This window comes from Zymoseptoria tritici, chromosome 8 (assembly GCF_000219625.1).
Source record: "Zymoseptoria tritici IPO323 chromosome 8, whole genome shotgun sequence".
NCBI classification, from domain to species: Eukaryota; Fungi; Ascomycota; class Dothideomycetes; order Mycosphaerellales; family Mycosphaerellaceae; genus Zymoseptoria; species Zymoseptoria tritici.
Window position 1 is genome coordinate 308,090 of NC_018211.1, and position 271,898 is coordinate 579,987.

Sequence of the window (271,898 nt, forward strand, 5' to 3'; positions counted from 1 at the left end):
TGGCCACCCTCGAGCCTCGATTGGTGCTCTTCCTTGCGAACGTGTGGTCAAGCACTGACCGGGTCCCGGGGATCGAGACAAGGCGAGCTGTGATGACCGTGCGACATGCTTGGGTTGCTTAAATGCCGCCTTACCTTGCTCGAAGCCAGGCTGACGACATGGATTTCACATGGCCTGATCGGTGGCATCGCATGAGTTTGGTTGCGCGAAGGCCGTGTGCACCTCCTTCATGGATCTCATCGATTCAGGTGGGATAAATTCGCGGTCAGCGAACGAGAGAGAAGGAATGGAGATGGCGATATTGATGTTGCGATGGCAGAGAAGAGATGTCGGCGAAGATACGAGTCACCCAAAATGACGGCCAAATTTGGCGCGTCCACGGCAGAAGCTCGGTCATCTCTTCACCGCAATAAGTACCTTGATGGCAAGTTGCAACGGAGCGAGACGTCTCTGACATTGAGAAATGAGAATGAAGAGACGTCCTTCTCACACGGACCGTCTTGCACGCACCTTGCCTCGCATCATTTCGTCATATCACATCACCCACAGGGTTCCTCTGCAACGTTCCTCTCGTGATCATTCACATGGTGTCATTTCTGTTCGCTATGCACATGCTCTCCATAAATCTTGTTCCGGGGAATCCTTGTTCTGCGCCATCGCTGAATGAAAGCTCTCGCGTCACGCGTAAGAAATGGCGCAAGGGAGCGCCATCCTCCGTCCATGAACGCCTGCCGTAAGTCTAATCCTATTCGAGATCTGCTCACATCTCTCCGAACAGCCTCGCAACGATGTCTCCGTGGTACTCCTCCTCCAGCTCGTACTCCTCTCCATCGGCGTTGTCAATGCCGACGTACTCAAAGGCCTGAACGACCTGCTCGACCTGAAAACCCATGGCCGTGAACTTGTCGATCATGGATCTATTGTAGCCTTTGTACGCCGCTCTCCGCTTGGCTTCCTCACGCCGCTTCTCCTCTTTCGGGTCGTCTTTCTTGTTCACTGCACCTCCGCCCATGGAGCTACTCGCACCCGTCTTGGCACTACCTGGCGGTGGCTTCGGTGCATGGGCATACCGCTGAGCCCATTCGCGAGCCACGTGCTTGAACTCCTCCGGTCTCGTGATCATCATGCTAGCCACCTCGGCGTCTTGCGGGTCTTTAGGCTCGGGCGATTGCAGCAAACTCTGCAAGCTGATCAACGCAGACTTGAGCGTGAGCACAGGACTCCAGGCTGTGCCCAAGGTATCGAGGCAGATAGCTCCGGTCTGTGAAGAGACATTCGGATGCCAGATCTTGGTGAGAAACCGCATCTCCGGCGGCTTGAACGGGTACTCGCCAGTTATCCGAATGTCAATCTCATAAGCGCCACCTTCATACGGAGTGTCTGGAGGGCCTCGAAAGTGTCCTTTGAAGCGTGTGAAATCGGTGATGTCGGTAGAGTCAGTAGGTGAGGTGATTGTGATGCCGGAGTGTGTGTCCTTGAGAATGTCTTGCACCTCTTTCTGCAGGCGTCGATTACGGTTCGTCGCCATGATTGCGGTATCGGCGGAGGTAGTCGAGGTAGAGGCTTCTCGAACGTTGGAACGTGAGAATTGCAGCTTCGCCTCAGGTGAGGCTCAAAACCGGCGAGGTGCTCGTGATGAGCCTTTCAGATGTTCGTGAGGAGTTTTGCTGGCTCAAGTGGTCCGCTTGTACTCTCAACCGTGATGGCTGAGCAGGCTTCGAGGCTGAAGGTGGAGGGGTCGATGTTCGTGGAGGATCTGGCTGTAAGGCGAGAGGCTGTGATTGTATTAGTAGCCAGAAGTGACAAGAGCATCCAGCGGTGCAGCTTACCTGAGTGCGTCACTGTCCGTCGTGTATTGTGTCGGTGCAGGAGGTGTGAAATGTGGTCGAGATAGTCTCCAGGTCGAAGCGTGATGATGTAGCTCGGAGCTCAGTCACGGGAAGTCGCAAGCCGCGTTACTCTCCGAAGAGCCTCCATCGCCGACGCATCATCACCAACAACACTTCTCAATACCTACTCTCCACGGCCACATCTCATCAACCATCACATCTCGCTTGCGTACATCTCATCTGACTCAATCGATCATACTGCTGAAGCAAACATGGTATGTCACACGCCGGTCCATCTGTTCAGATCACCAAATGCATCACAGACAAGATAGCTAACAGCTTCAATCTAGGGGCAACAACAATCCGGCATGGGAGGCCCTGGCGGGCCACCAGGAGATGGAGATAAGAAGAAGGGTGACAAGAAGGACAAGCCAAAGTACGAGCCACCGCAACTTGCGCGCATCGGCCGCAAGAAGAAGAAGCAAGCTGGGCCAAACGCCGCCGCCAAACTGCCCACCATCTACCCGACCGCGCGATGCAAGCTCCGATACCTACGCATGCAGCGAGTGCACGATCATCTACTGCTGGAGGAAGAGTTTGTGGAGAACCAGGAGCGGATACGAAAGGCGAAGGCTGTAAACTCGCAGGCGCCACAGACTGCTGGCGGCGACGGCGACGCGATGGATCGCAACGCCGATGAGAGGAGTCGTGTCGATGACATGCGTGGCTCACCTATGGGTGTCGGCAACCTCGAGGAGCTCATCGATGATGACCACGCCATCGTTTCATCCGCGACCGGGCCCGAATACTACGTCTCCATCATGTCTTTCGTCGACAAGGACCTCCTCGAACCGGGCGCCTCGATCCTTCTCCATCACAAGAGCGTGTCGGTGGTGGGTGTATTGACAGATGATGCCGATCCGCTGGTGAATGTGATGAAATTGGACAAGGCCCCGACGGAGAGTTATGCGGATATCGGTGGTCTCGAACAACAAATCCAGGAGGTGCGCGAGGCTGTCGAGCTGCCACTTCTCCATCCTGAGCTTTACGAAGAGATGGGAATCAAGCCACCAAAGGGTGTCATCCTCTATGGTGCACCAGGTACCGGCAAGACCCTCCTCGCCAAAGCCGTCGCAAACCAGACCTCCGCCACCTTCCTCCGCATCGTCGGCTCCGAGCTGATCCAGAAATACCTCGGAGACGGCCCACGCTTAGTCCGACAGCTCTTCCAGGTCGCCGCTGAGCACGCTCCTTCCATTGTATTCATTGACGAAATCGACGCCATCGGCACGAAGCGATACGAGTCCACTTCCGGCGGTGAGCGCGAGATCCAACGTACTATGCTCGAACTCCTCAACCAGCTCGATGGTTTCGACGACCGCGGAGATGTCAAAGTCATCATGGCCACCAACAAGATCGAGACACTCGACCCAGCTCTCATCCGACCCGGACGTATCGACCGAAAGATCCTCTTCGAGAACCCCGATCAGAACACCAAGCGCAAGATCTTCACACTACACACCAGCAAGATGAACCTCGCAGAAGGCGTGGACTTGGAGGAGTTCATCGGACAAAAGGACGACTTGTCCGGTGCGGACATCCGTGCGATCTGCTCCGAGGCGGGCTTGATGGCGCTGAGAGAGCGGAGAATGAGAGTGAACATGGCGGACTTCAGGACGGCGAGGGAGAGCGTGCTGAAGACGAAGAGCGAGGGAGAGCCGGAGGGACTGTACTTGTAGGGAGTTTGAGAGGTTGTCGTCGGAGAGAGGTGTTGTTTCCTCACCGTGGCGCGGAGAGCATGTACTATCTACACACGTAGCCTGAGAGCCGACCGGAGTATGGCCTGTCTCGTCGGGCAAATAGACTTCATCCGCACGACTGCCTTGCGTTGCTGCTCGACTTGTGCTCTCTTCCAAGTCATCCAGTCTTCGTCGACCATCCGAATATTCTCGCTATTGGCAGCTTTCAGACGAACCCGAGCGGCACGTTGCCTCCAAAATGGCGGCAAGCCGATGTGACGGAATTTGTTCACGATCGCTGATGTTCGACTAGGGTTAGGGTTGAAGCTGTGAATCGGTAGGCGAAGAAGATGAACGCCCCTTGGTCGTTCGGAAGACCTTCGACATCTTTTGACGTTCGTCGACTGTTCCTGTTCCTGCCGCATTTTGGCGTTCCCAGCCGCAGTCCGCCATTCCCGTCTCCGTCAAGACGGATGTCTCGAGAGGAAAAGCTCACGTCAAAGATCGGACAAGATCGGACACACGATCGATCACGAAATCGGAAGTTGACTCGAATCTTGGACATTGACAGCGGTTATAGATCAGCAAGCCATTCATCACCGAGACACATGGACCGAAAGACATGGCGTCAAGACAACATTATATACGGTAATTGAGCCATCATTGAATGCTCGGACATCGCCTTGGCCATATGCACAGAAGCATCAAAATTGAACCATCTTCCGCTCCAAGCTGTCCTCGACCACTTCCTCCCAAGCAAGAAGTTTTCAGTCCAAAGTTCCCTTGAATTTGCGGTCCATTCGCGCTCTTCGTTCACCAAGTCTGAGATGGCCTGGCTTTGTCTTCTTGGTTCGAAGTGTATGGCATGCCGTGGACTAAGCACACACCGCATCATTGTTGGCGTTGGAGCCGTCCATGTCGGGATCTGAGACAGAGGGCGAAAGGGTCAGCAGTGGTTCGGACTCAATAATGTAGGGCAGATCGAGACCCGCTAGCATAGCCCGAGGAACATTCTCGGACTGCTGCTGGCGGCCTTCTGCCCTTTTGTTTTCGTACCGAACGAGCAACCGGCATTGTCCGAATTGCACTGATTGGTCTACAAAACACCCCAATGTTAGTGAAGATCCTTGACGGCATGATGTCCCACGTCCACGTCCACATACCTTTTTGCAAGCCCTCGAAGCCGCCCCTCCATCGCCGATGGCGGCGTCGCAGGTGCCCCAGTAGTTCTGCAGATCGACACTATTCGACACCGAAGTCTTGTACGTCGTGCATGTCTGTAAAGTTGGTAAGCACAACGCCAGAGTCAAGAGTGTGAAGACAGGGTGCATACACCATAGACGGTCACAGCATGGGCCGTCGCCGCCACAAGGGAGAGGATGACAGCAGTCTTGATGGCGAGCATGATTGATTCTTGGTTTCTGAAAGCGTTCTTGGTTGTTTTTGTTAGAGAGAAGGATTGGTTGAAAGAGTAAGAGGATGGACGATGCAGATGAGTTCATATACTCGTGTTGCAAGCAATATCCACAGCCGCGTCAGCGGTGAAAGGGAACACTACGAGTACCCAGTTGGCCATAATCCACTCGCGTCATTTCGGGGCACCGCTCGGAGCATCGCGGTGTTCGTCAACAAGGGCTCTGCTGGTATAGCTGGTTAAACAAACCCCTGTCGCGGGACTTCGAGGCAGTGCTCGCAGCAGTACCGTGGCCAACACGGTCCTTGACCATGCCGCAGGGAATCCCGACCAATAATTGCCGCGGTCCCAAACGCCAGTCCCCAGTCTGATCGTGATGACCTCTTCCAACGCAATCGGTGATGCGCAACACAAGGATGGTGAGATCGCAAGCATGGTGATGTCGCAAGAATGTCGAGATCAACGCATGACCTTAGAAACAACCCTCCTTCCGAAAGTTCCGATAACGTGGTGCCATAAGCATGGCAAGCGGAGTCGGTAAGTCGAGCTGCCGAGAGTGTTGCGAAGGGACGAGAATGGCAGTCAACCAGAGTTGTTCGATCCGATTTTCGTGTTCCTCGGTGAGGGTCTTTGTCCGTTCCATGTTGGAGAATGAAGCCGATGACGATATCGTCCAGTCCAGAGTTTTCACTCTACTCTTTGTGCCATTTCATGCATGGCAACACGACCAAACGGATCCGACTTTCATCCCCTCAGTCTGAATACCCCCATCCGTGCTTCTTGACCCCCAACAAAACGATGTCCGAAGATTGGCGTTCCCACGTGTCATAGTCTCAGACTAAACCTTTGAAGGTTTGAGCCACCAAACGTCGACCGTTGGATCGACATGTCAAAACCTGCAATGGTTGGTCGCCATCGCTGGTAAACTAATGGGAGTACTTTTTTGCTTGCAAGGATACAAAAGTCTGAATCCTTCGCTTGGTCGATCGATGCTATGCTTCCTGCGTTTATCGCTTGACGAAATGGCTAAATGTGTGCAGGTGGGCACTCGCGGTAGTTCGCAGGTCTCCAAGGAGGAAATGGGCTGCTTATTTTGAGCCTGCCGACCGATTCACATCCGGTTGGGCCCTTCTCTTTTTCAGGACCTCGAAAGTCGACTTCTCGCGAAGTTCCGGCCTGGTCATCTCGGCTTTTTCGAGGCTTTCACGGAGCGCGGCATTTTCCCTTGAGCGATGTCGGCTGCATGGTTTTCGTGCTGTGTCCGCTTCAGGTCGCATGGACATTGCAAGGCCTTCAGGTTGCTCCGATGAAAATCGTCATGACAGCAGTCGAATGACTGTCCGCCGACGAGAATCGGGCAAGTAAGTGTTGAGTGTTTGGCCCAGGTGACAAGCGGACAAGCTCGCAGCATGAACTTTCGCGGTGAGACGTGCTGAAGGTCAGACATCTCCCGAGAATGCCAGAGCAGCGTTGCCACCTAGTGATCTCTGTCTGAAGTCAGCATGGTGACAGAGCGTGGGCTAGACTCAGAAGGCTGCCTACCATCAGCTTCCCATCGTCCATCGTCGATCGTCGATATTTTCCCGGCGCGCTCTCCTGACAGCCACATCTCCGAGCAATGAGCTACCATGACGATAATTGATGTGCTCTCAAATCACCTGTTTGCTCAGAGTCCAGCCAAAGCGTCATCACATCTGTCAAACATGTCGTGAATCGACGCAAGCTATTCTTCAGAGCACCTCAGAGGAGCAATTAAACCTCTTGAGTCTCAATCTAAGCATCCGCGAACATCGCACTCGGCCATGGAGGAGACCGATGCTGTTTGTGATCGTCGAGATGGTATGGGACGTCCAGGCGCTGGAGCGCTGCATCTCTGTCCTTTCGACTTCCCAGGCGGTGTTGCCCTAACGATATCAACAACACAATCTTGAGTGAGATGTGGACCCGTTCAAGGTCCGCCTTGGATCCTGTGTAGCGATTGGTTGTTGTAGGAGAAAGAAAGCAAAGTCACACTTGCAGTGCTAACCGCAGCAGGGTCCTGTCGCGCTAAGGATACAAGTCAGTCTGAGTCAGAATGTTGGTGCGATTCAACGCTAGACTATTGGTCAGGTCGAGACAGAAAGCACGGCGATGAGGGCATGCAACAAATCCACGGTGACACGGCATCACGTATTCTGTATGCTCCCGGGTTGGCAAGCATTGCTCTCTTGCTCAGAGCAAGAGAAGTAGTCAACAATGCACGCCTTCGCGAACAGCATTCGATGAAGTGCAGATTATCATCTGCCATCTCCAAAGGTTCAATCTAAGCACCGATATCCCTCGCGAGCAGCCACGAAGAAGGCGATCGCAGTATGGGACTGGTGACATTGGGAACAAGCCACAGGAGCGCTGCATCTCTGAGCTTTCTGTTCCACACTGGCGTGAACAGAGTCGATCGACGCAATGTTGGATTGGCGTTAGGCTTCTGTTCGGGCGTAGCTGATCCTGGAAATGTTGAATGTGCAGAAAGATGGCTCCTTTTGTCATCCGGTGCCGCTGTCGCCAGGAGGTGATTGGTATCTGGAACTAGGCATTCTGAGCGGAGGTGCTGTTTTGGAGAGATCTGCGAGGCTTTGGAAAATTTGTAGCCACGGGCTCGCAGTCGGAAAGATGGCAAGCTGAATCATCAAGCGTGACTCAAGCGCAATGTAGCGCCGCTCGATCACCTTGAGCAAGCAATGGTAACGTGGGGATCCGCCCAAATTCCGACCTCTGGTCAGCAGAAAGCTAATCTCATAGTTTGCTGCGACTTCAGAGCTCAGGAGGTTTCCATGACAGAGACATCCGCGTCTCAGCACTTCTCGCTGAGCGATTCATCACTCAGGTTCCGCTGGATCCCGGATGGCAAAGGTCACTTGTGGTGATGCCCTGGGGCGCAATATGCTCAGCCCTTACTTCTCCAGTATCAGCGTATGATTCCACGTGAGAAGCCTGTCGGGGAAAGACGTGCGAGAAGCCCAAGCCCCTGGTGGTCTTGAATTGATGCGTCGCAACTCCCCAGGTCTGGGGCTTGCAGTGCCAATACTGCCAGCCAATTTCCGCACGTACATGAAGGCGAAGGAACCCAGAGATATGGGTATTTAGCCTATCTTCTTCTTCTTCTTCTTCTTGCCCTTGGTGATCTCTCAAGATCTTGCCGCGTGTCTTCCTGTAGCGTCAAGCGTCGAAGCTGTCACCAAGCGTACGTGTGTTATCATGGCAAGCTCAGTCTTGTAGCTTGAAGTCCGACGTGTATCGTTGGGATGATGAAGGCCTGCTGCTCGATTCTGGCGGCAGGCTTGTCCGTTGATCGATGGTAGATTCGGATCGGCGCTGGAAGGTTTCTGAGATCCTGCTTGGCCAAGTGGCGGGAGTCGCTGCATAGAGCTGCTAATGTGTCGAACGTTGCTGGCATGTTCAGTATCAACCTTTCTCCGAGTCGCTCGAGACTCGCCCACTCTGCTTGAAGACGTTCGCAGATCCCTCGTCACGAAAGCGTGCAGCTGTCAGCTGCCCCCTGACGGTGGACACTTTCTCCGAACGGCGCTGCAGATGATGTTGGATGAATGTAGCTGCAGATCATGGCTGTTTGCTGTTTGGAGCGGCGAGGCTTCCTCTCGCCCCAGACCAGGCGTGCTCGGCTGAATGGAGCACTTTGCGTGCACTGTCACGAGCCCGCGCCAGCTGCATCGGGGAAGGACCGAGAATAAGGCAAGTTTGGCAAAGTCACAGCGGCAATAAGCACAATGCCATGCTCTCTGAAAGGCCGTCGGGCTTCGAGTGATGGAGGAATAGCCGTGGTCTCCCATTGGCTGAATCGAAAACAATATCGATCGAAAAAGAACGAAGGCAAGGAAACGTGGAGAACGAGGGAACAACCCGGCTTTCAAGGCAGCTATAACGAGTTAGGGAGCTTGAGAATGGCAAAAAGGACGTCCTTACCATGGCCCTACACATTCTAATGGAACATATGACCTGGAATGCATCAATGAGAGTCGAGTTCTCCTTTCTGACTGCATGTTCACAGGCCCAGCCGCTCTTGTTCACTGCGGAATGTACAGGTCGAATCTCAGGGCGGAGGGTGTGAAGCGGTCTGGGGGCAAAAGGAAACGGGCATGCTTTCCTTACCTCGCGCTGCGTTTCCACAAGGTTCGCATTGATCCAACATGTCATGTCGAAGCAAAAGTAAGGCCCCAAGGGCTCGACCGTTGGAAGATGTTGACGAAAATGCAAAAAGAATGCCCGGGCTTTCTTTGCCTCTCGTCCCTTTGAAAGCTTCGCTTCCGAGAGTTGCGGGATTGCCTTGTAGGACTTCGTAACCACTAGACCAAATATGTTAGCGCTGAAAGCGATGGAAAACAGCAAGTTAGTGTGGCAGGTGGGCTGGCAGGCATGGCGGCATGGCGTGGCGTGGCATTTGATTGGCAGCTGTACATGGGTTAGTTCACGGAGATCGCTGTTGACACAGGATACATATAGGTATGAACCAGCCAGTGGACTTGGGTGATGGGAGAGGGAGTCGTGTTCATCCAGACCGTGCAGTCAATAGCTCGTGGTGAAGGAAGATGGAGTCGCGTCAGGGCCGAATGTGATCGATTATCGCCTTGTAGCGTGATGTCCTGTATCGTAACGCATTGCGACATTGATTTGCAGCGGCTCAAAAAGCCATGGCGATGCAAAAGCATATTCACCTCCTCTTTTCGAGGCGAGTGGGCTCGAACAGCAAGACTTTCGAACCAGTGGTAAGGTTGATACCTCTGGAAATGGCAAAAAGAATATCTCTCGACCCATTGGAAGCTTTACTTCCGAGAGTGATGGGGGTTGTGTGTGAGCTCGAACTCGAGACCTATTCGAGGTGTGTTAGTGTAGAACAAGGCTTCCCTCGAGTGTTGCGGCGGCCGCGGCAGCAGCGTTAGTAAGTACACAGGCAAGCAACTCCCCTATTGGTGCAGTCGCTGTACCTGTGTACGAAATCTGCTCTAAATTCCTGATACATATATGCAAAAGGCCGGCGTCGAGAAGAACTCCATTTCCACCGGCCGTTGAGATCTTTTGCCACAAGCCACGGGGGAACATGATCGCAACGGGAGAGTTGAGAGACTTGCCTCTACAACGAGTGCATCCACTTTTGCTGACGACATGAGGCGTGGTTGTGGAGTTATCCACGGTATGGTCAAGCTGGTGTGTTGACCGCAACGCGAAGATACGGCGGGAGAGGCCGGTCGGCGAGCTGAGGCACTCAATGGTGGGCAGAGGAGGATGGACTTGGAGAAAGCCAACACCCTGCTCTGCGCCACGCCATTGACCAGCGCAACAACACCACAAGCACGAGAGAAATCCGCGAAGCTTGTTGCTCTTGAGAAGAACGAGATCATGCTCACCTTGTGGAAGAAGCATCACACGAACATGCAGCTGGCGTGGCCTGGTCCGAGGAGAAGTGCAGAGATCAAACGCTTCCTCCGGCGGTGCCGCATTGACGACAAGCACAATATCCCAACGACCATGGCAACGACGTCCACGTTGTTCGATGTCCGCGAGCTGAGACGGTCGAGCGACATCTGCATCACGATCGCAAAGGCGGACAACCACTGGAGACTGGACTTCAGCGCTGCTTGGAACACTCGGGATCCGCTCCTCGCCAATACGCAACACGGCAGTACACCACATACGACCGAGCCGAGAATGGCAACTTGCTCATTCGAGAAGAAGACTGGATATCGCTGGGATGGAAGAGCAAGCAAGAGCAGGCAGTGGAGGTTTGCAGAGTCGGGGCAGGCACGACCAGACACAACCAAGGCATGCGCAGTTCAAGGGGAGTCGTCAACGCATGGCGTACAGCAAGGTAGACCGTGAGGCCTGGAGGAGAGCCATGGATGCGTAGTGGCCAAGGCAGTCGAAGGGCTTTGCTCAGGGGAAGACCAAGTGCAGGCGTTCCATCATGACGGCGCCGCTTTCAGCAGTGTGCGGTGTCTACCACGCATAGCGAAAGACAGAAAGTACCATAAAGACGATCTTTAAACTCGGAGCAGCCTCGTGCCAGTCAGCACAAGCCAGCCCGACAGCTGGCTGAGGGTAAGACGCCAGCGCCAGCGTAGATTGTTTGCTACGAGCTGTTCAACGCGATGTGATGCGTGAGGACGTGGCCGCAAACAGCCTCCTACAATCGCAAGAAGCATCCGTGCTCACGTCGCGTAGTGATCTTGCGGAAGGGCAAGCAAGTCTGAATGTCCTATGTCGTGCTTGAGAGTAGTCCCAAGTGCCTATGCGTCCCATTGTATTATTGGGCACCAGTAGAATCGCACAGTGGTACACCAGCGTAGCATGAACGTCTTAAATGTGTGTCCCTTGCCCCGCTCGCATGCCGTCTTGTCGTAGGATGCGTAAAGCTATCGCAGCTCAAAGTCGTGCCAAGCCACGTCTCTCGAAGCACCGTTGAACAGATGTGAGCTCCCACGAACGACGACACACCCTCCACAACATCAACAACGACCATGGAATTCCTTTGGAAACTCTTTGAATTGATTGAAAGGGCAAGGCTGTTGTACCATTTCGAAGGTTTTTCCACATACCAGTCTCAGCAGCAGATGAAGACGGCTTACCAGCGGCGATTTATGAGGCGATTTGAGAACGACCGCAGATGGCGTAACGCCTATGTGACTTTCTGGCGGACGTCGAGGCTCCGCGACGCCCTTTTCGAGAACACAGCAGAGGGTCTGCAGATGATGGGAGCGGCAGCGGCAGCAAGAGGCGAATCGTGGCCGGAGGGGTGGTCGTCGCGCTGATGGCGGCAGGCATGAAAGGCTTTGAGCATCACACCATCAGCCGTGGCAATGGCTCTGATGCGAGCAAGTTTGCTTGGTGGATTGTCGGAGAGCATCGCGAGCGAGCAAACAGCATGACGACCGGGCGCCGACAGCAGAAGTGTTCCGCTTCACGGCAGCGCAGCATCATCAGCGAGCGACGCAAGCGCCGCCACTTCCACTTCTCACCGTTGAAGCCCAAATCCACCGCAAATCGAACGAGACCGAGTCGATGGCTCCCCACGGACACCGGAAGCGCAAAGCTGCTGGACTCTACCATCTGCTCCGAAGCAGGGAACCAAGCAGTGAAGAAGGACACAGAACAGGCGGAGGATCATGGCTCTTGAGAAAAACCAGACGACCACAGGACCTCCTCGCAGAAGCCATGGCATCGGTGGTGAGGAAGGCCACAGGAAGACGGATACCAAGCGAGCCGACGGAGAGCGAAGCACCACAAGCAATGTGTGGACGTGAGAACCGGACAGTCGAGCTTGGTAAACGACCGCATCGAATTGCTTGTCGATTGGCCGAAGAGACGGTGAGCCGGGCAACTGCTGCTTGATCGAGCCACAAAGCTCTTGGGAAGACGACGGGCTTTTTGCGTCTTCGAACCACGCAGCAGGGCCTTTGACGAGCTGGACCGGACAAGACAAGCTGCCGGCCTTGGACTGGAACCCCGATACCCGTGCTCGACCCAAATATGGAGCTGGAATGGACTCCATCATGATCGACTCTTTCACAATTGATTTCAAATTGATCTCAATGCGTTGCAAAGCTTGAGGCCTCCTTTTCGTCGGCAATAGCACGGACAGATACGCAGACGGCTCCGGACTCTTTCTTCGACATCAGTCTTCTCCATTATCGCAATTTGCGGTCGTTTTCGTCTGCCAGCATGTTCTCTGTGTCTGACGACAAGGACCAGTTTCCGCTCCTATCCAACAATGCTGTCGTCGAGCCAGGAAGAGAAGCATGGACTTTTGCATCGGTACAGGTTGGAGGAGATACGGCTACCGGAGATCCACGTGGATGACTCGATGCCGAAATGATCTGGAATCGTGTCGGGAATCTCTGCATATGCCGTCAAGGCGAGAAATTAACAAGAACGAAGCATCAATGTCGAAGAAGCACACTCTGGAGAGGAGAAGGAATGGTCTGACGAATCGGAAGTCTATCGTCCCCGCCCAAGGATCCAGTGAGATTCTCGGCCTGGCAGCCGCTATTGGACCTAGGCTTGATCTCCAGAGTGCGAAAGCTGAGTTGCCGAGAGTCTCCCGATGGAAGAAAGCAATAGCTGCTGTTCAAACTTTGATTGAGCCCATCAAATTTTGATTGGGCTGAGGATCGCAAAGCATTTCGAGAGCGACGGGCGACATCGAGCGGGTTCGCAGCCAGGCTGACCTCTTCCACTGGGGTCCGAAGAGCCGCTGTACGCCTGAGCCGTCCGCCGTTGCCGAGTCCTTGATGCTGTCGTAGCACTTTCATTGCCTCGTGAGCCCCGAAGCCCGAACTCTTCGAAAGCTGCCACGGCGCAGAAAGCAAAGCAGATTGAGTTCAGGTGCTGAGGAAACTCGAGCCAATGGACCTGTCGCCACTCCTGCGTGAAGCTAGCAACTTTGTTCGTTGTCGGCGGCTGGATTGCGACTCCAAGTCTTCAAGTATCCGGCGACCGCCTCAGAGTCTGATCTGACACTCTCGCTTTCGCAGTAGCACATGCAGAGAGCTGCTCGAGACGGGTCATCATCCACTTCATGCTCCTTGCGCGATGTATTTCCGAGCTCTTATGTCTCCTGCTGGCTGTGTCTCCTGCTGGGAACTGCAGCGAGTCGTGTCATCTTTTCCACAAGACTCAAAGCGGAGTGCTCTCAAATGGCCAACTCACGCTTCTTGAGCAGTCGCATGTCGTGTCTCAAGAGCAGGCCTCGAACGCACTGCCGCTGCCAATTGCAGTCGCGTGCTCCGCTGCAGTCTCGACATGGTGCCTTCTGTTGTGCCTTCCATCATCCTTGCCTCGCAGATCTTGAGCGATCCTTCTCATGACAGAAGTGGCTTCTCATCATCGCTGCCCGCATCGGCGTGCACGCTCATCGTCGTTCGCGGCGGTGTGACAATCGTGGTCGCCGCCGTCTCGCTGGCATGTCGAGGCTCCACGGTGGAGAGTTGGCGTTTTGGCGGTCGGGCTCGGCTGCAGGTCTCAAGACACGATCGACAGCGATATCACTTCCGATGCGCTGATTCAGAGCGTCCAGCGCATGCTGCTGAGTTCGAGTATCGTCTTATGATGTGGTGATATGTTGTGGTGGTGAACGCAACCTCGACTTCGACATTCGACAGACTTGACGGGCACTCCCGCGGACTTCACACCTACTCGAGCCACAATCACCACAACATCGCACGGTATAACACATCTGGACTGCTGAGGAGGGTCAGGACAAATGCATAATCATCTCATGCTGTTGCCCTGACTCTCACATCACTGCCAGCTGAGAGAATGGCTCCTGAGGCTACGAAAGTCGACTTACACTAACCAAAGCTGGCTCCACAACCCCAGCAGGACCCTTCTTGGGCACCCTTCGAACCCAGCCAAGGTGAGGTCAGAATTGGCTCGCAAGTAAGGTTCAGCCTGCCGCTGCCTGTCTCCACCCACGACAGCAGGGGGCTGCTAATTAGCGAATAGCCGGTAAGCCAGCAGAGACGCAGGCCGGGCAGGCTCGGGAGAGGGCGGATTCTGCTGCTTGGAGCCATGTTCACCACTTTAACAGCATCAGTACGCCAGCACAAGCCAGCACAAGAGCCACCAACGAGCAGGCTATGGAGGACGATGCAGGCTGTGTATCTGCAGCGAGAGGCAACTTGAGAGACTTGTGAGAGTTGCACCAGTATGCAGGCTCATCACAGCAGCATTGGCGGCTCAATGGACGAAGGCGAAGCTCTCCAGCGTTGAAGCTCGTGAAATGCTCGTATTCTCACTCATCTGCTCCTGATGATGTGTCGACGCGCGTGCCGCTGAGGTCCAGTGCGAGGCTGCATCCGATAGGCAACGCAGCCCACTGCAGACTGCTTTATCGATCACGCACGATCTACGCGATCTGCTCTGAGACAGAGAAGTCGACAAAAAGAGCTCCGTGCCTGCCACTGCTGCTAGCATCATCCTTTCGATCGTGCTACGTGGTACATCAGTATTTGTTGCCGCGTCAAAGACTTACTCGAAAGGCTTACAGCATAGCCCCTGTCGCGATATTTGGCAGGACTGAACACTGCCACGACTGTATCATTTGACGTATGCGTTACACCTCCTTCCGCAGCATCATGTCGAATGTTTACAGGGCCATCCCTGACATAGGATCCTCCGGCAATCGGACAACGTCAGGCTTCCCCTCTTCTGCCCACACAGGACTCCCGTCAGCAGAGGGATAAGACGGCGGCCACATCGCTCAACTCAGTCACTGGCCACTCACTCCTCGACTTTCTTCCTCACATCACTTCAATCATTCATACGCGTCAGCGACCACAAGTACGACAGCGAATACCATGAAGTTGACCGCAAGCACCGTCGTCCTCGTCACCATGGCCATCAGCCACGGCGCAGCCCTGCCAGTCGCCGCGGACCACGGCGCAGCCACCGAGGCTCGGGACTTCGAACCGTGCCCCTCGAACGAGCGGCCCTGAGCACGTCCGCCGTTATCAGCCACAGAAGGGAGGAGGTGGCGACCCCGGTGGCGATCATGGACCAAAGGCCGCTGCCGTCGAGATCCGGGGAGAGTTCTCTCCGTGTGATCCGGAGGACCCAAGTTGCGCAAGCCCTGGCAAGGTTCGTCGATATCAACCAGAGAAGGGAGGAGGTGGCGACCCCGGTGGCGATCACGGACCAAAGGCCGCTGCCGTCGAGATCCGGGGAGAGTTCTCTCCGTGTGATCCGGAGGACCCAAGTTGCGCAAGCCCTGGCAAGGTTCGTCGATATCAACCAGAGAAGGGAGGAGGTGGCGATCCCGGTGACGGCCCTGACCACGTCCGCCGTCATCAACCAGAGAAGGGAGGAGGTGGCGACCCCGGTGAATGTGACCATGGGGACCCAAGTTGCGGAGGCGATAGCAAAGTTCGTCGATATCAACCAGAGAAGGGAGGAGGTGGCGACCCCGGTGACGATCACGGACTACACGGCATCGGAGCTCGCGACCGCGGGGACGAGTAAGGCATGGAAGTCAGATCAAACGACGACCACATGGTCCGCCGTCAAGACTTCGCCCCTGTCTCTATTGTCTACAACCCAAATGATCCAACAGACCCCAGATGCGGCGGCACCTAGATACATCTCAAGGTCAAAGTCGAGACTCGTGGACCACGGATTTCCGTCACCTGCTGCTTCCTCGCCGTCTACATCCGCAACACCCGTCGTCAGCGCCAGAGTAGCCGGACTGCTGTGGGGCGGCCATCCACATTTCTGTCAACATCAAGAAAGCCTGCCGGCATGCGATCAAAGTGGTCTCTGCTTACGTGCACTCTCGCAATCGACTCCAATAGCTTTACAAACTACCAAACATTCCCTCAAGATATCTCGTCAAGTGTTCCACGTCTCCGACCACGCTCGTCTGTAATCTTTACATGCAGACCTTCACCTGACAAGACACTGTCCGTGGGCGTCGTGTGAGAAATGTTACGAATGTACGTCGCACGAGACAACGTTGGACGACTTCGATGCGATTTGTCCCATCTTGTGCAATTGAGATTGTTCATTCGATGTATTGCGCAGATTGTGTCGTTTGCTCGATCGCACGTAGACTACTCAATATGGTGTAAACAAATGTATCTCTACGAGACAGACAACCTCAATGTGATTCCTCAAAACCAAAGCCGGCCTCGTGCCAAGAATCTGGAGCTTCGACCTTTGACTTTGGCGCGCCACGTTCATCTCCCGCTCCAGCCATCGTAGCATCAACATCAACAAGATCATCATCTTCAGCCTCCGGACCAATGCGACAACATTCTCGATACTCAGATCTGTGGAAGACATAATACTCGTCACGGATGGGACTCGACTGCGCGCGTCGCTAAGATGCCGGGTGTAATCGCCGGATCTCAGCACGATGATCTCACAGGAGCTGTTCAGCAAGTATGTGCCATTCTTCAAATCAGTCGCCGCATCAATACGGTTCCCAGGATAGAAGCGCAGTCAGTTTGTGCGACCTGGCTGACATTTCTGACCGTAGATAATACTGTCCTCCTCTGAATCCGACTACATCGACCAACTCATCCCACTTCTCAAGAATGCCGAAACGCACAACCAAGTAACCCCTCTAATACACGCTCTCAATCATGTCTCTGCAGATCGTGAGGCACAGATCGAGAAGATCTGCAACTCCAACCACCAGGAATTCATCAGCAGTGTCAACCAGCTGCAGTCCGTCCGTGAGGGAACTGTGACTCTGACCTCGGAAATCATGGAGCTTAGCCGCAGCATTGAGGCCACCACTGAGAAACTCGCTGAGCATAAGAAAGCTCTCGTTGACTCTCGCGGTATCCGTCAAAACATCGATGATGCTACTCAGGCGTTAAAAGACTGCCTTGAGGTGTTGCGGCTGGCAAATCAGGTTCACGATCTCCTCGGGAAGAAGAACCATTACGCCGCTCTCCGCGCTTTGGATGAGCTGCAGAATGTCCACCTCCGGGAAGTCACCAGGTACAAGATCGCAGAAATGATCGAGCGGTCTGTGCCTGCCACTCAGCGGCTTATCGCGGATGCTGTGATGATGGACCTCAATACCTGGCTATACCGGATTCGAGAGACATCACAATTTCTGGGCGAAGTCGCATTCTATCACACCGAAATGCGCCGGACTCGACAAAAGGAACGTGGCGAGAGGAGTGAGTACCTTGGTACTTTTAAGCTGAACTCCGCCGTGGAACTGGTCGCCGACGAGCCGGAGGAGTTTGACGTACTCAACAATGAGGAAGTACAAGTGGATTTCTCTCCACTATTTGAGTGCCTTCACATACACAACGCTCTTGGAGAGACCGAGAAGTTCCGCGCCGACTACGCAGCCACTCGCCGGAGGCAAAAAGACCTTCTCATACCGCAGACCATCAACCTTCTAGACGAGGAGAGTAGCAGTCTCAGCAGTCTACTTGAGGGCATTGCCGGATTTGCGATCGTGGAGAAGGCTACCCTGCAGAAGACGGAGAATTTCCGCGCACAGAGTGATATCGACGAGCTCTGGGAGAGCATGTGCCAATCAGCTGTCACACTCATCAGCAGCGCGCTGCATCAAGTCCAAAACGACAGCACGCTCCTCAAGATCAAGGGAGTGATTGCATTGTTCATCCAGACGATGGATAGCTGGTCGTATCCTGTCAATAGTCTTGACAGTCTGCTGCTCACATTGTTCGACAAGTACAGCTCAATCTTGAAGACGAGATTTAGTGATGACTTCCAGGAGGTGAGATGACATCCAGTCTAGAACGCCAAAATTATGCTGACTTGCTTCCAGATCATCAGCACGGACGACTACATGCCCATGCCCGTCAATACCGTCGAAGAGTACGATCGAGTTGTCTCCGTCTCGTGGTACACGCCACCAGAAGGACAAGAGAATCCCGAAGAGCTCACATACCCATGTGTCCTCCCATTCAGCCAGATGTACCCGCTCGTCTGCATCGATATCCGCAACTTCCTCAACCAAATCTACCTCTTCTCCGACGATCACTTCCGCCATACTACTGTCATCGACAAGACTCTCAAGGAGAGCTTGGACGAGCTTCTGGTGCACAAAGTGTGCGGCAGTCTTGTGGAGAGGCTCTCATCTCAGTATCCAGGCCAGATCGTGCAAATCCTCACCAACCTTGATCATCTCGAACAGGCATGTAGAGAACTGGAAAATCTGCTCGTCTCAGCAAGATCAAGCAGCAGCGCCGCTGGACCAATCAAACTCAACGCCACAAAAACATTCAATGATGCGAAGAAGAAAGCCGAGAAACGCATCTTCGAGCTGGTCAACAGCAAGATCGACGACCTGATCGAAACCGCCGAATACGACTGGCTCAGCACATATATCCCTGACAGCGCCAGCCCGTACATTCAAGAATTGACTCGATACCTCTCCAACATCATGAGCAGTGTCCTGTTGGGTCTCCCCGAAGGCATCAAAGAGCTCATCTACTACGAAGCCCTCAAACACATCAGCAACGCCTTGATGTCCCTTCCACTCGACCCGAACGTCCGGCGCATCTCTCCACAAGCCGTCACCGCTTTCAAACTCGACATCGACGATCTGGTTGAATTCGTGGAAGCTCTGCCTGAAGCCTCCATGTTGATCGGCAGTCTCAGCCAACTTCGCCAGACGACTGATCTGATGACCTTGGCGGCGGATGGCAAGGGTGAGGAGTTCTTCGACTCGTCCAAGTCGAATGAGAGGTTCAGCGAGGTGGATAAGATCAAGGGTGCGGAGTTGCTGGAGAAGGTGTTCCAGCAGACGGAAGCGGCGCCGGTGAGAAAGGATCGAATGTCGCTGTTGGGCGATATTCAGGAGTTGTCGAAGAAGCCTAGTATGCCTCATTTCGGCGACTTCAGGGATCGGTTGGGGCAGTTTACGAAGAGGGATCGGAACTGAAAGCTGATATGAAACATTCCTTCAAATTACACTATCGTAACACGTGCGAGAGTCTGGTTTCCGTATATTCTTCCTCCGGCAAGTAGGATTTGCGAGGCCTTGCATCGTGCATTACCCGCAGCGCACCCGGAGCTGAAGGTACAGTAGCCATCGCAGGGTCGGAAGGGTCCGTCTTCTTGCTGCGGTTCTTGCTGGATTGTTTGATGCCCTTTCGATTGTAGCCTGGGTACGACCAAGTGCTCTGGACGTCCATTTGCTCGAGTCTGCGCGCTTCCGGACCAACCTCACTCTCACACACTCGAACCGACTTTCCAGGCCGGTGCTCGGCTCGTTTTCTTTTCTTGGAAGCAGCTTTCTTCTCGATTGCCTCTTCCAGTCTATCCCATGCTCCCTCGCCTTCACCATATATCGGCACCATGTGCACCTGCAGCAGTCCCAGTAGACAATACGCTCGATCTTCAGGCCGCGTAGTAATCCGATCTGCAGCCCACGCGTTCTTGGCTTCGACTCCGTATTTGCAACCGTGAGTTGCGTAACTCCGGAGAACTTCTGTCGGAATCCTTGTGACCTTTTCTATCATAGTGTTCAGTCGTGGACCAACACCATCGCATCTCTTGTCGCAAACTTCCAGCGAACACTTGTGTCCCAGCACTTCCCACGACCTCGTGAAGAACACCACAATCCGAGGAGCGAGCAGCTCTTGTAAGGTCCAGCCGCGTCGGAACCACTCTGACTTGAGGAAGTCATGGATCGCCGTCTCGTACTCGACCAGAGAACCAACGTCGTGGAGGAAGGCATAGCAGGCTTGAGCGTTTGCGTACCACTGGAACATGGAGTTCAAGGACTCGGGCAGCTCGGCGCTGCTCGTTTTGTTGATACATGCCGTGTCGATCCATAGCCAGTCGCAGTTTTGTTGTTTGAGCATTTCAGTCGCTCGAGTGGTTTCGCTCGTCTGTTCTACGGCTTCGCAAAAGCTTTTGACTTTCTTGTACCCAGTCGTTTGTAAGTTGCGCCATTTGCGTATGTCTTTGTAGGTGCATCTAGATGTGGGTGTCAGCATTCGCGAAATGCCACGCGATCGTGTCCGAACAATGGCAAGGATCGGAGGCTGAGATCACTAGCACTATGGCTGTTCGAGTCTACTTACTCGTCCGTAGTCCATCGGTGCGAGGCCGCGATGTATGGTGGTATATGATCATGAAATTCTGTGAAGACGAAGCTTGAGACGTTCAACAGCCGCATCTTGATCAGTAACGTGAATATGCCTGCGACAAACGTCGAATCGGCTGGCCACTGCGACGTAAGAATGAATGGGAAAAGTCGTCGTGCGTTGCTCAGCCTCGTATTGTTGAGCTGGGACTCCTGGAGGCGAGGTAGCTCTCTTTGCTCAGCCCTGGGGTACTTCGCAAGATGCAGCTCGCTTACCGGCGGCGGCTTGGTGTAACTCAGGAGCGCACAATGCAATTGAGGATCGGTCTGAGACTGAACGGTGTCCTGAAAGGATGGAAGGAAGGAGGAGACATTCGCGACAACCTGATGCAGAGAGGCTACAGACATAAGCTGATGGCCGGCTGCCTGCTCAATTGTTCTTGAGACTAAGTCTGCGGCTCCTCACTTGCTTGTCGCGGTTCTCTTTTCCATGCTTTTGTACACTCGCAAGCCGTACGCTTGTGTTCAAATAGTGGCGATGCTTGTCCTCCGTCCGTGGACTTCTCCTTCGTAGACTCCTTTTGCGCCTGACCATGCATCCCCTTCCCGCTTCATGTCTGCCTTCTTCGATGCGGGTCACTGTATTGTACATTCCATCCTCAAGCTCTTGTCGCGATCCTTCGTTGTGCCTCGACCGCGGTGTCCAATCTTGCCATCGTGTGAAGCTCTACTGCGCCAAAGGAGAGAACAATCTGGAGGAAGTCAGTATGCGCTGGCTGTTCGATCGCCGGGTTCGACTAACCGGATGAGCGATGGTCTCGGATTGCTCTTCGTGTAGCCCAGGTAGATGATGAGAGGGAGGTATCCGCTGTCCAAATGTCAGTATCGTCTGCTCTTGCGATCTGTTGCCGTTGGCTCGTACTAATGGATGGCGACTCTTGACATGTCCAGGACGCGCGCGATGCGCTCCTTGGACTCTTCTGATAATTGCAACCACGCCATTGTATTTGTGATGTGTTCGGAGGTGGTGAGGTGGTGAGGTGTTGTTCGACGATGGAGTTGATGTTTTGCTCGGAGGTGATCACTCTTGCGGAGCAACTTTCACAGATCTGAGCTTCATTGATGCCTGCCTAAGGCACAACTTTTCTCATCGCGCCTGCCACGCCAAGCCACACTTTTAAGATCGACCACCGAATTGGGCGCTGCTTCGACCATATCGACGACCTCGAATCCGACGATTGTACAACTCTCACACCACGCAGATTACCGCCAAAATGTCGATCCAACAGAATCCCCTCAGCACCGACCTCATCTGGGAGGTCACCCGTAAGGCTACCCGACTCCGCGCGCAAAAGCAATCGAAAGAACAGAACGAAACATTGAAACTCGGAGGATGAATGCTGATTGAGGACAATTTGTGATACCTACAGGCAACAGCAACTCCTTCCTCGTCAAGCGCAAGCAGGGCGACCGTGTGCAGTTCTCCCGTGACCCATTGAACCTCACCAACAAGCACAGCCGCAAATACGTCGGTTACGCCAACGCTCAGGTACATCCAAAAACCCCCCTCCAATCCAAACCCTCCAAACCCCCCACTCACCTTCCCATTTCTTCTAGGCCATCGGCATCCAGCCCGACAGTAACACCATCACCGTAACCACCAAAACCCGCAACCAAAACCAGCCCGCAAAACTCTACCACAGCGCCTCTTACTCCGCCTCGACCCCGACCCGCAAGCTGTACAAGAGCATCGTGTCCAGCACCGCGAAGAAGGGCTACCGTCCCGATCTCCGCGCCGAAGCCGTGTCGCGCGCGTCGGCGATTCGTCAGAGCCAGAGGGAGAAGAAGGAGAGCAAGAGGGTTGTCAAGCCGAGGGGTGTCAAGGCGAAGAAGGCTGCTGAGGCTAAGGCTGAGCAGTAGAGTGGTTGAGGGTTGAGATGGAAGGTAGAGGATTGTGAGGGCGAGAGGGTGTTGAAGGGATTCTGCAGGGCTGGAGGAGGCTTTGCGGGAAGGGCTGGGTTTTTCTGAACTGGCCCATCGTCCCTGATACATATCCGAAGCTCGAGATCATGAAATGAGAAGCGGAAGTCCCGCAAAATTCAAAACCAGATCTCACGACAGGAGAAGTTGTGTGAACTCCTGTTGAGTCTTCATTGTCCTGTTTTCTTGCCGTACTGTACAGCAAGGGTATCGCCATCAGATCCATCTCGCTTTTTGTGACCGAGTCTCAGATACCCATAGTCCACGATCCATGAAACGCCATCGCTATGCTGCCTCTTCCAATCCCGACCTTGTCCTCCCTCCGTAGAATACATCCCAAACTTCCAGAATCAGCGTTTCTACCTCTGACCACCAGGCGGGAATCCCGACGGAGGTCTCGCAGGAAACCCAGGCGGCGGAGCAGGCAGACCAGGTGGGGGAGCAGCCGGGAACCCAGCAGGAGGAGCTCCGCCTTGCACGGGACCACCATACCCGCCATTGCTCGCCGGCGGTCGAGCGGGCAGACCGGGAGCGGGTTGTAGAGGCGCTTGGTTGAATTGTGGAGGTGGACGACTTGATGCTGGGGGCATGCCACCCATCGGTGAAGGAGGAGGGAGACCACCGTAGGCTGCGACGGGCGGTGGTGGGTAGCCCATTCCATATCCGACTGGTGTTGTCGCTTGAGGAGGCGGGTAGCCTGCATATCCTCCATACGCCGGAGGAGGTTGTGGTGTCGGTCTCCCGAGAGGCATTCCATTCGCTCCGCCCGGTGGAGGTCCATACCCATTCATCGCACCCATCCCACCCATCCCATTCATCGCCGCCGGCGCCTGCGGTGTATTCTGCGGCATAACCAACGCCGCCGGCAACGCGGGAATCGCAACCTCCACCCCATGTTTCTTCGCCTGCGCCGCCAACGCCCTCTCCGCTTCATCTCCATGCCTCTCCCCCTTGCCGTCCTTCTTATACGCATACTGCACCGTCACCTCTTTATTCATCAAATACTGCCCATGCATATGCTCAATCGCAGCATCACTCGCCTCGAACCCCGCGTACGACACGAATCCATACCCTTTACTCAAATTCGCATCGTCCCTCGCAATCTTCGGCGCAGCAACCAGCTGTCCAAACCGAATGAAAGTCTCATACAACACCTTTTCATCCACCAGACTGTCCAAATTGCCCACGAACAATTCCGCGCCCACGCCTCCCAATCCGCCATTCTCCCCTCCCGCGCGCTTGTCTGCGGAAGCTTTATTCACTCGAATCGGTTTTCCGTGCACTCGGATTTGGTTCATGATTTTGCAGGCATAGTCGGCGTCATCTTCGCTGCCAAACTCGACGAAGCCGTAGCCCTGGTGATTTTGCGTGACGCGGTCGCGGGGGAGGTGGACGTTTATGACGGGCCCGGCTTGCAGCATGAGTTCCCAGACGAGGGCGTCGGTGCAGCGCTCGTCGAGGTTGCCGACGTAGAGCGTGCTTTCTTTGTCTTGCTCCCAGTGGCGGGCGCCGGACATGGTGAGTGAGGTGGAGGGGGAGGTCGAGGCGCAAAAAGTTGTTGGTTTGGTGGAGATTGACTTTTGAGGATTGAAGTCGAAGCTCTCGACTTCTGGACGGAGTTGGGTCCGCTTGGAGATCAGCGCTGGGGTTCTTCAGCTGACGACAACCTACAACTCTCCTTGGATGAACAACCACCACCACTGCAGCCTCTCGAACCCGCGCATGTCGTAGCCGCACGAGGGCCTCGTAGCCCTTAGGATTCGTCAACGATCAACCGACAGCCTTTCCACAACTCCACACCAGCAAGACACCTCCGCGGTCTTCGAATCAGGCGCGGCCATGGCCTTCCTACTCTACACCTCCCTCTTCATCTTCCTCGCCGTCGCAACAAGTAGGATCCCCCCTCCTTCTCTCGTGCCCCTCCCAAACTAACCTCCTTCCCAGTCCTCTACGCCACCCGCCAAATCTGGAAACCCTTCGCGCCCCCGATCCCCTACCTAACAGCGCCCGGCACCATTCCCGAACCAATCTACAACATCCTCGACGCCATCACCCAAAAGATCGACTCTTACCGCTACTCTGCATTACCCACAACCTTCCAAGAAGACGCCGAAGCCGGCCTGCACTCTTCCCACTTCAACCTATCCGAAAACATCGAAGCGGGGGACAGTCGCCAGGGATTGGACGAGGCGACGAAACGGGAGATTTATATTCTGATGAGGAAGAGGAATGTGGGCTTTGATGAGGCGAGGAGGATGTGGGTTGAGGAGAGGTTTGGGAGGGAGGGGATTGGGGCTGATGGGAGGCCGTTGGATCGGAAGGCGGTTATGTTTAGTTGAGAGGTGGAGGAGGATTGAGGGGAGTTGGGTTCTTTATGTTTGTGGAATTTTCCTTTCCCTTTCTCTGTGCTTGAGGGAATGGTGTGCTGACTTTGGGTGGTAGGTCTTTTTTAGCCAGTTAGTGCTGTTGCTGCTATTCAGCTCCTTTTTACTTGGATACCATCTACGATGGTCGTTGCCATTGCTGTCGCTTGCCGGTCTCACTGGACACCACTGCCGTCTCAACTGCCATGATACCTGGATCCCAACTGCCATTTGGAGTGCCACTAGTCCTGGATGCCATTGCCATTGCCATGTCGCTGCTGCCACTGCCGTTTCTTTCTGTTCTGCGTTGCGCTCTTCGTCTTGACTTATTGTGAATCGTTAAACCCTAACACACACTCCTCCCAGCTTCGACTCGACTCTACTCAACTCCGCCTCGAGTCTACTACTCGACAACCTTCGAACCAGCCCAACTCTTGCTTCTACGAAACATTCAACTCGACCGCTTCAAACCTGCGATCTCTCTGTATCCGCGAAACTGCCGCCTGCTGTCTCCCAGGCGACCTCGCTCTCGTCACGACGGGTCGAAGTGCTGCCGAAATGATTCCGACATCACGGGTATCTGTACGGCTCTTGTCCTTTTCAGCGAGCTGTTGTGCTGCGAGAACATCCGTACTGTCACCCCTATCCTGCTCGAAGGCAGAGTCTCGAGCATTGATCAACCACCGGCTCTCGGAAGTAGGGAGTGCTGAATGATGCATCTCACTGCAACGGGGCGAGAGATGCACCGGACTTCGGACGTACTAATTTGACCTTGCGCTGTCGACGGAATGTCTGTCCTACTACACTTCCGCCGATATCGACGTTCATTTCTCGTCATGCGGACCTGACTGGAACCCAAGCCTTAAAGGGGCGAAGCGCTGAACTTCTTCCATCTGTGCTATGCCTGGACGATGTCTCTGTTCTCGCCGTGGGCCGTCCTCGCTACGTAAGGTACCAGCGTCCAGAACGATTGCTGTTCTCCGCCGTCTTGTCTTCCTGATCTTCGCCTGGGATCCTGTCTGGGGAGTGCTTGCGGGACGGTATGCTGCGAGCTCGAGAGGTGCTGGTGCCTTCCAACTTGTCTGGGCTTACGGTTCTGATGCTCCCCGGCGGAGGAGAGAATCGCTGCCAAAATTATAGATCCTTACGGTTCTTGTCGACCAGCATATCTTGCGGTCTGCTGTATGGCCTGGCGTAGCATGGGACCGTCTACGAGTGGGCTTTGGTGTCATTGTTGGTCAAGCGAGGAGGATGTCATGAGTTTGTGAGCCTCCTCGCCTTGCTGCTATGCCTGCGATGGCGTGAGCCCGCATCGGATACGAGGAAGAGACGGAGCCATCTGGTCGAAAGGTCGTCTCGCCGATTCCTGCTTGCATTCATGTTCGATCCCTCCTGCTCGCTCACTCGATTTGATCAAAGCACACTCTCGACCAAGCCGAACGAACTGGGGGTCAAAGGAATAAGCATGGAGGAAGCAACGGAATGTATCGACGCGTGCAACAGCAGTCTTCGCGGGCGAGACGAGTCACTCATGCTCGACATCGAAGCAGGCCCTGAGCACTCTGCCGAACACGGAACACTCTGCCGAACACGGAACGGAGGGCGACTGCATGCAGTAGTTTGAAGAGTTGGAACGACGATCGATCACATTGCCAGTCGATGTGCGAGATGCAGATGCGATCTCACACTGAAGTCATCGACGCTTGGAGCAGCTATCTGGACCGTTGAGATGTAGCCTCAACCTGAGACGTATGCCAGGCAAGAGACGAGGAACGATCCCACTTGATGCATCAAGGAGGGCATTTGACTACGCTGACATTCGGTATGCTGCCATTCGATATGGCACACACGCACACACCTGAAGGACTTGGAAGCGACCTTTCACGTTGCTGCCAGTCGCTGTTCCGGACAGAGAAGAGGTCATGTCACACAAAAAGTGGTCGTTATCGCATTCCGACCAGAGCACGTCCATCGGCATGTCTTCGACATTCGGGAAACCGATGAGAAGACGCAATCCCCGGCGTCCCGAACGCTCCCAGCACAAATCTCCAGCAGCGGGCTTCCATTTATCGCTGGTCTGTGCCCGCGGCTCGCGGAACGGAAGCTAGCAAAAGTGGGGAACGCCTTCTTTCCTTAGCGCCAAATCCCAAAGGGCCCTGTCTATCAAAATGAATTTGGGGGCCAAAAGCAGCCGGCCATGAGAGATGAATGCTGAATGGCATCGAACTCGTTGCTGTTGCAGCAGAAGATGATATGAACATTGCACTGGACATGAGAGTGTTCCAAGCACCTTCTTGTCCTCCTGCTGGCCTCAAAACCTCATCGTCGCACGCATCGTCACTGTGATGGAAGCCAGAGGAAAGAACCATCAAAGTCAATGTCGGCGTTCCACTTTCCGGCAAGCCCTCGCTGTTGGCCAATGCTCTCCGGTACCGAGTCCCGGGCAGCGATCGTCGGGCTTCCAATGAACGAGAACGAGGGCTCGTTGTTCATGAGACGGGCAACGTGAAAGAGGCGGCGTAGAGGAGTGATATACCGCTGTCAGTTCGGTGAGTGAGTCTGCGAGAGAGCATGCGACTGCCACGTTCATGAGCGTTATCAGCGCTCAGTAGATCAAGCACGAGCTCTCCGCGTGCTCACTCGTCGCTCTGCACGCCGCGGGGAAGCCCTATATCTCATGCTGCTTCGATGCAACTCGTTCATGTCTTGAACAACACCAACCTGCTCGGCATGAGGTCGCCTGCTCGATCAGTCCTCTACATGACCACGTCCTCCAACATCCTCCACCACTGTGTGTGTTGCCGAACAACCTCCCACGTCGCTCCTGCCCTCGCCAGCACCTTCCGCCGCCGTCCAGCTCGCCGAACACCCTGGTCGCGCGGTCGCGGGATGATGCAAGAGTGTCGACACCTCCACCCCCGGCCAATTTGACGATCGGCGAACGTGTGCTTAGCTCGTGGTTAGTGCCCTTCCACCTCTCATCAGCTCTACAAAAGACTTCTGCGCCCCCAGCTTCTCCCACCTTCTTCCTCTTCTGACCACCCTCACTTGACAGACTACCACCACTTCCCACATTGACCATCTCTTTCTTACCACTCACACATTGAGCATTGCGACCTTGCCAGCACACTCATACACCTACACACAGCATCACTCACTCTTTTGGAGTCGTTTGTCGCTCGTCAGCACTCATTCTCTGCAAATTTTCACCAACTTTCCTTCACACACACATCACATTCCACCACATCAGCATCATGCCTGGCCTGTCAACCAACATGACTTCTCCCACCAAGACCTCGACGTCGGGCTCGATGACCTCCAAGGAGTACGCTCGTCGTGTCGCTGTCCCGCACTCCCTCGGCTTCAAGCCCACCAGCGGCTCCCCAACGTGAGCATCACTTCCCACATCCCTCACATCCCACCTGCACATTGCTGACACCTCACTCCCAGGCGTGACAAGCTTCGTCAGTTCTCCTCCTCTGCCAGTGAGCGTGTTGGTGCCATTGGCGCCGAGCTCATCCGCAAAGTCTCCGGCATCAAGTCGGAGAAGAAGCATCCGGTTGAGCTCCTCAACCTGGACAGCACTGCGGACGATGGTCCGCCTCACCCGGTCATCGTGAGCTCCACGATGCTCTCCAACACTTCGTCCACCGACCGTGGCAAGCAGCGTCATGTTGCGCCGATCGGAACTCGTTCGGATTCTGCGAGCCCAGTCCGCACAATCTTCACCACGGACGCTGGCCCTCACTTTGTGGGAGGTCACTACGTGAAGGTGTCGTTCATCACTTCGGATGATCACGCGCAGTTGTTGAAGGCGCTCTTCAACGAGGTCAGTACACCATGCCATCCATCTGCCATACCGTCGGCTAACATCAAGCAGTTTGACTGGGAGATGAAGATCCTCGGCCAGAAGTTGACGCCCCCGTCCAAGTCCGGCTTCCATGACTTGCTCGTGTGCTTCGACGACATCGCTGAGGCCGCCACGGCAGAGGAAGAGGCCAACATGGTCACTTCCCGCTGGGTCGTTGCGTACGTTCAGCACGCCGAATACGCCGCTGCTCACAGCATCCTCGTGTCCCCCGTCGACGACACGTTTCACTTTGACGGTCAGGTCGTCTTCGCTGCTGCTTTCCGTGGCAATCTCGCAAACATCAACATCTCCGACGTCAAGGAGACCGTCCGTGAGATTGCGAAGAGCTTCGGCAAGCTGCTGGCGTTTGATGGCTGCGAGACCTCATCCACATTCACGATGGAGTTCCGTGCAGAGTACAACTGCATCAGCAGTGCTCGCAAGGCGCTGGCTGACCTCAACGACTCAGTTCCTCTTGTGATCGAGGTATGTACCTTGACCTCTCCGCTTGCTCATCATCTGCTAACATCGCACCAGGGCTGGTACCTCACGGCGAAGATGTACTCCACTCTTCCCATGTCTCCCACCTCCTCCGCGGATGCTGGTCAGTCAGCTCAAGTCTCCACTCCCACCGACGCTGGCACTCCAGCACCATTCGTCAGCTCGACCGGCCGCTCAACCTGGTACTACGACGCCAATGGCGTGTGCCACCCCGCCCTCGCGCATGATTCGCGCTCCCATGCCAACCCTCGATCCTCCGGGATCGTCGCCTATGCGTCATACAACCACATAGGCGCCCCTCTTTCCTCTACCGGCCAGCCTCGCCAGGATCTCGTTCAACAACCATACCATCACGAGCCGGCAACCCGCAACCACCGCGGTGACAACTACGGTCAAGGCCTGTCTCACTACGCGTACGACATCTACGAGACTCAACTGCTCGCCGACAAGGACTGCCAGAAGGTCACACTCGAAGGCATCTTCCGTGGTGACATGCGTACCACCATCATGCTCCGCAACATCCCGAAGGAGTGGACTTGCGACGATCTGAAGATCCGTCTGGATGAGTACGCCTTTGGCCGGTACGACTTCTCTTACCTTCGCATGGAGTTCGGTGAAGGAGTCAACATGGCATACGGTTTTGTCAATTTCATCTCCGCGGACGATCTGTACAACTACGTTCAGGACTTTGTCGGCAAGCTCTGGGCGCCAAACGCCAACGATACGAAGAAGCAGAAGGAGTCGGCCGTGGCCTACGCCACCGTCCAAGGCATCGACTGTCTCATCGAGAAGTTCAGAAACTCTTCTGTCATGGATGAGTGCCCGACATACCGACCCAAGCTTTGGTTTATCGCCGCTGACGCTCCCAACCCCTCCATGGTCGGTCAAGAGAAGCCCTTCCCAGGCCCCAACAACTACCAACGCAAGCAGCGATCCATCAACGACGCTCAGCACAGCGGCCTCTTCCCTGCCAACTCCGGACCTCGTGGTGGTCCACGCACGAGTGATGGTCAGCGTCGCTCAACTTACGATCGCGGTACTCTCAGCCAGATCCGCCAGGACGCACAGCTGAACATTAGCAGTGGCAAGGGCTTCTACACCCATACCGCCGCCGTTCACAGCGACGCTATGCACAAGGATGGATACGTTCACCCTACCGTCTTCAACTCTCGCCTTCACGGTCACATGGCCATGCCGCGATACATTCCCGCTCCCTTCCACGTCGGCATGGCCGGCATTCCTCAGCAGCAGAACCCGCCAGGCATCCCGCAGCAGCAGCTGTCGCGCCCACCACCATCTGCTGGTCTCCCTCCACCATCAGCTGGCTTGTCTCACCGATCCTCTGCTGACCACTCCAACAACTCTCCTCGCTACCCGTCGCCGGCTCAAGCCCGTGGTGGTCATCGTGATGGTGGAGTCAACCCTCGCAGCGCCACCCGTGGTGCCTTCGAAGCGAACCTGGCCCGCAACCCCGCCATCGCCCGTGGAGATGGTACCCTCAACAGCCCTTGCACCATCACCCGCAACGCCCAGCACGGTCTCGCCGGCATCGGTGAGGAGCCCACCTTGCCCAGCGCCTCTTACAACGCTCAAGCTCAGAGCACCGAGCACGGCCATGGTAACAACTACACCTTGCCGAGCAGCACCTACGTCCCACCCACCCGGGGCGCCTTGCCGAGCACTCGGTACACCTCTCCCGCTCAGGCTCCTCAGCATTACAACTACATGTTGCCGCGCACTACCTACGCTCCGCCAGCTGCGGACTCTCGTCGCATCGCCTTCGCTCCGGAGGTCGACAGCCACCCTCGCCATAACGGCAACACCGCTCGCACTTCTTCATACACCAACCCTCCTCGCAGCGCTGGCCTCCCTCCCCAGAACAACAGCGGTGACGGCGCCGTGTTTGACAACGACACCGCCGCAGAGCCTCGTCTGTATGTCGACGAGTACGGTTACGTCGATGACAAGGGCCCCGACAACTCGCATATGACCGCAATCGAGCGTGGCGTCCGCGCCTTCCGCCTCGGTGCCCGCACTGGGAAGTACGGCGGCAACGGCCTCATCCCGGGTGCGAACCCCAAGCTGCCTGCCGGTTCGGTGTTCAACGCAGCTGTCGAGATGGCTGAAGACGACCCAATCCCAGCACACTTCGCCCAAGGTGGTCAGTCTTCTCAGTTGGCCGCCACTACCCACCAGCATCCCAAGTGATTGCTCACTTCCATCAACACTACCTCGACATACCTTCTTTGGAAGTTTTTCTTTCTGACACTTGTCGATTGAATGCTCCCTGCCTGGATGACCTGTCCTGATTTGATTGAACACGAAGAAAAAGAATGACGACGACTGTTTGCACGAAAGAGAATGAGCGACTTTTTTTGCAATGCCCAACGGCGATTGAGGCCATTGCATGGAATGATTTGAGTGTTTCCTTTTCTGCATACACTACTGGCGCTGCCTGACATGGTGGCTGACTGACTGACTGACTGTCTCTTTTGGCATGATGTTGTCGTCGCCGGTTGATGGTGTTGGATGAGAAGGACACTAACACACTCACACTGCTGTACATGAAGACTGAAAACCCCAGATACCCACAGAAAATGAGAAATGAAAATGGTGATAGAAATCTTTTGTGCCTCCTTCGTGTCGTCGTGCCCCGTGTGTCGCCTATCTTACCATGTCGTCTCTCATCATCTGCCATATCAAGTGAGGTCGGTCTAAAGCACACCGTTCCGCCGGCACCATGCCATGCTCATACCACGTTCTTGTCGATGATGGTGTGGTGAGGACCAAGCTGGCGGAACCATGCGCCGTCGACACCACATGCAGACTCCACCCTTGCCTGACCATCGCAAGCACACCGCCTTGTCTCCCATGCGGCCATTTCCTCCGTCCGCAACAGACCTCGCAGTGCAACCTCACTCTTCTCCGTCCCGTCAATCATCACATGAAGCAACTCGCGTAAAGCATTCATTCCTCTTTCACCAGAATCTCTGCAGCAGCAGCAGCAGCGCCCTTTTCGGCCAACCTACTCCTTGCGCGCCCTCCCTTGCCACGGTCTTCTTCTTCTTCGACATTGTCTGCTCGCATTCCAATGTGTCTTTGATCTTTGGACAATGCGACGGACGGACGGTTCTATTCTATGGTATTACGTGAAGCTCCTTGCTTGGATCTTCTTGTTGGTCGAGACTCTGCTTCGGTCGAAGGTCTTGAGATGGCGATGGTCTGCGGGGAGACTCTTCGAGAAGCGAGTGAGGGAGTGAGTGAGTGAGTCAGGAGCGTGTGGAAACATGCTTTGAGAGATGCAATCGTCTTCTCTTGAGCGGTGGTTTGTACAGATTCTTGAACGCTTTGCAGCTACCTCTCCATGCCACCTCTCTTCCTCCCCTCCTCTCAACCCTCCCATCCCTCCGAACTCCCCACTCGCCACTCCATCTCTAATCTCTCACCTCCACCCACTCAACCACCCCGCCAACCCACCCACCATCACATTAACCCCCAAATGCCACCCTCCACTCCACGCCATCGCATACAAAAACTTCGGGCTGAAAACCGTCCAGATGAACAAATGCGTCCGCAACGCCGTGCAGGACGCCATCACTCCCAAGAGACTGCAGGCGATGAAGGTCGTTTGGAGGGAGAGGTAGAGTTGCCATCCATCCTCCTCCGCCCGCTCTCCCACCGCCGAGGGTTGTGCAGCAGAAGAAGGTGAAGGCTTCAAGACAGCCCGCTTCGTCCCCTCCGCTAACCGAGCCCGTTCCTTCTCCACCCAGTCTCTTCCTCCTCCTTCCCTCTTGCCGTCCGCCACTGCCCTTTCGTCTTGTTCATCCCATCTACTCTTCCGACCAGCGGCGTTGAGGAGTAAGACAGCCGCAGAACACCACCAAATCCCACCCGCCCAATTTCCCACAAACAACAGTCCCCCGACCGCCGCGACATTGTAGTCGCTCACACCATTATACGCACTCGACAAGTCGATCGACGAAATGGAATTCGAACCTCCCGTGGCGAAGAAGGTCGTGTGAGTTAGGAGGAGGGTTGTTGTCGCGACTTCGAGGACCCGGCTGGTAGGCGGCGAGGCGGCGGGCCTGTCGGAGGTGGGTCGTCGAGGGGAGAGGATGTATCCGAGCGCTCGGCGTTGGACTTCCATCCCAAGAAAAAGCGGCACATTCGGCGCTCGCGTCTGCGTCATGAGAAACAGCGTGAGAGGGTAATGCAGCCGTTCCGCCAGACTTGGTAGTCCATCACCTCCTGCTCCTCCTGCTCCTCCTCCCGCACTCTTCCTCGCCCTCGCAGACGCTATCGCCAACACCACACTCCCCACCCCCACCCCTCCCAGCACAATAAACACAAACTGCGCCTGCACCACCAAACTCCACTGCCCTGTCCAGCTCCTCAACCCCTCCGCGAGCTCACCCACCAGTTCCGGGGCGTCCGCCTGCGTGAAATTCAACTTGAACACGATGGCTGGCACGACCGCCATAACCGCCACCAGCGCTTCCACCTCTGCAGGTGACAGACCCGCAAAGGTGGTCCTCATCATTCCCCATCCCGTGACAGCGTAGCTGAGGAGTATCAACACCCACATGAAATTGTGGTGGAGAGGGAAGTAGGTATGCACGATATCCTCCGCTCCCGAATGTTTCTGTCCCGTCTGGTTCCATCTCACCATGAGGCGGTGAACAGCCAGGACCGCCACCGCCGCGGCCGCCACTTTCGTTCTCGATGATGCGCTCGTCGTTCGCGGTAGCGCGGAGATGCTGAGGAGGAGGATCCAGGCGGGAGTAAGCCAGTACCAGAATTGTTGTTCTTCTTCGACGTACGAGGAGGCGAACATCATGATGGTGTAGAGGAGGGTGGTCAGTCCAAAGAACGTCGTCGCGGGAGTTGTTGGAGAGCGGGAGAAGATGGCGGCTGGGAGGGAGAGCAGGGAGAGGAGGAGGATGACGGTGGTGAGAGCCATGCCCGTGGCCATGAAGGGGATGTTGTAGGAAGATGCGGTGCCGGAGAGGGAGGACTGAGATTCGTGGAGGAAGGCCATCAGTGCTGCTCTGGCTGCTGCTGGACGGGGCGTCTCGCTCGAAATGACGGATGCGTACGCCCATAGACACGCGAGTCGCTGTTCGCCTTCCGGGTGCTCGTGGCAGACTTTCTCCCCTGCCAGGTCTTTGGTGTGGAATCCGCGGACTGCCGTCCGGAATGACTCCTCGCCATACGTCGCTTCGACAATTTGCACGACCTGCTCCGCGTTGCTTCTCAAATGCGCCACCGTCTCATCTTCACTCCACAACCCTTCCATCTCCGGTATACTCACTCCCAGACTATTCCTACTGATCGGCAGGCCCATCAGTCCGGCCAACGTAGGAATCAAGTCACTCTGCTCCACTTTCGTGTAATAGTGAAACTCCGTGCCCTCTTTCGGTGTCGTCGGACATTCATACCCTCCCTCCTTCTTCCTCATAGCCATCAACTTCGGCGATGCGAACACCAACGCCGGCTCCGTCTCTCCCGGTCCGCTTCCTCCATGATTCCCTCCCGCATTCATCCCATGGTCACCCGCCATGACGAGCAATGTATCCTTCAAATGCGCCTCTTTCTCCATCGCCTCGTAGATCAGCTTCACAATATCATCCATCTCTTTCTGCTTCGGCAGCATATTCGGTCCTTGAGGGCCGGTTTTATGTCCAATGTGGTCGAGACCGAGGTAGTGCATGATCATCCCATTCCAGTCGTCGTTTTTCAATTCGGTCGGTACATGTCGCGTAACATTGAGGTCTACTTCGGTGAAGTCCTGTATCGCAACGAAAAATGGTATACTCAGCTATGGACTCTATTGATGTCATTACCAGGGCCAGTTTCTACTGACCGAAACGAAGAACGAACTCGTGCCATCTTGCCGAGCGAAGAATCCTTCAGAGGGGAAGAGTTTCAACCATGTGTCGTCGCCGTAGAAGATCAGCTTGCCGCCTTTCTCGCGGATCTGCGAGAGCCAGGTGTCTTGTGAGGAGAGCGAGGAGGAGGTATCGGACTCGGCGAAGTTGAGGATCAGGTCGAGGAAGGAGGGCACGGAGCCCGTGGTTAAGGCTTTGACGCGGGGCATGGTTACGGTGGGAGGGGTGGCGTGGGCGGTGAAGGGAATGGCGGCTCCGGTGCGGATGAGGCTGTAGATGTGGTCAGTATCCATTCGTTGTATGTGCTGCCTCTGAAGGATGCTCACCTCTGTGTAAACTCGAATCCGGACTCGTAGCCGTAGACAAAGTCACTGCGGAGAGCATCGACAACCATGAAGATGACGCGGTCAAAAGCTGGCGCGGGGAGTGCAGAGGCATTCTCGCTGAGTGTCGCCAATCCACCCAAAACAGGTTTGTAAGGAAAGAAACCCTTAGCGAAGACCAGGACGGCAATGGGTAAGAGGAGATTCGCGAGCACCAGAGCTGCGGTCCGGACGCGACTTGAGACAGCCATTGCGAGTGAAGTGAACCTGGGAGCGTGAATGGACTGTCTATTAGTATTTCTATGCGATCGCGTCCATGGTGAGTTTGTCAAGGTTTGTTGAAGGAAGGTAAAGACAGTGGAGGAGTATAAGAGTGGACATTGATGGATGGGAATGAAAGGAGGGAAGCTTTTGAGACGTGAGGATCGAATCCGCGACGTCGCTTTCGGTTTCGGATTTGGTCTTTTACGAAGCTGGGACGATACATGCTTGCTATACCGATGCGGAATAGAATGGTGTGAAGTATACCTCATGTTCGATAAATCGAAGTGAATGAAACACCGCGAGAATGCGCCGAGTTGATCTTCGTATTCGGTCGATAAGTCGTTGCTCTGAGTACATTTCGTCCTCTGAGCAGACCATCTTTGGCAGTCCAGTCCTTGTTTGATTCCTCCTCTCGATCGTATTCACTCCAGAGCTCTCACGAACCACTTTGCTCGTACTCCACAGACCCTCCACCACTCTCATGGCTCCACACCCCTCAAGACCCATAACTAACCACCGTCCCCCGACAACTCGCATAAAACTGCCTCACAATATCCCTCGTCTTCTTCACCTCACCTCTCACCCCCATCAACCCCAGCACAAACCTCTTCTTGTCCCCCTCACTCATATTCCCACCCACCAGCCTCACCACCTCCTCACTCCCCAGCGCCTGCTCCAGCCACTCCCTGCTCCTCGGCTGCGTCTGTATCAACGCCTTCAACGGCTCGCAGAGCTGGTCTAGCTCGCTACGCTGACCTTTACCCACGACTTGGCACATGAGTGCTTGACATAACAAGGGTCCGTAAGCGGTAATGACCTGCGCGAGGCGGGTGCGGACTGTGTCGTCCTCGGGCGGGGAGGGCGGCCGGATGATGCGCGACCAGAGTTCCGCGGCGGAGCGTTTGGGGAGGAGGTCCGGACCGTCGATGGCTTTGATGGCGAAGTCGAGGATGGGTTGGACGAGGTCGCCGGTTGGGGAAGAGGTGTCGAGGAGGATGTGGGAGTACCGTGGGATCATGCGGTTGAAGACGTCGATGGAAGATTGGGCGACACCGGGGTCGCGGGTGGGGTCGGAGAGCTCGTTAACGAAGGCAACGGTTCGACGATAAATGCGGTCGATATCCGCGTGGATGGGGGCGGCGTCGCGGCGGGAATGTTGGGTGATGAGCGTGCAAGCCATGCTGAGGACGGACTCGATGTTGGGTGTCGAGAGGGTGCATTGTTCGAGGAAGGAGACGGTGATGGAGGGTGGGAAGACGAATGGACCTGGTTCGTGTTCTGTGAAGCCGGATTTGAGCACCTGGCAGACAGCATCGATGGCTTCGCCGGAGTTGGGGAGGAATTGGAGGACGGTGTAGCAGGTTGTGATGATGCGGGATTGGATGGCTTGGCCGGGGGATGAAGACCAGTAGTTGTTGGGGTCGACGGGTTTCTCGTCGTCGTCGTAGACGTCAATGGGAACATCGTCGGGGATTTGGAGATTCTTGCCCATGCTGGCCAGGCATTCTAGTGCCGATACGCCGAGGTCGTGCGCATCCGCTGGATTGGAGAGCTGTTTTGCATTTTCGACCATGCCATCAACGATGTCGAGGAGGGCGGAGAGAGGTTGAGCTTTTGCGGATTCGGGTGTCATGGCCTGGATGATGGCGGCAATGGCTCCGATGATCTTCTCGTTGGTATAGCCCTCGCTCGTTTCGCCAGTTGCAAAACGCTTGTACTGCTCGATGAAGTCGTTGACATCTCCTGTCAGACTACTCCGACATGTCGAGCATAGCAGTGCAATCGACTTGGAGGCACTCAGGGAGAGACCCACATTCTCCAGCGAGGCGAAGAGGAATCGTAGCGTATCGGGGAGGAATTCAGCATGACGCTCGATGTAAGCACCGTAGCTTCCCAGCAAATCAACCGCCGTCCGTCGAGTGACCGACGGCACGGGCAAACTGAAGTCCGCGATGACCTTGAACAAAGGCGAGCTGAAGAGTTGAGCCAACAGCTTCTCTCCGGGCTCATTCTCCAACACATTATCCGCAACAGTATTGATGCAGTACAAAGCAGCCTCCAAATCCTGCCAGTTCTGTTGTTGTAGGGACTGCAGCGCGATGGTGATGAATTGCTGCAGCATATCTGAGGAGAGGCGGAGATACAGCGAGAGCATCAAATCCGCAGCATCGATCCGGAACTCGCGGAATGCTTCGTCTTCTCCTTGTGTCCAGTTGTTGGAGATTTCAGCCGGCGGTGTCCTCAACTTCGACCACAAACGGACCGTGAGTGTCAGGCAGGTCTCCCGATCTCGCTCCAGCCATGCGGGAGGCGCTTCGTTCTGATTCATAGAGTAGACGGCATCGTTCACATGTTCAATGTACGTATTCCAGAACTCGATGCTGAGGATCGACACCTCATCATCGTCGCCGGGAAAGCCAGGTCCTTCGAGAATCGCCAGAAGTAATTGCAATATCATCTTCGAGCCGTGCTCATCGTCGGGTTGCTCGACGACCTGCTGGACATTCGCCACGCCGTAGGCGATAACGAACTGCGCCAGCGGTAGAACTTCCGGATCTGCTGCTTGTAATTGCTCCAACATCTGCGGACCTACATGCTGACCCACAATGCTGGCCAACAGCTCCATGTGTTGAGCTTGGAAGAAACTCGTGTAGCCTTCCAAGACATCTCGAAAGACATCCAGAGTCTCAGCATGATTGTCATCTGGTATCGTGAGAAGAGTCGCAAGTGCCGGTACCAGTTGTCGGAGATGTTCCAGAGCATCCTGTTTTGTGTTCCACATTGGTTGTGCATAGTTGATCCAGTTGAGGAAACAAGACAACAGCTGGCCGCGGAGATTGAAAGAGGTCTCCATTTGCGTGACCGGGACCATGACAGCATGTTGCATGACCTTACTCGCATCGTCGACCAGCTGTTCCATTTGTTGGTGTAGCTTGGCGTGTGCCGGCGTCGTGGTGTCCATCTTAGTGCCATCAGTCGCCAGTTGGCTAGAAAGCCACAAAAGAGTGACAAGCTGGGACTCGCTCATCAATGGGAGGAATTGTGATATTGCATCGTGTGCAGAGGAGAGTTGATCTTCCGGAACAGCATCGCCTCGATGGAAAGAGGCCGCCAGATGGAGTAATGGTCGCTGCCACGGTGTTGACGATTGGAGAAAATATGTTCCAAGAGCGCCGCAGAGCTTCTTCCGTACGAGTTGACCTTCTCCTCTACGATCCAGTTGAGCCTAGACAGACAAATCAGCACATGCATCCCCCATTCCCATCTTCGACAAAACTCACCGTCCACGACAACAATCTCATCAAAACCGTCTGTGCCGCCTCCGCATCCAAACTCGGCCTAAGCAACCCAGTCAGCACCATTCACAACCACAACCACCCGCGAAGATAGCAAGAATACCCACCCCTCAACATTCAACTTGACCTGAAAAGTCAACGCCCCAAAAAACCTCACACTCTGCTCCTCGCTGCCCAACAATGCGTCCGCGATCTGCCATCCTTCAGCGGACAACTGCAATTTCTTGAGTTGATCGTCAATAGCAGCGATGACGGCGGGTGTGCTGGGGACGTAGAGGCTTTTCACGAGCTGAAAGGACGTTAGTCTTGATGGTGTGTGCGAACGGGAATGGGAGATGGCGGACCTGCTCGACTTCGGCAACGCTCCGAGGAGCTTGCATGGCGGAGTGCTGCCCGCCGCTGGAGGACATGATGGTGGGGTTTATGTCATGGTCTGATCGCGGAGGTGGAAGTTAGATGTTGGGTCGATGGGGTGGCGGAGTTGCTCGGATATGTCTATTATATGTGTCGGCTCGGGAAGGAGGTTGTAGTCCGTGTGAAGCGAATGTCGTGGAGATGTCAGTGAAGGTGAAGTGAATTTGTTTGCTCGACAGCGAAGCTCTCCAACGTGAAGTTCTTCACGTGGAGAGAGGCTGACGGCGCTAGTCATGCAGGGTCCCCACTCTGCGAACTCTAATCCGTGAAGAAGCGGGCTTGGTTCCGCCAATCCTATGGCACATGCACTCCTTGACACTGGACCACAGAAGGCGCAGGAGAGCCATCGACTCGATCAATAGTGTTGTTTTCATTTCTCTTCGTTCGTCTCTTAACCCACTCCACTGCTTATTCACGCCCTCCACATGACCAAGAGAGCCATCCAATTCTTTCCACCGTCCCAATGCATCCGCTCCCTCTTACATAAACAACCATCTTCCTTTCTTTAGACCCAAGCTCACCGCATAAACCCTCCCTGCGTAGGCGTCCTCTGCCGCCCTCCATCCTCATCCCCATCCTGTCCCTCACTCTCAAAATAAAACTGTTTCAATGACAACCCCTTCGCCTTCTCTCCCTTCCCCCTCTTCTCCAGCAACGTACTCGTACTACTCCCCTCCCTCTCCCCACCGCCATCAACACCATACACGTTCGGCAGCGCCGTGACACCCACCTCCCCACCGCTACCATCAGCCTTCCCATCCTCACCGATCGTGGTACTCGATGCATCCTCAAAGTAATGAGCCCTCAAATCGCCCATCCCGGCTTTCGGCGTGAGATCCATTACTTTGCCTCCACCGGATGTACCAGGTCGTTCGAAACGCTCGTCTTCGACTTCCATTTGTACTTCCACGCCGTTTCGCAAACACCAATTTCGATGGAGGTACTGTTCGAGTCGGTAGCATTGGCGGTCCCATTGCTCAGAAAGCAGACGTTGCGTCGTCTGGATATCTTGCGCAGTGAAATTCGTCGATGGCATGGGAGCGGAGGCGATGGAGTGAGTGGGACTGTGGTGTTTTATTTTGTGCGCGGGGAGGGTGAGGTTCATTGCATTTGGGCTGCGGGAGGAATGAGAATTGGCTGCATTCGATGCGTGGCGGTATGGTAAGTTCGGAAAGGAAGGGGTAGATCGCTGCGCGGTTTTACGCACGTTGGCGAAACCTCGTTTCATGGCCGAGGTGGATTTTGCGTGTTCGGGCGATAGCGACGTTGGGTCGTGGTCGGAGTTCATGACTTTCATTGTCGATTCGGCGGCTTTGAAAGCTGCTGCGCGGCCATCATCCATAGGAGGGAGGTGAACGAGGGTGGTATTGTCGATGAGAGCATTGACGAGGTCGGTGAGGCCTTGGAGAGGGATGTCGTTGTTGCCGCAGTGTAGTTCCAGTAGGGCGCGGTTCACACGGAGCACTTCCGCGAGGGTACTTGCGCCTCGTACGCCCAGTCTCTGCTTCTCAATGCGGAAGACGGAGAGGGTGGTGTTATGCTTCAGACCGTTCAGTGTCTCATTGATGCCCGGGCCGAATTTGGACGTCGCCAGCCGGGAGTCATCGCCTGAGATGTCGAGTTCAAGGAGAGTGTCGTTTTCGGCGAGGAGCTTGGAGAGAGCTTTGCACGTCTCTTCACTGGCATCGCCAGGTAATGCTGTTTGCGACATGTCGAGGAACTTCAGAGTCTTGTTGTGGGTAACAGCCGCGATGACCTTGCGGAACATTGACTCTTCGCGGTACTCTATCGCGCGCATGCTGAGATGGGATGGAGTGAGGCCCATCGAAAGCGCTTGCGTGACTTGCTCGATGCCTTTGCTCAGAAGACACTGGCTAATGTCGAGATGCATATCCCGGACTGTATTCCGACCAAACGACAGGCTATGCAACAGCGTCGCGACATCCTTGCCCGAGAGATATGTGTGATCCACGTACAGCTCGTGCAGACTCTCGGACTGCGGATGCGCGAGATACGTCGAGACAGCATCGATCGTGGCAGAGTTCAAGGCGGTGCCACTCAACCTCAACTCTTGCAGCCTCCAAATGAGCAGCGTTTCCGCCTGCAGAAAAGGTTCCGAGCCGGACGTTCTTGAAACATTCGACAAGTTCAGTTTGCGGATGAAACCGAACATGCCCAGCTGACTGTCAAACGCGGACGGGTTCAACCTTGCAGCATTCCCTGCAATCGCCAGCGCTTCCAACGTGTTCTCCTGTACTCTCAGCGCGTCCAAGATGAGACCCATGCTTCGGTCATTGAGTCCGCATCGATTGAGCTCGATGGCACGGAAATGGCACGACTTGTCGACTGCGGCTCCCACGAGGTAATCTTGATCCGTCTCGCTCAGCTCAATGCCGTTCAGACAGATCCAGTCGACGTTTGTAGTCTGGTGTTTGCACAGCGGGAACAATGCTTCGACTATGCCACATCCGATGTCCTTCGTCCGGGTCTCTCCCTTGTCCGTAGACGCCGGCGCTGTGTGGTTGGTCATGCAGCCAGAGAAGTCCATGCGTCGCAGTTTCTTGCTCGTTGCCGCAAGAGCGCGGATTTCCTGGACGAGTAATGACGATTGACTCAGCTCTTCCGTTGTTAGCCGCGAAATCAATGTGCCCATTTTCGTGCGCGTGCACACGTGCTCGTGTCCGTAGGGGTCGTGGAGTCCATTCAGGCTGTCGAGAGCAATGTTGGCGAAGGAAATACTGCCAAAGCTCTCATTGTATCGTAGCGCGCGCATGATTGCGAGAAGTTCCAAGGGTCCGTAATTCGGCCGCCGTTGATCTGCAGGAGGCAGAAGCTCGAAGCCTGGCGCATCCTCGCAGGCATAATTGATGGTATATCGTACATTTGCAGGATTCACGCCATATGCAACGCAATATGCAATGAGCGTACGGTCCAGACAGCTGTGCTCTTCCACATCTGATGCAGCGGGAGGTTCCAACAAATCGTACACTTCCCTCGGTGCGCTGAACTTGATCAGCTTTTCTCCGCTTTCGGGCCTCAGGAAGTTGTCCGCAAAGTGTAATCGTGCGGCGATCTCGTATGAAGCTGAAGATGCGAGGTATAACGTCCTGCCCTTTTGCAAAGGCTGTCGTATGGTAAGTTCAAAGGTATCGTCGTAGCTGCTGACCTTTGCTGCTGTAAGGGTGAGGAGACCGTGGGAAACTTGCGAATTATTCATTCCAAGCGCTGGACTCGACGCTCGCGCGACAGGTTTTGTAAGCTGGACCAGATGCAGCTTGTGTACGCCAACGACCAGAAAACATACTGTGGACGCAACTTTGCCAAGATCGTCCGCGGATGATCGACTTCCAGATTTCGTCGCCGCCTGTCGTTGAACGACCTTGAAGATGGCGCAATTGTGCGGATCGTAGTCGTTGTCGCGCTCCACGATCCGAGCGACATTCTCCAGGTTGAACGGAGAAATGTAGTTGGTCTCCCGCAGACGTGCATCGTCTACCGCGCCCCGAATGCTCTTCAACCACACATCTCTTTCTTCCGGATTGCCGAATTGTAAAGTCATGGCAGAAGCCTGACAATTCTCCTCGTCCAAATAGCACATCTCCAACGCAAAGTATGGCTTCCCATCATCCAGCTTATGCACGGCCACCACCTGCCTCAATGGTACTCTCCCATGCTTGTCTCCCGACGAATCAGACAGCGTTTGCAGATCACTCTGCGAACCGACTGAAGGCATAGAACCATGCTTGACCAACGGACTCCTCCCCGGGACATTATTGTGAGGAATCGCTTTGAAGGTCTCCGCCGCTTTGACCTGTGACTTGAATCGAATAATGTGCACCTCCGTCAGCACGAGATATTCCTTCTTCTTTCGAAACATGCCCGCGCTGGTCTGGACCTCCCCATGAAGCAGCACCGTTCGAGTTGGCGCAGGAGCTCCATCGACTGTGTGCTCGTACGACAGCGATGGTGCCGTAGATGACGTAGAGGAGAGAGGTTCTCCGTTGGCATATGAATATCCATTCGAGCCGTTCTCGTCACTGCCAGACCGCACACTGCTCTTGAAAGAATCGAAAACCGACGGCGGGCGCTTCACTCCCTTCATGTTAAGGGATGGTCGTCGTGGCCGCACTTTGGCCGGCTGGTCCGACGCTGAGGACGTAGGATTTCCGTTCGGAGCTGCATCCGTGTGCGGGACAGTCGCAGGGAGAGGCGGCGGGACTTCGTTGTTCGGCTGCGGGAGGTGCGTGGACGAGGAGGAGGCGGAAGGCGAGCGTCGTTGCAGAGCTAGAGGTAAGTGTGGTCGCTTGCTCGACTTCTTGCTGAGTGTCTTGGGTTTTGGCGGCCGCGGAGCATCATCTTCAGATGGTCGTAGATTTGAGAGGGCGAAGAAGCTCCGGCGTCGACCCCAGCTGCTATCGTTGCTATTCCGTGCTGCTGCCATCGTAGCCCTGGTCACCCGTCGGCGGGAGTCGTGGCACGGCAGGTCACCTTATCGAACGCGCCGAGTCCGGGAGATGGGCGTCGCGGAGGCTCATTCAAGAGCTGCCCACGGACGGAGGAGCACGAGCGGAGAGAGCGCGTGCCTGGGTGGGAGTTATTCACTCATGGTGTGTGCGAACCGGCGCAGTTGCTTCAGGATCGAGTGAATGGACAAAGGCGTTGGGCTTGGACTGGAGCTATGAGACAGCTCCTCGGACGCCTCCCAGCTCAATGTATTGGCGATAATGCTTCGAGCATGCGGAGAGACGCGGCGTGGCGTGACAGTCGGGAGCGAGATCTAGAGAGGAGTAATAATAGGTGGAGTGATAAGGCGGACTGGAAGAGAATTAGGTGTAGAAGTCGAGTTTCGCAAGGGACGTTCAAGGACCGTCGTCGTCAAGTTTTGGATAGGAATTGAGTTCAACGCTGCTCCTGCTTGGATTGATTGAAAGGGTTGGAAACAGCACAACAACAAGCACTCGTTTCGGCAGTGATGTGGTATGGACATGCGTTCCTGTCTGATCTCCCAGATCTTCCTCTCACAACAACAAGCAGAAACCGCAAGACATTGGGCATCTCCTCTCCAGGATCAGCCTTTCGTCATATCCAGACGGATCCCGACCAGAAATTCCGCCGCCCGTCTCTGTTTCACCATTGTCGCTTGCCAAAATGTCAATGAATCGTATCGCCGATGACAGATAGCATACGCCTCGTCGAACGAAATCACTGAAGACGCATTTGCTATCGCTCTCATCAATTCGGCCATCAAATACCGACATTTCACGCCGCGACACGCTCAAAAATCAAGGCCGGAGTTCTTCAATACTTGATTCAGAGTTCAGCCCTCTCCGCTGACATCCGCACGCTATTTTTGGCTTTGGTCATGCTAGCGCGAACTGCTCCCATGGACTGACCTTTCTTCCAAGAAACATAACTTCAATCGGCGGATGCACGAAAGAAACAAGAATCATGCAGATGGAGAGCGACACAAGTACCGGGACCGGAGCGATTGGCGAAGCAGAAGTACGTGAACCGCGGCAGATATGCCTCTTCTCCGAGATCATTCACATGCAAGTCTCATCTACTCCACCGTATCGCGCCAATAGCGCCGGACAAGCACCTAAATCCCACCTCACGCGGCCAAGCGAGGTCAAGATACTTGGAAGTATGCAAGATCGCTTGCAAGCACTGGCCCGCTCCGGCGCCGTTCACGCGGTCTTCGCGTTTCGCGCGGAAGGTCCGAAGGCGCGATCAAACTTGTGAGTGACAAGCTGCTCCTTGTATCCACGTGGTTTACTGATCGACTTCGTGGAGTCTGGCGATGCCGTGGAAAATGCATCCCAACCTCACGGAGAGCCTCATACTGTCATTCTATCAATGCCTATGACCATGTGCCGCATCGAGCAGAGCACATGATATCGCTACGGCGCGCGAGCACAACCGGACCTCTTCTGACGGACCTTGTCTGACTCAGTCTCTTGTGACTTCCTGCTTTTCATCCCAAGCTCCCCACTGCCTTCTTTCTAACAATCTTTCCCTTATGAGCTTCTTCAACCACGGTATTGACCAATTTACCCACAGAACGCACAGTTCCTCAAGGATAATCGCGAAGAGTGACGACCAAGCGATCATCGAAATCTCCAACATCCAACACCATATCGACCGACGACGCTGTGCGACTGACCATGTTGTTGGCTGTACCTGGACGCCACCCCAGGCTTGGAACAGAGGACCGCCGCAAAGGATCTGTTACGGGAAGCCTTCACTCTTGAATCATATTCAAAGCATGGTGTCAAGCAAGCGGAGTGTCTTGCAGCATTCTCAACTTAAATATCCTCGGGACCTTTTTCTGTGATTACCCATTGCCATTGCCCTGGCGCCACTTCTGTCCACCCTTCAACAAAAGCTTCCTCACCTTCCGGCCAGTTTCCCGAGACCAGCAATGCGGAGTATAGCCAGAACACGGCCAGCTTCGACACCAGCCATGCCCAGAGTGGAAAGAGAACGATTCGAGCTGACGTGTAGTGACACTGTTAGCAGATGTCGTTTTGACTTATCCTCGAGAGATTCAAAGCGAACTCACCTAGTACGCTTCGAACCTTTGCTATCCTCGCAGCGAGCGCAAACAGAATAGTGGTGGAGATCAAGCCATCAGCGAGCGCCTGCGTCGAAAACAAGCCCATAGCTCCTACTGCTTTCGCTGTTGCGATTATCGTCGCGGAGTCCTTGGCATGGCCTCGCCTTTGCACAGCTTGGAAGGTGACGTCCCTGGCAAAGGAACGATGGAGTAGCTTGTTGCTGCTTGAGAGGCCATGTCGAGTGACTACCGAGCTCAGGAAAGAGCCAGGGATGCGGGAGGACGCTGGAAAAGAATGGATCAGCAACGTTCACCGAACACTCTGGGGTGATGCAAATTCCACGCACCGGATGTCGTTGAGAGAAATCTTCTGGCTACGATTGACTTCGTGCGGGAGAGGATGCGATGGGAGCTGATCATGGTGATCGTGCCAGACGAAGGGAGAAAGAAGAGCGAAAGGTAACCAAGTGACTGAGAGATCGTGCTGACATGCAAGGGATCAGCTAACGCCGTGCAACCAGGTGTCCGAAACGATGCTGGCAATCAGCACTTCGGAAATCCGGTCATAAATCATGCAGTCTTACGGCGAGCGAGTCGACTTTGGTCTGAGGATGCCATATATTCGAGTGGAGTATGCACTTTACAATCACCGCTTCCGACCTCGTCGTCGAGCAGCTATCGCTTCTTCTCCGCCAGCCCTTTTGCACCATCGACTAGTTTCTTCCCAACGGCTTTCTTGTCGGCACCTTTCTTATTCAACCATCCTTTCCTCCAAGCACCTTTCTCATCAGCACTTCCCCCTTCACCGGCTTTCCCGTTTTCAGTCTTCCCATTAGCACCGAGGACACCATCGCCAGTCCCGCCCGTACTTCCCCGAGAAGCCTTTGCACGGCTACCATAACTCTTCAACTTCCCCCATCCGTCTTTCGCCCTTGAGGAGAACGCCGAGAAAACACTTGTACAACGAGCAGAGACCGCAGCAAGCCTACGCCGCCAAGCAGCATGTAGTCTGGCTGTACCACATAAGCTGAGATTAGTGGAATCCTCCGAGCTGCAATGCGGAGGACACCTCACCTGGTATCTCTTTCACTCTCGCCATGATTTGATGAGCTACCAAGAACGAGCCTCCGAGCACGCATGCTGTGGCCAGCACCAGGACGCCTGCGACTCTGCGCATGAACTTGTATTGGCTTAGCTTCACTATCCCACCTATTAAGTCGCCTATGTCGCCGGAGGTGTATCCACGCTTGTGGATGAGTTGACGAGAGAGGTGTTCCCGGACAAAGTGTTGGCGGCCGAAAGCCGATCTTGTGAGGGGGCCATGGCGTGTAGTGGGCTGTCGTGGGATGCCGAGAAGGGAGGTGGGTTGTCGTGAGAGGCCGAGCGAGGAGGTGGAGATCCGTGATGTGGATGTCGTCGATAGGAAACGTCTGGCGGCCAAGCCATTTGTGCGAGCGACAATGCGATGGGCGGCAGACATGGTGACCGGACTGGGATGTGATGGAGATCAGCAGGAGCAATTTTGAAATGGCAGGTCAGGTTCACGCTTTCATGCAAGGGAGTTCTTGACAGCATTCCCGACGCTTCTTTCGAAGAGCAGCGCCAAAGGCATGTCTATAGTGGATCCATGCTGAATTGCAACGAGAAGTAGTAATTGACTGCACGCTACCAGTTTACGCCAAAGGAACGATCATCTTTCTTCTCGTCAAGGAGCTCAACAACAAAGCTATTCATCGATCGGGCTCTTGTGCCAGTATATGCAGCATGACTGACAGTTAGATTGCCTCCATTAAATAGCAGGTCTCGTCGAGAGGGTTTCGAGGAGAAGCAAAAGAATGTTCATGCTATATTCGTCCCAAGTCGCCCAGAAGTCCTCCCCCTCAAGGTCTAAACCCAGTCCTCTGGAAATAAGCCTCGATCTCCTCCGCCGTCAACGTGCGCGACTCCTCTACGACAACAACAGCCTTCTCTTCCGCGGCTCCCTCAGATTGCTGTGGGTCGACCTGTTCCGCACCGAGAACCTTGCCCGCCAGCAGATCCCTCAGCTCGTGCTGATGCGTAGCAGGAACAACTTCATACAGGACCTTGATCATCGAAGGCGCTCCCTTAATTCCCTCAAGCTGTCTGCTCAAATTTTCAAACCGAGGCCGCATGAAGAGTTTCACCACGGTCCAGAGTTCAACAGCATTGGCAACTTGGCCGATACGGGTAGCGCGGTACCAGTCACAGAGCAGTCGGTCTCTCAAGTTCCTCATGCAGGGGTCGAGTATAGAGGAGCCACCCACGGAACCAACATATGCCTGTACGCAGTCTACATCGACTTCGCTCCGAGGCGCGACATGTTTTGAGCTCCTGGGTCCATACCCAAGTGCCTGACAAAGGAGTGGTCGACGACCATTATCGTCGTGCTCGACGATCGAAGGATTAATGCGTAGCAATGTGGTAACGAAGCGCAATTGGCGGCGTGAAACGAGCTCTCGTAGCAGAGATGTGCTTGATGGCTTTGTCACAGGTTTGACTCCGTCTTTGACGTTCATTTTGTGCGAGATGGCATCGGGGAAGTATTGCAGCCGGCTCTGGGTGCAGTCGGCGGTACAGGTGCCAGGACAGAGGCAGAAGTCCAGGTAATGGGCCGCAATCCGATCCAGGCGCTGGTAGACTACCATCTCATGCGGACTAGACTCTTCAAAGCCCTGCAGAGTTTCCTTCAGGAACCGCAGGCGTCCTGCGGAGTGAATTGGAACAAAGCTCAGACGTGCGAGAGCGCTCATAACATCGAACTGTGGGCCTCCCACATGTGGTATCGCAGAAGATTGCAGACGGCCCAGAATTCTCGATCCATTCAGGTATTCGAACACAGTTCGATGCAAGAACTCGACCTTGTATTGTGTCATGTAGGTCTGCTTGTCACTGTTGCCAGCAGGAGGAGGTTTCGGCACGCAGAGGAGGTCCTTACAGCAGGCGCTGATGAATCGACTCGTCTGGATCACCATGTCGTGACATTTGGGCACGTCCACATCCACAATCTCTTGTTTCAAAGCAAAGTCTTCGGCTTCCATGCCTTGCTTCAGAAGCCAGATGTTCAAGAATGAGCGGTGGTGGCCATCGGTGAGTTTCCACGCTGTGTCTTGATTTTGGAGCTGAACAGCTCGATGAAGAATGTACAGTGCAGTCGCTGTGAGATTCCTGTAGACTTTGTGGACTCGCGAGAGTATGACGTCGAAGTACTCCTCCAGATCAGCAGGGAGTTCTTGTAATCTTTGCCGCAGGATACGAATGTCGTCGTTCTCCTCGAGTCCTTCCTTCAATGACCGCACGGCCAGAAACACCCACAAAAACACACCTTGTGCTTTATCTACCACTTCGGCACACAGTAACTCCAACTCCGACTGGTTCTCGTTCAGAACATTCGGCGCTAGCTCTGCGTGAACATACTTCCAGATGTCGTTCCGCGTCAGCTCTTCGAGAATAAACATGTCTTGATGGGATGTAAATGCATTGACGAAGACGTTCCATGGCCGACTCGAGACGCAGAATTTGAAGTTGGGGTTCCGGGCTAACTTCTGAATGAGCTTTATCAGTGCAGTCTGGTCGGCGTCGTACTCGTCGAGTCCATCGATGAAGAAAGCAAACCGGCGATCCGAAGTGCATTCCGCTACACGATCCAGTGCGGCTCGCAATTCAAAGCACGTCCATGGGACGCTCGCAGCGTCGAGGTGAAGGTCCAATTCCCGAACGTCAGCGGTCTCGATGGCTTTTCGGACCGACACCCACCTATTTGGACATGCGACCGGAAGTGGCTCACGAGAGTCATGCAGAATCTGATAAAGCATGCTCTTCAAAAGTCCTTCCTCTGACTTTTGAAGGTCCGTGCCAAGATACCAAAAGTAGATGTCTACTATTGTCAATCGGACCTGCTATGTGTTCAGGTCGGAAAGGGACATCGTCGAGACGGAGGCCGCAACCAGTTCTCTGGACTTCGGCGAAGCCCAATCGCGAAGAAGAGACTCCGTCAAAATAGAGGCTGGCACCGATGTACTTGACTCTTGCAGAGCCCAATTTCGAAGCAGTGGATCTGTTGCATTTGCAGAAATCGAATCATCCGACACTTGCAAAGCCCACTCTCGAAGAAGGGCTTTCGTCTTTCTATTTCCGGATATGTATTTCATCAGAGTTGACTTCCCCGATCCAGCCTTACCGTTGATCCAGAAGATGCCGCGAGGGCTATTCGCCCAGTCTTGAATGGGCGACGATCCAGGTTCAAACATCCAGTCAAAAGTGTCGTGATGAGCATCTTGAATCGCCATCTGCCGTCGCGACCTCTCGGAGAAGTCGAGGCTTCGAAGGATGCGCGCACAGGCTTTCGCCTCCAGAGCGGCCTTGTTGTGGTCGAGCTGATCCAGCGGATCGAGCTGACTTTCTAGCAAGACATGATCAAGCTCGGGCCCCGGTCCGCAAGGCCCAGCTGCATTACTGGGCTGAGCAGATGTGATCCTGTCATACTCTCCTCCGACACTGTCCCGTAGCTCGGCCAAGAGATTTGTCTGCTCTGTTGCGTGAGCCTCACTAGTGGCCTTCAGGTCCGCAATGGCCAGTTCGATAGTGCTGGTTTGATCGCTGCTTACGCTCTGGATGAGATCGTTGGTGGTGGTTGCATTGTTCTTTTGGGCACGGCTAGGTACCATTAGACTTGTCTATGCCAGTTGATGTTACTACGAACCTGATCGTGTGCAGAAGGAGGTTTCCAATCTTGGCTTGCAGCTTACGTTGGGCATCTTCGATATCCTTCTTCTTCATGCGGGCCCTTCCGACGCTCCACAGCGCAGCACCAAGCGACATGGTTCCATCATCCCGTGCTTTGACCGCCAGAGAGTTCAAAGTCTTGGTGAGAAGTGATGCTTCCTCGACGCAACTTTTTGCAAGCTGCGACAGCGACGGAGACTGCTCGAGCTCAATTCGACTGGATCTTCCTTGCGCAATGTTCTCGGCGGTTTTCTTCCTCTCGATGGCCTCGTCTTTGGCAATGTCGACCAAAAGACGTTGGCAAGCATCTTGTTGACATTTGACGACCTCTGCAATCCTGACGCTGGTCGGCTTCCTCCCACTCCGCACGAGATCATGCGACTCGCGCACGACATCGGTAGTGAATTCGACGATCGTGACCACACTCGCGATCAGACCTACGATGGTGGCAGGATCCATTGTCGATATATAATGTGAACAATGGTCGACACAACTCCTGGGCTGATCTGTTCGCGTGTTGGGGCTGTGTTTGGAGTGAGATAGTGGCGGCAGGTTACACGACAAGCGGAGATGCTTCGCTTCGAGAGCATGGTGTGCTGTTCAGCGGCATCTGCTCGCTTGCCTGGATGGAGATGAGCTGTGGATATGCACGCTCTGGAATCCTTGCTCCAGACTGGTTTTCTACGCTCGTAGGATCCATTGCATGTGGAGAGCAAGGCGGCATGATAGAAGCGACGCTGACCCGCAGATTGAGACAGGTACCTTGGGCTCAGTCGCGGTCTCTTGCCTGTGTGTTGGAGTAGATCTTCGTGGGCCTTAATGCGGTGGCCAGACGGACGGAACGACTATGAGTGCTCGAAGAAGTCACAGGTCTGGGAGTAGTTCTAAGGAAAGGACGTTGTATGATGCACGTCGATATCGCGGCTTTAAATTGTTATACAGACCCCCCTCTATATATACGTATATACATCCGATGCTCCCGAGTCATCTCACTCTCTGCCCTCTTCAACATTTCGAAGATAAATTTCAGCTCCCTTATGATACAGCTTCGAAGGAGCTCTAGAAAAGCAGAAATGCAGTATTCCTTGGCCGAGGCCAGCACAAAACTGATCGAATCACGACTTCGTCAGTTTGAAGGACAAGAAGTACAGTAAGACGAGGAGTGGACTTTTCATTCTCTCCATATCTTTCGGCTGGAACAGCGACGACCTGCAGTCGAGCAACTGCCTTGCCGACATGCATTGACGGTCTAGCCATCTCCATCACGATGGGCACGCCAACATCTTCATTCCACCTCTCCTAGTAGGCGTACAACATCAAAAACGCCACCATCAACCCAAACAATCCCATACTCTCCGCCAACGCAAATCCGACCATAGCATACGCCACCAGTTGTGCTATCGTCCAAACACACTCATCAGCACTTGTAAACCCTGAATCGCAAACATTCTCATCGCCTCGACGCCATTCCACATGAAGTCCTTCCACGACCTCCGCTTCGGGCACCGCGACGAAATTTTCAACGCCATCGACCGTCGATATTGAAGCGCGGAAGGCATCGCACGCTTTGGATGATTACAGGGTAGACTTACGTCTCAAACTCGGATTCCTCGCCACACCCGCAATCAACGCAGCGTAGACATTCCCGACTCCAATCGCGGCTCCTCCGCAAGCGATCGTTGCGAGACCGGCGCCTTGCATCTTCGCGGCGAGGACGATGGCGGCGGTGGTGGTTGTGGCTACTACGCCTCGTTTCTGGAGGGCATGGCGGGTGAGCGTATCGGGTTTGGTGAATGGTGAGGTTTTTGATAGGATAAGGCTGTGGCGAGAGGAGGGTTGGATTGAGGAAGGGATGAGGAGGGTGGATGGGAGGCGGGAGGGAGCTGGGAAGGTGTCAGATTTCTGGGAGAGCCGGGAGATGGTGATGAGGAGGGTTCACGTACTGGCCGTTGAGGTGGTGAGGAATCGCTTGGAGACGAGTGTGTTCGAGCTCGCGCGGGTGACGATGCGGTGAGAGGCGAACATGGTGAGCTGTCGATATTAGGTGTCTGATAGTGTTGAGATTTGATGATTGTTGCAGCGACACCGACGATGAAGATGGTGGAGGAGGAAGAACTCTGAGCTGGGCGAGATGAGGTCATGAGGACGACCGGTGAACATATACCTGATCTTCCTCTCTCCGCATCCCGTGTCTCTCCTTATGTTCCACGACATGCCGACACCGTAAGCTCGATTCTTCAGCCAGGTCGGTACAATGTGCCATTCTTCAGTTCGGAGAATCGATCTCGTTGAGCCGCCGCAGTGTAGTGGTATCTTTCGATACTGGAGCATGGTCGTAGCGAATATTGAGCCCTTCTGAATGGCATCTTCATGGCAGCCAAAAGCTTGCAATGATCCTAACCACGCAGAAGTCGGTCTGCCAAAGCACAAGGTCTCGTGCCAGAGTCACCGGTACTGTACCTCGACTACAGCAAGCCGGACCCGTTCCTCGCCGAAACCTCAAATCAGCCGCATTCTCTGATTCCTCGTCTTCCAGCCTCCATGTTCTGTGGTCCAGTTGCGGTTGCACGGCATGTTATCGCTTGAAAGGCACGCTCTGATGTACGTACCATATCTTCTGATCGTGAATGTCGTTCAATATGGTCCGTTCTGTAGAGGACGAAATCTGAGCCTCTTATATGCCAGATCTCTCGTCTAATAAATGCCATGTCCGCAATCTCTCGGATCTGTCATCGCGACGCCTCGGCGTGCGGTACAACGAGAGCCTCGCCTCGCCTCGCCATGCCAATCCTGATCCAGTTGCCTCGTTTCGTGTTGCGTCCACAATAGAGCCAGAAGTCTCTCAACATGCCATGCCCTCCAATCCACACCTCAAGTCCTCAAAAAATCCCCATCCGTCCACCCCACCCCTCCCCACCCCTCTCCTCAACCACAACCCGAAACGGGAACGGATTCGTCTCATTCGTCGTAATCGGAGGAATATGCCCTCTCTCCGCATTCACCACTTCCACAACCCTCATCACCGCCTCCCTGAGTCCCTTCTCCATCACCCTCCTCATCCTCTCCCTCTCGCCCTCACTCCTCACTGTCGCCACCACTTCGACTGTGATATGCCACGTCTCCCACACCGTTTCATCGGAAGTCGTGCTCGCGAACCATCCCTTGCGGCGTTTTCGTTCGAGAAAGGAGACGGAGAGGTGCGCGGTTGTGGGGGTGGGGGAAGAGTCGAGGGTGCGGAGGAGGGTGGTGAGGCGGGTTTCGATGAGGGTGGAGATGGTGGGGTCGGAGACGTAGGGGAGGGTGAGGTCGAGGATTTCGTGAGTGGAGGGGGTGAGAGGGGGGAAGTAGCGGTGGAAGAAGATTGTGTGGAGGATGCCTGTGAGAGGGGAGGGAGGTTAGTTTGTGGGTTGAGAGAGGGATGGGGATGGGTAGAGGGCGTGCCTTTGACTATGTCTTTGACGGAGGAGCGGTCGGCGGTTAGGGAGAGGGAGTATTCTGGAGGACGGCGGGCTTCCATGGTGGGAGAGGACGAGGATTGTCGGCTCTTGAGGTATAGATGGGAACGATGTAGTTCGTCTGCGCCGGCAGTAGTTGTGTTGGCCGCAATGGCAGCGAGCAGTGAGTTCAAGTCATGATTCGGACTCGGCGGTCTGTTATATCACGCGATCAGTATGCGCCGTCGTGGTATGAAGTCGTCGAGGTGTTCATGTCGAAATGCGATAGAGGGACGATATGGATGGGGTCACATGGCGCCCGATGATGCGCCGGAGCTCGGTCCGGATAAGAACATTCACCTGCGGTTGAATCTGCGCTACTGCTACATCAACCTAACCTTTTAGCATGTGAACGACCCATCCGTCTCTGCTATAACAAACGAGTGCTGCTGCGCTACGATTCAGCGGGAGGATCGACTGCCAGAGGACAGTTCACTGCACAGCGACTGGCGACGTAAAATTCAAGGCCTCGTTGATTTCTGGACCTGTGCGAGAAGCTTATTAGAAGCGGAACACCGGCATTGCAATGCAGAGCAGCCCCTGTTGGACGACAAGAAAAGAAGCATCAAAAGCCATCACCGACCTCCAGACCTCCAGGAAGATACCCGTTCTCATCCTCACACCACAACACCACCCAAACCCTCCACCATGGCTACAAGCCCAACCCTAACCCTAAACCCCCTCCACCTCCCACCCCCGTCCCAAACCAAACTCCACCACCTCTCCTCCCTCCTGCACCTCTTCGCCCACCGCAACAAAAACCAACACCGCCGCTCAATCTGGTGGCACCCCTTCTCCCTCTTCCGCCGCGAACTCCTCCACCTCACCACCTCCATCACCCAATACACCCTCCTCCCCACAACGCACCTCGCCCGCACCCGAAAACTCACCACCGACGCCGCCTTACTCGCCACCACCGAAAAACGAATGATCTTCTGGAGGGAAATCCTGGTCCCAAAATGGCATTTCGCGTTCAGCCAGGTTGTCGCGGATGGGAGGTTTGCGGTGTTGGGGGTGGTGTTGATGGCTGTGTTGGGGGAGGTTTGTGCGGTGTGTGGGATTACGGGGGGGTATGAGGAGATGGGGGAGAGGGAGGTTGAGAGGGTGTTGGAGAGGTTTGCGGGGGAGGAGTGGGGGCTTGATGGGAGGGGTGGGTTGGGTGGGAGGGAGGAGAGGATGGGTGGGGAGGACAGGGGGGAGGTTGTGCGTAGGGGGGAGGAGGAGGAGGATGAGGTGGGAGAGAGGACGCCTGCGCCGAAAGCGAAGAGTGTTATTGTTGGAGAAGAGGCAGCCAAGGAGTCGGGCTTGAAGAAGCGGGCGAAAGAGGAATCAGCAGCGGGGTCTCCGGCACCAAGGGCCGACTTGAAGCGACCACGAGAAAAGACAGCAAAGGACTCAAGTCCATCACTCAAACCAAGCAAGAAGAAGAAACGCAAAAAAGGCGGAGATGCAATCGACGACCTCTTCGACTTTTGAGGGAAGCATAAGTCCCGTCATTCAATTAGACGAATTCCCACCAATGCGTCCGGGTTGATCCAAACGCCCAAACGCTTTAAACACAATTTACCATCCCAAAGTCTCAATCTTCCTTCAACCCCCTACCCACCTTCGCCGCCATAAACGAACACAACGCTCCAATGAACAAACACACCGCGATCCCACTTACTCCCTCCGTACCATGATGTTCGTCCGGGTGGGCATCTTTCGCCAATTCCGGTGACTTTCCCGGTTCCAGGATTGAGAAGACGACCCAGCTGATTGCCGTGCCGACGAATTGTGGGAGGGTGGTGTAGATGTTCAGGATGCCGAGGTAGATTCCCGAGAGTTCCGCGGAGGGAGAGTCGGGGGCTGAGGACGAGGATGTTGAGGAGGAGGGGGAAGTGGGGAGGAATTTCTCCTTTTCTTCTACGGAAGAGGTGTGGTGGTGCGTGGTGGTGGTCGGGAGGGTATTGCCGAGTTTGTTGACTTCGATGCCGATGTATGTTCCCACCGCGAGGCCGGCGATGGCGGAGGGTACGCCGACGAAAGCCATGAGGAAGGTTGCGAAGCTGACAGACTTGACCATGGGGGCGAAGAGCATGGATACACCGAAGAGGAGGTTGCCGGCTGTCCAAACGTTGAGAAGTTTGGGTTTTCTGAGGGAGAATTTCTCGAGAAAGGGGCGGAGAGTCTCTGGTGGTCGAGGGGTGAAGCCTTTTTCTGGGACTTCGTCGCCGGGACTTGTGACTAGCCAGGGGAGGACGATGGAGGTTGCGAAGCCGACGGTGGAGTGGACGATCAGCGCTGTGCTGCCGACTCGACCGACTTGTGAGAGGGTGTCGCCGGAGAAGGATGGTGCGTGGTTGCGTAGGTAGATCTCGCCGACCCATGTGCTGCCGTAGAAGAGGAGAGGGAACCATCCGATCCAGGACCAGAATTGGACGAAGCAGATTGTTTGAATGCGTTTTGGGAGGTGGAGGAGGCGGTGGTAGATTTGGTATATTATGGAGAGGAGGGATTGCTGTTCTGTTGAAGGGTCGTCGCTGGGAGGGAAGTGTTAGCGGAGTTTTGTCATAGCTAGTGAGAAGGCCATACCTGTTGGCGACCTGTGTCCGCTCCTCGACAGCCCAGCATGTGACAAACTGGCTAATGACCATGGCGAGTGCTGCAATGGAGCAGACTTTCTTGAACTGTGTATCGCCGAATAGCCCGGCGGGCATAAGGACTTCGAGATCTAGAGCACCGATTCCGAAGACGAGCATGTGGCCAACACCTACCATTCGCGTGACTTCATACCGTCAGCTCTCGATCAAAATAGTGTCCAAGAAGGAAGGCATATCTTACCCCAAGCAGCACCCAACTGTTGTTGCGAGACCGGTAATGAATCCACCACCAAGGCCCGACAAGTCGACTGAGCTGCACACCACAATCAGCACATATCCCTCAAATCCATATCACCCCGCTCTCCCTTACCAATATTAATCACAAAATCCAAAACATAAATATCCCCCACCGCAACCCAAATCGTCCACCTCCTCCTCTCCTCCGCTCCCTCCACAAAACACGCCACAATCTCCTTCGCCCACCCCAACACCACCAAACACACCGCGACCGCCAACGTTCCCCCCACCATGAACGGCCTCCGTCTCCCCCACCGACTCGTGCTCTTATCCGAAATCATGCCAATAATCGGCTGCATGATGAGTCCTGATAGGGGACCCGCGATCCATACGAGCGACATGCCGCCTTTTGACAATCCAAGTGCGAGCAGGTAGGGGGTCGCGTAGGTTTGTTCGGTGCCCCAGCAGAATTGGAGGCCGATGAGGGAGAAGGTGAGGAGGAAGAGGCGGGTGGATTGCGTGCTGCCGCGGACGTGGGCGCGGCCGTGCCATGTTGTTGTTGCCGCCATCGTTTGTGAGGCGGGAGGTTTGTGAGGGAGGGAGAGGTGTTGTCGAGGTTTTGAGGAAGTGTTTGGAGTTTCGAGGAGCCGCAGCACGGCGGAGCGGACAGGGTTTCAGCGCATTGATCGAGCTTCTGGGGAGGCTCCCTGTTGATGACGCTGGGGTTAGAAACACAGCATGGGTAAGCTCAGATTGTGACGGTTTGACGATTGCGCAAATAAATGTGTGGGCGGTGCTGTATGTGATAAGTTCGAGTGTCAAGAGTTTATGGTCGTGAGTTGAAGTCGGGAAGTTCGACGTGGAGAGATCGACACGCTTTCACGCGCGCCGAGATCTAGCCCCAATCCACACGTGTGGTAGCGGAAGTTTGGAGATCACAGCTTCAACACAGCTTCAACACAGATTCACCAATACAACGAGTCCACATGCATGAGAGCCTTTCTGATTTCAGATGTCAAGGTGCTAGTCATCACCGGCCGCCCAATCCTGTCTTACGCCTGTGCAAGATTGCGCCATTCCATAGCCTTTGCTCGATGAAGACTTCCCGCTCCCTGCATTGCCATTATCGCTTTCGTTTTGACTGATCCTTCAAGCTGTCCTCTTCGTGCTAGCCTAGTCGCCTATGCAATTTACGAGGAAGAGCCTTTCAAGCCGTTCGAGTCGGTCGTGTCGATGCGTATTTCGTTCGTTCGTCGTTCGTTCGTTGCGCCTCTCTCTCAATCCCGAGCTTCGTGAGTCACACTAGAAACACATCTTAGCAGTGGTCCCGCCTCAGAGCTTGTTGGGCTCAATTTGGTGTTGGGGCCACTGATACCCTGCAGCATCGCTGAACTTGTATCCGTAGGATGAGGTGAAGTCGTCGAGGACGGCTGGGCCGCGCGATCCTGTTCATTGTGTTAGTACGTTGCATCAGTTCGTTCTTCAACATCACAAGATAACTCACCGTATGGGTAACCCATTGGTGTGATGTCCTTGTTCTCGTCGAGGTAGTGCAGGAGAGGGGTGAAGATGCGCCAGGAGGCGTCGAGCTCGTCGTCACGAACGAAGTTGGAGTGATCGCCCTTGAGAGAGTCGAGGATCAAGCTCTCGTAGGCCTCCGGAATCTTAAGGTCGGAGAATCGTCGTCGGTAGGTAAGGTCGAGCTCGGTCACCACCGTCTGCATGCTGAGACCCGGAAGCTTCGAGTTCATCTTGATGTAGATGCTCTCGTTTGGCTGGACACGGATGACCAGCTCGTTGCGGGGAATGTCCTTGAAGATGCCAGATGTCACGTCCTTGAATTGGATGCGAACCTCCGTCTTCTGCTCGTTGAGAGCCTTGCCTGCCTTGAGGATGAATGGCACACCATCCCAGCGCTCGTTCTTGATGTAGGCGACCATGGAGGCGAAGGTGGGGCAGCGCGAGCCCTTGGGCACGGTGTCGTCCTCCTTGTAGCCTGGCTTGGATCCGTCAAGCGACTTCTCGTACTGTCCGATGATGACATCCTTTGGCTCGATGCTCGGCATACCGCGAAGGACCCTAACCTTCTCATTTCTAATGTCCTCGGCGCTGAAGGAGATGGGGCGCTCCATAGCGAGGAGAGTGAGGATCTGAAGGAGGTGGTTCTGCATGACATCGCGGACAATGCCGAACTCGTCAAAGTAGCCGCCGCGTCCCTCTGTGCCGAATGGCTCCTTGAAAGTGATTTGGACATTATCGATGTGGTTGCGATTCCAAGTAGCGCCAAAGAATTCGTTTCCGAAACGAAGAATGAGAATGTTCTTGACCATCTCCTTTCCGAGATAGTGATCGATGCGGAAGATCTCCTCCTCCTTCCAGTTGGGGCGGAGAGCTTTGTCGAGACCGCGCGACGACTCGAGATCCTTGCCGAAAGGCTTCTCGATGATGATGCGGGCAATGCCGTTCTTCGGGTAGTTGTTCTTCTTGAGGTGCTCCGACACTGGGATGAAGACGGATGGTGGCAGTGCCATGTAAAACACGCGGTTGTTGTGCTTCTGATCCTTCTCCAGCTCGCCCAAGTGCTTCTCCAACTCTTGAAAGCTGTCATCCTTGTCGTACTGACCGCTCACGTAGGTGGTGAACTTGACAAACTCCGCCAACTGTTGCTCCATCTCCTTTGTGGGTGTCTTGATGTGTGACTTGACTCGCTTGAGGAACTCCTCGTGATCCATCTTGGTCCGAGCGTATCCGACCACCTTGACGTCCTTGGGCAGGAATCCGTTCCTGAATAGGCCGAAGAGCGCCGGGAAGGTCTTCTTCTTTGCGAGATCGCCTGAAGCGCCGAGGACGATGACGACTGTGTTCTCCTTCAACTCCATGGTGCTGTGGGTGCCTAAAGTCAGCTGCAGTACTCGAGTATGAGGGGTGGTCTTTTGTCGCTTTGTTGTTGAGGTGGATGTTGCCATTGACGGTGCGAATGCTGATTCTGTTGCTGACACTGCTTCCGCGACCGACCGGTCGTGCCTGCCAGGGACATTGCATGTTCACATGTCACGTCGTGTCACGAATCACGATCACAGTTGCTGCTGCCGCGCGCGCACGAGGAGGGAAATGAAAATCGATCGAGTACGTACCCTGCGTTGGACTGCTCCTCCGAGTCCCGGCTGTTGGAGATGATGTTGTCCGCCATCGTAGCGGTGTGGTGTGGTGGATTGGGTGGTCAGAAGCGACGAGGGCGTGGTCGAAGTGTCGTCGCGAGTTAGGCGGAGGAGGGAAGTGGGGTGATGAGGGGGCTGTTTGTTCGTGAAGAGTGAATGCAAAAGATTTGTTGGGAGGTGTCTTTCAGCAGCGAGCTTCGCAGGTGGGGTGAGAAAGACTCCGTCACAAGCGGGCGGTCCCTGGAGAAACTTGAAGCGGACGCGGCGGAATTGCTTTCTCTACGTCACGGCGACACGATTACACATCATTTGTTTGAGAGAGACTTGTCCAGTTGTACAGACTGGTAGAACTTTTTCGCGATTGATTGAATGATTACGAGGCCTACATCTCTTCCCTTGTCCCCATTCCCGGTGAATCAATCGCACATCGTCAAAGCAAACGCCGATAGGAAACGTGCAGCCGTGGCGCGTCCGCAAGCTTTGATGCATTGGGGAGCCGCAGCCGCCGTATCCCGCTCATGATGCCATGCATCGCAGACGTGCTATGAACAAAATCGCACAAGTCTGTTGTGGTGACATCGCGGTCCATTCGCGGCAATAGGTGCAGGTTTCCCGCCGGAGGTATAAGGTCACCCAGTCGTGGCGAAAGCACGACGGCAAATAATCGACCGAAGTGATGTCCTCCATACGCCGGCTATTATCCATGGATAATAGCCCGGAGGTGCAGCCCACCTGGAGGACTTGGTGCTGACTGATCACTTTGAATCGCGCCGGTGGTCGAGGGACGGATCTTAGCGAAGACTGCCGCCATGTCCGCGATTTTCTCAAACTGCCCCATGATCCCAAGGGAAGGCAGCGCTCGTCACGTTGGCCTGCAGCGAGGCGTGTAGCAGTTCGTGGACTGCAACGAGGTCCGACTCTCAGCCCAGGTGAAGCAAGTTCGCCAGGAGAGGACGGGAGCTGTCAAGGGGTAGATATCGATGTGTTCGTTACACGGTGACAAAAGGCGGTTCGGGATGCTCGTTTGCTCTTGAGTGACTCCCAGCTGCCGTAACGTTGTAATGAAAGCCATGCCATGCCGCAAATAAAGGTGTGCCTCGCGGCAGGAGAGAAGCGACGAAGCGGGATCCAGGAGTGGAGATCGAAAGCGGTCCAATGTTGTGCCTCAGGCATTCATCAAGCATCAGCACGGCAGGTCCCGCCACCAAACGCTCCTGCCAAGCCCATCGAAATCCGGAGACTTCGCACACACAACTCTGACAAAAGCCAGGTCGACATCATCCCAACAACGGAACTAACCCACCACCCACAAGGAACCCGCCACAATGTCTGAGTCTCAAGGTCACCGGTTATACGTTAAGTACGTTGAAACCCCCAAACCCACCCACCACGAAAGCACGAGAAACCGGCAACCGAATGCGCCAAACATACCCGACCGACGATGAGAAGATTGAAGAACATCATTGCTAACGGAGGATTTTTCTTCTTCACTGCAGGGGCAAGCACCTTTCGTACCAACGTGGCAAGCGCAACACCAACCCCGACACCTCTCTCATCCAGATTGAGGGTGTCGAGAACACCAAGGACGCAACCTTCTACCTGGGCAAGCGCATCGCATACGTCTACCGCGCCAAGAAGGAGATTCGAGGAAGCAAGATCCGTGTGATCTGGGGCAAGGTCACGAGGACACACGGTATGTTGGTGCCGAGATGAAAGTCTTCCACCTTTACTGGTGGAGGCCTAGAAGGATAGATGAGAAGACACGGAAGGCTGACGGCTATACCTCTCCACAGGCAACTCCGGCGTCGTGCGAGCACAGTTCAGGCACAACCTGCCAGCCAAGTCCTTCGGCGCGATGGTCCGAATCATGCTCTACCCCAGCGCGATATGAGTGCAGGTTTTTCCGCAAACAGCATGGGCGGGAAGGAGTGAAGGAGGGAGCATGGTGGATGGCGCTTTGTACGGCTGCGAAGGATCGTGAATGATGCGACTGGCAGTCGTGAAGGCGTGCGGGAAGGGGATTCAGTTCTCTCGACCCTGCGAGGATCGGTGCAATGGCGTTGATACACTCACGGACATGGGAAATGGCACCAACCACACATCATGAGGCCGACTCTCTCAGTACGGAGAATGAAACTGCATTGAAAATCATCACACCAAACGAGACATAAGCTACACCACCACAATCCACCACTTCGCCCGGCTGTCGCTGTCGCGATGTGATGTTCATCTTCAGCGCAGTTTCGTATACACGGTTGTTCATTCGCTGTGCCCAAGGACTACGAATTCTTCCGAGACACCAGACTGCTCAGCGCTGGCTTCGCCTGTCGTGCGCATATCGTGCCATGACGGCGTCACAACTGACCTGGTGCAGAACCAGTTGACCGACGACTCCGCGTTCCGTCCTTCACATCTTAATCATAAGGTATCCGCGCCATCCTCGCTTTCCCTCCACGTCCAATACTAGCAATCTCACACGGCGTACCTAGAGACCTTTCAGACCGGCACATCGATCATTGCTCAGCACAAATCCGACAATACATTTTCTACCGACCGACACGAAACGCCGCGCTAACAAATCAGCAAAGTAGTAGAAGCAGACAGCCCTCGAACGCATCATCTCCACTCCATCGACCGTCGACTCTGCAGCGCTCAGACCACAGCTTTTCCTCATCGCACTCAAGCAAAAAGCACCCTCTCATCCAACTCATCCACCTCCCTCGTCCCCTCACCCGTTCGCAATCCCAAATCTCGATGTCTCGCCTTCCGTCCCATCTCACTCTCCGCCCGGCGATTATACCTCCCGGCCTTACTCTTCCGCAAATCACTTCTAATCTGGTTGGGCGACACGAACTCCTTGTTTTCATAGATGACTGGTCCACCGAAACTGCCCTCCAGGATAACAATCGGAGTGAGAACAAGTCGCGGTCCGATCTCCACGAGGGTAATGTGGGTTTCCGGTTTACCTCCCGTCGCCTTCGTGATGGCTTTCGCAGGCGCAGCGGTGTCTGTCTCACCCTCAGCGACTTTCTGCGACTTAGCCACCTCCGTCTCAGAGATCTGGTAGCATCTGATCCAAATCTTCCCATCCGCCAACGTAAACCCCATAACATGATCCACAAACGGCTTCACCTTCCGACTGCTCTGCGGCACCCCGAAAGTATGCGTCAACAACTCCTTCAGCACGCGTGTATGCGCCATCTTATCGAAGTTCGCATCGAAACTCAACACCGGTCTCGATCCCTTGAGGCAGTTGCCTGTGAAATTCAACTCTTCCATGGTATGCACATTCTGACAGTGGAGTTTGACGGTGGGTCCGTTGGGTGGTTTGGACAACCAAATGTAGAGGTCTTTCCCCTTGCGAGCTTCGAAGAAGAGGACGTTGTTGCAGTTGTAGAGGTCGGCGAGTTCGTTGAGTTGGTGCAGTTGGGTTTTTGTGTCGAGTTTGGCGTCTTTGCGGGAGTGGGGGAGGAGGGCGTGGAGGTCGTTGAGGAGGTGGCGGTGTCTGTGATCGTGGGTCAGTATGGATGGAAGAGGTGGAGGAAATGTGGTGTGTGGTGGATATGTACCGGTATGTTACGCCGCGGGATGTGAGGATGAGGACTCGTTGGCGGTTTTTGGGTTTGCTGGAGTCGCCATCTTCGTCGTGGGATTTGGAGGTGGCCTTGCCCTTGCCGAGGGATTTGTAGACGGAGGCCATTGCGAGGTGTGGTTGTGAGGTTGGGAGGATGGGTTCTTTGCGATCGGAAGCAGAGAGCTCTGCGAGACTTTTTTGTGAGAAGTCGGATGCGCTTCAGCCACAGCAAGTGTGGCTTAGTTCAATCTGCAGATCCGCGCTAGCTTCGTACTTTCGCGACAGACTGCGAAGACATGACGAATGCAAGCGATAGGAGTTAGCAGGAACAGCGGAGGCGATGAGCAGAAGTAGACATGTGGACGTAGACCATGCCTCCACATGATTCTGCATCTCAAGATCGTCAACGATTAGTCTTCTTCGCCGCACAAGGAGACAAGGACGAGACGAGACGGACCAGCCCGCAGGTGGATTAAGGTCTTCCCCCTCCGAACGAATGCGACAACTTGGATAGGACACAAAGCCTGCGTTCCGACCAGCGCTCGGCACGTTGCGAATTCAATCAACAAGACCAAATAGCATCAAATCAACGACGAGATATAAATGATAGAACTACCGAGACGATGTAAAATATCAATCAATGCACACTGCACCGCGTGTTTCGTGTATCCGACGCGTACAAGTAGAAGTGGTGGTGAGAAGTTGTGAGAGGTGTTGTCCGAAAAGCCAACGATCGATCCGGCTCACGGAACATTTCGCCAGCTGATTCAAGGAGCGGATGCCGTCCAACAAGCCAGATTCGCAACAAGGCAAATCCACACTCGTCGCTCTCCCCATCCATCCATCCTTTCATCCGTCCCTTCATCCACCAACACCGCCGCCGTCGCTCCCACCCTCCAACTCCACCACTCCACCGCATCACGTCTTCATTCCACCTCGACCCGAGATTGGTTCTAGCTCACTCCAAGGGGCCCGAATCGCCATCATCACCGCTCGCACAATCTGCCAAAGCCTTGCTCGACCGGAGTGATCACTGACCACCAACCCCATCGTATCGAATCCATCCTTGCCATTCCCATCGGCCGTCTGTACAGTAAAGGGAGCTCCAACATCTAATGGCGCGGTGAAGAGACGAGACATCAGAGAAACGAGGTAGACAAATCGCCGGTCGCTCGGCTGTCACCACTGTCGACCATGGAGTCCGGCTACACCCAATACACGCCGGCTGAAAGACACGCACGATCCGGCTCATACAATCCAACTTCACCAAGCCAATACCGTAGCGTGCCGCCTTCGCCGAATCCCAATCGACTGCCTCCCCCTACCTCGCCGCCTACACGCGAACGAACATCAACCTCTGGCTACTATGATCCCACCAGCGATGCTCGATCGGCTCCTCGTGATACCAACGTGAATAGCACACCATACTCGACGCACCCAGGATTGAAGGCAAGCCGGATCCATCATCGTTACTTGGACGATGCGCTTACTGACGTTCATCAGGATCAACACCTTTACGAAGATGTCCCGATAGCGCCTTCATTCACGGCACAACGCGAAATGAACCGCAGAGCGAGCTCGAGTCGCTATGCGAATCAATCCTCACCACCAGGACCTCCTCACGCTCATCTTCCCACTCAACCACCACCAGATGGTAGGTCATCCGGCGTCTACGACCCAATTCGAAGCAATGGCACGCACCAGCACACGACCAGCACCGAATCTGCTGCAGCGCCTCCTCTCCCACCGCCCCAGCGCACCAACAACCCCATGTCCATGATGAACATTCTTTCCGAGGATGTCGGGCCGGCTCCGGCGCCAGTCATCACATCACCAATCGTCAAGAGCGAGAACATGCCGCGGCCAACAAAGCCTTCAAGTCGCAAAGCAAGCAGGACATCAAGCGCATCACACCACGAGGGTCGCAGCAAGAAGTCGCCAGCTGATCGACACGCTTCGTCCAACATGTCCGCGAAAGCGGCGTATGAAGAGGTTGCCCCGGCACCTCCCGCAGTCTTGCCTCCAACTGGTCCACCGAGTCTGACGATTCGCGATACCGAGGCGGCCTACAAGGAAATCGAGGCTCGCGACTTGTCTGATGTTGAGGTCGACATGCCGGGTATGGATGTGCCGAAGCAGGAGTGGGTTCAGAGGACACATAAGCGCGGGTTGGAGCATGAGATCGCCGAGTCCATGAAGAGGAAGCGGCGGAGGTTCAACTTGATGCAAAACCTTCACGATCACTTCCATGCTGCTGCAGATTCTGAGCGCACCATCTACATCGATCACCACGAGCAAGAGGTCGCGGAAGAAGTTCGTCTCAAGGAGATTGAGGAAGACAAGGAGCGGAAGAAGGACCAGCAGCGGAAGCGGCGGCGCGAAAAGGCTATCGCAGATGAGGAGATCAAGCGAGAAGAAGCAATCCGCAGCCTGGCCACTGTCCAGGATGAGGAAGAGCGAGCTCGCCTTGAGAATCTCATCTCTCGTCACGACAAGAAGATCCGCGATACTCAGAGTCGCCTGCAGGGAATCACGCCATCAAAGGAGTTCCGCAATGAGTCGCCTCACAATACTGCAGCGCTTGGACGACGAGAGCGGGAAGTTAACCTTGACGGCGGTCTCATGACTTCATTCTACAGCAACAATGCAAATGGCGACGAAGGCACGCCCGAGACGTCTACCACTGGCAAGGCGAAGGCTAGCCGAGCGGCACGTGGCACTGGCGGTGGTCGTGCTAGGAAAAGCAAGGAGCAAAAGCAGGCTGAAAAGGATAGTGCCCGTCTTGCACAAGCGTACCTTGATCAAGGCCAAGATCTGCCATCGATTGCCCCTAAGGAGGAAGAGAGATTGGCAAGTCTGGCCGAGCGCAAGATGCGCGAAGACTCCGAGGCATTGAGCGACACCGCTCTCGCAGTGATTGACCAACAGCACACGGCAGGACTCACAGGAATGGCCAAATTCGACAGCAAAGGTTACAACCAGATCTATGAGCAAATCACTCGCGATCTGGCCAAAGGCGTGCCCAAGGTGGTTCGCATCAAGAACAACAGCCTTGACACCAAGCAATCCAACGCCCGCAAGACTGCACAGCTGGCTGCGAAGGAAGCTCGGAGATGGCAATTGCGCACGAACAAGAGCACCAAGGATGTCGCTGCTCGCGCCAAGCGTGCTATGCGTGAGATGCTGGGCTTCTGGAAGCGGAATGAACGTGACGAGCGTGAAGGTCGCAAAGTTGCGGAGAAGCAAGAGCTCGACAAGGCTCGCAAGCAGGAAGCCGAGCGGGAAGCCAATCGACAGAAGAGGAAGCTCAATTTCCTCATCTCACAGACCGAGCTGTACTCTCATTTCATCGGCAAGAAGGTCAAGACTGATGAGATTGAGAAGGCTGGAGATGATGTCGTCCCGACTGGACAGACCATCCGGGACGATCCCAATGCTGAGAATACTGTGGACCTCCCTGGATCAGTCGCCAACCTTCAAGCCAAGGTCACCAACTTTGAGGATCTGGACTTCGATGCCGAGGATGAGACTGCTCTTCAGCAGGCGGCCATGGCCAATGCTCAGCATGCGATCCAGGAAGCTCAAGACCGCGCCAGAGCCTTTGACAAGGATGCTGGCGAGGCTGCTGAGCTCAAAGATGCTCAGGAAAACTTCGACGAAGGCGAGATGAACTTCCAAAACCCAACATCTCTTCAAAGCATGGACGTCAAGCAGCCGAAGATGCTGACTTGCCAACTGAAAGAGTATCAAGTCAAGGGTCTCAATTGGCTGGTCAACTTGTACGAGCAAGGTATCAATGGTATTCTCGCCGACGAGATGGGTCTTGGAAAGACAGTACAGTCCATCTCGGTCATGGCGTACTTGGCCGAAGTGCACAACATTTGGGGTCCTTTCCTGGTCATCGCACCTGCGTCCACACTCCACAACTGGCAACAGGAAATCTCGAGATTCGTTCCGAGCATCAAGGTTCTCCCATACTGGGGCTCTGCGAAAGATCGAAAAGTGCTGCGTAAGTTCTGGGATCGCAAGCACATTACATACAACCGCGACAGTCCATTCCACGTGTTGGTCACGTCTTATCAGCTGGTTGTTCAGGACACAGCCTACTTCCAGAAGGTCAAGTGGCAATACATGATTTTGGATGAAGCTCAGGCCATCAAGTCTTCGTCTTCTTCTCGATGGAAGTCTCTCCTTGGCTTCCACTGCCGCAATCGCCTGCTGCTGACCGGAACACCCATTCAGAACAACATGCAGGAGTTGTGGGCTCTTCTCCATTTCATCATGCCTTCGCTCTTCGACAGCCACGATGAGTTTTCGGAGTGGTTCTCCAAGGACATTGAGAACCATGCTCAGTCCAACACCAAGCTTAACGAGGACCAGCTCCGCCGTCTACACATGATCCTCAAGCCATTCATGTTGCGACGTATCAAGAAGCATGTCCAGAAGGAGCTCGGCGACAAGATTGAGATTGACGTCTTCTGCGACCTCACCTACCGACAACGTGCCTACTACACCAATCTGCGGAACAAGATCAGTATTATGGATTTGATCGAGAAAGCTGCAGTCGGTGACGAGCAGGACACTGCGACGCTGATGAACTTGGTCATGCAGTTCAGGAAAGTTTGCAACCATCCCGACCTCTTCGAGCGCGCCGATACCTGGAGTCCGATGTCCATGTCGTACTATGCGGAGACGGCTTCATTCATGCGTGAGGGCAACAATGTCAACGTGGCGTACAGCGTGCGCAATTTGATCGAATTCTGGATTCCAAGCATGCTTGCTGAGGGTGCAGGACGTCTCGATGTTGCCGGTCCGGACAATGATCGAGCTGGCTGGCGCAACAAGTGGCTTACCAACGAGCTCAGCATCTGGAACGAGCAGCACATCGTCAACAGCCAGAAGTCGAGGAATGGCTTCTCTTGGATGCGATTCGTCGACAAGTCTGCGAGCGAAGTTGCACTCACTGCTCGTCAGTCTCTCGTCCAGCGTGTCGCAGATCTGGTCAAGGAAGGCGATCGCGCTGGCAAGTTCAAGGTGGCTTACGATGACGATGAAGAGAAGGAGAACGCGGGCTTCACGCCTGTTCATGCCATGCTCAACATCGTCGACCGCAACGCACGCACACCCCTCGCCGAGGTCACTGAAGAGGGCCACTTGAGCAAGCTCTTCAACATCTCTCGAAACGCCTTGCAAGAGACTGGCTACAGCACCATCGAGACTGCATACCTACCGACAGCAACCGCGCCTCCAGTCGAGCTCGTCTGCCGAAGTCAGCAAAGCCTTCTCGAGCAAGAAACCTCCTTCTTCAACGTCCCCGTCCGTCGCACTCTCTACCCGATCAACGCACCCACCGAGCAAGCTCTTCTCCGCTCGCCACTCCGGCCCTCCCAATACCCTGTCACGAACCTCCTCCCCGCACCGGCCTCTCAAAAGCAACGCTTTACCAAGATCGAAGTCCCAAGCATGCGCCGCTTCGTCACCGACTCCGGCAAACTCGCCAAACTCGACGCCCTCCTCACCCAACTCAAAGAAGGCGGCCACCGCGTCCTGCTCTACTTCCAAATGACCCGCATGATCGACCTGATGGAAGAGTACCTCACCTACCGCAACTACAAATACTGCCGTCTCGACGGTTCCACCAAACTCGAAGACCGTCGCGACACCGTCGCCGCGTTCCAGAGCTCACCGGAAATCTTCGTCTTCCTGCTCTCCACCCGCGCCGGTGGTCTGGGAATCAACCTCACGAGCGCGGACACCGTCATCTTCTACGACTCGGATTGGAATCCTACCATTGACTCCCAGGCTATGGATCGCGCTCATCGTCTTGGTCAGACGCGCCAGGTTACTGTTTACCGTCTGATCACGAGGGGTACGATTGAAGAGCGGATCCGCAAGCGCGCGTTGCAGAAGGAGGAGGTGCAGAGGGTTGTCATCTCCGGTCAAGCGGGGAGTAGTACGGTCGACTTCAACAATCGCAGTCGGGAGACGAATCGCACCAAGGAAATGGCGATGTGGCTTGCGGACGACGATCAGGTTGAGGCGATCGAGAGGAGAGAAGCAGAGGTGTTGGAAGAGGAAGCGAAGTCGGGCAAACAGGGCGCTGGAGGGAAGAAGAGGAAGAATGCGGCGGCGGGGAAGAGGAAGGAGGTTAGCATGGATGACATGTATCATGAAGGTGAGTGCGAGTTGAGCGCGAGGCACGGGAATGACGTGGAGATGTGATTGCTGACTTTGTGTGCTTGCAGGCGAAGGCAAATTCGAAGACAACGCGAGCCATGAGCCCTCGGGCGCGGCGACGCCGATTGGAGATGGAGATGGCGGACCGCCGGCGAAGAAGAAAAAGGGGTTGAGTAAGAAGGCGAAGACGGTGAAGCAGCGGTTGGCGGTGATTGATGGGGAGGTTGGCTGATGGTGTCAGCTGAGAGAAGTCCGTGGTTGGGCGTTGCGTGTGCGAGTATGCTGTGGATTTGCTTTTCTGGGTTGTATTTGTATCTCTTGTAACTTTTTAGAGGGGATTGGAGGCAGACCTGCTGTCGAGGGGACAGTGGCGTATTGGAGAGGTATACAAACCCACGGGGCTATTGGAGAAGGGACGAGACCAGGCATGCCTTTCACTTTCTGCTGCTCGCTTGCTGATATGCTGTGCCATCTAGACAAGCTCTCTAATAATAGCCGCTGCGGGCATGGCTCGGCGCTTAAGGTATGGTCTTGGACTGCACTTGTCGCCTTTACGAGGGAGCGACTCGAGCCTCTCTTCCCCAGACGCTTTACCTTTCGAGATATCTCGCGGTGAAACTTTTTCGAATCTGATCACTTCCCACTGCCTCCTTGAACCCTCGGTCTCCAGAGATCTGGCTTGGACTCTCCATCGGACCACGACTGCATACGGATACCAACACCAAGCCGCCAGCGATCTGGACTGGAGATGAGAGCAACTTGACGCTTTTCCATCAACGAGTCACTGATAGCTCAACGACCAAAGGACACCAACCCACTGGACCACGACGCTTCGCATTTACGACATGCTCCCACAGTCGCTCTTCTCGAGTTACGGACAGTACAAGACCGACACGGACTACGTCGCCAGCTGGCTGTTGGACACTGCTAAAGGCTGTGGCTATGTTGTTGCCGAAAGGACAGCGGCGCCTGCAGCTCCACCTCGATTGAAAGGCAAGGCACGAAAAGCTGCGAAGCAGAAGAGCAAAATCTCGGGAAAGGAGAGTTCTGAGAGCACCCCAGTGTATCCGGTCCAGGTCAAGGAACTGCTGCCCCTGGCTGAGCATATTGCTCATGCTAGTACGCCACGACCTGCGGTGCCGCCGTCTTTCATGAGAAAACTCACACGAGCAATCGGCCTGCGAAAACAGCATCAGACCTGGCACCAACACCTGTCCAGCGCGCAGTCTCGAGGCGATGAGGACGATGGACACGGTCACTTTATACGCATCTTGGAGAAGGTACAGGAGGCTCTACAGTCTTGCATAGTTCCATCAGAAGCGTCCGCAGGCAGGACCGTGGCCAGGAACAGCGCGCACAACATTCCCTTGACTAATGTATTCGACACTTTGACGGTAGAAGAGCCCATGGATGAGGGCGATTCTTCGCACGGCCAAGGAGAGATCCGCACCACCTGCACCGTGAACACCATGGATGATCCGAGTATCCGCAACCACGAAAGGCTCTTTGCTCAATTCTGCTTGATGATGGACTTGCACAAAATCCGTACTTATCTCATTGAGATCTGGCGAGTCTATGCTGAAGGCAAAGAAGACTTGACTGTCGTTGCAATCACCACCAATACCGCTATCGACTTCGTGCGAAACCTGCAGAAAGATATCGAATCCACATTCTCCAATCAGGACTTGTCCCAGCGACCGGTCTGTCCATTGTGTATCTTCCAGAAGCTGCAGAGTGCCACTGCCACTGCTGATTCCACCGACGTGTGTCTTCTGAACACTCATCGGATCCTCTCCAACTATATCAAAGGTTTCCTGGTCGAATCAGACCCCTTGGAATACGTACCTGAAGTCAATCCCCTTTTCTCTGAGCTATATGTTCAGGACGAAGGGTACATTCAAGATCTCGCAATCGTCATGGGCTTTATTCCTGAGCTTCAGCTCCTGTCGATCGCGTATCCGGAAGGGGTACAAGCGGAGCATGAGATGTTGAGAGGTCTGCGCCAGCTCATGCAGCGGAAAGAACCTATTCTATGGGTGACCTTTGCATTTCAGATGTATCTGGACATTCGCCATGTTCACAAGGAAGACATAGCCTTCGCGTACGACGACCTCACCGACGGAGCTCAATCTATTACCCGCAGTATCAACGAGGCTCTGACCTGCCGTGGTAAGGCGGCAGTCGGCAAGGGGACGGAGTCGGGCGATCAAAACCTGAACAGTGTGCTTGATCTCATCGAGTACTGGACAGTCCAGGACGTCGTTGCAGATGCACGACGCTTGCGGCTAAAGGACGAGAGCCGCGCATCACTACTGCCCAAGCACTATCTCCTCCAAAGAGATCCACTCTGGTGTGGACTGCTCCTCTACACCTTTCGCATGATCGCGTACGATCGAGCCATCGCAGTGGTCGGCAGATGGGTATCAATGTCGATACTTCCGCTCGCACACCTGTACAACCGTCTACAACAAGGCGAACTGCTAAAAGCTCGATGGATGGACATGGACAGCGTGATCCGTTCGCAAGGCATCAAACATGTATTCGCTGGTGATCTACCTTGCTCCGCTGAAGATTGCACAAAGCGCATGGCACTCGTCATGGGGCTTCCATTGACCATGTTCGCCCGCAATCGAAGGAACGTTGTCCCACGGGCCTCAGCAGCAAAGGTGAGAGAGCTCATAACACAAGTCCCGGTTCATTACGGCTTCAAAGACCGCCATTGCGACCGCGGTGGCCGAGTGGATTTTACCCCAGGTGAAGTCGAAAAGATAGTCGCGACAAGTCTGGCCGTTCCTCCGCTTGTCAAAGTCAACGACATCCGCCAACCCTTGAATCGGCTGACCGTCGCGCTCCACGCAGAAGTGGCCGAATTGATGTTCGATTACTTGAAACTGCACACGATTTGCTGGGAAATGATGCGCCGCCTGGAGGGAGAATTAGGATCGAGGGTCTCTGAATGGTCCGACACTACTCACACTGAGATTGAGTTGCCTTCATTCGTAGTATCTTTGATGACTGAGCCGGCTGTGAAGAACCCACCGCCGGGCAAGGAAAGCGAACTGCTAAAGGACGCTGGAAGGATCATGGACGAATTGCTGAGGGCAAAAGGCACGGCTGTAAATCTGGAGGGAATGCGGTTGGTGAAGAACTCCGCACGCAGGAAGCAGCGCCGTCGGACTGGTGACGTCCCGGCGTTACTGATGGAGGAATAGCCGACATAAGCAGGAAGACGTGACATGAGCTTCATACTGTCTCGCGATGACCTTCTCAGCCGCTTCCATTTGCGGTGGTTCCATACTGACATTGCATCAGAAGTCGAAGAGATCGTCAATTACGTCGCCGCCTTTCTCGCGCTTCTTCTTCTTGCTCGGTTCGAGCGATGAACTTGACTTTTTCGCAGTGTGCTGTCGAGGCCGGTTTGAAACAAACTTCGGTGCAGGAGAAGCCGATGAGAATCCCTCCGATCTTTTTTCATTCGCCTTCGTAGACTAGGCGCTGAGCCTCGAGCGCAACCTTGCAGGCGATAGACTGCCGTCTCAACCTCGGCCTCGAAGTCATGATCTTTTGTACACAATTGAAGTCGTACAATTGAGACAGCAACCTCCTCTTCATCAGCCGGAACTTCCCCAACGATGCTGCAAGAGCCCTCAAGGTTGGCGGTGCAATACAAGAATACCACAGTAGCAGGCCCACCATACTAGCATTCCCGCCGAATGCCTGAGTACACACCAGGGTCCTAAAGAAAAACCGAGCAGGGAGGTGGAATGCAAGGAAGCGGACAAGGGTCAACAACGATTGCCTCGGAAGTTTCATTCCCACTTTCCTGGGATGGAACGGACGTGGGATGATGATCGATGGGCCACCCGGCGATGATGTCGAAAGTGAGAGCGTGCACGATTGCGCTGCTCTCATTGAGCAAGGGCGGGTGAATTCCAAATCGCATGTGAATGGTGTCGTCAGGGTGTGCGGAAAAATCGCCGCGACGGTGAACACCCATCCCGGCTAGCCACATGGCGGAGAAACTCACTGCCGCCTGAAATTTCGCGCCAGACTGGGTCAAGCGAACACAGAGCTCACTCACCCTTGCGCGTCTTTCTCAGCAAGCCAGGGCAGCGCAAGTGAGACTTTCCTCGTGGTCTAGACTCTGGTCAGGGATGCGGAGAGAGCAAGTCATCCGGCCAAGTCGGCGAAGCAATCACAAGCCTTTCCTCCGGACGAGGAAGTGATGCCCAGCAAGCGGCGGGAGATCTGGTGATGATGTGGACAGGGTGTGTCCTTGTTGGTGTGCTCTCGCCATCGGTGGTGTTGGGTGTTGCTTCCTTGGGTGAATGGCCTGGTGGTGCTCTGATGCTGTCGATAGAAAGTGTCACTAACACCGGAAAGTGCGGCAAGGTCGAGGATACAGGGTGACCGTCGTGGTGCTGGAGGACGACCACGCCGGAAAGATGTCGTCGACACAAAGTATTATTCCCAGGAAAGCATATGTTTCTACCCGTAACTCTGTTGCGGCCGCGGAGAAGTCAAATCCTGTGATGAACCGCAAGTGTCTCAGACTTCCAACTGGCGTCGAAAAAGCCAGCAAAGCTGTGGCCTCGTTTGAATGCTTCATCCTTGCAAGTCTTCCGTAGGCGAAACGATAGTCTTGCGCGGACTGTGCGGTGGTGTGATGATGCATCATGTCTGCATCTCAGGCTAAAGAGAAGGGGTCCATGGCCCAGACGATTCGCCTGAGCCTGTCGATGTTCAAAAATATCCTACCAGGGTGAAAGATGACAGTTTGTCCGCGTCGATTTGTGAGATACTGTCGACGACAGGGCGTACACGGTACACCGATGCTTTTCGCAGGGCCTCCATATGGCATGTCAGCACTCCAGAAAGTATGTTCTGCGATTCATCCATAACCTGGCTTCTCCGACGGAATGAGTCATGGGTGTCGATTCGACGGCTCGTAAAGGCCAGGCACCCTCGCGGCTCGCATGGAGACCTGGTGATGTGGTGTGAGCGCAAGGGCAGGGAAGTAGAAGTCAAAGGCCGACGGCCAGGATGGCTTGCACTTTCGCTCCGAGCGTGAAGGTCGGGCTCATCATGGAGTCGGATGAGGTTGTAGGATGCCGGGAAAGGCAATTGACGGCGACTGATGGAGAGACATAAGCCGGGAGGACGATGATGGCGAGTTGGAGGAATGATGCTCAGTTCCTTACACAGATGAGTGAATATTGGCCAATAGTTTGTTTGTAACCTGCCGTTGTCAGCCTTGATACAAAGATAACCTATATTTTCAACAGCATTGACACCGCTGCGCAGACTGTGTTTTCTGGTGCACGATCCCGAATATGATCAAGATGAAGCTCGCGTCACAAGCGGTCGTCAGCCAAACACTTACGGGCATTCGCAGAGAGAGAAGGTTCCAAGAGTCTTCGATTTCATGTTGGAAGAATATCGCAGACCGGAATGAGGTCCGTGAAGCAGAAACTCAGTTCCCAAAGCGAGCATTGCGAGTGGAAAAGTAATTTTCCTGGTGAAACGAGCGCTTGCTGAGCTTGATTTTCTTGGCTGGTTCTTTTGCCTGGGGACATCGCGACTTGACGTAGCACATATCGATTGTTATTGTCATCCATGAATCTGGAGGACTGAAACTTGATGTTTCGGTCGCATGACACGGATGGTGTTCGTTTTTGGCGACGGCCCAGCACACCGCTAATGATGAACGAGGGGTAGACCATGTGTCAGCAGTGATACGTAAGGTGCCGCTCAGGCAGCCAACGATGCACTGGAAGAGCTGCGACTTCGAGAGACGGCTTTGCAGCCATCACGCTTCGTAGCGAGCACGCCATCGGCATGAAATTGCTGTCTTGAGAGTGTTACCAACGTGAGTAGCGATTGCCGATCGTAGATGCAGGAACCAGGCGAGAGTGAGTCTGTGGTCACTCAGGCTTCCTCGTCTGTCATTCGACAGGTTTCACTCTCTCCGCGCTGCTCCGGTACAGCGGCAGAGGCGGTGTCTTCGCAGCGCCACGGCCAATGGTCATCAGGCCAGTGCTTCGTCTGGCCTTGTAATGCAATGAAGCGGCATAGCGAGACTTCCGATCCGATGAGCACCTGGGCAGTCGACGAATGGCATCGTAGCAGATCATGTGATGATGAATTGCAGCATGCATTCTTGGAAGGTCGAAGCAAGGAGGAGACGCGGTGCCGTTGTCAGTTGATGGACCGTCGGATCTTGCCATCGGCGCTAGAAGTGCCCCGCACGACGTGCACGGTGCACGATATGCACGATTTTCCTAAATCTTAGAATTAAGATAACGTAAGAACGGCTAGGCCGATAGTAATAAAATTTAAGCCGTAGGCTGTCGATATATTAAAGAAAACAAACTAGGTTCTAAAACTAATCTTTATCTTTTAATAAAAGAGATTAATTACTCTTACTTATATAGCGTTATAAGCTAATTTTCCTAATAACTAAAGATATAGATGTCTAATAAAAATAAAACTTAATTATAAAACTAATTTTAGTATACTTAAAGAGTCTATAAAGCTACGTATACTATATTCTAGCTATAAAAGCTTTAAATATAACTTCTAACTAGAGCTAGTCTAAAATCTATTATAATCTAGAAATTTAGAGTAATTAATACTTTATACTAATAGAAAACTTGTAGATAGTATTTATAAACTATAATAAGCTATACTATAGCTAAAAAACTTAATTCTATTAGGTAGAAGCTTAGTTATAATAAATTATAGTAATCTACTATTTTCTATATTATAATATTATAAATAGAGTATTAAGTATACTTTAGTATCTAGATATAGAATTTTAAGCATAATACTCTTTAAGGATCTATATCTAAGCTATTTTTATATATAGTACTACTAGAATTAGTATTTATAAGTTACTATTAATAAAATAGCCTATATTTTACTATATTTAAGTTTACTAGACTAGCTTATATACTACATTTATTACTTATATCTATAACAAAGAGAATATAGTAGCTTATATAGCTATTTAAATACTATAGCTTAAGTTTTAAATACTTATTTTACTACTATAAAATCTTATACTACTTTAATACTTTATTTAGTAGTAGAATCTATATATTAGAGTATATTTACTATTAATATACTATACTAGTCTTAAACTAACTATAATATATATTTTATAGTTTATTATTACTCTTAATATAAGCAAAAGTCTTAATAATAGAGATATTTTTAAAACTGCTATAGCTTAGCTAATACTTATAGTAGACTATTAAAATTTAAGATATACGTTTATTATATCTCTAAGCAGACATGTTTAAATTTCTACGTTAATACCTAGAGTAGAGCTAAAGTTATTGCGGTTTCTGTTTTTTACCGAGACCGTGCATATCGTGCACCGTGCACGTCGTGCAATGCACTTCTACCGGTCGCAGTGGAACCCAATCTGTGCTTCGTTGCGCTAGGCTGCTCGTAGATTTGGTTCCCATCTTGCAACTTTCGCTAGGTTCGCGGGACGTTGAGCCACAAAGGTCAGATGAATGAACTACGTTGTTCCGAGTCCATCGTCGAGGAAGCCGCTGTCGCAGTCTCGCAGCGTGGCTAGCTGAGGTCCGACGACGGGAGCTGACGAGTGGGTGGTGTTACCTCTGTGGGATCGCCGGTACATGCCGCCTGGCGGTCGCTGAGAGTGGCATGGGTGTGTGCTTCGCTGTGCAGGATCACGCACGCACGCACACGCATTGAAAATCTCGGAACTGCTGGTACCCGTTTCTGACCGGGCAGACCAGTAGCCCTTGGGAGGTTTCTGCAGTGGTGCAGAATGTCGCCGTTGTTTTCATCGTACACTATAGGATACAATCGCAACGAAGTGTCGTTCTCGTCGCAAAACGTGTTCTCCATGTCGTGGGATGCGAAGCATAACTCAAATCGCAGACTTGCTTTCGGCAGCTATCATAGAGTTCACGCTGAGCGAGGAATGCTGCGGTGAGCTCGAAGCCAATCCGAAAGTGAGTGTGAGCCAATCTTGCTCATCAAGCGAGCAAGGTTACCTGGTCGGTGGCTTTACTGGGGCAGACCGGTCGACTGTAAAACTCTCTGCGAGAGCGCAAGCTCCCGTTCTGATGCAGTGCTGCTAGTCATGGAAATGGCCAACTCGTGTCTTCCTGCCTGCCAAGTGCCAGGCCGAGGCGTCTTTTTTGGAGGATGGTCCTGCGGAAATTCGATATTTCGCCGTCTCGTCACTGGTCAGTCGTCAGCTGTGCGACGGGTACGCTAGGAGATGGATGCCGTTCGTGCTGTGAATGGCTGCCGTGGGATGCGAGATGCAGGTCGAAGTCGTCTTCATCGTGCGCTTTACCAGTTCTTGTGGTGGAGAAATCAGTGATCAGCGATTGCGTGTCGAAGTAGTGCACCGGAGCAGACCGGGTCGTCGAGATCTGGAGTGAACACAGATGAGATGGATAGAATGATGCTGATGCAAGTTCAGCAGGCGCTTGGCGGCAGTCGCGATTGAAGTCGCACCGATCGGCCAGCAGAGGTCGGTTAACCTTCCAATGCATGTTGTGTGTGCTATGAGAGCAATGTGAAAGAGCGACACCCAAGAGCCCGGTCGTCGAGTCTCGACCGACACCGGGTGCAAAGCATGCGTCAAATGATCGACCTCGCGCTTCGGACGGTTTGGCCAATATCAAACTCTCAACAAACTCTCCTGTGGCGTGGATCCCACATCGTCGCTGCAGAAGTTGGTTGGCATGCAAGCCGCAAGGAACAATGCAGATTCATCGAGGAAGCTTGCTATGCAGCCAAGGCAGCACAAGTCACACTGCAGGGTCTTCTCTTCATCACGATTCACGACGGCAAGCACGCAAAAGGACTGCGTCTTGATGATCGGACAAGACTCGAGCGCTGGACGGGCACCTGTACTATTGGCCGTGAACCGCCGGTCCATCGCTGGTAGAGCCTGAGCATTTCCGCGGCGCTGGGATGGGTTCGTGGGAGAAACTCTCAGCAACGGCTCGAGCCATCCGGATCTGCAGGACAAAGTTGGCAGGCTTCTGAGAGTTCGTGGGAAGGTTTTTTGCCGCGGCTTCTTTGAAGATCATCACATGTGGGAACGAATTGGGTTGCCAACAAGGTCTTGTTTAAAAGTAATGATATTGCTTGATGTGTCATCGTTGTTCCCGGCAGCTGTCAAAAGACAACGGGTGGTAAAGTGAGAACAATGCAACATCGACGTAAGGCGTGACCTCGTACGACCCTTATGGCATGATGGGCGACAACGTTGCATCCCGTCGTCTTGATCATCTTCACAGTGCCGCAATCCCCATCCTGGACCTAGACCCAGACCGCAAATCCCCGTCAGCGAATCCCAGCTCGGAATCCCAGCAGCTCTGCCCATAATCACCCTGCTGCGCGCTGCGGCCGCTAGTCTTGTGCGTGCGTGCGTGGTGCGAACGAGCGAGGCAGCTGGGCGTCGTGGCCGAGCGAGCGATTTCTCCAACGCGCTCTCCCGCAGTCGTAATGCGCTATTGGATCCGCGCTACCTGGACCTCCATTCGTAGGTCACAGTAGTCCGCTTCTGTCCATGGGGCGGTGCTGCCCAGCTCGCTCGATCGGATGCGCTACTGGCAGCGAGAGCGCGTGGTGCCCCGACGAGTGTCTAGGATGAATGATTGGGATTGGCCTTGACGATGATGCTGGAACTCACAGTCAGGGCATGGCGATGATGCTGACGATGAATGCGAGCGGCCGTTGGAGCACCTCGTAGTCGTAGCGGCTGGATGAGCATCTGGCCATTCACCATGTCTAGGCCTTCCCGCCTGCTCCACCGTACCCAAGGGTTCCAGTCGCAAGTCATGATCGGCATGGTGGGCATCCCCCGTTCCATCATCAACCGTCCCATCTCACTGCCGCGACCCGACCGGATCGAGTAAGGTGGGAGTCGGTGACAATAATTCGCACCCAGCCGTTCTGCCGTCTGACCTGGTCCGCCGCTCCTGTGCTTGGATCATAATAAAAGCTCGCAACCCGGCCGTTGGTCAACTTTACTTGAACTCTGTCGCTCTTATGCTTAACTGTGGAGTTTAGTCAGAGACCTTCAGCTTCTCCCGTCTCTCGTCAGACTTTCCACAACTGCCCTGCTTGTGCCACTTTTATTAGAACTACCTCAAAGTTCAAAGTTCACCTCATTCACCTGCCGGTCATCCTACGAACTTTCCTTGCAACACGCTTTTCCACCCTCCTTCTTCACAACACAACGACCACGACCACACTACCGCCACGCTGCAACCGCGCGACCGACCGTCCCTGCCTCGACGCCGTTGGAACCATCTGCCATTCCGTGAGTACAGTCCATCACCATCGTTGCCAATTTGGCTTCCCCCCCTGGTCGAATCAATGGGCAGAGGACAACATCATTTCTCGAGAGCAATCACACGCCTTCTCCTCCTCCTCCTGGACCTCCTCACTCCTCTGCAATATTAAATTCAGCCAGGGCAAACCTTGTGCCCGCGCGGAGCTCGAAGCTTTTCGATCTTCATCAGTGCGCCATCAACCTGGAGCGTCTCTGATTAACCTTCTTGTTCCCGCAGGTACATAACCACAACCTTTCGCCGTCACCCTCTCAGCTCCTGCGCTGTGCGCTAGACTTGCGCTGCACTTGCCCGGACGATCTCCATCAACCTTCATCGACATCGACACCACCCTGGTAGGTTCGAAACCCTCTTCACAACACAAACCTCACCGCCGTCAACATCACCCAAGCTAACGCGTCCCGCAGCGCATCGATTGTTGTTGCTGCCTGACGCGCACATTACTTTCTGCATTCACGCGCCGACAAACGTGCGCCGCTGTGTGTTCGATCTCTCCCAACACACAACTCGATTCTGTTTCACAGACACCGCCAACATGAGCGGGGGAGCCGGACCGCTGGTCCCCACTTTCCACGGCTTCGTCCACAACAGCATGGACGGCCTGGTCCTGTTTGAAGCCTGTCTCAGCGGAAAGCTCCATCATGTTCCACGACGTCCGCACGACCGCGAACGTAGCTCGCTGATCAAGAGCGGCAGCATCTTCATCTACGAGGAGAATGCGTCCGGCATCAAGCGCTGGACCGATGGCGTCGCATGGAGCCCGAGTCGAATCCTCGGCAACTTTCTCATCTACCGCGAACTCGAGAAGCCATTCCCACCCGGCGAGAAGAAGCGCGCCATGAAGCGAAAACGTACGAGCATTCCTGGCGAGCCATACCCACGCCGTGATTCCGACGAGAACGAAGCACCACCAGAGGTGCCAACTCCACTCACACCACCCACACCGAATGCCACTGGTGAAGTGAAGCCCGAAGCTGCCGGTACCGATCAGGATAAGGAGTTGGAGAGATCGCTGATCGGGTCATTGGTTGACAGCTATGGGTTTCGACCGGAAGGCTTGGTGAAGAAGACGATGAGCATATCTGTCAACGGCATTTCACATCACATGGTCTCTTACTACAAGGTCGACGACGTCAAGAACAATCTCCTCCCACGACCACTCAGCGATCCTCGTCTGCAGAATATCTCCGTCCGACCCGAGCTCTACCTGAAGCAGAACTTTCGCGCGCCGGTTGAGGAGACCGAGCACTACGCCATTGACGGCCACATGAACGCACACCCACAGATGATGTACTCGTCCATGGCTGGTGGCTACGGTGCTCCACAAGGGCAGTACTTTCAACAGCAACAGCAACAAGGACGACCATACCCTGGCATGTACAGCATGCCTCAATCCAACGGCGGCATGCCTTATGGCAGTATGCCTGGCCAGAACTGGCCTACACAGCAAGCTCCTCCAGCGCCCATGCCATATGGTGGACACCAACAGCAACATCCGCAACACCAGCAGCAGCAGCCGTACGGTGGTCAAGGATACGGCAGCTACTACAAGCCAGAACAGCACTCGAACGGATCCGCGCCCAAGACCGAGAGCCAACAACCCGCATCGCAGTACGGCAACAACCAGTACGCCTCGGCATACCCGGCCATGCAACAACGAAGTGGTTCCCAATCCGCACCCTCCATGATGCAGCCTCCTTATCAACAAACACCCTCTCAACAGCAGCAACCTGGCTCATATGGTGCCAACAACGGCCGTTCAGCGTACGACAGCCCAACCACAAGCCAACAACCTCACTCCGCCTATGGCGCTTCTCAATCTCAATACGCCGTCCGCTCACCCACATCACAAAGCTACGGCGCACCGCAACAAACGCATTCTCCGCACCCCGGCAACAAGAGCCCACAGTCGACGCACCAAGGTACACCAGCTCAGTCCAGCGAGCAACAGCACAACTCCTACCGGAGCTCCTACGCACATGGTCCGCCAACTCCTCAATCTGCTCACCCTTCTAACGGCGAGATGAACGGTTTGGGAATCAGCAGCAACAACTCGAGCTATCCTCCACCACCGCCTCAGAATGGTCACGGACATCACGCATACGGTTCGACGCCGCAGGCTCAGACGGCGGGTCCATATCCTTCGTAGGACGTTGTGGATGCAGATGCGCTCGAGTGGAACCCCCGGTCTTTGATGGTGTGAAGGGCGAACCTGGTGGGAAAGGAGATGGAAGATCCTGCGACTGAGTGGACGATGTTGCTTTGTGCTGGTTTTACGGGTATGCGGTACGATACCCATGGGTTCTTCGTCACGATGGATGGGTCATGGATGGGTCATGGTTAGCAAGGAGGAAATACCCCAAAATGGTTCGGCAATGGATGATGGCAAAGTGTACGAGTGTGGTGGTGTCATTGCTCGATGAGAAAGAACCGTTCATTCTTAAGAATTCTATATATGTAATGTGTTTTTTTTCTTGCGAGGAACTCTGTGCATTGTCGACTTCTCGTCCTTGATTCTCGTGGTGTTCACTAATCATCTTCACGGCTCTTGTCTGCTGACCAAAGGCTTCATGACTCGAATCGTAAATTCAATTCGAAGGGAGCCAAGATACGCCGAACGATGAACCCTTCGTAACCGAAAACATAGCACGACTCTGCTATTGACGGGCATGGTCAATGTGATGGGTGGGTACCTGTGCTCGGCAACCGGATGAGCCTCGAGGCTGGGCAAGGCCAACAAGGCCAAGGCGTTGTGTTGTGTTTGTTTCGACTCGAGCCGCACTACTCTTTCATCACAGATCTTCAAAAGAGGGTGATCGACGACAAGGGTCTGGGAATCTGTTATGCATGACAAAAACCGTGCTGGTGGAATCTTGGAGATGGGGAAGGTTTGTGCATCTCCGGTCGATCGTTCCTGAAATTCTATCTGTCCGAGCCAAGAGAAAGGGAGGTACTGGGAGGTACTGCTTCGTACGTCGTGGAGAGTGGAGATGTGTCGATCGTTTCTGGTGAGCATCGCATTATTCTTGGTCGGGATGATTTCTGGTAGGGGAACTGTTGAGTTTCGCTTTCGTTCCAAGAAACCTTGCACGGAGAGTTCTCGGCATACATCTTGGTTGTTGATTGAGAGTTTATCATTCAAAGTTTGGTGCACAGTGGAGGAGTTTGTTCGGTGGACTCGAGACTTTTCTTTCTTGTTCTCGGCAACGCAGGCAGGCGAAACTTTACCTAACCCCCTTGCGAGGCGTTTGGGTTATTAGCAAGGTTTTTACATTGATGGACCACACCTCTTGCCCTGCCTCGTCGTCTTATCATCCGCCTGCCTTGCGTCGGAGGACGGAATATGTTCCTTGTGCCGTTCGCATCGAATGGCTGCTTTGAGGTGTTGCGTACGATCGTGCAGTAGTGAGTTCTTGGTGCGGATCAGATCTTGGTTGTGTGGAGAGGAGTCCGAGTCGTGGAATGCAGGGCTGTGCGTGGGCAAGGCTGGACCTCTGCTGTGTGTGCCTGTATTTCCCTTCTTGACCAGGCCGGATATGTTTCTACGACGGAAGCTGCAAGCCATCATGTCTTGCCTGGCATCTCGCTGATCCATTGGATGGCCTACGACAGTGTGTTCCCGGTGAGAATGTGAAGATTTGTGTTCCCCCCAATGTCTCGACCGGGTAGTCGGATACTTTCGGGGGCAAAACTTCTCGCTTGGCTTTCCGGTCCGGGTGTCCGCCGAGAGTTTGAGCGATCTGCGCGTTCTGGACGTCACATCTCACAATTCGTTGCTGCTTGCTTGCTTGCCCTGGTCTTGGTCTGAGAGACGGGCATGGATTGAACGAGGTCGAGATCTTGTCCTTGCTATGTCTTTCTTGCCTGTGGCTTCGCTGCAGAGCTGCCGTCACTATGGGATGGATTCTTGTCGGGCCCTGTCTGCGAGACATCTCCTGCCAACTTCTTCTGGTCTGCTCAAGACAACGACAAGGCGAGCTCTGCATCGACACTCCTCCCGCCATCTTCGCCCTAGGAGCACACCCCGCGCATCCATTCTCACTCGGTACGAAGCCCCTCCGAATATCAAGATCCACGCCGGGATACTGACATGATCTCCACAGCACCACTCCGGCGCCTCTTCTTTCATCACAACATCGCTTCCTTTCGGACGAGTCCCCCAAGCCGGATACTCCGGTCACCCGTGGACCTAGTCCAAGCAATGCCGATCTCAAATCGCCAAGTCATGTAAGTCTGGGTCTCCTTGCTCTTCTCGTTCGCCATCGTGTACCCTGTGTCTCAGCCTCTCCGGGCCTACTTCCGGCTCCATGCCCATGGATCATTCGTCAGCATGTTCAGATGACTCTCATGATCCGATTATGGACTTGCCGACAATCTCGGGGTCCTTTTGGCTCCGTTGATGGACTCTGGATATGGCTTTCCATCTGCAAACTTGCCAGCTGCCGGATGGACGGTCCAATGCGTAGATCGAATGCCACAGACTCAGTGTCGCCAGACAGTCACGCTGGATCTAATATGGACGGATATGGAACCAGACCAGTCCACCAGTTCGCTGTCTACATAATGCGCCTACATTGACAGTGATACGGTCGACTGGTACCCGTCTTTCGCCAAAGAACCGTGCTAGGCGCGGCTCTCACATGCCATCGACAGTAATGACCGCAATGAGCAATAGTCACCTGGTCGAAGACTACTCCTCGCCTGTAGTCAGACTACTGCCTGCAAACTGGCGCGAGACTACAGCCTCTTACCGTGCACAACCTGCTCGACTGTGACAATACTGTAGCCCGTCGACGATTATGCAATGCTGCGCATCTCCACACAGCCCTTTCTCTCCTCTTGAACTTGGTCTGGCTACGCGGTGCATTCGCTACAAGCTCGCAAGACATCTCACTGACTTCCAATTCTCCACTCTAGACCGCAGCAAAACCACCATCAACAAAACCGCTCACCAAACCGATCTCTCAAACCCTCTCCGCCGCCGCAGAAACCACCAAATCCGTCCGCGCAACCGTCCGCTCCTCCTTGAAAAACGTCAACCCTCACGAAAACATCTACAACCTCCCCAACTTCCTGACAGTAACCCGGCTCTTCGCCGCGCCAGCCACGGCCTATCTCCTTCTCCACGACCACCACGCCTGGGCACTTGGTCTCTTCGCCTACGCCGGCATCACCGATCTCGTCGACGGCTACCTCGCGCGGAAATGGAAACTCCAAACCGTGGCGGGCAGCGTGATGGATCCCATGGCGGACAAAGCGTTGATGATCATCGTTACCGTCACATTAGCCGTCAAAGGCGCCATTCCTCGTATGTTCTTCACCTTTCGTACATCTCAAGTCAAGACTGTACTAACGCCATGTCCGGGAAACAGTCTACCTAGCAACCCTCATCCTCGGCCGCGACGCCTCCCTCGCCCTCGCAGCCCTCTACTACCGCTACGCCTCCCTCCCATCTCCGAAAACTTTCCTCCGCTACTGGGACTTCTCCCTCCCTTCCGCCGAAGTCCACCCGACCACCGTCTCAAAGTACAACACGCTCCTGCAATTGCTCCTCATCGGCGCCACTTTGACCCTCCCTGTTCTCACCGCCACGCCCACCCTCGCATCCTCACTAGCCAACGCTGGAGTGAGCGACGCCGTGCTAGCGAATGGCGTCTTTGGTCTACAAGGCGTCGTGGCGGCTACCACGGCTTGGAGTGGACTTAGCTATGCATTTTTGAAGAACGCGGTGACGATTCTGGGAACGGATGAGGCGTTGAAGGCGAAGCAGGGAGCGAGAGGCAGGGCGATTATTGGAGTTACGTTTGGGAGTGTGGTTCTTGTTGCTGCGTGGTTGGGTGTAAATCGGGAGCAAGGCGAGGGGGTTGTTGTTAGAGAGGAGGAGATGGAGGGTGGAAGATAGGAGGACAGAGAATGTCGGATGGAAACTCGATGCAATGCTGTAGCGTCGAAGGAGAAAAGTGTATGCTCCTAATCGCTGCGTGCTGTGGAGAAGCCTAGTATAACAGAACTTCCTCCAGAACTGGCTTCGGAAAGGCCCTTCTGTAACATTCGCAAATTTCTCAACGGGCCCACGATCCGCCTGCATAGTGATCTAGACACAAACACCGCGTCCTGTAAGTGAAGATCGTTCCCGAACGATTGGGTACCAGCGAGTGGTCTTGGCCTGGGCAAGCTACGGCAAACGGCAACACAAGTTTCAATGGCGTTGTCTTGGTATGGACAACCATTAGCTCCCGCACTCTTTCGACCAACACGAGTGGCGAATTGAGAGAGTGATCAACGAACGGATGCCATTTTGCAATATGATATCTGTCCGCACTCGAGCCTAGTTCATTCCGGTCTAGATATGCTGGGGCAGTGTTGCGCTTTTCATGATGGACGAATTTGAGGGACCATTCACATGCGAGTTTCCATGGAGAGAGGATTGACACTCAGGACATGGCCTCGTACGGGTGGGTGATCTTGCGCTGAGCTTCGAAGGGAAGAGATACCCGCTCGATTCCGGTTTTGGTGAGTTCGTACTTTTGATACATCAGTCAAATCAACCTATAGCACAAGTCCCGGCTTCCCTCGCCACGAGGGCCTCCACTACCCTTCGCAGCATCTGATCGAGATCCTTCGGTTCGCACGTCCCCCAAATTCATCCAGCAGACAGACTCGACCTACGACCAAGCTCACTAAACCTGATCCATATCATCGTCCCTCTGCTGCTCCTCCACCACATCCACAACAGGCGGCTGCACCAATTCCGGCACCGCCGCATCACCCACAAGCGCCTCTTCAACCGCCGCCTTCCGCCTCCACACTCTCGCCCAGCGCGAACCCCACAGCTGAATCAGCTGCTGCTCCTCGCTATCTCCATCATACCGCTCAATCATCTCGTCGTTTGCACCCGCCGCGACGGACGACACAGCATCCTCGATCGCAGCAAACAAGTCCCGCATACCCTGCCTCTCTCTCGGCAACGCCTCGTCAATCTGCTGACGCTGTTCAAACGGCAACTTGATATTATTCCGCTCGCGGAGGACTTGTCGCACGCGATTGGTGACTTTGAACATGGTAATGGACACCATCTCGTACACCTGCGACGAAGCCAGCGCGCGGCCGCGATCGATGCGGTCTTGCACGGCGAGCTGAACGACGGCCATGGGCGTGATGATGGTGTAGTTGAGAAGCTTGTCGACGATGTTGACGGCCGTGCCGGGGTGGTCACACCAGAAGTCCAGCACGGAAGCGACGATTTGACGACGGGCGGCTTCGGATCGGCCGCCGATCTCGAGGAGTCGTTCCTTGCAGCGGTCGATGGTGGAGAGGACATGGGAGAGGGACTTGGAGCCGATGCTGAGGATCGAGGTCATGTAGATGTCCGTGCTGGGGACGAGAGGGTCTTCCACGCCGCGTTCCGAGGCTTGAGCGTGGACGGAGTCGAGGACTTTTTGGATCTCCTCCTCCGCGGCTTTCTTTTTAAGGAGAGCGAGGACCTCGCGGCCTTCCTTGGCGTATGGCGTCTGGTCGTTGTTGAACTTGAAGTCGGGAATGTCCTTCTCTTTGCTGGCTGGGATGAGCTTGTGGTAGGGCTCTGGCAGGGTCTCGCGAATGCGCTTGGCAAAGGACAGACGGATCTCCTTGTCGAGTACACCATTGATGAATGCCTTCTTTGGGGAGAGGTTGGACAATTCGACTTCAGGGACCCTGCGAACGTGTTAGTATGAGTTCTGCGATCTCAAGACCTTGTTTCACTCACCATTCTGTCCACTTCCAACGGAACTCAAAGTTACTCAAGTGATGAGCGAACCAGTCCATGAAGCGATATGACAGCTCCATGTCCATCTGATCGATGTTACGGAACAGGAAACGAATTGCGCGTCCTAAGCTGGGAGCAATGGCACCAGGCGAGATCTTGCACGACTCTGTGATAAGCGAGTGATAGTAGACCAGTCTGTGCTCTGGAGACGGGAGCTGGAAGATCTGCGAGAAAACAGCATCGATGATGACATCCTCTGGCTTCCATGTTGGCTTCCCCGGGCCCAGATCGCGCAGCTTGTCGAATGTCGTAGATCTCTTGACGAATGTGTCCTGCGCCCAGAAACAGTCGATTTCATTGAGGAACTTTGCGACAGCATTGCGGTTGTAGTCCAGAATGTTAATCGTGTCCGTGATGGTATCGCGCAGAAGAGAGGATGCAATGTTCGTGGTTGGCGGCACTGACTCGATGTCCTGGTCTGCGAACAGCGAGAAGTAGACCTCCGGTAGCAACGCCTTGCTGCCCTGATTGACGGGCGATGGTACGTTGATCGCCGGGAAGGCATGCTTCGCCGCAACCTTGGTCTCATTGTCGCCATTGGACTCGGCGGGCGCTTCTTCGCCGTTACCTTCAACCTTCGCGGATGGCTTGAAGGATGGGTCGTAAGGCCGCGGGATACAAATAAGCTTCCATCCGGAGGTCGCCTCGTCCGCAAGTTGAGCTTGGATAAGTGAAATGACACTGGCGCAAATCATAGCCTTCTCCTCCTCACGACCCTCCTGGGCTGGATATGGATCGACGAGAACTTCCAGAGCGTGAGGCGTGGACGCTACAATCTCGGTCTTCTCCAACAGCTCGGACACCTTCTGCTGTAAGGATGCATCGGTCGAGGAGGCCACAAGGTATGGGATGGTAAGCAGAATGATCTTGACCAATTCAATACCGACAGCATCTTCAGAGGACGCAGTCTGCAGATCCACAGCCCTGTTGAACAGCTCATCGAGAATTGGCAAGACGCCATCTTCCTCGAAGAGCGGCGCCATGCACGCAAGGAACCTCAACAAGAGCTTGAATTCTCTCCAGTGTCCCGCCTCGAGCGCATCTTGAAGTTGCTCTCCTGCGCGCTTAATCACATCTCGCGCCATCTCCGACTTCTCAGCATTGCCGTAGAGCACGACCGCCGCAACGAACGGGATCTTGAACGGTTGCTCCACTACCAGCTTGAGAGCCACGGTGCAGAATGTGTCCCTAACATATTCATCCTCGTAGGTCTCGGCCGTCAGTTTGGCAAGGTTGGCTGCGACTTCGTGGGGCAGTCGGCCGGCGTCTTCAGCGAGCTCGAGAAGTCCTCGGCGGATTCTGGTGCCTGGCGGAGGCTCTTGTCGGGGGCGCTGGTTGCGGAAGCTTTGATCGAAGTCATCGTCGTCTGCGCACATGCGTTAGCCATTGATCTTGTTTGCGCCGCAGTGTGGGTTCAGGAGCTGTACCTCTGCGCTTCCTCTTGTTGAATCGTCCTCCACCTCCTTGACCACCTCTTCCACGGTCATCGCGGCGATAATCGGTATCAGCCATTGTCGGTAGTGTCAAGAGGTTGGTGCGATTGGAGAGATTCCAATCGATGTAGTGATGGTCCAAGATGCGACAAGTTTCCAAGAGCTCCAAGTCGCGTTGCGGCAGAACTTTAGCGCCGGATAGACCCGCCGAGGGATTGCCTTTCTCACATGCGGCTGACACATGAAGCCTTCGAGAAGTCGTCCGCGATTCCAAGGTTCTTCGACATCACAACTAACTTTTTGCCATCTCTCTTCTCGACATCTTCTACCTTCGAAAGCCCCGGAAATCTCACCGCAGTCATGCCAGCCATCAGGACAGCAAAGAACCGCAAGCCGCCGCCAGAAGGCTTTGAAGATATTGAAGATACACTCCTCGAATTCGCCAACAAAATGAAAGACGCCGAGAATGCCAGTCATGAGGGCAAGAAGAAGCACGAAATGCTCTGGCCAGTCTTCCAAATCACTCATCAACGTATGTATTTACCATTATGAAGTTTGAGATCATCACATGCACCCGCACAGATTTTTTACACAAGACTCGCCCGTCTGGGCCGCAAAGGTGAGGAAATTGGATCGACTTGACCTCAGCGGTAGTGCGGGTTGTGAAGGATGGCATACTGACTGCCGATGATTGCAGGCTCAAAATACATCTACGACCTCTACTACGAGAAGGAAGCCATCAGCAGGCCGCTCTACGACTGGTTGCTCAAGAACAACTACGCTGATGCCAACCTCATCGCGAAGTGGAAGAAGCAAGGCTACGAGAAGGTGAGTTCACGCTTTCCTGCACCGAAAATACGTCGACGCAGCATACTGACCCAACTCACAGCTCTGCTGCCTACGCTGCATCCAAACGAAAGAGACCAACTTCAACAGCACCTGCATCTGCCGCGTACCAAAGGAGAAGCTCAGCGAGGACCAGGAGATTCAGTGCGTCAGCTGCGGCTGCAGAGGGTGTTCGAGCAGCGACTAGAAGAGCTGGTTGTTCCGGTTCTCGATTCTCGCGACAAAATTCACGATCAATGGTTATCCACGTTCCCAAAGCCTCCCCTTGTCCATACATCACCGCTCATTTGGATGACGTCTCCGTCGAACTTCGTGCTCTCTGTAGAACGATCTTGTGTTTGCAGTACATTGGTGCCTTCGTACCTTTTGCTTCGCGCAGACGCCCGCTCCGCTCCGCTGCTGCTGGTGGAATACGATCCCAGCCCACCGTCAGCGATCCCAACGGCCTTAACTCCGTAGTTCTCGACGCATTCAAGATGAAGCTGAACATGTACGCATCCCTCGCGCTCGCAATCGCAATCGCTCGAGTAAGTGCCCCGCCCGGAGGTCCTCCAGTATCAGGCCAAGTGTTTGCGGGCACTGAGAGGTGCTGCTGGGCGGTGGATGAGGCCTGGGGCATGGACGCTCTGGCGGGCGAGGATGTGTCAGGTGGCACGGCAGGTGGAGGGAGATGTTCGAGGGAGGGCTCTTTTCTTGCAGGCTTATGTGGCGTTGTGGGCGATGGATTTTTTTGGAGTCGTGCTTGGTGGATGGATTTCACGAGTAAAGACGATGATTCGGGAAGCGGAAAAAATGTGTCGATTATTGGATGGCTCGATGCTTGATGGAATTGGAGTTGGTCTTACCATTTTTCGGATGAGTCCTTGAGAAAGGTGCCATCGTTGCAATGGGGATGAACTTTGGAATTACCCTTTTTCCACGCACGTCTTGAGTGCTGAGATTCTTGCTTGCCGCATGCGTCTTATGCAGAGCACCAGACCTCTTCGTCAGCTCGGAGGTATTTCGACCTTACGCCATACTCGAGACCCAAACATGTACATTGAGAAGAGCAGCGCAGAAAATGGCATGTGGATGAACGTCTGCTTGTCGAACTCAGCTTGTCCATGATCCGCATCAGAGTCCTGGTCGCCAGCATTGCAGCGCGTCTGCATGTCTTTCCGTGTGCGAGATCGCATTGGAGTCATAAGCAAGGGACAACAGAGAAAGGTGAAGTGCATGCACAGGGCCTCACCGGGTTTGGACAGTAGTAAGGTATCGCGTGGATGTGACTTTTAGTCGCCTCCTCCAGCGCATGGTCCTCCACTTGACTTTGCAGTGACTCCGTTGGCCACGATCAATGCATGCCTGTAATGGGCCAGGTGATGATTGAAGTCCTTGAAGCTCACACGACCACTCTGCAGCCCAACTCGTTGGCAACCCACTCCCCTGCCGTCGAACTATTGAACCAGATGCAGCAGATCTAAGCAGGGCTCAGAGGAGATCTAGACGCCCATCGCTTACAGCGGGTGCGGTCCAACGTCGCGAAGTGGACTTCTAGCTCATTGGTAACGAAAGCTACGGTTGGTCAGTCGGTTTTCCCGTTGCCTGTATTTCCAGTCCAACGGCATGCGTCTTAGCGGCAAAGACATGTGAGAGATGCATTTGTGCGGAGCTTGCTCTCGGTTTCACCATGCGGACTTGCATGCCAGGTCGTACGAGATGTGTGCACGGCATGAACGACGAGGACGGAAGTTGGTAGGCGAGGTAGGCCCGGTGTAGGGTGGATAATTGGTTTGGATTTTGCCTTCTTTTCATGCGGCGTGAAGATGGGCGAACGACAGGCACATTCGGACTGATGATGAGGAGCTGTCGTGTTTCAGAGCTGTTCGAGGCGCGTGGCTGCTTGTGAGGATCGGGAATCGGGTCATGCGGGGTGCCCTGGTCGAGGCAGCGCTTCAAAACTCAGACACGCATCTCTGGTGCGGGCAGCTCACTGACGGAGATGATCTGGTTTGAAGCTTGAACAGCTTGCTTGCCATGAGGATTCAGAAAGCTCATCAAGATGCGAAATGTGTATGGGTGTCATTGAAGACGATGAGGCATGAAGCACCCATCCGGGCGGAAAATAGACATCATCATCAAGACGTGTACCTGAGTACCATGCAGCAAATCTTGCTGCAGCTGGCTGTGTTCGGCGGACGTGCAGCTTCGGTTTCGTTGGATGAAGCACCCCTCCTCCTGCTGCTGCTGCTGCGGACGGTGGGATTATATCATCGGCAGGGATGGGCTGGTCGTGCATTGAGACATGAATTTTCACAATTTTGAGGAACTGTCTCCGTATCGGCAATGGCGAAGGCTACGAAGTAGTGAAGGCAAGATCGACTCACCCAATGTGAAGCTCTTCACCACAAGATCACAAGCCTGGGAGTTGGAGAAATGGCCCCCGCCTTCATCACCACAAATCGAGGTACCGTACCCAGGTACCTCGACCAACCTAGCATGACGGACGCAGCGGGAGGGAGCGGAGGCCTCTGTCGTCCAATGCGAGGCGTAGGCGTGACCAGCTCTAGCCGTGTGTGAAAGGAGTTTTGGGAAATCGGCACCTGACCCAGCAGATCCTTTCTCTGCGGCTGCGGGCGCGGCGGCGGCGGCCCTATTTTGGCTTCAGCTTCCGTTTCGAGGACTTGTGCGTGTGATGGGAGCAGAAGTTTGGGTGAACTGGTGATGAGCCGATGAACTGATGATGATTACGAAATGAGGTCGAAATTGGGAAGAAAGGGTTGCGAGCACGTGGCCTTGTCAGGCTGGTCGTCGTGGCCTTTGTCTTTGCCGATTGCTGCCCATGTGGTGAAGCTATTTCGTTGGTGCTACGGAGGTAGGTCCAGACTCGAGGCCATGCCGGCCGGAACGCCTCGAAGACTGGGAAAAAGCGTTGACCAAGATTCTCGCTCGCAGAGATGCATCTGATATGACCATTGTCTGTCTTCACTCCAAATTGCTTCAACTTCTTGAACACGACTGTCCTGTGCCGCCAAGTACTGGCGCCAGACCTGCATGAAGGATGCTGGAAGCATGACATAGCTTGCTTGGGCGGAGAAGGAAAATGGCTCTCTCTGAATCTCTGGGGCAGATTCATCTTGTGACCTCTGAATCCACTCGCAGACCCACATTTTACGATGATTATTATTATTGCGGCTCACCTGCTCAAATCGATAATCTCGTCTGTTGATGTAGTCGTGTGGTAGAAGAACAGGAGACAGCAATGCGGCTTTGGATTCATGCAAACGAGCTTGGACAATACCACGACATCTTCACACATCATAGCAGTGAATTTGAATGCAGTAGTCCAGTAGTACCTCTGCTATTGTTACTCTGCCATGCTTTACCCGTCGAGGACCTTACCTGGACCGCAGCGCTGCTTAAATAACGACCAATAACCAACGGGTCGTGTGATTGGCCGTGGGGCGTCATTTCATCAGCGGTACCTACCCAAATCTCAGTCCAGTCCGTCTACCCCTCTAGCTTGTCACTTGCTGCTACCACCACCACGACTCCACCACCATCTCGCACCGGCCACGCTTCTGCTTCCTGCCTGTTCGAGCCATCTTCGACCTCTGCCCACTGCACCACCATCATCATCTTCACTGACCTCGCCCACTGACCTTGACCACCGCTTCACAGCTCAGCAATTCTCGACACTCGCACCGCCGCACCACCGTCTCAACGCCCACCACTCACCTCGTGCACCACCTGCCCGCTCAGCCTCGCGGCATCTGACCACGAGACCTCTTCCGCGCGCTCCGAATACTTCTTCCCTCGAGCGATTGCGCTGTCAGCGCGGACATTACCGCCGACTTTCACACCGACACTGTCTTCACCAAAACAACACCCACCCCACCCGCCCACCACGGACTTCAACGGCGCTCCTCCGACCCACAACTACAATCCGCCGCACTCGCGATAGCATTCTATCGCGCGCTTCATTCACACCGCCCAGCGCATTATGTCACAGAATCGCCCATCGGCGTTCCAAAGCTTGAGAATGGGTGGTATGATACCTCGTGACCGCGTGACACTGTGTAAGTGCTTTTTTGCTGACAACATCCCACAGAGGTTATCCGCGAAAAGGTGCAGGATGGTTTGACTGGAGAAACAAAGGAGATGCAGTACACCCAGTGTAAGATTGTGGGCAATGGCAGCTTCGGTGTGGTCTTCCAGACCAAGCTCTCTCCCTCGGGTGAAGATGCGGCCATCAAGCGAGTCCTGCAGGACAAGCGGTTCAAGGTGAGTCCCGACATGACTGAAGAAGACATATCCCGCTGGCGCGCGAAGCTGAACGAGAAACAGAACCGAGAGCTCCAAATCATGCGCATCGTCCGCCATCCCAACATCGTCGAACTCAAGGCGTTCTATTACTCCAACGGAGACAGGGTTCGAGATCTCGACAACAAAATGGGAGTGCAAACAGCTCTGATCGCCGCGCAGAAAGATGAGGTCTACCTGAATCTGGTCCTCGAATTCGTCCCCGAGACTGTCTACCGCGCCTCGAGGCACTTCAATAAACTCAAGACCACCATGCCCATCCTCGAAGTCAAGCTGTACATCTACCAGCTCTTCCGCTCTCTCGCCTACATTCACTCTCAGGGCATCTGCCATCGAGATATCAAGCCGCAGAACCTTCTCTTGGATCCATCCTCGGGTATCCTCAAGCTGTGCGATTTTGGCAGCGCAAAGATTTTGGTGGAGAACGAGCCCAATGTTTCCTACATCTGCTCCAGATACTACCGCGCGCCGGAACTCATCTTTGGTGCTACTAACTATACCACCAAGATCGGTATGTGGGCTCCTGTCGAATTACCTCTACGTTTCACACCCCTTTCAAGTGCTGACAAGCGACAGATGTCTGGTCCACCGGGTGCGTCATGGCGGAGCTGATGCTCGGACAACCGCTATTCCCAGGCGAGTCTGGCATTGACCAGCTGGTGGAGATAATCAAGGTTCTTGGCACGCCGACGCGTGACCAGATCCGCACCATGAACCCGAATTACATGGAACACAAGTTTCCGCAAATCAAGCCGCATCCATTCAGCAAGGTATGCCTGTAGCGATCTGCATGAGCTTATCATCGCGGCAATCTCGAAACTGACTGTGACGTCAATCTAGGTGTTCCGTAAGGCCGACCCAAATGCGATCGACTTGATCTCACGGCTGCTTGAGTACACGCCGACGCAGCGCCTGTCGGCTGTCGATGCCATGGTTCATCCATTCTTTGATGAATTGCGGGATCCCAACACGAGACTCCCCGACTCTCGTCACTCTACCGGAAGCAGCAAGGACCTTCCCGTCTTGTTCGACTTCTCTCATCATGGTGAGTTTGGTTGAAATGCTGCTGATGATCACTTTAATCTTACTAATCACTTCCCATGCAGAACTCTCCATTGCTCCCCACCTCAACCATCAATTGGTCCCAGCTCACATCAAACCCGTCCTCGCCTCTCAGGGTCTCGACATCGACAACTTGACACCATTGAGCAAGGATCAAATGATGGCTCGCTTGGATTGAGAATGTGCATGCGTCAACAGCAACACACAAAATCAAGACCGAAAATCTCGATCGCTCACGAGAACGAACCCACACGACACATCACCAATTCTCAGATAATGAAGTCACGCAGCGATGCATTGTAAAAGTGGTCTCCCAGACGGTGTTTCCGGGACCCGGCGTCTCGGCGTTTGGATGGAGGAGAAGGGACGAAAGGACGAAAGGAGAGGATGAAAGAGGAAGAACGCAGAGTGACAAGACGAGAAGAAAAGAGACTGCTCCAACCTCGCGGACCATCATCGCCTCTTCTCCACTTGTCTGCTCTGCCACTCTTCTGCAGCTCCCACGATACCCTTTCCAAAACTTGACGGACACGTTTTTTTGGTCCAGGAAAAACCGCACGAATGGGCTCTCTAGCTTGCTTTTTGTCCTCAACTTTTCGAGGCGGAAAAAGTTCGAATGCTGCGAACCAGGTAGATGAATGCTTTTGCACACGGAGAGAGGGGGAGAGAGAGAGACACAAAACGGCAGCGGAAAGGGAATATGAGAGCTGCTTCTTTTTTGAATGCTTTTTGTGACTTTTTCTGCTTTTTGCTTTTCTTGAAGATTCCCCTGAGATGTTGTTTTCTCGCAATCGCATGACATGGCGATCGCGAAGGCTGGAGTGGAGCGACACGTTTTCTCTTCTCTTCTCTTCTCTCCTCTCTTGCGGGGGACAAAAGGCTGGGATCGTGGGATCGTGGGATTGTGGATCGTGGAAATGAAATGCTGTTTTGCACATGTCCATCTTGTTGGGTGAATGTCTGTGTGGTGGAGTTGGTGTGATATTCGATCTGATGTGAAGTGATGGGAGGTGAGGAAATGAGTGGTTGTAACTGGTGAGCGTGATCGAGCTCTCAACTGGCCTTTGTGCGAACGAAAGAGGACAAGACCAGGCTAAGTCAATGGTTTCACGAGAAGATCTCTTGGTATGTTGTAGGTCGCTGAGCAGTGGAAGCTGCTCAAACCGGATTGAAGTCGAAGACTACGGTAGATTGAAGGATAGCGGCCATGTTGTCCGTCCTGCTGACGAGACACGAGAGAGTGTCTCGATTGCTCGGAGCTCGGACGCTCGGAGTGGCCGCCGATGAGGCTTAGTAAGCTGCCCTGTCTCGGACATCCCGTCGACTGCGTGTTTTGGCGACCTGTGATCCTTCGCTTCTTGTTCATCTGCTCGTTGGCGAACAACGCTCAACAGGAATGCTCTCGATGCAGGCGTCGAATTGTTGTCTGCCTGCCATCATGCTGTCGATTCATGCTCTGCCGATGCATCCGACCGACTGTCAAACCGCAGTCTGTTGATGAATGATGAGCGCGCAATTTGGGCACGTCATGCAAAGAGGACTTTGTGGCAGAAGCTCCAACCAAAAAGTCTCACATTCAAGAAATCGTACGAAGCGCCCAACGCCTTGTACCTTATGCTTCGACGTCTCTACCCGGAGGGACTGCCAATGAAGACCGAGGGAGTGCATACTCAGCACTACACAATGTCATGAATACGGAGGAATGCCAACCGCCTCACCGAGAGGACGAGACGCTTTGACATGCCGGACGTGCTGGGCAGGACTTGCACTTTCAGGCAAGATTGAGATGATGCCTTTGGGAGTCCGGAGTACACTTGGCTGGGAGAGCTGGTCATCGCCGATAAGCGATTAACGTACCCGAGAATCATCTTGCTTCCCATCATACCCTGCGCGCCAGGCCCACTGTACTCCAACTTGGTTCTGGACATCAACTTCCGAAGGACTGGATTGGTTCTGGCACCATGATACGTTATCGGATTTGTGGTCTTGTACGTCGGATACAACGAGCCTCCTCGGGTCAATACTCTTGGCTTGGCTTCATGAAGATGCACATGATCAAGAGCATTGACTGGGTCGGATGTGCTCTCATCACCATCGGAGCGATACTTTTCGTCGTCACGTTGACGTTGTGGTCAAGATGACTAGGGCGCACTGATGGTTTTTGGAATCAGGATTGAACGAATGCGTTTGAAGTTGAGGTACGTATGCGGTCTAAGATTGCGAAACGTGGTATGCTTTGCGGAAATGGGACACGCTCGTAACCTCGCCATCTTTGGTTCTCAGCTTCCCAAAACCCACCGCTCTCTCGGCTCTGTATCGACGAGAGCGTGCATATATCGATGGTCGAGCTGACATCCAGGCTTACATCCTGGACATCTCATGCATTTGCGTGAGTTGCTGACGGTGTCGACTGCATCGATATGCTCTGCGTTCTCTCCGATCCATCCAGGACTATTGACATGGTCTTGAGAAGTCGTTGAAGGGGAGATTTTATCGAAGTGACAGTCTGGATCGATGACACGCAGGATGATGTCCAAGATATTTCCTGGACATGAGTGATTTACTGACGTCGACACTGCTTCCGATGTTCTCTGCAGGTAGATACAGACACATCGTCGACATGGTCCCGAGGAGTCGTCAAACTTTTGGCTCTGCTGAGGTAGCAGCCTGGATCGGACTGTAACGCTGGATGAGATCTAGGAAATGTACCGTTCGCAGGATTGAGTTGCTGGCGTCGACGATTTCACCGATGTGCCTGCAGCCACATTACCAGATACCAGGCACTTCCTCAAGCTTGCATCCATCTTGAAGTGTCGATTGTCTCGAGGAGTTGGGAAAGGCCGAGCATGGTTCAAGTAGCGGCCGCGCATCGTTGAAATGTCCTGCAGAACGAGGCTACTTGCCAACGTGGACAACTTTATCCACATCTCCGCGGACAGATTGCCAGATCCGGGCCAAGCTTGCATTTCCATCGATTCGGGAACGTCGATGTGGGCTTCAAGAAACAGATGGTGAGCTTTGCGTCGAGAACAGGAGCTGCAGTAGGAAGACGGGACATGAAGGAGTCTTTGTGAGGCCTCAGACGGTCTCAAAGTCGCACCCATGAGAAAGAACCAGAGTGTCAGGACAGAAGGTTCGGACGTACGATGGCAGCGCCTCTATACATTTGCGCATGTCGAGATCTAACTTCGAGACCTGCGGAAAGAGAATTGCGATGGAAATGTATCGCGCCAGATGTTGAATTCGAGCGCTATCGATACCTTGAACTAACATGAGACCCAAATCAAGCCAGTAAGCGAGCGAAACGGAATCACCACACAGAGGTCCCCACAGCCAAAAGCAGAAGGACGAGCGGACGGAATTCACCACATGGAGCTCCAAACATCCAAAAGCGAATTAATGAGCGTAACCGACACACGGACCCGCGAGAGTCCAAGAGCGGATCGAAGAGCGGATCCACGTCCGAGCGTCCACTCAACCATACGCCAGCGACATCCAGATCCTTAGTTGTGGCAGTTGCAGGTGGAAGCCACGCTACGTCCAAATGTCAGCATATCTTGTGCCTGTACACAGGCATGGCGTCATGGGGAGAAATAGCAAAGCTTACCAGTCCCATTTCTCGAAGTGCAAGTTCTTGCAAGGTGTCTCGCAGTCCGTGGGAAGGGTGCACTAGAGATCGTGTAGTGTCAGAGACAGTGGACCAAGGGCTAGGACGGGCGGACAAACAGCGGGGAATGGGCACTCACGTCGATGGAGGAATTGACACCAGAGTTCGCTGGAGCTGCTGGAGCTGCGAGGATCGGGGCGATGAGGCCGAAGAGCATCGTGATGGTGATGGTGAATTTCATGTTGGGATGTCGAGCTTGCTGGTGCCTGGAAGTTTGGTCTTGGTTGACGATTTGTTCAAAAGAGTTCTTGTGGAAGAAGTCTTTGTGCGAGGAGGTGTGTTCGTTGTTGGAGAAGAAGAAATTCGTCGAAGAGGGGAAATGGAGAGACATATATGCATTTTGGCAATCAGTCGAGTGGCCTCAAACTCCCTAGGATGAGCCATTGACGGGTCAATTGCTCGGAGCAAGAGGCTTTGGCCACGCCTCGAAATCGACAGCTTTGCGTCAGGTTGAGCCGAAGACGTCGTGAATGCGATACCTGTCTAGAGAGAGCGTCGATACCTTGAGGGCCAGCGACGCAGACCAGGACACGATGATCGACGGCCAGAGAACGATACCTCCTGGGCCAATGCAAACACGTGGCTAGACTGAAGCATCGACATCTGCGCGGAGCGAGCAAATAGTTTCTGGACGTTCTCCCCACGTTGTGCGGGGCTTCGAAGAGGTCTTGATCTTACCTTCGAGGGCATTGACCACGAAACTCTTCCTGTCGTCGGAATAACGATGCCAACCTTGCCAGGCGATCCCTCGGATGTTGCATACCCTGCCACTCATGTGACAGCCTAGAAACTTCTCTCCGACGAGCAGGTTTTATCGTCATCGGTCTACCTTTGCTCTAACACGCATTGTTGAGACTCAAGGATGTCCGTGGGAATGGCCGGGTAGCTAGGAAATGCGTGATAACGCTGAGACAACTTTATCGGAGCCTTCTGCAGTGGTCAGCAATGTCATACCGTGCATTGGGCGGGAACTCTTGATATGGTCTGAACGGATAGGGCTGTAGCGCCATTGGAGTCCGGCCAAGCGCTGTTACTATATGTGCAGCATGGGGGGTTGCATAGTAGGAAGCGGCGGCTGGTCCGTTCGAAACTTGCGTTCGCCCACTCGATTGCCGCTTTTACGTTGCCTTCTGGAGGAACATGGACAGGTACAGGAAGCAAGGAGCAGACCGACAACTGTGTCCTGGATGTAGGCATAGAGCTCACCGCTCATCATTGTCAAGAAGCTTACTGGTGTTCTCTTCGGGCAGGTATTGACGAATGCTCCAGCTCGTATCGGTCTGGAAATGCTACCTGGGAAGAGCGCTACATCATGCTTCAGGAACGCAATCTGTACAGTTCCTGTACACGAGGAGGAGTGCTTGCGCCCATATGACGCGAGCGAGTACTCTGCGGTCAGGTGTCAATGGCTTCTCAGTCCTCACCAGCACAAGCCGGGGAAGTGATCGCTAGACTTCTCTTTCACCGCTCAAAAACCGTTCCTGCTTGCTTCTTGTTGCTTCGAGCGAGGGGATGTGATGTAGACGAGAATCAATTTGTCATTTTAACTTTCAGTATCTTACATGCGATACAGGACACAAGCTACCTACCCATGTCGACGGGAGTTGACCAGTGCTGCGCAAACATTCACGTGGTGCTTCCGTCCCCTTTGGGGTAACCGGGAACGAATGCAGGTCCAGAATGTCTCCTACATGCAGAAATATCGTTGGCTGTCGGAAACTCAATCGACAGCTCATTGTTGACGGGGATCGTTCATTGGCGGGTAAACTTCATTCCATGGGGACAGGACCTCGGGCACGTTCAGGACTGAATGGCCCATCTATCAGTAATCGAATCGCGTTGTCGGCAAGTCGATCGATGTCCTCTTTTGACTAGACTTGAACCGATCGTGGTATGTGTATCAGCGGGACGTGTCGGTGATGCATTGAAGGACTGGCCGTGAACTCTTGCTTCACTGACAGGAGCCATATCCTGGTACACTCACGTCGCCTTTCGAGAAATGTCAGTCAGCGCGCAAAGGAAGGAACGGATGGGGAAACTCCAACAATGGATGAATTGAATCTGCCCGCTGACTCCGCAGAATACCACCGCAACACCATGTCATCTTTTCTCCTCCGTCTTCCATGCACTCTCCTCCAGCAACCACTGCCTGAAGCCCATCACAAATGGAAACCTCTCCCTCACAGTCTGAACCTCAACTCCAAACCCGACATCCCGGATCCAATCAAACATGGTCCCTACCTGCTCCTTCAACATCCACTTCAACCCTCTCGCCACAACACCATACGTCGCCACCATCTCCTTCCCCGTGACCTCCTTGAATATCCTTCCCGCCTCCTCGATATCAATCTCCTCTCCCGCCAACGAGATTCCTGCGTTCTTGTACCCCTGCTCCTTGCTATGCAAGAAAGCCAACGCACCCACCCGACCCACGTCCGCGGTCGAGATGAACTTGATCTTCGATTGAGGTTTGCTGAGCGTCCACATCCCCACGAAGGCCCGGCCAAGGAAGTCCGGAGACAGATTTTCGTAGAAGGCGACGGGTCGGAGAATAGTGTAGGTCACTTCTTCATTCGCTTTCTCTTGTTGGTTCGCCGTGGCGACTCCCGCGATGAGATCTTTCTCAATCCGGAATTTGCTCGCGAAATGCGCAATTGGCGTAGGGTCGTTCTCGACGTCCTTCCCACGGTCCGTGGCCGTGAAAACCACATGTTTCACACCTGCTTCCAACCCCGCTTTGACGAGCGCTTTGCCCTGTCGTTCCTCCAGCGCGGCGCCTTGCAGAGGCATGGTCATCAAAAACATGCCCCAGGGTTCCGGCACTTGGGCGAAGATGGCGGCCGGGTTGGAGAAGTCGCCTGTGACGAGGCGGACATTTGGGAGCGCAGCAAGCTCGAGGGAGGCTCGAGAGGTGGGTTTGCGAGTCAGAGCGTAGAGCGTGAAGGGGTGTGTTGGGTGGTGCGTTGTGAGGGACTGGATGAGGGCGCGGCCTTGTTTGCCAGTGGCACCTGTCACGAGAATGTTGCGACGGAGTGGGGCGGACATGCTGGTGTATGTGAGAAGATGGTTCTGGAAGAGGTTGTTGTTTTGTAGATGGACTGGATGTATGGTCTCTTTCTGATGATGTTGAGAATGCTGACGGAAGGAATGTCTTGTGAAAATAACAAGAAAGGAAGCGACTTCCTTACTCTTTTGTATGAATCACATTCTTTCCTTATCGCACATATGATTGAGCCCGACAGTCGTCATGTACGCTCTTCCACGGGCATCGGAGTATTAACATTGTCCGTATTGTCCGTGTTGTGGGTGGAAGATCCATTGTCGTGCGGCTGAAGGATTGAGATGCTCAAGGATCGTCGTCCCAGAGAGTCGGCGTGAAGTTGGTCGGCACCGAGCCGGTGGAAAGTTCAGCCGACTCTCTTTGTCCGAACAACACGTCCAACAGATGGGTTGCAGAGTCGTGATAACGTGGTATGGTATGACTTGCCTGGATGCATGAGAAAAGAGGTCGTTGTTCCTTGTGCGAAACCGATCACTGTAAAGTCGTTAGAAATTCGTTCGCTAGTGATACACCAACCTCATAACGCCAACAGACTCCCTCCCGTCCGTCTCCCGCTTGCGTCCATCGACTGCGAATTCCCTTTCTTCTGCTTCTTCCTGTGCTTCTTCGGACTGGAATTTGTCGAAGCAGGCGGAGATGCGGCCTGCATTCGACTGCCAGGCGCACTACCCGTCCTATCCAGCAGTCCAAGCCCGTTCTGTTCGTCAAAATACCCTTCCCTCTCTGTCCTCACATCCGGACTCGGTGCTTCAACCACGATTCCCGGCTGGGAATATTGATCTGGACTGCCGTGTCGTTGCTGGTTGCCAGCGTCAGAGTTGTTCAAGTCAGGACTCGACCGCCATATTCTTTTCCGGAAAAGGCTGACCGGACTACTCCGACTGTCCGGACTCGGACTGTTCGGCGGCGAGTCCCAGCCGCCTGAGCGAAATGCAGTAGCGGATCGACTCATCATGTGTTGCATGAGCGGGACTTCTAGCTGTCCACTGCCGTTTCTGCCGAAGAGGACGAGAGCGAGGCAGAGCAGAAGGAGGGTGGATTGGACGATGCCCATTCTCTTCTGCCACACGAGTTCGTCGGCTACCATCGTAAGTCGGCGGCTGAGGGCGAGCATATCATCTTGATACGACTCCCTCTGGCCTTCCAGTTCAATGACGGTGCTTTGCCAAAGTTGATCGTAGGCAAGGCGGTAGTTTTGCAACTCCGCCATGACGGTGCTGTTTAGCGTGGAGAGGAATTTGGTGGTAGTGGAGAGTTGGCGTTTTTCGACTTTGGTAAAAGCGTCACGGAGGATACGTGATTGTTCTTCAATGTATTGGAGGGAGAGGGTGGAGTTCGATTCGAGTTGTTGAAGGCGCTTGTGAAAGGACTTGAAGAACGATTCTTGGGAGGAAGGTTGTGGGGGAGCAGGGGCGGTCGTGGATGTTGCGGCGGCAGCTGGGCGGGTGGTGTTCATTGAAGATGTGTTATTTTGGGTGGTTGGAGGGCCTTTGGTGACGCTGGGAGGAGTCGTGCTTGGGGCTGCGACGGGTTGACTGCCGTTCTGTGAAGACACGGTACGAGTGTAGTCACTTCTCCCTGATATGTTGGCATATGGCTGTTGCTGGCCCGACATATTCGACGGTGCGTCAGAGATGCCCGAGTAATCCAATTCGAAGATATTGGGCCATTCACAGCAGCAGCAGCACTTCTCAGTGGTATTGCCTGGTGACCACGCATCTTCATCGAGATCTGTAGTCGACGCAGAGTCGGTCGGATTTGTTGTTGATCCCTTGCTACCGCTGATAGACTCAGGTGCATCTTTTACATCGCTCTGTCGAACCGCAGATGCCGAGGTGGCTGTCGGCGCGCTCGGGTCTGGACTTCCTTTTGAAATGCCGTCGTGAGGTGTTGCTTCTGATGAGGATGTCGAAGCGCTCGCCTCTTGCACAATACTTGCGGACTCTGCAGACTTCACTTCCGGAATGGACTGCACAGTCGATTTTGGATCTTCCACCGTCGATGCCAACGGTTCCTGCGCAACCGGCGGCACGGCCTCAACCTCAGCCTCAAGAACGAGTTCATCCTCCTCTCCTCTGGCCAATTCTTCTTGATGCCTGTAATCTTCCCACATCGTCGTGCCATGCACCCTTAACACGCTCACAGGGCAGTAGTACTCCGTCCCATAGTGCGTCAAAAACTCAATCCGCAAGTACCTTGCCCAGATCAGTGGGTTCTGCACCAAGAATGCCTGAATCTCACGAGTGTTCCGCGCCTCAAATGTGCCCAGATCCCTCCACTTCTCCAGTTTGACAGGATATCGATCTGACACGGAGACCTTGAAATGCCGAAAGCTGGAGCTGAAGAACTCATAGTTGGCCAGCACCACCGTGTCGATCTGGATGTCGTCGCACAATTCCACTATGAAGAATTTGTTGTCCGCTGAGCAGATGTTGAGCATGTAGCTGTCTTTGTTCTCGACGAGGACTGAGGATGCAGACTTGCACTCCTTGTTGGACTTCAAGATTGTGGCGGCGCAATCGAAAGAGGCGTAGTTTGTTCGCTCTTTGCAGGTCTTGCCGGCGTCTTTAGAGCGGAGGGTCGGTGAGGCGGCGAGTTGTTGGCCGGCGGCAGATGCGGGAACGGAGTCGGTGACAGATGGATCCCCTCGTTTTTCAGCGACGGGCGGGAGCTGTGCGCCGGCTCCGAATCCCGAGAAGTCCAGGTCTATCTCGTGTTCCTCGCCCAGAGTGTCCAGCGCATTGTTGATACCTGGTCTCTGTCTATTGGCATTGATTTGCTGGGCTCGCTGTAGGTCCTCGGGCGATTGGCCCATTTTGGCCAGGTTCTGCTTCTTCCACTCCTCGAAAGACAGGAAATTGGCATTGTCCAAGGGAGACTCGACGTCTTCATCGGTAGGCAATGACGTTGCGGCATCTGATGATCTCTCGATCGTGTTGCTACTAGCCACGCCGACGGTCGTGTTCACGGTGATCGTCTTTGTCCGTGTGGTCCGGATTGGTGTCTCGAGAGGCTTGACGAGATGGGTCGACAACTCGGACGAGACTGCATTACTGATATGCGCTCCACTTTGGGGTACTCGGTCCGTTCGGAGACATTGTTGCGCCAAGGTGTGCGTGATGTAGTTGATAGTCCGACTTGAACATGTTCCGGTACTCCTCGTGGTCGCAGATCCTCTGCTGTCCAAAGTCGCTGGAACAGAAGTGGTCGCGGTCGCAGACACAGTCGTGGCTCCATTAGAAGAGGTTGCTATTGGTATACTCGGGGCCGGAGTGCTCGGAATCAGTGCCGCGATGTCTTCATGAGTGCCGGTGCTCGCGAATGCACTGCCGAAACCATCGCTGACACATAGCAAAAGAACTGCCTGGCGAAGCAGGCGATTCATGCTGTCGCTGCTGCATCCTCCGCCCTCGAGATATCCAAATAGTAAAGAATATCTTCTTTTCAGGCGAGGACACTTTGCACTTTGTAACAAAGGAGATCCCGGTCACGGCGCAGGAAGAGGCTGAAATCCGAGGCAAGTGTTTGGTGTGACGTCGTTCTGGTATGCGGTTGCAAAGTTCTGTGTTTGCGACTCGTGTGTTTGCTGCTCGTGAAAAGATCTCGAGACTTGATGAATGGACGCCTTATTAGATGGAGTCTTGATGAGCAGGCGAACGTGAATTGTGAATGAAAAGTGTTCTCCTCATGAATCTCGAGCGAGGTTCACCATGCTCCGTCAGCCACAGTTGAAGCCGATACTTTTTTGACGCCACAGTTGAAGCATTGCAGGTCCAGATCACATCTCGAGTTCGACAAATCTTCTTCCTACCGTACACACAATGCCATCATGACTTTAATATTCCATGCGAGAGCGCGAATGCTCTGGGGCCATGCGCCTCGTGTGCGGTCGGCAGCTGCTTTCCGACGCAGTCTTGCCACTGTCTCCGACTTGCCCGCAAGGTGACGCATTCAAACTCATTTACCACGAATGCATTGCTGACAACGGCACAGACCCTTCGTGGACGTCGTCGTAATCGGAGGAGGGCATGCCGGATGTGAAGCCTCAGCAGCAGCCGCACGAACGGGCGCGAGAACGATGCTCGTCACGCCATCATACGACAACCTGGGAGTATGCAGCTGCAATCCATCTTTCGGCGGAATCGGAAAAGGAACGATGCTACGAGAGATCGATGCCTTGGATGGCCTCGTTGGAAGGATTACGGATAAAGCTGGAGTGCAGTTCAGAGTGCTGAATAAGAAGAAAGGACCGGCAGTATGGGGACCTCGCGCGCAGATTGATCGAGCGCTGTACAAGAAGCATATGCGGGAAGAGATGACCCATTATGCTGGACTGGAGGTGAAGGAGGGCAAGGTTGCGGACATCATCGTTGATCGATCCCCAGCTGCTGCGACCGAGGGTCGGCATGGGAGGATCACAGGTGTCAGGTTGGAGTCGGGCGAAGTGATTGATACGGAAAAGGTGGTAATAACGACTGGGACATTTCTGGGTGGCGAGATACACATCGGGTTGGAGGTCTTCCCATCAGGGAGAATGGGCGAAGCTGCCACATTCGGGTTGTCAAAATCTCTACGAGAAGCAGGCTTCAAGTTGGGACGACTAAAGACAGGGACACCTCCACGGCTGGACCGAAAGACGATTGATTTCTCAAAACTGGACGTACAACCAGGCGACGATCCGCCTACTCCATTCTCATACCTCAACGATCGAGTCGCGGTCGAAAAGCAGCTGGACTGCCATAGCACCTTCACTAATCCGACAGCCCACGAAATTATCCGACAGAATCTTGATAAAAGCATACATATCCGGGAAACCGTAAAGGGGCCACGATATTGTCCTTCACTCGAAAGCAAAGTCTTGCGGTTCGCATCCAAGGCAAGCCACCTCATCTGGCTCGAACCCGAAGGCTTCGACAACGATGTCATCTACCCCAACGGCGTCAGCATGACCGTCCCAGCCGAAGCCCAAGAAGCCATGCTCCGCGCCTGCGTCGGTCTCGAAAATGTGACAATGACGCAACCCGGCTATGGTGTCGAATATGACTATGTGGACCCGCGCAGCCTGAAGTCCACCCTTGAGACGAAAGCCATCACTGGCCTCTTCCTCGCCGGCCAAATTAACGGCACGACCGGCTATGAAGAAGCCGCAGCACAGGGCATCGTCGCGGGTATCAACGCCGGCAATTCTGCCGTCGGACGTCCCGCGTTCACCATGTCCCGCGCCGACAGCTATATCGGCATCATGATCGACGACCTCGTCACGAAAGGCGTTTCCGAACCTTACCGCATGTTCACCTCCCGCAGCGAATACCGCATGTCCGCTCGCGCCGACAATGCTGATCTCAGGCTCACCGAAAAGGGGCGTGAAGCCGGTGTTATCAGCGACACTCGCTGGTCAGCATTCACAGACGAACGTGACCAAATGGCATCCCTCCGTGCCCTCCTCGAAGCGAAAATTCTCAGCTCTCAATCCTGGATCGAAGCGGGATTCCCTGTTCGCAGCGATAGTACGAAACGATCCGCTTTCGACCTCTTGCGACACAACAACATTTCTGTCACATCCCTGCTGGACCTCATCCCTGAGATCTCGCAATACTCCGAACGCATCCGCACGAGACTCAACATCGAAGGCGTCTACGCGCCGTACATCACGCAGCAAGCTACCACTGCTGCTGCCTTCGCGAAAGATGAAGCGCTGTTGTTGCCGCCGGACATTAATTACGAGACGATTCATGCGTTGAGTACGGAGGAGAAGAGAGTGCTTGCTGAGACGAGGCCGGAGAGCGTAGGACAAGCGAGAAGGGTGGAGGGCGTCACGCCGAAGGGAGCCTTGGGATTGCTGGCGCATGTGAGGGGAACCTGGAGAAGGGAACAGCAGGCGATGAAGGGCAGGAGGGGTGTGCCACCGTTGAAGGAGGTGGTTGAGGCGCCATTGCCGGGAAGGGAGGACGAAGTCGTTGCGTGATGAGGGTCCGCGGCTGGATCTCACAGATGGCTTTGAGACTTAGAGCTCGCAGCGCAAGCGTCGATTGCCGTCGAGGTCGCTGATAATGCACTGCTGTATGCAGTCAAGCAGTCAGTCTTGCTCCGGAATTGATCACATCCGTGCCCCCTGGATGCGGCGAAAATGGATCTCACCTCACTGCACCACAATGCGACACCTGTCGCGAAGGCCTTGTAAAGAATATGCTTGCTCGACGCGATTGGCTCAATCCGTCAGCAACAAAATCCCGCCCCAGGACATAGTACACAGCTTTGCGAGGGCATGCAGGATGGTTTGTAATGGTCCCATACGTATGCATGCCGAGCATCTTGGGAAAGAGCTGAGATCCGCTCGATCTATCGCCAGAACCGCGGGACCCGGGACACACAGACTTCTGACCATGGCCCATGGCGCGATAGAACAGGAACAGTTGCACACTCTGCTCTCGTTGACCTGAATCCATGCCTACGCATGCCGAGCATGTTGTGAGATGAGGAACCTGTCATGGACAGGAGCTTGTCATGAGATAAGCCTGTCATCTCACGACGTGGGCGAGCTTGATGTTCGATGATTACGATGGTTCCGATGCGCCCACACGAGGAGGGGCCACAGCGATGTCAGATGATGTCCTCTGCGGTAGCCATGGATCATGATTCGATGTTGGAGCGTGCATTAGCCCGGCAGTTGATGCTACCTCGCAGGGTGTGTCGAACGATACGTGAAACTTCAACAATCCGAAAGTGTCAGAACTCTCCTGTTCAAGGAGCGGCTGATGGTTATTGCGTTTGACGGAGAGATGGCTTCACCAGTTCTTTAGAACTATTTGGTATGTTGTTCTGCTTGGTGAGTCTTGGGCAGTTGCAATTAATCTTAGGGCCACTCGTCAGTCGAACCGCTCAGTTTTACCTGGTTTCCCATCATTGCGGGTACAGTTGGCAAACTGCTCTGAGTCGTGACAGTGGTACGATGTGCATGATACTCATCTCATGATTCATATCGACGTGCTCATACCCCTGGGTTCACATGTCCTCTTCTTTTGCACATGGTCCGATCATCCGGAATTGGAATTGGGCGACGACTCCCGTGAACGCACAGATCCAAGGTTCCTTGCAACATGCTGACGGTCCGTCTTCCTCTCGTCGACGGCTCTCCAAGGGCACCAATCGAATGATCGATACATTTCAGCGCTCCGCCGTACGATCGGTGTCGACAAAACTCTTTCTGTTGGATCCTTGACTAATTAGTCTGAATGCAGGCGAGTGATCAAAAAGCGGAAAAGAATGATACTGATTTATGAGGGCGAAGGCCCTCAAGCTATATAGACTAACTGAAACGAGCGAGTTATGTAATAATAACGAGCCTTTAAGTGAAACGGTGCCTAAGGCTTTAAGGGTTTAAGTAAACCTAAGCGAGGTTTTTGGTGTTTTTGAACATCCTCCCCTTTAGTAAATGCGTAACCTTAAGCGTTCGTAACAACCTTAATTAAAGGCTTAGGTTATATGCTAATGCTCTTAAGTGGGTGTGCGTAATCTCGAGTAAACGAGCGTAATCTAGGAGGTCTGTAATTGTCCGGAAGGTAAGGGCTTAAGTACAATCGTCTAGCTAATTCTAGTAGGTAAATAATCCAATTTACGTACTATTACAAGCCTTAAGCTAGTAACTGCTAGCACGTAGTCGAATTTACCGGTAGGTCGCCCCTCTAAGGGCACAAAAGCGACTACGTTCTTCTTTTAAACCCTCTCTCTTTTATTAACATTTATAATCCTTTCCTTCCCTTTTCCTTAGACCTTTATATAGTCTACGATTACTATACCTTACAACACTATAATATACCTTAAGCAATAGTCGCTATAGCGAAGGGTAACGAAGACAAGCGCAAGAAAGACGATAAGAGCAAGGACGACAAGGTCGATAAGCAGCTCCGCCGATCTCCTCGCAAGCTAGCCCCTAAGTTCCCTCCTGCGAAGGCTGTTTAAAGTGCTATTAAGATAGTTAAGCGCGGATACTTAGATATAAGGATGTTAACTTAAGCATTTAGCTCGGTCTTAAGTAGCAAGAAGCAGCCGTTACGAGCTACTATTACCTAAGAATTAATAGACAAGTTCGCTTTAAGGAAACTCTACGTCTAGCCTAATATTATGTCTCGGCGTAACCGCATAGAGTACACTAAATTCGGGTATAAGCAAGCTACCGGTTACAAGTCGGCATACGATGCTTATCGCGATAGGCTTAATATATCTGCCTTAAGCCTTAGGTCTAAGCTACTAGGTATACGCGCCCTTATAAGCAACAATTACGAAATCCCTTAGCGCAACCCTTAACTAGCGAACTAGGGCCGTAGCTTAAGGAGTCGCACTGCCGTATAAGGTTAGGACCCTACGATGCCTCGCAATGTCCTTAACCGCTCTCCGGATCTTCGTAGCTTATACCCTAAGCTAGATCGCTTCGACCCTTAAGGAAATATTAATAGCACTACTATATACGCCTCTGTCGGCGCTCGACTTAAAGCTCTCCTTACTCCTAGCCTAGCCTCTAATCGCATCGCGGTTACGGACGTATAGATAAGGGAAGTAATGTATTGTCTAATTATAGTATCGAATACGCCTATTAAGTACCTTCGGCAATTTCTAGCTGCCTTTACGATTTCCTAACTTAATACCTTAATCGATAGACTTTAAGCGTTCGAGCTAGGCGATCTGCGTAGCTTAGACTAGCGTAAATCGGACGGTTACCTTATTAAGGCCTACAAGTAATAGCGTCTAGTCTCTCTTTTTACTTAAGCTCTCGGTAGCAGCCCTTAAGAAGGCAACTATAGCTACGAGTCCGGCAAGCGCAAGGCTAGTCCCTTTAAGTTATGCCGCAGTAGTAGAGGCTGCTTTAGCTGCTATGCTAACTACAGCTACACTAACTACTACGATCGCTGTTTAGTTAGAGATTCTAAACTCTAGGGAAAGACTAGGACTAAGAAGAGGAACCCGAAGGCTAAGGAAGGTAATAACGATGCGGAGGACGAGTAGGTAGACTTTAAGGAGGAAGTCTTAATTCCGCTCCCAGAAGAGCCTATCTAAGTGCCCTTAAGCCCGCCGCCTTCTAGCCCTAGACCTTTCGATTCTAGATCCGGTAGAGTTACGCAGCTGCTTAACCTATTCCTTACTAGTTAGACGAATATCGCCGATATAGAGGACATTAACTTAATAGCTGTCGCAGCTCGTTCCCCTAACTTAAGGGGTCCTTTGTCTACTCGTAAGGAGATAGATACTACTCCTTCGCGGCTAGAGCGTCCTTACTTAGATCCTTTAAGGGGGTTCGGTAGATCTTCGGGTGCTAAGCCTTTGTCCTTCTAGCTTCCTAAGAACTACGCCTAAGGAATGCCTATAACTATAGATAACATATATCGCCGCGACAACCCTTAAGCTAGGCGTACAACCCGTCCGGCTAACGCACCTCTACTCTTCCGTATAGGGTAATAAGGCTCCTCTAGGCCTAGCCCTACCCTCTTCCCGATAGGCGATCGTTAAGGCACTCTAGCGCTAGTGCCCTCTAGTTTAAGCACTCGTCGGGGCCCGCCTCCTCGGCCGAGCACTATGCCTGCTCCTATTTAAGCTCCGGTTCGAAACGTACCCGCTCTAGCTCGTTAATCTCTAAGCCTACTATTCTATAATATAGCGGAGGATTTCGTAGATCTAATATACGAAGGAGAGAGGCTCTTATACGCTATCGATTAGACCTTAATACTAGCACGGACCGGCTTAACTAATAATTACGACCTAATTCCAACCTTCTCCGGCCGCCTTATATATAAGCTAGTGCTCCCCTTAAGCGGTTTCGCTACCTAGGGGAACCTGTTTTTTGGCACGGCTCCTCGGGCTAATAATAGACGTTAAGGATACGGCGCAGAAGGCCTAATAGTTCCTCTAGGAAGCTAATATACGCGCGTGTATAGACGGCCGAACAGACTGCACCTTCACGCGGTGGCCGTCGTAAGTACCTTCCTCGGAAGGGAAACCAAGACAGTCTGGAAGAAACCTCCTCGAAAACCTCTCGAAATCCGCCCGAAATCCTTCTCGAAATCCGCCTCGAAACACGAGCTACAACAGAACAACAGCACGATTCGAACGAATAGCCCTCTACGCTACGAACGAGAAGAAGAAAGAAGCAGTCTACTCTGCCCTATACGCGCACCTCCTCGAAATCCGAATCGAAATCGCATATCCCTTCTCTAGAGACTTCGTCGCCTTCGAAAGGAAGCATACATGCACTTTAAAGAGCTGGAACTCGGTAGAATCCATAACTCTACGATCAACCTACGTTGTCGTAGATAGAACTGCTACTACGATACCACAAAGGCATATTAAGGACAAGAGAAGGCAGCGAGTTGGACAGCTGCTTATGCAGTGCTTTTGCGCGGCATTTTGCACTGCTTTTGCACGGCATTTTGCACTGCTTTTGCACTACATTTTAAATTCGAATTTGCAGCGTGCGTGCGAAGCGGAAGGATCCGCTGAAAATTCTGCAAAAGCTTAGCGCGAAAATTCTGCAGCCCCGGCTGTAGACAACGACACTCGTTTGATTTCCTTTGTCTTGCGCTGTTTTGAAGTCCTTCGGCAGTCTGCTTACAGGTCCTGCCTTAGGCACGGGGTTTCCCCTAAGGTTAAAGAATACCGAAAGATTTTAATTGTAACTAGATCTACTGCTTTGCCTTTATAGCAAAGCCGTCCTACATAGTCTTGGACTCCGAAAGGACGTAAATGGAACAAACAAACAAAACAAACAAACAAACAACGCGCGTGTATACGGAGCACATCGAGCAGCTCTACCGCAACTGCTTTAACAAGCGCCACTCTGTATATTAAGTCGTCTAGATAGCTCTCTCGCGGGCTTAAGTGCGTCTTAGAGCTAATTAAGGCATTACTCCTTAGATGCTACACTTGTAGGCGGTAATGTTAGCCCTTAAGACGCAGCTTATTACTAAGAAGGAAGAAGATGCTAAGAGGGAGTAGGCTAAGAAGGATTAATTCGGGTCTAAGTAGGATCGGTAGAAAATTCGTAGGCTTAAGCAGGAGCACTAAAAGCGTTGTTTTTCTTATTTTTCTTTTTTCTAAGCCCCCTTATCTGCTAGGCTGTATATGCGATGCAATGCGATACGACGCTAGAAAGCTAGCGCGAAATAAATGTATAATAGCACTTAAGGACTAGCCTTAAGTATAAAAAACATAAAATAAAAACCCTCTAGGGGATCTATTAAACTTAGGCCCTCGCATTAACCTTTCGTTTAGACTTAAAGGTTAGATTCCTTCGTAGCTATACCGTAGGATTACGAGGAGCTTCCCTTGTGTTCTAGGGTAGTCGTCGACAGGGCACAACTACAATAGTATCCTCGTTATTACCCGACTCCCCTTAGGGTTTAAGTAGAGTCTCCTAAAGCTCGGAAGGGATTACAAGTAGTTCCTCTTCCGTTTCTTCTATAATAGGCTCTGTAGAGACAGGAATAGTTGCTATAATAGGGTTAACTTAAGCGTCTTCCCTTAATATTGCTACTACATTTACCGGATATATAACCGGCTAACTTAAGGGTGCTAACTTCTTTAGCTCCCTAAGACGTTTCTTTTCGAGAGTAGCCTTAAGTTTCTCTACCTCCTTAGTATTGTCTCGATTCGCGCGTAAAACATCCTTATACTTCCTTCGGATCTTATTAGTAGCGAGTTTAAGCTTGTGCTAAAACTTTAGCTAATCGTTAGTTTTTAAGGAATCTAAAGGTTTGCCCTCCCCTAAAAGGAATTAAAGGGCTCCTAACCGTTTAAGCTGCTATAAAGACAACTTGTCCTACTTCTGTTTAGGAATAGTTGCTAGAGTAGAGAAACTTAAGCGTAGATTAAGTGTAAGATTATTACGCAAGGAGTCCTTAAACTCCTAGCCGGCGGCCTTAAGTAAAATCTCCTGTCTACAGCGCTTCTGCTAGTCCCTAAAACTAGTGCAGTTAGCGCGGATTAGGCGATTACTATATACTTAATGCTTAACTATAGAACCGTCGTAGGACTCTAAGGTATATATACTAAGCTAGCTCCGCTTAATTACCTTAAAGGGGCCTACGAAGGTCGGTTAGAGCTTCGTCTTAGTCTTATTTAAGACAAGAACAAAGTCTCCCTCGATAAACTTGCTATTAGTTTCCTTAAAGGTATATCTACTAATAGCGCTAGCTCTTACTACTTTCGCAAGCAGCTTTTCTACAGCAATCGTCCTAGCGTTCTGCATTACTTAATGCCTAGATTTAGGATCCTCGGGCTTAAGCTACATCGGACGCAGGTACGGATAATCCTTAAGTATTCGGGGTTGCTAGCCGAACAAGAGGAAAAACAGGCTATATCTACAACCGGACTAGGCCCGGATTCGACTTAAATACAGCGCCTTAGGAAGGTATAAGTCCTAAGCGTGTACACTTTTACTATAGCACATTTTAGAAAGGATCCGGCCGAGAATACTGTTTAAGGCTTTAACCTTCCTGTTTGTGCGGGGGTAGTAGGGCGTCGTTAGCCTATAGTTAGCTTAAAGGGTATCTATAAGGATATTAAACGCCTTGCTTATAAAGTTCGATCTATTATTACTAAGGACTTCCCTTAGGGGTCTAAAGTTCGTATAGATCTCTTCTTAAATAAAGCGAGCGACCGTCTCGGTTTCTTAATTCGAGGTAGCCCTTGCAACCGGCTAACTAGTAGCATAATCTACGGCTGTAATAATGTACTTGTTACTATTAAGTATAATAGGTATTAGACCGACAACATTAATCGCCTAGCGCTTAAATAGCTTAAGCTTAGAATTAGCTTAGTAGAATCGCGGCTCCTGCAGGGGACTCCGGGACTTCTTCTTCGTAGCTTAATACTAAGGGCAAGTAGAAGCATAGTTATAAACATCCTGTTTAAGTAACTACTACTAGCCCCTCGCTCGAAGAATGCTATAGACGCCGGGCAGTGCGAAGTGCCTATAGTTATTATAGCAGCGTTTAAGGAAGTCCTATTAGAATTCCGGATCTATATAGGGTATAAGGCTTCTATTAGCCTCGCGATAATACAGGAGGTCGTCCTTAAGGACAAGATCTAACACCTTCTTTTTAATTAAGCGGCTTAGCTTCTTGTTCTCGGGCATCTCCCCTATAGTTTTAAAATAGATTACTCTATTAACTACCTTACGCTCGGAGAATCCTTATATAATCGTCCCCCTTGTAGCGTTCTCCTTAAAGGAGCGAGGCAAAGCGGTTAAGAAGTCCGCGGGTTTAAGTAATTAATCCCTAGGCTATATAGAACCCTCCCCGGCTATATTAGCTAGGGTACCTTCTATTAAGTCCGGCCGGCGGGAGAGGGCATTAGGGACTATAGCCTTACTCCCCTTGCGGTAGCGGATGTTAATGTTGTAAGCTTAAAACTCCTTAATCTAGCATGCAAGTTGTTTAGTTAGAGTCTTTAAGGTTTTTAGGTACTGCAGGCTGTAGTAATCTGTAATTACTTAAGTCTTAGTCCTATTGTCGATATAGTAGTTCTATTTTCGAAGGGCTTCCTTAATAGTAAGGAGCTCCTTCTCGTATACCGGATAGTTTAGTTCTGCCCCTTGCAGCTTGCGGCCCTCGAAAGCAACTAGATGCAATTTCCTATCGGAGTTAGCTTAATATAGGACTATACTAAGCGCCTACTTACTTGCATCCGTTTTAATAATAAAGGGTTTCTTAGTATCCGGCATAATTAGCACTAGCTCGCTATACAGGGCTTCCTTAAGCTTCGCAAAAGCGATAGTGCACTAGGCAGTTTACTTAATAGGGCGCTTCTTCTTAGCACGCAGTAGCAAGTTATCTTCCTTAAGGAGGTCTAATAGCGGAGCAGCATGCCTAGCAAAGTCTCTAACGTACTTACGGTAGAAGGAAGCTAGCCTAATAAACTGCTGCACTTCTTACGCGTTAGTCGGCTATAGCTAATCTCTAACGATAGAGATCTTATCCTTTATAGGCCTAACTTAATTATAGCTTACTCGATGTCTACAGAAGTCGAATTCCTTAACCCTAATATAACATTTCTTAGGGGAGTAATATAGCTCTTAAGACCGCAGGACATCTAGGACTTCCTTTAAGTAGACTTCGTGTTCCTCTAGGGTCTTAGAGAAAATCACGATATCGTCTAAGTAAACTATACATGTCTTATAAAGGTGCTTTCTTAGAGCTTCGTTTATTAAGCTCTAGAAGCTTGCCGGTATATTATATAGGCCGAAGGGCATTACCTTAAAGTAGTATTTGCCCTAGCAAGTGTTAAACGCTGTCTTGTGCTAGTCCTCTTCCTTTACCTTTAATTGCCAGAACCCGGAGGTTAAGTTAATCTTAGTAAAGTACCTTAAACTATAAAATGCATCTAAGTAGTCGGAAATCCGAGGTAGGGGGAATCTATCCTTAACAGTAGCGTTATTTAGAGCCCTGAAATTAACGCACATTCGCTATTTCCCCCCTAGCTTAGGTATAAGTAACACAGGGCTTCCCTAAGCCGATTAGGATTTGTTAATTAACCTACGCTTCTAGAGTTCCTTAATTTAAGACTCCTGTTTAAGCGATTAGGTATAAGATAGCTAGTAAGGCTGTTAATTAATCGGCTTGTAGTCCCTAGTGTCGATTAAATGTATAATAAACCGGTCCTTCGGTAGCTTGTTAGGCAAGGAAGATCTAAATAGATCCCTGTTATCTAGGATAATGCGGTTTAAGCTGGGTTCCTTACTTAAGGGAGGAGGAACGTCGTCTTCCTTAAGGGACATAGGGTCGTCCTTAGGATCGCGTTCCCTCTCCTATTGCCGCTCCTAGTATTTATCTATATTTAAGAGATATAAGAGCATATCGGGATTAACGTTAAGTAAATCCTCTAGTTCCTTAAGGGAATAGAGGTCCTTATCTACTAGAACGCTCCTTAAGTTAGGAGCGTATCTAGAGTATAGTATAGCATACTTAACACTGTTGTCGTATAGGTACACCTTGTTCGTAAAGAAATTAATAGTCAGGCAGTATTGCCTAAACTATTTAAGGCTAAGGATTACCTCGTAATTAGCGAGATTAAGCACTCGGGCAGTAATTTCCCCCTTAAAGTTACGTAGCTAGTAAGGCAGCTTAACCCTAAGGGTTGTCTCTATTACTGTGCCGTTAGGTAGAACTACGGTCTAGGAATCTATAGCTACTTAAGCCTCCGGAAACTAGTCCGCGATCGTTCGTAAGACGTATATACGCGTAGCCCTAGTATCGAATAGGAACTTAGCCTTAACAGAATGCTTACTTAAACCTAAGCGTCCAGAGGCAACTAAAAGGTTTGGTCCTATAGCGTTAAGGTAGTTAAGTTAAGCATTAGGAGGGATCCTAAGCAATAAGGGCGACGCAACAGACGACTTAGAATTCTTAGCATCTAAGTCGCTATCTATTTTTTTATCGGCTTGCTTAAGCCCCCCTTACGTCTGTTATAGTCGTCCTGCTTCTTCTACAAGTCTAGCTTAAGCTTCTTCTAATAGCGATACTAGGTGTGTCCGGCGACTCCGTAGTTATAGCACTTTAAGGAATACTCCTAAGCCGGTAGCTTAGAGCTGTTGTCGTTAGCTATATATTTAAGGGCAGCGGTAACATACTCTATAGTAGTCTTATTTACCTTTCTTAGTTTAAAAGCCTTCCTAGTAAGAGTATTACGGTTTTCCTTAAAGGCAGGGGCATCTATTCTTAGGCCCCTTTAAGAATCTATAACCTCCTAGTTAGCTACGTCGATAGCTTAAGCCTAGTCTATAATCTCCTGTAGTCTAGCCTTTTAAGGGGTAAGCTTATGTCGAATAAGCTCCGCTCGAATCGACAGCTTAAGCCTATTAAAGAAGATAGTAGCATTAGAGAAGTTATTAGGCCTTAGCTTAAGTATACGAGCTATAAAGAGGATTTTATAATAGAAGGTAATAATACCTCCTATTTGCTTAAGAGCTTAGTATTATCTCTAGAGCTTCTCTTAGTAATAATAATCTTAGAAATAGGAGACGAGGTTGCCGAGCATTAAGTTAAGGGTATAGGTTCCCTCGATAATTTTAAGCCTATAAGTCTCTTCCTATTCCTCCTACTAAGCAAGGGCGTTACGCTGCATTTAGCTACCTACTAATTCGATAAGGTTAGCTTCGGATAGGCGGATACCCCTTTATCTTAGGGCAATCTAAGACCTTAAGTAACGCTCTATAGACCTAACCTAGATATTAGCAGCGTTATTTCGAGTGTCTCCCTAGTATAGTTCTAGTGCCCGGACGGAAGCCTTAATAAAAGTATCTAAGGAATTAAGGGGAGTTGTATCCCTACCTAGTGTTCTAGACGTATAGCGATAGGGACGACTTAGTCCCTTATCGTTACTTAAGCCGTGTCTAGGGTTATCTCCTCGATATAGGGATAGCTTAAACTGTACGGCTCCTAGCTCGCTTAGTCCCCGGATAAGCCTGTTAGCAGATCCTGCTCGAACAGGCTCCTAGGACAAGCGGGCGTTCTCGGCCTAAAGTCGGACAGCGTCCGCTTTAAGTCGATTAATATGTTCCTCTATCTCCCTTAAGGCGGCTACATACTCGCTAAAACGAGTAGGGCCTAAGCCTATATTCGTAGTAGCAGGTCGGCTTAGTTAAGTAGGAGTTCGGAAGGTAACATTAGTTCTAAGTAGAGCTAGGGGATCCGTCTAAGGATCTCCTTTAGGGAAGAGACGAGCAGTAGTAGATAGTACCGCCCCTATATCGCTACCTCGTTCCTTAATGCGATTAAATTCGCTAATTAGGCTTAGATAGCCTTCCCTATCTTCCTTAAGCCTTTCTCCTTTAGCGACTGTTAGGTTTAAGTCGTAGGAGGAAGGAAGCTCTGTAGTTCCTTCGGCTTAGCTAGTAACGGATATCTTATCTTAGTAGGATAGGTTGTTAATCGAACTAAATTAAGTTATTGTTATTGTTGCTTCCGGTAACTTAAAGGGTTATAACTTCCTCCTTGTAGTTCCTTAAGCGGCTAGGTAGCTCTAGCTATTGTCGTATTTAAACATAGCGCGCTTTAAGTGTTTAGGTAACTAGTTTTAAGTGCGGTAATTCTATACTTTAAGTCTTAAACTTAAGGCAAAACGAGTTTTGCGTTAACGTTTAAGTAGAAGTTAGCAATCTAGCACATATAGCACCGCCGAGTAAATCGCTATATATAGGACCCCTAGCTATAGAAAACCCGGTACTTCTAGTTAGGTGTATAGTCCAAGTAGAAAGTCCGGTATAGTCTATAGGTCTAAGGAGGTCTTAAACTAGAGTCGTTTTAAGCTAGTTTAATTAAATAGGCAATAAATCGAGCATCCGGCTAGCTCTAACCCTTAAGTAGCAGAGCTAGCCGGTAAGACGGCTAAGGAGCCGCCTTAAGTGCTCTTAGCTACTAGATAATTAAAAAGCGGAAAAGAATAATACTAATTTATAAGGGCGAAGGCCCTTAAGCTATATAGACTAACTAAAACGAGCGAGTTATGTAATAATAACGAGCCTTTAAGTAAAACGGTGCCTAAGGCTTCAAGGGTTCAAGTAAACCTAAGCGAGGTTTTTGGTGTTTTTGAACACGAGGACTGTTGTACATCTCAGGAGGCTAACAGGATCTGCCCTTGCGCTTCATTTCGGACCGCGAACAGGTGAGCTTCTTTGGTGGCGGACAATTCCGACTTCCCTGTCCATGGAGACGTGGCCTTTCGATAGCTCTCGTACTATGTAACAGTAACTTAACCTCGAGCGAGGCAGATCAGGAACTAGAAGGGTATATAAGCTCCCAGAATTCCTTCCTCTTCATCTTTCTTTCCTAGACTTTACTCGACAAATTGATCGAAACACTACTTGTCTAACACTTAAGCTCTTCTACACAAATTAACCGATAATGAAGTTTACTACTACTATCGTAGCGGTCGTTACTATTACCGTCGGCCTTTTCGTCCCGGAAGCCTAAGGGGTACGTCTTTACCTCCCTTAGCATCCTTCCTTCCCGTGTCCGTTTTGCTAACATTGCGTAAATCGTAGTGCACGTACACTACCGACTATAAATGCAAGGGTGGGAAATTAGCATACTAGTAAGACTGCCCTCCCGTCGTAAGCAATATATAGACACGATAGATGCTAACATCGACATCGCGCATAGCTTAGAAGGAATGTGTAAGTGCTATTAGCGGCTGGCCGATTCCGGGATCGCCTAACTCTCGCTAGAACGGTACGACTTGCCTTTTCACTTAGTATGTGTCGAATACACAGACTTATAATAGAGACAGACTCGGAGACATTTTGCGCGCAGCGTCCAGGAAACCTGCAAATGTTTCTGACCGGCCCGGCCACGACGCATTGATCGCAACTCGGAATCCGGTCCAGGTCGCCAAACATGTGGACGGCATTCGATGCTGCCATCCATTCCGACTGGCAATCGCTTTGACGGCTTTGGGAAGGTTTTTGTTGTTGCGAGGGCGATTTCGGTGTTGGTCAGAGCTTTACTTCGCTTCTTGGTCCTTGGATTTGGGAAGTGTTCATCATGGGTGCGCACTCACTCGTCATGGCACAGTGGAGGAACTTCGCGCATCGAGTTCGTTTTCAAATCTCCTCTTCTGCATGCTGCCTCTTTCTGCAGAACATCAAACAATGAACTCGTCTGACAACCACCGTCCAATTGCACGCTTCTTCAATCTTCAGGCCTGATCCTTCCAACCCTCCTCCCTCCTCCTCCTCCCACATCCTTCCCTCACTCACACACTCCTCGACCGATCCCTCCACTCCCTCTTCCCCTCCCTCTTCCCTCCACCAAACCTCCCACTCAAATCCCCAACCGGCAACTCCCATCCAAACTCCAACACCTCCAACAAATTCGCCACGAGCAAATACCACGCCAACACACAGCACGTGAACAGAATCACGCCCGTCGCTCGCTGCATTTCTGCCGCTGTGTGGGCGGCTTCGAGAGCGAGTGCCCAGTAGGAACCCGCCAACAACGAAATTGCGGCGGTAGCGAGCAGGAAAGTGATGAAGAACACGAGATTCGTGCGCAGAGAGCAGAGGGCGAATGTGAGCACCAATAAAGCGAAGGTGGCGAGGCCGAATGCTATCCCCGATCGTCAGCGTCACCTCCCCTCTTCATCAAGACGTTGGAACGTACCGAAATCCGCCGAAAACGCCGCTTTTCCCCTCGCGATTTCCTCCGGCGTATTCGCTCCGGTAAGGTAGGAGCCCATCGCATCGAAAGCGGGTAAATTGGAGCACGACAACGCCGTCCACGCGGCTCCGAAAGAGCCAAAGACGAGGAAGGAAAAAGTGTTGCCGAGGATCCACTCCATTAGGCAGGAGAGGAGTTGGAGCACGCCGCCGAAGAAGAGGCCGAAAGCCCTGCCACCACCCACCAAGCGTCAGCACCGTAGGGTAGGGTGGTGGGTTTTGGGCACTTACACAGTCGCCTGCCCCCCTCCCCCTCCATTACCACCATGTAATCCCATCAAACTGAGACTCATCGGAACCGTAGCGACCAAAAACCCCACGAGTCCAAGAGGCGTCGGATTCGCGAAAGTATTCCGAAACTCGCCTTTCACGTCCGTGGGAGGGTTGAGGTAGATTTTCTCGAGGGTGGAGCGGGGGATGCGGAGGTCTTGGGGTGGATCGGGGTGGTGCATGGGGATCTGCCAACCTGTGGTGAAGGTTTTGGAGATGGGCCGGGTGGTTGTTGGGAGAGGGGGTTGGCTGAGGGGTCGGGGGAGGGGGTCGTGGGGGGCCCAGTCTTGAGTCGTTGTGGTTGCCATTGCGGATGGGGGTTGGTAGGTGGATGGTGGGTGGTGGTGATGCTTGTAAGGAGAGAGTGGCCGGGTGGGCAGAGCGGTCGATATATGATGACTTCGCTTGTTCGCTGCTAGGAGAGTAGCTGCTTCGTGTTTGCATCCATAATCGGCATCCGGCAAGTCAGTACGCCGCAGAAGCGCTGGCAGTCACTCTTGAGCAACCTGCCACTTTCGATCATCCTGCGAGTCAGGAGGTAACACCTACTGATTTCTAGCCTGGCATACTGGGCTCGGGATCTGTACAACAGTGATTGGCCCTCTTGTGGCCATGCAAGCGGAGCCCGGCACATTGATAACACGGACAGCAGACGCCTCGTGCCAGCATCCTCACGCGGCCTCCGGCACTGAAAGTACGCCAGCTCAAGCAAGCGCTGGCGGTCGCCCCAACGGTACCCTGCGATCTCCGATATTCCAGCGACCAGCAGGGGTCGGACACTAACTCCGTGGGTCGCACGACCTCACTCGGTAGCAACAGCTTGATGATCGACAGCTCTGTGTCCATACAAGCGGACTCCGGCACGTCGGAGTGCAATTCCCGCAACAACGCCAGCAGCAACGGAGATCCGGAATCGAGAGAAACTCCGCGAAGACCGTAGCGTTGAACTGACCGAAGTTATCGGTGAGCACGAAGGTAACTTCGATCGCATGGGCAGCGTACGGTATGGTCCAATTTGAGGTATGAAGGAAAAGGCGGAGGGTGGTTCTGCAGACATGGTCGGCCTGCAATTGTGGATCAGTAAACTCTTCGTCGCAGAGTCTGCTCATCAGTCAGTCCTCAAAGCCGTAAGTCCCACCTTCCCGAGTTATCATCGTGGCGATCTTGTGCCTCTCTACGCACCTCACCCCAACCATCCTACAGTGCCAAAACCCACGCCGCTTCTGCCGGCCAGTTCCACAAGGCGTACCACCGTGCCGCCCTCAAAGCTTGTCTGTACGTTGCACGTACGACCTCAAAACTATCATCGCACGAAAAAAGGATCGACGAAACCTTGTGCTTGTCCATAGTCTTCTTTGAACGGCGGACTATCTTTTTCTCATCAGCGATCGTCTGCAATCACCACCATCCTGTACACCTCTCTCGCTGCATCTCGCCAGCGCGGCACATCGTCCGCCCCCCATTTGGCGGCTCCATCAAGTCCAGCTCCAATGACAAGCCCACAAGCATCACCATGATCGGCCAAAGTCATACCATCTTCCTCCACCACCCTCAAGCCCTCATCTCGATCAATCTCCCAACAACGCCCTCCCTTCCCAATCTCAAATCTCTGCTCCTCCCAAAATTCTACCCAGCAACATTCAACTTCAATATCCTTCGCAAATCATCTTCCATCACCCTCAAATCCTGCCCTCCCTTTCCCTGGCCTTGTACCCCGCCATTGCCTGCCCCTCCTCCACCATTCACCTGCCCTCCATTCCCTCCCACAGCACCACCACTCTGCGGCCTGAATCCAAATTCCGGCAACTCCGGCGGCGCCGACGCTCGAATCTGCTGGTCCAAGTACTCCCTCGCCACCCCATTCCCATTTCCATGCCCGTTCACGCCATTCTCATTACCATACCCAGGACTCCCAATCTCCCGTCTTAAACTCGAAGGCCTCGGAGGCGTCTCCCTCGCCGCGGCCTTGAAGAGCGGAGAGAGATTGCGGTTGCCGTAGTGGTAATTCGCATTTCCATTCCCGTTCGCATTAGCATTATTCGGATTATTGTATTGCGATTGTTGGTGCGGTTGAGACTGCGGCGTGGTCGGGTTGTAGATGCCGTCATGTCCGTACCCGTTGTGGAATGGCGACGGGGAGTTGAAGTTTGAGACTGGGGAGTGAGGATTTGGTGTACTGGAGGGGTGGTTGTACATGCTTCGTGGAGAATTTGCTATGGGAGAGGATGTTGAGGCGGACGCGGCGGTGTTGAAGAGGAGATCTTTTAGGTTTTGAGTGGAAATCTGGCGTTGATCGTCGGTGTTGCCGGTAGGATTGCCAGGCGACGAATGCGCTCTGTCGAAATGTGGGCCTGCGGAGGGAGGGTTCGTCCGCGGACTGGGGAGATCATCGCCGTCGAGTTCTTGGAGGAAGATGCTGCGACCAGGATGAGCGTGGGAGTTTCGTGGCATGGTGGCTGGTTGTTGTGGCAAACGAGCTGCTGCTGCTGGTGACAAGGTCTCACTGTTACTCCGCGACTTCTCCTTTTCCGCGCGGTCGGCTTTGAAGAATAGGTCCAGTGGTGAGCGTTGCATTTGTCGAGAGGGAGGCACCGGCGACACGGCGTCGGATTCAGGGGATGACGAGTTCGATTCGGGAGTCTTCTCGCCTGCCATGCGGCCTTGTAGTGAGGGTTGGACTGCAACATTTGGCACGGATCTGGAGAAGAATTTGGGGACGGGTAGCGCAGAGGCGGCGGGTGAGGCTTGAAAGGTTGGACCGGCGTAGGCTTGCTCTTTGGCGGGAGTGTTGGGTTGTAGTGCTGCTCCTGCTGAGATATTCCGTGTCTTCTGTGCGCTGGCTTTCCTTGTCGCATTGTCCTGGTGATTGGGGACTGGTATTGCGACACTCTGCCTTTGTCTGTGGGCGCTCTTTTGTGATGATTGCGCGCTGTTGATGAGTGCACCGTCTGAGACTGCGCCGTCGGAGGGCTTCGCAGTGTGATTGTTGGCATTGTTGTTGTTGGTGTTTTTGCGATTGCGGCGCTTCTGGCCTTGCGGCGGTGTGCGCTGCTGACCCTTGCCCGCGGTGGGCGGAGCGGAATCGTTCGCGCTGTCGGTCATGTCTTGCGATTGTCTGCTCAAAGAGCGAGGAGGTAATTGTAGGTCGTGGAGAGTAATTCTCTCGTTACGTCGGAGAAAGAGCGTGTCGTTCCCAGGGTACTTGTGGTGGCAGCGTCGATGGTGATGTTGTGCGGCCAAAGCGAGGCATTTGTATGAGTCGAGGTGGTGAGAGAGGAGTCGAAGTGCGCGTGAAAAGTCTTGCGGTGAATGCAGCCGAGACAATGTCAGGTGCAAATGGTCGAGAGAGCCGTGGTCGAGAAGTGATCGTGCCGTGGTTCGTGGGAGAGTAAGAGTAAGAGAGAGTGAGATAAGATGGACGTAGGTTGACGCTGCTCTTTGGGGTCGAGCTGGCGTCACGTCACTTGTGGCTGAAGCTTCGAGCCAAATTCCGGAAATTCGAAAAGCCCGTTAGCGCGTTTCTGCGTTAGTATTCTAGAATAAATATTAAAGTTAAGTTTTAGTTGAAGTATATGTATATAGGATATCGTCTAAATTACTTTACTATCTCTAGTAAGGTAACGAGATTCTTTATTCTAAGCGTATTATAAACGTAATCTTCTCTAGCTTTTTCTACTCTATAGAGTTATAGAAGCTCGAAGACGAGAGCGCTATTAGCTAACTATATAATTAATATTATATAATATAAGTTAATATAAGCTAATATAACTTTATATCTAAAAGTATTAGAAGGCGTAGTTAAGATAGCATTTTTTATAATACGGAATCTAGCTAGGTTGCAAAATTGCCTTATACCTAGAGTAGTATTTCCTACTTACTACTAATTCTTTATAGTAATAGAGTAGAGTAAGTAAGACGGAGGGTGTTAATGTTTATATAAAAATGTAGTAGAAGGAGTGGAAAAGATAAGACGGTAAGGTACTCTTGGCAGCTGACTAAGCGCTCGGTGCCACTCCGGAATAGTAAACTCTATTGCAGTCACACTTAAACTCCTACAGAATTATTATTACCAACTGCATCACCATCAATGCGCAGCCAAGTCTCGCAGTATCTCGTGTTTTTGAGACATGCTCTGCTGCTTGAAGCGCGCAACAGCCTTGCTACCCTCTGTCGGGATCGGTAAAAGAACGGTGGCTACGCTCACGAGGCTTCCTCACATCGACCGGCCTTTCGAGGAGGAGCGCGCACCGGACTACTATCCCAAGCACTTCTGTCAGATTAACCCTGGCGACGTCGTGGCCGATGGTCGATATTCTGTCATTTCAAAGCTTGGATGGGGCTGCTCATCCACCGTGTGGCTGGCCGAAGACTTGCACCGGCGTTTCTGGCAATCACCGCAATATGTCTCCATCAAGTTCAACAACTGCGACGTCGATCGGGAGTCAATTGAGCAGGAGATGGCTTTGCAAAAACGCGTATCGACCGCAGATCGCGCGCATCGGGGATTCGAACTCGTGAGAAGGATCAAGGACAGCTTTTTGCATGTCTCAGCAGATGGGACGCATCTCTGCCTTGTACACGAGCCCCTCCGAGAAACGCTCGAGGTCTACCGACGAAGGTTCACAGGTGGCATACCCATACCCATCTTGAAGGTCTACTCAAAGCTTCTTCTTACTGCCTTGGACTTTCTTCATTCAGAATGCAACATCATTCATACAGGTATGCATGCTTCGATCGTTGCTAGTCCTGTGCTGATCAACCAGACCTCAAGCTGGACAACATCCTCATGAAATTCGAAGATACGTCTGTCTTGCGTGACGCGGCGCGGCAGCTTCAGCACTCCAAGATGATGTTCAAAGATGACTCCGTCAGGCGAGTATATCAGTCGTGCAGCGATTTCGGTCCACTGCGAGCATACACTTCGGTCCCTACCATCGCAGACTTCGGACTAGCTGTGCACGCCAGTGCCGGCGCTCACCCCATTCAGCCGAACGCATATCGTGCGCCAGAGGTGCTCCTCGGCTGGGGATGGTCCAGCAGCGCAGATATATGGAACCTAGGCAACGTAGTCGGTCAACCTTTACTCAGGAAGAAGTCCGTGTAGCTGACATGTGGTATAGCTCTGGAATCTTGCAAGCGGCGTCGATTTGTTCACTCGGATATTCTCTCCGCGTGGCAATTACGATGCGAAAAGACACCTAGCGCAAATGTCATCCATCCTTGGCCCGCCAGACGCAACGCTTATAAGACAGCAATCGCACAATGGGTGGAAATGGTCGCCAGCTGTCGAGAATGATGACGGCGAGCTTTGTGATGATGCCTCTTCATACTACAAGGGTCCTCACTTCAGCTATGAAACTGGTGTGTTTTGCAGATGCATCGCAACGTCGCGTAAAATTAGTAGCCGCTGCTGACAGTTTGCAGGTGCCTTTTTACATCCACAGCTTGTGCCATTACCTCAAAGCCTGCAAGATTTAGCTTGCTTTATGGATGCAAAAGACAGGGCGGGCTTTGTTGACCTCATCGGCAAAATGCTCACTTGGAACCCCGAGGAGAGGCCTGGAGCTGCAGAACTAGCAAGCCACCTCTGGCTGGACTTATCTGCTTCATGAGTGAACAGCGTCTCAATCACACCCGCAAGCACACCGATGACTGCTGCGCCCGCTTTGTGTCCATGTCGCAATCACGCCGGCGCTTAGAGTTTCATCGCCGATGCTCTTTTTCTTCAAGGAGACGCAAGCCGGACCCAACTTTTACATCAGACGCTCTCCGATACACAACTTCCATTCGATCGTCTGGTGACCTAACATGTCAAGATTTTTCTCGTCTTCCAAGCGACTGGCAAAGACTTTGAAGTGGAAGCTCATCGGAACTACGGAGAACGTCGCTTGGGCAACCGCTGCGGTGGAAGCAGCGGTGGAGCATGTTCCTGAATTGAAGGACCGAGTAGACAGCGCCGTGGTCAAGTGAGTATCGCAGAACAGAACCATCGATATAGCTGACGGTGGAAAGTGGCAATCCTCACCCGACTGGAAGCGACCCACTTCACGTGTCTGGTGCTATTGGCAAAGGAAGCGTCAAGAATCGGAACAGAGTCACTTCCTACCACGCATACCCAGACGGAACCGTCGTGTTCTCGGATAAAAAGCTTCCACGGCTGAGAGTGACGGCTAGCGGAGTCGAGGTACTTGCGACGGGCGGACCAACAGCGACTGCATCTTCAAGCCGACACGAGAATACTGGCAGCCGATTGAGTCAGCAAGACAAGCAGCCTGGCACAGTCCCTCCCGGCTGGGCGTATGATGGCTCAGCCAACATGTACAAATTTTGGGATGGACGGAAATGGGACTTGTGGCAATACACTGCCACGGTTCCAGACGGCATTCGTTGGGACGGAACGAAATGGGTCAAACGCGAACAGTGAGTGATGAAACTTGCTCTTGCCACCAAGGATCACGCTCCAGGACCAGAGAGGCACCGATACCAGTCAGCTTGCTTGATATCGGGAACTGCGACACCCTTGAAAGCAAGCGTAGGTCCCGTCAGAACAGGTCGCCGTTCACTCCGAACCTGTAGGAACTGGCTTGCTTTGTGTCTAAAGAAGTCCCGTACATTCGTCTTGATCGAACGACGTAATCCTCTGCTGTGTTGTCTCTTGCGTTTGAATACACCAAGCCGAGAATAGTGTGAGCGAGTCTCTACTGCACGCCTGTCTTCGTGGACAAGCGTGGGATGTATACTGTATATCGTCTTTCTCTACGTCCTCCTCACAACCTTCCACCTCCCTTCAGCCCTCTTAATGCCTACACCCACAATCCCCACTCCCCAACACCGCCTCCCTCCTCCTCTGCGCCGGCGACAACAACCCACGCACACCAGCTCCCTCAGGCAACAAATCCCTCCCACTCAAATCCCACTCCTCCTCCACACTCTCCTCCACACTCCTCTTCGGACCCAGCCCTTTCCCCTTCCCAGGCGCCTTCGGACCCGGACCATCCTTCTTCACCCCCTTCCTCCCCTTCTTCCCCTCCACACTCTCAGCAATCCCATCCAACCACTTCGCCAACCGATACCCCCCCTTAGCAATCTGCATCTCAACCACATCCACCACCCCCTCATAATACGCCGGAAACAACTCCTCCCCTTCCACCCCCTCCACCCCCTCCGGTATCACCGTATCACAAACAAACGAATTCCCATCCTTCGCCCAAATCATCGCCGTCTCCTTTGGGTCATCCACGTTCATCCCCTTCACCCACCCTTCCTTCACTCTGCCGAATTTACCCCGAGGTGCAAGCTCGGCGGTGAGGTTTTCCGCCCAAGCTTTCGCGTCGGCGAGGGTGTATCCCCCGCGCAGCTGCTCAGGGATAGCAGTGTCCCAGGAAGCGTGGAGATTTGTCTTTCGGCCGGAGAATGTGACGTTGATGCCGTTTCCGCCGATTTCGACCGCTTCGTCGTGCAGGGGTTGGGTGATGTCTCCGACAAAATGCACGATCCACCGCAGTGCATAGTCTACCTCCTTCGCATCCAACACGTCCGCGGCCATCACCCGACGTGTATAATTCGCAATCGCGGAGACGACACATCCCTACCAACCGAAAAACCTCCCGCGTCAGCTAAAAATTCCCCCATCCAATTCCCTCCCATTCGAACATCGATGCAGACTCACCTCCCCCAAACAATCCCTCTCAAAATCCACCCCACAACTCCGCGGCGGATCATCATTCGCGTCGATATAGTGAAATGGAGCGGAGAAGGCTCCCTCGGCGGTGCGGCGGTAGGTGTCCGCCCAGGTGGATATCGTGGCGAGGTAGGCTTCTGAGGTGTCGTTGAGGATGGTCTGCGCCCATGTTGTGGTGGAGGGGTGGATGAGGGTGGAGGCTAGGTGGGCGATTGTTTGGTGGCCGAGGTTGCCTTGACATCGAAGAAGGGTTAGTGGATGCTTGGATGGTGAAGGTTTGGGGACTCGGCGGGGTTTGAGAGGATTCGAAGACGCTTTTGCGGGGGTTGTGGATGTGGCTGCGGAGGACTTGACTTACCCCAAGCTAGGACACCTGGGAGGGGGAGGGCGAGGACTAGCGGGAGACGCATGGTTGGTAGACGTAGACGGTCGTGAAGTTGGTGTGGAGTGTAGGAAAAGCAGGAACCAGGGAATGGTTTATACTTATTACACCGGTAGAGATGGTTACACTACCCTACAACTTTCCAACATTTGAGATAAGCCGACACACACGTGCAGTTGGCACATGCCTAGAAGGGAAGGTCGGAGGTCGCTTGTCTTAGCGTAGCGTAGCGTTCTTTTGCGGGGTTTTGGTCATCGGTTTTCCTTCCTGTTGTGGCGTTTTGCATGTAGATCGTCGGCAAGGAAGCAGCTGAAAACGGAGCCGGTTTGGTGGAAGCGGAGGTCCGTGGCGATTCTGGCGAAATGTAGACTGGAGAATACAAATTAGGCTGGAGTAGAGGTTGGAGGAGAGAGCGTGTGGTTGGATAGTGGAGTTTGATTCGTCGGTGATGGTTTTAGCGCTGTGAGGTCAGCTACACCCACTTGGTTTATAGTAGTTATACTTCGTTCGAGCACGTATGCTGGTCACTAGGAAGCCAATGACATATCGTTTGTGAGAAAATGGATTTCTTCTCGAGCATGATGAAGGCCAATGGCATACGGACCTTGGCCGGAGATGCGCTCCGAGGAGCGTCTTCGGCATCCCGGATTCGTCAGTTGATGTCGGGACGAAGGACGAGCAACGCAGATGTCTGGATCACCAGGATCTCAGGTCAGGCAAACGAACATCTTCATTCACTCCCCCGACTCTCACCCGGACTCTTCCCATCCCCTCCCTCCCCCTCCCCATCCCTCCACAACCGATCCTCCGTCCTCAACATTAAATCCTCATCCCCCGTCCTCCCTTTTCTCCTCTCCGCCTCCTCCCTCACCATCCCCTCCTCCCCCGCACTCCCAAACGTAACCAACCCCACCCCTCTCCCTCCCACCACACCCTCCACCCCATCCCTCAATCTCCACTTCCTCACAGCCCCATACAGCGTCGGCGCATTCGCCACAATCCCCGCCGTCAACAACTCCGTACTCGCCCACACCGTTCGATTCGACTGCACCGTCGCATTCAACGCGTTGATAGGCAAGCGTATCACCGTGATGGCCACGATGAAGATGCCCAACGTGCAGATCATGAGGAGGCGGAGTTTTCTCTTCCAGGGCGTTTGGAGGGATAGCAGGGTGGGGAGCGGGAGGAGGAGAAGCATTATGTCGGTGAAGATGTTCAGTACCCCGAGCACGATGAGTTGGGTTTGCGCTTCTACGCATTTTCCGGGAGCGGGGAGGACTTGCCAGTAGAGGGGGAAGGGATCGCATTCTGTGAATCCGACGACTAAGGCGGCGAGCCAGGTGGCGAAGAAAGTGGTGCCGTAGGTCCACCAGATGAGTTTCTTCGCGCGTTTGGTCGGGTGGAAGTGGCGGCAGAAGAAGTCCAGAAGTACCAATTTCAGCAGCCAGAGGTAGGAGTTGTACACCGGACGATTGGCAATGGCGAATTTACTCCCGATCGTGCGGCGGTAGACTTCTCCGGACGTGAAGTCGATGTGTGAGCGTGCGGAAGGGGAGATGTTGTTGGTTCCCCATGTTAGCACGACGTGGATGAGAGCGTCCCGGGTTGCGGCGCAGAGGATTGCGAGAAGAACCCAGAGGTCGGGGAGTTCGAGGGAGTGGAAGACGAAGTGTCGGGTGAGGAGGCGGGTGAGGTTGATGAGGATGGCGAGGGCGGAGAAGGTGTGGTGGACTATTAGGGTGGTGTTGGGCATCCTGGCCTGGAGGGACGAGGGGCGGGCGGCGTGAGGAGTGTGGCCTCTTCTCAGAGGTGAGATTGTAGTCTGGTCATGTAAACTGTTGATGCTGCTGTCGGCGGCGCATATCTCGTCCGGAAATGGACATGTTGCTGGCGGAAAGCAGGACGCAAAGATTGAGTGGCATGTCCGAGGTGTGAGTGGGAGTCGAGACTCGAGAGTGGCACGACCATCATCACAGGGCAAAAAAAGTCCCTTCGATGATATGACGATCCACGATCCCTCGGCTTCTTGCTTGGGTAAACCTTCGTGATCCTCCCGAAGCGAAGGTCTCGGTACGCCTCTGCGTGTTTCGACTCAAGAGGAAGAGAGAGATGCCTTGCCGCCTGAAATGCTGTTGTTGTGTCGAGGAGTCTGCATCTGGTCATGAGGAGTGATGTCCTGAGTTGAGACATTCTGTCGTGGAAAATTGGAAGGAATCGAGTATGCCCGTTGACTTTTCACAGAACATCATCCATCAAAGTGATGAGGACATATTGATGGAACCTTTGACGACTATTGACGCCCCAAGACGCCTCTATGCAAGCCCGGCGATCACAACTTCCTGCAAGCGAGCGTCACGCCGAGAAATCCTTCCAACTCTTTACCGCACAGGGGAATGGCGAATTCATCCGCCTGAACTTTTATCATTGACTTCACTGTCCTTGTCAATGCTTTTACTTTTCATCCCGCGTGGCAGCTGCGTGGTGGATACTTTTTCATGTGAGACAGCCTCACTCCTGCCGCATTCGGAAAATTTGGGTCTTTAACACGAAGAACATCCCTGTCTGATCGAACACAGATACCACTTGTCCGAAAAGAGATATTCCAGGCAATTCAGATCCTCTTGCCGAAGTGGCAAAAGCGTATATCAAGGACTTTTCAAGGCATTGCCCTTCCTGCGGCCTACCTCAAGCTCCGACGATCTTCAACATGGCTATTTTCAAGACTCTCGTTCTGGCCTCGAGCCTCGCCAGCACAGCCTGGTCAACATCACCCTACCAACAAGACTCCCAAGAAACACCCTACTACCGCGACTACTTCTACGTCGGCGGCAGCTATGTCGACGACGGCGCCGGCGGCCACATCTACAGCAACCAGATGTACGTCGAGAAGCTCCAGTCCTTCCAGTCCACCCAATCCTCCCTCCCTCCCATCGTCATGATCCACGGCCAAGCTCAAACCGGCACAAACTTCCTCAACAAACCCGACGGCGGAACAGGCTGGGCATCAAACTACCTCTCCGACGGACACACCGTCTACATCGTCGACCAGACCTTCCGCGGGCGTTCACCCTGGGCACCCGGCGCAGGCCGTCCCCTCCCATCAACCTACTCCGCCGAACTCATCCAACAACGCTTCACAGCCGTGCAAGACTACAACCTCTGGCCGCAAGCAAAACTCCACACCCAATGGCCCGACTCCGGCCGCATGGGCAGCCCCGTCTTCGACGCCTTCTACTCTTCCAACGTGCAATTCATCAACAACGCAACTTACCAGCAATCCACCGTGCAAACCGCCGGCGCCTCACTCCTCGACCGCATCGGCGAACCAGTCATCCTCTTCGGCCACAGTCAGGGAACCCTCATGCCCCTCCTCATCGCCGACGCACGACCCGCTCTCACCAAGGCAATCATCCTCATCGAACCCACTGGCCCGCCCTTTCAAGACGCCGTCTTCTCCACTCGCGACACTCGCCCCTACGGCCTCACCGACATACCACTCACCTACTCCCCTCCCATCTCCAGCCCTTCCGAGCTCATCCGGCAGACCTACCCTCCTCCCGTGGCAAATGCGGATAACTCCACGATCCCCTGTATTCTGCAAGCCGAATCCCCAAGTCCGAGACAGCTGCCGAATTTGGCCTCCAAGCCGGTATTGATCGTAACGGGCGAAGCGAGTTATCACGCTCCGTATGATTATTGTACGGCGGCGTTTTTGAAGCAGGCGGGGGTGGAACGGACGGAGCATGTGGAGTTGGCGAAAGAAGGGATTGAGGGGAATGGACATTTGATGTTTATGGAGAGGAATAGTGATGTTGTGTGGAGGAGGGTGCAGAAGTGGGTGAGGGGGGAGGTAGTTTGAGTGAGGAGTTCAGAAAACTTCAGGCGGGAAATACAAAGCCGCTGACAGCACGGTCTAGAAAGATAGGTCTCTGGAAAGAGAAAGACATCAATCCGAGACTCCTGATCCATCACACATTGCTAGATCCACAAGATCTTCCATCGTTCTCCAGAAAACTTCTTCCGATGATCCCAGCTTCCGCCCGTTTCTGAAACTTGGTTCTGCCTCGCATAGATTGCACAGTGTAACACCAACCAGCAGACCGCCGAACTGCCCGGTCCCGGGCGCCAGGTTCGGTGAACATGATTTCCATGTTCAATTCACCCTCCATACCCTCGTGGGCAAGCTGTCAACGAGCGGAAGTGATGTCCTTTCGACCCGGCTCAATTTCTTCCGAAACGACCTCCTGGATGCTGTGGACGATGCTGTCGAGTCTTGCAATCTCCCCCTCCATGGACGACACAACATGTGCTCTGCCTGCTGTCTACACGAAAAACCTCTGTGATGCCACCACAGGCGAGGTATTACCCGCTCCGCCTTGGAGAAAAAGAGAATAGATATATCTCCCACCTCTCCGTCGCACCTCTCGAACATTCCCTTCCACTTCATCCCTGAAACCGCCATCACCAGCTCTCCTTCCATCAATCAGCAACAATGCACCTCTCACACCTACCACCTCCCTCTCCATCGCCCTCCTCCTCCTCCTCACCACCCTCACGACCGCAACTCTCGACCCTGCGACTTCAAACACAAAGAGCAAGAACCCTTCCCAACCGGGATGGTGAGCGCCGTCTCTAACATCAGATTTCCCGCACAAGCCGTTCGATTGTGATGCTGATGGAAAAATAAAAATCTGCCGGGCAGCAGTTCCGCGACCCAAAGTCTCCAAGCGTAAGGTATTCAAGCCGCTGAATGCCGCTTACTTACAACACCCGCGTCTTCTTCTGGGACGCAGAATTTCGCTGTTTTTGTGCGGTTTTTTCACTGGGGTGGATTGATGCCATTTCGCTTTCGTCGTGTTACTGATCTTTCCACCAGGTGACTGACTCCAGCATCACCAATCCCAACGGGTACGACTCGCCTCCCCTCCTCCCTTCCACCCTCTCTAACCATCCATCCCTCTCACAGCGCCCCCTACGGTACCTGCTCGGCCTACACCTGCCCCGCCCCAACCACCTCACAGATGACGTCCGACTCCTCCACTTGGACTTTTTTCTGGAGCGCCGGAGGTGGAAAAGGGGGAGAAAGGAGGGGTAGGAACGAAGTGTGTTCAGGATCCCGAATACGGGGTGTGTGTGGTGTGTGTGTGAGGAGTAGTGATGGGGTGTTTTTTTTTTCTTTTCCGGGGGAGGGAGGGGATTGTGTGTAGTGTTGAAGATCTACCTCCTTCTCCGTCGCTTTAAGATTTTAAGCCTGCCTTCCTTCTTAACATTACTTCTGTTTTGGGATTAGTGCGGAGGGTCGGCTTTCGCAAAGCGCCTGAGGACAAAGCGGTCCTTTCGGTTCTTTTCGTCTTACGAAAAAGCCCAAAACTTGTGTGTTTTCTAATACAACTTTTTTCGTATACTAGATATCGCAAATCGCTCGCGGGTTGTTCTAGATAATCTATTTAAGTACCTATCTATCAATTCTAAAAGGTCCTTAGTCGATACCTACGGCCTATACCCGCTATATAGTTTTGCTCGATTTGCCCTCCGAGGCTAATAAAGTACAAAGACGACATATTTCGACAAAAGTAATACCGGGACCGTTCTCGCACGGGGTATCTTACCCTCCGCTAAGTATCGTATCGTCGATATTCGATATTTGAAAATCGTAAGAACGAAATGGCCGAAGTAGCCGCATTGTCCTCAGACCCTTCGGCAGCGAAGCCAGGCCGGTGCTTGCCACCACACCGACTTCAGCGGCATACAGATAGGTTGAAGATCATCAGGATGGGAGTGGGGTGAGACAAGAGGGGAAGATGGGCGGGTTGGATGGTGAGCGGGGAGTTGGGCAGGTTTGAGGATTGTTGATGGGGAGGAGAGGTGTTTTGGGCTTCTTCTCTTTCTTGTAATGTGACGGACGGTTGCACAGTGGTGGCAAATTGCCCTGGAGCAATCAAAGAATAGGCTGAACAGCCGACACCGGGAAATGTCACACGAGCGTTTGTATGAATGAGGTGGCTATTACGTTCGACGAAGAACAACAAGACTGCGATGCGATGCGATGCGCGAAAGGCCCAAATTCTCATTGTCAGATGGCGGAATCGACACGAAATCGCAAGTCACCCCCAGAAGAAGTTGAAACCAAACAACAGAACCCAAACATTCCCTCCACGCGGTAACGACTGTCCCAAAGCCCAAACAATATCCTCCTTCATCCACACCACACCACCACCATCTCCGCCAAGAAGACGACGAAACTGAACAAACACCCTGCTTGTCTCAAAACAAACCCACGCGTTCGTCGCCGGCAACTTCGCCAAGTCGAGCAGACCGGCGATCCAATCACCAACATTCGCATTGTCCGTTGCGGCTGTGCGCGAGCAAACCTCGAGAGTTAGCCTTCCCATCATTCGTTTGTGCGTGTGTGTGTGTGTGTGTAACATGTCCCGGAGGAGGGGAGAGGCTCACCAGACTGGCAAGACGAGGCTGGCGCATTTGCAATCGTGGTAGGTGCGGCACGGGATGGGTGGAGGGAGGAGACGTACGCCGGCGAAGGCGGTCTCGGCGAAGATGCCGACGACGATGGCGGTGATGACTGCGGAGATCTTCATTTTGGGCGGCTGCTGATGGAGAGGGTTGGTCGTTTGGTTGGTTGATTTTTCTTCAGTTGGTCGGTGACTTTGTTGGTGGAGGTTTCGTTGGAGAAAAGAAGCAAGACTGAACGACGGCGGGAGTGAGGAGCCTATAGTTCTTGTGGCCTTCCCGTACGGCCTCGCTGGTGATGGACTGCATGCGTCCGGTGGTGCGACTGTCGACAGGCCTGAGACCTTGTAGTCAATACAGCCAATGGAACTATGTAGCAGTCTAGCACCTCTCCGAGATTGACAGCTGAGACAGCCTCTAGGTTTATACGAAGTCCCTTGCAAAGACAAAGCTAGGCCTACAACAACGAATCGAGAAACAAAGATCACCAGTCATTATGAATTGTTGGTTCCCGGGTTGGAATGGTTAGTTTGTTGGATGTAGTCTGTCCAGGCTTCTTGTTGGTGTAGTGGACTTAGTGGCTAGTTATAGTTAGTGTAGTTACCGGTTGGTGTAGTTAGAGGTTACTGGCCTTTTAGTTAGTAGTAGTGTAAGCTATGCTATCGTTAGTAACTAGCCGGAAGTGCCTCCGAGCTAATAGAATTAACGGAATGTATAAAAACAGTACACCTCCTTTTGTAACGCGTTTACGCGTATATACCTCTTAACTTCTACTACTTCTTCTACTACTTCTTCTACCTACTGTTGTATCTATTGTTCTACCTCTTTAATGCCGCTTACATAGCTAATAACCTCGTCTACCGGCTCCGGCAACATCTATATCCTTAACCCTATAAACCCTAAATACGATAAGGCTACCCTACCTAATTATATTACCCTAGATAGCGTAAGTTATATATAGTAGCTCGAGTTTGCACCGAAGAAGGATATCCGTAAGAGAAGGAGTAAGATCTAGAAGCGTAGTAAGTAGTTAGTTAGTCCGTAAGGGCCCTCTTACTACTATTGCTACCTCTATAAGGATATAAGGAAGAAGCAAGAGCTGCCGGTGTTAAATAGAAACTAAGGGCTATTAACATATATACTAAAGGTCTATAGCATCGATAAGGAAGGCTGTATATTGTTTGTTTGTTTGTTTGTTTGTTTGTTCCATTTACGTCCTTTCGGAGTCCAAGACTATGTAGGACGGCCTTGCCCTAAGGGCAAGGCAGTAGATCTATTTACAATCAAATTCTTCGGTATTCTTTAACCTTAGGGGAAACCCCGTGCCTAAGGTAATGCTAAAGGACTTTAAACAAATGCGAGACAAAGGAAATCAAACGAGTGTTGCTGCGGCCCAAGGCTGCAGAATTTTCGCGCTAAGCTTTTTGCAGAATTTTCAGCGGATCCTTCCGCTTCGCACGCACGCTGCGAATTCGAAAGAGAAAGAGGAAATGCATTACAGTGCAAAAAGCAGTGCAGGAGCGACGCAGATGCGGATGCGCAAGCAGCTATCTAACTCGCTGTCTTCTCTTGTCCTTAATATGCCTTTGTGGTATCGTAGTAGCAGTTCTATCTACGACAACGCAGGTTAATCGCAGAGTTGTAGTTCTACTGTACTCTAGCTCTTTAAAGTGCACTTATCCGCCGTGTAGAGGACCCGAATCTCTACGAGGAAGAAAGAGGTGCGGTTCGGTTTGGATTTCGAGGAGATGCGCGTATAGGACAGAGTGGACTGCCTCTTCTTCTTCTTCTTCTTCTCGTTCGTAGCGTAGAGAGCTGTTCGTTCGAATCGTGCTGTTGTTCTGTTGTAGCTTGTATTTCGAGGCGGATTTCGAGAAGGATTTCGGGCGGATTCGAGAGGTTTTTCGAGGAGGGATTTCAAGAAGGATTTCGGCGGATTCGAGAGATTTTCGAGGAGGTTTCTTCCAGACTGTCTTAGTTTCCCTTCCGAGGAAGGTACTTACGACGGCCACCGCGTGAAGGTGCAGTCTGTTCGGCCGTCAGGAAGGCTGTATAGTAAAGAAGGAGAATAAGCCTTCCTTATTAAAAGCTAGTATAGTAGCTACGATAATGTCCGTAGTAACGAACAAGAGCGTAGAGCGCTTTAAGCACTTACTAGTAAGGTAGATTATATATTACTATATCGCCTTCTATATACTCGAGAACGAGTACTTCCGAGCTCTTATATCCTTTATAAACAAGGGCCTCGTAGGCTATCTTCCTCGTACGGCGTCGACTATTCGAGGGTAGGTTATAGCTAAGTATTAGGCTCGGAAGGTAGTGTTAAAGGAGGAGTTAGCGAGTGCACTAAGTAGCGTACATATATCGTTCGATAGCTAGACGAGTCCGAATAGCTATTCGATCTTTAGTATAAGCGCTTATTTTATCGATAAGAGCGGCAAAAGGAGGACTAAGAGGCTTACCTTTAGAAGGATGCTCGGCGAGCATACTAGTATTAATATTAGAGCTATACTACTAGCGGTTATTAAGGAATACGGACTCGAGAAGCGCACCGGATACTTTATAGCCGATTATTAATAGCTCTAACAATAGCCCTATAATCGACGTAGTTCTAAAGCACCTATATCCTTACCGGTCTACAAACTAGCGTAAGGGAAGACGCCTCCGCTACCTTAGCTATATTATAAACCTTATTGCTAAGGCTATATTATTAGGTAAGGGTAGTAGTAAAGCGATAAAGGAATTAGAGCGGTAGGCTAAGAAGGGCGCTCTAGAGGCGGTCGAGGCGTTCTAGCGTAGTCGTAGAGTAGTCGGTAAGCTACATAATATAATTAAATAGATTAGAGCGTCGACGTAGAGGATAGAGTCGTTTATAGAGGTGCGGTGCGGTAGTAACGCGGTAATGTTTAATAATTTAAAGGTAAGTAAATGTTTTAAAAATCTTAAGATTTAACGCTAGTAGAGCTCGAGCTATGCGGGAAGCGCCGAAATTCTACTAGCGGCTGCACTAATTAGCTCCCCTATACGCTAGGGAGCTACCGTAGAGCCGCACTCCGCGCTAAGAATACTAACTTCTAAATACATACCTTCTTCCTTTAACTAATAACACCCTTATAGCTTATCTAAGACAACTCTACGCGCTAGAACTCCTTCTACTATATGCTCGGCCGAGCCTAGACTATTAAAGAACGCCTTATCGAATTCTGCCGGCTTAATAGAGCCGATAAGAGCATCCGCGAGAACACCCTTACTCCGAACGACTAGTAACAAATTAACCGCCTTTATAATGCCCTTTAGGTATTCGAGCTTATAATAATAACTACTTAGGGCAACCGTAAGCACCTCTTCGAGTAGTATCCGACCTTATAGTTTACGCTCGACTACACCTCTAAGTTCTCGACTAAGTTTAAGGACGAGGCGCTCGTAGATAAGAGGTTCTCCTACCTCTCGAGCTATTACGACTATATATAGCTTAAGGCTAAGAAGTATTAGTCCCTTATAGACGAGACACCTATAGTATATGCTACTATCGTCCTTAATCTAACGCTAAAGATAGGCTAGTTTAAGGATTAATAGCTCTATAGCACTAATAAACAATAGGGCTATATCTAGTAGGTTCGCACCCTCGTAAAGGACCTCTAGATAAGCGATTATCGCCGTACCGAGCTATCTACTACCCCTTCTACTACCTCTACCGCCGTACGTACCGCTTACGAGAGCGACGACCTTTACGACTATCTTCGAGACTTTAAACGCCGCAAGCCTACTACCTTCGTACGCATCGATCCCCTCGACAATTACCTCTCTACCGACTATATATAAGATATAGAATAACAGCCTCTCGACGTCTTATAATAGTAGTTTAACCGGCGGTTTAATAAGCTAGAGCTGTCTCGGTTTGCCTTCGACATACTAGCTATTCTAATTATAAGCGATAAGGATAAACGAGCCTTCTTAGTAGGAAGAGACTTAATAGGATATCGTCGGTTACTACTTTAAGCGGACATTATTAAGGCCTGTAACTGCCTTAGAAGCTAGTATAGACTACCTAGCTATGTATTCGACGATAAGGAAGATATTATATAATATAAATACGAGCAGAAGGGCAACATTAACTTATTAAGAGCGGTTAAGGCAAGGGCAAAGGAGGCTCTAACAACACTAGTAATAGTAGTAGATATAACATAAAATGGAGCTTTATTCCGGATACAACTGCCTTATATAGACATAGTTACTACTAGTGCAGTTAGTGAGCAACAACACCTCTGTTAGTTAGTAGTAGTAAGGCACCATATTCCATTAGTAACCAGACCAACAAGAAGCCTGAGTCTGTCGATACGTCGGTTTCTTGACGAAGAAATTCCGTAACAGAGACGGGTGAAGAAGATGGAGGACGACATGTTTCCGAGCCGCAACTACCGGTCGCTTCTCGAACAGGGGAGAAGAAATTCGACATGCGGTCGAAAGAAAGCTATCAAGCTACGGTGTCCAGCATGAGTAGCCACCGTTCAACCTTGTCTAAGTCCACGTGGCGTGTTTAACAAGGTAGCAGACCAATCGAGTGATTTGAGCCCCTGGTATACCCCTTGACATGGCAAGGAGCGGTGGCTACTCCGATGGATGCGTCCGCACGTGTCTGCCCGAGATTGAGCGCTGGGAATAATCGTACACTATGGAGTTATAAAAGTCTCTTGCAAAGGCAAAGCCAGGTCAGAAGTAGACGAACGACTCTCTGACCGGAATTCCGTGGACGGCGTGGGAATACGTTTGTGAATTTTCGACAGGCCCCCCTCGTCGCGCTGGAAATGACCCACCCCAGCAGAAACAGGGTACCCCCTCCCCGAGCTAAAGACTCGCCCCCCCTTTCGAAGGCCTACGAAGTCGGCGGAAACGAGCACTCTTCATCGCGGCGCCCTACAGAGCCTGCAACCGGTACTCGGGCGACGCGCCTCGCGAAACGAGCGTAGTTGAAACGAGCGAACGAAAGAAACAAACATCGAAGAATTCTACGAGGCGACGGGCGTGATTCTGTGTGTGTGTGTGTGCTGTATGCTGGCGTGGTACAATTGCACCATTCCTGCATACAGAAATGGCGCTTACGTTGAAAAACTCAATCGAAGCCCTCTTTGGCCAGGTATCGACAATTTCGCGAGCGCATAATTGGCCTGGGTACGCTTCATGGGGCGGACACTACTTCCTGTATGCAGGATAGGTGTTGTATTTGCTCGTGGCGAGGTAACGAGTGGTTGGGTCTGAGGACGGAAGGAAACGTGGACTGAATGGAAGGAACGTGGAATCGGACGGCGGTTGAACCATGGGGTCAATGGTCGCATACGCTCAGAAGGGATCGATGCCGAAGTTTTGTTTCGATCGTCATTCGAACCTCGATCTTGTGTGTTTCAAGCTTGTCTGTATCCTTGATCGAGCTCTGAACGGCCGACTTTTGAGACAATGAGGCATTCCCAAAGCAGAAAAGCTTCAGATCATGCCTCGCCACACCAAGTTCCGAGTGGGAAGAGCACCAGAGCACCAAAAGCCATGCCCAGGTCAAGAAATCAAGAAGAAAGGGCGCAACTCGAGTCTTCGACCACCACCGACCGAAGATGATATACATCATCAAAAACATTGAAAACTCGGCACCACACCACCAACAACTTTCGACAATCTTCAAAACATGTTCTCCGAAGAAAGTGTCCAAATCCCAAAAAAGTCTAGAACTCAGATCCAATAGCGTCCTTATCCTGTTTCGGCAGGTGGCGTCTGAGTTTCGATTGGGTTTAACCAGTCGCAACGCCCCGCACACTCATGTCTTGGGCAAGTACTTTTTGCGCTTGACCAGTGCGTGCACATGCATGCATGCCACGTTCGAGACATGTGGTCTTGTCGCCGACTCGCCGACGCTCCATCGCATATACCCGCGTAGACGAAGGAGACATCAGCTGAGGGCCAAGCGGGGAAGAGTCTTGGAAAGAAGACTGTATTCACGGTCTGGAACCACTGAATGTCTAGAAGGGTTGGCACTCGTGGTGGGAATGGGTTCCACGTCTCCGCAAAGCATACACTCTGTCGGGCCCGGAGCCGGACAGGTCTCAAAATCGACCGCTGCGCAGAGTCAACAGATCTCACCTTCGCGTTCCGCCACGATACACAGTTTAGGACTGCAAGACAGACATCACGCGCTCGACACTCCCCACTCACGCCACCCGCGACGAGTGCGCGGCATGGTCTCACTCCAGAAGGCTCACACCACCACCACCAAGGCGGTCCAGAAGCGAAGCCGAGATTGCGCATCTCAAGCCACAGCGCCTTGCGACATACTAAAGCGGTATAGCGAGGATCAACGACCTCTCAGCGTCAACGCTCTAGACCTTTCAGCCACGGTTTAGGGACCAAGGTTTCTCTTCGCGAGCTGAACCCTCGGGCGTTCGGCGCGTTCGCTTGCGATTCTGCACGCGCGCGGGATGAGGGCTGCCAATAACGTTGTGACTGTCGTTGCTTCACTCGGAGTCGAGGATGGAGGACGCGGTTCACTGGCTCGGTGCCGTGGTCCGCGTGAGGGAGGGCTTCTCTGCTCAGGAGATGTATAAATCGGCTCGACTCATCCGAGGAAAGGTTCGTGGACTGTCTTTCGTTTCCTTTCCTTTCGTGTTGTTGTCGTTGATGATATAGTCGTTCCCTGCCCCTTCGTTGCGCCATACCAGACCTCGCCCTCCCTCCAGTTCCCCCCCTTCAATCGCAACAATGCTCACCCTCACCACCCTCTTCCTCCTCGCCCCCCTCGCCCTCGCATCCGCCCCCTCCATAACCAACACGCAATGGAAAAAAACCCTCTTCCTAGACGACTTCACCGGCAGCGCCAACACCCTCCCCTCCTCCTCCAACTGGATCCTCCAAACCGGCACCCAATACTCCGGCGGTCCCTCCCAATGGGGCACCGGCGAAGTAGAAACCTACACCACCTCCACCGCCAACGTGCGTCAAGCCGGCAACGGATCTCTCCTCATCATCCCGCAAAAGTCCTCGAGCGGACAATGGACGTCCGCCAGAATCGAAACCCGAGCGAATAACTTCGCCGCTCCCGTGGGTGGGAAACTGAGAATCGAAGCGAGGATTAAATTGCCGTCCGTCACGACGACGAATGGACAGGGATATTGGCCGGCGTTTTGGGCGCTGGGAGGGGACTTTCGGAGTAATCGACAGAGCTGGCCGGGGGTGGGGGAGATTGATATCATGGAGAATGTGAACGCTCAAACCGGCGCGACGAATGCGTTGCATTGCGTACGCTCCCCTATCCCCCATCTCACAACCCACATCTAACACCTCCCTCCTCATAGGGCACCAATCCCGGCGGTCCCTGTAATGAACCGAACGGCCTCGGCGCCGCCACCTCCTGCCAGGGCTCCAGCTGTCTCGGAAACTTCCACATCTACGAGATAGTAATCGACCGCACCGTCTCCCCCGAACGGCTGAATTTCTGGGTCGATCGTGTCCTCCATCGCACCCTAACGCAGTCGCAATTGGGCGCCACGACGTGGAAGAATACGATTCAAAAGGGGTTCTATGTCATTTTGAACGTGGCGATTGGAGGGAGTTTTCCGAATGCCGTTGCGGGGAGGGGGACGCCGAATTCGAGCACGGTGGGAGGGAGGGCGATGGAGGTGGATTATGTTGCTGTTTGGTCGACGTAGAGGGGCTTGTCTCGGCCTGCATCAGCTCGGAGTTTTGGCGGAAAGGGGAAAAGGAGGGAGGTGGCGGGATGCTTTCGGCATGGCGTAGGCGCAGGTGGATTATACCCTTTTAGATGGATGTGAGATGTATCGACAGATTGTGACTTGCATTGTGGGCTTGTGGTGACAAAGTTGCAGGAACGAGACGACGTGAGGTCTGATGAGCGGTGTTCACGCTGCGCTAGGGTCGCGGACTTGGGTGTCCCCTGCTAGCGGATTGATGCACACTCCCACAATCTCCTGACCGTGGAAACGACAGCACCGGTCAATGGCGCCAATCTGGAAGTTGGCCAAACTCGCGAGGTCGTATGACCGTGAAGCGCGCAATTTTCGTCTCTATATGCCATGCACGAAGGGAAACGCCTGCCAACAGTCTCGCCGGCGACAGCATCGAGCACCGTTCTATCACTCACTTCTTCGCCTCCCTCCAAGCCTCATGCAACTTCTTCTGCCTCTCCCACTCCTTTCTCAACTTCTTGCCCCGTGACTTTGCAACCTCGACGCCTTCCTTATCTTTTGTAGGCAGACCCTCCTCATCCCACTCACTATACTCGCTCGTCCTGAACATCTCCAAATGCGACAGCTTTCCCTTCTCCGCCTTCTCCTTCTCCGCCGCCTCTGCGTCCGCCTTGGCCTTCTCTTTCGCTTGAGCCTTAGCGGCCGCTTGAGCTTCACGATCTTGTCGCTCTTGGCGGAGAGAGGATGAGAGAGGGCGTACGAGGGCATGTCGGGATTCGCGGTCTTCGAGATAGATTGACAAATTCCACAGCACAGTGTTCCGGAGATGGTCGCAAGCGGCGAGGTACTCTTTCGGTGGGGCGGATTTGGAGTGCAGAGCGAGGATAGTACGTTGAAAGTCTGCGTATGCTCCGGCGTAAGGTTGATTTTCGCCGTAGAAGTTGTCCTTTTCGTCCATGCGGCCTAATGACTGAAGATCGACTTCGCCTTTGATGGCTTGCTCGCGCACTTTGTCGCGCAGCTCGGACAGTGGGTAGATGAAGGGTTTTGCCTTTTCGGGAATGTCGACTCCTGACCAGCCCATCTGGCCTTTGCGATAATTTGCGTCAAGACCAAACATGATGAGGATTTCAGTCAGCCAGGTGCCAATAGCGATAGAGGTCGGGTCGGGAACGTTGGTCGCGGAGTTGTGGGCTGTGACGAGGTCGGTGAGAACGCGCATTGCGGTTGGGGTATCGAAGGAGTCGCAGAGAGCTTCGTGGAGTTTTGTCTTGGAAGACTCAAGAAGTTGATCAAGTTCAGTGGATGAGGAACCGTTGGTATGTGATGAGCTGTCAACGCCGGATGGGTGGAGTTGGAGGTCGCGGACCTTGATGAAGAAGTTGTTGACTCGCTCTTCCCACGAGACGCTGGCTTTGACAAGGTCCGGAGTGATCTCAAGGCCTTCTTTCCACGGGCCGAGGAGGAACACGATACGCAGTGACCGTGGCGTCCATTCACCTTTTGATAGTGCTTCCTTGATGGTGGTGAAGTTCTTCAAACTCTTGCTCATCTTGCTGCCTTGAATGCTGAGATGACCCATGTGGATGAAATAATTGACCCATTGCTCACTGTCTGCTCCGCACTTATGCCAGTATGCTTCTGATTGTGCGAGCTCGTTGTCGTGATGAGGGAATGCCAGATCAATGCCGCCGGAGTGAATGTCAAATTGCTTGCCCAGAACGTCGGAAGCCATGGCACTGCACTCAATATGCCAACCTGGTCGTCCGGGCCCCCAAGGAGAATCCCAGCTAGGCTCGCCCGGTTTTGATGCTTTCCACAGTGCAAAATCTGCGTTGGACTTCTTGAATGTGGTCTTCTTCGCTGCGAGTGAGCCTTCGCCATCTGCCAGCAGTTCTGTATCATTCCGATTCCACGGCTCCAGTCTTGCATAATGACCTCCTGACGCCTCCCATGCTGTCGTATCGTAATACACAGATCCCTCATTTGCGTATGCGAATTTGTTGTCCTCAATCTGCTTGACGAAAGAAACAATCTGCGGGCCGTATTCCGTCACTCGCGTGAGCTTGTCCGGATATCGCACATTGAGATTGGTCATGTCCTCGAAGAAGCGTTGCTCGTATCGTTTCGTCAATTTCGTAAATATGTCGTGGTCATCTCCCTTGACCGTTGTCGAGTATAGGCTGTCAATGTGTGGTAAGAGAACTCCAGAGGCTTTCGCTGTGAACTCATCCATTGAAGGTGAGGACAGCAGCAGTGCCTGCGCGGCCGAGCTTGCGGTGTTCAAATGCATCTTGACCTTCGCCTCCTTGTCGCCCGGTGGTGTTCCATCATTCGCGACGCTCTTCCCTGCCAACACATGTCCGTACTGCTTCTCAACAGATGTCGTATATGACTCAGGTGTAGCCTCCTCAATCAGCGGCAAGTTCTTCTTCAGATATGCCTTGAAAGCCTCCGTCGTTGTGGTCCGTACCTCCTCATCCACCTCGGTATGTTTCGCAAGAAATTGCGCCAGTAGATGTTGTTGCCGTGCAGCCAGAATGATCTTGTCGTCGACATCGGTAATGTTCATGACAAAGTTGACATCAAACTTGAAATAATCCTGCATGATCCTCCGGATGATGTCCTGCGAGACATAATTCCTCGCATGTCCCAGATGCGCATCGTCGTATACTGTCGGTCCGCAAGCATACCAGCCGACTTTCCTGCCTTGCGGATCTCTTGGAGTGAACGGGGTCTTGGATCGAGTGAGGGAATTGTAGACGGTGAGACTGGGCAGTTTGGCGGTCTCGGAGCGTATCGGCGCTGTCCACTTGGGTTGTTGAGTGGCAGCCATGGTGCAGGCGGAGCGGAGGGAGCGGTGGAAGAGTCGAAGCAGCATACACAAGACGAAGGAAAGATGTCTTGTTCCAGCTGAGATGAGCTTCAGCTTCAGGTTTGACTCAGCGCTGGCCAGACCAAAAATACGCCTTACGTCGGGAGCGGAGGCGGGATGTGCCTGCAGATCTCCCGTCGCGTGGCAGGGACCCCTTGTCGTATGCAGATCGACGAAACTGGAAAGAGAAGTCGAATGTTACTTTGATACATCGCATACATTTCCATTTCGTTCAAATGAGTGTGGCTCCGTGTCGTAGACTTCCATAACGACCATAAATCGATCCCGCAGCAAATCTCCGGTTGGCCTTCATCAAGGCGCGAACAGGAACAGTCACATTGTTTCCTTTGCCACCCGTCCTCACTGCTTGATAGCGACCTTATAGCCGGTCCTCTCGTACAGACCCGCGTTGCTCTCTTTCAAGTAACAGCGAGAAAGAAACCATTGTGTCTTGCATCGGTTAGCAACGCTCAGGATTGAATGTGTCGAAGAGCAATCACACCTTGTTGGAGCTGATGGTTCAACGGCAAAGTGCTGGTTGTTGGGCTTGGTGTTTGGTGATTGAAGGCGGGTGGATGTGATGGACTGTTGAGAATGAAGAAGACAGCGCTATCGACGAATGAACGAGGCCTTATGTACCCACCGGACAAAGGTCTAGAGTTTCCAACTCTCGCAATGGCATGGCTCGGAAGCAGATGTGTGCATCGACGGCCAAGCTATCATGCAAGGGGATTGTACGACTGAGGTGATCACGCGAACATGTGCATGAACCTAGGCATGAAACGAGACACTGAACGATCGCATCGAATGAAGTTGCAAGGAAACGCAGCCATCAAGTCTGCCTTCGAGCCAGGTTCCGACTGAGAATAGTTCCCAAGCTCGAGGACACGAATCAAGCAGCAGCTTGGCTTGCTACATTCGCTGCGATGCACTTTCCGAGTAAGCCATCTCCGCTGCAACTCATCGAACTTCGATATCAGCCGCATACCGGAACATCGAAAGGTCGGGGAAATGCGACTCTTCGTGGCACCTCAGCCTTACCAGCTGCAGGGCAGCTTCCTCGTGATCTCTCAGCCTCATGGCCTCAAACATTCAAAGACATGGATATCTCCACATTCCAACACGGCGATGCTCGGGTCAAAGTGATAACGTAGTATTGATCAGGCCTCAATGCATGAATGGCGAAATCTAGCCCTGGCCATGTTTTCGGGAAGAAGGCCGACTGCATCACCAGGTCTATGGCGACAGCGATGGCGGAGCTGCATCCAATACTTCCGAGAAACCGTACTCCAGACTGGAGCCTTCGCAACTACGACGAGACGCCACAGGCAGAACGGCGTAGTTGTAACCAGGTCAGAGGCCTATACCTATGCAATAAAGCCTGCAGATCCGAGGCTGAATAGCATCTCAACGTGATCAAGAACAATTATCCTCATCAAGGTCTTTCCGCGGCCGAGACGGTTACTTGCATGATACCAGGATGAGAAAAGCTCCGAGCGGAGGAGTCGTCTACGATGAGAGATTTGAAAGACAAAGCTGTCGGATTGTTGAGAAAGAACTTACATAGAAGCAGAATGCAGCACCGGCGGTCTTCTCACGCCGCATATTCTCTCTTCTCATGTCGACGGCGAGCCCAACGTTCCGATTTTTGACTGCAATGCTGGCCAAAGTGGAACCTAAAATCAAACGCCGTTCCAAATTCAAGCCCTTCCTACTGCCACCTCTCATGCTTTGTAGCCTCTGAGTCTTCGTGTGTGTTCGTGATAAATGTGTTCGTCGTATGTGCACAAGCCTCCTGCGTGTGGCGCAATGTGACTGCAACATTCGCTCTCAGGTCGTCGTGTGGACTGCAAGCCGGACAGTCCGTGTAGTGTGATTTGCAGCGCTATGCGTAGAGCTGAGGAAACATGCGAGCTGCTCTGGTCCGAATTGGTAATGAACGGAGCCGGTATAGAGTTCTATCCAAGAGACTCGAGATCTCGCCTACTCCTCGTACGGGATGCGGAAGCCGTGATGATCCCAGGCCATACCTTCGGAAATCATCGGCCTACCGGGTCCCAAATCGTCGACCTAGCGGGTCCCAAATCATCAACGTCCAGATCGCTCAGATAGTATGAGCAAGTCTGTGGACAGGAGCATCGCGGCGGTCTAGGTACGAAGTTAGCAATATCTTCGTACGACACTTTCGGGACAACTTACAACTCCAAGGCGGTCAGACTCCGAGCTTCCTCCTTCCACTCCTCGATCTGCGGCTTGATCGTGCTGTAGACATTGTTGTTGAGCAGATCCTCCCACTTGTTCTTGATGCAGGTCTTGATGGGACCGGTCAGGCGCACTGTCTTGATTGACTGGAGATACTCCGCAGCAAAGCACATGACATAGTCCATGAAGCGCTTTTGACAGGGAGGGGCGCGGAAATTCAAGCCCCTGGCAGACCAGAGGCTGATTTCGTCGTCGCTGACTCCCGCTCTACGACCGACAAATTCGCTCCAGGGACTCAAGCTACCTTCTGAATGGGGTTCCAGCTCCAGATAGTGTAGTAATGGGAGGGACCGCAGGAAACACCCAGCAGGGACAGAGCCTGTGTGGACAATCGTATCCGGTTGGAAACTGTCGATGGATTGCTGACGATCTTGATGGTAGTGAGCGTCGAAAGGGGCGATTTCCACCTTGAACATGTGCACAAGTTCCAGTGGCTGGAGACACAAGTACATGCGCTGAAGCCAGGAGAATTGCTTGGGAATGATGGGCCGACAGATAGTTTCAAAGGACCACAGATAGGAGAACACCTTGGTAGTCTTGCGCCACAGGACATCGCGAGACACCTCGGCGAGGTCCTTGTTGAGCCGAAGGACCGAGAGATTTGTGGGCGGTACGACAGGATAGACCATTTCAAGACCCTGGTCCCAGAGGCTATTAGGAGAGCCCGCAGTAATGTGGACCTCGCTCCAAGGTGTGTATTGCCCTCCCGAGAGTCTGGGCTGCACCATCGCACCCAGAGTGTACAGGATAAGTGTCTCCCGAATCTCCGGCGGCAGATCGTAGAACCGAAACGGCTTCTTCAGGCTCCTCCACCACTTGAACTGGACAGCGTAGCCCACTTCACCAGAAGCCGCTTTCTCCCTCTCACACAAAGGATCCAAGGCCTTGAGGTAGTCGCCGAAAGGAGTCCATTGCTCGCCATCGCGCAGCATCACGGTCGATGAATCCCAGTCGGAGGCGGGCCCGACGTCACGAACGAGCTTGATCTGCACTTTGATAGTGCGGCACCGCTGGAAAAGCGCATGAACGACAGGTGCGGTTTCGCCTTCGTAGAAGACCGTTGGCGCGCAGTTCAGCGCCTTCAGACAAAGTGGGCTGGCGAACCTTTCGTATGGGGATTGGACATCGTTCACCAGTGTGAGAGCCTTCCAGTACGCCGTGTCGAGTGGGTTTGGTACTTGGAACTTCAACTTTGCGCCGAACTCGTGGCGAGTGTGGCGGCGAATTGGCTGGTCGACTGGATCGCAATGCTTGTATCCGGGAAAACGATGCTTTTGTTTCTTCTTGGATTTGCGCACAGGGTTGTTGGAACTATGTTGAGAGTGGTTGCGGCTTGAGGAGGAGCCGGACATGTCTTGCGCATCGAGCTCGTGCGCATCTCCGTGCAGGCTCGCGGTAGCCATGGTGAGTGCGCAGATGTAAGTGCGGGCGTGTTGGGTAGTTTAGAGGATGTGTAGTCCTAGTGTGGTGTCGACTAGTTCGTCGAAGCCGAGGAACGAGGACGTGAAGGAGATGTCGAGGATTAGAAGGAAAGATCGAGTCCAGCGACCTAAGTATCGAGTCGCACTGCGGCCCGCCGCGAGCCGCAAGTCCGTGCGAGCATGTAGGTGAATGCAACTGTCCTTAGCGCCGCTTTCGAAGAGGGATCGTCAGCGCACATGCGCGCAGCAGAGTGAAAGCCCATCTGGTCGCTTTGCAGTCTGCCGTATGAAGTTGATGAGTATAAGTATCGTGAAAGTACAGAGCATTTCGCTTGCCGGGCCAGGAAGAAAGAAGCTCTTCTTCAGTACAGAGAACAGACCAGCCCGTCAAACAATGGACGACCGCTTTGCACATGCGCTCGTTTGCATTTTCATATGAAGGAAACATGTTTGCTCAGCAGGCAAAGAAAGAAACTCACAGCAATTGCCTCAATGGTAATGGGCGCATGTGCGCAAGGGCGCAAGCACGCTGCAACGAAAGAATGGGAAATCGTCCAGCGTCAAAGCTCTGACTTCAAGAGATATATCGCAAACCATGACGTGGATGTAGAGAGATATTAAGAAGGACCTTACAAAGACCTGTGCTTAGAAAGCCGTGACCTTGCTGCCTAAGACGACCTCTCTCATGATCTCGCCGTAGTGCTGATCGAATCCGAATCGCAATGCTGAAGAAAATAGCAACGAGAAATCAAATGCAGCGCCATATTCAGCTCCACGATGTTGTCGGCCAGGTCCGACCTTGGTGCCATATCCTGGCTGATGTTGTATGCGCGATCGTCCCGTAGCTCACGCTTCAAGATGTATGCGTCTCATAGGTAACGCTTAGCGATGGCAAAGTCCAGAAATTCTGCGGCGCACCGGGAGTCAATTCCAACCATCAGTGCAGAAGACGTAGCCTCCTGCCTTTGCTGCCTTCGCTTCCTCCTCTGCCGCCTTGCCGTACGTGTAGTCGTACGTGGCGCACGGCTCAGCGCAGTAGCAAATTGGTGGCCTAGTCATAGTGTCAGTAAATGGCTTCACAGCGGGAGTATCTCCGACTTACACCTGGAATCGTGTGAACTTGCGAAACTCGTCTTTCATGGCTTCAAGTATTGGCTTGTTGTTCTCATACGACGCTTGATTGAGCAGCTTCTCCCATCGATCCTTGGCACTCTTCTTGACCACCCCAGTGAGTCGAACTGTCTTCACGCTCTGTAAGTATTCCGCAGCGAACGCCATGACCATGTTCAAGACTGTCTCCGAGCAGTGCAGTGTGACGCCATCATGCTCATCATCCGGATCCGAGAAAACCGAAAATCCCTGCCAGTCAATCGACCGCAATTCGAATGCGTCCGTCTCGAGTTCCAGAAACTTGAGACATGGTAGATGTCTGAAGAGCTCCCCTGATGGTCGATTGTGGGTGTCAATCGGGGCGTGCCAATCCTCTGTGAATGGCTCGACCTCCACTCTGAAGGTCGTGATCAGATCCATGGGGCTCAACGACAATTTCATGCGGCGGATGAATCGGAAGCACTGTGGCGGAGCTAGAGCAGCGTCTGGCACGTAAAAGCCCGGCTGGCGAAGCACAGGCAATTCGGTTTCGCGGTGGTACACTTTCGTGGTCTCTCCCCAGAGCAGAGTCCTTGCCACATCTGCCAAGACCTGGTTGAGGCCAAGTACGGAGATATTTGTTGGTGAAATGTTTGGTCGATCTTCGGTGAAGCCGGATCTCCGGAATCCTTGTGTGAGACTGAGTTGACTGTGTTTATAGTCTGGTGGTCGAGGGAACACCTCCTCTCCGAGGGCGTAAAGTAGAATCGTCTGCCAAAGCTCAGGCGGCAGATCCAACAGTCGGAATGGTCCTCCGATGCTTCTCCACCACCGCTCCTGAACCCACCAGCCGACTTGTCCGGTACTGGCGAAGTCTAGAACAGGCAGAGACTTGAGGTAGTCGATGAGTGGTATCCAGCGATCTCCATCCCTGAGCATAACAGTGCATGAGCCCCATCCAAGCTCGAGATCGCATACGAGCTTCAATTGCACCTTGATAACTCTCGACTCCTGGAACAACATGTGCACGACCGGCGCAGTGTCGCAGGCGTAGTATATTGTCGGCGCACAATTGAGCGCACTCAACTTCATCTCATGCGCGAACTTTTGGAAGGCGTCGTGCTCTTGCGAGGCCTCGATGACTTTCAGTGCTTGCCAATATGTCATGTCGTACGGGTTCGGGACTTGGAACTTGGAGGGTGCACCAAACCGGTGTCGATCTTGCTTCTCGATAGGCGCATCGACAGCGTCGCAGCGGCGGAAGCCGGGATATTTGCTGGGTTTCTTTGGCTTAGGCTCCTGTTGGTATGGGCTGTCCCAGTCGACTGCGGAGTCTGCAACACTCTGCGCATCGGTCGACTCGGCCATGGTGTATGTGTCGTATGGGAAAGGGGAGTGCGCTTGCTTTTGCTTCCGTGAAGTCAAGTCTTCACCAAAGTCGAAGAAAGATTGATGTAAAAGGGATGTCGAAGAAGATGTCGAAGAGAGAAAGCAAAGGTCGAGGCTCGTGAACTACATGCGAAGCGCACTCGCAAAGGGCGGCCCGCAGCGACCCGGACATCCGTGCTGAAAGTCGAGGTGAATAGCAACTCTCGCTTGGCACGAGGTTTCTCCTCTCCGTATGGTAAGCTCCTTCTTCGCGGCTTCGCGGAAAGCGTAATGAGATCACGAAGATCCTCCCCAGGCTCTCAATCGCAACATAGGGTCATGGTGTGCAGTCATGAGCAGGCCAAGGGGATTGTTCATATCTCTCATGCCGAGATTCGGAAGACGCTGGGTTCGCAGACTCAGGAGAAGGGCGTTGCTTGGACGCCATGTTTTCCGGGAAGCGTAGTGGTTCTCCGTGCCGCCGTTTTGGTTTCGCCTGATAGAAGATGTGTATACGGTTTGATCGGGCGGGATCGAGTTGCAGCCAAAGCAGCCATAGCAGACTTCGACAACCGTCAACATCGGCGTCCGTTGAGGAAACGCAGCAAATCCGGCTCATGATGCTGCCTCCTCCCCGTCTTCACACCCAGATCTTCTCCTTGCGAGCAACTTTCCCAAGCAAGCAAACTTTCCAAGCAATCATGTCAGTAAGCAGTTCAGCAAACATACCATCCCTCCATGACGCATCTTATATCCCAACAAACACAGCAGTCCGGGATCATCCGCCCGAAAAACAACAGATATATTCCACAAACTTCCTCCCTCCAACCAATCAAGTAAAACCTCCCATTTGGCCGCTTCGCAAGAAACTGGGCTTGTAGTAATATACCGAAGTGGAAATCGGTTTTCTGAACTCGTGTTGTGATGGTAAGAGTTTCTTTTGCAGTTTCGTTCGTCGGGCATGGAAGAGGAGACTTCTGCTTTTTGCCTGAGGATCGATTGATTGCGGCGTCATTCGATGTTGTTGTTTGTTTGGTTGTGCTGATAATGCGCGAGTTCGAGCCCATGTTTCACACGTTGAAGGACCTCGCCACTGAGGTTTTTGCGTGTGACAAACGAACGGACAACAGCTAGCTGCACATTCGGCCAGCGACATTCTCTTCCTTGTACCATATTGTCACAGCAAGATTCAATGACCGATGTCGTCGTGCACTTCTACTTCCGTATCCTTGACCGCCTCCTGGTGTAGTAGAGAACAAACCGCATGTGTGAAAGCAAACGCCCGACGACGATTTGTGAAGCTCTGTGCTGCCTGGCAAATCGCTTGAGTCCGTGTCTTTCGCCCCCGCTGTGCGAACGAAGTTTGCTGCCGGCAATAATATCGGCGCGAAATGACGACTCAGTTGATCTGCATCTTTGCATTTGCGCTCGTGGCAATGCAATGCGTCGTTGGAATTCTCAACTTGGCTTTCATTCGCAACCCAAGCTCGCTCAGCTCCCCTTCAGCACTTTTATCCCCTCTGCCTGAGCTTCCAGATCGGCATAGATCTGCACGAGCGCCAGCATCGCATCCGAGGCTTTGACACTTTTCGCCTTTCTCGTCGCAGCAGCCAGATCCAGCAACATCGTCCTTCTAATATCCACCAATCTCGACTTCTGTGCCACCAAGAACGGATGCTCCGGTCCCAGCTTCTCCATCAAAAGTCGAATGATCAGATAGGAATCCGCATGCCTCCTCAATTTCTTGACCGGCACACCTTCCACATCCTCTTCGTCTTCCTCCTCCTCATCCTCATCACCGACATCGTCCTCATCCTCCATACCTCCACCAACACCAAGCCTCCTCTCCAACTCCCCAACCCTCTCCCCAACCTCCAACAACCCCCTCCCCAGCATCGCCTCCCTCCTCAACCTCTTCTTCTCCTCTACCAACCCTTTCACCTCTTCCGCCCTCTCCCTCACCCCAGTCCTCACACCCTCAACCTCCCTCCTAAACCCCAACACGCCCACCCTCACACCCTCAACTTTCTCCTCTCCACCCTTCAAGTCATCTCCCAGTCCCAAGAAGTGCTCATAGTTGTCATTCACCAAGTCCAACAGTTCCCGGTTGAGGAGTTGTGAGCGAGATCGTAAGTCGGAGCGTAGATCTTCGAGGGTTTGGTGCCGGTTGCGGAGGGTGGAGAGGTAGGTTGCGGGGTCGAAGGTTGGGGAGAGGAAGTCGGAGCGGGAGAGAGGGGCTGGGTAGGGGAGGGTGTCGATGTCGTCTGAGGAGGAGGTAGATGGGCGGGAGTGGGGGGTTGTGGTTGGTTTTGAGGGGGAGGTCAGGTTGAATGTACTCATTGTGGAGGTGGAGTCGTGGGTTGCATGAGAGTGAGTGTGAGGGAGGAAGGTGAAGTCCAAAGGTGTTGTTGTATGGGCGGAGAGGGCTCCGGCGATATTGAACGCTGACATAAGCATTGAGATCTGGGCTTCCCACGTGTTGAATCACAAATGCTGAGCGATACACATTCGTACGAGACGAGTAAAGCCCGTAACGGCTTCGATTCTGGACACATTCACAAGAGAAGCATCGAAAAGCGTCGTAGGAAACAATACATTAGACTACACGAGTCATTGATATCCTAGCGTCCTTCTCACTCGACTCGACACCTCCGAACTCCGCAAGTCGATCAAGTTCACTCCATCAACTTCGACATCACAGACGACGACGTCCACCACCCCATCGACCAGCAGCCCGATCATGGCCTCCTCTCTACGACATTGCCCTTACAGCTTCTCCTCCGCCACCACCTCCGCCCTCTCCCTCGCCCGAACAACCTCCACCCACCTCCCACCCGCCTTCCTCCTTCCAACCCTCCACACCACCCAAATCCGCACAGCAACCCAATCCGCCAACGCCGCAAAATACAAACGCAAAGACGTGCCCGCCTCTCAAAAACGGAAAAAAGCCCGCTCAAACTACGACACACCCGACTTGAAAGATGCCATTCAATTCCCTCTCGTCGATGCGATGCGGTAATGCCTCCTCTCCCCCCACCTCCCTCTCACCTCCCATCAAACACTGACTCTCTCTCCCTTGCGAAAGATACCTCCTCGCCGCCGAAGTAGGCCGCCCCCCAACCTCCTCCAAATACGAACTCCACATCCGTCTGCGCACCCCCAAAAACGGCGCCGTCGTCCGCAACCGCCTCCGCCTCCCCCACCCCGTCAAAACCGACCTGCGCATCGCCGTAATTTGTCCTCCCGACAGCCAGATCGCCCGCGCCGCCCTCGCAGCCGGAGCATCCCTCGTCGGCGAAGAGTCAATATTCGACCTCGTAAAAGAAGGAAACATACCTTTCGAACGCTGTATTTGCCACGTCGACTCCCTCCCCAAACTCTCCAAAGCGGGTGTAGCACGAACTCTCGGACCACGAGGTCTCATGCCGAGTGCGAAGACGGGAACGGTGGTGAAAGATGTTGCGTCCACGGTGAGGGATATGGTGGGTGGGACTGAGTACCGGGAACGTGCCGGGGTGGTGAGGATGGCGGTGGGACAGTTGGCGTTTGCGCCGGAGATGGTGCAGGCGAATATAAGAGCCCTGATGGAGGGGGTGAGGGGCGATATTGCGGGTTTGAGCGAGAGGATTGTGAAGGAGGTGCATGAGGTTGTTTTGTCGAGTACGAATGGACCCGGGTTGAGTTTGAGTGGGGAGTTTAAGCGGGAAGGGGGGTTGGGGACGAGGGAGTTGGTGGCTGTTTAAAGTGGGGAGGAGATGGATGGGTGGTGTTGTGTATGTGGATGTTTATGGACAGCCGCATCGTGTACAAACTCGAGATTCTCAACGCTGCACTTGGCTACTTTTCCTGCTCGCTTCTGGTCCTTGCAGCCATCGGTGCAGAATCTTGCTGGTACAGCTCACGTGCGGCCAAAGAACCAAGCCTGATCATATTCTCACGCCCTCTGTATCCCATCCCATCCAATCGCCATTCCCAACCTCAAGTTCGTCGAAAAGTCGATTGGAAAGGAAGAACGAGCTCGAATCGAAATTCTATACATTTTCCACTCCCATTTCTGTCGCCACATTCGATCTATCCGGCATTCTGTAAGTTGCTGACTGACGCTCGATCCTCTCGTGGACATCATCATCTGTACATCGTCTCCTGAGCATCGTCTCCTGGACATCACCTCCAAATCCTCTCCTGACCATCAGCTTCTGTACATCCCCGTTCCATACATGGTCTCTCAAGCCCAAACCCCTTCCTAAATCCTCAAAGCTTCATCTCTCCGGATGCGAAACCGTTGCACACGGCCGTCATCAGCTGATTCGCAATCGCCGTATTCGGCGGTAACCTGAGTCCGCCTTCATTGTACCCCTCGCCCGCGTCCTCGCCCAGCCCTGAAGTGCCAACTCTGAGTGCTTCTCTGACTTCATCGAAAGCGAACCACTTCGCATCGTCCAGTTCCGGATCATTCCCCAAATCAATCCTCTCCCCCTCCCCTCCAATCGCCTGTCCAATCGCGCCAATCATCAGATTCGCCGGATACGGCCATGGTTGGGTACTATGAATCACAACCCTACCGACGAGGATACCCGACTCCTCGTAGACTTCCCGCCGCACGGCTTCCTCGATGGATTCGGCTGGTTCGGCGAATCCCGCGAGGGTGGAGTACCAATATGGTGGCCAGCGTTTTTGGCGGCCGAGGAGGAGTTTGTCGCCGGCGGCGTTGACGACCGCCATGATTACTGTGGGGTCGGTGCGGGGGAAGCAGAGGTTGGAGATGCCGTGGCGGGTGACGCAGGAAGGGCGAGAGGAGTCGGGGGTGGAAGCGTCTTTTGGGGGGCAAGTGCGTTTGAAACCCGCGTTGATGGAGAGGGTGCGGTGGCCGCAGGCGGCGCAGAAGGGGTTGCGGAGGTTCCAGTCGAGGAGTTGGCGGGCTTCGGCGTAGATGGCCGCTACATATCTTCGTTAGCATGGCGTTCGTTCCTTGAGGTAGATGTGTGGGTGGGGACAAGACGTACCATCACTAGCAACAACATCCATAACCCGTCCCTTACTAAACTCCAACCCCTCCCCCTTCAACCTCTCAATGAGTCCCTCACAAGCCTCCCTCAACGTCTCCTCCCTCGGCGTGACATCCACCGCAAAATACGGCGCCCCCGTATACAGATTCTTCCCCTGATACGCCAGTCCGTCTTTTCTCGCCTCGTCAATACCCAAAAATACCATCTGCGGAACATACGTCGAGCTGTTGTAGGCTTCAATCATCTCCTTCTCCGTCGTGGCGAACGGGTCGGACCCGATAATGGACTTGACATCGTCGTATTTCACCCAGGCGAGTTTACCCGCGCCGGGGGTGGTGTTGGGTTGGACGAGAGGTTGGAGGTCGTTGCAGAGGAGGAAGGTGGTGGAGGGGTGGCGGAGGGCTTGGGAGAGGAATTTGTGGTCGCCGCGGAGGAAGCCGACTCGGTCTGTGGGGGGGGGCGGTGGTTAGCCTGGCGAACGGAGAGAGCGTTTCGAATTGAAGAGAGCCTTTGATTCGAAGAGAGCCTTCTGAATTGAAGAGGACGTCGCAGTGCCCGCATGCTTGGGAAGCATTCGTTCATGCAGCCTGATCTTGGTCGTTGGGGTTCTTCTTACTAAGAGGCGAGCCAGAGAAGTAATTCGCGACTTCTTTGCCGAATTTACGGGACAGCATCGAGTCGAGCGAGGCGTGGGCGGGTTCGGGGTTGTCGGGTTGGATGGGCATGGTTCGTTGTATGTTTCTATTGCAAGTTCGTCGACGAAGTGAGGTCTGAGGAGTAGGCGATCGCTTAGTGTTGGTGGCTGGCAGTGCGAAGGACGCTGGTGTCGAAGGAAAGTGCAATGCTGTGACAGTGTATGCTTTTCGAATAGGAGATCAGAGAGGAAAGGAAGTCTTCTCTGCTTGATCAATAGTGAGGTCAAGCTTGTGTTTGTCGATTACCAATTCTCGTCCCTCTCTTTGCCATTCGGATAAGAGGGGAGCGAGCATTGGAGGGGTAAGAACCGCATGCAGCATGACGACGGCAATGCGGCCTCGGCATTGAGGCGGATATCTCTCGGATGTGTTGCGTTGCAATTATCCAGAATATAAGTTCCGAGTGAGCATTTAGAAAAGTGTGAACAAGGAGTGATGTCGGAATCCAAGGGAAAGGAAGATGGTAGCAGGTGAGGTCCATCATGGTGTTTGGCTTGTGACAGGACGGAAAGCAGGGACTGCTTGACTTGTATGGATAACGACCTCATCACAGACAAAGGTTACAGCAGTTCCGTGCTTGCTCAAGTCTCGCATTGCATACTCCTAGCACGCGGCGAGGTATCCCTCCTTTCGACGCCAATAACAACGCAAGTCCTCCCTCTCAACCGGGTCGAGTCCTGTATCTATCCTCCCAGGGTTGTATGATCGCTCATGAATCCTTCTATAGCCCATCATTCAAGTCATAAGTCCGTCCATGCCACCCACCATCTATCCGTCCTGCCCAACAACACCCACCCATCACTTCCCAAACATCCGATCCATAATCTGAACTCCAATCCTTCCCACCGTGGCCGCCAAAGCGACCGGCACAAAAACACTCCCCAACTCCACCGGACTCCTAGTCCTCACCTCGGTATTAATATACGCCGTCTTGAACTCCTCCTCCTGCGGCCCATCCTCGATCTGGACTGCAGTTTTATCCGCTGGAAATTTCCCCTTCTGCTTGAACACCTCCAGCAACTCGTCTTTTTCCCTCCACCTCGCCAACGTCCACGCCGCCATCTCTTTCTCGTCGTCAAGCGGTATGGTGTCCATCGCAAATCGGCGCCAGTGCATATTGACACTTTTCGGTGGCAGACCTTCGAAGTAGACGCTTCGCAGACCGAAGCGTTCGGCGGCGAATCCGGAGGGCGGTGTTCCTTCGTAGGCGATGGTGCAGTCGTAGACGTATGGGACGGTTGAGCGAAGTTCTTGCAGGCAGAACTGCAGGCCGGTATGTCGAGGGAGAAGACAGTGTTTCGTCATCGCGGTGGAGGTCTTTTCGGCGTATTTGGTGGAGATACCGTAGGTGTTGGCGGAGAGATTGGTGCCTTCGGGAAAGATCATAAGCCACATTGGGTCGAGTTGTGGTTTCGAGGAGGAGGATGTCAAGGGTTGAGAGTGTCGCGAGTTGAGTTTTTGTAAGCGGTAGCGCATTGTCTCTTGGTCGGTGGCCCACTTCCGCGCCATGAAGATGAAGCCGTAGAGTTGCATTGCCGGACCTATGAGAGGAACCCATTTGAGGGAGGCTTTGAGGATGATGTAGATGTGTCCGTGCATGGGGAGGGAGTTTGTGTAGGCGATCCACCAGAGGTATAGCCAGTCGGTGTAGATTTGGTGATTTGCCATGAGGACCACGCGATCGCCAAAGTCGACGGTCAGAAGACCGGATGCATCTTGGTGGAGGAGACCTGCCATGCTCTTGTCGCCGCTTATGCGGATGAGGGTTGGACTCCACCATTGGGTCATGGTGGTGATGAGGATACCGAAGAATTGCTTCGTCAAGGCGATCCATGCATAGAACCAGTCCTGGTTGTAGAAGTAGAGAGGAAGGCCGAGTAGCTGGGCGAGGTGGATGAAGATGCCCGTGCCGAAGAAGTAGATGCCGAAACCAACGATGCGGAGGGATTGCATGAGAGGACCATGGCGAGGTTTGGAGTAGTCCTCGTCGTCGGTGGGAGGGGATGAGAAGCTAGGCGGCGGTGCGGTGCCGCGTCGTCGGACTATTTCGCTCATTATGTGAGGTTGCTGCTGGTAGCTTCTCGTCTGGTGTATGTATATCGTGTTGAGGTCGTATGCGCCCGGCGCTGGAGGAGAATAGGATTAGGTGATCATGGCATGAGGAATCATCTTATCGTCAAAGTCGTCAGCAGGAGGGTTCTGTCGTTCATATCGTCACAAGATCATGTCAGAACGATAGAAAGTGGGATCGAGGAAGGAATGACGGACTCGGAGCATCCGATCCGGCTGACAAAGACAAAGATCCCGACCACCACCCATGCATTGTTCACATGACAATGTCTTTCTTCCGTTTACATCAATATGCCAACGCAATGAGAACGATACGAATATGGCGGAATTTCAATCAACTACTCAACAAGAAACGATGTTTTCACTACTCCGCGGTCCGTCATGACATTAAGAGTCTGGAGGAGCTGCCCTCTCGCCTACAGCCTCAATTCAAGCGTGTGTATTCTGCTGATCAGCATATATAACCCTACGCTAACATATACGCAGAAACAAGCAACCACGATCTCCTGGCCTTAACATGGCCATCTCCGCCTCGGAACGTCCTCATCGTGCCCAAACACAACGATGCCGACGTCCAATCCGCCGTGATTGAATACGCCAACCATATCCATAATGTCTACCCCGGATCATCCCTCATATTCGAGCCGACGATCGCGAACCAACTCCACGAACGATTCGACTTTCCCATCTACGCCCCGCCGGACTCCTCCAGCAATGCTCTCTACCAAGACAAAGTCGACCTAACCACCACCCTCGGCGGCGACGGCACAATCCTGCACGCCGCCTCCCTCTTCGCCACTTCTCCATCCGTCCCTCCCATCTTGTCCTTTAGTATGGGCACCCTAGGCTTCCTCGGTGAGTGGAAATTCGCCGAATACAAGCGCGCATTCCGGGAAGTCTTCGTCTCAGGCGCACCTCCACCTATCTCCTCCTCCGAACCTCCCACTTCTCCACCATCACAATGGGGCGATGTCCGCGGCAAATCCATGGGCGCTTCTCGCAACTCTCGCATCCTCCTCCGCAATCGCCTCAGAATTGGAATCTTCGACTCCGCAACCGGGGAACGGCTCCCTCACGACCCTCCTTCGTCATCTTCCAACTCGGACATCTACGCTCTGAACGAAGTCCTCCTCCACCGCGGTGCTCTTCCTCATCTCGCGCACATCACCATTCTAATCGGCTCTCCACCCCATCAACGCCCCCTCACGACCGCCATTGCCGACGGCTTCCTGGTCTCCACACCGACCGGATCAACAGCCTACTCCCTCTCCTCTGGCGGCTCAATCGTGCACCCTCTCGTCTCCTCCCTGCTTCTTACACCCATCTGTCCGCGCTCTCTATCTTTCCGACCATTAGTACTACCAGCTAACACACCCATCACCCTACGAATCGAGTCAAGTAATCGTGGCAAGGAGATCGAAGTTTCCGTGGACGGCATCCGACGAGGGGAAGGATTGAGGGAGGGCATGGAAGTTCGAGTCGTTGGGGAGGAGGTGAGGCAAGAGGGTAAGGAGAGAGGCGAGAAGGACTGGCTGAGAGGGGTGCCGAGTATTGTCAGGAGTGGAGGTGACGGAGCGAGTGGAGATGATCATTGGGTGGGAGGATTGAACAGTTTGTTGAAGTTCAACTATCCATTCGGAGAGGACGGATGAATCGTTTCGACGAGCAGATCTTGTCGAACGGTATGCTCGCCTTCAGCGTCGGACCATGGTCGTGAAGCGAATGGTCAAGAGAATGGAATTTCGACGCAGCGTGGTCCAGTCACGCTCACCATCACCTCACGCACCTCCTAGAGATCGAGTCTAGGAAGCGGAACCTCCCCACCACAACGCGCATGTTCTGGGATCTTCAGCTCGATATTCTCAGCTCCACGCCCATAAGCGAGAGAAGGGAGAAGATCCCTGCTCTCAATATCAGAGCCCGGCATTTGAAGCTCTTCCCTCGTCCTGGGTAAAAGCGCAAGCCCGCCGCTGAATGCTGGGATCGGAACACAGGATTTGTACATACACATGAACAGTACGAGTCCAAAGGACGGCTTCGGTTCACAAGGCGAAATTCCGAGAATGTATGCTCAGTCGAAATGAGGAGACTTTTATCGACCTCTGCGCGAGCAAGCAAGTAAGCAAAATCCTCGACCCGACTCAAAAATTACCCTACCCACGGTTCTCTGCATGTGAGGAAATCTGACCTCCCGCCTCAGCCTGAGCCATCATCAACAAGACAAGATCTCACCTGCATCTGCATCTGCATACCTCGATCCTAGCGTACTCGTTACTTCTGATTGGGTTGCACAGCCTTTTCCTTCATCCTGCCCTGACCTGGTAGGCAATGTGTGGCATTCATCTTCCGAATCCCGAATCCTTCGCCAACGCAACGTGGTCAGCCTTTTCGAACCTCTTACCTCCTGCCGCATCGGGTACTTCGGATTTTGGTGGCTCTCCGCATCGGCACAGCGAGCTAGAGGACCGACTCTAGCTGTCGCACCCGATGCTTGTTCGCGGGTAGCGTTCTAGGCACAGGCACGTGTGCTTGTCATACTAGGTGCTCACACAACGTGAGCCCTTGAAAGAGCAGAACGACGCACATCTCGAAAGGGGCCATTGCTGATTTCGGTCAAACGCCTGGCTTGCATCGAGATCTTGATCGCTGCGACTTTGAGGCACTGGCGGTGAGATCCCATGGCCATCGCACTGGCCGCACTGGCACTGGCGTCCAAGACTCTTGTTGTAGGGCCGAAATGCGATCAGCCACATGCAGAGCGAATGGCAAGGTGTAACCTTCCGGCCGACTGATATGCTAGACGCCAAAGGACGTGCCACATCTATCGACTGACAGAGTTGATCGCGAAGAATTTTTGAGAAGTCGAGCAATCGCGAATGGACATTGATCAATTATCGATGCATCTCGTGTTCGGCGAGAATTCGTGGACATGGCATGAGACTGCAAGGCCATCATACGCCGGATGGTCCAGATCGTCAATGGTACACCTCTCGTCGTAGATGGATTGATGCTTGTCGTGGGGATTTACTGTACGCGAGTATCAAAGTCCTCCACACGCAAGAGATCCTCGCAACTTCGGCGTTCTTCATCAAAAGCGACGTCCTGTTCTGATGTTTGCAACGCTTGCGTGAAAGCAGTCCACGAGCAGTGGCGTTCTTCATATCGCCCATTGATTGCAAGGCTGAACCGCCAGCCCGCCGCAATGCTTCACGCCCACCCCTGTCCTGCGTATGGATCCACTCATATCGGACTGAGCATACTGTGCCATGTGGCACGGCACGGTCGGTAGACACCCATGCAGTCGTTCACACTCCCCTGCAGAGCGTGGACCCTTCAGTTCTCGCTCCGATAGTAGTGGTCGATACGACCATGTCGAACCATGCAGACCGCTCAACTGGCGAGTTCTTGTGGCGCACGTAGAACTACATCACAGCAAATCTTTACCTTACCTTCATCCTCCATCCTTTGCTTCCTCGGTGATAGGTCCGTTTCGTCTCTTATCACATCCCCGATCGCTCTCCAAATCTCCATCCTCCAATCCTCCCGCCACAATCATCCCTATCACGCCCATCCCCCATCGTCCACACAGTCTCCACTCACCACATGTCCGCCAAGCTCTCCAAACCAACAGCCAAGCGACCCAAGTCCCAATCCAAGCCACTAGACGCACCCACCGCTTGCGTCCGAGCTTCCGAGAAGAGCGCATGCAGGGTGTCGGGGTCGCGTGCTCATGCATGCATGCACGCCCGTCTCCGAAAAGCTTCAATTCCCAACTCAGGCTTCTGGAAGGTCTGGAGATTTACCCGTTTTGGGGGGCGAAGATGCGGTTCGTGGCTTCGATGAAATATGGAGCCGAGGCTCGTGTGTGAGATGAGGCTGAGTTTGTGGAATTGGAAAGAGGAGAAAGTTCCTTGTATGCCGTGGAAAAAGGGAATGGAGGGATTACTATTGGATCTTCGACGATTGAGGTTCGGATCCCGGTGCGGGATGTCAGAGTATGGAGGAGAAACCTGAAGGTGCGTGTATACCGCGCTTGGCGGGTGGAGCTGGGAGGGGAAGGTGGGGAGGGTCTTTTTGATGCGACTTTTCGATCAAAGACATGATGGACTTGACGAGTTCATTTGGGCAAAAGAGGCGCCACGTGTCTTTGATGAGCGAGAGAATGGCATGGCATTGAGCGAGAGGATTCGCTGTTGTCCTGATGACTTGGTGCAGCTCGAAGCTCATTAATTGCTACGACCTCAACGACGATAAGAGCTTCAGAGCTATACCGCTAGCAGAGCAAGTAGTCTCTACCTTAGGTAGTAGATCGAAGCTCTCAACTCATATCCTATATCCTCCTCATTACCTTAATCATCTCCCTCACTATGCCACCACCAGCCTCCCTCTCCCTCTCCTTCAATCGCCTCATCTGCAGCGCCTGCGGGACTCAATTCCCCTCAACCGCAGACCAAGACTCCTGTCGCATCTGCGATGATCCGCGACAATTCGTGCCTCCTACCGGTCAGAAATTTACAACTTTGGCGAAACTGAAAGATGAAGGGTGTGAGAACGTGTGGTGGCAAGATGAAGTGCATTCGGAGATTTGGAATGTGAAGACGGAGCCTGCTGTAGTTATCCCTTCTCTCTCGTGGAGCGTGTGCACGTGTACTTATGCTGAGGGTGTGGTTTGTAGGTCGGCATCGGACAGCGTGCGATTTTGATTCAGACGCCCGTGGGAAATATCCTCTGGGATCTCATTACTTATCTCGACCAACCCACCATCTCCAAAATCCAAACTCTCGGTGGCCTCGCCGCAATCGTGATATCTCACCCGCATTACTACGCAACCTGGTCCGACTGGTCGCGGACATTCCATTGTCCCATTTACGTCGCCAAGGCGGATGAGGAGTGGCTGGAATGTGTGTCCACGCCGGGAGCGGAATTGCGGTTTTTAACGGAGCGGAAGACGGAGGTACTGCAGGGGAGTGGCGCGACGGCGATTATTGCGGGTGGACATTTCGATGGGAGTTTGTTGCTGCATTGGAAGGAAGTGTTGATGGTGGCGGATACGGTTATTATGGCGCCGAGTGCGTTGAATCCTGTGCCTGGGAAGGAGGGGGTTGTGAGTTTTGGTTTTGTGAGTCCGACTCTTCTATCCTCCTATCGATGTCTTCTTCTTGCTCTTTCTGGCCGTGTTGAGAGTGTGGACTGACGAGGCGACAGTACTGGTCCATCCCGAATCGAATCCCACTCCCACCGGACGAGATTCTGCGGATGTGGAAGTTGGTCAAGGGATTTGAGTTTCATACCGCCATGGGAGCGTTCAAGGGGATGGATGTCAGGACTGTGGAGGGAGAGAAGGAGAGAGGGACGGGTGATGTCAAGGGACGGTTGTTGCAGAGTTGTAAGATTCAGGTCAAGGCGATGGGTTGGACGGCGCATGAGATGTTGGCGGAGACGATGGAGTAGTGAGGTATGTGGTGGTTTCGGAGTAGTGAGGTATGTGGTGGTTTCGGAGGCGTGAGATTGAGCGTGAGACGCTGCGAGCAACGGCATCAGCAGCGACCGTGATGGCCTCCTCGAAAATCGAGCAATAGACACGGCATAAGCGACTGGTCGCGTAACAAAAAAACTCATCTCTCCCGTTTGCGGCGTGACCGTGCTCTGTCGCACAGAGTCATGTGAGAGGAATGCGGGCAGAGTTTTGTGGGGAGACCGAGACGAACACGAACACACAGTCCGCATTGATCATCACCACTTCTTCTCTCCACCTTTTCTCCAACGCTATTAGGTAACATCAATCATACCATTTCCTGGGGAGAGTGGCCAGAATCCTGAAGGCTCAATATCGTCGCTCTTCTTGACACCTTCCTCAAACAACACAAAGTTGCGATCCTCTTTACCAGTTGAAGCGGATAGCGGCGGGCGTAGATGTAACATTAGCAGACACCAAGGCCGAGGGAAGGATCTCATCAGGACTTATGAGGACTGAGATTGAGGTACTTCTGGTAATCATTAGCCGACTCTATCAGATCAGTGTACGGTATCCATCTATCTGATGATAGGTTCCATGTCCAGATCATTCGGTGGCGGCTTCCACGCATGCTTCCATCGCGGACCTGCTTCCCATCGTAGACGGACTGGCCGAATGAAGATAAGGCTCCACTGGGACAAAGAGATAAGGTCATCAGTCTACCATAGAACTAATACCTACTGACTGACTGCAACAACGACTCCGCATTGGCTCGTTCTCCCACATGGCCAGCCGTGGTACAGCGCGGTAAAACTCCAGCCAAGTCCTTGGCTGCCCGCTTGCACCGCCGTTCGCGAACTCTTGGCGAGACGGCTGCATCTAATGAGCGCCATGGCATGGCATGGCATTCATGCTAGTCCTCAGTGCTCACACTCCTCCGGTGTTCTGGCTCGGGGTCTATCGCCGCTGCTGGCTGGGGGGCTGGGCTGGGCGTACTGCGCGCGGCGGCCTCGTGCTGGTTCGTCAGATGGTTGCGTCCATGATGGATCACGTCACACGTCGTGGTATCGTCGGTATCTCTGCTGGCCGTTCCCTAGCGCGCATGCTGTGTGGTTCGACGGCGGGCGACCGTTCGTCTGCTGCTGGGGTGTTGGTATAAAGACTGCTGCTCGCACGCGACCTTCTCCCCGACCTGCCCTTTGTGTTTCTCCCGTTTGTCCTTCTTTCCTTTCGCGACCAAGGGAGTCCCCATCTTCCTCTCGCTGACGTCCTACCACCCTCCCCCTTCAACCTCACCTCTCTCCCACACATCCCTCCCATCATTGGCCGCCTGCCATGAACGCTCACAGCAATATGGACGCCGAAAAGGCCTTCGACCCTAACCTCAAACACGAGGTTGAGGTCCCTTCCGGCTCGGACGATGGCCATGGCACATACGAGGAGCGTCCTCCCTTCATGACCCGCATGGGTTTGACCGCCGACTCGTTCCGGAGGCGCACCCTCGACGACAAGCACAACCAGCTCAACAAGACCATGAAGACCCGTCATTTGCACATGATTGCCATTGGTGGTTCCATTGGTGCTGGTCTCTTTGTCGGTTCCGGAGGCGCTCTGCGTCGTGGTGGTCCCGCTGCTCTCATTATTGGTTTCGGCATCATCGGTGTGGTATGTTGGAAGTCGTCTCGCTGAAGTATGGATACCTCGCTGACCTCAATCCCCAGATGATGTTCAACGTCGTCTACGCTCTCGGTGAACTCGCTTACGTCTACCCGATTTCCGGTGGTTTCTACACTTACTCTGTCCGCTTCATCGATCCGTCTTGGGGTTTCGCCATGGGTTGGAACTACGTCGCTCAATGGGCCGTGGTGTTACCGCTGGAATTAACAGTCGCCGCCTTGGTCGTGAATTCATTCGACGGGTTCAACATCAACATAGCGTGAGTTGGATCACAGTCCTCCTCCCTCAAACCCGCACAACTGACAATCCCTCCCAGCGTCTTCATCACAGTCTTCCTGGTCGCAATCATCATCATCTCGATCTTCGGTGTCCTCGGATACGCAGAGGAGGAATTCTGGGTCTCCGCTCTCAAACTCTCCGCAGTCGTCGTCTTCCTCATCATGGGCCTCGTCTTCGTCCTCGGAGGCGGTCCATCCGACGGTGAATTCAGCACCTACCAAGGAGGAAAGAGATGGCACAACCCCGGCGCCTTCGCCAACGGCTTCCTCGGCGTCTGCCAAGTCTTCGTGACCGCCGCCTTCTCCTTCTCCGGCACCGAGCTCGTCGGTCTCGCCGCCGCCGAATCTGCCACCCCTCAAAAATCACTCCCGGGAGCCATCAAGCAAGTCTTCTGGCGCATCACCCTCTTCTACATCCTCTCCCTCCTCTTCGTCGGTCTCCTCGTCGACCACAACGACCCCCGCCTCCTCGGCGACCCCAACGCCTCCGGCCTCATCAACGTCGCCTCCTCCCCCTTCAAAATCGTCGCCGACGCAGGCGGTGTCCCCGGTTTCGGAATCTTCATCAACATCGTCGTCCTCCTCGCCGTCGTCTCCATCGGTCTCTCCGGCGTCTACGGCGGCTCCCGCACCCTCACCGCTCTCGCCGAGCAAGGCTACGCCCCCAAAATCTTCTGCTACATCGACAAAGCCGGCCGACCCCTCTACTCCACCCTCTTCATCATCGCCTTCGGCCCCCTCGCCTACCTCGGCCTCGCATCCTCCGGCGAAACCGTCTTCAACTGGCTCCTCTCCCTCTCCGGTCTCGCCGCCCTCTTCACCTGGGGCTCCATCTGTCTCGCGCACATCCGCTACCGCGCCGCATGGAAGTACAACGGCCACTCCCTCGACGAACTCCCCTTCAAAGCCATCTTCGGCGTCTACGGTTCATGGGTCGGTCTCATCCTCGTGGTGCTCGTGCTCATCGCGCAGCTGTACACTGCCATCCAGCCGATGGACGTGGAGGCCTTTTTCCTCAACTACCTCGCTTTCTTCGTCGTCGTGTTCTTTTATCTCGTCGGGTATGCGTGGAAGCGCGGCCGATGGATTAAAATCCACGAGATTGATATCGACTCGGGGAGGAGGGCGATTGATTATGAGGCTTTTGAGGCGGAGAAGTTGAGGACGAAGAATCACGGTGCTTTTAGGAGGTTTATGGGGAAGATGTTTTAGAGATGGTTTTGTTGTGTTTTTTTTGTTGGAGGTGGGGGAAGATGTGTTGTACTTAGCGGACGGAGGAGTGATGAATTGAAATGGAAAGAGTTTTCCTCTCAAATTATGTCTTCGTGTCATTCTCCCGCGATCACTGCTGTAAGTCCTTGTTATGCCGGATGGAAAGATGTTATGACCCGACCCACGCCCTGCAACAGACAAGCAGCACGCCCTACGCCCTCTACTCAACTCGCGAATTCATACCGTACACGGATTCACAGAAGAAGGATCCACCACCGGAGGTCTCAGCCATCACATTCTCCTATCCGAGTTCCACAGGCAATACATTTCCATATCGCGAAGCCGGAAGTTCAGCAAGACCAGCTGAAAGACACAGCAACAACGCAGGACGTTCTAAAACGACTGTTTGTTCGGCGACTCCGCTCCGCGACGCCATTCCTCCACAAATTGTAGGTTGTACATGAGACAATTTCCTACATAATTTTTTCTCGCCGCCATCGTCCATGGTCGGTCCGGTGAACAGCCCAGATATTTCCTTCCTCGGATCGTGCGCCGAGCTCCGAAAACCTTAGAACTATCAAAAGCCACTGCCTTCGTTCGTTGGTCGCGTGCTGACTTCCCACCTCACCTTCGCCTACATATTGCCTGATGATGAAAGACATAGAGGTCTCAGTCGATTGAGCCCTTCAATTTTGAAGACAGCGTTGACCATGTCTCGCCTCATCCTCCTGCTGGTTTCCGACAAAAGTCCAAAAGCTCGCCGAATCCAAATCTCTCACCGGGCAATCGTCCTTCCTTCCTGCCCCCGCTCGGGATTGGACTTGGCGAGCAACATGCCAAAAACCCTGACAAACCCGTGACGGACACATGACAACCACACATGTCACATGCGAAAGGGCAATTAGACTTTTCACATTATTAGCGAAATCGATGGCTGGTTTTTCTTGGAAGTTGCTTGGGGGTGTTTTCTTGTCTCCTTCCGGTTTGGGACTGGTATGGGCTGGGCGGAGGATTGAGAGGATCGGAGGTAGTCTCAGTTCCTCAGTCCACGCCCAGTTAGCGCGGTTTCGACGCCTACTGTTCGTGGTCTAAGGGTCCGAACGCCGAATTTAGGAGATAGAGCGCAGCATTAGTATAGAATTTACACCTTAATAAAGCGCAGCATCGTTTCGGCCCCAAACACGAGAACGCAACAACGAAACTAGTTATTAAAAATCCGGCACTATAACTTTGTAGAGCCGAGTCTTGCGATTCGAACGGTGTATTAATTATTTAAATCCGACGCTAAACGAAAGCTGTAATAGAGCTCGCGCAAATTCTTCGGAATTCTAATTTGTTAGGCGAAAAACAGGAAAATGCAAGCTCTATTAGGGCACGTAAAACACACTTAAATTTTCTATGCGATACGCCGTTCGAATCGCAAGACTCGGCTCTACAAAGTTACAGTACCGGATTTTTGAAAAAGGTCGTTGTTGTTGCGCTATCGCGTGCTGCGCTACATCTCCCAAAATCCGGCTTAGGCCCTTAGACCCTCTCAGGCGAGGCGCTCGAAGAGGTTAGTGCTCGCTAGCTGAGAGTGGTCTGTGCTTCTGAGACTAGATCGGAGGAGGAATTATAGTTTTGGGAATTGGGATAGTGGACGCGAGGGAGGCTGTGAGTTGGATGATAGGGGAGGATGAGGATTGGAGGATGGATTGCAGGTATGATGGTTTTGATTAGAGTGTTGCATGAATGCGGTCAAGGGACTGCGAAGGAATGTCGAAGCATGCCGGAGAGGATGGTATGCCTGAGGCAGGAGTGGGAGTGACTAAGCAAGGCGGTTCCGGCGTTCAGAACACAATCCTTAGCCTTCCTAACCTCAACAACTACACCTGCACCGAAGACATTCTCCATCGCGCCTTTGTCGTAGTTAGAGCTCTTAAAGGTGGTTGTACACATATTCGAGCGGCTCTCTTCAACATGAGAAGCTTCTGCCCAAGAAATGGCCACTTCGTGAAGCCGTTCCCGAAGGACGTATGTGCTCGATTCTTTCGATCTTAGTCCGAGGTGACTGGCGAAGCTCCTTCAAATCTTTTGATTCCTCGACGGCAGGGTCCAGTTGGATAGGGCAGAGACTACGCAGCGTTGACCCGGTATGGCCATCGAGAGATATCAAATCACGAACATTGCAGATCACTATGCATATCTTGTGAGATATCGGCTGCTATGCGAGGCACAGCATCATGCAGGATCTATCTCCCGGTCGAGGTGCATCTGCAGCTACATCCTTCAGTCAATGACAGGAGGCGATAACCTTCGGCTGTGAGATCGAGGAGCGGAGAGATTGTGCTTGGGCTTCGGACTTCCTTCATGACCGTCAAACATGACCCATCGATCACGCAGCTTTTCGTATCCTCCTTGCAACTTGGCTGCGCATTCTGCTGTTGTGCGGGCTCGATGCATCGCTTGCGAATCGCCTATGAAGGACTGCTAATTTTCCCTCGCGGACGATGAAAGCATGCGACTAATTCACACCACAACGCTGGAATTCAGGGAGTTCTTCGATGCAGAGATTCCGCCGTACTCGATCTTGTCTCACCGCTGGACGGGGCAAGAACTGTCATACAAAGACGCATGTTTCTCTACTTGGCCAGAATCTGAGGGCTCAGTGAAAGTGAAGAAGTGCTGTGAGCTTAGCAAGGATATGGGATATGACTGGACGTGGATCGACACTTGTTGTATTGACAAGATGAACGGCAGCGAATTGACCGAAGCTATCAACTCGATGTTCAACTGGTATCGAAGAGCCTCGTGCTGTTTGGCGTTCTTGCAGGATGTCGCTCCTACCGCGGATCATGAAGAACAGAGCAGCTTCAGGACAGATCCGTTCAATCTAGAGGCCTTTGGGGCCAGTGTTTGGTTCACGAGAGGCTGGACACTGCAAGAGCTGATTGCGCCCCCTGACGTGTTATTCTACGACAATTGCTTCAACCTTTTGGGATCCAGGCCGCAGCTTGCAAAGTTAGTATCTGCTGCTAGTGGTGTGGACTCACGATTTTTGCGCTTAACACAAGGCGACAAAGATCAAGATCGTATCGACCAGCTTAGGGCGACGCCAGTCGCTCGCCGCATGTACTGGGCCTCCAGACGGGAGACCTCGCGAGCAGAAGACACCGCATACTGCCTGCTTGGGCTGTTCGACATCAACATGCCACTGCTCTATGGGGAAGGCGCAGTCAAAGCATTTATCAGGCTACAGCGTGAGATCTTTCTACGGTCCCACGATGGTAGTATCTATGTATGGAGCAGGAGCTTGCTAAAAAGCATGAACTTTCATCCTTGGCAAGGCCTCCTTGCCCCCTCTCCAGCGCTGTTCGCCGACTCGGGCAATTTGCATCTTGTCCAACAACGATCAGAATCGACCCGCAGTGTTGGTAACATGGGCCTGGAGCTGGAATATCCATTTCCAAAGCGTCACACAGTCACGGATGGCAAGGTCCGTGTTGGTTTGTTCACGCTCAAGGTCTATCGACAGACCACAGATGCATCGACCGTGCCACCAACTCAACGACAGATGCTCGCCCTAAAACTGCGCCTGATACGAAGACCATCAGGAATATGGGAACTTGCCGGAGACGAGGCTATTCAAATCGTCGTTGCGAAGCCCTGGGCACCACGAGATTCCCTCGGCGTCCGTCAATTCGAACCGGACGATCTTCTCGACTGGGGCTGCGACTTCGGATTCGATGTTCACGGTGGGATGATCGGCCTCCAGCGCACCTGGTGTTTCAAGGCTTGGTCTGCGTTGACCTCGTCCGAACGCGCATTTCAACGAGCTCTTCGGCATGTCCGATATGAGCGCTTGTGTTTTGTGCAGGACGGGTTGTGACGATCCACCGTGCCAGATTGGAAGAATTTCCTCGAGATCTAGCTTGGGGCAGCACAATCGCCAACGAAGACCGCTGAGCGGAGTTTGTAAAGTCCGCTCCTTGGATACCGTCGCCGCCTGCCTGAGTCCATCAGGGGACCGCTGACCGTGGTCCAGGGATCAGGTCACTTTGGCAGCACTACGAGCTGAGAGCTCGTACGCCAACTTCACCACCAATTGCAACTTCCCTGCGGGTCCTTGCGGCGAGTACCCGTCCAAGCTGACACATGGACCCCCTGAAGTACCACTGCACCGCTCTTGGACGCCAAAGTGCGACGCGGACGAAAAGTACCGCTCGCATGATGAGCAGACGGGAGAATGGATGAAGACACGGATAAAAGACGCCGTCGGCTTCTCGTCGGGAAGAGCTAGCGAGTCGACTAGTTGCTCAATTCAGTGCGAGCTGGACGAATACACGGACGAAGGCACTCATTCTAGCACATCCAAGAGAGTTGGGTCGAGATGTCCCGCTCACAATGGCATGTCCCACATTGCATCGAAAGGGTAGTCGAGCGAGTCCACGGGAAACAAGACATCCAAAGGCCAGTCCTCTACCGGGCCAGGAAGGCCAGCAGCGATCGACTCGTCTGCCACCGGCGCTTGTGCAACAGCTCCGGCAGAAGAGCCTGTGGCTTCGTCCACTATACCCAACGCACTCGAAATCTTGCTGATGGGCTCCGAGCATCTCTCCAGGCAAAAGTCCGCAAGATCCCAGTCGTGCTCTTCTTTCGAGACTTTTAATGTGCTCACCAACCGCACGAGTTTCTCGGCGCACGTGTGTTTGGTGGTAACGTCCGTGGACTCGAGAAGACAACGAAGGAGGATCGTGGTGGCGGTGACGAGTAGGTGCGCCGTGTAAGGCAGCCAGAACTCGGCCAGCTGGGTTGAATCCAGAGCGGTTACGAAGTCTGTGAGGGCGATCGCTGCTTCGCGGAGCATGGCTAGACGATAGGATCGTGCTTCGGCGATCGCTGACTCTGAGATAGCGGCTTTGAAGGCGATGCGGCAGAGCAGAAGCTTGACTGACAGGTAGCAGAACTGGAGGTTGCTTACTCCGTTCGGAGTACCAGTGGAAGCGTCTCGCTTGTAGTGCAGAGAGGTGGGTAGGCGTCTTTGCCAGTCGTCTAGATCGCACTCGGACTTCCGGACCTGCCTCATGGTCTCCTCATGGCCGCCGTGCAGGCTGTACACGAGTGGAAGCAAAGTGCCAAGGATCTGTGATAGTGCGCAGAGCTGTGGAAAGCTCGACGCGGTTGTGCCGTTCAACGCATCAGGCAAGGGCACATCGTAATTTTGCCGCTGCACCAACGGCGGAGTGCCATGAGCTAGACTTGACCAGTGATCATGTATGAGGACTCCCCACCAAAGCCTGATCCGCACATTTTTCTCGTGTTCAGTCGCATGCCAGCTTGACGGATCTCGATGGAGTCCAAGACTATGTGCCAGAGTGATCGTTCGACCCAGAGTGACAATGTTGCCAGTGATGGATAGCACAGGTCTGCCGATCAAATCGAGGAGAGCGGCGTGAACAGTGGAAATGGTGGATCCAAGAAAGTCCTCCTGTAATCCAGCCACGGCTTGATTCCACATGAAAGCGAGGTCTGGTCGTTGATGAGACTTGAGCTGGCCAGATGTGTTCCAGAATTTCAGAGCTACTGCATACATGTCGCAGACAATGGTGGATGAGATGCGATCGGGGTCCCTCTGCCAGAGCTCATGGAAAGTCTTCTCGTCGATGATTGGGAAACATGGATGCAGCTTGTCAAAGTACCTGTTTTCATTAGCAGACATCTCTCTTCTTATCTTTTCATCCACCCACAACTTCACAACATCCTCCTTGAACGTCCCTAGCACCTGTTCCATGATCTCTCTCTGCTTCGAACCGGGCCTCATTTCACTTCCGAGCCCTTCTCGCCGTCGAGGCACCCTGAGGTAGACAATCGGCTTCCCAGGCGCACTGGGTATGACGCTGTACGGCTTCCCGGTAGTCGCACCTACCGCTCCGGTCGACGTCAGATAATGCTCCAGAATTTGGATGTCCTCCGCCATGGGCGGATTGAGTATCAGCGAGGATTCATCGGGAGAAGTCCCTGCTATGCTTGGATATTGTGATAGGCCTTCCTTCGCTGGGCCGACTATCTCCGAAGGCACACTGACCTTTCGTCGCTTTGTAGGAGTTCTGATGTCCGTGGTCGTGGCAGCGGTGCTTTTGAACTCACACGTCAGCTTTCGCTCGCGGCAGAATCGACAGTCTTGTCCAGGAAGGTCCACATTGCAGTGAATCTTGCGCCTCCGGCAGAGGTCGCAGGCGGGAACCTTATGCGAGCGATATGGCCGGCTCGGAGATGGCTTCACAGGAACTTCCATATCATCGCGAAAAGCCCAGCGGCTGACGGCTGAGATCGCGGTCAACAGATCTCCAATTCGGATGTGTAGTCTATACTAGCTTGAGCACGCATGTTCGTCTGGTGTCATCAGCTTGAAGGAGATTTGCGGCGGTCTCATTTCGAGTCTGTAATGTCGATGAAGCAGACTCCGTGGCTTCGTGGTCAATAGCAAGGATAGGGACGCCCCTGCTCGATCTGCTGAGTCATCTCGCGCTAGCCAACGCCCTGGTCTTCGGATGGGAAAGCCACCCTCGCGAACTTCCATCACAAAGTGTTATTTGGATTATCCCTTGAGGCCTCTAAAGTACACTCGAGAGTCATGGATGTTTATGTCTGTCTGGCCGGCCGGGGATAAAGTCGAGCGCGTTCTCGGCTTGCCAACTCACCGCTATCCCGGAGAGGGGTCGAAAGGTACATTGTCCGTTGAACCTGGCTAGTTGATCTGATGCTCCTTCGTTCACCTTGAATATCGTATACTCAGACCTGCTTCAACATGGCAAACGACACCACTGTAGAAGTGCCAGTCACCAAGATCCTCGCCGCCTTCGCCGCAAACGCCACAACATCTCAACTGACACCTGAACTCATCTTCAAAGTCAAAGAAGTCGTGATTGACTACTGCGGCATTGTAAGGCCTGCCCGACTCATATGGATTCCATCTCTGACCGTCTCAATCTAGGTTATCGGCGCCCTTCCAACCGCCTCTGCTAAACCCATCTACACAGCCATCTCCACCCTCCAAGGCCCTCATGCCAGCGGCTCCAGTACAGTGATTGGGCATGGCGCACCTCATATGCTACCGCAGTATGCCGCTCTTGTCAACTCCGCTCTCGGTCACTCCCTCGACTTCGACGACACCTACGCTCCAGGCTCGCTGCACGCCGGCGTCACATCCATCTCAGCGGCCATGACTTGTGCCGAACTCCTCGGCGCTGAGAAGGCGAGCAGTGAGAGTTTCATGCTAGCCGTCTGCATAGGCTACGAAGTGACTTGTCGTCTCGGCCGCGAACTCGGTATGGACTCCTACCGCCGCGGATTTCATATCACCTCTGTAGCGGGAATCTTCGGCGCGGTGGCCGCCATCGCTGTTCTGAAGCATCTATCAGCGGAGACGATCGAGATGGCATTCGGAATGGCGGGAAGTAAAGCCGCTGGATCGATGCAGTATCTTGACAATGGATCTTGGAATAAGCGACTGCATCCGGGATTTGCGGTGCATGATGCTTTTGTATGCGTTGCGTTGGCTGAGGCGGGAGTTGTTGGAGCGACGAGGATCTTTGAAGGAAACATGGGCTTCTTGCAGGCTTACAGTCCGAGGGAAGACAAGGACTTGCAGAGGCTGGTTCGTGGACTGGGTCAGGAGTGGACGTGGCTGGAGTCCAGTCTGAAGCCGTTCCCGGCTTGCCGAATGACGCATGGTTTCATTGAGATCGCGGATGGTATGCGGAGGAAAAGCACGACTGAGGTCCGGGCGTCGGACGTCAAAGTCGTTGAAGTGGTCATGCCGCCGGTGAATCTGTTGTTGATTGGCGACCCAACACCGAACAAGATCCATCCCGAGAACCAGATCGATGCGCAGTTCTCAGTCTATTTTCAGGTGGCTAGTGCGTTACGCTACGGCTCCGGGATGGGACTGAAGATTTACGATATGCTGGACGATTCAGAAATCGCAGCGTTGTGCGATAAGATCACGGTGAAAACAGATCCGGCGTTGAAGGTATTTGCGGCTGTCCTAAAGGTGGAGTGGGAAGACGGGAGCGTCGAAGAAGCAAGACTGGATTTCCCACTGGGCGAGGCTCAGCATCCGTTCACACGGGACAAGGTGGATGAGAAGTTCATGGCTTTGGTGACTCCTATTATTGGGTCGGAACGGGGAGCAGAAATCATCAAGACGGTGGATGATCTGGAAAACCATACCATACAGGACCTATTCAGACTGCTGATGTGACCGAGCATTGAAGCATCAAGACTGGAAGTGCAGTCATCGCACGCCCGCTGCATTAAGTCCGCCCACTTCTCACAAGGACGTCTCAGGAGCGGACACTGAGCGCGAGCCTCTCATGGAGACATGGCTCGATTTACACCTGCAGAGGAAATTGCTGATCCTGATTTTGGCCATTGTTGATCCCGCATGCTTGAATGCTGTGTTCACATTCGAGGGGTACCGACCACGTGGCACAAAACTCCAGCCGAGCTGCAGCCTTCCTCACTGCATGTCAACCAGACATAAGCTGCATCCTTCCATTCAAGAATGCGTACCTCCATCCTCCCGCTCAAACTGCAACACTCCCAGCCATTGAGACCACCTCGTACGGTGCATTCCACACGACAGCGGAGAGACACATTGCCGACAAGGTCTTAGGAGCAACGGTCCTAATGCACGACTCCCAAACCTCCTGCGCAACTTTCATCGTTCATATTTCGCTCGATCGGCTTGGACGGTGCAGTTTGAGCGGAAGCACGGAGGTATAAGCACCGCACTTCCCCGCCTTCTCTGACCTGATGGTGTTTCTCCCTGGCGAGTACCAAGTCCCTTCTCTACTTCCAGCTCAAATGGCCGACATCGAACCAACGCACGATCGTGCGAGACGCTACACTTGCTCCATATGCCATTGCAAATTTCCTCTCAAGAAAAGCCTGATCCGTCACGTTGAGGGAATACATCGTCCGAAACATGCAGTCTGCCATGACTGCGGGAAGGGCTTCGCACGCAGAGACATCTTGAATCGGCACATGCTGACCCAGCACGAGGAAGCCGAGACCAAGGTTCCATGCGCCATATGTGGCCGGCGGGTGCGACCGCGATCGCTCCCATCGCACCGAGCGAGCGATGCGTGCAAGGAAACAGCTCAAAGACAGTCTTTAGGCGGCCTTCGAGTACCATCGCGGGCTGTCGAACAGATGTCTGGCGAAGGTGTCTCTTCAATCTTACCTCAAGGTCCAACCACAACAGCCTTGCTTACCCTTCGGGAACGTACAGACGACAGGCATCCGCGTCAGTCCAGGATTCGAAGTCAGACGAATCTGTTCATCGACCGAAAGTGGTATTCATCCCAGATTAGCGATCCTTCCGGCAGCGACAAGGAGACATCTTCTCTTCACTCTATCGAGGCAAACTTTTCCAATCACCGCATAATCTTGCGAAAGCACTCCATACTCGATCATCTAGACTCCATGTTTCCCAGTCTCGGGCAAGATTCGAGCTCTACCGACGACCATACCAGATATCTACAGCGACACCACTGCACTACCACACCTGACTACCTTCCCGCCATCGCCGATCCCGTTCTCCTCGGTGCCTGGCTCTTTGTCAAGTTGAAACCCTGGGGAGTGAACCACTGCTGGCCCGACGACCGCTGGCTCGACAGACCCATCCGTACCTTCGTCCGTCCTGAAGTCGAAGTCCTCCAGCTCCGCGAGATAGTGTACCAGGCGCTTCGAAAAGCCGGCTCGTCCCCAAACATCATCAACGACCCCTTCTTCCCGGATGCCATCATCATGTTTACGTTCTATATGTCCATGACCGACGGCTGGGCCTCAGGCCTCCAGAAAGTCGAGTTCCTTGTCCTGCTGGCTTCCGCACGCATGCAGACAGCGGCAAGCGGAGCCAGCGAAGCGTACAGGACGACGGTCGCGGTGGATGCATTCCGCACGGTGCTGAGTCGATACGTGAAGAGCGAATACGTTCTGGCTCTGGAGGGCATGTTCACAATGGCACAGACGATCATGCGGAATAGTGCGATGGATACGATTGAAGCGGAGTTCGACGATTGTGGGCAACCGGTGTGGAAGCGGGTGTATCTCTTGGATTCTGCCGGGTGGTACCAATGCTACAAGGAGCCGCTGCTGGAGATCAAATGCCTGGCTGAGTCGATCCCGCGGAATATCGAGCGAGTGCATGAAGTTGTGGAAGATGTGTGAAGAGTTCTTCGTTGGCGTCCACGGTCAACGGATTGCTATGCCTCCGAGAGCCACCCTATGCGCTCAAACCCCTGACTTCGCCTCCGAGCCAAACATGCTTTCTCTACAACATTCCGCCGCACCTCGTGCACCCACCACACCAATGGTGTTCAGCGTGTGCACCCAAAATCATGTGCTGTTCAAGACTGGGCTTTCCCGAACCTGCTTCCACTCTCCATTCACTCCATGCAAACGAGCTCCTCACCCAACCTCAGGGACCATTCCTTGCTTTCGAAGACGTCGAGCTTCCTGCCAGCCTGCTTCTAAATTCGCACACCATATCAAGAGCCTTTTTCTCCACCATGCTGAGAGTTGCCTCCACAATCGGTGCGAGTCTTGCGACGCTCGCTCCTTCAAGCTACCTGCGGCGTCTCATCGATCTTATCGATTTCATCGAAAATCTGCCGGATGGTCTGGTCGAACGTGTCAAACTTGGCGTATGCCTGGCCTTTGATCGTCCAGCTCTTGTCCTGGGGCCGGCCTGGAGCTGGGCTCCGCATGTCCGAGACACGGCGTCTTCGAACCACTTTGCCATCCCGCATGACCGTCGCATCGGGATTACCTCTGTAGAGTATGACGGTCACGCCGACGCGCGGCTGGACAAGATACATGTTCTGGAGGGAAGTGTTCTCGAGGTCGAAAATACGACATGGCAAAATGTCGTTCTCCGTGACACGCATCAAGTCCCAGGCTAATACCACGTCATTCCCGGGCCCTGTCAACACCTTGGGCCATGCTTCCTTTTCTCGAAGAAACTCCGTTTGAACTCTGTGCATCGCCCAGAGTTGTCCCTTGTGTCTGAGCACGGCGACCGATTTCCTGATATCAAACGTTGTCGATTGTGTCATGAACACGGAGTTGCAATCCCGTATGAGGGCGCTTATGGCAACGTTTGCGAGGATCGGATTCGGAGGATTCGGAAGCGTCCAGTCTATATGCCAAGGAAGTGCGCACCTCAGTTTGTCCTCGCAAGACATGGCTGTCGTTTGGAAGAACAGCTTGCGCTGGAGGTATACAGAGCCCCTTATAGTATCGCGGAACCGCCGGCATGTACGCTGGCTGAAGAGGAGATAGCGGTCTGCTGGGAGCTCCATGAGGATAGCTTCGAGCAGTTCGGGCGTTTCAAGAACTTTGAAACAGGCGCGGACGTCCAGTGGCAGTGGAGAGGCCAGTTGCGTTTGAGAGATGAATGCGTCTTCCAGTGTGCCGTCCATGGTGAATTTCGTTCTGTTGTACTTCGGAAGTGGAGGCGTGTGGTCGAGAATGGAGAATCAGCTTGACGGAAAGTGGTAAGGAAGAAGAGAAGTCTTGCAGCGTGGTCTCAAAAGAGGCACTGTTAAGCTGGTGTCTCAGACAATATAAACAGCCCGAGAGCAAACAGCAGCGTCACTATGTCAAACACGAGCAAAGAAAGACAGCACTCAGGTGGCCTTCTTGAATCGAGAATCAAGGGGAACCTACGCGAGACCGATGGCTTGATCCTGGATACCAGATCAATCTTATTGCAGCTCCTTCACCACCTCCTCCAGACCCTGCTGAATCCGCTGCTCGACACCCTCCTCGCGCCACTGTCGAACCATCTCGTCCTCCAAAGTCCCATCCTCGAAGAACGTCTCGACCAGTGACTTTGTGATCCGCAAGTTTGCATCCATAGACACCGGTTTCATGCGCAGACCATTCATGATATCACGCAGATGAGCAGCGGCCTTGTCGCCACCGTGTCCACCGTAGGAGACGATGGCGCCCGGTTTGTCCGTCCATTCGTGGCACAGGTAGTCGAGAGCGTTCTTCAAACCGGCGGGCACGCTCCAGTTGTACTGCGGAGTGACGAAGATGAAACCTTGGTACTGTCGGATTTTTTTCGACCATGCCTTGGTGTGATCGTGGACGTAGTGTGGAACCGGGTCGTCTTTGGGGATGTGCGAAGGAATGCCAGGCTCATCGTAAAAAGAGAGACTTTGCTCTGCGAGATCTAAGATGTCGACCTTTACGTCCATGGCCTTGGACTTGGCGTGCTCAGTGGCGATGTTGTGTACATATCGGGCGATACCAGGGCCTAGCCTTGGGGACCGAGTACTTCCAGCGATGAGGGCTATGGTAACCATGGTTAAGGGCCTCCGGTGGACGCGCTGTACAATCGATGCTGGAGTTCCAATCGATGCTGAAGTTCTGTAGCTTTGCCAATAGATTCGGTGTCTGGCAGAAGTCCAGAGGAGAGGATGAATGAAGGCAAACCCGGAAGATGTGTAATGTCGTGGCCGTTGGCAGTGAAGAGTAGAGACGTGATCGTCCGGATCTGCTTGAAGGAGGTAATATTGTGATATCACGGCAAGGGAGGATACATGCTTGTCTTTTATGCCCCGTTACAGAAGGCATTCTCGAAGCCGCGTGTCGGGATGCCACATTGCAGCCGTATCAGGAATCCTCCCGCTCTTCAACTTACCTAGATTTCAAAGCACGAAGCTATTATTAACCTCTGACATCGTTTATACGACATTTTCGTTGAGAATTCCGGATGTCGTGACGTCGGAGGAGGAGAGGCAAGTGTTATCCGAGTGTTCATCGCCGAAGGCCCTATATTGGTCCGGCTGCTTTTCAGGATCTGGAATAATGCTGTGTCGTCGAAGGTTAAGCCGCCGGCAGGCAAAGGGGGGTCCTAGGGGGTTTCCCTAGACATCTCATCTCATCGGTGAATTGTCGTGACTACGGACCGCTCTCCTCCATACGCGGCCGTAGATATTGTACCACCTCAAAGTGATGATTCTTCTCCGCTCGCTGCAACGGCATCTCCCCACGTGAGTCTGTGATGCGCAGATCGGCCCCAGCGTCGACAAGCGTCTTGACGACATCGATGCTCCCAACCGCCGCCGCATCATGAAGCGCGGTGCCGAGCGCAAATGCTTCTCGCAGTCGATAACAGTCCAGACGGTTCTGGTACATGATGTGGTTAATCGAAGCGCCTTCCGCGAGAAGATATTCGACAACCTCAACGCGATCGTCGAGTTCACGCCACGCTGCATAGTTAAGCAACTGGCCAAAAGCCGTGGAACCGCCTCGTTGAGCAGCTTAACGACGGCAAATGAAGCGTACTGGACGGCAGCGGACAGTGGCGTGATATCCAAGAGGCACTGAGCGTTTGGGTCGGCTCCGCGTGAGAGGAACCATTCTGTAAGAGCTGCATCTTTCACCGCGTATCTATTAATTGCCCTCTGGTCAGTCTTGTGAGCACAGCGAAGCTTTTGCAGCACTTACGCCAGTGCGGGAGGCACGGCCTAATCAATCTCTCTGTTAATGTCCCAGTGGCCATTGAAGTACAAGGCGAGCACGTCCGTGTTCCCCTCCTGCGTAGCGCTCTGGATATAGGAGGAATTCACAGGAACACCTTGGTCGAGGAGGCACGCGACACGCGGCGACAGCGCTTGTATGACGGTTGCTTGCGGCAACCCTAAGTGCTCGGCCGAGATAGCTCATTGCGAGTTCACCAGAGCTTCGTCGCAAAGACTCGACTTTCCTCTGAACCACGGACAGCTGGCCATGCGCGCATAATTCTTCGATGGTGCTGACGATAGCTTCGTCGTAGATCGGCACCCCTGAACCTTCGCGTGGAAGCAGCTGCGGATCGTCTGTCGTGGCCTCAAAATCGAATTGCTCCAATACCGATGCCATCTCGAGATTCTTGTTCTTGGTTTGTCGGACCTAGGACGGTTTGGACAAAGTGAGCGGACTCTGAAGGCATTTTCGAAGCCACAACCCCACTTAGGGAGAGTTTGAAGCACGGAGACTATTGTCGATTTCTGCCATCATTCTGATGGGTCAGAATTCCGGATGTCGTGATGTTGAGGAGGAGGGAGGTGGCGTCCGAGTGTTCGATATATGGACGTTTGATGCCTGAGGCTCAAAAGATGACGAAGCCAAACACTCAACCACAGTGAACAACAACCATCTCCAACTCCACCACATTTTCCTTCCATCTTCCCTTCCTCAACACAATGTCCCAACCAGACCCCCACATCTTCCCGTTCCCCTCTCCATCATCCTCGACCACCCAGAAAACTACCATCAAACGCCCCCAAGAACTCGCCTTCTTCTCCTTCGACGACACCCACAAATGCCACCCTTTATCCTCCGAATCTCTCCGCTACTACTATCCCGCCATGTTCGATGCACCTTGGGCGCCGCATGACCGCGGACCAGATCTAAGCCAGGGTTTCGAGCACTTTGAGAAGTATGATGAGGGGAAGGAGGATTCGCATTTGGATGCGTTGTTGGAGACGTTGAGGTGTAAGGAGGAGAGGGAGGGTGAGAGGGTGGAGGTGGATGTTGTTACTTGGAGGGGGATGATGACGAAGGTTTGATTGTCGTGGTGAGACTAGGGAGGGTGGGTGCTGATTGTGAGATTTAGATTCTTGCTGCGCCGTTTGACCCGTATGAGGAGGAATTTGAGATGAATGTTACTTATTTCGATGTATGTAGCCACTCAAATACAGATCTTCGTTGCTTCGTGCTAATGCTACTTTCAGGGCACAATGTGGGGCATGTTGACTACGACGTTCGGTGATCGATGCTAACACGAACAAGTTTCATCGAAGAAAACTTCGCAGCAAAAGCCGAAAAGCAAAGCAAAGAAGCCTCTCGACCGCCCAGGCGAGGCAACGGTCCAAGTCAAGAAATGATGCAATACTGGGGTACGCCATCACGCCCTTCCTCCCTCAATGCCGCTCCCTGTCTAACCTCCACCCCTTCCGCAGGCTACAAATTCGAATCCCTCTCCACCCTCCCCCACCCCTTTCCCGACTGCACCCGGCAAGAAATCGAATCCCGCCCATCCCTCCCCGTCTCCACAGCCGCACAATTCTGCTCTATAGTCCGCACGACCATAGGCAGCACCAACCTCCTGCTAGCCGGCGAAGTGGACTGTATCGTTGGAGCGAAACCATCTCCGCCGGCATCACCGACATTACCTCCCACCGGAGCAGATACGGCCAAAGCGACAGCGAAACCACCCGAACAAATTCCGTATGTTGAGTTGAAAACTTCCCAGGCATTCGACCCCAACGACCATCGCTCGGCGGAGAAGTTTGAAAGGAAATTGTGTAAATTCTGGGCCCAATCCTTCCTCCTCGGAATCCCCAAAATAGTCGTCGGATTCCGGACTCAAGCTGGCTACCTCTCATCAATCCAGGAGTTCGATACGATGGGGATACCAGGGCTGGTGAAGAGGGGAGGCGGGACGTGGGATGGGAACGTGTGTGTGGGCTTTGCGGCGGGGGTGGTGGAGTGGTTGAAGGAGAGGTGTAGGGAGGAGGGGACTGTGTGGAGGTTGAAACGAGCAAAGCGAGCGAGGAACCTGACTTTGAGCAAAGTGGAGGGGATGCAAGGCGATGGTGGGATCCTAGAAGCCGGGTTCAGGCGGTGGAGGGAGGGGTTGAGAGGAAGAAATAGGGAGGAGAAGGGAGAGGAGAGCGGAACGTGATTTGGGAGAGGGAAACAGACTCTCTGTCGCGAAGGTACCATTCGTCTGTCTAATACCTGTTTCGTGCCCAGAGCTCTTGTTGCTATGCACACGTGTCCTCCTGCCTCGCATCGTAAATCGGATGTGGAACGCAAGAACTTTCAAGTAACATCCGCTCGCCGAGCACTTCAGCAAGCGGCACGTACGCCAAGACGCCAGTCTATGCATGATGTGAATACTCTCATCCTTTCCCTCGCTCCCTCTCCTGATTGCTGCTTCGTCCTCCTTCAAGCCTTTTTGCTCTCCGCTGTAGACAACAAGATCGACTGGAGTCTCATTTAACCTCCCGTCCCAATTCTCCAAGCGCAGTGCAGAATAAGATACACATTCCACAAAATTTCCCCTCCATCCAATCAAGAAAACCCGCCCATTTGGCCTATTCGTAAAGGGTAGAGCTTGTAGTAATATAACGATTTGGAAAGGGTTTCTGGACTCGTGTTGTTTCGAGAGTTTCTTTTGCTGATTTGTCTGTCGTTCGAGAAGATAACTTTTTGCCTGTGGATGCGATGGATTGGTGCTGTCGTGACACACTTTTGCTGTTCTGTTTTGTTTTGATGCGTTGATGGTATCCGAGTTCGACGCCTCGCCAAGGGGCCCGTTTGTCGACGTTCGGCCCATCTCCGCATTGGCGTGGTTGCTCGTGCGGACGTTGAGAGTAAAACCGGTGTGATTGGGTATTGCTGGACTTGATAGGTTCTGTCTCTTCGTCTCGTCCTCAGGTGAAACAATGCTATGCTTTATGCGACCGACCAGAGGTACGGGGTTCCCAAGAGTCTTGCTGTTTTCTGTCATACGTGGGTATCATTCGTCGATCCAATTGGAAAACCTGCTTCATATCTTCTCCTCCTCCACCGAATCCTTCGCATCATGCCAAACTCTTGGTAGGTAGAATTTGACGTTCTCGTATACCAAGAACGTCACACAAGTCGACGGCACAACCCTGACCAAGTTCGGCGCCAATCCCTTGTAAAATCCAGCGATGCCCTCTTTCCGGAACACCTGCGCCACCGCATCCCCTACGCCCTTGTACTTCTGCCCGGCATCGTACATCTGGAGTCTCGCCCGCACCACCTGATAGGGGTACGTCAAGCTGCCAGCGAACATCTTGCTCGCAGCGGACAGGCTCAAAAAGTCCAGGTTCGTGAGACCCTCCAGTCCTCCTTCCCTTGATAGCGCCCATCGGTTCTTGAGCTGTTCGTAGGCCATGAATTGCACGGCGCCGTGTGACACGCCGAAGAGACTCGGCACCAATCCGCGATAGAACCCTTTCGGTCCTTCTTGTCGGAAGATTGCCCAGAATCCCTGCCAGATCGACTTGTATGCTCCTGGTGCATCTCTTGAAGTGGACAGCATCCGAGTCTTGATCACCCAGATCGGATTGGTGACGACGCCCGTCATAATGCCCGCAGCTCCACTCGCGAGGAAGTAGTCACCACTCGTGAGTTGCCCGTTTCCGTCTGGTGTTCGTTGTTTCCGCATGACACCCACCACATCCTTGATCTTTCCATAACACAGAAAGTACAACGCCCAACTCGTCGAGTTGCCAACCATATTTGGCATCAACCCTCGATAGAAAGCCTTGACCACGCCGCCTTTGTTCGCTGAGATACCTCCGCGTAACGACTGACCTACCGTCGAATTTGTGGAAAACGCCTCCGCTGCGATTTGCTTCATCACGCGCACGCTTCCACCAGGTCTTGCACGAGTGTTTTGCTCGATCTGTAACCTCGTTTTGACAACGTCGAATGGGTGGACAACGAGCGTAGAAATGACGCCTGCGCTGAAGCCGGCGCATGATTCGACGAGAGACGGGTTGATCGTTACGCTGGGTTGACGACCCTCGAGGGGTGGGTATACTCGAGGCATTGTGGTCGTGTTCGTGTTGATCGGAAGGTGATGAAGAGGGTTCGTTGAGGAGAGGTCGAGGTTGAGGTTTTCATGTCGGCATGATGGATATAAAGAATTGGGCGGCGAGGGTGCCAGCTTTTAGGTCGGATGAATGCTGCTGTGTTGTAGGTGAATTGTGTTGGTGAATTCTTTGGCTCGTGCAAGGCGGTGGAGCTTTCAGGTGAAGTTGTGGGAGAGCTTCTTGTGCCCCCACTCGGGTGACGTCTTTTGGATTGGCGGCTGAATGCACCTCAGCACGCCGGGATATTGATGGTGTTTCATGTCTATATTGATTAAGAATGTGATGGTCCGAATGCATGGGCTGATACTCATATGAATCTGGGAGATAAAAGAATCACGGCCGCACTCTGACCTCTAAGGACAAGCGGTGCATGGGACTTTGAGGAAAGACTGATTGGGAGCAATGCATACGACGCAAACAGACCGTATCAATTGCTAAGCAGCATAGATTCAGAAGATCGCATTTGTGCTCCTGGCAACAAACATGTTCGGGCACTTCAGAGGCATGAAAGTCACAGCGTGTTCGATATTTCCCGCTCTCCACGTACAATTCAAGGTCCGTACTCGAGCCTCTCGTCCGTCTCAGGCTCGGTCATGTTGTAGCAGAAGTCTCCGCATCCCATTGCTTTTCGGGCAACCCTCAAAGCACGACTCTGCTGCCCTCTTCCGTACTGGCGGATGGTGCCCAGCCAGCGCTCCGTGTCAAACGCCGTATGTCCCATGCTGTACAAGCTCCCATCGAGTTTTCCCTCCGCATATCTCCGCCAGATTGACCCTCACGAGCCCACATTATCCTTCCCACCATTCAAGCATGCTTCCCCCCTCAGTGATGCTCTTCGCCGTGACCTTCACCATGACCGTGTGCCGGCGCCATGAAGACTTGCTCGTAGACCAGATATCCTGCGAATGCGACCGTCGCAATGCCGAGACCAGGAAAGGAGTTCTTGAATCGATTCCTTCGTGTAAATGGACCTGTGTATCGCCACGCCTCACTGCAGTATTGTCAGCATTCAACATCTCCTCCTGCGATCGCTCAGGTCTTCACGCACACTCGCGCCCATGGGTCGTTTTTCGGTTGGCCGGATGCGGCAGCGAACTTTGCGGGATCGAAACCGGTGATGTTGGGTCGAGGCATATTGTTTAACTGTATGCGATCGGTGTCGCGCTTTGAGGAAGTCTGTCGGTAGTGCTATCGTACTGTCTGGCTTCAATGGTGTGGGGTGGTGAGGTGAAGTGGTCTGTAGCTCAAGTCCAGATCGCTCCTCACTCGGAGAGCGACACGCCAAGGCCGAAGCCCCGTCACGACTTCCTCCGCGCCCGCTCACATCTCAACTCCGCAGACAGCTACAGAAACAGTCTTCGAGTCCCGATCAACACACGACACGCACGAGAACAATTCGGGAACACGCAGCCATCGAGCACATATACAACCTCCGTCAACCATGAAGCTTACATTCCGCGAATCATAGACCTCAATCCCGCTGTCCTCACCTGTCGGCCTACGACTCCATATCGGGAGACATCCACGACCCACCTCGCGTGCGCACTCGCGCGGCCTTCACAACACCATGCCTCAAACAATGGGCCGGATGCATGCTTCACAGCCGTCAAATCCTTTCGTCAACCTCAATCAACAACATGCCCTCTCACAAAACTCACATTACGCATCACAATCCAGCCATCTACCGAGCGCATTCACATCACAACATGCCTTTGGAAACAGTGCTCTCAATGGCGGTATATCACCCTTCAACCCGAGTTCGCCATATGGAAGCTCGGCTTTCAGCACAGGCGCCGGCGCATCGACATTCACATCGGGCATGATCAGCGGACAAGGACAAGGATTGGGCTCAGCAGCAGCACAGGCAGGATTCGCAAGAGGTGCTGCGATGCAAGAGCATAGTCATCAGATTGACGCAGCAGGAATGGGATTGAAGACAGGGGCAGCTGCAAGAATACGGGAAGTATGGCGACACAACCTCGAATCGGAAATGCACATCTTGCGACAACTCATACAAAAATACCCATACGTCTCGATGGACGCAGAGTTCCCAGGCATCGTCGCGCGGCCGATAGGTAACTTCGCAGGTAGTAAGGCGGAGTATCACTATCAGACGCTGCGATGCAATGTGGACATCCTCAAGCCTATCCAAGTCGGCATAACCCTCTGGACTGCAGAAGGCGAGCTCTGCCCTCCACAAGATCCGACCATCACCCAACTTCCCGGTCGACTATCGAACAACCTCATGCACCCAGGTCTCGGCGTACCCTGCACATGGGTCTTCAACTTCCAGTTCAATCTCGAGGAGGACATGTACGCCGAATCCTCCATCGAACTCCTCAAAGCATCAGGAGTCGACTTCCACCGCCACCTTGAAATGGGTGTCTCACACGAAGCCTTCGGTGCGCTCCTCACCACCTCCGGTCTGGCGTTCAACACAGACGTGCACTGGCTGTCATTCCACTCCGGCTACGACTTCGGCTACCTCATCAAACTCCTCTCCAACGACGCCCTCCCCGCCGACCAATCCGACTTCTTCCACCTCGTCACCACCTTCTTTCCCAAACTGTGGGACATCAAGTTCCTACTCCGCCACGCGCAGCGCCAGCGCTTGCAAAATCGCCTTTCCGCAGAAGGACTTCGCGTGGTAGACTCACTAGGCACAAAATCCGGTCTCTCCGACTTGGCCGAGGAATTGGGCTGCTCGCGTGTCGGCAACCCCCACACCGCTGGATCCGACGCCTGGCTTACAGGCGCAGTTTTCTGGGCGATGAAGTCCAAGATCTTCAACAACGTACTGGAAGACGAACTCGCGGACCAGATCTACGGCCTTCACGGCGTCCCAGCACCCGCGAGCCAACAATACAGAGAGGAGTTCTTCGCGGCGCAAGGGTCGGGAACGAATGGTGCTGGCGGTGTGGGACTGGCGGGTCTGGGAGGTAGTGCGGGTTTCACGCCGCAGGGAGGACCGAGTACGCCTACTAGTTCGCATGTGGGATTGAGAGAGGGGACGCCCGGTGGTCAGCAGTTTGGGGGAGCCCATGGACTGGGAGGTGGCTTCGGGAATTTCACGTATGGTGGGAAGTGAGGTCATAATGGGATGTTCAAGACGGACAGCGCGATACCCGTGTATGATATTGCGGGCTGAGGAGGGAGACTTTGCTGGGTCTGTTAGACGATAGAGAAGAGATGACGGTAGAGTGTGTCAATAGCAAGAACCACGCCGTCCATGTCCGTGGACGAGCTCTATTCCATGCAGTCTGATGGAATTCCGAGCTAGGCAGTTGCTGTTCATGACGTTGCTCGGGAGACTCGTTGTTTATTTCAATCATGCGAAAGGCTCTTCCAGTGCGCGAACATGATCGCCTGCTGCCAATCAGTGAAAAAATGGAAAGACGGATGGAGACACATTCCCGCTTGTAAGACTTCAGGAGCATGAAGTGTACAAAAGCCGCAGCTTGACAGGTATGTGTCGAGAGGACGGTCAGCTCGGTCCTTTCGACTCGATTGCAATTGTTCTTCCTATCTCTCTCTGCTCGCTCCGTGCCGATTGCCGACGTGTCGTCTCGGTGCATTTGTACAGACCACCCTCTTTTCACCTCCTCACCCATTCCGCTCCTCAGTCCTTGCACCATCTTCACATCCATTCCATCCGCTTTCCTCTCTCTCCCTCCCTGCACCTCCATTCCCGCTCAATGATCCCAAGGATGCCTCATTCCGAGGAGAACCGGAAGATCGTATCGTGCGCGGTAGAAGAGCTGTAAAGAAAACCCAGTCAGGAAACGCCCTATTGCTTTTCCTCTGACAGACATGTACATACGAAGAACCACATCGAAGCTCCGAGCCCAACGGCGGCGAATCGGTAGAGAGGTCGGACGGGTGGGATAGCGATGGGGTGCGCGCCGCCGTGTCGGGGGCCTGGACCGTGTCCTCCTGCCATTTTTGATTTGCTGCGTGGAAGTCAGTATGAGCGGGACATCTGGGTTGTTCGATATAGCTCACTTGGGTGTGTCGTGGAGTGTTCTGCGACTGGTTGCTTGTGCCCAATGCCAGTGCTTACAGCGTGAAGTGCAGTGAGGTCTCAAGCGGGCGTCTGTCTTCGGGATGAGTAAGCAGGAATCCGGCAGACGGCAGCATCGCAGCACCGATCAGCGGAGTTGAGTCCGAAGCATCCTGGCGATCGCGACCAAAACCCAAGACCTTCAGAACCCTGCGCCTGCTACACACCATCTACCTTTGCCCTGCGCCACGGCCCACGACGGACTTATTCACTGGGAATTTGCGAGGCGCATGTAATTACGAATACTCGACATCCGCAACGACGACCTGAACGAACGATTCCAACGACTTCCACTTCACTTCACTTCACTTCACTTCACTTCCGCAAGAGCGACGCTACTTCCTGCACTGCTCCACCAATGCGCGACACGATTGCCCATGCGGCACGCGCTTTCTTCCTATTGTGACGGAGTCACATGAACGACAACATTCTCCGCTTATTGTCCAACGAAAACCGCGCTCGTGCGCCGCGACGACAAACCCACACAACGACCCTCCGACGACGACCGTCTCTTCTCCTCCAACATGTCGCACGTCGCAACTCCTCTCAACAATCCCGCCTGCTCTACAATGGAGTCCACCGACCCAACCACCCGCCGCTTTCGCGGCAGCGCCAAAATCTCCGAATACGAAGTCATGAAAGAGAAGCTCGGCGAGGGAACATTCGGCGTCGTCTCCAAAGCGCGATCAAAACGAACCAGCAAGATCTTCGCGCTGAAAAAGATTCTCATGCACAATGAGAAGGAAGGGTTCCCCATCACGGCGTTGAGGGAGGTGAAGTTGCTGAAGATGTTGAGCCATCCGAATATTCTACGGCTGGAGGAGATGGCTGTGGAGAGGATGGCGGCGGACGAGAAGGGGAGTAAAGGAAGGAAGAAGGCGACGTTGTATATGGTTACGCCGTATATGGATCATGATCTGAGTGGCATGTTGACGAATCCGGATATCAACTTCAGTATGGGACAGATCAAGTGTTATATGCTGCAGTTGTTGGAGGGGTTGAGGTATTTGCATGATGTGAGTGTTGTGGATGTTACTTGAGGGCTTGCAAGTACTAACGATTGGCAGTCACACATTCTTCATCGAGATATGAAGGCGGCGAATATCCTCATCTCAAATACGGGTATACTTCAGATTGCTGATTTTGGTCTCGCACGACATTACGATGGAGAGACACCACAACCAGGACGAGGGAATGGCCACGCAGTCCGCGACTACACAAGTTTAGTCGTCACCCGCTGGTATCGACCTCCGGAGTTGCTCCTCACACTCAAACGCTACACACCTGCTATCGATCTCTGGGGTGTTGGCTGCGTGTTTGGCGAAATGTTCGAAACAAAACCCATCCTCGAAGGGCGCACAGACGTCGATCAGTGCGTCAGAATATTCAAACTTGTCGGATCACCCGATGAACAGAGTATGCCCGGCTGGTCTGACCTTCCGGGGTGTGAAGGCCACAAAGATTGGCCACCAGGAAAGGGTGATATTGATGAGCGTTTTGGCCGGAGAATGGGAGCTGAAGGACTGGATTTGCTGAAGAAACTCCTCTGCCTGGATTGGAGAACACGAATCAACGCAGTTGACGCTTTACAACACAACTTCTTCAAAGTCGCACCACTACCGATGCGAGCAGAAGACATTCCACGATACGAAGACAGCCACGAGCTCGACTCCCGCCGCCGAGGTAATCAGGAGAAGAACCGTGCCCTACCACCCGCTCCAGCGGGCGGCACAGTCGGTATGGGACCCGATGAATGGAATGGCAATGGTCCGATGAACGGCAATTACCAAGGCGGTGGAGGCAGAGGAAACTATGAGTACGACCGCCAAGCACGAGGTCCACCTGGAGGAGGACGCGATCGGGGCCCGCCACCTGGGAGAGGACCTCCACCAAGAGGCTACGATGATCGACCTCGAGGCGGCGGTGGGCAGCCTATCCCATCAGGCCGCGAACCAGAATGGCAGCGTGCGCAGGATGGTCGTGGTCCACCACCCCCTCCGCGCTCCGGACTGCCGATCAATGGACATTCTTTACCGCCCAGACCGATGGATCTTCCTTCACGTCCTGAACCTCCACCGCCTGCGAGGGGTCCTCCGCCTCCAATCGCTGCAGGTGGTGGAGGAGCAGCGAGAGTGGATACATACATCCCCGCATACCAAGGCGGTGGAGGCGAGCGTGGCGGTTCAGTAGGCTACGACAGCCGACCTCCTCCTCCACCTCCTCGAGATCGAGATCGTGAGCGAGACCGCGGCGACAGTCGGCCAAGAGACGTCTACATCCCGCCGGTAGGTGGAAGGGACAGTCGAGACCGCGACCTCCACCGCGAAGGCTCATATGATACTTCCCGCTCATACCGCGAGGTTGATGTCCCGCCACCGAGATCATATCGAGACGTGGACAGTGCGCCGGGAAGTCGACCGCCGCCGATGAGGGATGGGAGGGATGCGTATCGAGAGCGGGAGAGAGATTTACCACGAGAGAGGGAGAGGGAGAGGGATATGGGTAGAGATCGGGAGAGGGGGAGGGGGAGTTATGAGAGAGAAGAGAGGGGTTTGGGTGGGAGGAGTCGGAGTCCGGATCGGATGAGGGAGAGGGATCGAGAGAGGGAGAGGGAGAGGGGCATGGAGCCGAGAGAGAGTCGGGATCGGAGGGAGAGGTTGCAGGAGAGGGAGAGGGAGATGTATAGGCGATGAGGCGTGGAAGGCAGGGTGAAAAGGAAGCACTGCTAGCGCAATCAGGCACACTGCGACAAGAACCTCGTCATAACTCGAGCAAGACATTGAATCGAAGCTCGATGTTTAATGGTCAATCTCGCACTGCCCTCCCCTCCCCGGCGCCTGGCTACAATTCCACCTCTTTCAGATACGGAATCGCACTCATAGCCCCTGCCCTCTCCACCGTCCTCGCCGCCGCCTTCGTAGCAAACCCCAACGCCCTCGCCACATCCCACTCCTTTTCCCCCTCTACCTCCTCTACCAACGCCTTGGCCCTTTGCACCGCATACCCGCCAACGAAAGTATCGCCCGCAGCCGTCGTGTCGACAACTTTGACACTCTCCGCTTCCACGTGTCCTTCGCCGCCGGCACGGGTAGCGTAGACGAGCCCTTTACCGCCGAGCGTGATGATGACGGTTTCCTTGACGCCGCGGGCGAGGAAGGATTTCGCGAGGGTGAGGAGGGAGGGGATGGAGGGTTCCGCTTCTTCCTCCTGTTTATTGGTGGGAGATGATGAGGAGGTGGTGGAAGACGATGAGGAGGAGGAGATGATGCCCGCTTCGGTTTCGTTCATGATGAGCGTGGAGATGTGGGGGTATGCGGAGTCCGGTAGGGGGATGGCGGGTGCGGGGTTGAAGATTGTGTGGGAGCCTGCTGTGGAGGCGAGGGAGAGGTTGTGGAGGACCTTTGTGAGAGTTTCGTCAGCGATGAGTTGGGAATAGAGGGTTGTGGAGGGAACTTTACAGTCTCGAGTGGGATTTCCAATTGCAGCACCACAACTTCCCTCCTCCCCGCCGCTCCATTTCGCGAATTGACCAAGTTTTCCTCCGCTTCAAACTCCTGATTCGCATTCGCCACGAATAAAATGCGATTCTCCCCCGTCCCTTCCTCAACAATAATATTCGTCACCCCCGTCTTCCCCCCCTGCACGATCCTCACGCCTTCCACATCCATGCCCTCCTTCCTCAGAGCGTCCAGGTACTCCCCTCCGAACGTGTCGTCGCCGACCTTGCCCAGCATCCGGACGTGGTAGTCGGGAGGGGAGAGACGGGCGCAGGCGACGGCTTGATTGGCGCCTTTGCCGCCGTAGCCGGTTGTGAAGGAGGTGGCGGAGAGGGTTTCGCCGGGGGAGGGGAGCCGGGGAGTGAGGGTTATGAAGTCTATGTTGAGGGAGCCGAGGATTGTGATTGTTGGGCGGGGATCGGAGGTGGTGGCCATGGTAATGGAGAGTTTGGAGGCGTGTTTTGTTTTGACGGCAAGTGGCGCTTGGTTGAGAAGGAGAAGATGTCGCTTGTGTTCTTTCTCGAGTTGTGAAAGGATATTTTGTCAAGTTCGTGGCGTCTTGGTCTTTTTCGGCAATGGCTCTATTCAATATATGGATCAGATGCTTGATGAGGTCGGAAAGGTCCTTAGAGAGGCCAGAGAGTGGAAAGTGCTCCTCGATGAACGATGCTGTCCAAACCTAAAATGATCAAGTGAAGTGAATGGAAGTCCTCTTGCCAAGCAATTTGCACATGCAAAAGTCGTGGTTCGGTGGTTCAACGGCGTTACCAACGAGCGACACAATTGAGCTTCTGTGATGGTCGGCATTCATGGACTGCAATCGAGTGAGGCTACATGCAACGAGACACTTATGCAGAGATCAATCAAAGCCAGCGAGCGCTTTCGTGATCTACTCAGGACGTTAGTTTGGATCTGTCTGTACACCATTTGTCGAAGGCATTGACTGCGTGCACGCCCGTTCAATAAGAGCAGAGTCCAGTCACGACAGCTACTGACAGCTACGCCTGGTGTAGAGCCGCTCACTCTAGCCCAATCCACTCCTCCTCCCCACCCTCCCCATCCTCCATACTCTCATCCTCTCCAACCTCAGCTCCACCCTTCGCCGCCTCAATAGCCTTCAACTTAACCCCAGCAACGGCATCCACTTTCCTCGGCTGCTTCAACAAAAACTCAATCGTATGAACATTCTGATCACTAACCCTCAACACCTCCCCTTGCAATCTTCCCACAGCTTTCTGCACCATCCTCGTCACCTCCGCAAATTCGCCTTGTCGTTGCTTCAGCATGCGTCCATGTGTATTCAGCAGAGCCTCGAGCCAGAGAAGGTTAAATTCGAGATGTGGACTTCGATCTGCCTCCTTGGCTACGAAGCGAATGAAGCGGTCGAGGTAGACTTCTGGTAGGTCGCGGACTACGAGAGTGATGTCCGAGACGGGCACAGAGCGAAATGTCCGCTGCAGGAGCTTCTCGTTGCCGAGACGGAATGACATGACGAGTGCTTTCAGCCACTCCCCGCGCGCGAGGGTGGAAAGTGTCGACTCAGGCGTGACGTCAATGTCCAGATCGAATGGATCGAATGTAGCGCCCGCGTCGAGAGAGTAGAGAAGCAGTCCCTCGGTGGTGGCCGCGCAAAACGCACGGCCAGTAGGCGAGAACGTCACACCTGGAACCCGGACTTCCGGCGCGATTTTGCGCTGCGCTGCGTCTCCTCGCTTGGAACCCGGGAGGGATTTGTCCATTCTATCTTCCAAGTCGGAAGCTTCGCCTTGGGTGTCAAGAAGAGCTTGCGGGCCCGCTTCGGTGAGGAGTTTTGAGTTGAGGAATTCTTGCGTGCCTTCGATGGAGAGGTTGACGGAGACAGTGAATTTCCTCAAGAGCACGCCAGTTTCCACGGCGTATAGGCAGATGAATTTCGAGTTACTGCCTGCGAGGAGGACGGTGCCGTCCGCACTATAGGCGATGGTGGTGAAGGATTTCGTGCCGGCGGCGTTTGCGGCTGTGCGGCGGTCTGTGGCTTTCCGACCTCCGGAAGCGTCGCGGCGGCCGTCGAGACCGGCTTCTTGGGTGGCGTCGGAGAGGGACCAGAACGTGAGTTGGCCGTCGAGGGTGGAGACGGCGATCTGTTTGCCGTCTGGCCGGACATTGACGGCGAGGACGTCGGCTTGGAGTTGAAGAGGTTCGGAGGTTTGGGTGCGGCCAAAGATGGACCAAATTCGGACTGTGCGGTCCCAGGAGCCGGAGACGAGGGTGCCGCCGTTAGGAGCGAAAGAGAGGGAGGAAACGGGACCTTCGTGGCCGCTGAGTTGGTCGAGGAGTTGGCCGGTTTGTACGGACCAGATGTGGACGTCGAAGTCGTCGAGGGAACCTGCTGCCACGACTTCGCCGCTCGGATCGACGGCGAGAGAGCTGAAGCTTAGTCTCTTTGGTGCGGTGAAGGTTCGAAAACAGCGGTAGCGGATGAGATCGAATGCGCGGACACTGCCGTCGAGGGATGCTGTGAAGAGGACGTTGCCTCGTTTAGCGAACTCGCATGCTGTGACGCCGGATGTGTGTTCTGTGAATGTGACTATGCAGAAGCCTGATGTTGTGTCCCAGACTTTGATTTTGCCATCGTCGGCGCAGGTGATGACTCGGTCGCCGGAAGGAGAATATGTCAATGCGTTCATGCTGTCGAAATGGCCTTGTTGTTTCAAGATGTACGATTCGCTTTGCCACTCCCAGACCAATAGTTGTCCGAGTGCTGACGACCCAAATGCTAGCCATTCTCCGCTTGCATTGATTGACACTGTGTCGACATTTGAGGCTGCGATGGAGAGCTTATGGATCTCGCTGAAGCTGGGAAGCTCATGCAGCATGAAGAGACCGTTGGAGAATCCGGTCACGAGGAGATTTGAGGATGGGTGAAAGGCGGCAGTCGTGAGATGTGCATTGTCTTGGAAGAAGTAGTGTCGCTCGCTGATCCTCCATCGTTCATCCAGTGCATCGAGGTCTTCTGGGTCCACGTCCGGTCTTGGCAGGTATTGCCATTGGAAGAGTGCGCCATCTTTCGACACTGTGTAGATGGTCTCTTGATCTTGGCTGAACCATGCTGCGTAGACTGCTGTTCTATGTCCAGCTAGTACTGTAGGTGTGAAGCCGTCTTCGGGATCCAAACTCCATATTCGCGCAGTCAGATCCTTGCTGGCTGTGAGGATAAATCGCGAATCACTACTCCACTCTATGCTTTGCACAGTATCGTGGTGGCCACCATATTGTCGATATCGCACAAACGGCGCGAACTCCAAGCCCCCCGCATCATCGCTGTCTAGACCCTCATTTGCGCCTGGCGTCGAAGGAGTTTTCCAGACTTCAATCTTTCGTCCAAGGCCGACTGCAAAGTGGTTGCCACTCGGTGAGAAGACCAAGGATGACACTGCGGATTTGAGAGAGAAGTGGTACAGCACTATCCGGCGTTGGAAGTGTGATAGTATAGCATGTCCGGTCTCGTCCACGGTCAGAAGGAGTTGACCTTTCGGATGTAATGCGATTCGGGAGATATTTTGTCGATGCGCGAATGGAAGTGTATGTGATTTGTTGTTGACCAGATCGAACACCGTCACTCTGTTTCCGACCGGGGACAACAAGCACGTTCCGTCGTCGGTGTAGACCAGATTCCCCTTGCGATATACCGTTCCCAGCAGGTTGGAGAACTGGACTTTTTGTTAGTGCCACTTTCCCGTCAAGCTGCAGCGTTTGTTTGCTGCCCGTCGCATTGCCGCAGCGGAGCACCCACCTTGAATTCCGTCTTCATCTTGGCGGTGTTGTTCCTTCTTCTCTTCTCTCTCAATACATCATCATCGTCAACATTTCAGCCATTTCGATCGAACCCACCAAATTGAAGAAGTGAAGTCGACATAGAAATTTCACAATGTCCCTTCACTCGGACACGGCTCCCCCCACAGGCGCTAGCGAGGCAGGCGGATCGCCCATTCGTCGATCCGGCGCAGTGGTGCACAGGCCACACCCATTTGGTAAGTGCCTGGGAAAGGGGAGAGCCACTTGACTTTGAGAGAGACTCCACCTGTTTCCTTCCTCTCATCCCAGGGTCTTTTGTCCATTGCATCGTCGCCCCTGCTTCAACCTCACTGTCCTTCCTCTTCCTCTACCACCAACGACGACACCTTCCTACCCATCAGTCCACCCCACGTGCGGCTTCCCGGTACGCTTCCATCCCGACCATGCTCCGTCTCCGCGCGCGCCGAGCAAGAGCCATTGGGCGAACAACACCTCCTCAATGGCATTGACTGACCTGTCCACCACCGCAGAGAGCTTTCCGCAACTCAACGACATCCCAGGCGCATATCTGCCGACCTCACCAGCCGCCGCACACTCTTCGCCGACGAGACCTCCTCCGCCTCCACCAGAAAAGAAAGACGAGCTCGCAGACTTCATAACAATGGCCGAATCACTCTCGCCGATTGGCATTGCCAATGTCAGTTGGAATCATACACATTCTCTACATCACGCGCATACTGATGTCTAGCAGCTCCCCAATCAGCGCCATAAGATTGTCGCCAAGCGCGGCGCCGCCTTCACCATCATGGTTGCTGGCGAGTCCGGCCTGGGAAAGACCACCTTCATCAACACTCTCTTCAGCACGACCATCAAGAACTACGCCGATCACCGCCGACGTCACGCTAAGCAGGTCGACAAGACGGTCGAGATTGAAATCACCAAGGCCGAGTTGGAGGAGAAGTTCTTCAAGGTCCGCTTGACGGTTATCGACACTCCCGGATTTGGCGACTACGTGAACAACAGAGACAGCTGGCAGCCAATTATAGAATTCTTGGACGACCAGCATGAGAGCTACATGTTGCAGGAGCAGCAGCCAAAGAGAGCCGAGAAGATCGATCTCCGAGTGCACGCTTGCTTGTACTTCATCCGCCCAACAGGTCACTCGTTGAAGCCTCTCGACATTGAGGTGATGAAGCGTCTGTGCACGCGCGTCAATTTGATCCCAGTGGTCGCAAAGGCGGATACTCTTTCGCCAGCCGACCTCGCCAAGTTCAAGCACCGCGTGAGTTGTCGCAAACCTCTGACCGCTTACTTCATTCGCTGACCTCTGTGCAGATCCGCAATGTCATCGAAGCCCAGGGCATCAAAATCTACACCCCACCTCTCGAGGAGGACGACGAAGCCGGTCTCCAGCACGCACGCAGCCTCATCTCCGCCATGCCCTTCTCCGTCATCGGTTCCGAGCGCGATGTCAACACTCCCGACGGCCGCACCGTCAAGGGTCGCCAATACGCATGGGGAGTCGCCGAGGTCGAGAACGAAGAGCACTGCGACTTCAAGAAGCTCCGCGCCATTCTCATCCGCACGCACATGTTGGATCTCATCCACACGACCGAAGAGACCCACTACGAGGCCTACCGCGCACAACAGATGGAGACGAGGAAATTCGGCGAGGCACGCCCAAGAAAGTTGGACAACCCTAAATTCAAGGAGGAGGAAGAGCAGCTTCGCAAGAGGTTCACGGAACAGGTCAAGGTTGAGGAACAGCGCTTCAGGCAGTGGGAGCAGAAGCTCATCTCCGAGCGTGATCGTCTGAACAAGGATCTGGAGCAGAGCCATGCTGTGATTAAGCAGCTCGAGCTGGAAGTCGAGGGTCTGCAGGGTAGCATGTCCCGTACTGGCAGACGCTAAACTGGCGTGGTGCTTGTGCTGGGCAGCGAATGCGGGCTGTCGTCCGTCGAGTGTATAGTATGGTTATTGTACTGGAGGGACAGATCTAGCTTGCGAGCTGGACGTGTTGTTGACGAAGGGAGGGGATCGAAGAGGAGAGGAGTACTGTTCTCGCGCGGAAGATACCTCAAAACCTGCTTTTGTCTTTAGTTTGAGCTGAGAGCTGTGGGACGGCGTGAAGCGGATGAGAATGTTGTCTGCTTGGTGTGTCAAGTGCTAAGCATGGATCCACCTCCATACGAGAAGCATGTGTTGTCAGAGGCAGGAGGTAGCGGAGCTATATCGAAAGTTGTAATTCCAAGTGAACGTTCTACGCCTTCGACTATCCTGTGTGTTCGGGCAATCGCCCATAACAAATCCACGAAAGCACGCTGAAGTCTTGGCATCGCCTCGACCTCACTTCTCCGACGCTATTTAACTCAATCCACTTCGTTCATCCAAAGAAAAATGTAACAACGACTCTTTCGCAAACATGCCCTCCTCCAACCAATCCTTTCCCACCACCCGCCTCGCCACAATCCCTGTCTCCGCCTCCCCAATTCACGCTCTGACATACTCCTCCGGCGCCGGCCAATACCTTCTAACCGGCTCATCCGACCGCTTGATCCGTCTCTACAACCCCGCCTCCCGCTCCACCTCCGCCATCCAGACCTACAGTGCGCACGGCTACCCCGTCCTCGACCTCTGCGTATCAGAAGACAACTCCCGCTTCGCCTCGGTAGGCGGGGACAAAACGGTCTTCTACTGGGACGTCGCGACAGCCGTCACGGTCCGGCGTTTCCTCGGGCACTCCGCACGGGTGGAAAGTTGCGCTTTCGGAGGCGAGGGAGATGGAGTGCTACTCACGGGCGGCCTGGACGGGACGGTGAAAGTATGGGACTTGAAAGGCAGGGACTCGCGACCTGTGATGACGTTGAGCGACGCGGGGGATGCGGTGGGATGTATCGCTGTGCGAGGAGGGGAGGTGTTTGTCGGGAGTGTGGACGGACGGGTTAGGGTGTATGATCTCGCGGCGGGGGAGGCGGTGGTGGATTGTGTGGCTCCTGGAGTGGGGGTGACGAGTTTGAGTGTTATGAGGGATGGAGAGGGGTATCTTGCTGGTACGCTGGGGAGTGAGCTGCGGTTGATGGATCGCAGGAGTGGGGGGTTACTCCAGAGGTTTGGAGGGGAGGGGTTTGTGAATCGGGAGTTGAGGTGTCGGAGTTGTTTGGCGGGTGGGGATGGGAGGGTGGTGAGTGGGAGTGAGGACGGGAGTGTGTGGGTTTGGGATGTGGGGAGTGGGGAGGTGGTGGAGAGGGTTTGGCATAAAGATGGGGGAGGTGCTGGTGGTGGGGTTGGGAAGAGTGCGAGTAAGGATGTGGTGAGTGTGGTGGCGTGGAATCCGGTGAGGAGACAGTGGGCGAGTGCGGGTGGGGATGGGAATGTGGTGGTTTGGGGAGCGAGGGAGTGAATTTGAAGTAAGTCAAGGTCCTCTGTTTCGTTTGCACCGAGCACATGCAAATCGCGGTGAGTTCGACTCTTTCCCTGGTAACGAGTAGCGTGATGACAAATCAGCGCGCCATATAAGTTGAACCGCCTATGATCACTTCCAATTTACTTACTAGAGTTCTCGAAGCGACACTTTGACAGCATCGGCATCACAACCGCTTTACAACAGCAATGGCAGAAAACATCGAGCGATCGAGTAGCCCCTTGGCAGAGCCTTCGCCGATTGTTGTGCGAAGAACTCGTGCATCCACCACATCCAGCATCTCGCCGCGAAAACTTGCGGCCGCCTCATCGAAGCCTGAAGCTGAAGTCATGTTCGTGGACGCGCCTAAAGCGGAACTCGATCACAGGCTATACGACACGGACCGTATCAGAGTCGCATACGACTTCGCACGGAAAAGACTTCAAGACGATCACGGCAATGCGCGCAAGCTTACGCGTAGGACCAGACTGGCGTTCCTATTACATCAAGGTCATTGCCTCGAGGCTCTACAAGAGGGTATCACTGAGGAGTGCCAAATACAGATTCAGACGTTCGAGACGGTAATGGACTACGAAGTCTGGTTGAAGGCCGTGCTCCCTCCATTCTTGCGCGACATGGTGGCAGATCTTGCCAATATGAAATGGAACCAAAGTTTGGCAAACGCAGCTGACTTTGTCAAAATCAGATGCGCCGAGCTTCGCGATAAGTCGAGGGTCCAGAAAACACCTGGCTTCGAATTACTTTCTGGAAAGAATCAGTGGACTGAGATCTGGACCAACTATGTCGCAGAAGCTGAGATCCACAAGGAGTATGGGTATACGAGAAAAGATCAGACCACAACATATCGCGCTGTCAACGACGCCTGCCACTACGCGCAGCTCGACCTCCCCAGCACCTTGATATGCATTCGCACATATGCTCAACGTAATGGAGCCTTTCACAACAATGTCGACGCAGACATCATCAACACTCACTTCACCAAAGTTGCGAAAACTCTGCACATGACAATCCAAGATCTCTACAGTTGCGTGCCCGTTGAGCGCATGGAGGAGGGACTCGAGTTGAGGCGATGGTTCTACGATTTGAAGGACGAGTGGTTTGTTTGTGACGACCTCAACGATCCAGAATCGTGGCTGGCAACGCCGGCACTGATGAAGGTACGCGATGATATGAGACGGTCTGGAACGAAATCGGCCCCGTCGACTCCTACGAAGCCTTCAGCGAGTCAACCTTCTCGGTCTCCGCACACCAAAAAGGTTTCCTCACAAAGATCTGCTGCGCAGCTGAAGTACCTTCAGACTGAGATCTCAGCGCCTCCGCATTACCGACTTCCGACCTTGGAGCAGATGCCGCCAGCTCACGACTATACACCAGCGAAGCGAGATGTAAGCGAGAACGCTAACCCTAGCGACCGACCGCTCAAACGCTTCAGGGTTGAATCTTGGGCGTCTGTTGTTATACGGAAGACTGAGGTGCATGAGAAGTTCCAGGACCTCGAGAAAGCGGAGGATGTACTCGCGCAAGCGACAAAATCGTTGGCTGCGCAGGTTGAGGAAGTGAAGGCCAAGAGGACTGCGCTGGCTAAGGCGAAGACAGAACTGGGCAACGCCGCTGCGGATGTGCGCGCTCTATACGACCGAACACCATCTCCTCCCGCGGAGCTGCAGGACGAAATGGAAAAGCTGGGCGTTGTGGGCTCAGACCGGAGCATATGACCGTATAACCAGATGCTTAATACTATGGACAGACTTGAGAAGCTAGCAAGGTACCTCATTTGGCTGTCTGCAGTCCTCGAGCAATACTGACCTCTCATAGCTCCTTCATCGACGATGACCTCGTCTTCATCGAACTGGACGATGGTGGGAGATTCAAGATGCAACGAGCAATCTTATGCGACATATCGATCTACTTCCGCTGTGCACTGCGTGGACAATTCCAAGAAACACGCACGAAGATCCTTCGCATTCCCGGTTGCACGTCAGGAGCCTTCAAATTATTCCTCTACTGGATCTGCAACAGCGAACTACCCGACCTCGCCACCGCAATGAGGAGTCACACGAGCCAGAAACCCGTGACTTGGCGCACTCGTGCCAGCTTCACCTCACCGAGCTCTGGCTCACCTGCGACATGACCATGATGCCAATGCTGCAGAACGCCACCATGAAATGCTTCCGAGAAGTCCTCCACCACGACACTGTCGGCATCGATGCGATGGTTCTGACATTCGACTCTGTTTCAGCGAAGTCTCCGCTCAGGAGGGCGTCGCTCTAGCAAGCGAGGCGGATTTCCTTCTGCGCGAGATGCTTTACGAGCCGAGCGATATTGATATTTTCAGCTTGACTGCGGGGTCTTGGCCGGCGCTTTTGGAGTCGATGGATGGATTTTTGCCATCAGGTGCCGAAGGCGACGTGCCGTATGCCGACGCATCATGAACATGTGCTGGTCAATGTCACGCTTGGCGGGAATGAGAAGTTTATGGTTTCGTTGAATCATGTTCATGAGGATTAGGAGGATCAGATGGAGGTGAACGGTACTGAAGGTTGAGAGTAATGAGGCGGAATGTAATCAGCTGGCGAGGCATGCGCAAGCGAAGATGGAGGAGGAGATCATTCAGGAGGAAGCAAACGAGAATGATCTACCGATAAGGTATGCGAAAAAGTTCTCACTGTAAGTTCCATTGACATACTTCTGCGCAGAGTCCTATTGATCGCACGCTCACGAAGGAAGATGCCCTGGTCAGAAAGCGCAACCGAATCTTGAGTGCATGTCTCTCGGCAGCGTACTCGCCTAGCATGTGATTCGTCTCGCTCGCGCTCGGACTATCTTACCCTACTTTCAAGCACAAGCAAACGTTGCAGAAGCTTCTTCACCGTCAATTTCGATACAAACACCGATCCACCTCACCGCAAACAACTTCATCATCATAACTACTGTGATTGACAACATCGACGCCACGCGCGCAAAGGGGCTTCTCTGCCAGTTGCCTTCGTTCTCAACCCGGAATATCAGAGATTCCGTGTGTCTCAACACTGCGCGAAACTCCGCCACTTGCCCCTTCGCTTTCGGCGCAACTTCATTTCACACCTGGAAATTCCTGACAAGCTACAGGCTAGGAGCATGGAGGCAGTCGAAGAGCTCGCGAGGTCAGTCAATTATGTACAGGACCTATCAGCGCCGCTAACGCACAGCAGTACCTTCGTCGATGATGCATTGATCTCAATTGAGCTCGAAGATGGCGGCAGATTCACAGTGCAGAGAGCTACTCTTTGCCAATCCTCCGAGTACTTCCGCAAGGCGCTGCGTGGAGACTTCCAGGAGGCGAGCAACAACAAGCTGAAAATTCCAGGCTGCACATCAGAGAGCTTTAGGTTGATTCTTTACTGGATATGCAACAGCAACTTACCGGATTGGACAACCGCTTTGAAGCAGAATAAAATGGATGCCCATTCAAGACAGCTTTGCCTCGCCAAGCTGTGGTTGACTAGCGACATGCTCTTGATGGTGCGCTTGCAGAACGAAACCATGCGCAAGCTTAGAAGCATAACGAACATTTATACCATCAGTCACGAGGCCATGAGCTGCGCTTTCGACTCTGCGCCTCACGATTCGCCAATTCTTCAGGTATTGCTGCAGGACGCAAGCCGCGATTTCTTCTCGGCAACTGGCACTTACACTTCAGAAGAAATGGACGCATTTGGAAGCATTCCCGGTTTCCTACAGGCTTTCATTGAAATTGGAGAGCGTCTGAAAATCAACAATCATTACCACATGAAGGTCCCTGTCTCCCGCGACGAGGACAGCAAGTTCGAAGTCAAGCCTGCGGCGAAGAATAACTAGAATGAGCGGATCTTAGGATAGTCTCCAGCGCGAGAAATCAGCGTACCTTATAGCACGAGCCTTCCAAAGGTCCATCTCCATCCACTGTGGATGTCAGCCCCTGTCCTGTGCTTGGCGCTAACGAACGAAAGATGCGAAAAGGACGGACCACCTTCCTCCTCACTTCAACACACGACAAAGAGTCCACATACCGCTAATCGACGGAGCGCCGCCGCGCAGATCTCGCCCAATCGATCCTCTCACGACATCACGACATCACAACATCCACTACTTCACCACTGCAGTGACTGCACCACTTCACCTCTGCACACTTCACCACTGCACCACATCTTAACTTCACCAAAACACAGCCCCCAACGCAACAGTACCACAAATTTAAGGCAACGATCGCTCATTGAGCGTTAGAGGAGAACAAATGGAGAAGGTGAAGGAGTTGGCCGGGTAAGTGCTCAAAGTCATTTCACGATCTCTCGTTTCTGACTTGGTACCACTAGTACATTCATCGCGGACGACCTCGTGTCGGTCGAGCTACAAGACGGTGGCACATTCACTGTGCAAAAGGCCCTACTTTCTGGAGCTTCTGAGTACTTTCACAAAGCGCTGGACGGCCGCTTCCTCGAAAGCCACAACAGAACTCTGCATCTTCCGGGGTGCTCTACTGCCAGCTTCGAACTCATTCTCTACTGGCTTGTCAATCTACGTCTTCCGGACTTCAGCGATGAGCTAGAAGAGCAGTGCGACGTAATACATTCGTACGAAGAGAGCGTTGGACCGGAGGCGCGGGCCACCGCCGTCGACATGGTCAATCTCTGGATATGTTGCGACATGCTCCTCATGCCAGCACTACAGAACGAATCCGCTCGCCGCTTGATCGACATCCTGTGCGTCTTCAGCAGTGCACCCGAAGCCACACGAATCGCGTTTGCAGAGACCGCTCCTGAATCAATTTTGCGACGTCTTCTGGTTGCGTGCTTCATGCAGACGGCGCTTCCGTGGGGAGGAGTTTTGCAAGAGGATCACGGCGAGTTCAAAGAGATGGGAGGCATACCAGGCTTTCTTGCGGCGCTTGTTAAAGCGCTGAGCTCTTGTCCTGTGAAGGGGTGCAGCGTAGCCATATGCAAGGAGCAAGATCACAGAGAACCCAACGGCGAGGACTTCATGGTACCGGAAAAGAATGCATAGTGAAGCACATCGCTCTTCGAAGTCAAGCTCCCAAGATCAAAGGTTTGGAGGCTGATAGCAAATGCATTTCTGGCTTGAGAAGTGTACGCCCTGAATGTGTGTCCCGCAATCATGAATGGAAGCTGATATGTGGACTGCTTTGCCATCCCACGGGCGTGCAACTTCTCTACCTGCTCTCTCTACGCCTTCTTCTTGCATCCAGAAGTCGATGTCTCATCAAGAATTCAAGCACTGGGCGACTTGTGGACGAAATGTTCTTTCTGGTGACACCGGGTGACTCGGCTAACATGTGCATTTAAAGTTTCGCCCCAACGCCTTCTCCACGTATCTCCGCAGCTCCGAAAACATGGTCGAGACCACTGATATCGGCAAGACGGGTATTCTGTTGAATATGGCTGATAAAGCTCTCCAGAGGCTGTCGACGACTTCACCTCTTCCGTTACCTCCTAGCTCCACAAGTTTCTCTTTGCCTCCATCCGCCTTAGACATACGCTCGGCTGCCAAACACTCCTTTGGGATAGCACACCGCCTCGAGGAAGAGCAAACAGTCGAACCAATTCATACAGCAAACCCATCTCAACAATGTCCTCCCAAAAGTCCGCCATCGACCTAATCTCCCAGCCTCTAACCCTCCCCTGCGGCCTCAACCTCCCCAACCGCCTAGTAAAATGTCCCATGCAAGAAACTCTCGCTTCGCCACCCAACTTCGACCCACCCATCGACAAGTTCCAAAACCTCTACAAAACCTGGTCAGAAGCTAAATACGGACTACTAATCACCGGCCAAGTACAAGTCGACCTCCGCTTCCTGTCCATCGCCGGAGATGTGTGCGTTCATCCAGGTAGCGCTGAGCCTGAGGTCATGGAGAAGTGGAAAGCGTGGGCGAAGATTGCACAGAAGAATGGGACGCCTTGTATTGTGCAGCTCGCTCATCCGGGAAGGATGAGTCCTGCTGGTGCGGGCAATCGGCCGAGTGATATGCCGGCGCTTTGTCCGAGTGCCGTTCCTGTCAAGCTGGGAGATTCGTGGTTAGACAAGTTTGCGGTGGGGAAAGTGTTGGGTACGCCGAAAGCGATGTCGGTCGAGGAGATTGATGATGCGGTGGAGAATTTCGTGAGAGGTGCGGTCGTGGCGAGGGATGCTGGGTTTGCTGGGTGTCAGTTGCACGGAGCACAGTAAGTGAATGACCTTGAAACGATTGCTGTCAGAAGCTTTCGCTATCGACAAATGGTCGCTGAACAAGCTTGAATAGTGGCTTCCTCCTCTCCCAGTTCCTCTCACCGCACACAAATCGCCGAACGGACGATCACGGCGGCACACCTGAGAAACGAATGACCCTCCTCAAACGCCTCGTCCGCGAAGTGCGAGCCCGCTGCCCACCACCCTACTGCCTAAGTGTCAAGCTCAACAGCGGCGACTACATGGGCGCCAGCGGCCTGCAACAAGATGAAGCTCTTGAGCAAGTCCGCTGGCTCGTGACCTGCGGCATGGTCGACTTTGTCGAGATTTCTGGTGGCAACGCCGAGCACACGAGCTGCAAATTGCGGTCTTCATTTGGCAAGAAGACGATGAGCGAAGCGCCGAAGATGAAAGAAAGTACTCGCATCCGAGAGGGATTCTTTACGGACTTCGCCGAGAAAGTTCAAGGTCTTGAGTCACCAGTTCCAATTCAGCTTTCCGGAGGCTTCAGAAGTCGGAATGGTATGGCCGACGCTCTAGACTCCGGTGTATGCGATCTCATCGGTCTCGGTCGTCCCGCAGTGCTCGAACCCGAACTTCCGAAGAAGACTCTGTTGAACCCGGAGGTTGGCGACGATCATGCGCTGGGTATTCCATTCCAGCTCCGAGGACTTTGGTTCGCAAAGATGATTCCGGCCAAGGTCGTGGGAGGCGGACTGCCGATCCAGTTTTTCTACTACAACATGCGAAGACTAGGTCAGGGTCTCACGACTGATACCAATGTCAGTCTGCCGTGGGTGTTCATTGCGAGGTTATGGGGGTGGGCGGCGGGTTCCTGTGCAGCTGCGTTGAACAGAGTAGGTCTCGTAGGTGGTGGACGAGACTAATGGTCGAAGGTCTGATCATGAGCCTACGGAATACAGTCGAATGGCCGCAACTCTGAAGTAGTTTTTGAGGAGTGACTCAGCAGGGCCCTTGACAGAGCGGGCTCACTAGCAGGGCAGGCATGTTGGTAGCGTAGATGACCTAGCAGGGACCGATGGTTCAATCTAGATCGAACGACCTGCAAACCCCAAGCACAGGCCCTGAGGGCCGTATCGTGTCGTGTTCCTATCGTGCAAGCCAAGTCATGAGCTATGAAGCATAAGTCGGGCCCAGCTTGGATCGTACGCAGGAGGCTCTCGTAGCTCGGCTATCCATGCTCCGGTCTCTCGCAGATACTGCCGTTGTGATGGCGACGATCTCTGAAGAACCACACTCGATTGCCAGCGGAAGGAAAGTTGACTTTGGTAATTGGAAGGAAGAACAAGATCTTTGTGGCTCCAGATGCGGCCGATGCGCATCGTACGCTAGTGACACGGGCCGTACCTTATCCTCACCCGAAAGGAAATCCACGTGGCGATCTCAAGGATTCGAAGTTGAGTCCTGGATCACACTTCTTAGACTGGAGCATGACGACGTTTACAATTACCACACTATGGCAGCTTTGATGCATATGCGGCAACTTTAGCCAAGCTTGAGAAGTGTCCCTTCCTACCATCTATCCACACGATCGATCTCACCCCCAGAGTCAGGAACAGCGCCTGGAAGCGTGACTCAGGAGTAGTGATCGTCACAATCCCCAAACGGCGTACTGGTCCATCGAGGCGAACCAGTGTACCGGACCGCATGCAGAGATCGCACTTGATTCCGAATATTCGTATCCGGAGAGCCTCACGCTGATGCTAAAGAACCGGTGCCTCTGAGGATCCATGCGGACTTGCGAGACAACATGGCTTCCGATGCGGAGATGAACACATCTGGTGGGCGACAGAATCTGGAGAGTCGTCGTGCTCGCGAGTTCTACCGATACTATCAACCAATACGCGAATTAACGGCGAATGGACCGCCGCTATGCAATTTGGCCAGCGAGGCTGCAGTTGAAGCCCATCGGCCATTTTCCTCGCCAGATCGAGCCCTGACAGCCTTCTGCCAACTAGGCGCATTGAGACTGGGAACAAAACGAGCGATGCTGTTCTTCTTTGACGAGCAGTATGCCTATGTTCTTGCTGAAGCAACCCGTACGTTGAGCCTCCAAGATGACTCTGTTCATGAGATCGCCGATGATTTGTGGCTGGGCCATACCAGGATACCCCGTGGATATTCTGTCTGCGAAGACACCGTCATGAATACACCCAATCCCGGTCCGAAGGATTCCGATTCGGAAAGCGACTACGATACGATGGTACATATCGTAAACGACTTGAGCGAGGACTTCCGATTTTGCGACAGACCATTCGTCACTGGAGGTCCACGAGCGAGATTCTACGCAGGAGTTCCAATCACCACTCCCAAGGGCATAAACATCGGTGCTTACTGTGTGCTCGACGACAAGAAACGCGATACCCTGGATGCCACGAGTATGCGATTTCTCATGGACATGTCCGCTACTGTCATGACCCATCTTGACATGGTTCGAGCCCAAGCGGAGCTCCGTATAGGTACTCAAATGGTTGCGGGACTAGGCGCCTTCATCGATGAAGCTTCTGGATCTCGAAAGTCGAACAATCAGACTGTGGCAAAGGAAGCAGTACAGCGAGAACAAGAATCGCCCGAACCGAACGTTTCTTCGACACGGCGGCGATCGCCAAAGTCCAGAGGTAGCAGGGGCTCGTCCACGAGGACTGCTGCGTCTACAACGAGTACATCCGAAATGCGCTCAGATGACGTCCAGGATCCTGCACTATCGAGTACGGAGAAAACCTTTGAACGAGCTGCGACCATTCTTCGAGAAGCCATGGACGTGGACGGGGTCATGTTCTTTGATGCGGCTACCAGTACATCCGGTGGGCGGGTCGACAACCTTGCATCGCTGCGTAATCCTGAGATGAGTTCGGACACTCATAACAGCTCCGCTAACGAGGTCACCGAGACCGGCACAGAAGGCGAAGATACCGTGACCACGAAGAAAGCTCCAAGTGACGAAACCACAATCAAACACTGCCGTGTCCTCGCCTCTTCGTACTCTCCAGCCGCTAGGCCCACAGACCAGTCAAGTTCGGTCACCAATCAGCATGCACAGATCCCAGAAGACTGTCTTCGCTCTCTCCTGCGACGGTATCCACGTGGAAAAACCTGGAGTTTTAACGACGATGGTGATGCGTCGTCTGACGACTCGTCCGAACACAACGCCGACAGCAAATCGTGTGGTTGTCTACCAACTCACGGCGACAAGGTCCACAGTCCGACATGCTCCAAGCGAAAGAGGCGAAGTCTTCGCCGGAACGACACAAAGGAGATCCTCCGCCTATTTCCAGGCGTACGCAACTTTGGGTTGGTTGGAATGTGGGACCATACAAGGCAGCGTTGGTACGCGGCGTGCATGTTCTGGACCTGTTCACCGTTGAGGCTCTTCTCGGTCGAGTTTGAAGTCAAGTACATGAGTGCTTTCTGCGATGTGATCTTGGCCGAGCTTGGTAGAATGGAAGCCCAGACTTCGGACCGGGCGAAAAGTGACTTCATCAGTTCGATCAGCCACGAACTTCGCTCGCCGTTGCACGGAATTTTGGGAAGTGTCGAGTGCCTACAGGAACAGCCTCTGGATTCTGTAAGCGCGGATCTGATAACGCAAGTGGACGTGTGCGGACGCACGCTGCTCGATGTGAGTATCGCTCGATCCGATCCGAGCCATGCCTTTACTTACTCTCGATAGATCATCGAACACCTCCTAGATTTCAGCAAGATCAACCATCAAGCCAGATCGGGCGTCGCTGTGACGGACTCACGAGGCTCTCGCATCTCATCTGCAGCCGGCAGACGCTCGCAAACGGGCGGCATGATGACCCTCGACGCAGACGTTGCTCTCGACCACATTACGGAAGAAGTGGTAGAGACAGCCGTCTACTCCTTCTGTTGTAGCCGCGATCCAGACTTTGTCTTGAAACGCAAGGTTGCCGTCTTTTTGGACATCGATTCTGCGTCCTCCTCGCAGTGGAGCTGTTTCGTTGCAGTCGGGCCGTGGAAGAGAATCTGCATAAACCTGGTGAGCAATGCGCTCAAGTACACAATCGAGGGCCATATCAAGATCTCTCTGAGGGCCAGTCCTATCCCGGACAAGAAGAAGAAATTCAACGTCACGCTCAGCGTCAGCGATACCGGCAAGGGAATGTCTCGAAACTTCCTGCAAGACCACCTCTTCAGGGCTTTCCAGCAAGAGGATAGTTTCGTGGAGGGCACCGGGCTCGGCTTGAGTCTCGTAGCAACGATGGGTAAGCAACCATGGATGGGAAATTGCGCGAGATAATTGCTGACGTGCGTTCGTGTTATAGTCAAAGCTCTCGATGGGAAGATTGTATGTTGATGACATCTGGCACATGACCATTTGGCTAATGTAATCTACAGGATGTGCAAAGCCAACAAGGCGTTGGGACCACGGTCTCTGTGACTCTACCGCTGGAGCACAGTCGACAGGGCCGAGAGACACTACAGAACGGCGTCCATCCTGCGGCTCACCCTTCCATCGCTGGCGTTACCGTTGGAGTCATTGCAAGCAGGGCCAACGACTCGCAAAATCCATCTCATACCGAGATAAGTGGCAGCCTGCTGACATCAAGTATCTGCAAAACGCTCGACGAAGCTGGCGCCCGATCCACCAAAAGCGACTGGTCGGGACGCCCAGCTGCTGATGTTTATATTGTGCTTGAAGCCGATCTCCACCAAGAAGTCGACAGAATCGGACAAAAGCAAGGTGGAGACAGCGAGGCGGACCCGGCAGCTTCCAGTAATCGCCCCATCGTTGTGCTTTGCGAAAGCGCAATCTCAGCTCGCAGACTACGAGCAGTGGGACTGAGAAATCTGGCGAGCGAACACGTTGAGTACATCTCCCAACCTGCTGGACCCGAACGAATAATCAGGGCCGTCTCGCTGTGTCTTGAGGACCAGCGTGCTGGGGCAAAAACCACAACGATTGCAGGCGCCGTCAAGGACAATTCAACCATGCTACCTGACCCAGACCCGAGCATCATCATGCATCGACCTCTCGCGCTTCGGCAACGACATCTTGACGTCGATACTCCTCTCAAGGACGATATGTCTGGCCCATTGCGATCTCAATCCAAGGAAGACTCATCGCGGCCTAAGCTCGACCGACCGCCACGTTCCTCTTCAACCGACAGAGCACAACTACCAGACCAGAAGTTGTTGAGTAGCCCGTCAACACTGAAAGATCGGAAGCCCACAACCATCGATGACCGATCCAAACAGCTCACTCGGCCACCAAAGCCAGACGTTTCACCGCAAAGCGATGGGAAAGAACCAATATCGCTACTTCTGGTGGATGACAACGTATGTTCTTTGCCCAAAATTCATGACTTCATATCCAGATACCCTGACCACACACAGCCGATTAATCTTCAACTCCTGGTCGCCTACGCCAACAAAAACCGCCACTACAAAAGCGTGGCCAAGGATGGCCTGCAAGCTGTCGAAGCCTACCGAGCTACTGCTTCTGAACGCTACAAGCTGAACCGCAGCGACATCACCAACAACAGCATTCCATCACCACCTACCCTCTTGAATCAGACCGCCGCCGCAGTCTCTCCCGCTCCCACAACCGGACCCATCATCATTCTCATGGACATCAACATGCCCGTGCTCAACGGCTTCGAAGCGACTCGCCAGATTCGGGGTTTCGAACAACGAAGGGGCATACCTCCAGCTACGATCATTGCACTTACAGGTCTCGGATCGGCGAGTGCACAGCATGAAGCATTCGATTCCGGAGTGGATCTATTCCTCACGAAGCCGGTGAGGTTGAAGGAATTGACGAAGATTCTGGATGGACTAAGGAGTGGGTGATTTGAAGTACGACACAGCGACTTAGCATGTATCGACAGACGATAGAGAGACCAGACTCTTCTCGACGGTACAGGTAGCCAGCACCTGGGACCGATGGATGCAATACAAAGATCTCAGACAACGCTCGTTGTGGCTCGGCAGGCTAGTTAAGTGAAGAATGCTCCTGCTTTGTTCGTTGAGCTTCCTGTTTGATTGCTGCCTACTAGCCCCTATGGAAGCTAGGCCTCACTTCAGCACATGATAAGATCAAGCAGACTTTCCAGCCCTTCCTCTTCAACTCACCCAGCATCCGTCACCCGAACTTCTTCGATTGCAAACACAACAAACCGACCGCAAGATGGACCACTCATCGATCCCAGCTACAACTGCAGCCCAAGCACAGCCATTCTCAACTCGACCGTCGGACTTCAACGCCGTCTATGAGGTTTTCCAAATCGTCGAATTGCTCGAGCAGATTCTCTTGGAGCTACCTCAAGACCGTTACCTTCTACTCAGCCAGCGGACCTGCAAGGCATTCCGAAATACGATGAAAGGCTCCTCGAAACTCCAACGTCACGTCTTCTTACTGCCTTCAGATTCTGCAAGCGGTACGCCCTGGAATTCTATGCTGGCAACGGTTGCCGATGACTTCAGCGAATTTCCCATCGTTCTTATGGCTCGGAGAGTCATGTTCGACGTGGACAATTTGAAAGCCGTGTTCAAACATAATGGACAGCTCTGGGCTCTGGCCAAGACTGGGCACACATGGATCGAAGTGGCAAAATCACTCCCAGTGCGGCGTTCGGGGCCCCGTTGGCGGAGAAGACACAAAGGTCCCAATCTTGTGTCGGCTTGGTCTCTACGGCGCGTTGCCAACAACGAGGTTTTATCCTGTCCGATCTTCGACCTCGCGAGCACTTCCCTCCGGAACATGTACATTACCCAGCCGTCCGCCAAGATGACCGTCGTTCTCTACAGTGGCCACCCGAATGCAACTACAATACGACACGGATTTGAAGGGAGATGCAATCTGTCCGATTCCTGCGTGCCGAAATGGAGAGTGTTTGGTCATGCCTTTGCAAAGTTTGAGGGTCAGGGAAAGACAGTAGGAAAAATCTTCGAGGAGATTGATGCGATCGATGGCGAGTATCGCACGCCTGTAGACTGGAGATATCGGGCAGAGATATGGCACACAAGCTGCCGTTGCGAGTCGTGCCAATTGGAAAGAATTCCAAAGGAGGAAGAGGCGGAAACCAGGGCGAGGGCAATGAAGAAGGGCTTGGAGGAGAATGATAACGAGGATGAGAAGGAAGAAGCCAGGGTGAGCGCAACAAAGATGGAGGTAGAGGAGAAGAACAAATGAGGATGAGGGGAAGAGAGACACTCTGAACGCACGCAGTCAACAGAAGTGTAGCAGCTATGATTGCATGCTAGCTAGGAGTTGGAAGTATTGACACAGCAGTCGGACAGTCCTCAAGAAGAGCTCGAATCCGGAGTCGTCGACGCCTACCAAGGACAAAGGGGAGTGAGTATAGAGCCGTCAGGGGAATCAATCAAGAGCTCCTTGAAGATCCGACTCACGCTATTGCCGGGGCCCCTTTGGAGCCCGTACTCGAACCTTCGTGAAATAAGATGCTTACGACTAGGCCCGAGGTGAGTTGACGTGACACATGCAGTGAGATCCAAAGGCTTCTGCGCCCGCTAGTCTCATAATATTGCAGGGCCACTGCGTATGAATACTTCTGACCCTCCCGCCCTCATCACTTTCAATTCTTCTCATCACTTCCAACCCCCCCAGCCTTTGCGTCGACATCTGTCGCTCACATTTTATTTGTCTCGGAACGCACAATGTTTTACCTCTCGATTGGACTACTGCTCACGGTGATCTCATTGTCCTGGTACGGGCGGCGTCTCAGAAAGAGTCCAGCATGCCAGAAGAAGAACGATCGTCCGGCACAAAACAAAATGGACAGTCCTGATGGAAGACCTCGCCGAGAGGCACCCAGCTCGTCGACAGCCGTGCTCTTCGACCCAGAGCAAGTTCGGAAGCTATATCACTGCCTGCACAACTTGGAGACAAACGCTGGAACCCTCTCCGTTGCGAAGGATGTCTTAACTGGATCATTGAAAGAAGCGGATCATTTCAACCAGACGACTTCTGTGACCGATGGCATACACATCATTGGGTCATACACTCCAAATGCTCTCCGGATCTGGCTCGACAATGGAGACGCCATGGTCATGAAGGAGTTTGAGAAGTACTCGACTCGCAGAGCCAATGGAGGATCAAGAGAGCTACTCCCTGGACGAGAGGAAGCGACTGCATGGCTGCGAGCGCAGGCTCCTTTGCGATTCGTGGACGGTGCATGGCTGGGTCATATCAGCCGAGTACAAATGCCTTGGGCACACGCCGGAGTCGTCCGCCAGTTGTGGCAAATTCTGTCGGAGGAACTCGGCGACGGGGATATCGAGAAGCATCACACTCGCCTCTTTGCTCAACTGCTGCGATCTTTTGCTCCAGATGTACCGGACGCTCCTTCCCCGGACTTCCTGGATCGACGCCACGGAGCGACCAACGAGAAGATATGGAGATCTGCTGTCCTGCAGTCGATTGTATCGCTGTTTCAAGAGAGCTTCCTGCCTGAGATACTCGGATTCAACCTGAACTTTGAGCGTATTTCTTTTGAGATGCTGAAAGCTATGATTGAGCTTCGAGAGCTCAAATTAGATCCGACATACTTCATGCTGCACGTGTGCATCGACAACGCGGCATCGGGTCACACTGCAGTTGCCTTGGATGCGGTTTGCTCTTATCTGGCAGGCATTAGAGAGCAACATGGTTACGATGCTGAGCAACAGGCTTGGAGAAAGATCCAAGCGGGCTATGCTCTTTCCGACGGAAGATGGCACGAGAAGCCTCCCCTGGATGTCAAGGCATTTGAGCACCTTCAGCAATCCGTTGCAGCCATATTTGAATCGAAAGCCAAAGCAGGATCAAGTGCCCACCTCATGTGTAAAGGTAGCATTAAAGGTCAGCGCATCACAGACTGGCTCGATTTGAATCATATTGGTAGCTCAGCCTGGTGGGCTCGTTTGGTACAGTCTTTGGGTGAATCTCGAGCGTGGATTGTTCCTGGAGAGAGCGAACGAAGCCGGTTTGTCAAGGAACTATCATGGGGTGGTCGCATGTTCGGGGCGTTCACCGAAGCCGAATGTCATGAGGTGCGCCGTTGGGTCGCCATACTACCATTGAGATCATCACGGCCTGGTACTGTACGCTCGGTGCCCATTCCGGACGTCGACGTTGCCACTCATCATGTGGCGCCATACATGCGAATTGACCATGCCTTGCATACTCTTGAAACCCACCGAGGACGCATACTGGCAACGCCAGCTGATCCCTCCGCAACGGAGTGGATCTACGACATAGACGTCAGTGGATTGGAGCATTGCCAGTTCCTGGGAGCGATCTGGTTCTCGCATTTCTGCCTCCTTGAAAAGTTTATCGCTTTGCCGTCGAGATGCGGCGATCCATTGGGTGCTCTGGTCCTTCGCGTGCTGCGAGCCCAAGATGGCATCGGCCTCAATGACCATCATACGGACCAGCGATACACTGCAACGCCCACAGGTCCAGACGAAGGGCTCATTTTCAACTTGGGCCATCAAATCTTGCACTTTCATGGTCTCCAGCCCGCAGCTTCACTTTCGGATCAGATCTCTGGACAACCTTGTGCAGACTTGGCCGAGACCATGTTCTCGGTCGCCGCGGCACCCGTTCAGTGTAGAGGCATGTTACTTGGGATGGCATCAGCATTTATCAGTCTGCACTCTGCCATTGCTGCCTCTTCGATACTGGATGCACACTCCCGCTCGAAGCTATACCGAGTCGTAGACTTAGAAGAGACCGAGCTTCTATCGTGTTTACTTATGCTTGCCGATGACCAGCGGCATGAATTCGCTAAAGGCTTCGAATTCATCAGGATTCAGCTCAGCACGCTGTTCAAAGTCGAAGCCGGACACGAAAGTCACTGAGCTTGCAGAGCATGCCACTCCCGCAGAGCATGCCACTCCCGCAGAGCATGCCACTGAATGGTCACCAGCCAATCATTTTCAATCTATTAAGATGTTGTGTGAGTAGGAGATGGTGGTCGGCAGGTCCAAATGTAATAGGGATATATACAAGGAAGCAAGGCATCGTCAATTCAAGATCATCAAGTCGTCCCTGTTTGTGCCTGTCCATGATCACGATCACCACAAATCTCTTCTTGGTGAGGCTCGGATACACTGAGCGGATATTTCTACAAGGTCCTCAAGTATGTATACCTTGTGCACAAGCATGAATAGGAGTTTACTAAGGCTCATGTAGCTGACTAACCACAAGTGAAACCATATCCTGGCTCCCTCTCACCGCTTGTGATTGCCAGAAAGCGTGTCTTGACCAGAACACTCCCACAAAACAAAAGAAGTACCATCGTACGGCTGTACGAATATGCGCACAGAATGTGCTTCCCTCTGGCCCCGCCAAGATTACGAGACGATCACTGGCGCCCATGTATGTCTCACACCTCTAGAAGAACGCCACGCTGATGGACTCTTTCAACACGTGGGCGGAACAGACAACGCTCATCTCTGGACGTACATGGCCGACGGACCATACGAAACGGTTGAAGAGTTCCGTATCCACATCAAGAGATGCGCGAGTTCTGCGGATGCCTCCTTCTGGGCTGTGGTGTCCCGAACGTCAGGCCAGATACTCGGCTATGCCTCATTCATGCGAGTCGATCAAGCCAACGCTGTGGTTGAGATTGGAAACATCATGTACGCACCTGTCTTTCAGAGGACGACTGGAGCTACCGAGGCGTGGTTTCTGTTGGCAGATCGAGCATTTACGTCCGGATTCAGACGACTGGAGTGGAAATGCAATACGCTCAACAAGCCATCAATGCGAGCAGCTTCGAGACTTGGACACACGTTTGAAGGAATCTTTCGTCAGCACATGATAGTGAAAGGCAGCAACCGGAACACGGCGTGGTACTCTATCATCGATTGTGAATGGACCAAGGTGAAGGAGGCTCTCGAGGCGTGGATGCAGGGTGACAATTTCGACGCATCTGGGAAGCAGAAGATGGACTTGGTGGCGATTCGAAACCTATTGCGGTGATGATGATAAGCTTTTGGCTAGTTCTTTCTCGTAACTGTATCTAGCAAGACTCGCTTGAATCGTTGCACTGTACTGCTCGTCCGGATCTTTGGCGTCTGGCCAGTCGCTTGATGTGAAGCACCGTGCGCTCAATTGCGAAGGAGACGTTATGAGTGCACAACAAGAGAAGTGTGGGGGAAAGAAGAAGATACGCCGATTTACATTACCCATACGACAAACTCCTAGCTTTGCGCTCATCACCGCTTGCTCTGAACGATTCATTGTGTGCGACCTTCTTGTTGACGTTGTTCCAAGAGAAGTGTATCGACGTCTTTGTCCTCTTTGTCGCGATGGCCTACGACCGCCCAGAGTATCGGAGACATGACTCCCAGGCAAACAGCCAGGCTAGCATATAGCCAGATCATATTCGGATCGTGAGAAACTGGACCAAGAGCTATACCGATGGCACTCCCAACGCCAGCGCTCAGTAGTCGCAGTGACTGCATCACGGTGCGCATATCTCTAGGTGCCATACTGTATGTGTACTCGCTGAGCGTGACGAAGCCGAAGATCTCCGCCAAAGCGAGCAACGCATACAGTGGAGTTTGCATCCACACGGTGATGTCGTTCGGCAAAGGCTGCTGACCAGGTCTTGAGGCCGCGGGACACTTGACAGGTGCATCGTAGCAAGGGCCCGAGTCGTAGATCATCTTTTGCACACCAGCAGCATAGGCAAAAGTCGCCGCCATCATCGTGAAAGCTGCGGCTATGCGCATCACAGGTCCGAATGGTATGCGCAATCTGGCCAGTCCAGGGTACAGGAATTTCTGGATCAACGGTCCAAGGAGTACGCAGGCGATTGGGTTCAAGACCTGGATGCCGTCGTTCGGAAAACCTCCAAGCTTCATCTGTCCCGCCTGCGAGACCAGATTGCTGTTCATTTGATTCATGCCGGTTTGGAATAGGATGAACCAAAGCCTGTTCACTCTTCATCAGCCTGACGATTGTTTGTGCTTCATAGAGCAAAAGACTGGGCTTCATACATAATTTCGCATGCACGTAGTCCACTTCGAATTTCCAGGACGAACTCGTTAGTCCATGGGACGATTCGTCCATGCATCTGCAGCTGATGCTCGGGTTGTACAGCACGGAGGCTGAACCCACCTCGGATAGCGCATCCCAGGAGCTTGCCAGCCTTGAGCAAGACGCCACCTTGAGCTGGCAGCTTCTCTGCGCGAGTCAGACAAGTATTCGAACGTTCTTCGGGTAACATACCGAATTCTTTGCTGGATGTAAGAAGGCAAACAAGACCCACCCAGGATGAGCAAAATGCAAGAAGGTTCGCTGACCAGAAACCGTACACTTTCTCGAGGTAGGTTGCCGCAATGAGGGAGACTGCTGCAACGTTTGTGATCCTATTAATTACCGTCAGCTGCCATTCTAAAAAAGATGACAGATATGAATCACCAATAATAGACGTTGTATATGTACTGCAAGGTCAAAGTTCTGTCAATGATCACTCGCTCCTTGGATGGTAGCGTCTTGACTTGTGGTGGTTTGACCGGGTATTGGTCTCCTGGTCACAAGCGTATCATGGTCAGCGCATCTCCGCTTGACTAAACTGACCATGCCATACCAATGAAAGGCGTGAATGTCGCTTTCGTTCCTCCGACGCCCATACCGATGAACAGCAGACAGATCGCGAGTCCCGCAACTCCAGCATCGTGATCAAAGAGGGAAGGCAGGGAAGTCACAAACTGCACTAATGTGCCGCACAAGTACAAACTAGTTGAAGTCAGCATGTGGACCCACCCTCAAGTCTCCAAAACGCCAGTCTCTGGGTACCTCAGACTGATGCAGAGCACTCTGAACCTCCCCAGCCGTGCATCCGATAGGACTGCAAAGAAAATCGGAGTCAAAAATGAAAACATGTAATAGGCATTGAAGATCGTTGTTGCCCGTGACTGTCCCAGCCCAAGCGCCCCGGGAGTGGCACTGTCGCCCGGTGCATTTTGCATGTAATTCTCTGAGATGTGTCAAGACGATTCATTTGACCCGTTCTCGAAGAACTCACGCCATGGTGTGGAGACGACGTAGAAAGTAAAGCGTTCTGCACCGCCTGCCGCCAAAGCAATCCAGACTTTGCGTGGTAGCCGATCAGCCACATGCCTCAGAGTCTGAAGTTCTTCGCTGGTGGCATCCCTGAGGTCATCCTCGTGGAGTTCGGACTTCTCGGGAGGGGCTTGAGCTTGTTGCAAGACCGGTGTCTCAAAGACAAAAGCATCTTTCGGCTGGTCGGTGGGTGTCATTTCGAAAGGGCTTGCCTGTTGCGCCTTGATCGCTGTATCGGTGTATTGATCCTGTATGTAAGGGAAGATCGTGTTTTTCAACGAGCAGGTCAAGAGAATCGAGTCCGACAGAACAATCACAGGTCTCCAGTGAAGCGTGGCAAAGCACAAGTCAGTGCAAATGCATGAAGGAAATGGATTGCCACCAGTAGAACGAAGCTCATAGTCTGAGTCACCAAGATGCACAGCACGAGAGCGTCTGGACTACTCCACCTCATGCTATCCAGGGCCTTTTACGTGCTGGGATAGAACTATTGCGTCAGCTTCCCGTGCTAACAACCCAGGGACATCGTTCGCTTGCAATATCAGGTCAATCTTCGGATGAAGAGTAGTACGAGTCGGGTGGACAGCACAGTGTGCCGCGCACGAGCTCCCAATCTGGGCCGAGCGAACACCCTACCAGAGGTCTTGAGTGGTCGAAGTGAAGGCTCAGATGTCCAAAGTGAGGTTATTCTCCCTTGGTGCCTGAGGCGCAAAGTGCTTAGTCATGAAGCTCTCCCGTCTTCCGAGGTGCACTTCACCTTCTTACCTCTGAGAAAACCAATCAGTCACGCATTGGGTCATGCATCCGGAAACCTGAATGGACTGCGAGTGGCAGGCCATGTGATATCTGGTCCCAGGTCTCTGCAGGTGCATCCGGGAGGGTAGCCCCCCCGGTTGTGTATGTCGCAATCCTGGTAAGCGTCAGTAGGTGTGTATCCATTCCTACATCTTCAGCCAACTACAATATCAGTTCTACGTCTTCGACCGACTGCGGTATCATTACTGCGCCTTCAAACGAAGCCTTTCCTGCAGTCTCAGCCAACTCGATTGAGAAAGTAAGATATCCAGAAACAGATCCTCAGTATCGCCATGGCAGATGATCACAAGAGCACTAAGTCGACTGTGATCGACCTTCCTACTGTCAGCTATCGCGACTTGATGCTTGGATCTCAGGATGCGGCCGTAGGGCTCTTGAAGGCAGCCAGCATAGATGGGTTCTTCCAGTTGGACTTGAGAGATACTCCTGCGCAGCAGACCGTTCTGGACGCTCTACCCGTGGTCTACAAGGCTGGAAAACAGTACTTCGCACAGTCTCCGGCTGTGAAAGAGCAAGACCGACGACAGGCGAACAATGGTACCGACAGAGGGTATGTTTTCACAGCTTTGAGGCATTACCACGCTTGAATCAACGAGAGCATAGATTGACAGGCCACTAGCTTTACGTCTTGTCCGTCTGACGAGGACTTGGAGGTAATGCGCGGGATCGCTGATTTCACTCTTCAATTTACTGACGATCCGTTATCTAGCTATCGATTGACGAATATCGAGCTGGAAACCCCCCTTTCCCCGCGGTGCTACAGGCCAAGCGCGAAACAATTGGCAACTTCATGGAGTCTCTAGATCAAGCCTGCCGGGTGATGCTGGCATCTTTATCTGCATCGTTGGGCCTGCAGGAAGGCGAGTCCTTGGACCAATATCACCACAAGGCGGATACCAGCGAGTCCGGATTGAAGTTCGTCAGTGAACCGACGCTGGCTCGCATCGCTGATGTAGCCGACAACACGCACACCGATGGCGGCACCTTCACCATCATCTTCTGTAAAAGACTGGGCCTCCAAACGTACCTTCCACGCACAAAGGAATGGGCCTTCGTCCCTCCTAAGGATGGCTGTTGCGTTGTCAATGTCGCCGACGCTCTCAGCCGGTTCTCACACGGTGTGCTGCACTCCCCGAGGCACCGCGTTACGCAAGTCGAAGACGGAGCGGGCGAGCGCCTCTACTTGTCTCACTTCCTCCGTCCAAGTCACAAGTATGCCGGTCCATGAAGATATTGGAACGACCAATGGCCGATCGGGATACACCAAATTGTTTCTGGGAACTGGGACGGGTAATCACTGAAAACGTAGTTAGTGTCAATCTATATCGAGAGTACTGGAGAAGGAGTCGATTCAAACGGCGGGCTTCAAAATCCAGTGTTCATTCCGCCATTGAAGTGTATGTCTGCGGCTTCAGGTCTACCATCATCATGAATTGACAGTCCAATTTTCGTTCAGACGGACAGCATGTACTCGCAAGAAAGCGATTTCAATGCCAATTCTATACGCAAGATGAGCTAGAAGATCTCGTACTTGAAACTCCGTCTCACCTTTTCCGCCAGCCTCAAACATTCTTCTCTACTCTTCTTGCTCACCACGGAGAAGTAAGCCAAGTACGTGAAAAGTGCGGCCTCTGGACCGTATAGCTGATCTCCCGCTTTCTTGTGAGTCTTGTAGTCGACGACGGCCATTCGCAGATCAGCATGATTTTCCAACATTTCTTTGCCCGCATCCGGTGTCTTCATCACGCCCGCTCGGTCCTGTGGGATGAGGATCACTTCCATCCACCACTGTGCTCCCGTGGAAAAGGGGATGCTCAATGCACGACAACGCTCGAGGTCGTTCAGGCCCGCGAGGATGTGGCATGCATAGTAGTCCACACCATAGGTCAGAAGTGTAGCGCTGCTCACGAAATATCCTCCCGGCCGAGCATTGATCTCGTGTAGGTAGAATGAAGGTTCCTTGTTGCCATGGCTTCTGGAGTTCGTACGCAGATCGACGAGACCTCCACATGTATCGTATGCTCTGGACGAATACCGAATGCGACCCTCGCAGTGGAAAACACCGGTGGTGAAGCCCTGTCTCAGAAGACTCCGGTGGACTGCGTCTTTGGCAATCTGAATCTCGGTCGGAGGAAGCGCAGTTGGGAGAACCATGGAAGTTTCCACAAAAGATGCATCTTCAGTATTGTCGCCAGGCTTTGGAAAATCATCTGCCATTTCGAAGAAGACCGCCTCTCCATTGATGAGAACGAAATTCACATCTATCTCGGGACCATCAATATATGGCTCGACCAGTGCATCGGTACACAACTGAGGTCCAGGAAATTTCCGGTCCATGACTTGCTCGACCGCTTGCACCAGTTGCTCCTGGTTGTGTGCCTTTGAGACGCATTCGCTGCCCCAACCCATACACGGCTTGACCATGACGGGATATGCTATTGGCAGCCTCGATGTAGACGCCAGTCGAGCATACAGCTCTTCAATGCTGCAAAGCTTGAACGACTCTCCATCATCTGGCTCCAAGGCTCGCGTCTTGGACTTGTCTCCGGCGATTTCGAAGGCTTCTTCCGGCGTCGTATGGAATCCCAGAATCTTGCGGGCCTGCGCGGCCGGGACCAGACCAGGATTGTAGCAGGTTACCACGTTGTCGATGGGCTTGTCGTAGGCGCGTACTGCTGCTACGATGCGGTCCACGAGTCCGTCATCACCATCGATACTAATCGGGATGAATGCTTCTCGAAGATGATTCCAACGCTCGTCATCTTTCTGAGCCCAGCTGCCTTCATAGTCAAGGATGACTACTTTGACACCAAGCGATCTGGCAGCTTCCCAAATGCGTCTGCCACTGTCAAAGGTCTCATATCCTTTGATCCAGGCGATCCGCTTTTCCGGGATGGGATCAGGAGAGATCCATGGGAATGCCAGTCTATCAGTCAGTGCAACTTCCAGATCGACCAGACCTTGCATGTCGTCGACTTGTACAGCTCCAACAGCGTGAGCCAGGAGCTCATGTAAGTTCAGGGCGGTTGCGCCGTCTTGGACCTCACAGTTTGAGCATGCAATCTCTTGTCTTGGCTCAACGAAGCCCTCAACTCTCAAAGTATCATAGCCTTCCAGCCGTCGCTGCAGAAAGTCCGATCTGCTGCAATATCCAGCCTTTGCTGGGAGAATGAACTTCATGAAAATCTGTGATCGTGCCAGCAGTGATGGCCGGACAAGCTCAGCTATGAAAATGGATGCGTGATTGTCCGACACGACTGAGAGCACAAACGGCTGAGCCTTGCTGGATAGGTTTGTATCGTCGCCCGTAGCCTCGTCGGAGCTACACAAGGACGAGAAATTGATCGCTAGATCTAGCGTTCGATGTTGGAGCATAGCAGCCTCGGGTCTCGTATTGTTGAGTTTCCAGGATCCATCGAAGTACGCTTTTGACAATCAGCTTCCAGAAATGCGATCCAAAAGAAGACTACCCACCATCTTTGTTTCCAATGGGGAGCTTGAACCGGCTAGTCATGTCGCTGGACAGATTGAGAAATGGTGAACAGATCGATCCGTGAGATGAGGTCCTGTGTGTACCACAGTAGAACGCCAGGCGCTGATGCTCCACCAGCGAGATGTCGCTTTGGATGTTATGCTCTTTGCTCTAGCTAAGATCGGATGAGATGAAGCTGTGTTCACTTTGTGCGCTTGGCGGCCCCCCTGTTCCTGCCGATTGACCGCCTGACAGGGAGTCGAGTCTTGCAGCCGGAGAGCCTCTAGGGGTCTCAGCTAGACTTCGTGTATGTGGGATCACAACACCAAGGCGCGAGTGAAGCTCGAAGTATTCAATTTCATTGGGGAAGATGAAAGCACTGTTTATCCTGTTAAGAAAAGACTCGATCAACCTATATCGCCCAAAGCCAACGTAATAATACCACATCATCGCCGATCTCGAGGGCCGGACCAGTCTTCAGGGTAGCCAATCCAATCAGACGAGACCCAGTCCTCGCTTTGCTCGTAGTCTGACCGAATTTCTTCCAGCAGCATGTTGAGGGCCTTTGCGACTGCTTCCTTCAGGTTCTCTGGCTGGACTGCGCCTGCCACGTAGTCTCGCTCCAAGTATTGGTAGGCAGAGAAGTTGCGATAGTACGCTTGGGGATTCGAGGCTTCACTTGTTTTGATGCTGAACAATGTCCCAGCTGGAGCACCATCGGCAACAAAAGCCCGCCGATGGTAGGAATGCCGCGGCCGAACACCCTCAAATGCCCTTCCAGAGTTGTACGCCCAGATCTCGCTTATGGGGAAGATGATGTGCTCTGCGATCGGGAGCACGCCGTTGTCCTGGGTAGACCTCGCCGGGCAGGAGGCGCTTGCAATTTTGGCCCGGACCTCCGCCGGATTGTCGAGAAACATGATCTTGGTATGTGCTGGATGCGATGAAGACATCTTGCCTCCTGTAAGGCTGGGGAGCAAGGTGTTCATAAAATGCGCCCGCGGATTAAATCCAAGCTGTGGTAGGCATCGCTGTCCAAGGTCGAAGGTCCCTCGCTGCTCGTTGGGTGAGCTTACAGTCCAGTGATATGTAAGGCAATCCACACCAATTCAAAGATACATACCTGATCGGTTCCTCCGAGCTCTACGTCTGCTCCAAGATGCTCCAGCGCGAGCTCTTGTACCAGCGGAGTGAGCATCGGACTCAGCATCGTGGCCGCGCCTACTTCTTGACCGGTACTCCTCAGATCCTGCTGTGAGCACAGCGTGCACATTTTCCAGAAGTCGAGCAAGTACTTTGGGTTTCCCTGGTACGAGGACTGGTCGACCATTGTTACCTTCGACATCGGGACGCCAATCGCGTTCAGGACGGCGGTGACAAGTGATCGGTAATAGATCGTCCGGTGGCGGACTTGATCCCAAGGATACTTGTAGTTGACAAGGAAGGCGTACGAGTCGACGACTTCGAGCACAACCTGGCAAAGGTTACTCAGACCACAATACTGCTCAACTCAGATCGAGCGGACTCACCTCGCCGCCAGCACGCACAAAGTCGGCGAATTTGATCAAGGGAATGAAGTAACCAATGTGAGCTGCGGAATTGAATCAGCAGGTATAAGCTACGCAGCAGTTGCGTGAACTGTACGTTTGCCTGTGGGAGCAGTGGCTAAACTGGTCAGCGGCCTGCTTCGCCAGACATGCGGTTGGACCACTTGACTTACACCAGAGAAAGCTGGGTGACTTGCCCTCGGAGAGAAGCTGCCTCAGTCTTTCGCATGATGCGCCATTGAGTTCCGCGAGGCGCCGAGTGATAAGAGCGTATTGCTCTGCAGTGTTCATTGTGGGGGCAGTCATGATGGCGGTAGCGTAAGGTGCAGATTTCGAAGTGAACGCGAGAAGGTTGGTTCTGTCAAAACAGAGAGATGTATGAAGACTGTGGTATCGGGAGCGTGGGCCAAGGTCGTACAAGAGCCGTTGGTGTTGCGCGATACTAGCTCGTAAGGACTATCGCTACTGTCAGCGGACTGCTGGCATGTGCGCCTGATCGAGAACCCACGCGAAGTAAATAGCCGAAGGGATTGCCGTGTTGGCTTGAACGACCAGGGCCTTGATGTATGTGCAGTCGGTGGGATTGCAGTCCGCCTAGCGGGCGGCTTGGACAATGTTTCGACTACTTCGCTCCACGTGGAGCTTCTTTTCATCGCTGTGAGGTAGGAAGCAAGGTATGCAGTCAGCGAGTGTCGTTCACACTATGGGCAGTCAGGCATCAGCTATGTCACGCTGTCTGTGCCGCATACTTTGTGAGACAAGGTCAACAGACGACCTCAGTAGCAGTGTTTGAATGTTTCAAATATGCGTGAATTCCGCCAACAACTCATTATTGATGTCGTGGCGCCTGGTAATTGGATTCGGACGGAATCGAGTGACCTATGCACCAAGCCGTGCAAAAACGCCCCGCCTGGCCACATGGGCAGTCTCCTGAGTCCTCGCAGTCCAATACACCACAGCGACATGCCATAGACCTGATGTGTTGAACGTGATGCTCCAACTGGTCAAGAAATTCTGCTTGGGACGATTGCCCACCACGGAAATGATCCGGCTGCTCATTCACCAGGGCCACGAGTTCTTCAACGATTCGAGGGAGATGGCCGGACATGACGTCCTGGCTCTGCGTGCTTGGGAGATTCTCGAGCTCCCAGCTGATGCACTGCAGTGTCTGAATGACGCTCAGTTTGTCCCAAAATAGCCCACCTTCCAACACAGTGGTCGTCGAAGAATAAATCGCCTGCACGATTTTCAACCCTGGTGGAAGCAGAAGCACATCGTCTTGTTGAAGGAACACCAACCTTTGCCTACCGTCGGGCATCCAGTTATTTCCGTCCGTCAATGTCGACCACTCCATGGTCATTTCATCCTCTGGAACAAACATCCAAATAGCAGTACCATCGAGGACTCGGAGCCAAGTTCCGCTTACGCTATTAAGGCATGTATCCGAACATGCGCCCCCGAGACTACAAACATTGAAGCTTACGCAGTCGTCTATGCTCGCCGGTCCCGAGCCATTACTTCTGCGATCCGCCGGAAGCACGGATCCTTGCACTCTTTCGATGAGGCAGTCGAGCAGACGAAACCGAGGCAGCATAGCAAGAAGTGGTCGCTGGCACTTGGTAATGTTTCGAAATCTGAGAATGGCTGCACCGTTGTAGGATTGTCCGGCCGCATCGTCCCAATGTTTTCCGGTTCGCAAACCTTCGGCGATCTTTTCAAGGCTGACCGGTGCTGATTGTACCTTGTCGAACTCTTTTGCATGGAAGGTCGGCAGTCTGGGAGATCTATCCTGTAAATGTAGGGCCAACGTCTCGGCAGTGTGTATGTTGGAATCAGAAAATCGCTCCTTTATCACAAGTGGTTTGCGAAAAATGCGGCCGTCTTGGGCGGCTGTGATGAATTCTTCCGAAGTAAAATGCAACACATCAGCTTCGTATTCTGATCGAGCTCGACCGTAAGATAGCTCACTTCCTAGTTGAGTGAAAATGCTAGCATGGCGAGCGTCAGACTTCAGCCAAGAAGAAAATTGTACGGGCGATTCAGCCAGCACACCCGAAAGTTCCTGTCGTCCATCGGTAATATCGCAGAGCGTCGTTGCCGTGGTTTCAGGATGGTGCAGAAGGTCCTCCATCATGGCCATGTCCTGGTCCTCAGTTTGAGAAAACAGAGACTGGGTCTGCATGGGGTGCAGAGGTTGGGTAGGAGTATCATCGGAATTGGACCGGTCGTGCACAATTTCCGCGTTGCCCATGGCCACGTCGCTGAAATCTTCCTGTCCTGTATCAATGCAGTCCGTCCGTGGGTTTCTTAAATGCCTCGCCATGTCTTGGCTGCAGTTTGGAGAGATGGTTCCAGGCTCTCGCTCAATCCCGGCTCCATTGTCAAGCAGCGCGGAGTATTTAGTGGAGGTCGGCAAAGCTGAGCTTGCAGGACTGCTATTGGTAGGCTCGGCGGAGCCGGTGTTGTCGGTGGGCGAGTGACTGTCGTGTGGCGAAGCCGAATTAGATGGGGAGTCCATATCGCACCCAAAGAACGACTCGTGAAAGTGATCGACGGTCGGGAACGGCGTATCATCGGCGGTAGGACCGCCGGGAGTGCTTGTACTTGAGCAACCGGGCATGGCGTCGCTGGACGAGCGGCGGCTTATCGAGCTGCTTTGCTGCACTCGATCAAGCATGCCGCTCAAGTCCTGGTCTGTCCGGGTGATCGGAGTGCAGTCGTCGGGAAGAGAAGCATGTTGGCGGACCGCCGATTTGGAGGTGTTTGCTCGCGCGGTCAGAAGACCATATCGATCTGTCTGTAACAAGTACATGTGATAATGGTCTGGCCTGATTTCGTTCAAAAGGGTGCCGTTGTCGTCCACGGTGACACTGCCGTCCATGTTCGTCACCCATTGGTGAAGAGCATTGTCGTCCGGGTTTGTTGCTGCTAGTAGTTGAGCGCTGAGATCGCGCAGCTGCAGAGTAGCTTGATCAAGAGTCCTCAGCCGACCCTTGGTAATGGCCTCGCAGTGCCGCTGTAGGAGAACGCAGTTCAGGCGCGGACACAAGTCCTCCTTGAAGCGAGGATAACGTGTGGCACAGACGCGAATTGCGCTCATCTGCGTCTGACCGACTTTGTCCCAGCCATAGTGTAAGACGACCTCAGGGGACCAGAGAGTCGCCACGAACGCGAGGGATCGCAGTCGGTTCGTTTCATTGCTTCGTTTGCCTTTCTTCTCCTCGATTTCCGTGGCGACAGAAAGCAGTTCCCGCCATTTGACGTTGCACTCGAGGCCCGCTGGGAAGGCAAGCTTGACCACGGAGCACAGAGTAACGATGCGAGTATCAACCTGGTCGCGCTGTGATAGTAGACTATCGCGAAGCTTGACGTAGGCTGAGGGTGGTGCTTGCTGAGCCCAAGCGGTGTGTAATTTCTGGACGAATGCTTGGGTGGCCTTGTCCAGGGTTCCCTGCGTGGTCATGATTGAATCGGCCGGCTGGCGGATTGAACGATTCCGATTCCGATGGGAATTCCGAGTGGTCGGCAATCAGCAAGAGGTGACACCACGATCTTGGCCGTCATTGGATGGGGAAGAACTGTGAGAGATGTTATGCTCTCAACAGAGCTTTTCTGTTGAGCGACCTACACGCATATTGCGCTGTCTATGTGGACTCCCTGCAAACCTTACATACGGAAGGGTTCGTCGCTTCGGACTCAGGATGAACGTCAGGTCTGCAGGAGGTGTCGATGCCAAGTGTCTGATCGAATAGACCGACCAAGGGCCAATTTGCAAGGGACAAAGATCGGCTCATCTACGAGGCACTTCACTGCTGCAGCGTAAAAGGGACGGGCGGCTTGTACAGCGTGTGAGCGCATCGGAGTGGTCGCCGTTTTGCAGGCTCAGGGGGATATTTCCAGGGCCGGATTGGTCCAATCCCCGGTCATCAGGCCATTAACCTTGCGACAGGGTTTGAACGGCGACCACTCCGATGCGCCAACCTGCTGTAGACCCCAAGGTGACTTGCTCTGTCATAATCGGAGACTGCATCCTGCGGCGGGCGAGGGCGACAAAGGATCAATCTGGAGGTAGCAGAGGGTACAAGTAATTCAGATGCTCCATCGTGGTCTTCCAAGGGGATCATACGAGCTGCCGGCATCCTTACTAGTATCTTCGCGACTGCAGGCTGCAGCAGAGGATACATATGTGAGGTTGAAGAAAAATGCATGGATATCAAGGTGTCATACGTCGGCTGGAATCAAGGCCAGATGACGGCTGAACACAAGCTCGTGGATAGTCCTTTGTGTTGATTTTGATGCCAGCTGAACTCGAGTTCTCGAACGACCAGATTCGTGTCAGAATAGTCAGCTAGATTTCCTGAATGACAGCTCAGAGAGAAGAGCTCGGCATTCCAAAATAGGCCATGCGGATGCTATGACGGCGTCAGTTCAACTGGACCTCAAAGCAACCTCGCAACTCCGCAAAGTCCAGATGGATGTGGAGATGCTATTGTTAGCGCTCCAACGACAACGACAACACGGACCACCTGTAAACCGCTTCACATGTGGTCCGTGCTGTCAGCAATGGGGGCGAAGGTTCACTCTTACCGACGGAGCAGGGTCAGCATCCTACACCTTCAGTGCAATAGCTTGCTCAGAGGCCGGTAGAACCACTTTGACCTCTTTCCAGACAAGATGTAGCCGCCTCAGCAACTACACAGGTATCGTAGCTTTCCCCTACTGTGAGCACCACTACTCGAACGCGATATGCAGTCGAATCAAAGCCATCACTACGCCCAGAACGAGAGGAGGACAGTGAAGTCGTCGAGGACCGAACGGTACCGAGGTTTGGTCTGCATGGTGTGCTGCAAGCATTGGGAGCTCAGAACCCAACGAATATATATCTAGCTTCGTTCGGCGACACAGAATTCCGGAACGAAGCAGACTGATCCTGGCTCAACGGCCCAGATCGGCATGAGTGCCTGTCCGGCGGAACGAATGTACCATTCGAGGGACCGTAACGACATAACATGAGGCTCGTTGCCTGCAGTTGCAACTCGCAAGCGGCAAGAGACGGCGATGGAGACCTGCAGACCAAAGCGTGGCTACTACACGCAGCATCACGGCGCTTCGTGTCGATGCATGATTGGTAGTATCAGGAGTCCGATGACCAATCTCCCGGTTGAAGCAAACTTGATCTCTTCACAATGTCACACGGTACCGACTCGGCCAGATCCTTGACATACAGCAGCTCTTCCTTGTAGTTCAGGTACCACCCACCAGCGGGCAGCCTGATCGAACGTCGCCATGGCGTCTCTGCGTCGGGGTCGTCCGTTTGTGCATGAATCATGTCGATGACAGCCTTGCGGATGACACGTTGGATCTTTCTCTATATGCATTTCAGCGGTGCAACAGATTTAGGCCGCACACATCGACTGCGATCGCACTCTTGTATGCTTCTCCGGTGCCCCTCGGGGTGTAAAGTCGCTGGCAGGCGAGCCAGACGAGTGACTCGGAGTTCTTTGCAGCTGCTTCCAACTGGTTGCCTGCATTTTGCAGCATCAGCAGAATCGCAACTGTTGTCCAGCGTCCGACCAGCTCCGATTTCCGTCAATAGACTTCTGTTACTCTCTCGATGTCGTAAGGAATTGATTCTGCGACATTCGTGATCGCCAGTAGATTTCCCCTGTACCGACTGTACCATTCAGCTGCATTCAGATGCAGCGTTCGTCGCCACACGGGCTCCTTGATGTGCTCGAAAGGTCCGTCGATAAGATCGATCACGCCGTTGCGCATGGCTTGTAGAGCCATTGTGAACATGCGCTGCAGCGAATCGATGTACTCTCCCTTGACATATCGGCCCAAGACGGTGCGAAATGCATCGATCGCAATAGTAGTTCTGTATGTGTCCCTAGCCAAGCCGCCGATTTTGATCTGTTGGTACGCAAGCCAGTTCAAGAACTCGCAGTGGACCAAGGCCGATTTGAAACCGTCGGTCTGACAGACAAACAAGCTCATCATGATCAAAGCATCAGGGTAGTATGGGTCTCGTGTGATGTTGCCGGATGTACAAGCGTTCAAAAGCTTTCTGTAGACCACTCCTCGAAGTTCCAGGACTTCGACCGAAGGACGATCGAACGTTCGTGGCGGACTGACGAGCCACCGATCATCTGCCCAGCAGTGGTTCGGACCCCATGGCTTTAGTTTTACAGATAGCCATGCGCTCAATAAGACTGGATCAGCAATGGCAGGAAGGTAGTCCGGCGTCGGCATATATCCTGCTCGCCTCCGTCTTGAGAAGAGTGCTGAACCGCCTTGAGCAATGAGCTCGCCAGGGAACATGTCGTCGAGTATTACCGTATAGTGCTGTTGTTCGGTTATAAATGGTCCGCGGCATGTATTCTTGCCCACCGATCTATGCTCGGTCGATATCTCGTTGTTCCCGAAGGAACCAATGGAGACCGATAGGTCGGGACGAATGTGCTCGGTCGCTTGTGATCCGTTCGCTGGCAGAAGCATTGAGTGTGTAGGAGCTACCGACATTGGAATGTAGCTCAGTGACATCGGAAGCTCCGGGATCATGCTCTGATAGGACATGCTGTTCGCTTCCATGACCAGAGTCTGTGGATTACTGGTGGACATAGGCATGTAGGCACACTTGGGTGCCGATTGCTCCAGCTCGAAAATCGAAGCGAAACTCTGAGTAGGAATGGCGTTGTCGACTTTACTGCCTCCTTTTCTACAAGCATCGCTGGCCCAATGAGCAGGTAGCGATCGCATTCGCACGCTCTTGTTACATCTGATGCAGGACGTCTTCTGGTCGGTAGTGTGCTGTGTCCGTATATGGCGATCCAGGATATCCTTCCACTTACAGCGTGCCTTGCAGCCAACAAACGGGCAAGGAATTTTCTCGATCCGATGCACCGCCCTCTCATGCCGAATTAACATTTTCTTGAGAGGAAACCCGTGATGGCAAATCGAGCACTCAGATGGGCCGGCGGTGAGAGGCGCAGCCATAGTGACTGTCTAGTTGGGTGAGGTCAAATCAGCGTGGTCTCCTCCGCCGCTCGTGCTGATCCGGATCAGAGAGTAGATACTGTCACAGCTCGATGTGACCTTGACAGAGCGTCCCGTTCAAAGCGTTGACAGCGCCCGTGATGAGATCTGTGAAGCGCTGCGTGAGGGGAAAGTCGATCAGGCCTGGTAGTAGATGAGCCAAGAGGAGGGAATTGGTAATAGGCACGTCAGCTGATCATACATGGGGATTGGCGGAGCTCATATGTAGCACTCGCGGGGACCCTGACCGTGCGCGAGGCAATATTAGAGCATGTTTATCGCTGGTGGACCTAATATATATAGTTTAGCGCAATACTAGTAAACTTCCGCAACACCGGCCCTTGTTACCGGTAAATCACACTATTCCGTTTATAGCATGCCGCTATAGTTAGTTAGTTACGCCTTAGACTACTATAGTCGAAGGACTAACTAGTCGACTATCGCTAGATGAAGTATAGTATCGTTATACTTAGCGTATTAGCGTATCGTTCGCGTTAGAGTCGTAATTATAGTCGTTCGGTCGCACCTCTATATATAATACTATAGTTAGTAATACTACTAACCCTATAACAATCTAGTACTTTATAAATAGTGGCGTAAGTAGTATATAGTAGTAGGGTAGTAAGATCTTATCGTCGCCGCCGCCGTAGATAACCGCTATAGCTACCGTCGGTATACCTATAGGCCTATATAGAGCCTACTAATCTATTACCGAGTAGAATAACTAGTACTAGCTTCTACCTTAATATCGCGACGATATAGATATAGCTATAGTATAGTAGTAGTCTTATAGCTATAGTAATAGTATACGAGTACTACTACGTTAGAAGGAAGCTAACGGACTTATAACACCGACCGCTCCGCCTATTACCGTTAGCTTAGACCCTCTAGTACTATTAAGTCTATTACTAGCTAGTACCGGTAGTATTACCGGTAGTGTTATAAGGTTTCTAGCGGACTACGTCTAAGGATATGCCCGAGGTACGTTATATACTAAGCTACTTACTCTAAAAATTATAATGTTTATTACGTACCCGGTTATAAGAAGATAAAAAGAGATGTATTATATTAACTATATTAAAGACACCGGAGTGTTAACATCGTAGATATAATATATATTAAACTAAGAAAGGGAGTCGAATAGCACGACTTGTATAGCGCAAACCGGGCCGCTCGCGCTATCGAGGTAGTGGGCCTCCTGCGAAAGCTCGGAATTACTACAGCTATAGCTAACTAGGTTCGAGACGTTAATAACGGATGGCCTAAGCTAGCGACATCCTAATCTACCTCGTCGAGGCCTGCGGACTTAGACATCTGGGACCCTACCGACGCTGTATCCTAGCGACTTTTAGGCCCTAGGTCTACGCATTCTAGCAACAAATTAAGGAAGAGTGTAAGCGGACAACTCCAGCGAAACGCCGTACTAAACTACTCCGATCTAGAAGCTCGCATAAGATAGTAGAGCAGCTAAGTCTACCTTATCGGTACCGATCCTAAGGAGCTGAAGAACTAGATAAGGCACATCCTCTCTATTATCCTCGATTACTAGAAAACAAAACTCTGCAGCCTAGCGTAGGTACGCAACATCGCCGAAGTAGCTATCCCGCTAGCCGAGCACCTTACATTGCGCTAGCACAACGTGAACACTATCCTGTAGTAGCACCTGTACGTTAACGAGAACTTCTAGGCCTATAAGGAGCCGCTAAGACCTACTTAAGGCGAGAGACGGCACCGATAAGGCTAGGTCTATGCTACGAAGGGAGGAATCGTAGCGAACCAAGGGCGCGTGTTTGCATTTAAGTGCTTCTTATAGATTAAGGGAGGCTGCGATAGATCGGAGGCAGTGGAGCTACGTCTATAGACACAGCGGAGTTGCGGACATCGCTGAATTTAAGGCAACGGAGCGATTTAACATTAAAGGCTAAGTCTATAGATAATAGGAGGCCGATAGGAACAATGCTTTTAGCGAGTTTATAGTCTGCTTTAGGGACAGAGATTTTACGAGGTCGTAAACGCTTTTCCTAGGGGGGATTTTAATACGGCAGTAGCTACGTCATCGCCCCAACTTACCTTAGCAGTCTGGCCTCTACTAGCTTAGACAGAACAACAATGTACTTATCTATCACGGCCGGTCTATAATCTCGTAGAAAATAGAATCTATAGGTTCTAGGAGTATTAGGTCGAGTTCCCCTCTTCCGACGTAAGTAGTAAGCGTTGCTATACCTATAGAGCTAGACGCGGTTAGCGACGTCTGAAATACTCCTAATAGTATTAGTTAGATCTATAGAAGTATAGTTAAAAACTCCTTAGGAAAGCTTATATAGCGGCCTATACGCGATGTTAGGATTAAAAGTAATAACGTACTTACTCTAAAAATAGGTAAAAGCTTCTCTCTCTATATCGTTGTCGAGGTTTCTATACGCTTCCTCGTAGATATCGCGATCTAACTAGGCAAATCTATAGACGTATAAGCTACTGCGGCCCTAGAACTCGAAGTAGTACTAATAATCTTTAATCGCGAACTTAGGAACAAGAAACTTATAGAAGAATAACTAGAAGCGTTTCTTAAAGTACTAAGTAGTAATATAGGGATTAGAGCATAAATTATCGCGATTAATCCTATACTACTTATAATCTAACCTATAGAGCTAGGTAAGGTAAAAGGGAAGAAAGCGCTAAAGGCTGTCCTAACGAGTATCCGCGGAGCTTAGAGTAAAGAAGATGCTAGGTTTGCTAAGGTCGTATACTATAGCGTAAAGCTCTCGACTAAGTCTCGTCTAGAATAGCCGAATGCCCTTAATCTACGTAGAGTAGCATACGATAGAATTTAGTAAAGATTAGCTCTCGGAAGTATTATCGTAAAACGCCTTACGAAGTTCGTCCGGCGTTACGATAGTACTATCGTCTCGTCGGTTAAGGAGCTAGTAAGACCGGCTCGCCGTCGACTCTCTTATCTATATATTAAAGATAGTATAACGGAAGCGCTCGTAGCGCGTAAATCTACCGTCGTAGAAGTAAAGTAGGTACCTCGCCTAGTCTAGAAACGTTACGTAATAGGTACGCGGAAGTGCCTAGTTAGCCTCGCCGTTAGGAAAGAGGAAAGGAAAGGCTATAGTCTAAAGCTATTATCCTTAGAGTTACTAAGAAAAGCGTAGCGGGTCGAGCTTAGGCTACTCGAGCTCGCTATAGATATTACTAGGCTTAGGGATACTAAGACCTTTAGAAAGTGTTAGAGTATTTATAATAGTACGCGTAGCCTCCTATAATATCGGAAACCCTACCTTTACGTAGATCGTCTTCCTCGGAATTAGTAGGCCGAGTACTCGGAAGAGTAGAGGTCTAAATAGCGGCCGCCTTATCTTTAGAATTGTTCTCGCTCTTAGACGCGTCGGCGTTATTATTAAATTCTCGGTATAGTACTTAATCGAGTACGTAACTATCCTCTAGAAGTAGATCTAGATTATACTAAATATACGTAAAGGCTAGATTATTAGTAGTAAGATACTCGAGCTACGTAGATAGCCGTTGTCTACTTATAGTAAACGCCCTTTTAAACTACTACGTAACGCGCGCCGAGGACGACTTTAGGCGAATAAGGATAATACTATAGTCCTAAGGAAGGCGCGGAAGCCTTATAGTAACGTCTAGTACATCGCGGAGGAAGGTTATAATATAACCCTTATAACGATACTAGGTACTACGGATATAGTAAATATATATACTTATATATATAGGAGAAATTATTATCTACTTAATATCGGTAAGTACGGGTAGGCCTTCGGGCATCGGTCCTAGGTTTATATTATTAGCCCGCGACCGAGTATACTTATCGTCCTTTAATTTCCGGTCCGTAGTAAGATAGAATTAATATATACCCTCCTAATTCGGTATTATATCGAACTACCGCTCCTTATACCTATAGTAGAACCGCATCTAAATATTATTAAGCTTTTATAACTAGCGCTAGATAAGGGTCTAGTCGCGGTTAGATATAGCTTTATCTATAAGCGTAGTACCTTCTATAAGGATAGAAGGATCCTCCCGTAATACTACTCGTAGAATCTCGAGTTCGCTAGGCGTAAGGGTAGCCCGGTTACCTCTATTATATTGAAGTTGTACGGGTTGTTATACGGCTCTACGTAATCGGCCTCTTCTATAAGGCTAAAGTTTAGTTTACGAACTCGTTAGCTAAGAGGAAGAAGGCTAAGAAGAAGAAGGCTAAGAGGAAGAAGGCTAAGAGGAAGAAGGCTAAGAGGAAGAAGGCTAAGAGGAAGTAGTTCGCCGTATTCTACCTCTTTAAAGACGTCGTAATTCGGCCTAGGAGCTCGTTAGCTAATACGGTAGAGGTATAGAGGTTTAAGAACTCGGTTCGTCGGACGTAGACGCTTAAGAGGGAGAATAGGTAGTCGACGAATCTTAGGACGATAGCGGCGGAGATAAAGCCTAAATTTATATTAGACAAGAAGAGATGTTTCTATAGGATATATACTATACTTAGACGCTATATAGTAGGGAGCCTACTATATATAGTATTAGCGGGAGTTAGTAGTAGGCCGAGGACAGATCGGGTCCGGAGAACGTTAGTACGTAATTAGATAGATAGCCTACTACTAGATAGCGTAGTCGGTAGAGTATTCGAAGGTATAGGTAAGGCTATTAAGCGTTTTTGTATAATATTCGTAGCTCGGAGATCTTACGAAGTAGCCTTAACCTTTCGGCGTTAATATCTAGTTTCTTTACTCTCTTAACTACTCTAGGTAAACGTATCTTCTACATCGAGTAGATCTTACGTAATATCGAAATCGTACTCGTCGTAACGCTTACGCTTAAGGTTTAGGTTCCTATATATATAGTAGGTTATAAGTAACGAAGAAGCGAAATAGGATAAAGTCGTAGTAGGCGGAAGGAAATAATAGTATAGCTTTACTACGAGGCAACGGGTATATATCCGTATATTCTCTATTACGCTATATATAGGGATATCGAGAATAGAATAGACGAACGCGAGTATAGCGGAAAAAGAGGACGCGAGTTTACGCTATACTAGGGTTCGCGAGAATACTATAAACAAAAGAGCGCGTACTAGTAGACTAATAGAAAGTAAGCTTTAATAGACCCCTCTTTTTGTTAGGAAAACTAATAAAAAGAGACCTTTATTAGATCCCTACCGGTAGAAGAAGACGGCTATAGTCTTTAATAGAACTAGCCCTTCGTACCTCGGGTAATAAGCTCTAATAGCTTGTTCGTAAATCTATCGGAAATAAGTAGATTATCGTCTAACTACGTAATAGAGTCTATAGACCTATCGGCTTATAAAGAGGTAGAGCTCTAGTTTATTAATAAGGATAAGGTAAGGGTACGGACGGTCGGTAAGACTAAGACCGGTAAAGAGAAGATATAAAATAAGCGTACCGTCTTTATAGACGAGCGCCGGCTAGTAGTTATAAAGGCGTTAATAAGCTACTATAACATAGCTATTAAGGAGTAGTCGTTGCCCTACTTCTTTACTATAGTAACGACCTATATTAGCCGGACGACTAACCTTAAGCCGAGCTATCTATAGCGGACAGTTATAGGGGGTACTAGCTCGACTAACACTATTATAAGAGGGTAGATTCCGTAATATAAGGAGGTTATAAAGTAGAAGGTTGTTAGCACCGGCCGGCTATAGTCTAAGCTATAATTAGGCGTACGAGGAGTAGATCCGGATTATAGTTAAGAGGGACGAATACTATACTAATAAGAAGAAGACTACTAAGGAGTTAGCGGCTAAGGAGAAACGTAAGGAGGCTATTAAGGCCCGTAGTATAAAGCGGCCTTTATCTCGCGCTATAGATAAGGGTAATAGTAGTAGTAGTAAGGAGCTACCGTCGATAGATAATCGTACCTCTAAAGCAAAGCGCCGTAATATATAACGCGCGGAGCTCGCGGTAGACCGGATTCGTAGTAGCACTAGTAAGACTATCATCGACATCCGCACTTCCATTACACACCTAATATTGACCTGATTATCACCAAACACGCACTATTCGAAAGCCCTTATTAAGGCCGTTCTAACGAACCCGCATTCACCACGCTGCCCTTAAAACCTACGCCGCTACTGGAGTTTAAAGATTTACCTTGTTGCCCCCTTTGGGGTGCAAATTTGAACTCCGGGATTTGGCCCCCACCTCCGAAACCTTATTCCGACCTTACCTCCCCTACACTCGAAATATTCCCTGTTTAGGGCATTACACAAGGAAGGTTTACAACCTGTACTATAACACTTTAACACACTACAATACAACTAATACGCCGCCGATTCGGACGCCGTATAGCCCGTTTAAAAGCCCTCGACGAGAGCTTTTATTCTAGCTATTAAACGCCTAATTTAGTCGAATTTTAAAAGAGCCAAAGGCTAAATAAGAGTAGTATTCCTAGGATACACAAATATACACATACACTCAGTTCTCTCTACACTAGAGTTACCTATTGTCCTACGCCGCCGAGAGAGGAAGCTAAAGGAGCAGTGTAGTTTAGTAAGGACGAATTTGCACCTCTAGGGATTAGAGTAGTAGTACTAGCTATATAGCTAGATACTCTTTATAGAGTATAGGCCTACCTTTCCCTAGAGACAAAGGTTGTCCCGAACCTGCTACGGCTACCCGCAGAACGCCTCTAAAGCCTGCTACAAAGACGCACGTTGCTGCAGGCCAGAGTACTTCCTAGAAGCAGAGGTATATTTATATATCTCTTCTCTCCTCTTTGAAGTATACCTTCTCCTACTTTGTATAGTAGGGAGAAGAGTGCCCTAGTGTCGCAAGTAGGCTAGGACCCGAACGCGATTGGAAATAGAGACGAATAAGCAGCCCTCTCGGCGTAAGACTGCTGAGCCTCTTTTCAAACAAACAAACAACAAGACAATGTCTACCGAGATGGAAATGACAGACGCAAGCTCAGCCCCTCAGACTCCAAAAGCTACGGCTAGAGGGGACGAGGAAGTTACGTTTGAGTCTCTCAAAACCCTGCCGTTGCCGGAGGAACTACTAAAAAGAACCGGCATTCCTTTTATACCTAGGAAAAGGCAAAACCCCTTCGAATTTAGTATCTCCCCGACTCGCAGCCCTTCTCTCGGAAAGAAACAAACACTCTCTTACACGCCCGCGAACGAGAAGATCCTACAAGCCCGACAGCTACTAGTCGAAGCGGCGGGGGATCTAGGCGGGTTTCCAGGAGAACAAACCCGGGTTCTCGACCTTCTCGAAGTCTTTCGGCACTTTACTAAGCGTACAGACTTTAGGACAACGTCGCAAATCCTCGCAAAGCAAGTCTCGAACCTAGAAATGACAACAAAGAAACTAGCAGCACAGGCGAAGAAGCCTACTTTCGCAGACGTTGTTAAGGGAGACAGCGGATCCGCTACCTCTACCTCTACCTCCTCGATAATAAAGACAACATAACAACAACAACAACAACAACAACAACAACAACAACAGTGGACGACCGTCTCCCGGAGGGCTAGCAAGCCGAAAGAACAAGCAGAACCGATGCCTCTTATCCTTGTACTAAAGGATAAAGAGAAGGAACTCGACTAGATCGCAACCCGAGACAAAATTAACGACGCTCTTAAAGGCGAAGACCAAGAGCTAGCTGTCCTTGCGATAAAGAAATCATTTCGGGGTAACATTGTCCTAAACTTTGCAACAGAGAAAGCCCGCCAACGAACGATCGATAGCCTTACTAAGGTTACTAATATCGTAGGCGAGGCACGGGTAATAGAGGACTCTCTCTGGCACAAGGTCGTAGTCCACGGCGTCTCGACCGCGAACTTCAACACGCTAACGGGCCTATAGGACATTTAACGAGAAATTGAGACCTTTAATAGAGGTCTTAAACTCGCAGGCACCCCGATTTGGCTAACAAACGAAGAGAGAAGAAGGACTCTTACTAGGGCGACAGTTCTAGTAGGTTTTGCTACCGAGGAGGAGGCAAAAAGGGCTATTTAAAACCGTCTATACGTAGGCGCGGACAGCCTAAGAGTCGAGAAGGCGAAGGATCGTATACAACAGAAAGGGAGGCCCCTAGAACGTTCTACATGTTAGAACACTCTCTACGGATTTTCTACGTTAATCTTAACCGATCTATCGAGGCTATAGAGCCTACCTTAGACGTCGCGGTTAAGCAGAAAGCCGACCTTCTACTAGTCTAGGAACCGTGGACTATAGAAGACCCGATAACAGGCTACAAAGAGACAAGATCTATCGCACACCGGGAGTACAACCAGCTATTCCTAACGACTACGGATTCGACGATCCGGCCAAGGACAATGCTATATATTAGCACAAGACTTAACGTTAATATCTCTCCTATTTTATTAGACGATAGCGACATACTTTCCTTTGTTATTTTAGATAAGAGGGGCAACAAGATCCAGATAGTTAATCTCTATAACGAGAAAGACCTTCGAGATACCGAGAACCCGCAAAACCGACGAACAACAGAGAGAAGCCTCTACTCTCTACGCAACACGTTCCTTCCAAACACTCTACTAGTAGGAGACTTTAACCTTAGACACCCGTCCTAGGATCCGAGGGGAAAGGATACTACTAGTGCCCGCGAATTTATAGAGTGGATAGAAGACTAGGGCTTTACTCTACGTAATACGATAGGTGTCGGGACCTTCTATAGGCCGCACCTAGACGCAGAGTCGGTCCTAGACCTTACGTTTACAAGAGGATCCTTATCTACGAAAGAAATCGACTGGAGAACGATTCCGATAGGCTCAGACTATAAGGCTATATCTATAGACCTTATTGGCGCGCAAGAACGAGCCCAACAGAAGAAAGTAGTTCTAGACATAGCTTCCGCGGATTGGGAACTGTTTACAGATCTCCTAATAAGCAAGGCGACGTCTATTAACTATACGAACTCCCTCGACGACATCGTAGACTCCTTTACCTCGTGTATTACCGAATCGATGTAGGGAGCAATCCTAGAGAAAGTAGTACACGCCTGCGCAAAACCTTGGTAGAATGGAGAGCTACGTACGCTACGCCGCATAATGTCTAGAACATATAGATAGACCTTTACCTGCGGACGTACGCCGACGCTAGACGAGAAAGAGGCGTATACGAAAGCGAGAAACAAGTACTTCCAAGCTATTAAAACAGCTAAGAAGAACTACTAGAACGCTTTCCTCGAAAAAGAAGACTCGAAATCTATCTTTAAAGCTATGTCCTATACTAGGAATAGCAGCCGAAGATAGATACCTACGATAAACAACGAGGATTCTTTCGAGGGGAAATGTAAGGCCTTCTCCGAAGCCTTATTTCCGCGCCCTCCTGCCGAGGAACCTCTACCTAGCCGTTAGGAAGCGTATATAGCCGGGGATTGGGGCTGGACTACGCTAACCGAAGAGGAACTCGCTGCCGCCTGTAGTACGAAGATAGTAAAAGGAAAAACGCCGGGCCCAGACGGTATTACGCAAGCTATTATTAGTAAAGCGTACGGCGCTATTCCTATTACCTTTCTACGTATATATAGGAGGCTACTCGATGAAGGACACCACCCCCGATGCTGGAAAGTTGCGACAGGCGTAGTTCTAGCAAAGCCGGGAAAACCAGACTATTCGGTCCCTAAGGCCTACCAAGTTATCTCTCTCCTAAACTACCTCGGCAAGATTAGTAAGAGAATACTCGCAAAACGCCTAGGGATTATCGCAGAGACAAAGCCCCTTCTACACGACTCGTAGTTAGGAGGGCGAAAGAAGAAATCGGCTATCGATACGGTGCTTCTCTTAACGAACGAAATCGAGGAGAATCGAAGAAAGAAAAAGAAGACTTCGGTTATCTTCCTCGACGTAAGAGGAGCATACGACTACGTTGTAAAGAACCGACTGTTAAGAATAATGATCTAGTTAAGGCTTCCGCATAGCCTTATATGTTGGGTTTAGTCGTTTATAAGTAATAGACGCCTACGAATAGCATTCGACGGACAGATACAGGAATTCCAGGACGTAGAGATCGGCGTTCCGCAAGGCAGCCCGATGTCTCCTATCCTCTTTCTTATCTATACGCGCGACATATTCTTCTCGCTACAAGGAGTTACTCTTAGTTCCTACGTCGACGACATTAGACTATCTACCTCGTCTACGTCCCTTAAGAAGAACTCTAAGGTACTAGAACGTGAGGCAAGAAGGCTAATAGACCTAGGAAAGAAGAACTCGATTGCTTTCGACCTAGCAAAGACAGACCTAGTACACTTCTCGAAAGGGAAAGGGTCCGATTGCCTAGTAATTCTTCCAAACGGCGATATTGTTCGCCCGGCGAAGAAAGCGATAAGGTGGCTTAGGATTTGGCTAGATGCCGGTCTTACCTTTAAGGAGCACATTGCAATAAGATCGGCACAAGCACAAGCAGCATTCTATCGATTAGAAAGACTAGCAAATACCGAACGCGGTCTGTCTTCTATATCGTTAAGAAAGATCTACCTAGCCTGCGTTACTACAATAGCAGACTACGGGGCCCCGGTTTGGTAGCGGTCGAAAAAGAGCATAAAACCTCTAGTATCTCTATAAAGTAAAGCTTGTAGGAAGATCCTAGGCGTTTTCCGTACCGCCCTAAACGTCCCGTCCGAAGTAGAGTCAAATCTCTTCCCCCCGGATCTACGCCTAGAGAGACAGTCAATTTTATACTCTCTACGCGCAGCAAAGCTACCCGAAAACCACCCTGTAAGACTCGCTATCTAAAGCGCGCCTTCGGATACGCGAGAAGTCCGACACGAGGACTCGAGAGAGATACTTCCGCAAAAACGACAGAGAACACAGATACAACTACTCTGTTATCGACTCCGACAATACAAGCATTTCGTAGAACACGAGAGGGCTAACTACGCAAAAGACGATCTCTTTAGCGTCTAGAAAACCCGATACGAAATAGCAAGACAACGGGAGATTAATAAGGTACCTAGGAATACAAATAGCTACCTTAGTCGATTTCTATGGAGCTCGCCAGGAAAACATAGAATAGGAGGAAGACGCGCTTTAACTAGTGCCTTCTATACTATCCTATTAGGACACGGATACCTAAAGTCCTATCTCTATCGCTTTAGACACGCAACGACGCTAGACTGCCCTTGCGGACGACGAGAAACAGCAGAACACCTCGTATGTAGCTGCCCTATCTACGATGTATTTAGGCCACTACCGCTACGACAAGCACAATCTCTGCTAGAAATAGTAGAAGATAAGGAACTCCGGAAACACCTTACTACCTTTCTCTCGGATACAAAGATTGCTTCTAGGTCCTGGCACCTAGCAAGAGGCGAAGACGAGACCGTCTAGCCTACACTCCTTTTACTTTTCCTTATTTGTCTTTCTTTAAAGTCCTTCGATACTAGCTTGCTACTATCCTAGGCACGGGTCTTTCCCTAAGGTCAAGAGATACGAGAGAACAACGATTGTACATAGATAGACTGCTGTCGCGAGACAGCCGTCCTACATAGTCATAGACTCCTACAGGACGTAAATGGAACAAACAAACAAAAACAAACAAACAAACAATAAGACGAACAAGGTATATTAGCTAGCTACACTAATACTCTTAATAAAGAAGGAAAATTATTTACTACTATAGCTCTTTAAAAAGAGATATATAACATTAACTATATTAAAGACACCGGAGTATTAATATTATTAATATAATACATATTAAACTAAGAAAGGGAATCGAACCTAAGACGAGCGAGTCGTACTAACTAGCTATACTAATACTCTTAATATCGAGCTATAATCCTTAATTACGTTATAGCTTCCTTTACTAACGGCGACGAGGTAGGACTCGTAGGTTATTTGCCCCTTCCCCTACCTCTACGCTTAGGCTAGAAGTTCGACTTCTTCTCGCCTTTAACCTCGTTACCGGCCTTATTATCTTTCTTCGCCTCGCTTACGGCTCGCTTCTCGTCCGCTATCTCCTTCTTAATATTAGTTATAATCTAAGGGATCGACAACGAAGGGTAAGGGTACGGATCCTCTATACCGGCGAGGCGTACTTAGGAGGGCGTAGTATCTTCGTTACTAAACTAGATGTCTTAATTAGCGTAAGGTCCTAAATATAAGTAAGGAGCACTTATAACGATACTTATAACGACTAGCTCGCCTACTATCGTAGCTACGTCCTCCTACTAGAAGGGACGCTTAGTCGGCGTTAGAGTACGTAAAATACGGACGCTAATAAAACTAAAGAATTTATCTCTATTACTATTAGCTTCTTCGAGTACCTCCGGAACCTTAGGGGACGACGGTATAAGGATACGAGTAGGCAACGACTCTACGCCTATAGAAGATAATAGGAGTAGCTCCTTTAACTAGAAGATTCTAAGTCCCTTTATCGCCTATCGCGCTAGGCTAGTCGTACTATACTTCTTACTCGTAGGACTATCTAGTAGTAAAGGCGATAGGGGTAGAGGAGACTACTCCGGTTAGAATAGCGAGCTCGAGGGATATAGAGCTCTAAGAGAGGAGTAGTTACGGATCTATTCTCTAGTATAAAAACATATCTTCTAGTAGATTAGTATTATAAATTACTAACTATCGTCTAGCTTTCGAGGAGGCGGCGTAGTAGGTAGAGCTACGGTCTACGAGCTTAGAGGCGGTATAGCGATATTCGACTCTATAAGTTCCTACTTAGCGGTAGGTAAAGGGACCTCCGGAAGCGCGCTATCTAGAGAGCTAGCTAGTAGTATATTAATAATCGCGGGGAGAGGAGATTAGTTATTAAAAGACCTAACTTTCTTAATAACCTAAGTAGAAGGTATAGTACCTATATGCTTATAATAAGTATTAGGCATTATAGAAAAGCGAAGAAGGATAGAGATATATAAAGGGTAGAAGTAGTAGGTTCGTAATATAAGATATTATAGAGCTAATAAGACTAGAGGCCTAGGGCGTTTAAAGGTATAGAGAAGCCTATTAATTCTCGATATTTAGAGCCGGCCGCAATACTAGGTATTAGAGCTAGCGGAAGTATAGCGGATTCTTATAAGATTGCGAGGTATAGTATCCTAGTCCGGAATAGCGTATAGCTAATAATATTACGTAGAAGAGAGATTACGATATATTATTACTTCGGTAGCGGGCCTTTTACCTCCGGCGGCTACTACGTAGTACTTTATACCTACGGCGCGAGATAAGTAGAAAGTCGTTAGGAGAAGGATATATAATAATTATTCTATATATCGGTTTGCTCGAGGATATTATATATAAAAAAATTAGTATATAGTGCGATATACTATAATATCCGTTAGTAAACACCGAATACGAGGTAACGCGTAGTTCCTAGCGATCGTAAGATTACTTTCTAGAGGGGCGGATCGTAATTCGTAATAATACGAGCTTAAGAGGTTTCTTAACTTAACGTAAGACGACGGACAGGCCGGCGATGAGGAACACCTGTACGTGGTGCCGGCTACGAACCTACAACGATATCGTTGTTGTAGAGCCAAGTTTCCTCCGAAGGATTAGAGAGGCCGTCGATCCCTCTTCCCTTACAAACACGACCTAGAGGCACGCCTCCTATTGAAACATAAGCTACAGAACGACAGTACGATTCGAACGAATAGCCCTCTACGCTACAAACAGAAGAAGAAGAAGCAATCTACTCTGCCCTATACGCGTACCTCCTCGAAATCCGAACCGAAACACTTTAAAGAGACAGGACTTAGTAGAACCTATAACTCTACGATTAACCTACGTAGTTGTATGCGCTAGAAGGCAGTATACGATTCTACAAAGGCATATTAAGGACAAGAGAAGATAGCGAGTTAGACAGCTGCTTTTGCACTGCTCTTACATAGCATTTTGCACTGCTTTTGTACAGCAATTTGCACTGCTTTTGCACTGCATTTCGAATTTGCAGCGTGCGTGCGTGCGAAGCGGAAGGATCCGCTAAAAATTCTGCAAAAAGCTTAGCACGAAAATTCTGCAGCCCTAGCTGTAGACAACAGACAACGACACTCGTTCGATTTCCTTTGTCTTGCATTTGTTTAAAGTCCTTTAGCATTGCCTTAGGCACGGGGTTTCCCCTAAGGTTAAAGAATACTAAAAGAATTTAATTGTAAATAGATCTACTGCCTTACTTGCAAGGCCGTCCTACATAGTTATAGACTCCAAAAGGACGTAAATGGAACAAACAAACAAACAAACAACAACAATAAGACGACGGACAGGTAATAGACGGAAGTCTAATCTATATATAAAAGTTACTACTAAAATATAAGAATATATATAAGACGAATACGCTATTATGAGGGGGGAACTTCTAAAGGTTCCGATCTCCCGCGGATAGTAGTAGTGCGGACGTACGGGGTAGTATAGGGGGCAAAAAGGGCGGTAAACTATACAATTAGAGTAAAAGGTAGGGGGGGCAAAAGAGGTAGTATTAAGTACTCTGTACTATTAGGCCTCGTGTTCGTGTCGAAGGTCCTTTTTTAGAGGTACTAGTAGTCGGTGTCTCTGTCTCCTCCGACCTGCATACGAAGCTAAAGCTAGCTACAGACTACACGTAACAGTGCGATATTCCCTACTATATTTATCCCCCTCCTATAGTGTCTAACCTAGACACTATAAGAACCTAAACTATACTATTGTGCACGCTTAAAGCGTAAAAACCCTCTAGATCTAGCACTAGCGTCGTTCTTTTTAACTTGTTACTAACGTAGACTATCCCTATCCTCGGGTTTTGTACCTACTACGTATGTCTATCGCATATATTATAGCTAAAACAAAAGAAACAACAAAAAGAAAAGAAAAAAGAACCTTAAAACAAGCGCTAGTGTAGAAAACAGCCGCTCCTTATGTCCTGTTCGCACTAAAGGTTTCCTAGACCCGATGCGGATTTTAGTCTAGTAAAGGCTATAAACCTATCGCTAAGTACTATCCTCCTACTACATATCGCGTCTAGGTACGCGCTTACTATCCTTGCCGATAAGTAAGTCGGGGACTTCCTAGGGTACTACGATGTCTACATCTCCCTACCTAAGCAGCTTACGTTCCCTGTCGTCTATATCGTTAGGCGCGACTTTAGCTAGTAGAGGCTAGTACTTCTAGAAGTCGGTCGGATGCTTGTCCTTAGCGTTATAGTACGATTAGTTACTAAACGTATTCCTCTCCGCGTACTTAATATCTTTATAGTTTACCTTTACTCGAGCTATAGTCGCATCTCGCTACTTCTTAATCTATACCCTTAGATCGACAATATTAAGGCGTATAAGCCTCTCTAATTCGACGACGACTCTAGGGCTCTCCTACTTCTCGTAAGCAACAAGTATAGCAGCGATATAGTTGTTAGGTATTAAAGACACAGCCGTAGGGAAGGCGTAAGGAATCTTGCCGTACTTGTTAATAAGCCCGGAGGGTGTCTTATTAGGGGCGGTTAGGTCTATATAAGCTTTGCGTAGCATCTCCTAGTTACTAGCTTCGGCACATTCGAGAGAACTATCTACATACATAGCTACGAACTAGGGAAGAATCGTTCGACGTTCGGTCTCTACCTTAGTATCGATACTATATAGTAGATGCGGAACCGTAATGCGAATATTAAATGCCTTATAAGGAACGTGTTCCTACTCGAGCTTATAGCGATCTAGGAAGTGTTACGGTAGTACCGTAGTATTAATCTTCTATACTACTCCGTCTACGCAGTTGTTAGCCTTTATCTACTAGTACTATTCCTAAAAGATCTCCTTCTCGTACATCTTCTTAACGAGCACCGTATAGTCCTTCTTGCCCTTGTCTGTTAAGGAGACCGTACCTTAAATCTAGTTAATACCGCGATTCTCCTCGACTATGCGGCTAACTATAAGGTCGATATACTTAAAGGTAGTGTTGTCGCCCTTCTTAGTGCTTTTAGCGTAGTATAGGTACGACACTAGCCGGTGCTTATAGTTACCTCGCAGAAGAATATATAGTAGCTAGTATAAAATGTCCTAGCGGATAAGCTGCTAGATCTAAGAGTAGTATATCGTACGAAGCTATCCGTAGTTAGGCTAGCTATTAATTTCGCGCTAATGCTATAAGTACATATCTATTTCCTTATTGTTGTTTGTTTGTTTGTTCTATTTACGTCCTTTTGGAGTCTATAACTATGTAGGACGGCCTTGCAAGCAAGGCAGTAGATCTATTTACAATTAAATTCTTTTAGTATTCTTTAACCTTAGGGGAAACCCCGTACCTAAGGCAATGCTAAAGGACTTTAAACAAATGCAAGACAAAGGAAATCGAACGAGTGTCGTTGTCTGTTGTCTGCAGCTAGGGCTGCAGAATTTTCGTGCCAAGCTTTTTGTAGAATTTTCAGCGGATCCTTCCGCTTCGCACACACGCTGCGAATTCGAAAGAGATGCAGCGCAAGGCGATACAGCGCAAAGGCGCAAAAAGCAGCTGTCCAACTCGCTGCCTTCTCTTGTCCTCAATACGCCTTTGTGGAACTATATGCCGCTTCCAAACGTATATAGCTACGTAGGTTGATCGTAGAGTTGTGGATTCCACCGACTGTTCCAGCTCTTTAAAGTGCTTCGGTTCGGATTTCGAGGAGGTGCGCGTATAGGGCAGAGTGGACTGCTTCTTTCTTCTTCTGTTTGTAGCGTAGAGGGCTATTCGTTCGAATCGTGCTGTCGTTCTGTAGCTTGTGTTTCAATAGGAGGCGTGCCTCCAGGTCGTATTTGTTCGAATCGTGCTGTTGTTCTGTTGTAGCTCGTGTTTCGAGGCGGATTTCGAGAAGGATTTCGGGCGGATTCGAGAGGTTTTCGAGGAGGTTTCTTCCAGACTGTCTTAGTTTCCCTTCCAAGGAAGGTACTTACGACGGCCACCGCGTGAAGGTGCAGTCTGTTCGGCCGTCTCTATTTCCTTATTAATAATCTTATAAAGGGCCTTATCCTGTCCGATCTACGCGAAGAGGGGAATATTAAGCGTACTATTTCTCTTAAACTCGTGCTCCTAACCGGGCGTTAAGTATATCGCTTAGCGAGCCTTGTTAAAGAAGCCGTTAAAGTTAAGCTAGCCGAGTTCTCTACGTAGGACGTTATTGTCGAAGCGGTACGGCCTAAGGAAGTCCGATAGTCGAGACGGACGAGTATCCTTAAACTACATCTTATACGTCTCGGAACCTATCTTTAGCTAGCTAAGCTTATACGTATCGTACTTAAGGATAGTAAGCCTAAAGAGCGTGTTGTTCTTTACTATTACATTCCCGGTCTTTACCTTAATTCCGAAGTATCGAAGTAGGTCCCTTACATAATTGTAGCATAGGAACGTGCACTTATCCTTTAGCTTTATACTGTCCGGATATAGTAGCTATAGGCATCGAAATAGCTAGTTCGGGGTAGCAAGACGTTACGAAAGCAGGAGCTTCCTTAGGCTATTAATCGTAGCGATAATTTAAGGTAAGGCGTCCTTACAATTATAGGTCGTGTTCGTAGGTTCCGTAATAGGGATGCCGAGAGCGATCTGTATTTTAGTTACTGCCTAACTTACTAAGCGAGCCCTTCCCGTAGTACGAATAATAGGAGTCGAGTAGATACTCCCTCCGAGACTAGGGCTAGAAACGGATCTGCCGGAGTATAGTATTTAGGGGCGGCCGGAGCTACTCTCGGAAGGGGTACCGCGTATAGGAAGACTACCGAGATTAGCTAGCTTTTCCTTAGTTTTAGACCGAGTGCTTATAGCGGGAGGTGCTTCGATCTGCTTCTAAGTGTTAGATCTAGACGCAATTTCCTTCTCCTTTCCCTTAGGCTTATAGGGCACTATCTACCTACGACTATCTATACGCCGGTTATACGTATTACGTATAATATTAATTTGCTCCTATATAGGGCGATCGATTCCTCCTACTTTAGCGACTGTAGCGAAGTCCTTAGTAGTATACTTAGTCCCTATCGGATCCGAATAACCCTATCCTACGCCCTAACTATACTGACGAATGTATTCTCGTAAAACAAGTATAGCTACTATCGTACCCTTATCGGACTACGTGCTATACTTCGAAGGTAGCCTTCGAATCTCTTTTACTATATTCTCGGATTTGTATACGTATTACCTTAGTTCCGGGTTTGCATCTATTACCTCCTGTCCCTATTCTTTTGTAAGGGCCTCGTAAATGCCCTTCTTACGGTTGCGGGTCCTCCTACTATCCGTAGCTACCTACACTAGCCTCGGATAAGTAGCTGCAATACTGTCCTATCTAGTAATCTTCCCGGTTCCTAAGGTAATAGGGACCCGGTTTATCCGTACGAAATCCTATATACCTACTACAAACTCTGCTACTTTTTCTAATCCTAATTCTAAGGTATTAACGATATCTAACACTACTCGCTTGCGGTCCGTTTCTAGTATGCTCTTAAGGAGACTCTCGAGTTTTCCTAGCTCTCTAGTGTTCTACGTAGTCGAGAAGGCTATACGCATTTCTTTATTATTTGTTAAGAGTGCGCTCCGGAGGCGAGCTAGGATATTGTCTATGTCGGTAGTAGTATACGCAGTTGCGCTCGTTATTAAGGTATATTATATGCGCTTAGTACGCTCGTATCGTTTCGAAGCTATTTTTGCGCTAATGCGCTCGGTTAGTATATATATTGTATACGCTCGGCGCGCTCGGTATTGTTTTACGCTAATGCGCTCGGTTAGTAAGTATATCGAGGGGGGGGATATAAGGAGATAGGAAAGAAAGAAGATGTAGTAGATGTTATAGGGGAGTCGGAGGTATAGAGAAGATTAAGGCTATTAAGTAGGGCGAGTAGGTAGAAAGCGGGTCCCTTACTTGTTCGTAAATTGTATGCGTACTTATACTCGTAATTGTTAGAAGAGCTCGTAATTATTAGGAAAGGCCTATAATTGTTATGTCGGTAATTGTTGTATCGGTAATTATTACGTCGGTAATTGTTACGTCGGTAATTATTGCGCACGTAGGTGCTCGCATTAGTAGTCTCGTAATTGTAGCAGAATATACATAATTGTCTAGAAAAAGGCAGCCTAGCCCCTAAATGTCCGAAAGGGCGACTAAGCTTTATAAATTATAACTCCCTCCCCTTTAGGGTAGAGAACGTATGTTTAGTACGCTCTTCGTAAATGTTTACTAGACCCCTTCTTCTAAATAGTCTAGCAAATAACTAGGCCTATCCGGTAGCACTAGCCTTTAAAAGATGTCCGCCGGCAGGAGGCAATAACAATAGCTACTCGCTCGTAATTGTATGCGTAAATTTGCTCGTAAACGTCCTTCGTAAATGCGCTAGTAATTATAGTACGGAAGGTTTAGCGGTGTCGGTCTATTAGATAGATAGCGGCGGCGAGGACGGAGATAAGGTCGTGCCGGGGGAGTCTTGTTATAGGCGAAAAGAGCTCCCTTTAACATAAAGAAATATATATGTCTCTTTAGGTAATAATAATGTTTGCCCGAGAGAGCGAGCGGAGCCTTTACTAGACTACTAGTCTAGAAAACAACTATAGTAAGCCGAGAGCATACGTCGCTATGTTTGCTAGACTATTAGTCTAGGAAACATTTTAATGCGAATTATAGCCGCACTTAGATTCTTAGGTACTATAATCGTTCTTCCGGGGATAGCGAGGATTCCCTTACCCCCTATACGATGTTCGGAGGTCCGGGAGCCGGTTCTCTATACTATTTAGCGGTAGGGTCGTCGCCCTAAGGTAATGCCGGCTCTTTATCCTTACTCTTAACACTTATAAGCTATTTAGGGTTTAAGTCCCCGCGTATTAGCTTTTCGAGCTTATTAATATGCTTAAGGTAGTCTATAGGGACTACCCGAAGTATGTCCCTAGACTATATACCTTAGAGCTCTGCCTCGTCTAGCTCTATAATCTTGTAGGTACTAGTATCTAGGCTTATACTTATTACTCGGTAAGGCCCCTTCTATCGAAAGGACAGCTTCTCGTAGGTAGACTTTCGCTCGCCTCTTTTTAATAGTACGAGCTGCCCCTTCTTAAGCGGCTTATTGTCGATATTATAGTTTATATCCTAGTACTCCTTCTAAGCATCTCGTAGCCTACGCTATAGGGCGGTAACTTCTCTAACATCCTTCTTAGAGTAGAAGATCTGCCTTACTCGAGCGGCTAGTAAGTCTTCGGTCGTACGAACCGCCTTCTAGTTAATCGTTTTCTAAGTATCGTACCGTAGCTTAATAGGTAGGACGATATTAAATACATAGAAAAGACTTGCCGGCGTATATCCCGTAGACCTACGAATAGTAGTGTAGTCTGCCTATAGCGCTACGTAGAAAAAGGATCTCTAGCCCTTTAGCTTACCCTACGTATACTTTAAGAGGACGTCTAGGATGTTAGGATGTCTACGCTCGACTAGACCGTTCGCTTTAGGGTAGTAGGCGGACATACGACTAAGGTTTATATCTATTTAAGCTAGTAGTTTAGGCACATCGCCGTAGTTCTTAGGCCCTCTATTAAAGAAGATCCGGTTATAGGCTCTAGTACGTAAGAAGACGTCCTTAAAAAGAAACTTCGCGACCTACTTTAAGCTTATACCTTAATTCTGCCCCTTGTTTACGATCCTTCCTTCCGGCTATCTAGAGAGAGACTCCCTAGCTATAATAATGCTTCCGGAGCTATCGATATAAACGACGTCTATATACTACGACTCGCTAATATAGCTATTGTATCTTAGGTATAGTTCCGATATACTTACTAGTCTAGACAATCGAAGAAGATACTTAGGGCACTTTCCGACGAAATCTCGGACCTACTTATATAGTCCCTACTAGTAATACCGACAAGCGATCTTTATATAGGTCCCTTTACGCCCTCTATAGCCGGAGGTAGGGTCCCTATAGAGGGTACGGATAATCGACTTCTACTCGGACTCCTTATCGATAACTTTATATAGCAGCTTATTAATTCTTTTCTAATACTATAGGTAGCGCTCCCTAACTAGGTAGCGAGATGCCCGTTTCTTAAAGGTATACTAGCTGTTCCTGTTTACTCCTACCGGTCGTCGAAGGGTTAGGAGGTAGTATATTACATTACGGTAGAAGTCCGAGAGGAAGCTGTTAATACTATTCCGAACAAGTTCCTCTTCTAGAGTAGGGGTAATCTCTTCGGCCTCGACACGATTCGCGTATACTATATATAGCGTACTATTAATTATTTCTTCGTAGTCCTACTTATACTCCTCGTCGATATTATCGGACTAAGTACGCGGTCGTCGAGACAGCGTATCTATAGTACTATATAGTCGGCCGGGAATATACTTTATATTAAAATTAAATAGTCGTATCTATAAAAGCTACCTTATTATTACTACGTTAGGCAAGTCGGTTAGTAGTCGGTTTAACTAATAGACTAGAGTATTCGTATCTAGCTCGAGTAGGAAGTAAACACCGTAGAGATAGTGCTTTAGCTTTTTTAATGCCTTTAAAACACCGAGACACTTAAGTTTCCTAGCATCGAACTTTCGCTCGTTCGGCTTCTAGATACCGCTTTTATACCGAGATAGGTGTCTTGTCTTATAGTTGTCGACATTTCGTTATATAAGGACTGCTCCGAACCTATCCCCGGATATATTAATAGTAAGGATAATCTGTCCTCCCGAAACGTAGTCTATAGTCTTAAGAGCCGGTATAGTAACGAGAGCCTTCTTTAATTTCTCTATCGATACGTTATACTCGGCAGTCTAATACTAGCACATATTAGGCTTTAGTAGATTGTATAGCGGAGCTAATACCTATATATACTTCTTAATCTAGATGCGGAAGTATATAACTACGCCTAGGAATACTCGAACCTCCTTAGGGTTGTCTAGAGTAGGCTACTCTATAATCTTAACGACTCGTGCTTTATTAGGGTAACGGCTATGTATATTATAAACGTACCCGACAATTAGTACCCCTATCGAGAACTATCGCGACTTAAGAGCTAATATAGTAAGTCCGGCTCTTTTAATATCGGTAAGGACTACGTTAAGGTTCGTAATATGTTTAGCAACCTAACGTCGGATACCGGGCTCGGTTTCCTCGTTATCGTACGTAGTATGTAGACCTTTAACTCTAATGTCGTCTAGAAAGGGGCGAGCTCGGTAATTTATATGCTCCTAAAGGATAGTAGTTATAATCCTTTAGAACTAAGCGACCGAATTCGTTCCGCCTATAGGAATCCCTATGTGCCTAAACAGCCCGAGTAGTATATAAAAGGAGGTAAGGTCCTAATAGTACTCGGCTAGGGGTATCTAGTCGTATCTAGAGAAGAGGTCTATAAGCGAGGTAGTAGTACACCCTACGAAGTCTACGGAAAAGGAGTCTACGTCCGGTAGCATATTAGTATCCCTTAGCGTAATACGGTTTACTTCTATAGCTAAGTTAATAAGTCGGTACTTCTTCTCCTCCTTCTTTTCCTAGATACGCTCCCCTTCCGGTATAGGGTCCTTAGCTTTTAGTAGCTTTAGGTTGTCTAGCTTCTTTTGTACGATAAACTAGGGGTTCCGGTATATACTATAGGATAGCTCGATTACTCTATTACGGGCTCGCTTACTAACTATCTATATTAACGGCCGAACAGACTGCACCTTCACGCGGTGGCCGTCGTAAGTACCTTCCTCGGAAGGGAAACCAAGACAGTCTGGAAGAAACCTCCTCGAAAACCTCTCGAAATCCGCCCGAAATCCTTCTCGAAATCCGCCTCGAAAGAAATACAAGCTACAACAGAACAACAGCACGATTCGAACGAACAGCCCTCTACGTTACGAACAAGAAGAAGAAGCAGTCTACTCTATCCTATACGCGCACCTCCTCGAAATCCGAACCGAAATCGCATGTCCCTTCTCTAGTAGAGACGTCGTTGCCCTCGAAAGGAAGTATACATGCACTTTAAAGAGCTGGAACTCGGTAGAATCCACAACTCTGCGATCAACCTGCGTAGCTGTATACGTTTGGAAGCGGCATACAGTTCTACAAAGGCATATTGAGGACAAGAGAAGACAGCGAGTTAGACAGCTGCTTTTGCACTGCTTTTGTACTGCATTTCGAATTTGCAGCGTGCGTACGAAGCGGAAGGATCCGCTGAAAATTCTGCAAAAAGCTTGGCGCAAAAATTCTGCAGCCCTAGCTGCAGACAACGACACAAAAGCTTGGCGCAAAAATTCTGCAGCCCCAGCTGCAGACAACGACACTCGTTTGATTTCCTCTGTCTTGCGCTGTTTTAAAGTCCTTCGGCAGATTCTGCTTGCAGGTCCTGCCTTAGGCACGGGGTTTTCCCCTAAGGTTAAAGAATATAAAAGATTTTGATTGTAAATAGATCTGCTGCCTTGCCTTTAGGGCAAGGCCGTCCTACATAGTCATAGACTCCAAAAGGACGTAAATGGAAGAAACAAACAAACAACAAACAAAACAATAACTATCTATATTACTACCTTCTCGAGGGCTACGGGGATAGGGAAGTTCTTACACTACTAGGCCTTATACTAAATCGTACGGATCTCTACTAGTAGGGAAACATCCTCGTTAAGGCGACCGATATATAAGAAATCCTAAGTAAGAGACTTCTCTCGTCGGAAGAGATAGGTATAAAAAAGCTCGAGTTCCTTCGGCTTTAGTTCGATCGTAGTCTTAAAGCTATTTATACGTTTAGGGGTAAGTCTCGAGCCCTTCTCGATGTCGGAAAACTTAGGGATAAGGTACTTGTTGTCCTAGGGGTGCGTACTCGGTGCGAGTTTAGCCTTATTTTTAAGACATCTCCGCCGCTAGTTAAAAGTACTACTAGGGGGCTTACTACTAGTGTCGTAAATACTACTATTAACGGGTCTAATCTTGTCCGCCTTACGTTTGTATATAATATATATATTCGGAGCGGATCCTACCTCCTATTCCGCTTTACGCTAGAGGTAATCTAACTAGAGAATATCCGCCTACTTAATAAGTAGCGACGCTACTCGAGCTTATAAGGTAGTTTCCTAGACTGTACCTAAGGGATTAAGGGTATATTTTGTCGAGGTAATAGTCTAGAACTCCTCCTAAGCCCTTACTTTATCCTAGGTGCTAAGGAAATGTTTACTAGACCTAAGGTCCAGGAAAGGTTTCGGGTCGACTTCGACTAGTAGTCTCGTTCCGGACGACTATAAGTAATCCTCCGGATAGTTAAATAATACTACCGCGTTACCGGGATGTCGGTAGCCTACTCGTTTCCCGACTCCTCGGGCTTAGTTATATAAAATGCCTCGGTCGGACTATACCTATCTCCGTATCCCTTAACTCTAGTAAAGGTAATCGTTATTCTATCCGGTATCGCGATTATATACTCGAGGGACCCGTCGTCGTAGTTTATAGATCTAAGCCGCACCTGTCTAGTCTATAGTCGGCCGAGAAGGAAAGGTATAGTCCGTATAATAAGAAACGACGAGTAGATAAGAACTCCTATAACCTCGATCGGTACCTACTCTACAATACCTAGGAAATCTGCATAGCTACTAACCGTATTTATCTATATTAGCCGGTAGGTGCGTATACTAATACCCGCTCGCTTTACCGTAGACTAGCTTATAATGTTCCCTTTAGATCCCTCATTAATTATAGCACGACGCTCCCTATGTCGTTTTAGACTAATAATGTATTCTATAATAGGCGAGGGTATAATAATATAGTCCCGGTCGTTAAAGGACAACCTCGCGTCCTTAGGGTCTTCGTACAGGTCCTATATTAGCCTCGGGGGCATCGTAACATATAGCTCCTTAACTATAGGACCGAGGAAAGTAGGGTTATCGTCTTCTATCTCTTCTACGAACCTATTACGTATATAAAATCTAGAGGGTAGGATATACTTAGCGGTAGCACTACTAAGTTTAAACTCGACTCGTACCCCGTAAGAACGAAGCGGCTCGTCTATATCGTACTAGTATGCTATAGTAGTAGCAATGTTGTCCTCCTTAATAATAATCGACAGCCCGGCTTCCTTAGTAGCTATTACGAAGTCTTCTTAGTTCCGAGTATAGCGCTTAAGAAGTCCCCTAGCTACTATAGGCGAGGTAGCGAGAAGCTCCCTAATAGGGATATTAGACGGCTGCGCTAGTATCCTGTCGAGTAGCACTTTTTCTATATTAAGCTACTCTCGAAGGTAAATGTCCCTTCTCTACGTACCCTTTCTAGTTGTAGTAGGCTTCTAGTTCTTCTTTTTCTTTAGTAGCGGGGGGTTAACAAAGCCCTAAGAAGGAGGGGTAGGATCTAGATCTATGCTTCTAGTAGGGTCCTAGGTCTAGCTGTCGTTTACGGACTGCGGCTAGTTACTAGTGTTAAATATACTATTACTAGTAAGAGTGCCCTATATCGACTACGAGCCTTCTTCGACTACCTTTATATACTCTTCTATATTAGGGATCTTGCAGGCATCGATCTTAATAGACACTATCTTCTTTAGCTTTATAATACGGCTAGTATTATTGCTCGGCTTAGTAGCTAGCTCCTTTCCCTTAGTCGTACTCGTTAGCCTAGTCGTAGTGTTCGTAGACAGAGAGTTAGTACAGATCTAATTTATATAGGGGGCACGAGGGTCTCGCTTATTAATATACACTAGATTATTAGGAACCGTACTTCTAGCGACGATGTTGCACTAGTTTCTATTTATGTTCGTCGCTAGTGCGGGTCCTATAGGGGGACCTAAGCCTTAGCCTAGGTAACTAGGTTAAGCTAGTAATAAGGGTGCCGATTTTAAGGTCGGTAGAATAGGGCTAGGAACAAGCGCCGGGTTAAGAGGTGTACTCGGTATACGTATCCGAGGAGCAAAGGCAGCTATAGGTAGTTTATAAGCTAGCTAGTACTTCTTAGTATCCTCGAGATTCGCATTAGTAGGCTAAGTAATAGCCCTTCCCTATGCTTTCTCGATAGCGGGAGCTATTATCCGGAGCTTAGGCTAATCCGGCTAGTTCCTAAACTGCACCTTTCGTCTATTAATATTACCTTCTCGTCCGATATACTACTTCTTTTTACTGTCGCGGTATGTCTAGCCCGTACTTAGGAGGTAGTTTATGTACTTACATTCTTAAATACTATAGCCGGGTTTAAAGTAATAAAAGCATATATACTTAGAGGCTTCCTAGTAGAAGGGGTTCGAGCTACTAGACGACTAATAGGGCACTAGTCTAGGTCTAGCGATATTATACGAGTAGTACTCGGGAGAATTAGGGGTGTTATTAGTATATAGCGTAGCTATATAAGACTTCGGAAAGTCTCTAGGTAGATTAATAGCTATACGTGCACTTCTTTTAGCTCTTGTATGCTTAATCTTAGTAATAGTTATCTTAGAAAGCTTTTTAGACAGGTCCTCTATATCCGGCAGCTTCTCTTTTAGTACGCGTAACGACTAGACTCTATCGTTCGATATATCTAGCTTCGGATACCTCTTCTTAGTCTAGTTAATAAGCTAGCTAGTAACCTAGCTCTTGCCCTTACCGTATAACTCCTAGTAAGCTATGCGGCTTGTAACGTACTTAAGTGTTACATCGTATAATAGAGGAAGCTAAGTATAGGAGGCTAGGTTCGAGACGTCTACTTCGAGCTTGTTTATAATTTCCTGCCCTACTTCGGAGGGCAAGCCTTTAAGGAAGAGGTAGTATCGAGCGACTTCGTTACACTATTTAAGAGGTATCCTTTTCGAGACTGCTTTAAATATTATAACATACTAACGTAGGTTATCCTTCTGTCCGGAGACATCCTAGACTCTTTCCTTTACGTATAGCTCTTCGAGGAAAGGGAGGCTATACTTATATACCTAGCTATTATAGTACCGATAATAGGAAAGAGCCTCTTCCTTAAAAGCTTCGTAGTTTTCGCTATCGAAGCCTAAAAGACTCTCGAGCTAAGCTCGAATATCCGGCACTGAGTATTAAGTAGCAAGTCGGATCCTTTCCCTATTAGGAGTGCGTAATCCTTTAAAGTACGAATCGAAGAAGTCGGCTATAGTCTAGAAGAAAGTTAAGGCATCCCTACCGTCGAAGGATAGAGTACTAGGCTCTCTAGGGAAGGGTACGCGACTACGGTAAGTAGGGGCTCTATTATTATAAGTAGCCGCGGTAAGGGTAGTAATAAGATCTACGATGTTTATGTTAGTAGGCTAGGGAGCAGGAACTATACTATAGGTCGCTATAGTAGCAATCCCTTTAGCTTAAGGGAGAGCCTTATTAGTCGACCCTTTAGTCGAATTAGTCATAAAGCGAGCTACTAGAATCCTATTGCTATCGCGGAAGGCGCGAGTATCGGAAGGTGCCTAGATAGGGCTATTAGTTCCGGAAGCCTCGCCGGTACTTAGGGTATTACGGAGAATCTCCGAGGGAGTATTAAGATAGCTACGACGGGAGGGTCCGTCCGGGCCGTTATTAGGAGTGTTATTAGAAGGCATCGTAATAGCGATGTGTAGCTTAGTATCGCAAATAGGGAAATAGGAAGTAAGGAGTATAGATGCGTATTCGGAAGGCGTATAGGAAAAGGTTAGTAAGTCGTCGTTAATACCGGGGCGGCGGGAGTAGGCTATTTAAAGCTCTCGAGGGTTTGCTAGACTATTAGTCTAGGAAACATTGTTGCTACTAGTAGTGCACTATAGCTAATTATGCCGTTTATATATAGTCTAGGGCTATATTCGATAGTCTCCTTAGTACGGGCAGGGTATAATCGTACGTTCCGGGCAAGTAGAACGGCTAAGTATCTAGAAACTCGAGAATAAGGCGGGATCGCTTCTCGTACGGTATAAAAGAGTCTAGGGTAGGGGAATAAGGACTAGGGATGCGTCTAGGGTCCGTAGCTCGGTATTATTTGTTTACTAGACCCTCTTCCTAATTTAGTCTAGGAAATATCGCATCCTTAAAAGGTCGCACCTCTTAGACTATTCTAGCTAACTAGTGCCGAGTACTATACATCGCATTCTCGTACCGAGAACCTAGTGTCGGTAGAGCTAGGCAGGGCTTATGTACTCCCTAGTTCTAGTATAGGGTTCGTAGCGATATGATCTACTATTGCCTCGGAAAGTAATACCGAGGAGCGGTCGGACGATTAGTGCGATAGGGCAACGTTTCTTAGGGTATTCGCGACGCCTACGCTATAATAGCTAGTTAGTCTCGTTTCTTATAGCTATTCTATCGAGAGCACGGGACGGCTTACGTAACCGAGTATTCTCTAATATCTAGTATGTCTATTATAGCTACTACGGCGGTCGGTAAAGTTTTCTAGGTACTAGAGGGCTCTTTTTCTACCCTATTTCTCTTTCCTTTCTTTACGAGCGCCTCGCATAGGGTTTGCCGCACGCCTAGCCTACCTTCCTCGGTAGGTAGTCGGGTATAGGAAAAGCTATAGCCGTACGATTTTAGCCCTAGGAGGCTTGTTTTTACCCTATTTTGTATCCGCTAGAGTCGATATTATCTCTATAGTAGTGTCGCGTTTTAAAGGCGTATAGCTAAGCTCGGTAGCGTAGTCGCTCGTATAGGTATAGGAGCGATAATCTCTAATATCTATTATATCTATTATAGCTTCTACCGCGACTAGTGCGATATCCTAGGTACTTAAGGGGGCATATTTACTTGCTCGTCCTTCTTTTCGGAGTATGTAGGGCACTGCGGGCCGCTAAACAAGAGATAAAATGCGGTCGCCGCTCGTCTCGCTTACCTTTAACCGCTATAGTCGGGTATAGGAAAAGCTATAGTAGTACGATTTTAGGCCTAGGAGGCTTCTTTTCGCCCTAAATCGCGCTTATTATAGTCGATATGCTCTCCGCTATAGCGTCGCGCTTTAAGGGCGTACATCCGAGTCCGGTAGCGCGGTTATATACATTAGTGCGAGAGCGCTTTATACCGAGCCTCTATGCGATGTTAGTGTCCCTTTTTTATACACTCTTTTACTCCCTCGGTTTCTTCCTTCTCCTTCTTAGGCTGTATCGACGAGCTACTCGGCGTAGGGTATATAGCTCGGTAGGGTATAGGGAATGTGTATATATGTTCGTATATTTAGGGTATATTCGGTAGTAGATCTAGCAATATGCATATAGCGATTTGTGCATTAAGGGTATATTCGGTAGTAGATCTAGTAATGTGCATATAGCGATTTGTACATTAAGGTACTTTGTATTTTGAACTTAGACTTTAATCTTAGGTACTTAAGCCTACTACCCTAGCTAAGGGGCAGAGGTATATCGTAATCCTTTCTTCGAGGGAGGGTATTCGTCGTATACGTCGTAAGTACTCGTAAGGCGACTAGCGCTATTATCGAGGTCGTAGCCGCTCCGTACTTCTGCACTACTACCTATCCTTTGTATATCCTCCTTCTCCGCTTTCGCGAAGGAAGGAGTCTTATATCGTCTACCAAAATATAAGGAGGGAACTTCTAAAGGTTCCGATCTCCCGCGGATAGTAGCAGTGCGGACGTACGGGGTAGTATAGGGGGCAAAAAGGGCGGTAAACTATATAATTAGAGTAAAAGGTAGGGGGGGCAAAAGAGGTAGTATTAAGTGCTCTGTACTGTTAGGCCTCGTGTTCGTATCGAAGGTCCTTTTTTAGAGGTGCTAGTAGTCGGTGTCTCTGTCTCCTCCGACCTATATACGAAGCTAAAGCTAGCTATAGACTATACGTAATAGTGCGATATTCCCTACTATACTATTAAAGCCTATAGGGATATAGGTATTCTATATCCTCCTATCCGAATGCGATGTCTTTCCTTACTATCGAAGAGAATATTTATAACTATCCTAAATATAGTAAGTATACTTTTTCTCCTTAGCGCCTTTCTTATAAGTCGACTTATACTTAGTCCCTATATAGCCTCCGTAGGGAGGTAACTCTACTATAATCGAAGGATCGTTTATAACTACGCTAACCCTAACCTATCGTTAACGATTAGCGTTATTCGTATCTAAAAGGGTAGGTTAGCTAGATAGGAGAATAAGGAAAGAAAGAACCTACTAAGCTACTATTACTCCGTAATATACTACTAGCTATCCGGAGTCGTCGAGATCGGCCGAATAAGACGATTTAGTATTAGTATCGCGGGCCGTCTAATAGAGCGAGTAAGAAGAGGAGGGCAAGTAGATAGAAAAGAGCGATTTAAGCTCGACAAACTTAAGGAAGGTAAGGAGGGAGAAGTCCTATCTAGAGCCGGAGAAGTTTTCGAAAGCGTACTACGTATAAAATAGGCCGATAATAGAGATACATCGTTACTATTAAAAGAGAACGTCTAGTTGTCGTTATAGAGAAAACTATAGAGTATAAGCGAGAACCCTAAACGTCGAAGATAAGAGACGAACCTAGCCTATTAGCAATTACGCGAGCAATGCGTAGGTAGTAAATCTATAGGTAGAGTCCTTACTCGAGTTAAAGCCGGATAAGAAGGCCGAGTAGAAGAAGGATTAGTAATAACGGAGCTAGCGCGAATAAGTTTGTCGAACTAGAGCTAGACTAGTAGGGCGAGGAGGAGGTAAGAGAATATTACGAGAGTAGTAACTATACTAATAGCTATCTCTATAGTATATACGGCAACCTTTACGAATACTACGAATAGCGGATACTTACTATTTCTAGGAAGTGCGGAGAGGCGAATAGCTTATTATTAGTCCGAGCTACGATATAACGCGCGCGCGAAACTTCTTAGGTAAGTAGGAAGGAAGATAGGACCTATAGGTATAACGCCTTTACGACCGGACTATAGTATTATAGCTAGATAAGTCGCGAGCCCTAAAGGTTTTCTTAGAGATATCTATATAGTATAAACGCGGTAATACGTAAGGCCTTAGTAATATAACGTAAAGGGCTAACTATATCCGGAAAGGCAAAATTCGAGCTTACGACGTTACCTACTTAGTCCTATAGGCCTTAGAGTAATAGTACTATTACTTTTTATATTTAATTACTAAGAGATAGAGTCTTCGCTAGATTAATTTGTTTAGAAGAGTAATATATTATACTTAGTGCACTTAAGAGGAGTATCTATACTACGTACCTATGCCTAGGCTATATATCGCTTTTACTATCGCAAAGTTAAGTAATTAACAAAACATTAATATAAGAAGTAAGCGAATCCTAATATTAGAAGGAGAAAGTACTAATAGAAGAAGTAAGCGAATCCGGAATTAAGAAAGAGAACGTAATAACGTAAGAAGTAAGAGAATGCGAAAATTAGAACGAGAAGGTATAGGTACCGAACTAAACCGGAACATTAATAAAGCCTAAAAGACTAAGAGACAATGCTACCTATAAGGAAGGTCGAGTTATAACTACTAACCTAATTAGATAGCGACAGTATAGGCAGCTCTAATTCTAGCTATCTTTAGAGTGCCGAGTCCGTCGTTCTCGTATAACTCGTTCCTACTACCGAGAAATTCCCCTCCTATAGTACGAATGCCTATACCGATATTATATATCCTATTTAGAGTTATATCCTAAGGTCGCTATATAGTAGGATAGAGCTAGCGGTATTCCTCCTCTATATACTAGATATATAATCTCTATATAAATACGTTGTCGGCTAGGCCGTCCTAGTTAACGTACTTCTTCTTAACCCTAAATACTAGGCAATTAACATCCTTATATATACGTATTCCTTCCTAGACCTTAAGGAACTATAACTAAATAATAGCTTAACCGTTCGGGCCGTTAGGGAAGATTATATCCTATTTACTACTATCGAAGAGGAATATATTATATAGATAACGGCCGATTAGGGTAGGGCTTCTACGTCCCTTAAAATTCTCTAACTTCGGAACAGCTCGATTATTAAGGTAGAATAGCTTATAGGTCGTCTAGTAAAATTGCTAGTAGGCCTTACTATAGTACTAGACCCGGAAGTACGTAGTATACTTAGTAGTAGTCTTAGTACTATAGGTAACGTATATAGTAGTAGAAGACATTTCGCTAAATCGGATATTAGCTAAGGTATAAGAAGGTCTATATTACGGAAAATATATAGTAATACCTAGTAATAGGCGAAAGGGTAAGGGAGTTAAAGTCGGTTATAAAGAGATATTATTAAAGAAGGTCGTTAAAGAAGGTCGTCGAAGAAGGGTATCGAAGAAGGTTATCGAAGGAGAGTAATATAAGGGAAGAGGAGAGGGTTAAGAATAGTTAAAGGAAGTAGTTTTAATATCGTAGAGGGCGATACTACGGTCCGTGCACTAAGCGTTACGATCCGGTAGTACGTATAATACGCCTAGTATATACGGCTCCTAATACTCGTACTCTCGTCTAAGATTATATAATAGGGTATTACGTAGACTTTATTTTACCTACGCTAAGGTCTTAACGTATAGACTTTACTTTACTATAGTAAGATCTTACTGTCCGACTTTAGTTTACTATAGTAAAACTTTACTATCCGACTTTATTTTACTAGGCTAAGATCTTACCTTAGCTAGTTAGCTAGTATTTATAATACGAGTATTATAAGCAATACGTACTAGGCGTATGTTATAATATTACGCGACCGGACGTAGTTACCTAGTATACGGACCGTAGTATCGCCCTATATAATATTAAAACTACTTCCTTTAACCGTTCTTTACCCTCTCTCCTTCCCTCTCTACCTTCTACCTTCTTTACTTTAAACAACCCTTTACTACTTATAATACTACGTAACAATTATTAGTATATACTATAATATACCTTAATACTTCGAACATCTACTAGGTAAGTATAATATTACTATATAGATAGTTTATTCGCTAATATTTACGTCCTAGAAATTCCTCTACTCCTCTACTATTATAATAGCTAACGTTCCGCTTCCTCTCGGACCGCCTCTTACTTCGTTCGGTGTAAATAGAGACTACTATAATAAATTTCTAGCTCTAAAGTAGTACTATATCCCGCGTTCGGTGCCTACCGACCGTTTCGATCCTAATAATCCTAAGCTAGGAGCTCCCGCCTAGAAGATTCCTTAACTAGATAGATACGTCCGAGTCTAGTATAATATAGAGTAGAAGGTCTTACGCTATAGGATGTTTAGCGCGAAGTAGGAAATAGAAATAGCTAACTAGTACGTACCCTTAACTAATACCTAATAGAAATAGAGCTAATATATACGTAATTAGCTATATCGTCGGAGAGAGGGCTAGTTAGGCTATCGTCGGCGCTTAGTCTATTTACCTCGATCGCTAATCTAGACGTTATAACCTTAGTTTCTTTATCTACCTTCTTAAGCCTAATAGTCGCGATTTAGTATAAGTCGGAACGGATCTACTTAATAGGAATAGGCCCTACCTCCTAGCGTAGGACCGGAGGGATTTTTACTAGTCCGGCGTAGATATATAACGTAACCTCTATAGCGTTACGCCTTCCGCCGAGGTCTAGTAGTATATCCCTACTATCCGATCGGGAGAGAAGACTTAGGCGGACATACGGGTAGATAGCTCGCGGCTTAATAACAACTTATCGATTTAGTAGTTATAGGAGGCTATCTCCCGGTTCCTATAGGATAAGTAAACTTAAGTAATATAGTTTCCTAGGAATAGCTACCGTAGCCTCTACTTCGATAAGGATAGTACCGAGGAGAAAATAACCTAGTAGATAGAGTAGATAAAGCGAGACGCTATAATCGTTCTCTAATAAGGAGCAATATAATATAACGGTTTTCTAGCTCTTAGACTTCGGAATAAAACTATTTTGTAATCGGAATTAGACCTCTTTATAGGATTTAATATTATAAGAGTAATTTTATAAGTTTCTATAACTTAAAAGTAAGTTCCGAATTTCTTTACTAATTTTTAATACTACGATAGTAGTTTTTTTCCTTTACTTCCTACGACTTAAAAGTGCTACGTTCTTACTTCGACTAAACTAGACTACGTTACGAGTAGATTAGAAGTCGATTTTAGCGATAATACTAGACCTAACGGAATTAAAAGAGGATTCTACTAACTTCTTCTATATCTTAAGTATAATAGTGTCGTAGTAAATGTCTCGTCTATACCTATCTTCGACTACTTTAAACGTTAATATAGAACCGCTCTCTAGCCGCTAGACTACTAAGGAGATCTCTATCTTCGACTACTTTAAATATTAATACGGAACTACTCTCTAGCCGCCTATCTTCGACTACTTTAAACGCTAACACGGAATTACTCTATAGCCGCTAGACCGCCGAGGAGATCTCTATCTTTAACTACTTTAAACGTTAATACGGAACTACTCTCTAGCTACCTATCTTCGACTACTTTAAACGCTAATATAGAATTACTCTATAGCCGCTAGACCGCCGAGGAGATCTCTATCTTTAACTACTCTAAACGTTAATACGGAACTACTCTCTAGCCGCCTATCTTCGACTACTTTAAACGCCAATACGGAATTACTCTATAGCCGCTAGACCGCCGAGGAGATCTCTATCTTCGACTACTTTAAACGTTAATATAGAACCGCTCTCTAGCCGCTAGACCGCTCTCTAGCCGCCTATCTTCGACTACTTTAAACGTTAATACGGAACTACTCTCTAGCCGCCTATCTTCGACTACTTTAAACGTTAAATATCCGTAGATTAATTAATTAAGAGGTCTAATCCCCGGCCCGGATTAATAAAAATTTCGCCGGATTAATTAATTAGATTAATCCGATAGTAATATAATTAATCTACGGATCGATTGTTTACTACCCTACTTCGACTACTTTAAACGTTAATACGGAAACATCTATTAGCCGACGTATATAAAAGAGAGGTTAGGTTAAAGAGGGTATTTACGGTAATAAGTATTTTAAAGGAGGTAGCGAGGTATCTTTAAATTCTCGTAAGTATCGCTCTCGACTCTCGTACCTCTAAAGCGAAGCCCTATAGCTAGTAGTACTTCTTATATATTATTAGGCGTAAGCTACTCCTACGTAAACTCTACGAACGTTAGACAAGTATTAACCTTATTATAGTAGAGACCCTTCCCTCTAGGGGACGCGGTCGTCTACTACTTAATACCGTTACTGTTCTAGTACTCGATGCGGTAGTCCTCGCCTTCCTATAGATTACGAATGTCCTTCGTATATTCCTTAATCCGATCGCGAAGGAAGACTTAAACGCCCTACTATACTATTATAGCCCTATTATTATAGTCTATAATCTGCTCCTAATCTAGGTCTCTATATATAATAGCGGGAATATAGGCCTTTACCTCCTTATTTAGTTCGAAGGGCTAGTTGTTTGTTTGTTTGTTTGTTTGTTCCATTTACGTCCTATAGGAGTCTATGACTATGTAGGACGGCTGTCTCGCGACAGCAGTCTATCTATGTACAATCGTTGTTCTCTCGTATCTCTTAACCTTAGGGAAAGACCCGTGCCTAGGATAGTAGCTAGCTAGTATCGAAGGACTTTAAAGAAAGACAAATAAGGAAAAGTAAAAGGAGTGTAGGCTAGACGGTCTCGTCTTCGCCTCTTACTAGGTGCTAGGACCTAGAAGCAATCTTTGTATCCGAGAGAAAGGTAGTAAAGTATTTCCGGAGTTCCTTATCTTCTACTATTTCTAGTAGAGATTATGCTTATCGTAGCGGTAGTAGCCTAAATACATTGTAGATAGGGCAGCTATATACGAGGTGTTCTACTGTTTCTCGTCGTCCGTAAGGGCAGTCTAGCGTCGTTACGTATCTAAAGCGATAGAGATAGGACTTTAGGTATCCGTGTCCTAATAGGATAGTATAGAAGGCGCTAGTTAAAGCGCGTCTTCCTCCTATTCTATGTTTTCCTAGCGAGCTCTATAGAAATCGACTAAGGTAGCTATTTGTATTCCTAGGTACCTTATTAATCTCCCGTTATCTTACTATTTCGTATTAGGTTTTCTAGACGCTAAAGAGATCGTCTTTTACGTAGTTAGCCCTCTTATGTTCTACGAAATGCTTATATTATCGGAGTCGATAACAGAGTAGTTATATCTATATTCTCTGTCGTTTTTGCGGAAGTATCTCTCTCGAGTCCTCGTATCGGACTTCTCGCGTATCCGGAGGCGCGCTTTAGATAGCGAGTCTTATAGGGTAGTTTTCGGGTAGCTTTGCTATACGTAGAGAGTATAAAATTAACTGTCTCTCTAGGCGTAGATCCGGGGGGAAGAGATTTAACTCTACTTCGGACGGGACGTTTAGGGCGGTACGGAAAACGCCTAGGATCTTTCTACAAGCTTTACTTTGTAGAGATACTAGAGGTTTTATACTCTTTTTCGACCGCTACTAAACCGGGGCCCTATAGTCTGCTATTATAGTAACGCAGGCTAGGTAGATCTTTCTTAATAATATAGAAGATAGACCGCGTTCGGTATTTGCTAGTCTTTCTAATCGATAGAATGCCGCTTGTGCTTATGCCGATCTTATTATAATATGCTCCTTAAAGGTAAGACCGGCGTCTAGCTAAATCCTAAGCTACCTTATCGCTTTCTTTGCCGGGCGAATAATATCGCCGTTTAGAAGAATTACCGGGCAATCGGACCCTTTCCCTTTTAAGAAGTGTACTAGGTCTGTCTTTGCTAGGTTAAAAGCAATCGAGTTCTTCTTTCCTAGGTCTATTAGCCTTCTTACCTTACGTTCTAGTACCTTAGAGTTCTTCTTAAGGGACGTAGATAAGGTAGATAGTCTAATGTCGTCGACGTAGGAACTAGGAGTAACTCCTTATAGTAAGAAGAATATGTCGCGCGTATAGATAAGAAAGAGGATAGGAGATATCGGGCTGCCTTACGGAACGCTAATCTCTACGTCCTAGAATTCTTATATCTGTCCGTCGAATGCTATTCGTAAGCGTCTATTGCTTATAAACAACTAAACCTAATATATAAGGCTATGCGGAAGCCTTAACTAGATTATTATTCTTAATAGTCGGTTCTTTATAACGTAGTCGTATGCTCCTCTTATATCGAGGAAGATAACCGAAGTCTTCTTTTTCTTTCTTCGATTCTCCTCGATTTCGTTTGTTAAAAGAAGTACTATATTAATAGCCGATTTCTTCTTTCGCCCTCCTAACTACGAGTCGTATAGAAGGGGCTTCGTCTCTGCGATAATCCCTAGGCGTTTTGCAAGTATTCTCTCGCTAATCTTACTAAGGTAGTTTAGGAGAGAGATAACTTAGTAGGCCTTAGGGACCGAATAGTCTAGTTTTCCTGGCTTTGCTAGAACTACGCCTATTGCAACTTTCTAGCATCGGGGGTAGTGTCCTTCGTCGAGTAGCCTACTGTATATACGTAGAAAGGTAATAGGAATAGCGCCGTACGCTTTACTAATAATAGCTTACGTTTGTTTGTTTGTTTGTTTGTTTGTTTGTTCCATTTACGTCCTGTATAAGTCTATAACTATGTAGGACGGCTGTCTCGCGACAGCAGTCTATCTATGTACAATCGTTGTTCTCTCGTATCTCTTAACCTTAGGGAAAGACCCGTGCCTAGGATAGTAGCAAGCTAGTATCGAAGGACTTTAAAGAAAGACAAATAAGGAAAAGTAAAAGGAGTGTAGGCTAGACGGTCTCGTCTTCGCCTCTTGCTAGGTGCCAGGACCTAGAAGCAATCTTTGTATCCGAGAGAAAGGTAGTAAGGTGTTTCCGGAGTTCCTTATCTTCTACTATTTCTAGCAGAGATTGTGCTTGTCGTAGCGGTAGTGGCCTAAATACATCGTAGATAGGGCAGCTATATACGAGGTGTTCTGCTGTTTCTCGTCGTCCGCAAGGGCAGTCTGGCGTCGTTGCGTATCCAAAGCGATAGAGATAGGACTTTAGGTATCCGTGTCCTAATAGGATAGTATAGAAGGCACTAGTTAAAGCACGTCTTCCTCCTATTCTATGTTTTCCTAGCGAGCTCCATGGAAATCGA

At 51.8% G+C, this 271,898-nt stretch overlaps 76 protein-coding genes across 76 annotated transcripts; 38 read left to right on the plus strand and 38 right to left on the minus strand.

Moving 5' to 3' along the window:
- Positions 1-760: 760 nt before the first annotated feature.
- Positions 761-1,843, minus strand: MYCGRDRAFT_100874 (uncharacterized protein; the record flags this gene model as incomplete). The annotated part of the gene is made up of 2 exons (XM_003850467.1): positions 761-1,775; positions 1,830-1,843. The coding sequence occupies one exon, from the start codon at positions 1,526-1,528 to the stop codon at positions 761-763; it is 768 nt and encodes a 255-aa protein (XP_003850515.1).
- Positions 1,844-2,002: 159 nt separating this feature from the next.
- On the plus strand, positions 2,003-3,706 carry MYCGRDRAFT_61250 (proteasome regulatory particle subunit; the record flags this gene model as incomplete). The annotated part of the gene is made up of 2 exons (XM_003849853.1): positions 2,003-2,104; positions 2,180-3,706. The coding sequence occupies 2 exons, from the start codon at positions 2,102-2,104 to the stop codon at positions 3,566-3,568; spliced, it is 1,392 nt and encodes a 463-aa protein (XP_003849901.1).
- Positions 3,707-10,259: 6,553 nt separating this feature from the next.
- MYCGRDRAFT_94930 (uncharacterized protein) lies at positions 10,260-10,853 on the plus strand (the record flags this gene model as incomplete). The annotated part of the gene is made up of 1 exon (XM_003849854.1): positions 10,260-10,853. One exon carries the CDS (start codon positions 10,260-10,262, stop codon positions 10,851-10,853), a length of 594 nt encoding a protein of 197 aa, XP_003849902.1.
- Positions 10,854-11,781: 928 nt separating this feature from the next.
- MYCGRDRAFT_110333 (uncharacterized protein) lies at positions 11,782-12,481 on the plus strand (the record flags this gene model as incomplete). Its single annotated transcript, XM_003849855.1, has 1 exon — positions 11,782-12,481. One exon carries the CDS (start codon positions 11,782-11,784, stop codon positions 12,145-12,147), a length of 366 nt encoding a protein of 121 aa, XP_003849903.1.
- A 4,278-nt stretch (positions 12,482-16,759) lies between these two features.
- Positions 16,760-19,401, plus strand: MYCGRDRAFT_74412 (uncharacterized protein; the record flags this gene model as incomplete). The annotated part of the gene is made up of 3 exons (XM_003849856.1): positions 16,760-16,907; positions 17,005-18,231; positions 18,283-19,401. 3 exons carry the CDS (start codon positions 16,851-16,853, stop codon positions 19,399-19,401), a joined length of 2,403 nt encoding a protein of 800 aa, XP_003849904.1.
- Positions 19,402-19,750: 349 nt separating this feature from the next.
- On the minus strand, positions 19,751-20,296 carry MYCGRDRAFT_17298 (uncharacterized protein; the record flags this gene model as incomplete). The annotated part of the gene is made up of 1 exon (XM_003850466.1): positions 19,751-20,296. A coding segment is annotated over one exon (546 nt), but the record flags the coding sequence as incomplete, so codon positions are not given.
- A 629-nt stretch (positions 20,297-20,925) lies between these two features.
- MYCGRDRAFT_81726 (uncharacterized protein) lies at positions 20,926-21,584 on the minus strand (the record flags this gene model as incomplete). Its single annotated transcript, XM_003850465.1, has 3 exons — positions 20,926-21,302; positions 21,353-21,418; positions 21,473-21,584. 3 exons carry the CDS (start codon positions 21,550-21,552, stop codon positions 21,278-21,280), a joined length of 171 nt encoding a protein of 56 aa, XP_003850513.1.
- A 193-nt stretch (positions 21,585-21,777) lies between these two features.
- MYCGRDRAFT_74418 (uncharacterized protein) lies at positions 21,778-22,659 on the plus strand (the record flags this gene model as incomplete). The annotated part of the gene is made up of 3 exons (XM_003849857.1): positions 21,778-21,876; positions 21,981-22,099; positions 22,168-22,659. The coding sequence occupies 3 exons, from the start codon at positions 21,825-21,827 to the stop codon at positions 22,468-22,470; spliced, it is 474 nt and encodes a 157-aa protein (XP_003849905.1).
- A 230-nt stretch (positions 22,660-22,889) lies between these two features.
- On the minus strand, positions 22,890-24,047 carry MYCGRDRAFT_46623 (uncharacterized protein; the record flags this gene model as incomplete). Its single annotated transcript, XM_003850464.1, has 2 exons — positions 22,890-23,209; positions 23,336-24,047. The coding sequence occupies 2 exons, from the start codon at positions 24,045-24,047 to the stop codon at positions 22,890-22,892; spliced, it is 1,032 nt and encodes a 343-aa protein (XP_003850512.1).
- A 322-nt stretch (positions 24,048-24,369) lies between these two features.
- On the plus strand, positions 24,370-24,869 carry MYCGRDRAFT_94936 (uncharacterized protein; the record flags this gene model as incomplete). The annotated part of the gene is made up of 2 exons (XM_003849858.1): positions 24,370-24,421; positions 24,475-24,869. The coding sequence occupies 2 exons, from the start codon at positions 24,370-24,372 to the stop codon at positions 24,867-24,869; spliced, it is 447 nt and encodes a 148-aa protein (XP_003849906.1).
- Positions 24,870-28,168: 3,299 nt separating this feature from the next.
- On the plus strand, positions 28,169-31,452 carry MYCGRDRAFT_94937 (uncharacterized protein; the record flags this gene model as incomplete). The annotated part of the gene is made up of 3 exons (XM_003849859.1): positions 28,169-28,281; positions 28,344-29,229; positions 29,281-31,452. The coding sequence occupies 3 exons, from the start codon at positions 28,169-28,171 to the stop codon at positions 31,450-31,452; spliced, it is 3,171 nt and encodes a 1,056-aa protein (XP_003849907.1).
- Positions 31,453-32,686: 1,234 nt separating this feature from the next.
- MYCGRDRAFT_46584 (uncharacterized protein) lies at positions 32,687-35,706 on the minus strand (the record flags this gene model as incomplete). The annotated part of the gene is made up of 4 exons (XM_003850463.1): positions 32,687-32,916; positions 33,079-35,032; positions 35,108-35,402; positions 35,459-35,706. The coding sequence occupies 4 exons, from the start codon at positions 35,704-35,706 to the stop codon at positions 32,687-32,689; spliced, it is 2,727 nt and encodes a 908-aa protein (XP_003850511.1).
- A 509-nt stretch (positions 35,707-36,215) lies between these two features.
- MYCGRDRAFT_94939 (uncharacterized protein) lies at positions 36,216-39,425 on the minus strand (the record flags this gene model as incomplete). Its single annotated transcript, XM_003850462.1, has 4 exons — positions 36,216-38,945; positions 39,001-39,058; positions 39,123-39,304; positions 39,360-39,425. 4 exons carry the CDS (start codon positions 39,423-39,425, stop codon positions 36,216-36,218), a joined length of 3,036 nt encoding a protein of 1,011 aa, XP_003850510.1.
- An 887-nt stretch (positions 39,426-40,312) lies between these two features.
- Positions 40,313-43,408, minus strand: MYCGRDRAFT_61261 (uncharacterized protein; the record flags this gene model as incomplete). Its single annotated transcript, XM_003850461.1, has 2 exons — positions 40,313-40,566; positions 40,633-43,408. Coding segments are annotated over 2 exons (2,928 nt in total), but the record flags the coding sequence as incomplete, so codon positions are not given.
- A 121-nt stretch (positions 43,409-43,529) lies between these two features.
- MYCGRDRAFT_94941 (uncharacterized protein) lies at positions 43,530-45,738 on the plus strand (the record flags this gene model as incomplete). Its single annotated transcript, XM_003849860.1, has 4 exons — positions 43,530-43,719; positions 43,876-44,036; positions 44,950-45,145; positions 45,626-45,738. 4 exons carry the CDS (start codon positions 43,530-43,532, stop codon positions 45,736-45,738), a joined length of 660 nt encoding a protein of 219 aa, XP_003849908.1.
- A 922-nt stretch (positions 45,739-46,660) lies between these two features.
- Positions 46,661-47,465, minus strand: MYCGRDRAFT_94942 (uncharacterized protein; the record flags this gene model as incomplete). Its single annotated transcript, XM_003850460.1, has 2 exons — positions 46,661-46,998; positions 47,060-47,465. 2 exons carry the CDS (start codon positions 47,463-47,465, stop codon positions 46,661-46,663), a joined length of 744 nt encoding a protein of 247 aa, XP_003850508.1.
- Positions 47,466-49,125: 1,660 nt separating this feature from the next.
- Positions 49,126-50,358, minus strand: MYCGRDRAFT_14031 (uncharacterized protein; the record flags this gene model as incomplete). The annotated part of the gene is made up of 2 exons (XM_003850459.1): positions 49,126-49,899; positions 50,095-50,358. Coding segments are annotated over 2 exons (1,038 nt in total), but the record flags the coding sequence as incomplete, so codon positions are not given.
- Positions 50,359-52,027: 1,669 nt separating this feature from the next.
- On the minus strand, positions 52,028-52,447 carry MYCGRDRAFT_46255 (uncharacterized protein; the record flags this gene model as incomplete). Its single annotated transcript, XM_003850458.1, has 2 exons — positions 52,028-52,125; positions 52,321-52,447. Coding segments are annotated over 2 exons (225 nt in total), but the record flags the coding sequence as incomplete, so codon positions are not given.
- Positions 52,448-53,607: 1,160 nt separating this feature from the next.
- MYCGRDRAFT_74422 (uncharacterized protein) lies at positions 53,608-54,381 on the minus strand (the record flags this gene model as incomplete). Its single annotated transcript, XM_003850457.1, has 2 exons — positions 53,608-54,104; positions 54,170-54,381. 2 exons carry the CDS (start codon positions 54,243-54,245, stop codon positions 53,608-53,610), a joined length of 573 nt encoding a protein of 190 aa, XP_003850505.1.
- Positions 54,382-54,870: 489 nt separating this feature from the next.
- Positions 54,871-55,698, plus strand: MYCGRDRAFT_94946 (uncharacterized protein; the record flags this gene model as incomplete). Its single annotated transcript, XM_003849861.1, has 1 exon — positions 54,871-55,698. One exon carries the CDS (start codon positions 54,871-54,873, stop codon positions 55,696-55,698), a length of 828 nt encoding a protein of 275 aa, XP_003849909.1.
- Positions 55,699-55,801: 103 nt separating this feature from the next.
- On the minus strand, positions 55,802-57,834 carry MgSUC2.1 (SUC2 like protein; the record flags this gene model as incomplete). Its single annotated transcript, XM_003850456.1, has 4 exons — positions 55,802-56,744; positions 56,797-56,989; positions 57,046-57,117; positions 57,175-57,834. The coding sequence occupies 4 exons, from the start codon at positions 57,608-57,610 to the stop codon at positions 55,802-55,804; spliced, it is 1,644 nt and encodes a 547-aa protein (XP_003850504.1).
- A 439-nt stretch (positions 57,835-58,273) lies between these two features.
- Positions 58,274-60,351, minus strand: G6PD (glucose-6-phosphate 1-dehydrogenase; the record flags this gene model as incomplete). Its single annotated transcript, XM_003850455.1, has 4 exons — positions 58,274-58,343; positions 58,417-58,486; positions 58,546-59,924; positions 60,176-60,351. 4 exons carry the CDS (start codon positions 60,229-60,231, stop codon positions 58,319-58,321), a joined length of 1,530 nt encoding a protein of 509 aa, XP_003850503.1.
- A 1,149-nt stretch (positions 60,352-61,500) lies between these two features.
- MYCGRDRAFT_74429 (60S ribosomal protein L33) lies at positions 61,501-62,378 on the plus strand (the record flags this gene model as incomplete). The annotated part of the gene is made up of 3 exons (XM_003849862.1): positions 61,501-61,559; positions 61,696-61,892; positions 61,993-62,378. The coding sequence occupies 3 exons, from the start codon at positions 61,525-61,527 to the stop codon at positions 62,088-62,090; spliced, it is 330 nt and encodes a 109-aa protein (XP_003849910.1).
- Positions 62,379-62,878: 500 nt separating this feature from the next.
- On the minus strand, positions 62,879-63,899 carry MYCGRDRAFT_87034 (ribosome biogenesis protein BRX1; the record flags this gene model as incomplete). The annotated part of the gene is made up of 2 exons (XM_003850454.1): positions 62,879-63,704; positions 63,769-63,899. The coding sequence occupies 2 exons, from the start codon at positions 63,897-63,899 to the stop codon at positions 62,879-62,881; spliced, it is 957 nt and encodes a 318-aa protein (XP_003850502.1).
- A 1,839-nt stretch (positions 63,900-65,738) lies between these two features.
- MYCGRDRAFT_87035 (SNF2 family DNA-dependent ATPase domain-containing protein) lies at positions 65,739-70,182 on the plus strand (the record flags this gene model as incomplete). The annotated part of the gene is made up of 3 exons (XM_003849863.1): positions 65,739-66,374; positions 66,465-69,948; positions 70,019-70,182. 3 exons carry the CDS (start codon positions 65,739-65,741, stop codon positions 70,180-70,182), a joined length of 4,284 nt encoding a protein of 1,427 aa, XP_003849911.1.
- Positions 70,183-70,795: 613 nt separating this feature from the next.
- On the plus strand, positions 70,796-73,162 carry MYCGRDRAFT_94952 (uncharacterized protein; the record flags this gene model as incomplete). The annotated part of the gene is made up of 1 exon (XM_003849864.1): positions 70,796-73,162. The coding sequence occupies one exon, from the start codon at positions 70,796-70,798 to the stop codon at positions 73,160-73,162; it is 2,367 nt and encodes a 788-aa protein (XP_003849912.1).
- A 7,678-nt stretch (positions 73,163-80,840) lies between these two features.
- On the plus strand, positions 80,841-81,545 carry MYCGRDRAFT_46572 (uncharacterized protein; the record flags this gene model as incomplete). Its single annotated transcript, XM_003849865.1, has 2 exons — positions 80,841-81,221; positions 81,303-81,545. Coding segments are annotated over 2 exons (624 nt in total), but the record flags the coding sequence as incomplete, so codon positions are not given.
- A 3,749-nt stretch (positions 81,546-85,294) lies between these two features.
- On the plus strand, positions 85,295-86,153 carry MYCGRDRAFT_27012 (putative CDP-alcohol phosphatidyltransferase; the record flags this gene model as incomplete). The annotated part of the gene is made up of 2 exons (XM_003849866.1): positions 85,295-85,613; positions 85,678-86,153. Coding segments are annotated over 2 exons (795 nt in total), but the record flags the coding sequence as incomplete, so codon positions are not given.
- Positions 86,154-86,739: 586 nt separating this feature from the next.
- On the minus strand, positions 86,740-89,488 carry MYCGRDRAFT_110344 (uncharacterized protein; the record flags this gene model as incomplete). The annotated part of the gene is made up of 3 exons (XM_003850453.1): positions 86,740-86,829; positions 86,992-88,000; positions 88,053-89,488. The coding sequence occupies 3 exons, from the start codon at positions 89,486-89,488 to the stop codon at positions 86,740-86,742; spliced, it is 2,535 nt and encodes an 844-aa protein (XP_003850501.1).
- Positions 89,489-89,905: 417 nt separating this feature from the next.
- Positions 89,906-90,578, plus strand: MYCGRDRAFT_46635 (uncharacterized protein; the record flags this gene model as incomplete). The annotated part of the gene is made up of 3 exons (XM_003849867.1): positions 89,906-90,077; positions 90,243-90,373; positions 90,435-90,578. The coding sequence occupies 3 exons, from the start codon at positions 89,906-89,908 to the stop codon at positions 90,576-90,578; spliced, it is 447 nt and encodes a 148-aa protein (XP_003849915.1).
- A 3,355-nt stretch (positions 90,579-93,933) lies between these two features.
- GSK3 (serine/threonine protein kinase) lies at positions 93,934-96,187 on the plus strand (the record flags this gene model as incomplete). Its single annotated transcript, XM_003849868.1, has 7 exons — positions 93,934-94,419; positions 94,482-94,654; positions 94,718-94,801; positions 94,856-95,204; positions 95,270-95,463; positions 95,534-95,738; positions 95,800-96,187. 7 exons carry the CDS (start codon positions 94,374-94,376, stop codon positions 95,931-95,933), a joined length of 1,185 nt encoding a protein of 394 aa, XP_003849916.1.
- A 5,335-nt stretch (positions 96,188-101,522) lies between these two features.
- MYCGRDRAFT_87038 (uncharacterized protein) lies at positions 101,523-102,467 on the minus strand (the record flags this gene model as incomplete). The annotated part of the gene is made up of 1 exon (XM_003850452.1): positions 101,523-102,467. The coding sequence occupies one exon, from the start codon at positions 102,465-102,467 to the stop codon at positions 101,523-101,525; it is 945 nt and encodes a 314-aa protein (XP_003850500.1).
- A 1,007-nt stretch (positions 102,468-103,474) lies between these two features.
- On the minus strand, positions 103,475-105,364 carry MYCGRDRAFT_29926 (uncharacterized protein; the record flags this gene model as incomplete). The annotated part of the gene is made up of 3 exons (XM_003850451.1): positions 103,475-103,997; positions 104,454-105,129; positions 105,235-105,364. Coding segments are annotated over 3 exons (1,329 nt in total), but the record flags the coding sequence as incomplete, so codon positions are not given.
- Positions 105,365-106,312: 948 nt separating this feature from the next.
- Positions 106,313-108,448, plus strand: MYCGRDRAFT_74444 (uncharacterized protein; the record flags this gene model as incomplete). Its single annotated transcript, XM_003849869.1, has 2 exons — positions 106,313-106,425; positions 106,477-108,448. 2 exons carry the CDS (start codon positions 106,313-106,315, stop codon positions 108,446-108,448), a joined length of 2,085 nt encoding a protein of 694 aa, XP_003849917.1.
- Positions 108,449-121,221: 12,773 nt separating this feature from the next.
- On the minus strand, positions 121,222-122,136 carry MYCGRDRAFT_87039 (uncharacterized protein; the record flags this gene model as incomplete). The annotated part of the gene is made up of 3 exons (XM_003850450.1): positions 121,222-121,574; positions 121,629-121,855; positions 121,916-122,136. The coding sequence occupies 3 exons, from the start codon at positions 122,134-122,136 to the stop codon at positions 121,222-121,224; spliced, it is 801 nt and encodes a 266-aa protein (XP_003850498.1).
- A 3,945-nt stretch (positions 122,137-126,081) lies between these two features.
- Positions 126,082-127,566, plus strand: MYCGRDRAFT_46302 (uncharacterized protein; the record flags this gene model as incomplete). The annotated part of the gene is made up of 4 exons (XM_003849870.1): positions 126,082-126,673; positions 126,718-127,022; positions 127,075-127,315; positions 127,379-127,566. 4 exons carry the CDS (start codon positions 126,082-126,084, stop codon positions 127,564-127,566), a joined length of 1,326 nt encoding a protein of 441 aa, XP_003849918.1.
- A 1,086-nt stretch (positions 127,567-128,652) lies between these two features.
- Positions 128,653-130,069, minus strand: MYCGRDRAFT_110348 (uncharacterized protein; the record flags this gene model as incomplete). Its single annotated transcript, XM_003850449.1, has 4 exons — positions 128,653-128,693; positions 128,768-129,542; positions 129,624-129,868; positions 129,994-130,069. 4 exons carry the CDS (start codon positions 130,043-130,045, stop codon positions 128,653-128,655), a joined length of 1,113 nt encoding a protein of 370 aa, XP_003850497.1.
- Positions 130,070-130,747: 678 nt separating this feature from the next.
- MYCGRDRAFT_94962 (uncharacterized protein) lies at positions 130,748-131,770 on the minus strand (the record flags this gene model as incomplete). Its single annotated transcript, XM_003850448.1, has 1 exon — positions 130,748-131,770. The coding sequence occupies one exon, from the start codon at positions 131,768-131,770 to the stop codon at positions 130,748-130,750; it is 1,023 nt and encodes a 340-aa protein (XP_003850496.1).
- Positions 131,771-132,492: 722 nt separating this feature from the next.
- Positions 132,493-134,640, plus strand: MYCGRDRAFT_110349 (uncharacterized protein; the record flags this gene model as incomplete). The annotated part of the gene is made up of 2 exons (XM_003849871.1): positions 132,493-133,855; positions 134,413-134,640. 2 exons carry the CDS (start codon positions 132,725-132,727, stop codon positions 134,638-134,640), a joined length of 1,359 nt encoding a protein of 452 aa, XP_003849919.1.
- A 1,487-nt stretch (positions 134,641-136,127) lies between these two features.
- Positions 136,128-136,820, minus strand: MYCGRDRAFT_105351 (uncharacterized protein; the record flags this gene model as incomplete). Its single annotated transcript, XM_003850447.1, has 2 exons — positions 136,128-136,372; positions 136,471-136,820. The coding sequence occupies 2 exons, from the start codon at positions 136,495-136,497 to the stop codon at positions 136,214-136,216; spliced, it is 186 nt and encodes a 61-aa protein (XP_003850495.1).
- Positions 136,821-143,171: 6,351 nt separating this feature from the next.
- MgENG2 (putative endo-beta-1,3-glucanase) lies at positions 143,172-144,173 on the plus strand (the record flags this gene model as incomplete). The annotated part of the gene is made up of 2 exons (XM_003849872.1): positions 143,172-143,763; positions 143,820-144,173. The coding sequence occupies 2 exons, from the start codon at positions 143,227-143,229 to the stop codon at positions 144,171-144,173; spliced, it is 891 nt and encodes a 296-aa protein (XP_003849920.1).
- A 448-nt stretch (positions 144,174-144,621) lies between these two features.
- MYCGRDRAFT_74458 (uncharacterized protein) lies at positions 144,622-147,049 on the minus strand (the record flags this gene model as incomplete). Its single annotated transcript, XM_003850446.1, has 1 exon — positions 144,622-147,049. The coding sequence occupies one exon, from the start codon at positions 147,004-147,006 to the stop codon at positions 144,622-144,624; it is 2,385 nt and encodes a 794-aa protein (XP_003850494.1).
- Positions 147,050-151,373: 4,324 nt separating this feature from the next.
- On the minus strand, positions 151,374-153,185 carry MYCGRDRAFT_94965 (uncharacterized protein; the record flags this gene model as incomplete). The annotated part of the gene is made up of 3 exons (XM_003850445.1): positions 151,374-151,540; positions 151,664-151,779; positions 151,831-153,185. 3 exons carry the CDS (start codon positions 153,183-153,185, stop codon positions 151,374-151,376), a joined length of 1,638 nt encoding a protein of 545 aa, XP_003850493.1.
- Positions 153,186-154,676: 1,491 nt separating this feature from the next.
- Positions 154,677-155,525, minus strand: MYCGRDRAFT_94966 (uncharacterized protein; the record flags this gene model as incomplete). The annotated part of the gene is made up of 1 exon (XM_003850444.1): positions 154,677-155,525. The coding sequence occupies one exon, from the start codon at positions 155,523-155,525 to the stop codon at positions 154,677-154,679; it is 849 nt and encodes a 282-aa protein (XP_003850492.1).
- A 372-nt stretch (positions 155,526-155,897) lies between these two features.
- On the plus strand, positions 155,898-156,928 carry MYCGRDRAFT_74460 (uncharacterized protein; the record flags this gene model as incomplete). Its single annotated transcript, XM_003849873.1, has 2 exons — positions 155,898-156,200; positions 156,271-156,928. The coding sequence occupies 2 exons, from the start codon at positions 155,926-155,928 to the stop codon at positions 156,926-156,928; spliced, it is 933 nt and encodes a 310-aa protein (XP_003849921.1).
- A 508-nt stretch (positions 156,929-157,436) lies between these two features.
- Positions 157,437-159,091, minus strand: MYCGRDRAFT_74463 (uncharacterized protein; the record flags this gene model as incomplete). Its single annotated transcript, XM_003850443.1, has 3 exons — positions 157,437-158,122; positions 158,189-158,638; positions 158,808-159,091. The coding sequence occupies 3 exons, from the start codon at positions 158,914-158,916 to the stop codon at positions 157,437-157,439; spliced, it is 1,245 nt and encodes a 414-aa protein (XP_003850491.1).
- Positions 159,092-159,684: 593 nt separating this feature from the next.
- On the minus strand, positions 159,685-161,087 carry MYCGRDRAFT_74465 (uncharacterized protein; the record flags this gene model as incomplete). The annotated part of the gene is made up of 1 exon (XM_003850442.1): positions 159,685-161,087. The coding sequence occupies one exon, from the start codon at positions 160,939-160,941 to the stop codon at positions 159,685-159,687; it is 1,257 nt and encodes a 418-aa protein (XP_003850490.1).
- A 171-nt stretch (positions 161,088-161,258) lies between these two features.
- MYCGRDRAFT_74468 (uncharacterized protein) lies at positions 161,259-162,608 on the plus strand (the record flags this gene model as incomplete). Its single annotated transcript, XM_003849874.1, has 2 exons — positions 161,259-161,391; positions 161,443-162,608. 2 exons carry the CDS (start codon positions 161,259-161,261, stop codon positions 162,606-162,608), a joined length of 1,299 nt encoding a protein of 432 aa, XP_003849922.1.
- A 2,715-nt stretch (positions 162,609-165,323) lies between these two features.
- On the plus strand, positions 165,324-166,407 carry MYCGRDRAFT_87050 (uncharacterized protein; the record flags this gene model as incomplete). The annotated part of the gene is made up of 3 exons (XM_003849875.1): positions 165,324-165,566; positions 165,632-166,075; positions 166,162-166,407. The coding sequence occupies 3 exons, from the start codon at positions 165,324-165,326 to the stop codon at positions 166,405-166,407; spliced, it is 933 nt and encodes a 310-aa protein (XP_003849923.1).
- Positions 166,408-167,388: 981 nt separating this feature from the next.
- Positions 167,389-169,578, plus strand: MYCGRDRAFT_74471 (uncharacterized protein; the record flags this gene model as incomplete). The annotated part of the gene is made up of 3 exons (XM_003849876.1): positions 167,389-168,076; positions 168,133-168,347; positions 168,405-169,578. 3 exons carry the CDS (start codon positions 167,747-167,749, stop codon positions 169,576-169,578), a joined length of 1,719 nt encoding a protein of 572 aa, XP_003849924.1.
- Positions 169,579-172,075: 2,497 nt separating this feature from the next.
- On the plus strand, positions 172,076-173,446 carry MYCGRDRAFT_74475 (uncharacterized protein; the record flags this gene model as incomplete). The annotated part of the gene is made up of 1 exon (XM_003849877.1): positions 172,076-173,446. The coding sequence occupies one exon, from the start codon at positions 172,076-172,078 to the stop codon at positions 173,444-173,446; it is 1,371 nt and encodes a 456-aa protein (XP_003849925.1).
- A 254-nt stretch (positions 173,447-173,700) lies between these two features.
- On the minus strand, positions 173,701-175,573 carry MYCGRDRAFT_61319 (uncharacterized protein; the record flags this gene model as incomplete). Its single annotated transcript, XM_003850441.1, has 2 exons — positions 173,701-175,256; positions 175,305-175,573. The coding sequence occupies 2 exons, from the start codon at positions 175,532-175,534 to the stop codon at positions 173,957-173,959; spliced, it is 1,530 nt and encodes a 509-aa protein (XP_003850489.1).
- A 792-nt stretch (positions 175,574-176,365) lies between these two features.
- Positions 176,366-177,820, plus strand: MYCGRDRAFT_94972 (uncharacterized protein; the record flags this gene model as incomplete). The annotated part of the gene is made up of 2 exons (XM_003849878.1): positions 176,366-176,500; positions 176,552-177,820. 2 exons carry the CDS (start codon positions 176,366-176,368, stop codon positions 177,818-177,820), a joined length of 1,404 nt encoding a protein of 467 aa, XP_003849926.1.
- Positions 177,821-178,773: 953 nt separating this feature from the next.
- Positions 178,774-180,527, plus strand: MYCGRDRAFT_94973 (uncharacterized protein; the record flags this gene model as incomplete). The annotated part of the gene is made up of 2 exons (XM_003849879.1): positions 178,774-179,787; positions 180,048-180,527. The coding sequence occupies 2 exons, from the start codon at positions 178,774-178,776 to the stop codon at positions 180,525-180,527; spliced, it is 1,494 nt and encodes a 497-aa protein (XP_003849927.1).
- An 804-nt stretch (positions 180,528-181,331) lies between these two features.
- MYCGRDRAFT_45855 (uncharacterized protein) lies at positions 181,332-181,937 on the minus strand (the record flags this gene model as incomplete). The annotated part of the gene is made up of 1 exon (XM_003850440.1): positions 181,332-181,937. The coding sequence occupies one exon, from the start codon at positions 181,935-181,937 to the stop codon at positions 181,332-181,334; it is 606 nt and encodes a 201-aa protein (XP_003850488.1).
- Positions 181,938-183,831: 1,894 nt separating this feature from the next.
- MYCGRDRAFT_100890 (uncharacterized protein) lies at positions 183,832-185,305 on the plus strand (the record flags this gene model as incomplete). Its single annotated transcript, XM_003849880.1, has 5 exons — positions 183,832-184,181; positions 184,235-184,297; positions 184,448-184,517; positions 184,581-184,753; positions 184,874-185,305. 5 exons carry the CDS (start codon positions 183,987-183,989, stop codon positions 185,303-185,305), a joined length of 933 nt encoding a protein of 310 aa, XP_003849928.1.
- Positions 185,306-185,800: 495 nt separating this feature from the next.
- MYCGRDRAFT_74485 (uncharacterized protein) lies at positions 185,801-187,210 on the minus strand (the record flags this gene model as incomplete). The annotated part of the gene is made up of 2 exons (XM_003850439.1): positions 185,801-186,967; positions 187,022-187,210. The coding sequence occupies 2 exons, from the start codon at positions 187,208-187,210 to the stop codon at positions 186,176-186,178; spliced, it is 981 nt and encodes a 326-aa protein (XP_003850487.1).
- Positions 187,211-188,093: 883 nt separating this feature from the next.
- On the minus strand, positions 188,094-188,384 carry MYCGRDRAFT_19626 (uncharacterized protein; the record flags this gene model as incomplete). The annotated part of the gene is made up of 2 exons (XM_003850438.1): positions 188,094-188,244; positions 188,302-188,384. Coding segments are annotated over 2 exons (234 nt in total), but the record flags the coding sequence as incomplete, so codon positions are not given.
- Positions 188,385-189,081: 697 nt separating this feature from the next.
- On the plus strand, positions 189,082-190,092 carry MYCGRDRAFT_14092 (uncharacterized protein; the record flags this gene model as incomplete). Its single annotated transcript, XM_003849881.1, has 1 exon — positions 189,082-190,092. A coding segment is annotated over one exon (1,011 nt), but the record flags the coding sequence as incomplete, so codon positions are not given.
- A 621-nt stretch (positions 190,093-190,713) lies between these two features.
- Positions 190,714-191,288, minus strand: MYCGRDRAFT_81746 (uncharacterized protein; the record flags this gene model as incomplete). The annotated part of the gene is made up of 3 exons (XM_003850437.1): positions 190,714-191,011; positions 191,074-191,203; positions 191,252-191,288. 2 exons carry the CDS (start codon positions 191,191-191,193, stop codon positions 190,946-190,948), a joined length of 186 nt encoding a protein of 61 aa, XP_003850485.1.
- Positions 191,289-191,882: 594 nt separating this feature from the next.
- On the plus strand, positions 191,883-194,006 carry BUR1 (serine/threonine protein kinase, CMGC family, CDC2/CDK subfamily; the record flags this gene model as incomplete). The annotated part of the gene is made up of 3 exons (XM_003849882.1): positions 191,883-192,329; positions 192,381-193,236; positions 193,822-194,006. The coding sequence occupies 3 exons, from the start codon at positions 191,883-191,885 to the stop codon at positions 194,004-194,006; spliced, it is 1,488 nt and encodes a 495-aa protein (XP_003849930.1).
- Positions 194,007-194,154: 148 nt separating this feature from the next.
- On the minus strand, positions 194,155-195,245 carry RBK1 (uncharacterized protein; the record flags this gene model as incomplete). Its single annotated transcript, XM_003850436.1, has 2 exons — positions 194,155-194,712; positions 194,772-195,245. The coding sequence occupies 2 exons, from the start codon at positions 195,243-195,245 to the stop codon at positions 194,155-194,157; spliced, it is 1,032 nt and encodes a 343-aa protein (XP_003850484.1).
- Positions 195,246-195,829: 584 nt separating this feature from the next.
- MYCGRDRAFT_100894 (uncharacterized protein) lies at positions 195,830-198,687 on the minus strand (the record flags this gene model as incomplete). Its single annotated transcript, XM_003850435.1, has 2 exons — positions 195,830-198,499; positions 198,583-198,687. The coding sequence occupies 2 exons, from the start codon at positions 198,598-198,600 to the stop codon at positions 195,830-195,832; spliced, it is 2,688 nt and encodes an 895-aa protein (XP_003850483.1).
- Positions 198,688-198,910: 223 nt separating this feature from the next.
- Positions 198,911-200,581, plus strand: MYCGRDRAFT_100895 (cdc12 like protein; the record flags this gene model as incomplete). Its single annotated transcript, XM_003849883.1, has 4 exons — positions 198,911-199,008; positions 199,115-199,281; positions 199,336-199,866; positions 199,920-200,581. The coding sequence occupies 3 exons, from the start codon at positions 199,246-199,248 to the stop codon at positions 200,493-200,495; spliced, it is 1,143 nt and encodes a 380-aa protein (XP_003849931.1).
- Positions 200,582-201,006: 425 nt separating this feature from the next.
- MYCGRDRAFT_47036 (uncharacterized protein) lies at positions 201,007-201,984 on the plus strand (the record flags this gene model as incomplete). The annotated part of the gene is made up of 1 exon (XM_003849884.1): positions 201,007-201,984. The coding sequence occupies one exon, from the start codon at positions 201,007-201,009 to the stop codon at positions 201,982-201,984; it is 978 nt and encodes a 325-aa protein (XP_003849932.1).
- Positions 201,985-206,257: 4,273 nt separating this feature from the next.
- On the plus strand, positions 206,258-207,024 carry MYCGRDRAFT_110360 (uncharacterized protein; the record flags this gene model as incomplete). The annotated part of the gene is made up of 2 exons (XM_003849885.1): positions 206,258-206,283; positions 206,337-207,024. The coding sequence occupies 2 exons, from the start codon at positions 206,258-206,260 to the stop codon at positions 207,022-207,024; spliced, it is 714 nt and encodes a 237-aa protein (XP_003849933.1).
- A 396-nt stretch (positions 207,025-207,420) lies between these two features.
- Positions 207,421-209,099, plus strand: MYCGRDRAFT_74498 (uncharacterized protein; the record flags this gene model as incomplete). Its single annotated transcript, XM_003849886.1, has 2 exons — positions 207,421-208,199; positions 208,277-209,099. The coding sequence occupies 2 exons, from the start codon at positions 207,607-207,609 to the stop codon at positions 209,088-209,090; spliced, it is 1,407 nt and encodes a 468-aa protein (XP_003849934.1).
- An 875-nt stretch (positions 209,100-209,974) lies between these two features.
- MYCGRDRAFT_45920 (histidine kinase) lies at positions 209,975-214,038 on the plus strand (the record flags this gene model as incomplete). Its single annotated transcript, XM_003849887.1, has 7 exons — positions 209,975-211,843; positions 211,895-212,450; positions 212,511-212,533; positions 212,584-213,246; positions 213,415-213,525; positions 213,583-213,663; positions 213,763-214,038. 7 exons carry the CDS (start codon positions 209,975-209,977, stop codon positions 214,036-214,038), a joined length of 3,579 nt encoding a protein of 1,192 aa, XP_003849935.1.
- Positions 214,039-215,982: 1,944 nt separating this feature from the next.
- On the plus strand, positions 215,983-218,049 carry MYCGRDRAFT_46605 (uncharacterized protein; the record flags this gene model as incomplete). Its single annotated transcript, XM_003849888.1, has 1 exon — positions 215,983-218,049. The coding sequence occupies one exon, from the start codon at positions 215,983-215,985 to the stop codon at positions 218,047-218,049; it is 2,067 nt and encodes a 688-aa protein (XP_003849936.1).
- A 457-nt stretch (positions 218,050-218,506) lies between these two features.
- MYCGRDRAFT_87062 (uncharacterized protein) lies at positions 218,507-219,178 on the plus strand (the record flags this gene model as incomplete). The annotated part of the gene is made up of 1 exon (XM_003849889.1): positions 218,507-219,178. One exon carries the CDS (start codon positions 218,507-218,509, stop codon positions 219,176-219,178), a length of 672 nt encoding a protein of 223 aa, XP_003849937.1.
- Positions 219,179-219,435: 257 nt separating this feature from the next.
- Positions 219,436-221,466, minus strand: MYCGRDRAFT_46430 (uncharacterized protein; the record flags this gene model as incomplete). The annotated part of the gene is made up of 7 exons (XM_003850434.1): positions 219,436-220,135; positions 220,201-220,387; positions 220,433-220,572; positions 220,625-220,733; positions 220,794-220,942; positions 221,003-221,183; positions 221,232-221,466. The coding sequence occupies 7 exons, from the start codon at positions 221,464-221,466 to the stop codon at positions 219,436-219,438; spliced, it is 1,701 nt and encodes a 566-aa protein (XP_003850482.1).
- An 891-nt stretch (positions 221,467-222,357) lies between these two features.
- Positions 222,358-223,313, plus strand: MYCGRDRAFT_94988 (uncharacterized protein; the record flags this gene model as incomplete). The annotated part of the gene is made up of 3 exons (XM_003849890.1): positions 222,358-222,635; positions 222,705-222,738; positions 222,795-223,313. 3 exons carry the CDS (start codon positions 222,358-222,360, stop codon positions 223,311-223,313), a joined length of 831 nt encoding a protein of 276 aa, XP_003849938.1.
- A 287-nt stretch (positions 223,314-223,600) lies between these two features.
- MYCGRDRAFT_94989 (uncharacterized protein) lies at positions 223,601-225,562 on the minus strand (the record flags this gene model as incomplete). Its single annotated transcript, XM_003850433.1, has 2 exons — positions 223,601-225,271; positions 225,560-225,562. 2 exons carry the CDS (start codon positions 225,560-225,562, stop codon positions 223,601-223,603), a joined length of 1,674 nt encoding a protein of 557 aa, XP_003850481.1.
- Positions 225,563-226,003: 441 nt separating this feature from the next.
- MYCGRDRAFT_94990 (uncharacterized protein) lies at positions 226,004-227,410 on the minus strand (the record flags this gene model as incomplete). Its single annotated transcript, XM_003850432.1, has 4 exons — positions 226,004-226,612; positions 226,681-227,031; positions 227,087-227,148; positions 227,278-227,410. The coding sequence occupies 4 exons, from the start codon at positions 227,408-227,410 to the stop codon at positions 226,004-226,006; spliced, it is 1,155 nt and encodes a 384-aa protein (XP_003850480.1).
- Positions 227,411-227,800: 390 nt separating this feature from the next.
- On the minus strand, positions 227,801-230,567 carry MYCGRDRAFT_94991 (uncharacterized protein; the record flags this gene model as incomplete). Its single annotated transcript, XM_003850431.1, has 2 exons — positions 227,801-227,805; positions 228,140-230,567. The coding sequence occupies 2 exons, from the start codon at positions 230,565-230,567 to the stop codon at positions 227,801-227,803; spliced, it is 2,433 nt and encodes an 810-aa protein (XP_003850479.1).
- A 1,420-nt stretch (positions 230,568-231,987) lies between these two features.
- Positions 231,988-233,731, minus strand: MYCGRDRAFT_94992 (uncharacterized protein; the record flags this gene model as incomplete). The annotated part of the gene is made up of 3 exons (XM_003850430.1): positions 231,988-232,170; positions 232,305-232,472; positions 232,712-233,731. The coding sequence occupies 3 exons, from the start codon at positions 233,729-233,731 to the stop codon at positions 231,988-231,990; spliced, it is 1,371 nt and encodes a 456-aa protein (XP_003850478.1).
- Between the last annotated feature and the right edge of the window lie 38,167 nt (positions 233,732-271,898).